This window comes from Adelges cooleyi, unplaced genomic scaffold (assembly GCF_023614345.1).
Source record: "Adelges cooleyi isolate 19-005CV unplaced genomic scaffold, UGA_ACOO_1.1 ACOO_flye_CR_arks_rails_tigmint_CR_PRNA_3, whole genome shotgun sequence".
NCBI classification, from domain to species: domain Eukaryota; kingdom Metazoa; phylum Arthropoda; class Insecta; order Hemiptera; family Adelgidae; genus Adelges; species Adelges cooleyi.
In genome coordinates, this window is record NW_026095970.1 from 509,326 (window position 1) to 797,683 (window position 288,358).

At 30.8% G+C, this 288,358-nt stretch overlaps 11 protein-coding genes, 6 long non-coding RNA genes and 8 other non-coding genes across 38 annotated transcripts; 17 read left to right on the forward strand and 8 right to left on the reverse strand.

Annotated features, from left to right (window-relative positions):
- The first annotated feature begins 45,950 nt into the window (after positions 1-45,950).
- LOC126837844 (U5 spliceosomal RNA) lies at positions 45,951-46,067 on the forward strand. The gene has a single exon (XR_007685645.1). It is a non-coding gene; the product is annotated as a U5 spliceosomal RNA (small nuclear RNA).
- Positions 46,068-72,148: 26,081 nt separating this feature from the next.
- Positions 72,149-77,383, reverse strand: LOC126837832 (uncharacterized). Of its 5 annotated transcripts, none has more exons than XR_007685635.1 (11): positions 77,271-77,383; positions 76,656-76,763; positions 75,694-75,925; positions 75,435-75,609; positions 75,260-75,368; positions 74,705-74,858; positions 74,479-74,573; positions 73,939-74,376; positions 73,684-73,826; positions 72,747-72,990; positions 72,149-72,429 (listed from the first exon to the last, which is right to left on the reverse strand). It is a non-coding gene; the product is annotated as an uncharacterized LOC126837832 (long non-coding RNA). The 5 variants fall into 5 exon arrangements; XR_007685631.1 differs by having other exon boundaries at positions 72,152-72,429; positions 73,684-73,830; XR_007685632.1 differs by having other exon boundaries at positions 72,155-72,429; positions 73,684-73,830; positions 73,939-74,191.
- Positions 77,384-82,956: 5,573 nt separating this feature from the next.
- On the forward strand, positions 82,957-83,075 carry LOC126837841 (5S ribosomal RNA). The gene has a single exon (XR_007685642.1). It is a non-coding gene; the product is annotated as a 5S ribosomal RNA (ribosomal RNA).
- Positions 83,076-86,354: 3,279 nt separating this feature from the next.
- LOC126837837 (uncharacterized) lies at positions 86,355-88,416 on the forward strand. The gene is made up of 3 exons (XM_050571793.1): positions 86,355-86,530; positions 87,387-87,546; positions 88,105-88,416. The coding sequence occupies exons 1-3, from the start codon at positions 86,450-86,452 to the stop codon at positions 88,203-88,205; spliced, it is 342 nt and encodes a 113-aa protein (XP_050427750.1). The 5' UTR covers positions 86,355-86,449; the 3' UTR covers positions 88,206-88,416.
- Positions 88,417-93,607: 5,191 nt separating this feature from the next.
- On the reverse strand, positions 93,608-95,395 carry LOC126837807 (uncharacterized). The gene has a single exon (XM_050571760.1). It carries the CDS (start codon positions 95,393-95,395, stop codon positions 93,608-93,610), a length of 1,788 nt encoding a protein of 595 aa, XP_050427717.1.
- Positions 95,396-101,132: 5,737 nt separating this feature from the next.
- On the forward strand, positions 101,133-104,431 carry LOC126837830 (kelch-like protein 28). Its single transcript, XM_050571789.1, has 8 exons — positions 101,133-101,245; positions 101,735-101,842; positions 102,330-102,561; positions 102,646-102,821; positions 102,883-102,985; positions 103,283-103,435; positions 103,548-103,697; positions 104,208-104,431. The coding sequence occupies exons 2-6, from the start codon at positions 101,754-101,756 to the stop codon at positions 103,418-103,420; spliced, it is 738 nt and encodes a 245-aa protein (XP_050427746.1). The 5' UTR covers positions 101,133-101,245; positions 101,735-101,753; the 3' UTR covers positions 103,421-103,435; positions 103,548-103,697; positions 104,208-104,431.
- Positions 104,432-113,083: 8,652 nt separating this feature from the next.
- On the reverse strand, positions 113,084-113,206 carry LOC126837843 (U5 spliceosomal RNA). The gene has a single exon (XR_007685644.1). It is a non-coding gene; the product is annotated as a U5 spliceosomal RNA (small nuclear RNA).
- A 902-nt stretch (positions 113,207-114,108) lies between these two features.
- LOC126837831 (uncharacterized) lies at positions 114,109-116,686 on the forward strand. 2 transcript variants are annotated; one of them, XR_007685630.1, is made up of 4 exons: positions 114,109-114,805; positions 115,257-115,372; positions 115,449-115,538; positions 116,375-116,686. It is a non-coding gene; the product is annotated as an uncharacterized LOC126837831 (long non-coding RNA). The 2 variants fall into 2 exon arrangements; XR_007685629.1 differs by having other exon boundaries at positions 114,109-114,801.
- Positions 116,687-118,293: 1,607 nt separating this feature from the next.
- Positions 118,294-118,483, forward strand: LOC126837848 (U2 spliceosomal RNA). Its single transcript, XR_007685649.1, has one exon. It is a non-coding gene; the product is annotated as a U2 spliceosomal RNA (small nuclear RNA).
- A 2,071-nt stretch (positions 118,484-120,554) lies between these two features.
- On the forward strand, positions 120,555-121,973 carry LOC126837809 (uncharacterized protein T26G10.4-like). The gene has a single exon (XM_050571761.1). The coding sequence runs from the start codon at positions 120,555-120,557 to the stop codon at positions 121,971-121,973; it is 1,419 nt and encodes a 472-aa protein (XP_050427718.1).
- A 147-nt stretch (positions 121,974-122,120) lies between these two features.
- Positions 122,121-122,310, forward strand: LOC126837847 (U2 spliceosomal RNA). The gene has a single exon (XR_007685648.1). It is a non-coding gene; the product is annotated as a U2 spliceosomal RNA (small nuclear RNA).
- A 971-nt stretch (positions 122,311-123,281) lies between these two features.
- Positions 123,282-123,400, forward strand: LOC126837845 (5S ribosomal RNA). Its single transcript, XR_007685646.1, has one exon. It is a non-coding gene; the product is annotated as a 5S ribosomal RNA (ribosomal RNA).
- Positions 123,401-128,353: 4,953 nt separating this feature from the next.
- Positions 128,354-145,184, forward strand: LOC126837829 (pH-sensitive chloride channel 2-like). 6 transcript variants are annotated; one of them, XM_050571783.1, is made up of 21 exons: positions 128,354-128,476; positions 128,969-129,075; positions 129,874-130,105; positions 130,179-130,343; positions 130,409-130,669; positions 130,730-130,926; positions 131,119-131,272; positions 131,421-131,515; positions 131,800-132,117; positions 132,229-132,375; positions 134,897-135,066; positions 136,616-136,831; positions 138,778-138,935; positions 139,613-139,790; positions 140,135-140,343; positions 140,448-140,533; positions 140,601-140,741; positions 141,461-141,616; positions 141,695-141,854; positions 142,890-143,022; positions 143,917-145,184. In XM_050571783.1, exons 13-21 carry the CDS (start codon positions 138,844-138,846, stop codon positions 144,037-144,039), a joined length of 1,278 nt encoding a protein of 425 aa, XP_050427740.1. In that variant the 5' UTR covers positions 128,354-128,476; positions 128,969-129,075; positions 129,874-130,105; positions 130,179-130,343; positions 130,409-130,669; positions 130,730-130,926; positions 131,119-131,272; positions 131,421-131,515; positions 131,800-132,117; positions 132,229-132,375; positions 134,897-135,066; positions 136,616-136,831; positions 138,778-138,843; the 3' UTR covers positions 144,040-145,184. The 6 variants fall into 6 exon arrangements, with proteins under 6 accessions (XP_050427740.1, XP_050427739.1, XP_050427744.1 ...); XM_050571782.1 differs by having other exon boundaries at positions 130,409-130,926; XM_050571787.1 differs by having other exon boundaries at positions 130,409-130,926; positions 132,233-132,375.
- Positions 145,185-155,357: 10,173 nt separating this feature from the next.
- LOC126837835 (uncharacterized) lies at positions 155,358-159,685 on the forward strand. Of its 2 annotated transcripts, none has more exons than XM_050571791.1 (7): positions 155,358-155,847; positions 156,221-156,398; positions 157,061-157,116; positions 158,242-158,404; positions 158,462-158,526; positions 159,232-159,385; positions 159,458-159,685. In XM_050571791.1, the coding sequence occupies exons 1-7, from the start codon at positions 155,761-155,763 to the stop codon at positions 159,568-159,570; spliced, it is 816 nt and encodes a 271-aa protein (XP_050427748.1). In that variant the 5' UTR covers positions 155,358-155,760; the 3' UTR covers positions 159,571-159,685. The 2 variants fall into 2 exon arrangements, with proteins under 2 accessions (XP_050427748.1, XP_050427749.1); XM_050571792.1 differs by having other exon boundaries at positions 158,242-158,401.
- Positions 159,686-161,139: 1,454 nt separating this feature from the next.
- LOC126837846 (5S ribosomal RNA) lies at positions 161,140-161,258 on the forward strand. Its single transcript, XR_007685647.1, has one exon. It is a non-coding gene; the product is annotated as a 5S ribosomal RNA (ribosomal RNA).
- A 488-nt stretch (positions 161,259-161,746) lies between these two features.
- LOC126837842 (small nucleolar RNA U3) lies at positions 161,747-161,951 on the reverse strand. The gene has a single exon (XR_007685643.1). It is a non-coding gene; the product is annotated as a small nucleolar RNA U3 (small nucleolar RNA).
- Positions 161,952-162,884: 933 nt separating this feature from the next.
- LOC126837834 (uncharacterized) lies at positions 162,885-165,004 on the forward strand. 2 transcript variants are annotated; one of them, XR_007685638.1, is made up of 4 exons: positions 162,885-163,340; positions 163,487-163,613; positions 163,689-163,756; positions 164,136-165,004. It is a non-coding gene; the product is annotated as an uncharacterized LOC126837834 (long non-coding RNA). The 2 variants fall into 2 exon arrangements; XR_007685637.1 differs by having other exon boundaries at positions 162,885-163,344; positions 164,136-165,001.
- Positions 165,005-166,748: 1,744 nt separating this feature from the next.
- LOC126837836 (uncharacterized) lies at positions 166,749-168,039 on the forward strand. Its single transcript, XR_007685639.1, has 3 exons — positions 166,749-166,967; positions 167,633-167,734; positions 167,797-168,039. It is a non-coding gene; the product is annotated as an uncharacterized LOC126837836 (long non-coding RNA).
- A 6,545-nt stretch (positions 168,040-174,584) lies between these two features.
- Positions 174,585-175,963, reverse strand: LOC126837838 (uncharacterized). The gene is made up of 3 exons (XR_007685640.1): positions 175,854-175,963; positions 175,012-175,258; positions 174,585-174,696 (listed from the first exon to the last, which is right to left on the reverse strand). It is a non-coding gene; the product is annotated as an uncharacterized LOC126837838 (long non-coding RNA).
- A 13,754-nt stretch (positions 175,964-189,717) lies between these two features.
- LOC126837815 (carotenoid isomerooxygenase-like) lies at positions 189,718-201,557 on the reverse strand. Of its 2 annotated transcripts, none has more exons than XM_050571768.1 (11): positions 201,336-201,557; positions 195,642-195,843; positions 195,284-195,395; positions 195,068-195,214; positions 194,574-194,718; positions 193,686-193,830; positions 193,372-193,604; positions 193,106-193,282; positions 191,851-192,090; positions 191,636-191,734; positions 189,718-190,943 (listed from the first exon to the last, which is right to left on the reverse strand). In XM_050571768.1, exons 2-11 carry the CDS (start codon positions 195,826-195,828, stop codon positions 190,764-190,766), a joined length of 1,665 nt encoding a protein of 554 aa, XP_050427725.1. In that variant the 5' UTR covers positions 195,829-195,843; positions 201,336-201,557; the 3' UTR covers positions 189,718-190,763. The 2 variants fall into 2 exon arrangements, with proteins under 2 accessions (XP_050427725.1, XP_050427724.1); XM_050571767.1 differs by lacking the exon at positions 201,336-201,557 and adding an exon at positions 201,136-201,331.
- A 2,078-nt stretch (positions 201,558-203,635) lies between these two features.
- Positions 203,636-204,065, forward strand: LOC126837810 (uncharacterized). Its single transcript, XM_050571762.1, has 2 exons — positions 203,636-203,764; positions 203,862-204,065. The coding sequence occupies exons 1-2, from the start codon at positions 203,636-203,638 to the stop codon at positions 204,063-204,065; spliced, it is 333 nt and encodes a 110-aa protein (XP_050427719.1).
- Positions 204,066-222,930: 18,865 nt separating this feature from the next.
- Positions 222,931-225,272, forward strand: LOC126837833 (uncharacterized). The gene is made up of 4 exons (XR_007685636.1): positions 222,931-223,711; positions 223,802-223,938; positions 224,254-224,444; positions 224,537-225,272. It is a non-coding gene; the product is annotated as an uncharacterized LOC126837833 (long non-coding RNA).
- A 34,729-nt stretch (positions 225,273-260,001) lies between these two features.
- LOC126837811 (uncharacterized) lies at positions 260,002-261,263 on the reverse strand. Its single transcript, XM_050571763.1, has 5 exons — positions 261,192-261,263; positions 260,650-260,832; positions 260,379-260,561; positions 260,162-260,239; positions 260,002-260,010 (listed from the first exon to the last, which is right to left on the reverse strand). The coding sequence occupies exons 2-5, from the start codon at positions 260,794-260,796 to the stop codon at positions 260,002-260,004; spliced, it is 417 nt and encodes a 138-aa protein (XP_050427720.1). The 5' UTR covers positions 260,797-260,832; positions 261,192-261,263.
- A 4,607-nt stretch (positions 261,264-265,870) lies between these two features.
- On the reverse strand, positions 265,871-270,464 carry LOC126837812 (uncharacterized). Its single transcript, XM_050571764.1, has 7 exons — positions 270,441-270,464; positions 269,986-270,056; positions 269,346-269,538; positions 268,342-268,388; positions 267,521-267,689; positions 266,317-266,381; positions 265,871-265,947 (listed from the first exon to the last, which is right to left on the reverse strand). The coding sequence occupies exons 1-6, from the start codon at positions 270,462-270,464 to the stop codon at positions 266,331-266,333; spliced, it is 555 nt and encodes a 184-aa protein (XP_050427721.1). The 3' UTR covers positions 265,871-265,947; positions 266,317-266,330.
- A 12,249-nt stretch (positions 270,465-282,713) lies between these two features.
- LOC126837813 (golgin subfamily A member 6-like protein 22) lies at positions 282,714-283,859 on the forward strand. Its single transcript, XM_050571765.1, has 2 exons — positions 282,714-282,921; positions 283,005-283,859. Exons 1-2 carry the CDS (start codon positions 282,853-282,855, stop codon positions 283,857-283,859), a joined length of 924 nt encoding a protein of 307 aa, XP_050427722.1. The 5' UTR covers positions 282,714-282,852.
- The last annotated feature ends 4,499 nt before the right edge of the window (positions 283,860-288,358 follow it).

Genomic DNA, 288,358 nt, shown 5'->3' on the forward strand with positions numbered 1-288,358 from the left:
TTCTTCTGTTTTAACTATGGTCCTTGTCTCACTTCCATACAGTGCTACGCTCCAAATATAAGCCTTTAGTAGGTTTTTCCTCACTTTTATGTCAATATTTCTAGATATAAACATATTTTTCTTGCTCTGAAATGCATATTTAGCTTGGTTTATTCTGCTTATGATCTCCCTGGTACTACGGCCGTCCTCAGTTATCGTACTTCCCAAGTATTTGTACTCATTCACTTACTCTAGTGTGTCGCCATCTTGTGCAATTTGAGTTTGGGTTCCTTCGTTACGGCTACAAACAAGGACTTTCGTTTTTGCTTTGCTTTATTTTCATATTGTATTCATTTTTCATTGTTAAGTTCATTATTCTAAGATATTCTGTAGATCATCTTCATTGTCTGTTATTACCGCTATGTCATCTGCAAATCTTGTACAATATAGAAGAGTTAAATTTGCCTATCATGCCTTGTTGAATGTCTAATTATAACAGGACTTATTTCTTGAATTTAATAGGTTTTTGCTGTATAAAAGTCCATTAAGAACTTCTGTGGATAAATGATTGCGGCTTATGGTTTTATTTAAATTAATAGCACTGAATACGCATTCCGTTGCAGCACTGCTGTGAGGTAATGTGAAAAGAAAAGTGACTAGTTTAATAAGGTTTGGAAACATCTCTTCATCGTTACCCTTCTTTAGAAACTTTACCGTCCTCCAAAAATCAGCAGCATCGTCACATTTATTTACATCAGTGTGTCTGAGTGTATGAAGGGGTCCGTGCAAAAACGAGACAACTCCATTTTTTTTAAACTTTTCAAGAAACAAAAAAAACTATTTTAAAAATATTGAGTTTAAGGTAAAACTAATGTTAATATCCATTAATATATATTAGACCATGATGAAAAAGATGACGTAGTACGTGATTTGATTAAGGTTTTTGATTTGAGATGTGAGCTAAAATTAACCCAAAATTGTTGGAGCTATCTTGTTTTTTGACCCGAACTTTGTATTTATTATTTCAATTTTTTTTTTTTATCAAAAAATTATTAATATTATTTATTCTTACTTTAAGACAACTGATTTTAGTGTAGACAACATTCGGCGCAAAAACCAGATAACTCCGGAGCTATCTGGTTTTTCAATGGAAAAAAAAAAACCAGACAGCTTCAGTTCCATTATATTTCCTATACCGGTGGTCGGATTTGTCTCGTTCTTACACAGATATACTCGTCAAATTTTTCTTAATTGGAAACGGCCAAAAACCCATTTTCGCCAAAATTGGAGTGGTCTCGTTTTTGCACGGACCCCTTCGTATTCTCCATTCAGAATCTAAATCGTTTAGATCAACACCTAATAAAGTATAAAAATCTAAAGCCGCAGGTGAAATAGATATTATACTATCCATGTTTTTGGGGTCAATAAAACTCTAATGTTTTAAACTTTGTACATATTTTGAATTGAATGGGAAGCGCTTATAAAACTGATGACTACGTTCAACCATTGGTTTTAGAATATACAGATAAGCGGTAGTATAGGAGTTTTTGGTGACTAATATTTTGTTTTTACAAATCGTCAATAGATATCGCTATCATACTAAATTGAATAGGTACATTTATACGCTGGGTACCTCAAAAAATATGTGATGGAACAATCTTCCAGCGTATTAAACTTGTTTGTTACTACCGAGTTGGATTTATCTGTTACTAATGTAAGCGAAGGGACAAAAAGAAGACACTGTGTCTGAAGACATTTCTGATGTTTCGATTACTGTTTTGTCAGTTGTAATCACATCTTGTACTAAGAATGGTTCATCTAATTCCTTACTACTTTCACAGTTAGTACCTGTTGATGTTTATCCAAAATATTATGAAGGACGTAGAACAGGACTTTAGATAAAACAGGACCCGAGATATGTATGTCGTATACGGACTAGGTCCAATACACGCACGGTACACACACTCAAATAAAGTTTGTCTTTTTGGGTCTAACCTGAGTATTATTCTAATATTAATTTCAACGTATAAAGAGCCAGTGTTTCTAATTCATAGGAAACTGTACCGTCGACACACCTGACCTAATTATGAAAAGTGAAAACTTAGTTGAGCCAGTGACTATTATCTGTACGTTCTTTATAGAGTTAGAGACCAATTTATTACAACGAAACCTATTATAAATTAACTCAGTGACTATTATTTTGTAACACACCTTTTATAAAACTTATGCCGGGTTGCACCAAATATTTACACAGAGATAAACTCGTTTAACTAGAGTTAAAATAAATTCTGTTGCATAAATCATGCATTTAATTTTATCTGTTGTTAAAAATATACTTTATCACGAGTTAAGTTAGTGGGTCATTTATCGCTGTGTAAAAATGTATGTATAGTTAAATTTTGTTATCAATGTTTTGCGTTAAAGTGGTGATAATGGAAATGTGCGTTATCTGCTGTTTATCATTGATTAGACCCTGTATGATGACCCTGTAGGAGTTAATATTATTATCATAATAATATTAACTCCTACTGCTGATACTATTTATTCGATAACCAGTATACTGATAATAACCTGAATATAAAATAACGTTTTAGCAACACTCGTAAATTTAACACATATTAATTTAACAAAAAATAAAGTTTAACAAAAGTTAGTTTATTACGGTGTAAAATAATTTACCAATAGATAATGATAAGTTTAGTGCAACCGGGCATTAAACTAAAAAGGAAAGAAGGTAATTATTTTTAAAACTTCAAAAGATTTACACACAAAAAAATATAATGTCTGTTAAAACTCTCTGTTATGCTTCTCGGCATAACAATTTGTGCGGCTTTAAATAATAGAAATAAACATAATTTTCGCTGCATAAACACTTTTCCGTTTGCCATTTGGTCTAGATATATTGCTTAGTTTTATAAATGTATTGTATTATTTCTCGCTCCTACTACATGTACAATAAAGTAAATGGCTTAAAAGGATATTTTAAAAAGAAAGAACGGTTTCTTAAGGATGATGATGGAATGTTAATAACCTCAAAGAAGAAAAATGGAGAAAATATTTTGACAAACTGCTAAACTGCGAAGAGCCAACCGAGAAATTTCACTTTAATATTGAGAACATAAATACACAAGAATGTGAATACCCTACATTGGAAGAAATAAAAGTACAAATACAGAGATTAATAATTACAAATCCCCAGGGGAGGATTGTGTGCAAGCGGAACTCTTATAAAAGGGAGGAGAAGAGGCTATGCGATAGATCTGGCAAGTGATTAGCAGTATATGGACAAGCCATTACATCTTCAACAAAACAAAATAATAAGAATCTGTTTGGATACAAAATCCATGGTAGGCTCAACGAATCAAAATTACAAAGAGTTTAAGGTTCTGCCTTTTAGGTCGGTTTACAAAAAAATTATGATACTTTGGTTAGATAAAAACAGAAATACGTGGTTCAATACAGAGTTATATAAAAATAAAAGACAACACAGGACATTAGATGCATTAGTTAAGTATGCAAAAACAACGTGCGGTCAAAAATTCGTGGATTATCTTGGGCCGGTTAAATTCAATTCGTTGGATTATAATACAAAACAAAAATTTATATACTATAAAAACAAAAAAAAATTATAATTAATGAATGGTTGTAATGCAATTACCTTGATATGTGTTTTTTGTTCGTGTGTGTTTGGATATAATGTTGTTTTGTTTTTGTTGTCTTCTTTTATCATGTATAATTAATATTTTAGTTTTATATGTACTTAGAATATTATTTTAAATCTTTAAAATTTTAATTTAATTCATTTATTTTGTTAATAATCATATTATATTTCAATAACTCTCTATCTCCAACACAAGCTTAGCTTAAAGGAGATAGATAATCGAAAATGTTAACTTTTATAATAATTTATGTATATATTTTTCTTTTCTATTAATAAAAAAAAAAAAAAACAGAGAAACTTCCAGATGGTTAGAAAGTGGCGGTGGTATGTCCAATTTACAAGAAAGGTGATAAGCAAGATTGCAATAACAACCGTGGAATATCCTTGCTAAATGTAGCGTACAAAATATTCTCGAATTGTGTTTTAGACAGAATAAAAGAAAAAGCAGATCAAATAATAGGATATTATCAAGGAGGCTTTAGAGCTGGTAAATCTACGACTGATCTGATGTTCATAATTAGACAATTGTATAACAAAACATTGTAGTTTGATAAAGAAATGCATACATATTTCGTGGACTTTAAAAAAGCGTATGACAGTATTTATAGAGAGAGTCTATTGAATATTATGAAAGAATTTCTTTTTCCAAAAAAACTGGTCAATCTAATACAAATCATTGTCATGGAGACCTTGGTGAGGGTTCACGTGGAAAATTCAATAACTGGCCCGGTTACAGTGAACTCGGGGCTAAGACAAGGCGATTCATTGCCGCCGATTCTGTTCAACGTGGTTTTGGAGAAGGTTATTAGAGAGATGAAAATTGAACCTCATGAAGGTATTAGACTACAAGACACGGATGTAGATCTATTGCTATATATCTATAGCTTATGCAGACGATATAGTATTGATGGAAGAATTTCAAGATAGGTTAAAGATATTATTCAGCAGACTGTATAAAGCGGCATCAAAAGTAGTCTACACGTAAACGAAGAAAAACCGGAAAATATGATTCTGAGTATACGAGGGCTACCGTTTTGTCAGTCCATAAAAATAGATCACTATGAGTTTAAAAGGGTAGAACAGTTCAAATACCTCGGTACTATTTTGACTGGAAAAAATTATGTAGCAAACGAGGTAGCAGCAAGAGTGCAAGCTGGGAATAAATATTACTATGGACTAACGAAGGTACTAAATTCACGAGCAATATCGCCAAGAATGGAAGAACAATTATATACGTCCATGATACGACCGGTTATATTGTATGGATCAGAAACATGGCCACTTAGAAAAATGGACGAAAATAGATTCATTGTCATTGAAAGAAAAGTGTTGCGGAAAATGTATGGCCCAGTCAAGGATGAAATAGCTAGGGAGTGGAAGCGAAGAAAGAATATATAGCTGGAAGCATTATATAGTGATTAGGACATATTGAAGGTTATCAGAAGAGGAAGACTACGGTGGGCTGGCCATGTTTGGAGCAACCAAAATCCGCTATTACGTGCAGTGGTTGAACAAAATCCTGCAGGTAAAAGACCTTGGGAAGACCAAGAATGTGCTGGGAAGATGTCATAAAAAAGGATGTTGAACAGATGGGAAGTGGTTCCAATTGGAGAAATCTAGCGTTGGACAGAGAAGGATGGATGCTTGGTTGTGAGACGGGATGGTCTTAAAGGCCCAATAAACACTAGAAGAAGAACATTAACTGAATAAATTATATATTTTATTTGTATAACAGTAAGTATGTACAATTATACAAATTATCTTATTAACTCGCCTCTTCTACTTCCATAATATGCTCATCTTCATTCACCGCTATTAGTTTGTATCTTGAATATAAAAGTATAATATTTATTAGTATGATATAGATAAAGTGTATCTAGACAAATTTAAAATTTTGAATACTTACAATTAGTATTATTAATTTGTAGATCATCATCACTATCGCTAGACACATTATCGTTTACTTCTAAGAGTTCTAAAGCTTCTGGTAATATAATCTTTTTATTTTGTTTTAATAATCTTGGTCTAATCGTTGATATATACGGATCCGGTAGTAGTAATAAGTTATCTATACATCTTCATTGGTAGCTTTTCGGGAACATTTACGAGAATTCCACTCTCTATATTTCTTGAAGTCTTTGTATCGAGCTTCTTCTGAAAGTTGACCGATCGGTACTATAGCATGTTGAATAATTTCTGCAACAACTTATGTACTGAAGATGGCATATAGTACCATTTATATAATGATATGTAACGTTCTGCAGTTTTTAAACAATAATCACCATTTTTTTTATGATCTACTGGCTGTGTAAAACTGATACCTTGTAAAATAACCCAAAAATTCTTTACTTAAGTTTACTTTCTGAGGATTTTCAAAACATCTTCTGGCAGTATTGCCATCATTCGTAGTACCTACTCCTTGTTTGACAATATCAATGTTTAGTTCCATTTCATTTTTAAGGTGTTGTTGAATTAATTTTTTTTCGATAATTTAAATTATTTTTGTTTAGTATTAGTTGCTGATCATTTTTTGAAATCTTAATTATACGAAATATGTAGCAAGCACTCATACCATCTAATCCATGCATGCAAAGAAGATAACCCATAATAATAATATTCTATTTTATTAATTGTTTTGTTTACAAGATATAAATCGTTCATCTCAGTTGGTTTAGCATTACAAATATAACACCGTGCAGCTGAACTGGTATTAGTAATGGTGTTGCATATTTTGCCACTATCATAGTCATAACTTACTTATGCTTTATTTCTACAGTTTGACAAAAACTAGGAACTAAAATGCTGATTTCGGATTCTATGTTATTTATTTCAGTGATTATATAGTACTAGTAGTCTCATTAACAAATTCAAATTTAATAGGACGGCAAAAACGTGTCACCGAAGGACGATCATTTTCCCAAATAACTTCGTCAAGATTTGGATCATACAATTTTATTGGAACTAAACTAGTAATAAAAATACTAGAATAGTTTTCAAAAGTATTATTAAGATCTGTTTGTTTGTAAATACTTAGTCCAGATGCTCCGTCACATCCCCATTTACTTATAAGAACTAATTTATTTGGAATATTTACATTTTTAGATTCCTGTATTGCTAATAAAATCCTCGATAGAGTATGATCTAAAAAAGCTTGTAGTTTAATATTTTCGCACCAGTACTAACCACATTTATAAACTCTTTTGGTGGATAACATTCATTTTTGGTCTGTTGTATTTTATAGTAAGATGGAAAATAATTAATGCCGCCTTTCAATAGACTGTTGTGTAACGTATTATATTGATATCTGGAGAGCTTTAAAGAAATTATCATACCAAGTGTTTTATCTTTTGAACACATGTTTGATTGAATATTATTATTTTCGCAAATTTCTTTAATTTTACTCGTTTTTTGGGGATTTTCGGTTAAATAATTTAGAATCCACGCCATATCATTTTTGCCTTCAGCCTTTAATTTCAATTTTGTAGCGTGCATTAATTCATCACTTGAAAAGTCAGCTCTTATTGATTTCGTTAACCGGTTTTTATGTCTTTCAGAATAATTGTAAAATTTTAATTTATTATAAATCCGACTCTCTATCCTTGGACACATTTTTTTGACAAATTTCAGCTAAATAAACTTCCGGAAATGTATTGTTATGAAAACGGAAATGTATGTAGCCACGCTTCGTGTTTATTCAAAAACTTTGTTTCATTATAAGAAGAACCAACCCATTTTTTATGTAAATTATTACAAATATGTCTTAATGACATTTCTAATGATTTACTAGCACTTTCCGAAAACTTTACTTTTGTAGAATTTAAAATTTCAGTTAATAGAAATGAAAAGTTATTTAAATTTAATTTAGATCACTTTAATAATAAATATAAATTATTGTTGGTTTTAAACGGCACCATGGCATAGAATCAAATTAACGATATTGATATTAGGTATATGAATCTTACCTAAACGACGAATATTAATGTTAGCCACAGGAACAGTAAAAAAGCTGTGTATGCGGGTGACGTGACAGAATAAAGTTGTATACAAGTACTTCGTATCGCGTCATTACAATTATCTCTTATTTTTGTTAATTGTTTGAAAGGTTGGATAAAGTCGAACACACCAATCACAGAAATATCATCAAGTTTACTAGTTTCATAACCAGTTCCAATTTATTTCAGTCAGATAATAGTTGATAATTTTTATTTGACTCAATTTGAACAATGTTGATTACAATTAATCTGTATAGTTTTATTTTTTTTTTTATATTTCGATAGGTAATTTAGGTTATTTTAAAACCAATACAATAATTTTTAGTAGTACATAACATGTAAAATAAAATTATTATATATCATTTAGAATTTTATTACAGAAATTTAAATTTTAAATAATATTTTTAAATACTCAAAAAAAAAATGTCCATTACATCAAATTAATGAATATCATTATTTACATTATTATTCGTTTATTTGGTAAATTTTCATGTGAAAATATTGGGGCAAGTAAAATCTGCTGTGTCCACTAATTGAGAACACATTTCAGTTATAATTTACATTTCAATAGAATGCCCGAGATTGTCTATTAGTCGCCCCATTGTGGCGGCAGTACCACAGCATCAGCGGTATACACGGCCGCCCGGTAAACACCTCTCCTCCTCCTTACACCTAGTCATACGGCCGGCCGGCGACTCATTACAAACAATAGCCAAGTAGCCACCGACGGCCGATCAAGCCACCCTACCGCACCTCACCTCACTACACAGGTGACCGGCCGAGCCGCCCCTCTACTCCACCTCACCTCACCACATAGGCGACCGCCGGCGACCAGCCGAGCCGCCCCTCCACTTCACCTCACCTCACTACACAGGCGACGGGCCGAGCCGCCCCTCTACTCCACCTCACCTCACCCCATAGGCGACCAGCCGAGCCGCCCCTCCACTTCACCTCACCTTACCACACAGGCGACCGGTGACCGCCGGGTCCGTGAAGCTTATCACGCGAGTTCGCCGGCAAACGTAAACAAACGCGTAACCAAACTACTAAAGGGTGTCTCAAAAAGAACGCCGAATTTAAATCTGCTATAATTAAATTTATTTCTCTTAAAAAAAACATAACAAATGTGTCATTCTCTTCAGGAGAAGTTTAGGTTTAACAGTGAAAAACAATATCGGGCATATGACCGGGGGGGGGGCCCTTACTAGCCCTACAGGCGATTATTCTATCTATACAATTTACCATCACTCGATCACACATTGCCCCATCAAGCTCGTTGAGGACACGACGAATTTCTTGCTTAAGTTCCAAGACATTTCGGACTTTGTTCTGGTAAAATCGTGACTTAGTGTATCCCCATAAGAAAAAATCACACGGCGTCAAGTTGCAAGATCGAGGTGGGTAGCTTCTCACGTAGCAGAGCGATTGTTTCTCTTGAAGTGTGACAAGTTGCGCCGTCTTGTTGAAACCATACATTTTCAATGTTCATTTGGTCCAAACGAGGCCAAAGAAAATTACTGAGCATAGCACGATAACGAACTAAGTCCGAAATGTCTTAGAACTTAAGCAAGAAATTCGTTGTGTCCTCAACGAACTTGATGGGGCAATGTGTGATCAAGTGATGGTAAATTTAAAAAAAAACACATTTATATTAAAGGTATGTTAATTAACTCTAGTTAACTATTTCTGAAGTGAAACTGTCTACGTCTAATTGGCCTTAAAGTCTCCCTTATTAACTTAATATATCGCCCGAGGAGCTAGAACGGGCGGTCACACTGTTAAATAATCTAACTCTCAGCTGCAGGCTACAAGATGTTTTATTCTAAATTAGGGTTGCTAAATAAAATACAAAAATATACAATATATATACACTCTGACCTGGGTTGGACGATGAAATGGTTGGTCAAAGCGGAGTTGAAACGGACGCACACAAAAGATAGTCGGATGGGCGGCTTGTAGTAAAACGGCAAAAATATAGAGCGCAAGGTCGAAGATATTGGCGGTCCGTGGTGGTAAAGTCAACTGGATAATTAGATGATACGCGACGTGCTTTGCCCTGTGTGTGCGACCGTTTCCCTACCTAAAGTCGGGGGTGCTGTGTCAGTAGGTTTGGGACGCGAAGTAACGATCAGGTGAAATATGATCGTTACACTATGCTTGTATTTTTTCTCGATATAATTCCTTTCAATTCTAATATCCTATACAGTATACATGTACATATATTAAAACGAAGCATGTATGTATACCAGGTACGTAATGTTTTAATACTTAAAATGTTTAAAAAGAATAATATCATGTAATATTTATTTTAGTAAAAGATTACAATTTAACTACAAAAAACTGCTGCTGAGTGAAATATATAATTTACTCACGATTTTTTCCATTAATTACTTTTGGATATATTAAGTAATAGCATTGATTATGTAATAGACTGTTACATAATCAATGGTAATAGGTATACTTTTTGTATTATTTTTAAAAAAATTTTTTTTATTATTAAAGAATATTTACAATCTATGCTGCAAGGCATAATAAGCAAATAGTTACATTGTTATATATACAGAGAGAGGAAAAAAAATAAACAAATAGAAACGGTGATTTGGTATGAAGGGGGAGGCTATCCAGTGATAGAACCCAACGTGATTTTGGTTCTAATTATTTTTAATTAGATTAATTTGAATTAATGTATTAACAGATCTCGACACCAATGTCTTCGGAGTCGGCGAGGTGGATTTCCGGGGATTGAATTAGAAGCAAGTTGAGATATTAGAGGGTTAGAATGAGTGTGTAATTTGGAATGACATTTTTTGTAGTGTTTTATGGCTAATTGGTTTATTGGTTCTATTTTAAAGTCATTTTGAAGTGTGCAGTTTGATACATACCATGGGGCGGAAGAGATAATACGTAGAGTGATAGATTGGAATGCTTATAAGGTACAAAGTTGGGATGGTTTTGCACATCCCCAAATTTGGATTGCATATGCCCAAATAGGCCTAATAAGGATTTGTATATAATGATTTTAGTATGGAAAGGTAATTTTGATTTGAGGATTAGACGTAGTAAATGGAGTCTGCTGTTGAGAATTTTCCTTTTAGATTTAATGTGGGAGCCCCAAGTTAATCGTTTGTCGAGTGTGACACCAAGATATTTGACTTCCGAGGATATTGGGATAAGTATTCCTTGGAATTGGGGAGGGGGTGGAACAGATTTTTTTAGTGTGAAGGGAACGTGCACAGATTTATCTGGATTAATTTTAATTCTCCAATTAGTTGACCAGAAATCAATTAGATTTAAGTGAGTTTGAAGGAAATTAGAAGTAACTTTTGGATCATTTTCTGGGGAGAGTATTGAAGTGTCATCTGCATAAGTAGCCATAATAGTGTTTGGTGTTTTTGGAATGTCAGCCGTAAAAACATTAAATAGATCAGGGGAGAGGTCACTGCCCTGGGGCACTCCTGCTTTAATTTGGTGGTATGATGAAAAGGAATTACCATATCTGATTCTATAACTTCTATTTTCTAAATAAGAACGAATTATTAAGTAATATGGGGCAAGTAGAAACAATTTGAGTTTGAAGAGTAGGCCTTCATGCCATACACGGTCAAAGGCCTGGGCTACATCCAAAAATACCCCTGGACAATATTGTTTTTTTTCAAAAGAAGAACAAATTTGATCTGTTAGTCTGTGAATTTGATGAACAGTCGAGTGATTGGATCTAAAGCCAAATTGGGAATTAGGAATTATGTTGTGGGCATGTAATATTGGTCTTATCCTTATGAATATAATTTTTTCAAACAATTTGGCGAGAGTTGGGAGTAAGCTGATAGGTCTATAGGAAGTAATCTCATTTTTTGATTTGTTGGGTTAGGGGATAACAATTATTGAGGATATTTTCCATACTAATGGAAAATAAGAAATTCGCAGCATGGAGTTAAAAATATAAGTTATTAGAACAATTGTTTTTTTTGGCAAATTTTTGAGCATTTTGTTAGTTATGAGGTCATGTCCTGGTGATTTCCCTTCTTTTAATTTATTTATTAAAAATTTGATTTCACTTGGTGAGGTATGTTTTGCAGGTAATGACATTGGAAGAGGACTATTGATAAAAATATTAACCTTTTCTAAGTGTTCGGGGTTGGGAAATACGTCAGTATGTGGTTTTTTTTTTTGTATTATTTAAAAAAATAATTATCATTTTTATATATTTTTCTAATAATAGGAGTTTTTAAAAATGATTTAGAAAGAAAAAAATATTGATCCACTTAGCTGTTTATTTAAAAAATAATGAATATAGTATAATTTGTATTCGTGTTGACCTGGGCAATATAAACTTTCACGGGGCGCGCTAGTATTTGCACGGCGGTGGGCAGAGAGAGTGGTTCAGCTGAACCTTACCCTGGCCGACGGCTTTGATGCTGGTGCAACCACCCTTGGCCGACCAGTAGTGTCGTTGTAGTAGTGCATTGCTGTTGTAGTTATCGAACATCAGATTCTTGCCACACTCAAATACGATCAACAGCAAAAAATAAGGTACGTCTATAATAACTTTTTCTTAATTATTTGAATATTTTATTTATTAAATAGTACGATACTCAGGGCCGTCTTAAACTATGCAAGGGCCCTTGGGCACACAGAGTTTTGGGGCCCTTTTAGAAGCCAAAAAATAACATGAATGAAAAAACCAATAATAATTTTTGTTTAATGACTTATGAGAAAATATCATCTTTTTAATCTGAAATAGATATTTGATACGACTTTCATAGACTTTTATGAACGATATAGCGGTTTTTTTTAGGTTTTAAGAAATAAATATGAATAAAAAAATTATAAAAACTCTTAGTTACAAGATTTAAAAACTCTTTTAATTATAATTACATAATTATAATGTTATTACCTAAAAATCACAATTAAATTGTTTCCGTAACAGATGATTCGTAAAAATATTTTTTTTTTCAATAAAAGGTGTATACCTTTACACCGATACTAAATTGGTCTTATTTACATTGATGTCAATGATTTTTTGAGATTTTTGGAACGCAAAATCTTCTATAATATCCTCAAAATCCAATTTTTGAAGGATATCATTTTCAATGCACATTAGTGATAAATATATCAGTCGTTCTTGTACCATGGTCGTTCTTAATTCATTTTTTATTCTTTTTAGTTGAGAAAATGATCGCTCCCCGCTACAATTTTTTACCATTAGGCACAGGTATATCCTTGAAGCAACTTCCACATTTGGGAAAGCTTCTTCTAACTTATCTTTTTTTATTAGAGTAAAATAAAATTTGTTTGGTTTTGGAACCGTATTTTTAGACCATTTGTTCAAACGATTTGTACGTTTCATGAAGACCAACCATATATTTTTATCGACAACAGTATAATAATAATAACTGTGCAGCCGCCAGCCGCTGCTGTAGTCTGTACTGCGGTCAACTTGTTTATTGCATGTAAACGTCGTTTTTGAAACATTTACATTTTGAGTAAACGGAATTTAACTATATTTTAAAATTATAACTTAACAATTAAGGCTGAAAATCAAATGTTTAGTTGAAAAAGGTCGCGTCAATACGTTATAACGTAAAGATGTAAGTTATATTTTTCGGGGCCCCCATCAGGCCGGGGCCCTGGGCTCGTGCCCCACGTGCCCTTAGTGTAAAAACGGCCCTGACGATACTTGTTAATATTTTGTTATAATACAATTTTTTTGATTTTTTGTGAAATAAACAGTATTTAATTTGTTTTTATTTGTCATTAAATTTTGTTCAACTCTGACAATAACTCTTATTGTTTTTTTGTTTTTTTTTATTAATTACTTTTATGATTACACATTACAGCACACTATATGATACAAAAAAAAAAAATACAATATATTTAATATTTACATATATGATATATTTAAATAAAGAAGCCAGCGCTTAAAATAACTCATATAATTACACAGTTTGTATTTTATTATTTTTAATAACTTTTTTTTTAATTTCAGACACAAGATTTCCAAAAATAAAACTTTTATTATTATCAATTTTCAGATATTACGGAATACGTGAGTATTTTTAGTTTAGTTTTTAGTTGATAAAAACGGTGTTTCTTACAACTTTGTGGGTGATTTAAAATATACCTTAAGAAGGTCATATATACCTTACGGTATGATGATATAATTCGATTGTTTTAATGATTATTAAAAATTGTTCGTGGTATATAATTATATTAAAATCAAACCCTAATAATCTTCTATCGAATTCGGAATTACAACTTTTCTATTATTATTAAGTTATACGTTTGTATATTAAGTAATATAGGTAATGTTGTAATAATATTAATAATATTAAATGCAATATATATGTATAATATTATAATATTAGTTATAAATTTTATTTTTCCAATTAAATATTATTTAAGTTTACTAATTATTAATAGTTATGCGAGTGTAAGTTCAGGTTAACACTAGATATAGTCCAAATTTTACAAACTAACTGCAAAATTATAAAATCCTATTTGTTAATATATTTTTAGAGTTATTTTCACTAGAAACTTGTTTCTAAATATACAGGAGTTATGTCCAAAAGTTTTGAGACACTCAGATTAAGTTGAATTACTAAATTACTAATTCAAATTTAAGTTCTTAACTTTTTTGCCTGAATATTAGAAAATGGTTTTTTGTTGTGAATTTAGGCTTAAGTACTTCGTCTTAAGATGCCATTGTCTTTTTGCTACAAAAAAAAACTACCCAGGTTATAAATACAATGTAAATTATTTATGCAGCTATACATAATAATATTAGTATTAAACATTACAATGTAGATTCGGACAGGAGGGAGTTATAGTTTAGACGGACGTTCAATAACGAGTTTTTGAATGTTGGGCTTTGGACCAGACGGTGAGGTTAAAATGATTACGGTATACAGGGAAGTGTATTGGTTTATTGGTGTTCGGTGTCGACGAATAACCGTCCGTATAATAACGCAGCGGCCTTCTGCCGGTTTCTAGGTCAATGGGGCAATCCGGCAATGGGTCAAACCAGCCCAGCCCTCTCGCCACTCCACCTGACTCGCGTCAGCTACACCCTCGCCTCGCAACGGCCCGGTATCAGTTAGTGATGCGGCGAATGCCTGTGTGTGTGTATGTGTGTGGGAGGGGGTGAAGGTACGGTTTACCGGCAGCCGCGCAGGCTACAGCGATTATTATCGTTGTGTTCCAGTGTCGACCGTTTGTTGAGGTGGGTGGCGTGGGCAGTGGCTGCTGCTGCGTTACGTCTGGTGGTGTAGTGCGGGCTGGTAGTTTATCCTATTGCGCGTTGGGCAGAGTTAAAATACATATTCCGTGATTGCCTCATTCGATACTCCCACTAACAGATGCGGTGTTAAATAGGACACGGGATAATTGCTATTGCTGCCTTTCACTAGCTAACGGGAGTGCTTATAATTTATTAAAGACTCTCGAGGCCTAACTTTTCCAGGTAATCCAGGTGTTGTTCCAGGTTGTTGTCAAACAGTTTAGATCTTTGTAGGTGAACTAATTTTTGACGTGGATCCGTCTGGCGAATCGCGTGTTCAAAAAAAAAAAGGAAGCGGTTGGGAAACGCGCGCAGTTAAAAGTAACTCCACTTCCCCTCTCATCCTAACTTTTAAACTCTTATAACTTCAAAAATAGTTATCCGAAACTGGTTATCGACCAGTCAAAATTTGTAATACATTATTCTTTATTAAAGATAACAAAATATATATACGTTACCTTTTAAGTTTCAAAAGTTGCTATCAAAAAATCTAAGTTGGGAGGGGGGTAAAAAAAAAAAAAAGTGTGATCTCATATTGTATAAAAACAATATGAAAAAAAAAATTCAATTATTAATTAAACCCAGTGAGATAATGACTGGTTAAAATAACATGATAAAATAATCACCCAGTAAAGTGGTATTATTATATTATTTTACTATACCACTATACTAGTGGCGCCCTTTCCAGGAGGTTTCGGTTTAACCCCCCTCCCCCCCCCAAAAAAAAAAATTGTGAATAAGTAATATATTATAGGTATTTATTGTATAATTGTTTCAATGTTACTCTCTGAAGTAATTTAGAACTTGAAGTAAGTAAATATAATAAATAATAATTTAATAATTATACTTTAATTATTAAGTGTTTAGTTTTTTGTACAGTTTTGACTTTTGTTAACTATTAAAATATGTTCAAACACATAGGTACCTATCATGATATTAAAAATACGAATTTACAGTAATTTTATATACCCAGCTATTTTACTGTAAACCTATTTAAGAAGATGTACCTACACATAACTGATAACACAATAATAACTATACTCTATTCAGAATAAGAACAGGCTTCGGCGGCCGACCAGTTTTCGTCGGCCGGCGGTCAGGCACCGCCCATTTTATATTTCGTCTGTAGCCCCACCGGCAGCAGTGTTCGAGGTCCGTTGCTCGTAGTGAAGCTACGCCCATGCGCACAAGTCAGCCGCCGAAGCCTGTTCTTATTCTGAATAGAGTATATTGTGATTATTAATTTTTATTAATTAATATATTAACAGAGGTAATACACTCCCATGTAGTTGGGAGTGTAAGGCAAAGATAAAGAAGAAGAATATATTATCAGAAATGGACAAAATAGTTACCAAAATGCATTTCAAATGTAAAATTGCATTTAAAATCAGGGATAAGAAACGTGTAAAGAAACGTTTTTCAAACCATTTTCAAAAACGTATATACTCCTTGCTATAATAGTCGAAATAAGTAAAATGATTTTTTGAAAGTATTCAATTTGGAATTTACAATTTTATTAATGATAAAAATATAAAATGCAATTTTGTATTTTTAAATTAGGGGAAGGTGGAGGATCGCGGCCACCTAAGCAAGAATTAAAATAGGTACCTTTGGAACTATAAATCCAGAAATTTCGATTTCAGTATTATTGTATTTATTAACTTTTATTTGAATGTATATTTTTCATCGGACCATTTTCGTCAAAATAAATAGCGGCCCACCGGGAAAATCCCGGTGTCCCGGTGGGTCTATCCGCCCCTGGTGGCGGCTCGTGTGTAAAATAGTTGAGGAATATTTGTAAAACGTAATAAAACTTTATGGCAGTCAATTACATAAACAAATTAAATAAAAAACAAATTAAAGATCATAATTGCTTTTTAATAATAATAATTATATGACAGAGTCACAGATTCGGCCGAGTGTTTGATATTAAAATTCTCATGTATTACTGTGCGTTATCTTTAGTAATACATTTGAGTTTTAATAGCAAACCCCGGCACGTTCAACGTTATAATGAATTCGTTAGATCACGACGGACAGTGACTGATCTATATCATTTTTTTTTTTGGGGGGGGGGGGTGTTCTGAAAAATTATATGTACGTTGTTGACTGTATTTTTATTAATGATGATTATATTGATGTTTTTTTAAATATATAACATTATATTTTAATTCCCCCCCCCCTGTAAATCACTAATGATGACATAAATCACAATTTTGTACAGACCGTAAAATAAATCAAATCTTTTTTTAGTGTTTCTTAAATAAGAAAATAATTGACTAAAGATTTTTTAGTATAAAAAAAAAATGTTGAATCACTGGAAAATTAACTTATTTATATTTTAAAATCTATGTAATTGTTGAGCCATCTTAATATACAAAATAATCCATCATAAAAAAAAAATACATTTTAAAACATGGTACTGTGTAGTTTTTGTTCACACACATACCATATTTACTCCATTTATGACAGAGTCAGAAATTCGGCCGAGTGTTGGATATTAGAATTCTCATGTATAACTGTGCATTATCTTTAGCTATACATTTAAGTTCTAATAGCAAACTCCGGCACGTTCAACGTTATAATGAATTCGTAAGACCACGACGGACAGTGGCATAGTTTTATTTTTTTTTTGGGGGGGAGGGGGTCATAAAGGATAATATGTACGAAAAAAGTGTAACCAAAAATAGCATTACGCTGTTATCTTATAAGAGATAAGAGATGTTGTACGTTCAACGTTCAAATTAGAACTAAATAATAAATTCAAAATAGTTTAATTCTCTATGCTAAGTTACTTTTGGCCAGATAATAAACACTACAATTTTAGCCAGAAACTTGACTGTACATAATTTTTTTATCTCCTTGGCTTATGCTGTAACTGGAAGCTCCATGTAATTTTTTTTTTTAAATTAAAATTCCACAACTAATCTAAATTTATTCAGTACTTCAACGAGACATAAAAATGCTCTTTTGTGGTTGCAGACTCGGCTAAAAACCTTATTAGTGCTTCTTAAATAAGGAAAAAATTAAATAAAGATTTTTAGTATAAAAAAAAAATAATAATACTGAATCACTCGAAAATTAACTTATTTATGTTTTAAAATCTATGTAATTGTTGAGCCATCTCAATATTCAAAATAATCTATTATAAAAAAAAATATATTTTGAAACCTATTACTATGTAGTTTTTTTTACACAAACACACACCATATTGGCTCTATTTAAGACAGAGTCACGGTTTAGGCAATGCGTTTGGTAATAGAATTTTCATGTATAGCTGTGCGTTATCTTCGGTTTTACGTTTGAATTCTATAACCAAACCCCGGCACATTCATCGTTATAATGAATTCGTTTGATCACGACGGACAGTGCCAGAGTATTATCTTTTTTTTGGGGGGAGGGGGGGGGGGTACTGAAAAATAACATGTACGTCTAGGGCATTATTTCTGTTAAAATAGTGTGACAGTATTTTTATAAATTATGATTATATTGATGTATTTTTTTTATTTTATATAATTATATTTTTACCCCCCCCCCCCTGTAAATCTGCCATTGATGACAGAAATCACAATTTTGTACAGACCGTAAAATAAATTGAATCTTTTTTTTTGTGCTTCTTAAATAAGAAAAAAAATTGACTAAAGATTTTTTAGTATAAAAAAAAAAAATATTTTTTAAAATCTATTTCTAAGTAGATTTTTTTTACCCACACACACACACCGTAAAGGCTCCATTTATGACAGAGTCACAGATTCGGCCGAGTGTTTGATATTAAAATTCTCATGTATTACTGTGCGTTATCTTTAGTAATACATTTGAGTTTTAATAGCAAACCCCGGCACGTTCAACGTTATAATGAATTCGTTGGATCACGACGGACAGTGACTGATCTATATCATTTTTTTTTTGGGGGGGGGGTATTCTGCAAAATTATATGTACGTTGTGGACTGTATTTTTATTAATGATGATTATATTGATGTTTTTTATTTAATATATAACATTATATTTTTACCCCCCACCTGTAAATCACCAATGATGACATAAATCACAATTTTGTACAGACCGTAAAATAAATCGAATCTTTTTTTAGTGCCTTTTTAAATAAGAAAATAATTGACTAAAGATTTTTTAGTATAAAAAAAAATAATGAATCACTGGAAAATTAACTTATTTATATTTTAAAATCGATGTAATTGTTGAGCCATCTTAATGTACAAAATAATCTATCATAAAAAAAAAATACATTTTAAAACATGGTAGTGTGTAGTTTTTGTTCATACACACACCATATTTACTCCATTTATGACAGAGTCAGAAATTCGGCCGAGTGTTTGATATTAGAATTCTCATGTATAACTGTGCGTTATCTTTAGCTATACATTTAAGTTCTAATAGCAAACTCCGGCACGTTCAACGTTATAATGAATTCATTTAACCACGACGGACAGTGGCATAGTTTTATTCTTTTTTTTGGGGGGAGGGGGTCCTGGAAAATAATATGTACGTCTAAGGCATTATTTTTATTAAAAATGTTTTGAATGTATTTTTATTAATGATGATTGTATCAATGTATCTTTATTATAACGTTTTTATGAACTCACATTGTTGTTTGTCGTTCAGGGTGGAATCTTGCAACTCAAATTTCGAGCACTTTCCGATTAGCTATCAGGCTGAACCTTTCAGGATAGCTCACAAATCGATGACAATGCATTATTAGTCCACAAGAGGTTTACAATTCCACCACTAAAGGTAACCCCCTTTAGTGGTAAAAATGGGGTTAAAATGGGGTCGATTCTTGTCCGTTGTTCCGTGTGGACTCTTGCAATCCAAAATGACTTATTTCTTTTCCGCCAGCAAAAACTACGCGTGGTGCGTTTGGGCGTGAACGGTGCCCAGATATGAGCGGTACCGGGTTCAAACCCGTTCCCATCAATACACTTTTTTGCATTTTCTTACATTTTTTTTCAATACTAAAATTCTCATGTATTACTGTGCGTTATCTTTAGTAATACATTTGAGTTTTAATAGCAAACCCACGTTCAACGTTATAATGAATTCGTTGGATCACGACAGACAGTGACAGACCAATATCGTTTTTTTTTGGGGGGGAGGGGGGTCCTGAAAAATTATATGTACGTCTAAGGCATTATTCTTATTAAAAAAGTTTTGACTGTATTTTTATTAAAAATGATTATATCGATGTAATTTTTTTATATTATAACATTAATTATTTTTACATCCCACCTGTAAATCCGCCATTGATAATACAAATCACAATTTTGTACAGACCATAAAAAATACAGATCTTGTTTTTAGTGCATCTTAAATAAGAAAATAATTGACTAATGATTTTTTAGTATAAAAAAAAATGTTGAATCACTGGAAAATTAACTTATTTATATTTTTAAATCAATTTAATTGTTGAGCCATCTTAATATCTAAAATAATCTATTATAAAAAAAAAGTACATTTTAAAATCATGATACTGTGTAGTTTTTGTTACACACACACACCATATTTACTCCATTCATGACAGAGTCACAGATTCGGCCGAGTGTTTGATATTAAAATTCTCATGTATTACTGTGCGTTATCTTTAGTAATATATTTGAGTTTTAATAGCAAACCCCGGCACGTTCAACGTTATAATGAATTCATTAGACCACGACGGACAGCAGTAGACTTTTATAATTTTTGTTTGGAAGGGGGGTTCTGAAAAATTATATGTACGTCTAAGGCATTATTTCTATTAAAAATGTTTTGAATGTATTTTTATTAATGATGGTTATATGGATGTATTTTTTTTTTATATTATATCATTATATTTTTACCCCCTACCCTGTAAATCCGCCATTGATGACAAAAATCACGATTTTGTACAGACCGTAAAAAAATCAAATCTTTTTTTTAGTGCTTCTTAAATAAGAAAATAATTGACTAGTATAAAAAAATGTTGAATTTTAGTATAATAAAATGTTGAATCACTGGAAAGTTTATTAATTTATATTTTAAAATCTATGTAATTGTTGAGCCATCTCAATATCCAAAATAATCTATTATAAAAAATAAATACATTTTAAAATCTATTAAATATGGTTTTTTTTTACACACACACACCATAATGACTCCAGTCAAGACAGTGTCACGGATTCGGCCGATTGTTTGATATTAAAATTCTCATGTATTACTGTGCGTTATCTTTAGTAATATATTTGAGTTTTAATAGCAAACCCCGGAACGTTCAACGTTATAATGAATTTATTTGATCACAACGGACTGTGGCAGAATTTTATCATTTTTGTTTGGAAGGGGGGTTCTGAAAAATAATATGTTCGTCTAGAGCATTATTTCTATTAAAAAAGTATTTTTATAAATGATGATTATATTGATGTATTTTTTTTATTTTATATCATTATATTTTTACCCCCCCCCCCCTGTAAATCTGCCATTGATGACAGAAATCACAATTTTGTACAGACCGTAAAACAAATTGAATCTTTTTTTTAGTGCTTCTTAAATAAGAAAATAATTGACTAAAAATTTTTTTTTATAAAAAAAAAATGTTGAATCACTGGAAAGTTTATTAATTTATATTTTAAAATCTATGTAATTGTTGAGCCATCTCAATATCCAAAATAATCTATTATAAAAAAAAAATACATTTTAAAATCTATTACTATGTTTTTTTTTAAACACACACACACACCATAATGACTCCAGTCAAGACAGTGTCACGGATTCGGCCGAGTGTTTGATATTAAAATTCTCATGTATTACTGTGCGTTATCTTTAGTAATATATTTGAGTTTTAATAGCAAACCCCGGCACGTTCAACGTTATAATGAATTCATTAGATCACGACGGACAGTGGTAGACTTTTATCATTTTTGTTTGGAAGGGGGGTTCTGAAAAATAATATGTTCGTCTAGAGCATTATTTCTATTAAAAAAGTGTTATGTATTTATATGAATGATGATTATATTGATGTATTTTTTATATTATATATCATTATATTTTTACCCCCCCCCCCCCCTGTAAGTCCGCCATTGATGACAGAAATCACAATTTTGTACAGACCATAAAAAATACGAATCTTGTTTTTAGTGCTTCTTAAATAAGAAAATAATTGACTAGTATAAAAAAATGTTGAATTTTAGTATAATAAAAATGTTGAATCACTGGAAAGTTTATTAATTTATATTTTAAAATCTATGTAATTGTTGAGCCATCTCAATATCCAAAATAATCTATTATAAAAAATAAATACATTTTAAAATCTATTAAATATGGTTTTTTTTTACACACACACACCATAATGACTCCAGTCAAGACAGTGTCACGGATTCGGCCGATTGTTTGATATTAAAATTCTCATGTATTACTGTGCGTTATCTTTAGTAATATATTTGAGTTTTAATAGCAAACCCCGGCACGTTCAACGTTATAATGAATTTATTAGATCACGACGGACTGTGGCAGACTTTTATCATTTTTGTTTGGAAGGGGGGTTCTGAAAAATAATATGTTCGTCTAGAGCATTATTTCTATTAAAAAAGTATTTTTATAAATGATGATTATATTGATGTATTTTTTTTATTTTATATCATTATATTTTTACCCCCCCCCCCCTGTAAATCTGCCATTGATGACAGAAATCACAATTTTGTACAGACCGTAAAACAAATTGAATCTTTTTTTTAGTGCTTTTTTAATGAGAAAATAATTAACTAAAAATTTTTTTTTATAAAAAAAAAATGTTGAATTACTGGAAAGTTTATTAATTTATATTTTAAAATCTATGTAATTGTTGAGCCATCTCAATATCCAAAATAATCTATTATAAAAAAAAAATACATTTTAAAACCTATTACTATGTTTTTTTTTAAACACACACACACACCATAATGACTCCAGTCAAGACAGTGTCACGGATTCGGCCGAGTGTTTGATATTAAAATTCTCATGTATTACTGTGCGTTATCTTTAGTAATATATTTGAGTTTTAATAGCAAACCCCGGCACGTTCAACGTTATAATGAATTCGTTAGATCACGACGGACAGTGGTAGACTTTTATCATTTTTGTTTGGAAGGGGGGTTCTGAAAAATAATATGTTCGTCTAGAGCATTATTTCTATTAAAAAAGTTTGATGTTTTTATGAATGATGATTATATTGATGTATTTTTTTTATATTATATCATTATATTTTTACCCCCCCCCCCCCTGTAAGTCCGCCATTGATGACAGAAATCACAATTTTGTACAGACCATAAAAAATACAATCTTTTTTTTAGTGCTTCTTAAATAAGAAAATAATTGACTAGTATAAAAAAATGTTGAATTTTAGTATAATAAAAATGTTGAATCACTGGAAAGTTTATTAATTTATATTTTAAAATCTATGTAATTGTTGAGCCATCTCAATATCCAAAATAATCTATTATAAAAAATAAATACATTTTAAAATCTATTAAATATGGTTTTTTTTTACACACACACACCATAATGACTCCAGTCAAGACAGTGTCACGGATTCGGCCGATTGTTTGATATTAAAATTCTCATGTATTACTGTGCGTTATCTTTAGTAATATATTTGAGTTTTAATAGCAAACCCCGGCACGTTCAACGTTATAATGAATTTATTTGATCACGACGGACAGTGGTAGACTTTTATCATTTTTGTTTGGAAGGGGGGTTCTGAAAAATAATATGTTCGTCTAGAGCATTATTTCTATTAAAAAAGTATTTTTATAAATGATGATTATATTGATGTATTTTTTTTATTTTATATCATTATATTTTTACCCCCCCCCCCCCCTGTAAATCTGCCATTGATGACAGAAATCACAATTTTGTACAGACCGTAAAACAAATTGAATCTTTTTTTTAGTGCTTTTTAAATGAGAAAATAATTGACTAAAAATTTTTTTTTATAAAAAAAAAATGTTGAATTACTGGAAAGTTTATTAATTTATATTTTAAAATCTATGTAATTGTTGAGCCATCTCAATATCCAAAATAATCTATTATAAAAAAAAAATACATTTTAAAATCTATTACTATGTTTTTTTTTAAACACACACACACACCATAATGACTCCAGTCAAGACAGTGTCACGGATTCGGCCGAGTGTTTGATATTAAAATTCTCATGTATTACTGTGCGTTATCTTTAGTAACAGATTTGAGTTTTAATAGCAAACCCCGGCACGTTCAACGTTATAGTGAATTCGTTAGATTACGACGGACAGTGGTAGACTTTTATCATTTTTGTTTGGAAGGGGGGTTCTGAAAAATAATATGTTCGTCTAGAGCATTATTTCTATTAAAAAAGTATTTTTATAAATGATGATTATATTGATGTATTTTTTTTATTTTATATCATTATATTTTTACCCCCCCCCCCCCTGTAAATCTGCCATTGATGACAGAAATCACAATTTTGTACAGACCGTAAAACAAATTGAATTTTTTTTTTAGTGCTTCTTAAATAAGAAAATAATTGACTAAAGATTTTTTAGTATAAAAAAAATAATGAATCACTGGAAAATTAACTTATTTATATTTTTTAAAAATCTATGTAATTGTTGAGCCATCTTAACATACAAAATAATCTATTATAAAAAAAAATTACATTTTAAAATCTATTACTATGTTTTTTTTTACAACACACACACACACACCATAATGACTCCAGTCAAGACAGTGTCACGGATTCGGCCGAGTGTTTGATATTAAAATTCTTATGTATTACTGTGCGTTATCTTTAGTAATATACTTGAGTTTTAATAGCAAACCCCGGCACGTTCAACCTTATAATGAATTCATTAGACCACGACGGACAGTAGTAGACTTTTGTCATTTTTCTTTAGAAGGGGGGTTCTGAAAAAAGATATGTACGTCTAAGGCATTAATTCTATTAAAAAAGTGTTGACTGTATTTGTATGAATGTTGATTATATTGATATAATTTATATAAATATAGGTCATTAGATTTTTTACCCCTTCCCCTACCCCCTGTAAGTCCGCCATTGATGACAGAAATCACAATTTTGTACAGACCATAAAAAATACAAATCTTGTTTTTAGTGCTTCTTAAATAAGAAAATAATTGACTAGTATAAAAAAAATGTTGAATTTTAGTATAATAAAATGTTGAATCACTGGAAAGTTTATTAATTTATATTTTAAAATCTATGTAATTGTTGAGCCATCTCAATATCCAAAATAATCTATTATAAAAAATAAATACATTTTAAAATCTATTAAATATGGTTTTTTTTTACACACACACACCATAATGACTCCAGTCAAGACAGTGTCACGGATTCGGCCGATTGTTTGATATTAAAATTCTCATGTATTACTGTGCGTTATCTTTAGTAATATATTTGAGTTTTAATAGCAAACCCCGGAACGTTCAACGTTATAATGAATTTATTTGATCACAACGGACTGTGGCAGAATTTTATCATTTTTGTTTGGAAGGGGGGTTCTGAAAAATAATATGTTCGTCTAGAGCATTATTTCTATTAAAAAAGTATTTTTATAAATGATGATTATATTGATGTATTTTTTTTATTTTATATCATTATATTTTTACCCCCCCCCCCCCTGTAAATCTGCCATTGATGACAGAAATCACAATTTTGTACAGACCGTAAAACAAATTGAATCTTTTTTTTAGTGCTTTTTTAATGAGAAAATAATTAACTAAAAATTTTTTTTATAAAAAAAAAAATGTTGAATTACTGGAAAGTTTATTAATTTATATTTTAAAATCTATGTAATTGTTGAGCCATCTCAATATCCAAAATAATCAATTATAAAAAAAAAATATATTTTGAAACCTATTACTATGTTTTTTTTTAAACACACACACACACCATAATGACTCCAGTCAAGACAGTGTCATGGATTCGGCCGAGTGTTTGATATTAAAATTCTCATGTATTACTGTGCGTTATCTTTAGTAACAGATTTGAGTTTTAATAGCAAACCCCGGCACGTTCAACGTTACAGTGAATTCGTTAGATTACGACGGACAGTGGTAGACTTTTATCATTTTTGTTTGGAAGGGGGGTTCTGAAAAATAATATGTTCGTCTAGAGCATTATTTCTATTAAAAAAGTATTTTTATAAATGATGATTATATTGATGTATTTTTTTTATTTTATATCATTATATTTTTACCCCCCCCCCCCTGTAAATCTGCCATTGATGACAGAAATCACAATTTTGTACAGACCGTAAAACAAATTGAATTTTTTTTTTAGTGCTTCTTAAATAAGAAAATAATTGACTAAAGATTTTTTAGTATAAAAAAAATAATGAATCACTGGAAAATTAACTTATTTATATTTTTTAAAAATCTATGTAATTGTTGAGCCATCTTAACATACAAAATAATCTATCATAAAAAAAAATTACATTTTAAAATCTATTACTATGTTTTTTTTTACACACACACACACACCATAATGACTCCAGTCAAGACAGTGTCACGGATTCGGCCGAGTGTTTGATATTAAAATTCTTATGTATTACTGTGCGTTATCTTTAGTAATATACTTGAGTTTTAATAGCAAACCCCGGCACGTTCAACCTTATAATGAATTCATTAGACCACGACGGACAGTAGTAGACTTTTGTCATTTTTCTTTAGAAGGGGGGTTCTGAAAAAAGATATGTACGTCTAAGGCATTAATTCTATTAAAAAAGTGTTGACTGTATTTGTATGAATGTTGATTATATTGATATAATTTATATAAATATAGGTCATTCGATTTTTTACCCCTTCCCCTACCCCCCTGTAAGTCCGCCATTGATGACAGAAATCACAATTTTGTACAGACCATAAAAAATACAAATCTTGTTTTTAGTGCTTCTTAAATAAGAAAATAATTGACTAGTATAAAAAAAATGTTGAATTTTAGTATAATAAAATGTTGAATCACTGGAAAGTTTATTAATTTATATTTTAAAATCTATGTAATTGTTGAGCCATCTCAATATCCAAAATAATCTATTATAAAAAATAAATACATTTTAAAATCTATTAAATATGGTTTTTTTTTTACACACACACACCATAATGACTCCAGTCAAGACAGTGTCACGGATTCGGCCGATTGTTTGATATTAAAATTCTCATGTATTACTGTGCGTTATCTTTAGTAATATATTTGAGTTTTAATAGCAAACCCCGGAACGTTCAACGTTATAATGAATTTATTTGATCACAACGGACTGTGGCAGAATTTTATCATTTTTTTTTTTTTGAGGAGGGGGTCATGAAAAATAATAAGTATTTTAAGGCATTATTTCTATTAAAAAAACTTGGCCTAAAGATTTACTTGGCTTGGCTTAAAGTTATTTTTCTAAGAAAGGTATTACATATTATTTTTAACAGCTTGCGTACGAGTCCGCAACACCAAAGGATACATTTTTATGTCTCGTTCTGCGGAGCACTGTCCGCTTTTTTTTTCCGCCTCGATTCTGAAGCCTTGATACCATTTGAAATATTTTTCGTTGCTAACCCAAAATAAAGACTTGTTTTGTGACAATGGTAACCACGGTACTCGATGGTAGGTTATGATTAATTTTATGTTGTGGTCAAAATTATTTTAGTAGTTTTTTAATAATTGGCCTTAATCAATTTATTGGCAAAACGTTTACTTGCCTAGTTATTTTGAATCAATTCATTAATCATTAATTTAAGTTTGTTTGTTGTGATAACAACACATTATATAAAAATTTAACATCCTCTCCCCATCCTCATCCTCGACCACGACCTCGACCTCATCTTTATCCTTATAACGTCGATTTTTCGTGTGTGTACCATAACAAAGACATAAAAATGTCAAAAATATTTGACTGTATTTATATTATTGATGATTATATTAATGTAATTGATAACATTATATTTTTACCCTCCCCCCCCCCATTATAAATCCACCATTGATGACAGAAATCACAATTTTGTACAGACCGAAAACAAATCAAATCTATTTTTAAGTGCTTCTTAAATAAGAATAAAATTGACTAAAAGTACATTTCTTTTTAATTGCCAGAAAACTGAGTTTTCGCAGATTGCGTATACTTTAACAAAAACACCTAAAATCGTAAAAAAAAAATGATCAAATCATTAAAACAATTCTATGTAGATGTATGCAGAGTGATACTATTAAGTTTTGTGCTCAAGTACCACTTTTGACTTTAAGTTTAAACAAATTCAATTTTTTTGAGAGAAGGTATTTTGAGAGAAGGATTGGTTTTACTCTGATGTGTGTTTTTTTTAACTATATACACTGTAACTTTTTTAATACTGAACCAATTCCTTCGAATAACAACTCTGTAAATCACAAATTTCATCTAGTTGTTACTTAGTGGGGGTAAAAGTTGAAAAAGTTTACTTCTTAACAGTCAAAATTTGAAAAAACAAGTAATTGCGTGCCGGCACACACTTATGGGAGAGACATTGACTTGTTAGCCCTCCGACAATGAACTTGAAATGGTTTTATTTTTTGTTGCGATTTTACAACGAAAAACATACTATTTTTCACTTTATCGCCGTCGAAGATGGAAAGTGATGTCTATCGGTTGTCAGATATTTTTCAAATGGTGTATAAAACGGGTGTGTAACGTCCTCTTAAAAATAGGGGTAAAGTAGATCCTTTAGAGAAAAGTATTATATAGCTTGCGTACGAGTCCGCAACACCACGGAATACATTTTTATGGCTAATTAGGTGGCTAGTAAACATATCAAGTGTCTGGCTAATATTTTAGTGTTTTCGTAATATCTGGCCCCTTAAACTATTGAATTTATTATTCATTTCTATTTTGAACGTTGTGAATACAACATATATGCCCCCCTATTCCCACATCAACCACAACCCTCATCTTTTACCCCTAGCTCTCACCGCCTATCTCTCACCCCTAACTCTCACCCACTATCTTTTACCTCCTAACTATCACTCCTAACTTTCAACTTAAAGGTCTTAAAATTACGGCTAAAAAACTAAAAAAAACCAAAAAACTTTAACCCACTCTAGGGGGGTGGGAAATGAGTTTATGTAATTTTGATACAAATGACTTCGCGGGCACACCAAATAAATAGTCCTTATAATATTTCAACTAGATCCGACTCTTTTTCTCGAAATTATAGCCAGTAAAAGTTCTAACTTAAAAACTCGTACGGTTTGTTTTGTTTTTTCAATTTTGGACTGTGAAGAAGTAAACTTTTTCAACTTTTACCTCCATTAAGTACCAACTAGATGAAATTTGTGATTTACAGAGTTGCTACTCGAAGGAATTGGTCCAGTACTAAAAAAAGTTACAGTGTATACAGATAAAAAAAACACACATCAGAGTAAAACCAATACCTTCTCCGCTTTGCATCGAAACTAAAATTAGCATATTGCTTATTGGTAATAACGGTGACGAACTACTAGAAAAATTAGAAGATTATCCCCTATCATATATCTACCCTAATACTTAAAATACATTTCTGTGGCTTTGGTCTATCAGGCAGACACAAATGAGCTTTTAAGTTTTTCTTTTATTTTAGGCTGTATGTTATTTTTATACTAAACTCTTCATAAATCATTCATTTTTTGGCCTCAAAGAGTATCATCTTTATCACAGTATATAAAGGATATTTTAGTTATTTTTAGACTCAAGCCACAAATGTATAGTTGCAAGTGCTACAGTGAAAATACAGGCATTGCAGCTATAACAGAATACATCAAATCCTCTTTAAAAAAATTAACGACTTGAATCAATAACATTATTTTAGCGCTTTCAAACACCATATTATAAATTAGTGTAGATTAAAAAAACAATTAAGTTGTTATAGAACTTAATTGCATTTCTACCTTAATGTCTTTTGGAAAAACATCAAATGTATATATACATTTGATTATATATTTATGCAATGGTTTTTATAGAACTATAATAGTTGAATCGCTGTACGCAAAAGAGCCTTAGTCCATAACATAAAACTTTTAGTAAAACGAAATTAACTTTTGTTATTTTTTAAAAAGGATTAAATTGTAAGACCTCAAACAAAGTCAATAGCGATTGGATAAATTTAATTCTATAAGATAATTTTTTTTTTCAAAAACGCAGGCTTGATAATTTGTATTATATAATCTAGTATTATGACTTTGACCCATATCAAAAAAATTAATAATTATTAATTTTTATTATTAATTATTATTTTTATTAAATTAAAATTAAAAATTAATTTTAATTAAAAATATATTATAAAATATAATATGTATAAAATATAAGAACAATTAACTTGTATTTTCGATAATATGATCAATAATTATTTTTGTAAATAGTTATCATAATACAGGAGGGGGCACGGTTACTTCCTTATTTTAAAAAATCATAACACAAAAGTATTGGCAGTATCGATTTAATTATTTTTTCTGTGTACAGAGCTGCATTTAAAGTTTTATTTCATTGGGTTTTAAAAACGACATCTCGAATGTGACCACCGTCCTTTGATAGATATAAGTAGTAATTACTCATTAGGATAAAGCGCTTAATTATAAACATTACTTATACTTGTATAAATAATGAATTAGTGTTAAAAAATGTTGATGTTTTATTTATTTCAATATAAATCACACAAATTAGCGGCACTTATTATTTTTTAAATGCATTATTCTGATTTTGGCTTCAGATATATTGTTAAAATATTATTAAAACTATTTGTTATTTAAGTATAAGTTTTTTAAACATAAATGTTAATATTCGCTAATTATACAAACAAATAGTCTATGCGTCCAGATGATAATATGTACAAATTATTTTAGATTTAATAACAATATGTGATCCCATTCAAATAAGAACAAAACTATTTATATTTGATTTTTTTTATAGTCGAGACGTTTATAATCGAGTTTAATAATTCACTCAGGCCTCAGTAAAAAATGTTAATTTTATATTACATAATGATTATGATAATTGTTCTAGAAAAAAGCCAAAGGGCAACTGCCTCTACTTGCCCCTTGCGGACGCCCTTACCTCAGAAGTGGTAATTAGTTATTGTAGAAATTATCCCCATCTAAATATTTTTAGTCAAATATGATTAAATTAAAACTGTTTTTGTAATAATATTTTATTGAATACGTGTACAATGTACAATATACGAATAATAATATGAATATAATAATAATAATAATAATAATAATAATATTATACAATATAATAGTAATAAAAGTATATTGTAATACGTTATATTTAATTAACGTGTTCAGAAAGCTGGATGTGTCTTAATCAAGCTATAATACTTTTTTGGAAAACTACAAACTGTCATATTGACGGAGATTAAGGGGAGAGGGGGACTGGGATACTAAAAAATAAAAAAATAATGCTTTTCAAAATACCTACACTTATTTTTAGTGAGAAATTTGTCGAAAAATAAATAAATGTAGCACTGATTTAAAGCTTAAAAGTTTTTAGAATCCCAAGGCCTGCCCCCCCCCCCTAATCTCCACTAATAAACTGTCAAGACGTTTTTCAAATGTATCTAAAAAGAAGTATAAATCTATATGTTGTAGTATAGTTCTTAAAGACCAATGTATTTTAGCAAATAAGCAATTAAATGTAGGCCAAACAATCAAAACAAAATTATCTACTCACTAAAAATGTCAATAATGTTTATTATTTAAGGCCGTCCAAATTACTTTTTCGGGGGCACTCTCCCGTAAGCGACCGTTTTGTTACGAGGAGGGTGCATTATTGTTTTTACGAATATAATAATTGTGTGTGTGTTTATTAACTTTTGAGTTCCTTTCTTTTACTTAATTTAAAAGTGTTACCTTTTCTCCCGTCGATTTTAAGGTAATTCGAACTAAGTGTTGTTTTGTATTAAGTGTATTGTGTTAAAGACCGCATCTCCTGAGGAAGCCACAGTACGGCTCTTGTTTTTTTGCTAGTGTCAGTACTTGCGTTCAAGCTACCAACCTGTTTATTAATAGTTATAAGGCTAGACAATATAGTTGTCCCGAGGCATTATACTATTTATAATCAGAGGCTTGATCGTTGGACGGAAAGTCACCCGAGGCGGAAACAACCCGGAAGGCGACTAGAGCTCTGCCACATTTATGCGCACTTACTAAAAAGTCACTTTAGTGTTTAGGTAAAAGGTATTAAGTAATTTTATTTACAGTGTGTGTGTGTTTAACGGTTCGTGTACCAAAGTGCGTATACGACAATGTACGCGCGCTCAATTATATTCATTGAATTTGCACGAGATAGTATTTACGAGTACCTTTATACATAATAAATAAATATATAGTACTTTAGTTTTATTCTAATAAACTATATTTTAAGCCTTCATAGAAAATTAACTTATACTTAATAATAACGGGTTTTAATTGATATTAGAAAATTTGTCTTAATTATGTTCAACATATAAATATTGATTTAATATTTAGATTATTTATACAAGGTTACATTAGATAGTATTATGCATTCAATATTATAGCGTAAAAAATTAACTGCGCAGAATGTGTTTAATCGCTCGATAGTTCGGTGATGTGGGAAAATATCGAATATGAAATCGAAAATAAATGATACTAAAGAGGCATATCACGTCTGATTTTTAGAAAAAAAATCCTTCCTGAATGTAATTATCTTTTGATTTAAAAAGCGTTTTTGGTCTAAAACTATCATGATCCCAGTAAAACGCAATCTGCGTGGATAATTTTGGTAAAAAATAATGTTAATACTAAATAGTTATTGACGGACGCTGTTGATGGTCTGATAAAATAACTGATTGTACAAATAAATTTAGGCTGGACAAAAAATTACCTACGTCAAACTTTTTAATAATTAGGTTGTAAAACGTCCATTTAACTCCGAATCTGAAATCCTATTATTTGTACCTCTTTTAATGCATTTTCAGATTCGTCGGTCGTTCAATTATTGCTCTGTTGACTGTTTGTCTGTAGACATTTTATAAAATGTTGCATTAATGCATAAGTTAATTCAGGTGTTAAAGGTCTACGAAGTTTATACATTTAAAGCTTAAAATCATAAAAGCCTTTAATGGGTATTACGAAGGGGGTATGCACATTACGGTCGACTGCAGTCGCTTCTTCCTTGTATAAGGGTGTATAAAATATTGAATTAGTACAATCATGCAGCTAAATGGAACTATTCAGTGTATGTATTTAAGCTCAGTTAGTCAAGTTCAATTATACGCATTTGCCTAATATTCAAAGAGCAGTAAAAAAATGCATTTTCCATGCAAACATTAGGGTGGAATCGGTAATGAGATTCAAGCTTGTTATGGGAAAAAAGTATTAAAGGGGATAAATAACGACAAATTGTCAGATCAATAAAATATTTATAAAAAATAAAATTCACTGTACAGTGCCAGTGACGAGACTTTGATACTTTTATAAAAATAATACCAATTTTGTATTTTCTATACAATTTTTTATTAGATTATAGACCATAAATATTTCATACCTAATTAAAAATAAATACAAATACATAGTAAAAAAAATACGAAAAATAACTTTTATTATTAAATTTAATTTTAAAAAACAAAAACAGCTTTTTTAAAAATTAGAATTTTTTCTATGAATTTGTACTACACACTGGTGATTCTACGCAGATAGCAAAAACATAATAATAAAACGTCATTTAAACATTACGACTGTAGTGACAAATATTAGGTACATTAATATTTTTTTTTTACATCTTAAAGGCAACATTAATATTTCAAAAACATTTGAGTGATATTATTTGGCCACCGCAATCAGATTTTAATAATATTTCTACCATAATATAATTTGACACGGCCTGCAAGTGCATGTTTCCGTTATTAGCGATTAAATGTGCGCCCGGTCGTGTTAGCAACTGTCCACCGTCTCACTGCAGGTGGGAACGATAAACTACTATATAGGCCCGAGCCGGCCGTCGGTGTATGAAGAGATCCGGGGGTTGTCATTTACAGCGAAATCACGGCGGCGATGACCACTGTAGCTAATCTGATAATCTGTCATTAAATTAACACTGATCCGCGATAGCCATCCGCCGCCGTTCCGCGCATTAACCTATTTTTATTAAATAAAAACTGTATATTTATTTTCAACAGTCTAAATAAAACCGTTCTTAGAACACTAATCGATTCGGTTTTATATTTTTCTTTTAACACCCTTTATTACCGTCTCAAATTATAATATTGCTCTTATAATATATCGTTCATAATGTTAAAATAATATAATTGCGTTAACATAATAATGTAAAGAAAATATTATAATAGCATTTTAGCATACTTCAAATTGTTTTTATAATGTTTTAATAACGCTATTTTTGTATACAGAGAATGACCATTCATCATGTTTTATTTAAAATAATAATTGTTGCAATTTATATTAATTAAATACACAACAATTGAATGTGTAGACTGCAGTCACTCTATTTAATTTTTTTCAAATTATGGATAGATGACTTAATATTAACTAGGTTATAGAAAGATTATTATATAAACAAATAATGATAATATAATACATAAAACAAAACAAATCTTCTTTTTATTTTAAATAACAATTTTGTTCAAATACATAATAGATGTAAATATAATAACATTTTATATTTTACATAATTATTTTTTTCTTTTTTTCCACAAGTCGAGATGGCGCACCAGACAAATACGTTTTTATAGAACCTGCAATTTTGTCATTAGTGGCTTCCTTGTGGTTTTTCATATTTTTGATAGATTCTGTAAAACAAAGTGCAATAATTATTTTTAAAAAATCAGTGTACTTAAAAAGTATTAAGTAACTTCTATAGGTTTTGACATATAAGTCTTAATGGTATCAGGCATTCAATATGGTACTAACGCAATAGCTGGTTAGATTCCACTGTCAATTTGTTAACCAACCCTTATATTTGTTTTGTTTTGCAGGACTTTTACCCTGTTTAAATTATTGGTAGTTACAAATAATTCAATATTAATATACCTTACCATTACTTTTCAAGCATATTAGTACACATTTGTATTAAAATGTAAGCAAATAATAAATGCTGGACATTTATTTATTATATTGGAGTTACTAATATTAAATATCATATGTATATATGTTCATACCCATAATCATAGTGCATGTTGCTAAACTACTAAACACTTTTTTTCCTTTATGGCTAACATAACTATAATAATTTTGCAGTATTTCGTCTTTAAAAACCTGCCTTCTCGAACTGTTGGAGTTAATTCTTTTTGCGAAAAGCGTTTGATTTCAGCAATCTAATTTAAAAATAATATTGTTAAAATAACAGTTATTTTAACAATCAGTGTGATTTTCAAGACAATTTTCTAATAGGGAATTACGCGATACGATCAAACAAACTATATCACGAAATTGCTTATGCCACGAAAATACCTTCCTTCATCCTACCTACATAATTTATAGAATATTATGATATTGGGGTTGGGTGAAATTATAAACTTGAGTATGTTAAGGAGTTCATTTCATTTAACAATATTGTCTCATGTTTTTATACCATTTTTTAACACTTGAGTTTTAAATTACATTTAATCATGTAGTCTTTATGAATGGAATAACCATTCTTTAACATATTTTAGTATGTAGTTCTAAGTGTGAATGAAATATCCAATAATAATTTTACTGATAAATAATTCAATTTTATGTAGTATGTTTAGTTACTATAATTTTTCTAAAAAACAATCATTTCTTAAAATAGTTTTAACCTAAAACATAAAATTATATTGTGTCTTGTACTTGCACAGAAAAGAAAAGAGAACATATTATTAAAATTAAAATAATAAAATGCCGTTTTCTTTTACAAATTAATAACAGCGTACCTTACCATACATTTTAAATTTGCAAATTTAAATTCTTTACTTCTTTAGTATATGTAGTAGTTTTTCTTTTGGTTTAATCTTAATGACACTGTTCAGGTATTATTTAGGCCTAAACAGTCTCCATTAAGAGCCAAGTCATTTTGCTTTCGATAAATAAATCTAATACATTGGTTTCCATTTAATTTTTTTATATCAACCCTTCATATTCACCTTTAAAATAATATCTTAACTTGAATGTTTAATAAAATAAAGATTTTTTTTAATTTAAGCTAAAACCAATTACTATAGCAATCTTAATAATATTTATGTTATTAAATGTTATATTTTTTAATTAAAATATTTTAAATTAATGTAAGCAAAGTTGGTGTGTATACATATTTGTTTTATGTAATTGAAATCTATGTACAAATGAAAAATTCAATAAAGTTTGCGAAACTCAACCAAATTTGGTCACTATTTTGATACATCAATATACCTGACAGTAGGTATCAAAATAGTGACCACTTCAAAAAAAACATAGCTCTTGAGTTGTGTGATCAGAAGAGACCGATGGAAAGAACTATTATTCAAGGATTAGTAAATGACAAAAAAAATGGGATCGCTTGCCTATCCGTTTCATTGACCAAGCCATGACATTTAGCGTCAAGACTACATCTATAAAATGATAAGTATGAATGATAAAACGACAGTGTTTACGGTCTCAATCCAATACACACTCAAATAAAGTTTGTGTTTTTAGGTCTAACCTGAGTATTATTCTAATATTAATTTCAATGTATAAAGGGCCAGTGCTTCTAAGTTCGTAGGAAACTGTACTGTCAGCACACCTGACCTAGAGGCTAGAGCTAAGTATGAAAACTTAGTTGAGCCAGTGACTATTATCTATACGTCCTTTATAGAGTTAGTGACCAATTTATTACGATGAAACTTATTATGAATTAACGCAGAAACTATTATTTGTGTTGTAACAACCTTTTATAATACTTATACTAAAAAGGAAAGAAGGTTACTCTTTTTAAAAGTAAAATAATTATAACTTCAAAAGATTTACACACAACAAAATATAATAATCGTTAAAACAAAGTTAAAGTACAAAACGATATAAAACGTGAACATACACCCTTCGTATACACGTCCATAATAAACGAGAGAGTTACCCTTCCCCGGAATAAACCCAAGAGAGTACCTTCCGACATAACAATTTGTGCGGCTTTAAATAAATATAATTTTCGCTGTATAAACAATTTGACCGTTTGCCATTTGGCCTAGATATATTGCTTAGTTTCATACTTGTGCTCCTACTACATTATTAAAGAATGATCTTTTTTTTCTTTGCTTGCTTTTTTCAGACTTCAAGAAATTTAATAATACATCATTAAACCTGAATGTTGTAAACATTCTCGAAGTAAAATAAAAAGATAGGTAAAAAAAAATGTACAAAAAATATTTTGACTTTTGAGCAAATTAGGGACATGACTCTTTGTGTTGTGGCATTTTCTAAAAATCTGTAGTTCACCGTTGTTACAATTCACACCGCGCACGTCAATAAAATATAAATAATAATCAGTTATACGTATTATCAAGTTTTACTTAAGCCTGGCCTATGTTCTACCACGAGTTCACTCTATATATTATAGTCTCTAATATCGAATATAAACAGAAGTATATTAAAATGATAACCGTATCGGCTGACAAACCATTTGATAGGCACAGGGGAAAACCGGTATTAGTCACATTATGAAAATTTTAGAGTATAGCAAAAATAAAGTTCGTGAATTCATCTCCTTCTTACATAAGAACAAAGCAATCACATTAAATGCTATTCTAATAAAAAATGTATTTATTTAAACAATCTATTGACATAAATAAAAAAAAAACCAGTACAGTGGGGTCGGGGCATAGTGTGGACGGAGCATAGTTGGGTCGGGGCATAGTGGGGACGGGGAGGTCACAGGCTTACAGGAATTTTTAAATCTAAAAGTGATAAAATCACTTTCGAAAAAACGCTTCGATGCAAATCGGTAGTTAGTATTTTCAAGCCAGTACAGTCAAAACCAAGTACAGTATAAACCAGCAAAATTAGAAAGTTTTAAATTAAGGTTCTGTACTTACAAATGAGCATCAAAGCGTTAATTTGAAAGTGATTTTATCTGAGAGGACTAGTACAGTAGATTATAGGCATAATGTAATCAAAGCAATAAGGAAACGGAGAGGTCAAAGCTCTACAGGAATTATTATAAATAAAAGTGATAAAATTGAATAAAATCACTTTCAAATAAACGCATTGATGCTCATTTGTAAATACAGAACCTTAATTTAAAACTTTCTAACTTTGCTGGTTTATACTGTGCTTGGTTTGGACTGTACTGGCTTGAAAATACTAACTACCGATTTGCATCAAAGCGTTTTTTCGAAAGTGATTTTATCACTTTCAGATTTAAAAATTTCTGTAAACCTGTGACCTCCCCGTCCCCACTATGCCCCGACCCCACTGTACTGGTTTTTTTTTGCAAAAACGTAGTGGACCAAATAACACATATACAATGTTTTGTTATATATTGTTGGAATGGTGGACGATTCATGTTTCAATCGTTTGTACTGTAATAAAAAATACTTTTTGGGGCGGTATAATGCATAAAAACCAACACATAATCTGAATCCAAAAAACAACAGTCCTCTTCATAATTTGCAGGTAGTTGGACCTTATATACTCATAGTTGACTTTCGGTAAGGTAATATAACGCAAGCGATAAAATAACGAGATAACGACAGTGGTTTTGTCGTATCAGAGTCATTAAGTAAACGGATAGGTTTTTTTCCCAATAAATCGTGTGTCTACCACAGATTATATGAAAACAGATTGTTCACTCTCGATGTAAACAAAAAATGAGCTGATAAGCACTCCGCCGAAACCAGTGTGGCCATGTCAGCCGGAACGAAATTATCGAACTTGTATTTACCACAAATTATATGATTATTTCATATAATCTCATATAATTTCATATAATCACAAATTATATGATTATTTCATATAATCTGTGTATTTATCATATTAAATGTTAAAAAAATAATAAATGTTATATCGGTAATAATATTGATCCCGTCGATAACACTCTATCATTATCTCAAAGACATTTCATTACTAACACTGATATATATATCAGTGTTGGAAAGAATGCATTTATTAGATTTCATTCCTTTTTAGAGGAATGCAATCATAAATGTATTACATTTAGTTTTAAGGAATGAGGAATGGGAATTAATTAATTTTATGTCGGAATGTGAATGAGTTCTAAAAAAAGAAACACTTCATGGCTATTTAGTAATTTTTAATTGACTGTAATTTACTAATTTATATTTAATTTATGATATATTTTATACATTTTTTCATAGCAAATGAACAGATTGATGAACAATAAATAATCAATTACTAACATTTTTTAAACAGTTTTAAAGGAATTAATTTTCTGAAAAAACGAATGTCTTACATCAGATGAATCACCTGTAGTTTATACAAGGTGATCTTTTGGTTGACATTATTATTCTGACCAAAAAAAATTAAAATTATTAAAAGATATTTTTATATTTTAATTTGTTTTCATTCATAATACTTAAAATAGCATCTAAGTCTTTTATACAGTTTGCATTTTCAGAATAATGGAAATGGTTCTGGCAAAACATTTTTTTTAAACGACCAAAAATGGACTGGTGTCGGATTTATATTACTCCCATTTCCCACCCCCTAGGATGGTTACAAGTTTTTTTTGTTTTTAAGCTATAATTTTGGGACCTTTAAGTTGAAAATTTGTCAGTTGTTAGAACTCATATGTATCCGTAACATGTTAAACGGAAAACAATTCGGCACTTCAGTTTTTTGTACTATTTTACTAACAATTATACTATTTTATTTATGTGAACTTTGTGATTTATTAATTTTTACTAATTATTTCATGTTCATTATTTTTTATTTATTTTAACCTATTAGCAGGCGCGTATGCGCATTTTGTACGCCAAATATACTTTTAAAGGCACGACTTTTATCTGAGTAGCCTATAGAATTAGAGTAAATAAAAAATTGGTTATATTAAAACACGTATAACTAGGTATATAAATATGCAATACTTTTATTTGTTTAATACTTATTTATAATAATTTGTATTATTTTATTTATAATTATTTTTTGTTTATTATTTTTGAATTGATATTATTTTTACAATAACAATGTAATTAAATACTGCGTATCAATTACTATTCATAGTTGATTAATGCTCTGTCAGTTGTCATGCCCTATGGTGGACAGCTTACTATTTCTCTATGTTAGAAATAATTAAAATTGTATATTAATAAGTATGGATATGTTATGTTTATTGTTTATAACGCATTATATTTTTACTTATTGGGAATTTTAAAATGTCTTATTATTAAATGTATTATTATTTATTAATTGTAATTTATTATTGAAATTAAAATTATTGCCCTTGGATAAGTCATACTATATAGTGCGTAAGATAATATAAAACAACTGTAATTGTAAGAATAATATTATTAAATTATTATTATTATCATTATGGTTATTAATATTTATAAAATGTTTGGTAAATACAAGAGAAACATTCTGTTTAACTCAATTATTTAACAAATGCCAAAGCCCGCGAACACGTTTAAAAACAAATTCCCTTCAGACGGTCATACTGATTTTGGCGGGCCAATCATAGAGCCTTATTTGCAATCCTGTTGTTAAAGGCCCGAGTGAACAATCTGTTTTCATATAATCTGTGGTAGAAATTTCAAATTTGAACGAACAAGACTTGTTACTGATTTTACAATACCTCGTACCTATCTAACATTTTAGTAATTGTTCAGTATCATTTTTAGCCTCACAAAGTTTTTATTCTCCTTGAAAATCTGAATTCAATGATAACAAAATGTCAATATCGAAAAAATTGGGTTGGTACAACTTTTACCAACATCCACTTTTTCCAGTAAATATTTTTCCTGTAGGAAAAATGGCGATTGGAAAAAGTGGATGTATGATAAACTATCAGAAAGAAATGTTTACACATTTGGAAAAAGTGTACTAGAAACAATTATTATTTTTACCCTATGACATTATTTTTATTTCCTACAATGATTATGCCTCTAGAAAAAAAATGACATTGGTAAGAACCTGTTTTTCCAACAAACAATTTATTCCAACTGGTAAAACTAAATCTTGTAAAAAACTGACTGTTAGTATTTTTAATTCATTCAATTCAGGTCCACATTTTCCAACAAACCTAGGTATCTGAAAGACTAGAACCAATAAAAATGGAATCGCATCATTTGTTTACAACTGTACCCTTAAGTTATGTAAGAAAGAAGTAAAATTGAATAAATTATTTTATTTGTTCAAATTAAAAAAAATTAGCTTTTCCTCGACAATGAGATTGAGAAAAATTCACACATCTTAGTTGTCTTTTAACAAAATATATATACATATATATTTAATACTTTTTTTCTCTTACATGTTTAGTAGTTTTTTTATATAATTTAACCTTTGATTTGCTGTAGTATTTTGACTGTAATAGCGATAACCTACACTGTCAACGTAAATGTTGGAATTTGCATGATTTCCAACGCGAATAAAAACATGTCTGGCGTCGGGCAATTGAGGATGTTCTCTACGAGCTATAGAAATAATTTTTGTACTTAAGAAAAAAATAATACTTAATTTCAATGTGTACTTTTATTCATACAATAGTATTCATCTTAATTTTTAATCTCAAATAAATTAACAACCGAAAATACAAAAATATGTATTATTAAGATTTACAATAGTTCGAAAAATACTGACAATTGCCCTACAATTTAAATTACTTAATTTAATTTAAATTACAATTACATCTACTGTTAAGGAGCTTTTTTATGTGTATTATTATGACTGGTATGTTTTTTCATACCGATACGAATTTAAGGTAAATAAAACGCAAAAAAAAATGTTACTAACCGTGTGTTGTTTACGCAATTATAACATACAACGAAAATTCAGAGCATAAAATAAAACCTTACATATTATAGTTTGGAAACCCAAATTTGGGCCTCAAAGAGCAATCCAGTGATCACAGATAAAAAAACAAATATCGATAAGAGCATTTTAACCTAATGACAATTATGTGCTTAAAAATGAATTTTTAGTTTAAGGGTGGATATGAATTGGGTTACATTTGTTACATTTTTGTTTTGAATGTATTCACTTTTTAATTATCTCTGGTGAAACCAGTTGACATTGACTATTTAATAAAAAACAATTTCAATTAAACAATTTTTAGTCGTTAGATAAAACCACTCTTCTATATTGGAATCTATAATGTAAGAGTGACTAAAGAATTAAATGGTTCATTTATGGTTATATATCAACGAAAAACAAGTGAATGCTCCCAGTTTGTTAGTTGTACATTCACTGATTACATATTTAACATACTACAATACATTTAAATGACAATTACACTAGAGGCTTTACACATTAAAGGACTTGCTTCCACAATGAGTTGAACAAAAGTAAAAAAGAAAGTAGAGTTTAAACATTATGTTATCTTTATAAATTGGTCACAAATATAAAACAGGTTCTCTCTATATAAATGCATTGTTATAATAACCCATATATCGTTGTTAACAATATAATGTAATATTTTTATTGTCTATTTACTCACTCACACGTAGCAACCTAGAAATTGACATGGGTAAAAGTGTAATTTTCCCCTTTTTTTTTTGGGGGGGGGGGGGGGTTCCTTAGTATAAAAGAAGTTTGATCATAGTTTTTTTTTTGAGAAAATTGTATATGTTATAGTTCCGTTCTAGATATATACCTTCGTCTAATTTTCCCGACCTAAATCCCTAAAACTTTGCTTCGAAAAGTGAAATAAAGAAAAAAATTCTATCTTTTCTATTGGAAACTGTTTAATTTCCACACAAATTTGGAATTAGTATGACTTGTTAGTTGTTAAATCTTAAAATTGCGCCAAACAAGTTTTTAAAACATTCAGCCTTCTTCCCAAGGGGAGGGAGGGTTGTTGAAATTTCGGGGTTTTCCGTGTGTAATTTTTTTGGTAAAACTTTTTATCAAATTTAAAAATGCTAAGGTTATAATAAATGGAAAATATTTTCGAAAAGCATACAATTTCGGCACTTGTGCACACATGAGAATGTTTTAGTCATTTTTTTTTTGCCATCTTTTAAGCAGAAAAATACATCGATCGAACGACAAAAACAATACATAAAATTGTCGATATTCGAATTACAAATTTTTTTTTGTGCACATCTTAGTGTTACTTTTTACGTCGAAAATTCGAAGGTCATAGGAAATAGTCAAAACTTGAAAATGTTATCTAATCGGATATACTATTTATGATATCGATTTGCGCACATAAATATTTTATTCATTTACAACTACTGCCTTTAATAGTCCGTAAAACAAATAGTGCCTAAACTTAAGTATGGCTATCGACGGATGTTGTCAAAGGGAAAATCCATTACAAAATGGTGAACAATTTAAATCACGTTGTATAAAAACAATGTACAATAGTTCACGATAATATGATCACCCTGTATTCAATTAATACAAATTATATTTATAAATCGCTTCGTCATTATCACGTATTATAGATTACATTTTGATAATTGACCGTTGACTTATATTATATTAAATTAACTTTTAAGCAAAGCATATTTGTTTTGAAAAATAGTGGGATTAATTAATCTTTTTTCTTTATTTGTAGTTTTAGGAATTCAAATTATACTTAAAGTACAGGTTACCAAGGTATACTGTATTGTGTAAATCTATTTGATCTATGAAAATTGCTTTTATTTGTATTCGAACAGAAAAATAATATGCAGGGTCAAAAAATACTGTGGAATATTGAAAACAACAATTCGCATAAAGTTATATAAACTAATAGTACTGACCTATATGGAACAAAAAAAATAAGTTGTTTTTCAGTGAAATTTTTTCGTATATAAAAAAAATGTGTACAAATAAGAACAGTTACAACGACAACAACGACAGAAAACACTATATCAATTTCATTTTAACAGCAAATGAATAGATTTTCAATTGATAAAATATCAGTTTATATTTTACAATGCCAATTGAGAACAATTTAAAAAACAACCGGCTAGGTTAGGTTAGGGGCTGATGCAATGGTTGAAATTATTGTTATACTTGCTAGAATTCGAAAAAGAACATACTATGCAAAGGCCTTTTTACGATATTCATATGTATATGTATATATGAGAGTTTTTATACTGAAGATTACAAAAATATTGACACATTTCCTAGCGTAGGTACAACACATTATATAGCTGTTTATATAGCGGTTAACGTCGTGTTGGTAAATTGTTCAATCGACTCATAATCGGTTTTAAAAACTATTACTGTGAAATTCAAATACAAATTAGGTTCAAAACCCGTGTTTGAAATCATAGGTTAGATACATCATCGAAGGCGATTTTCCCCATACAAATCCATAAGTGTAATTAAAGAAGGGAGAGCCCATCTCTAGAATACCCTGCCTAGTAGCTCAAAGGCTACATAAAAAAATGTAACGTATTTTCTATAAATTTCAAAGTAAATTTAAAAAAAAAACGTTTTACTTTTTAATGGTTTTCGTATGTCACAAAAAAGGGTTATGATACAAAAGATATTTTGAAGTGAAAATAATACACTGACAATCTTGATTGAACGTGTATTGGGAACAGCATGCTTACTTGTTAGACATTGTAGAAAATACACTTAAGTCAGAATTTATTGTAGCCAAATACTGTTGTAAAGTTTATAAGTTTAATTCTAGTGAATATTTTATGACCCATCTTAAGGGGGTTAAAGTGGCCTGTTTGTTGGACATTGTAGGCCAGCTCAGAATGGTTAGATATCAATTATGTAAACATATTTGACTAAATCGACCACTTTTCTAGGTTAATGTAGAAATCGACTAATGATATTTCATTTAAAATTGTGTTTAAGTCCTATTTTATTTGCTCAAATTTGTCTTTTCGAAGTAAATAAATCAGTTATTCAACAATCGACTTCCATAATAACATGCATTCCTGCATTCAATCCCTTTAATGTAATCGTTGAGCAATTTATTTTTTTATTTATTGTATTTTTAAACGGGTAAATACCCAATTACTCATAAGACAAGAATAGTAACATAAACATAGAACTTACACAAAAATAAAAGTATACAGATTAACATAATAGCTGACAAATACAATGGATTTCAACAACACAAAATAATAGATAAAGATAAACAATATTTACACAATTGGACTATTTAAATAATTAACAAAAGCTTCTAACGAGTTTTTAAGAAATAAATCAATATTATTTTAATTTACTAGTCGCATTATGCGATCGAAAGGGGCATCACGACAATACTTTTGAGAAAGGCCAACAGTCTTCCTTGTGTCATCTATTATTTGACTAACATTTTTTCTATTTTTCTATTATATAATATAATATTTGATTAGATTCCAAACTATTTTTAAATTATTTCGTGAATTAATAATTTTAGTACCATAACACATGTTTTTGCCATAATATACATTAGCTTATTCAATAAATCCCTATACTTTATTAAATAATACAATAAATGGGTTGCATTTGTGTTTTATTAAAAATTGTCCACTTAGTGATGATTGAATTAAGCCACGTCGTGTAATCCATGGATTTAGTTTACTTTTTTTCTTATTACTAAAATTTTTGCACATTTTACTTATTATATGATAATAAGAGTAAGTCCCACAATGATGAAACTAGATAGTCCGGCGATGTACGGTTTTCATTTAATGGACAACGTATAAAGGTAGATGGGGTTAAGACACAACTGAAAGTAGGATGTCAGTGCGGCGGCGGCAGTGACGACGCGGTATTTACTATCTTGCCGGTAGACGGCACCATTGGGAGTTTCCAATAAAATCACCAACGAGCACCCATAGAAATTCAGTTAAAGTTTACTAGAAATCTTATTAAAAGTAAAATGTTTGAAATTCTGCGGCATTTCATCGACTCAAGGGTTGGTCGAATGCTGGAAAAAAACGTTGATCGACGGTCAGCCCCGATCGAATGACACAAGGTCATGGGGGAGTTCACTCAACGGGTCGACCGCAGCTGTCAGAGCATAAGTACTGATAATTGCCCGGCAATCGACCAACTCCATTTCCCTTTCAATACGAATAAATCTTTCACCTGTTACTAATGATTTCCATGGAGGGGAGCACTCAAAGGAGTCTAGATGAATAATTTTTCTAACTTCCGACTTTCGAGTTGGGCTCACATTACTCAAAAACAATCAAATTATTAAAGTTCATCGATACTTGTGATCAATACGCCATAGCATTACTGCCCAGTGCAGTGACTGTCCGTCGATTAATGCTGACAACATGACAAATTCAAGCCTTTCTGGGGTACTTGGATGAATAAAGTGTTAATAGGAAGTTCGTGCATTTGCATGTTCTACCGAATGATCCAAGAAATAGCTAGATAAGCTGTGAATTACATTTCAAAGAATCCAAATTCAAAAATAATTGTTTCGCGTATTTCAGGTTTTTTTCATGAATTAATTGAAAAAGAAAAAAGTTCTTTGTAATATTAATTGTTTCATTTGGGTATTTAACAAAGAAGTTCATATTATCTTTTTCTTGGTTCTTGGTATCTGTAAACAAGTACTGATAGGTGAAATCAACGGTAGAAGACCCAGATGCCACCCTAGGCAAAGTTGGATGGACACATTGAAAGCTGATCTAGTAAAGGTTGCACCAGGAACGGAAATAGTTGAAGCAGCGAAGGGCTTGCATGGGCTGTAAAAAAAAAATTCAAACTAGAAAATAATATTTTTTGTTTTTTTATTTCAAGATCAAAACAACATCTGAATACATAATGTGTAGCGAACCCGGTTGACGAGTATCAAAAATAATTTTTAACCGATGTCTATCATCGTCGTTGTTCACCACGTACATTTTTTTCGACGTTAGTATACATACCGCAGTAAGAATTTGATATCTCTCAATTTTCCTATTATTAAATCGTCGGTGTACATTTTTCTGCAACGAATTTTAGTCAAGCCTTCAAGACCGTTGTGATCGTCGTATACAAGAAAAATGAAAGCCAGACGTCATATTTTTAAAAATATGTTTACGCTCTACATGCCCGCTTTAGTAGCAGCAGCAGATCCGGTAACGCCGTACCATGTGGACGCTTTGAATTATATATTCAATATACACGGTTGAGGAATTTGCCACAACACGATGGTTTCAAGATAGTCGTGCTGTGGATGGCAGGAGACACCCGCCGCATCATGTCCGCCAAAGATATACTAGAAACCGACAGAAATGGCCAACTAGTCAATGACAGAAACGCGGGTCTTAAAATCCGTCAAGCACATCAGCTTTTCAGCTGTAAGTATGCCAGCATTCTAAAAAATTGTTACAAATACACTTCCGACGCAGCAATCGAGTGCAAAGGTATTGGAGATTCCGTCACAGCCGCGGTATGTGTAACCAAGATAATTAGAAATGATCAGAAAAATCTACCAAATGGTGGTGCGCGTTCTGGCCACGCTTTCGTATATTGCAATGACGTGTCCGAAACGATGGAAGATTTCAAGAGGTTCTACGGCACCTCGTTTTTCGACAGTACATCAGGCGACAAAACTTAGCACAACTCAATAATCAATTCTACCCAAAATAATACGAACATAGCACGACTATCTCGAAACCATCGTGTTGCGACAAATTTCTCCAACCGGATATACTGAATATATAATTCAAAGCGTCCACATGGTACGGCGTTACCGGATCTGCTGCTGCTACTAAAGCGGGCATGTAAAGCGTTAAAATTTTTTTTAAAAATATCACGTTCGGCTTTCATTTTTTTGTATACGACGATCACAACGCTCTTGAAGTACAGACTTGACTAAAATCCGCTGCAGAAAAATGTACACCGCCTTACAAGAAATTGACGAAATTGAGCGAGGTTTCCGGAGAATGCATGGAGTATGGAAGTCCCTTGATGTAATACAACAAATTAAAAATCGGATAGACCTGGGCCTCGGTTGGCTTTCAGTACGATGCGGTAAATGATAAAACCCTTGTTACGTACGTACCGTAACGAATTCCAAGAAAATTTAAACAAATCCATACTATAACTCGAATTATCTGTCCAAGAATAATTGAAAATCCAGCCAACATAGAACTCGAAACACCTCATCCACAGCCGCAACAGTTATTCGCATAATAAAATATTTAAATTGTGAAATACACATTTTATAAAATTACAAAATCTGTACAGCTATAAAATTCTATTTTATAATCATTAACTGACTATTATAATTCAAATATACGTTTAAATAAAAATACAAAAATTTCTAGTTATTTATGATAGAATATTTTTTTTTATTAGTCAATTTTGTTTTGTTTAATAATACATTAAGGTCGTGGCATATTAGGGTGAGAGGAACTCACTGATTTATATAAATAATTACGACAAAAAGTGATTAAATCATTTTCCAATTAACACTTTGATACAAATCTGTGAATAGTAGGTTAAAACCAATCTAGTATAAAACAAGTACAGTAAGAATAAAGTAGTACACGTAAGTGAGTAGTTGTAATAAGTATGGTATAGTAAGTATAACGTATGGTTAAGTAAGTTTAGAAATAAAATAATAAACATCAATAATAACAATTATTGAGTAACTTGTACACGTCATAGTTTAATTCTAGATCTACCTTTTATCTAATTTTCAGAACAAAATCCCTAAAACTTGTAAAAGTGATATAAGAAAAAAATAGAATTGGTATAAACTTAAAGTCAAAAGTGGTACTTGGGCACAAAACTTAATAATATCATTCTGCATAGATCTAAGTACAATTGTTTTAATAATTTAATACATTTTTTTTTAAGATTTTATGTGTTTTTGTTAAAATAAACGCAATCTGCAAAAACACAGTTTTCCGGCAATTAAAAAAAAAAAAAACTGTAGTGCGGAAATTGCTTTCCGTTTAATATGTTATGAATACATATGAGTTCTAACTACTGACAAATTTTCAACTTAAAGGTCCTATAATTACGGCTAAAAAACTAAAAAAACAAAAAAACTTGTACCCCCCTCAGGTGGCGGGTAATGGGTATAATTTAAATTTGATACAACTGACGTGTGCGGCCGTATCAATTAAATATTCCTAATAAATTTTAACTCGATCCGATCCGACTCTTATTCTTGAAATTATAGCCAGTAGAATTCTAACTTAAAAACTCGTACGGTTTTTTTTTTGTTTTTTCAAATTTTGACTTTGGAGAAGTAAACGTTTCAACTTTTATACCCCTCCAAAGTACCAACTAGATGAAATTTGTGATTTATAGAGTTGCTACTCGAAGGAATTGGTTCAGTATTAAAAAAGTAACAGTTTATACAGATAAAAAAAAAGCCCACATTAGAGTAAAACCAATACCTTCGCCGATCTGCATCGAAGCTTAAACGTTTTACTTTTTAAGGGTTTTCGTACATCACAAAAAAGGGTTATGATACAAAAAAATTTTGAAGTGAAAATAATACATTGACAATCTTGATTGAACTTGTATTGGGAACAGCATGCTTACTTATTAGACATTGTAGAAAATACTCTTAAGTCAGAATTTATTGTAGCCAAATACTGTTGTAAAATTTATAAGTTTGATTCCAGTGAATATGTTTTGACCCATCTTAAGGTTGGGCTCACATTACTCAAAAACAATCAAATTATTAAAGTTCATCGATACTTGTGTTCTACTGAATGATAAAAAATAGCTAGATAAGCTGTGAATTACATTTCAAAGAATCCAAATTCAAAAATAATTGTTTCGCGTATTTCAGGTTTTTTTTCATGAATTAATTGAAAAAGAAAAAAGTTCTTTGTAATATTAATTGTTTCATTTGGGTATTTAAAAAAGAAGTTGTTATTATCTTTTTCTTGGTTCTTGGTATCTGTAAACAAGTACTGATAGGTGAAATCAACGGTAGATGACCCAGATGCCACCCTAGGCAAATATGGATGGACACGTTGAAAGCTGATCTGGTGAAGGTTGCACCAGGAACGGAGCTAAAAAAGAGTGAAAATAAGGAGTGGTGGCGGGAAATAGTTGAAGCAGCGAAGGGCTTGCATGGGCTGTAAAAAAAAAATACAAACTAGAAAACAATTTTTTTTGTTTTTTTATTTCAAGATCAAAACAACATCTGAATACATAATGTGTAGCGAACCAGGTCGGCGCGTATCAAAAATATGTCTATCATCGTTGTTGTTCACCGCGTACAGTATTTTCGATGTTTGTACATACCGCAATAAGAATTTAATATCTCTCAATTTTCCTTTGTTCGGCTTTTATTAAATCATTTTCTCATTTATTTTCGGCATTTTAGTCAAGCCTGTACTTCAAGAGCGTCGTGATCGTCGTATAAAAAAAAAATGAAAGCCGACCGTGATGTTTTTTTAATTTGTTTAACGCTTTACATGCCCGCTTTGGTAGCAGCAGATCCGGTAACGCCGTACCATGTGGACGCTTTGAATTTTATATTTAATTTACCCGGTTGGAGGACTTTGCCACTATTAAATGATTTCAAGATAGTCGTGCTATGGATGGAAGGAGACGCCCGCCGCATCATATCCGCCAAAGATATACTAGAAGCCGACAGAAATGGCCCACTAGTCACTGCCAGAAACGCGGGTCTTAAAATCCGTCAAGCACATCAGCTTTTCAGCTGTAAGTATGCCAGCATTCTAAAAATTTGTTACAAATACACTTCCGACGCAGCAATCGAGTGCAATGGTATTAGAGATTCGGTCACAGCCGCGGAATGTATAACCAAGTTAAAAGAAATGATCACAAAAATCGACGAACTTGTGGTGCGCGTTCTGGCCACGCTCTCGTGTATTAAGGAAAAATTCCCAATAACAGAGTACGACAATAACGTGTCCGAAACGATGGAAGAATTCAAGAGGTTCTACGGCAACTTGTTTTTCGATGATACATCAGGCGACAAAACTTACCAAAACTCAATAATCAAGTCTACCCGAAAAAATATGAAGGCCGCCGTACAACACTTGGGTACGTTCTATAATGATTTTTGCAGACCGAAAAAAGACAAAGAAATTGACGAAATTGAGCGAGGTTTCCGGAGAATGCATGGAACATGGAATCCCCTTGACGTATTGCGACAAATTAAAAAACGGATAGATTCTACAGTCAACTCGAGCTTAAGTGAACTGTGGGCCTCTGTTGGCTTCGAGTACGATGCGGTACGTAACAAACCCCGTGTTACGTACGTACCGTAACGAATTCCAAGAAAATTTAAACAAATCCATACTATAAAACGAATTATCTGTCCAAGAATAATTGAAAATCCAGCCAACATAGAACTCAAATCACCTCATCCACAGCCGCAACAGTTATTCGTATAAAAAAATATTCAAATTGTCAAATACATTTTGTAAAATAACAAAATCTGTACAGCTATAAAATTCCATTTTATAATCATTAATTGACTACTATAATTCAAATATACGTTTAAAAAAAGTACAAAAATTTCTAGTTATTTATGAATGAATATTATTTTTTATTGGTAAATTTCGATTTGTTTAATAATACATTAAATAAATACATTAAGGTCGTGGCATATTAGAGTGAGAGGAACTCACTGATCTTTTTAAATGATTACGTTTGACAGTGTACAATTTCAATATTACATATTTTATCATGTTACATTTTTTTTTTTAATTCACTATAAAATCGACAATTGTAGAAAATAACATATTATTCGTTTTGTAGCCGAGTTAAACTTAAAACTAAATTAAATATAAAAATGACTTGATAATAATATAAAATGTACTTCAAGACGGGAGATAGGGAATAGGGGGTAGGGGATAGGGGTAGGGGTAAGTGATAGGATGGGAGATAGGGGGTGAGTGATAGGGGGTAGGGGATAGGGTTTAGTGATAGGGGTAAGATATAGGAGCTAAGAGATATGTTGTACGTTCAACGTTAAAATTAGAACTAAATAATAAAATCAAAACAGTTTAAGGGCCCAATTTCTCTATGAATTGTTTTAAGTCAGATAATAAACATTACAATTTTAGCCAGAAACTTAACGTTTTAATATACTATATCATTATCTATAATTCCACCACTACTCTAAATTTATTCGGTACTTCAACGAGACATGAAAATGCTCGTTCGTGGTTGCAGACTCGGCTGAAAAATGGCTTTTTTATAATATTGATTGGGGCATAATGAACCAGTCACCCTGTATATATAGGTACACTATTTAATCAGTATAATTGAATAGATCCATAGATGACAACCTATATAATAAAATGATTAGTTGCACTGGCATATTGCACTGTATACTCTTTGGTAGTCGTGAAAACAAAAAAGTCGAAGTCAAAAAGTTGGGTTTGGCAATATTCAAAACGTGAAGGCGGTGTAGCGTTTTGTAGCATGTGCGATCAAGGCGATAACAATACATTTTCCTGTGCCGGTGGAAGTACTGGTGCAATAAATAAGCATTTAAGAACTATACATAAATTAAACCCGGAAAGTTGTCAATCGCAAAGGTGTGTAATATATCATTTATAATGTAGATATGGTTCAATAATATTTTATGTAAATTATTATATAATTTATGGTAATATATATTTGCACATGTAAGGTATAATGTATCTAACAATGAATAAAATTACACTATATTGGTTGATACGCCATGAAGAAAATAAAGAAAACCAATTGTTTTTTAACTTAAACATTTAAGACTTTATTTTATCTATTTTTTTATGGTGTTGAATATTGTGATACGGCACAGTAATATAATAATATTATACTAAATATTAACATATATTATGTGTTGTATTAATATCCATTATTAGGGCCCATTTTAGATTATTTTGTTCGCTGCTGCTTTACTTGCCCGATAACCGATATAATGCTAAGAAGTCCCCCACTAACAAGGCATAAGTATAAAGTTGACAACAACGACTATCCACAGCCAATATTAGCCCGCTATTTATTCTGTTCAATTCTATTTTTGTACTGACAAGTTTTGCCATATACAAAGATATGTACACCAATGCATCGAATGCATATATACAGGGTGATTCATTAAGGAATAGACACTCATTTGCTCTTAAAATAATTGCAATTTTGTAGGTGTACGGTACTCCAAAAGGACTGTATGAAGACTAAGAATTATATGAAAACTACTATAAACAAAATACAGCACGGTACGGTGTAAATGTTAAGTAATTTTATAATATTGTAAAATAACAAAAACTACAATGTTTTCAAAAAGAAAAACTATAAAATTGCAATTATTTTCGAAGAAAATGGGTGTCTTATTCTTAATGAGTGCACTTTGTTCAGGATGCCCCACGATTCTTATACATTGCAATGTTTCCTAGGTCAATCGTGATTTAAAGCCTAAAAATACATTATTTTATAGTAAAATTGAGAACACAAATTAAAACAAATCCAGACACAAAAATAGGAAAGTCTACACTACTGTAAAAATATTACATTTTCAGCTCTAGATTTGCAAAACATATCTAGTTTTGTCAAATATGTAGGTATTTTAAAATTATTGATCCTTTCAATTACTATTATAATTAAATTATGCATCATACATAGGACTCTTAGGATGTTAGCACCCTGGTTTTGTTTAGGATTTAATATCAATAATAAGCATTTGTGCTTAATGTGAACATTCATTTTTCTCCCTTCATGTTTAAACAAAAACGATAGTCTCTAAATACTGGACTATATCAGTTCGATAAAATACCAATATAGTTTTTACTACCACACTGCGCGTGTTCATTACATATAATTATTTAAAAAATTATATTTTGGCGAGGTGTACGTTTGATCAATTAATCTATTGGCAAATTATTGTACTTCATAAAATGATTTTATTAATAAACTGTCCGGATATACCGTACTTTTTATGTCAAACAAAACTTCCATAATTTACTCATAATAGTCATGTAAGTAGCAAAGATAGACGAAGTTGGGAATTTTCAAATACCGGGCAAATTTTTATGCAATTTGAATTTCGAATCTTGCAAAAATAAATCATTTTAGATTTTCTGATAACAAACTCATCATCTACCCCCCCCCCCCTTAATTGCCTAAGCTACTATTTAATTCGGGTGATTCTCCCATTTTTTAGGGATTTTCGAAAATTTGACCATAAAAAGCCTACCTAAATACACAAATGCACAATCTTCAAAATATTTTATGGTTTTAGTGGTACAACTGTACAAGTACTTCATCAAACTTTGGAAATGAGTGTCAGGGCGTTGAACTTGAAGGTAATGAAAATAACGCCGACTTAGAAAGTTCAAGTAATAATAATGGTCAATCGATGCCTTTGAATAGCCGAAAACGCAAAAGATGTTCAAGAGATCAAGACGATGGCAAATCAATATCAAATAAAATGTGCAGTCGCGAACGAACAGAACTAATTCACATAGCCCTATCAAAATTAATAGTAATGAACCAGCTACCCATATCATTTTGCTCCAGCACAGGATTTCAACAATTTATGGCGGTTCTTGAACCTAACTATAAAGTTTGTAAACAAGAAGCTATAAAAAGTAGAATAAATAACTTGAAAGTATCTGTTACCTTGAAAATAAAAGAGGACCTTAATGAAGCTAAAAGTATAAGTTGTACAACCGACGGATGGTCGTCATTATCTCTAGATTCCTACATCACTGTAACTGTCCATATTATTGATTCAAATTGGAATACAAGGTCTAACAACACATTCAATGGAAGAACGGCATACTGCTGATAATTTGGCTGTTCAACTAGAACATGCATTTTACCAAATGGGAAATAAACAATAAAGTAAAAAATATTGTTAATGCCGTTTCATTAGTAACTAGCGGTCAACCAATTAATAGTGTCACACGTGCAGCTCATTCCCTCATTTGCCCTAGAATACATATTTGGCGATGATCTAGTAGATATGAATGACGCTTCTGTACAACTACAGCATTACTTGGCCGAACCGCAACTAAAATACGATCTCGACCCTTTTGAGTGGTGGAAAACGAGACAAACAAAGTATAAAGGGATTTCTGAATTAGCAATGCAATTCCTTGCTATACCAGCTACATCAACGAGCTCTGAACGTTGCTTCTCAACAGAGCTGGTAACATGTTAATTCAAAAAGAAGCTGTCTTTTACCTGAAAACGTTAACACTTTAGTTTTCCTTTACCAAAATAGGCAGTTAACTAATTAAAAATTAACAAAACATTGTTCACATTTTTTTTAAAGTATTAATTTAATTTTTGTAAATATTAAAATATTTTGTCAGAGACAACATTTACAAGTAATTAAGATTTTTTTTTTTTTGTTATTACGTACTTATTTATATTATGACTATTCTTGTTATTTTTGTTATTTTACTAATTAATATGTTTTTTGTATCTTCAGCTTTATAAAATTATTCTTCCCCTTCAGTATTATTATAATTTATATAAACGTTAAAATATTTTGCCAGAGACAACACTTTAGGGCTAATTACGAATTATTTATTTTGTTAATGCGTATTTATTTATATTATGACTATTCTTGTTATTTTTTTATTTTACTAATTCATATGTTTTTTATCTTCAGCTTTATAAAATTGTTTTTCTTCTTGAGTTGTATAGTAATAAAAATAAAACACGATTTTTCGAATTTTTTGTATAATAATACATTTCAAAATTACACAGTATAAAGTATAAACTAGTATACTAAGAAACAAATTTTGTTAACTACCAAAGTCCAAATGCAATGAAATAAAATAAATTATTGTTTTTCTTGTAAAGCGAAAACAAGGCAGTTTTTAATTTTGAACGTCAATGTCTATATTACTAGGACCCGATCAATATATGTTGTCAATAGTTATTTTACATTCCTCAGAAATACAAACCTCGACAGCAAAATGTATAATTAGTATTAAAATTTTAAATGTTGTAATACTATACACTAATATAGTATCAGAGTAGAGATGATATTAAATATTAAACACGAATAAAGTTATTACAATAATAGATATATTATACATAGAATATATACAACACAGTGAAACAATAATACACTAGTAATATGTATAAACTGAATAAAAATACTGAGCCCCGAGCCCTTAGATCAAATGCTATTTATATTAACCCACAAGGTTGCACGCGTCCACAGATACACGTGTGCTTACAAAAACAACTTTGTTTTTCTATAACATTTCCTGGTTAACTAACTACGTATTTTTGTTATACAGATATTTATATATTGTGAAATACTTCCTGATGTATAGAATATTAATTATTAACCCAATAAAAAATACTAGATATTTATGTATTTATTTAAAATCGTAAATAAATATTATATTTAAAACTTATTGTTAAAATATAGTTTAAAAAAACTAAAAAACACGCTTAAATAGTAAAATAAACTAAAAAGTAGAAAATAATTTTCAATATAGAAATAAAAAATAAATAGTATTATTGTGAAAAAAGCGTGGGGTGCTACATATATCAGTTCTTGAAAAGCGCCCCACACTTTTTTCACAATAATACTATTTATTTTTTATTAATTGATTTCTATATTGAAAATTATTTTCTACTTTTTAGTGTTTTAAGCGTGTTTTTTAGTTTTTTTAAACTATATTTATTTTCCACTTTTTAGTTCGATGTGCTTTAAAATCGAGTTTTTTTAATTCTAGTACATACGTGTCTCTATTACTTGAAAACTTCAGGTAAACAACAATGAATACACGCATGTACGTTCGGTTGCCTATCTCTTTTAGTTGCATAGTTACATACAAACAAACATACATACAAGTGAAGCTAATATAAGCGTGTTAATTGCAATACCGTAAACACATTTTAGCCATTGGTCGTTGATTATTTAAATGAAAAAAATATATTTCTAAACATAAGTACAACTATTAGAACAAATTTTAGTTAATACCCGAGTACCTGAAAAAAAAAGCTCACATCATTGCCAAAACCAATAGCATCGCTGCTCCACATCGAAGTTATAAAATAGATCCATCAATTTTAAAAACGCTCATTGCTTTGTATTCTACTCAATATTAAAATATTTATTATTGTGGTGACACCAAAAGTTCGTGGTAAATTTTCAACAAATCAGTGGTTTCATTTTAGGCCAATGCGATTTATAAATTATTTCAATTTGATATATGTACAAATAATATTAAATGAGAAAAAAACGTTATAAACATTACTACTACGTACTAGATGGTATAATAACAAAAACGAGTAAACGTTTTAAAAATTGTACCCAAAAACGTATAGCTGTAATTACAATTGTATGACCAAAGTGTGAGTCTGAGTTTACTGTTTTTCTTGTATTTTTCGATAAATATTATTTTCACACCGTACGACTGACAATGTTCTTTATCATCAACACGATGACTATGATTGGACTCCTCTTACTTAAGACGGATATGTAAATTAATAAAATATATAACCAAAATGTGTATCATTCGTTGTCCTACTTTGATCTACAAAAAAAAAAAATCATTAAATCGAATTACAGAATTAAAAAACAAAAAAGTAAACGTCCTATTCAGAAAATACACTACACTGATGTTTTATGTTGTCTTTCAGACCTATCTTCAGACTAATTATCAGTTCTTAAATCTTAATAACGCGCCAAAAATATGTAAACTTTTCTCGCAGGGGGGTGAGGGGTTGTCAAAATTTCGGTTTTCCATGTGCGGTTTTGTTGATAGCACATTTTATATTGAAAATGCTCAGGTTTCGGCACTTGTGCACACATGAGAATGTCTGAGTACATTTTGTTTTCCATCGATAAATATTCGTACATTTTAGGCAGAAAAAAATGTCGAACTAACGACAAAAACAATGTATAAAATTGTCAATGTATGAATTTCCAATTTTTTTTGTTTTTCTGTTCTTTTGCACATCTTAGTGTTACTTTTTACACGTTGATAATCCAAAAGTCATAGCAAATCGTCGAGACTTGAAAATGTTATCGAGTCGGATACACTATTAACATACCATTTGCGCACATAGATATTGTATTATTGTACGACTACTGCCTGTAATAGCCCGTAAAACAAATAGTAACCTAACCTTAAGTATCGACGGATATCGACTAGGGAAAAAGCCATTAAAATTGTGGTCGGGAATTAAGTTGGATTGAACTGACTGAATGTGATAAAATCACTTTTAAAAAATGTCATTAAAACCTAAAACTCATGCTTGGGCACTCAAAACTTACCGGGACCACTCTAAATAGTATCCGTTAAAATATTGGCACGGTTTGATAATTTTTCTTTAAACATTTAACATCTGCGAAAAACAGTTTTTCGGTAATTAAAAAAAAAAATGTACTACCGAATTTTTTTATTCGTCTAATATGTTATGGGTACATAATATTATGAGTTCTGACTCCTGAAAAATGTTTTTAACTAATAGGTCTTATAATTACGGCTAAAAACACAAAAAACTTTGCACCCCTAAAAAAGTAGCAGTCTATACAGACAAAAAAAAAACCTACACCATAGTGCAAATATATTTCAGATACCAGCTGTGGACTGTTGATTCACTCTTGCTCATTGCAACCTACACATACCTACTACCGTAACATCGTAATTCCCCCCTTTAGTTTGGGTTTTCCCTAATAAAACAAAGCTCACTACAGATTTTTAAGTAAATGTTATGTGCCCCATTCTAGAAAAAACTTATGGTGTACTAAGTAAACACAACTATTTTTTTTTTTTAATAAGTAAAAACTTTACTATAGCTATGATCGATCTCGAAAGTCTTTTCATAGTATTCTAAACGCCAGTAGTTAGAACCGCGTGTCCTAAAAATGTACTGAGTTATACTAATTAAAAAAAAAAACAGTACATATTGGAAAAACAATTTATATAAACTATCACTGTGTCTTGAATCAGGATGTGTGATGAAGTTTTTTTTGCGGTTTGACAATCAAACGAAGCAAATACTGTTAATTTTGAAATGTCGATAGTGATTTAAAAAAGTATTTAATCGGCGAAAATTGTAATAAAAATAATTGGGATTAAAGGAAAGATAAACGGAAGAAGTTAAGACCGAAACAATTGCTGGTTGATAAAATAATTTACATAAAAAAGGCATAACATTGTTAATGTGACATTGCCGCCGATAGTATATTTTATTTAGTAGAAATATGAAGTAGGTATTGATAAAAGCACCGTGTAGGCAATAATGTACCTGTTTTAAATTAGCCTATAATTATTGCATACAATTAGTACGAATCATGTTTTTGAGGAAATTCAATTTAGAGATTAAACCTGCTCCCAAATGATTAATTTTATTACTTTGCAATTATTTTTGCTACCAGATGCTTGTTGTTTTAATTTTTAGCTACTTAGTTAAATCTCAGTCAGACACCAGCATTTTAAGTGATAGCTATTTATGCCCACTCCACCTTTACCCAAATGACGGTACTAGTTATCATAACATTTTAATTTTTTTTTTTGTATTTTTCCATAATTTTGAATTTTTTTACTTATTTCCTTTACCTTTTTTTATGTATTAAATTACAATAAAGAGAGCTTTTTAATGGTTTACTGTTACAACTTTTAGTAAGTTACATAAAAAAAAATTTAGGGACTACGTTTCACAATTTGCCTATAATATATATTTTGTCCCAAGACGTATAAATTTGTATTTGTGTATCGTCAGCCGTTGCAGCTGAATCGCAAAAAAAAAAAAAGAACACTCACATCATAAGTGCACTTCAACAACTGTCAACTAAGGCCACCGTTTGTTCGGCTGTTTATGACGAATTTCAATATTTTACATAATTATCGTTACTTTTAGTAGTTAGCATAAAAAAATAATCAAAATATCAATTGCTAAAGATTTCTCTGTATTTTTGGCAAAATATCCTTTATTTAAAAAGAAAATCAACCGTATAAGTTTGCATTTAAGTTTAAAAAGTCCACCTTTTTTTAGACCCCCAGAAAAAATACTAAACGTTTTCAGCCGTTATTTGACTACATTCGTTTACTTTGACTACTTTTTGCTCATCGATGATGAAAACAAAATAATATATCGTTGTAAAACATACACCTTACAATAATATACAAGTACCTTCAAGTTTGCTACTTAAACCTAACTGTAATTATTGTAGTTTTAGTATTTGGAGACACTTCAGTTTGTGTAAAAAAATGTTTAAAAAAAAAATAAGCGTATTATCATTAATGTATCACTCTGTATATATATATACAGGGTGTCATGTAAAGTTCTAACGAGCTTGAAATGAGACATTTAGGATGCTCTATGGGTACAATAAATGGTATTCATTTTTTTTTAATTTTAAAATTATTTTAAATAGAACTCGTATCTCATTGAAAAATGGTCAAACAAAAAAATTATTTGCAGATTTGAAATCGGGAGAAAAAATCTTGTTGAATTGATATGTAACATGATTTTTTGGTATCTGGCCACACATGCGTCCACTGAGTGGCCGGCACGTGATCAAAATCAACATATGGCATGCGACACATCATTTTGGGTTAGAATATTTTTCTCAATTCACTGATGGCCTTAGAATTATTTTGTATTCAAAATTTTAGAAATTAGTATAATTTTTATTTAATCAGTTTGTTTCTAATTATTCTCTAGTGTTCTCCGTGTACGACCATCGGTACCCCCTCCACAATCAGACATGTTTAGAACAAAGTATAATTAGACTTTGTTTGATTTCATTAATACGCTTTTTTATTTTAGAATAAATAAATACGTTAGAAGTAAATATTTTTATTGAATATTCTTGTAAAAGTTTTTGTACACCTTATTGGTTAGGCGTACTGTTCAAATTTAATACATTGAATAATAATTAATACATCAACGAGTATAATAGGTGTTGCATGATAAAACAAGTATTTGCGACTTAAAAAAGCGTTATTTCATAAATTAAAGTACCGAACAATATTCAACGGGCAAATATTATACATTTAACATATTATAGATATTCATGACAACAGTGATACGTTTTTCCATCGGAAATCAGAAATTTGGGTATACTTAAATTGACATGTACTCGGTCATAAGACATAATATCCATGGTCCTATATATCCGCTTATAGAGTGGATAATGCTTTTTTTTAATATTACTAATTTACACAGTAGAGACCAATAACACATATCCCCACAACATTATAACCCCCATAAAATTATACAAATATGAAATAACATTTATTATTTTTATTTTATAAAAGTAGGTAGATACATATTTTTTATTGCAATCTAGCGACTGAAAAGTGAATAGTCGGCATACGGACGACCATACGAAAATATAATTTTTGTTTTTAGTATTAAAAAAAACCATACATTTTCGGTTATCCCCGATTTGAGCAGAAGTATTACTATTTGTTTATAACAACTGTGGTGTACATATCAAACGATGTCCGGACATGAGACCTATTGGTCTATTGTAAACAAACATTCTATCCCTCTATATGTATATAGGTATTTTTATTGTTAGTTTTAAAATTCTAAAAGATTCCCTACTACCTCCTCTACCGTTTTAGACATAACCCATAGTTATAAGTCTGCGGGCAAAGAGTTAGCTGGTTTATTTTTGCTTGTGCCGTGTGTGTGCGTGTAAAATAAAAAGTATTGGTTATAAATGTGTGTACTCAAATGTCAAAATAAACTCAAATGTTTAGCATGTGATAGCAAATTTGATGATGATTATCGCCGTAAATACGAACAACAGGTGCATAATGGTCAGAGAATGAAACACCAAGGAGCTGCTCACAACCTTTTTGAATATGTCCGAAATACATTTTGAACAAAAGGTATGAGATGGATACGTATTTAGAATAAATCATAAAGCCAGATTTTTAAGGCCTATAGAGAGTTCCTTGGTACTACTTCACTACGACTTGTTTCTTCTTTATCACTATCGTCGCGGTGGGATATTACCTACTATACAGCATGAAGTGAGCAGTAATGAGCATTATTTTTAAATAGAGTACCTAACTAGAGTAAAAAAAAAATTTTGTTTTTATTTCAAAGATTTGAAGAATAATTTTTAATACACTATTTTCCATAAAATTATTTAAATTATTAGGCTATTTAGAACAATAAAATTAAAATAATACATTTTTTTAATTGAATACAAATTGCCCAGGTCTGATCGTGGGATCCCGGATTTAGAACAACTTTGAAAATAAACACACGCCGCATACGTACTATAAATACTACCAATAGCCCGAAATTTTGACCTATAGAATTTGTAATTTGTATACGGGGTGGTCCATCTGATATAAGACAATCATTTACTCGGAAAATATTGGTGTTTTGAAAACTCATTTTTTTTTTTATTATGTAGGTGGTATTTTACTATATTGTTCAATACCTTTTTAAAACTTAATATTGAAAATTTTATCTTCATCTCATATACGTCAGATAAACGCGAACTTCGTTTTTCCAACTGGAAACATATGTTTTTAGCTCCATAAAATATATGTAGAAGAAAAAAATTTAGCGTTTGAATTTTGAATTTTCATCAATCTGATCGACTTTGTAAAAATATTACATTCCATCTTATTTCTTAGGTTGTACAAAAAAACAGTGGCCGTCGTTATCTCGGTTAAATTGCAGTTTCAACTGCAATACCTTATAATTATGTTAAATACATTCAAACGTTTTTAAAATAATGCTTTTAAATCCCTTCTTCCAGTAGAGCTCAAATTGTTTTAGTTTTGGTGACTGAGATCTGAAAATTTAGTAATAGATAAATTTGTTAGCTGCCTAAAATATTTCTATGCTTTGAAAAACATTTAAAAAATAAAAACAATCTATTCACAATTTATAATAATACCACATCGTTATCATTTTTCTTCTTCTTCTTTTTCTTTTAAAAATAATAAAAAAATATCTCACGATTTTAAACTCTACTAGAGATATTCTCGATATAATTGATTTGGAAAAAATAATAAAGGAGTAGTCCGCATTAAAAAAAACTCCGTATTAAAGTTTAACTTTTGTTGGTTTTTTTACTTGTACTATCTAAATTTGTTTGTATTAATTAATAAAGTTAAAAAAATAATAACCAAACAATATTAGTTACTAATTTCCTCGTAATTTTTTTTTTTCAACAATTATTAATTCCCATTAATTTTAGTAAAAAAGTTGGGACTTGTGATGTAAAATATCATAATATATTTAAGAAAGTACCCAAATATTTTAGTCAGGAAGTAGTGTGTAAACAGTTCCCTCCCAGGTTAGCGATAACTTAAAAAAATATTTAGTCAGCAATTAAAATTTTAAAGCCGGCATCTTCATTTTGACACTCCCCTTGCATATTTCTTAGCGCCGGATCTGGTCTGGCCAATAATATGATATCGCTAGTTTAATGTATCAGTTGAATGACTCTGAAATAAGTTTCACTTCATCCGTGCGCATTGTTTTTTTTTTTATTAAATTATCGTTTACTGAATTCTTGCCTAAGCGTTTACTCGAAAACATAATTCTTTTACTTTAGAAAAAAACACTTGTGTGATTCGATGTGCGCTTAAATTTTGCACCGTTTGCATAAATGAAGTACAGGGCTCGTTTGTGTTAAAAATATTATACAAAGCCAAAAGACTGTGTCTATTTTTTAGATACCCATGTTAAACTTGCATTATATTAACGGCGTACGACAAATACTCATGGCCTTGAGACCTTACAATATGGCTTTACACCTTCAATGCTATATTCCCTGATGGTTTTTGTCCGTACCAAATAATATATTACATCTAGTGCCCATAATTTGGAGAATTAGATATGACAATCACAATACCAGAAACCATATCTAATCGACAAATAGGATTTATTCGAAACAAAAAAAAAAACAAAAAACATTAAGAGAGGAATATTTACATATTCAGTCAGTGACCAATTTATAACTAAAATATACGGACATAACAAACATTGGGGTTATGCCATGTAAATACAAAATATCTTTCACGCGTCAGAGAAAACAAGAATGCCGTTTCGAAGGTTTTTTTTTTTACACGTTTTATAATAGGATAAAAAAAATGTACATTTTAGACACCAATTTTTCTTGTGTTTTTTTATTGCAAGCTCAAAGCAACATCAGAACAAATATTCATATACAGCCAACCCGATTGACGCGTATAAAAAATAATTTTAACCGATGTCCACGATCGTCGTTGTTCACCACGTACGGTATTTTTGACGTTTGTAAATACCGCAGTAAGAATTTGATACCTCTCTATTTTCCTTTGGTCGGCTTTTATTGCATCGTCGGTGTACATTTTTCCACAACGGACTTTAGTCAAGCCTGCACTTCAAGAGCCTTGTGATCGTCGTATATTCCTAAAAAATGAACGCCGGACGTGGTATATTTTTCATTTTTTTAACGCTTTATTTCATCATGCCCGCTTTGGTAGCAGACAACGCGGTAACGGAGTACCAAGTGAACTTTTTGAGTTACATATTCAACAATTTGTGCCGTTGGAGGAATATACCGCATTTGAACGAAATCAAGATAGTGACATGGTCGGGAGAAAGAAACCGCCTCTTGACGGTCGAAGATATAATACAAACCGACAGAAGAGTCACTGCCAAGAACGCGGGTCGTAAAATCCATCAAGTACATCAGCTTTTCAGCTGTCAGCATGCCAGAACTCTAAGAACTTGTTACCATTACACTTTCGCCGCAGTACTCGAGTGTAGAGGCATTGCGGATCCCGCCGTAACCGCGGAATGCATAACCCGGTTTAGGGATATGATCACGAAAATCGACGAAATCGTGGTGCGCGTTCTGGCCACGATTTCGTGTATTAACGAAGTATTCCCAATAACAGAGTACGACAATGGCTTGTCCGAAGCGTTGGAAGAGTTCAAGAGGTTCTACAGCAACTCGTATTTCGAAGTTACATCGAGCGACAAAATGTACCACGACTCAACAATCAATGCTACCAAAACTAATTTGGAGACCGCCTTAAAAGGCTTAGGTAAGTTCTATGATAGGTTTTGCAGACCGAATAAAGACCATGCAAATGCCGAAATTGGGAATGAGATCCGTAGTAAACATGGAAATGTTAAGCCCATCGACATAATGAAAACAATTAAAGGGCAGATAGATTTTACCGTCAACTCGTGCTCAAGTGAACTTTGGGACTCTATCGGCTTCGCGTACGATGCGGTAAATGGTATAACCCGTGTTACGTACGTACCGTAACGAATTCCAAAAAAAAATTAATCAAATCCATACTTTAAAAAAGAATTATCAGTCAAGCATAATTGAAAATCCAGCCAACATAGAACTCGAAACACACAATCCACAGCCGCAACAGTTATTCGCATAATAAAATATTTTAATTGTGAAATACACATTTTATAAAATTACAAAATCTGTACAGCTATAAAATTCTATTTTATAATCATTAACTGACTATTATAATTCAAATATACGTTTAAAAAAAAAAAACAACAAATTTCTATTTATTTATGATAGAAAATTATTTTTTATTGGTCAATTTTGATTTGTTTAATATAATACATTGAACAAATATATTATGGTCGTGGCATATTAAGGCGAGAGGAGCTAACAGATCTATATAAATGATCACAACTAAAAGTGATTAAATCACTTTCCAATTAACGCTTTGATGCAAATCTGTGCATAGTAGGTTAAAACCAATCTAGTATAAAGCAAGCACAATAAGAAAGTATTATACGTAAATGAGTAGTTGTAATAAGTTAGGTATAGTAAGTATAAAGTATGGTTTCTTGTTAGAGTTTGGAAATAAAATAATAAACATCAATAATAACAATTATTGAGAAAATTGTACGCGTCATAGTTATTAATTCTAGATCTACTTTTTGTATAATTTTCAGACCAAGATCCCTAAAACTTCACTTGTAAAAGTGAAATAAAGAAAAAAAAATGTTATCCCTTTTACGGGGATGGTATTGTGATATTTGTGTGTTGTAAACGTTTATCGGTAGTACTATGTCTTAAGAATATTCTATGCTTCATTGAAACTAATTGGACTATTTTTAAAAAAAATTATGGAGTGCTGTAAATCTAAGTCGAAAAATAGGTAATATCAGATGTAATATTCTGATGGCCAGTGGACTTATTTGATCGTATTGGCCTAAAATGAGACCTCTAATTTTTTGAGAATCTCATACAAAATTTTAATGTTGCCGTAATTTTAAATATTTTGAAACTGAGTATAACACTAAGCGATAGTTTTTTTTTTAATTAATAAAGAATTGGACACTCAAACCAAATGTTTTCATAATAGTTCAAAGATGCGGGTCGAGTACAGTAAAGATTTTTTATTTATCAAACTTTCGTCTTAACTGTGAGAAAATTATCTTAAAACGTTTTCTAACTAGAAAAACTTAATATTTTTCTCCTTAAAATTAGTCGACATATTTAAAATAGCAACTAGTTCGATTTTTGTCAAAAATTCCCAATCCTTTACCCCTTAATAAATATCTTATTCCGTTTCTCTGATGTAATGAATACATAGATTATACATTTTTTGAATTATTTGTCAAAGTTGATAATAATTATTCGAGTTCGAATGTCGAACATTTTTGTCGGTTGGTAAAATATTTTCAAAACGACGTGGGTATGATTTATTAGTTTTTTAACACGCTTTTATATTAGCTTCACTTGCATGTTTGTATGTAAATATCAAAAAAAAAAAGAGATAGGCAACCGAACGTACATGCGTGTATTCATTGTTGTTTACCTGAAGTTTTCAAGTAATAGAGACAAGTATGTACTAGAATTAAAAAAACTCGATTTTAAAGCACATCGAACTAAAAAGTGGAAAATAAATATAGTTCAAAAAAACTAAAAAACACGCTTAAAACACTAAAAAGTAGAAAATAATTTTCAATATAGAAATCAATTAATAAAAAATAAATAGTATTATTGTGAAAAAAGTGTGGGGCGCTTTTTAAGAACTTATATATGTAGCACCCCACGCCTTTTTCACAATAATACTATTTATTTTTTATTAATTGATTTCTATATTGAAAATTATTTTCTACTTTTTAGTTTATTTTACTATTTAAGCGTGTTTTTTAGTTTTTTTAAACTATATGTTTTTTTTTTGTGTTTATCGGCGCAATGTCACTTTATAATCGAGTAGGTATATATTTTTGTACTAGAATAAGAAAAACTGTTTTTTCTTTTTAAGTATTCCGTTTGGTTGTTTTTGTCTTTTATGTTTGAACTATTTTCTTACACCGTAGTACTGTGTATTTACCTAAGTTACAGCGAATAACTATTTTGTACAGTCGTATTTTACCACGGTTTAGAATGATTTTATTTTTAAATTTCTTCCCTAAAGATATGCAGCTACATACAATGATACAATTAGGGTTTAAAGCATACCTAATTATTATAAGTATTTAAGTTGTATAATACAACTAGCATTTTTTAGCTTTAATTAAAATCCCCTTGTTGTACAGAAACCAACGGTGTACACATATTATTTTTTTACACACTATATATTATTGTGCAGTAATTTTCACAACGACTGGTTGAATATTTGAATGTCGCGGTGCAAACAAAATATGAAATGAAGTTATGACGTTATAAGAACAGTCATTCAAAACTGTGATGTTTCTTTTCAAAACATCACCAATATATATTTCCCACATCTTAATGTTTATCTCGGATCCGAAACGTTTATTGGCCCTTTATTAAACAACGCCATAAGTTGTCATATCATCCTAGATTGTAACCAACTTTAAATATAATTAAATACAATACAAAAATGTATGCACAGATATTTGAATAGAAAAGGATATGATGTGTAACCAAGGCTAGGGGCTGATGTTAGGGCTGCCAAGACGATGGCATATTAGAAAGGTCGGGAGGAAAGGAGGACCATTTCACATTTGCCTCACTTGTAAACAATTTTATTTTTTTGGTAGTGCCGAAGAATGTCCTAACTGTGGATGACAAGTCCATGTGGATCGGGAAGAGATCAAGTTGAGCTAGCAATGGAATCAACTCATTTTTAGTGATCTCAGGGTTACCTGGGACCTGGAAAGAAACTGCATTACTTTAACAGAACAGGAAATAGCGAGGAAATAATGAGCGAGATCTAATAAAATAAGAATAAATTTTAGGACTCAAAGCCAGAGGCGGATCTAGTATTTATACGATTATAAGCACTATAAATATACCATTCCTTATTATAATTGAACCAAGGGGGGAGGGGGATTGGGTAGGCTTGGTCGGAATACTGACAATTGTCCTATTTTTATAATTGCTCAAGTAAAAATAAATAGTCCCAAAAAAAATATAATAATAATCAAAATCGTGTAAACTTTGAAGACTTCAAATTTAACCTAACTACGCCGATTTTAAAGATGTTTTTTTGTTTTGATACATTTCTTATTTAGTGCATTGGTGTAGGGCTAATAAGTAACTGTTTAAACAAGCATGGAAAACCTCTCATTAAAATATGTTTTCCTCTTATTTCAAAAAAATAACACAACTTAACATGTTTTTGAGACGCTTCTGAGTAAGAAAATATATATTATACAATTATTATTTAGACAAGTAACGAAAATGATAAAACCATATCATTGAATTTTTCAAAAGGCTTTAAATTAAAAAAATAAAAATGACCGGTGAATATTTTTAGGTGGTGGAAAAGTTTTCTTTATTAGATTTTTTTAACCGTAGTTTTTTTACTGTATAGTGTACATGTAAAATTGGTTTTGTATTTATTCCAACGGAAAAATCATTTTCAAGGACACAAAATACTGTGGCAACTTGAAAACGACAATAAGCATAACGTTATAAAAATTATTGGTAGTAAATCGATAAAAAAAAAAAAAAAAATGTTTTACAGTGAAATATTTTCGTATTCGAAAAAATTGTACAAATAAGAACAATTACAACAACAACAACTGCGAAAAACACAAAAACTATTTCGTTTTAACAGCAAGTGAATAGATTTTCAATTTAATCTTATAAAATATATGTTTATATTTCATATTGTAAATTAATAAAAAATTAAGAAATCGAAATAATTATAGCAGTATGGTACATTGCAAAATCCCAAAATGTTACCAAAAAAAATATGTTATTTTAATAAAAATAAATATAATTAGTTTTTTTTCTAAAAATAATGTAACTGTTAAAAAATAATCGATACAACCAATTAAACAATATTGGCCATTGATAAGTCTGAAAACTTATATTTTATAATTATTAACACGTTTCTAAATCCAAAGAAATGATGGAAATGATTTTAAAACCCACATCATGTATTCTTTTATTAAACTAGCTTTTTGACCGATAATTAATTATTATAATTTACAATAAATTGCCAAAAAATAAATAATTATGTTAACTACTGCTATTAAAACGGTTACGTCATTTAGACTTTGTCAAAAATTGAAAACAACCGAGCGCTTCTTAAACGTCTAAAAATGTAGTAAATAAGTAGAAAAATAATGTGCACGAGTATTGTTCAAATATTCAAAAAAAAAGTTTTTATACTCAAGGGTATTGCATGCGGTATGTTTTTAAGGAGGTTTAAAAATAGAAAATCGACTTTTTAAGGATCACGTTGTTTCTCCGAACAGGTTTAGTTTACCTTAAAATGCTCATTGAAAAAAAAACAACCCATTTGAAATTATACACCAAACACAAAACGCCATTACTATTTAAATATTAAAAATAATATCATTGAAACGGAGTTACATAATTATGTTACACATTTTAACAATGTCGAGAAATCTTTAGTAAGATTATGAATAATATAGTTTTTACTATTTTGTTTATGACAAGGTTAATATTGTTTTTAACAGGGAATCGATTTACATTTCATAAGAAATAGTTAGGCGATTGAATTTAAAGACTAGACAGCATCACTTGTGCAGTTTTAATACTCTATTAAAAAATAATAGAACTTAAGTGTCACAAACTAGTAAATGTGATCGAAGAGCCGTTCGATTTAATAGTAAATAAACTAATATTTTATTACAAATATATTAATTGAACATTTGAGTTTCTTAATGACATGATAAATTTGATGGAATAGACAAGAGATTACTTTGGGCATGCTGAAAGTGATGGTTTAGTCGTTAAGGGAAATAAACTAATGGCCCACATATTAGTTATTACTTAGAATTATAAAGATATGATATAATAAAAATGGTGTTGTGGATGTCGGTTTTTATAAACAAATATTATAACCCGTCAACTATAACTTGAGCTGTACATTATGTAACACAATATTTTAGTTAGTGGACCGCAAAAGTGTTGTTCTACTTGTGGCATCAACAGAAATGTCAAGCTATGGTAGCCTTATAAATAATTGTTATGTAATCGTAGGCTGACCTCAGAGATTGTGTAAAATACGTTTCTGTTGTGCCAAAATATTAAAAACAAATTATGTGAATTTAGTAAATTAGCATCATAAGGAGCGGATAAATCGGCTGTGATGGACAGGTAGGTTAAAATATTGCGGCGACATGCTGTTTCGTTAAATTAGATAAAGATACTTCAGTGATAATTTCCAGGTCTAACGATAATACCGTTTGCCTTCGTGGACACCAGAAGTAGTAGCAACAGTCCTATTCAAGTGCTACACAATATATTTATGACATTTTTCAAATACTTAAATGTATTCATATTTGATTGCTTTCTGCTTGTTTAAGCGTTGTGTAATTAATTGTAGTTAAACATATTTTCAGATTTTAACAGAAGCCAAAAACAGTATTACTAGTAAGTTTTTGTAATTGGCTATCAAACATTCATGATGCAACCTTTTAAACAGTAAAAATATAAATTTAAAGTTTCAAAAATTAATGATTTATGATCTGTAAGTCTACTGTACAGTCTACTTCTATGGACCAAAGAAAAAAAATATTGTAATATTGGAAACTGTTTAGCCTAAATGTAAAACTGAGAATTTAATCCATCAAAATCAGTTATATCAATTTTACAATGATGGTTTTTTTTCTTTTTGAGTTTGGACCAAAAAATGTTTTATTTAACTATTGGACTGACTAATGTAGCTAGTTTAGTTTCAAACTTGTGTACTTTTTTTTAGATAGTACTACCAATATACATTGATAAACCAAAATAATATCATTAACTCTTTCCCACTATAAGGGAAAATTTTTTTTTTTTTATTTATTAAGATTCAGGGGTATTTTAAAGACTAAGGGTGGGTTTAAAATTTAAATAACCACTTAAATTTTAATCAACCAACAAAATACTACAAATTAAACATGTATAATGGATATTTATTATGTATTATGTATTGTTATATTCACTGCAAAGTATTAACCAATTTTGATTTTTTTTTTTTAAATAGGTTTTTTAATTTCATGGTAAATTATATTTACATTTTTATAATATGTCAATATTAAATGTTTTCAATCATGCATCATTAAGACAAATTATGAGATCATAGTCCCGTAATATATTTGATGACCCAAAACAATAACAATACAAAATAAAAAAGAAATAAATAGATTAAATAAATTGGAATAAAATGTAATTTAATTCGTTTAAAAAAGTTATAAATAAAAATATAATATTTGCCCCTTAATATAGGCAACGCAGTATACAGCTCAGCAGATTACCGGATTTCAGTACATGATATAGGCAACCGAACATACAGTTCAGCAGTTCAGTAAAATGGACCGACCCCAACTAAAATTAAAGACTAGTCGATGGTAAAATAAGAATGTAGTTAAGAAGTGTACCGAGTAATGAGACTTGTTCAAAGAGCTAAAATTGTCCTTACCGTGAAAAGAAATATATTATAGTTTTTACTATGTTGTTTACATAACAATTGACAAGGTTTAATTATTTTAACAAGGAATCGATTCACATTTCAAAAGTTAAATACAATGAAGATCTTAGATACTAATTTCCTGGCCTAACGATAATTTGCTTTTGTGGACACTTAAAGTCATAGCAACAGTGCTATTCAAGTACCAAGTACGACACGACATATTTATTACATTTAAAAAAATTTTACATTTCAAACACTGATGCAAACCTTAAAACAGTGAAAAAAAAATTTAAAATTTCATAAATTAACGATTTATGATCTATAAGACACAAAGTATTTATCTTTGGACCAAAGTAAAAAATATATTGTCCTATTCAACATTGTTTAGCCTTAATGCCAACTGAGAATTTAATCCATCAAAATCAGTTATATTAATTTTACAATGATGTTTCTATTTCTCTTTGTGTTTGGAGCAAAAAACAAATTAAACTTGTATAATGTATATTAAATATATATTTATATTCACTACTTAGTATTACTCAGTTTTGATTATCTTTTAAAAAAATATTTTTTCAATTTCATAGTATATAATATTAAAATTTTTATGATATGTCAATATTAAATGTTTTCAATCTCGCATCATTAAGACAAATTATGTGATCATAATCACTTAATATATTTGATGACTCAATCTCTTGCCATATGTTTTTTCCAGCAATATATCTTTCACAAAAGACTCCCTTGGGTTTTTCATCATTTTTTGTGTACCACCAAGCAGTATTCTTTCCCACAACAAAAAAATTGTTTTTAATAGTAACGGCATCTGCATTAAAAAATAAAGTGTTATGAATAAATCATATGCACGAGTTAAATCTTTCATAGTATTAGTTTCATCATTTTTGGAATTATTTACGTTGTCATTATTTATACTGACGATTTTAACCAATTGCTGTGTCAAAGCGATAGTCACCGTACTACAGTATTGTCACAAGAGTAAAACGTTTACAATTGCTCTAAGACTGCAATAGGATTGAAACGTCAGATAGCCAATGACAACATGGCTAGATCCGAATATGATAATAATAATATGTTATATATTCCGATAATATTTCTCAAACATAATTATTACTATTCACTCACTTGCAAAATATTTTGCGTTGATCATATCGGGTAGAGTATCCCATTTTGAATCATTTATGTTCATTTTGTAAGCACCTTTAGGTGTTCCATGACCGCCAAATATATATAAATCATTTCCTCTGCTTGTAATGCCCATTGTTGTAGCGGTAGCTGTAGGCATAAGATTACACATAGTCCAACATTTTTCTTGTAGATTATAGCAGTATACACTACTTAAAAGGTCTTCACCGTCATTTCCAACAAACTTCATAGAAAAAAAAATCAATTGCATTACATGTACAACGTAAAATCATTTACAATTTTTTTTTTTAAGTTTGGCAGCTTTTGTTATTGGTTTAATGGATAAAGTTTTATTTGTGTAGCAGAAAACACTGTCCATTAGTAGACAATAATAAATAATAATGTTCTATATTTGCATAATTTGAAATAAATATTAATTATTTTCTCTGCTTGTTATGTCTATTAAAGAAGTAGCTGCTCATATCACGTTTAACAGTCCACCGTTTTTCTTGCAAATTATCGCACTCTATACTACTTAATAGTACATTGATATCTAAAAGTCTACCAAACTTTATAGGATAAAAAATAAATTACATGAAATATATAACATTTAAACTACACTTTTTTTAGGTTTTGTTGTTATGGTTATTAGCTTGTAAGGTTGTTGGATAGTTTTGTTTGGGTAAAAAGGATACTGGTACTATAGGGGACGATTGAAAACCTCGTGTTTAATTTAATTAATAAATATAAGATCAATTTAGCCTAACCTCAGATTTCATATGTCACCTAAGTAAAACACTGCGCTACATGTTAATATAACATAAATAATGTATACAAAACCATAAGCCTATTCAAATTGTCACTTACTAAAACCTATAGATTAAACTATTACTGTCTATACCTGTATACAACACATTAAATATAATTTCATACTTACAACATATAAACGAGAGTTGTGAATTACTGAACAGCAGAAACTCCGAGCGGTTGGCAATGGCTCTTCTATTACAGTCCATTCCTTCGAATATGTGTCATAATATTCTATTGAATCTAATGTTTCTCTTAAAGTATCATCACCTCCTACCTATGCGGAATAGAGAGTAAAAAGACGCATATTAAATATATATTTTCAATATGTTACATAATTTTGGACTCAGGTATATTGTTTTCCATAATATAAATTGATACACACCACATATATATACTTTCCTTGAGTGCAAACAGAAAAATATAATTATGATCTATGCAAAGGCGTTGTAGGTATCCGCATTTTTGATGTAGAAGTAAGTTCAAGTTCATAAACACAATTACTCCATTTTTCTATTTCATCATAACCTCCAATTGCAAGTAGTATTCCAGTTTCCGAAACGACAAAAGTTGCATCACGACGAGGTGGACAAAAAAATGAATAATTACATGATTTCCAATTAAGATCATTTTCATACCTAAAATCCATATACATTACATAAGAATCATCATCATCGGATTGACCTTTAATTGCGAAAATAGTCTGAAGCAAATTATTAAATATTTTATTTTCTACAAATGTAAAAAGTTCTCTAGATATATCCCATACAGCAAAAATATATTTAAGAAATATTGAAACATATGTTTTATTTGTGTTTGATACCTGCTTAAAAAAATTAAAAATAGCAAATTAGTGCAATATTAAAAAATATTTTTTTACTATATGGCATGCTATTAATAAGGTAAGTAAAACAAATGTACATACATTTGGTATAAAATGAGGAGGTGTCCTCTTTGCTGCTTTTCTAATATTTTCGTCAACCTTGTCAAATCATTTTTTATACATTATATCATTCAAGCCTTGAAAGAATAAAACAAAATTTAACAGTGTTATGCAACAGGAAAATAATTTCAAAAGTAAACTATAGAAGACTCAATATCTATATATTATATTATATTAAAGTGGGATTGGAATCAGTGTAAGTACTTACATTTAATTTCAATTTTTAGTAAAGGTTCATCACATATTCGTTTGAAATTTTTTTCCAAAATTAAAGGTAACCTCAAATAATTTAGTAAATTTGATAAATGTCTACTTCGTTTCTCTATATCATGTTTTATCCATCCCATAATAAAATCAAAGATCTATAATAAATATTAACATCTTATGTGTAAAATCATACATAATTTATTAAATAAATCATTATTTAGTACTATAACCTAGTAAGAAAATAGGTGTGAGTAATTATAACAGACTAATACTGATTAAAGTAATAAGAACTAAAAAGAGTAATCAAATTATTAAAATACTGGTTTTACAAAAATGTCTAATAAACTTTGCTGCTATTTCTCTATATTTCCCAATTAAATTCCTCACAAAAATAATGATTCCATTTTTTGACATAAATGTCAAAAGGATTTTTTCTGACTTTTTCAACTTTTTAAAAAAACTTTAGATAAACATTATTTGTTAGGAGTGTAAGTATATCATAAATGCATTTAAAAGAAATCAAAATAAATTGTATTTTTTCATTTTGCTAGAATACCTTTTCTTCAGATTTAACCATCAAATGATCGTTTGATATGAGCTTAACAATATCTTCCAAATTGAATTCATATAATTGTACTATTTGCGATTCAGTTTCCAGAATTGTACTAGGAATAAAACATTTAGTATAGTTTAAAATGTTCTCAAAACTAATTCCAATCTAAAACACTTACTTAAAATTGTCTAAACAATACAAGAAACAATAATTGTATAGTCCTTTTTGTGATATAGATTCAGCAAATCTCATAAAATTGAAACAATTAGTGATATTTATGTTTTTTTAACATAATCTTAACATAAATCCTTAGTATAGTTAAATTGAAAGTAGTCAGAAGCTCTCACTAGTTTCTAAAATACAAATAAAATTTAAAATTATTACAATAAATGTGTTTATAGATAATAATTTGGTATCCGTTTTGTATATAATATTACCTCAAGATTATTTTCCTGGATATCCATCTGAAACGTATATGCACAAGTTACAATTGACTTCAAAATACCAGACTCGATGTCTTTAATAGGTATACTAATTTTTTTGGTCTCCTTGAAGCCACCATTGAACATTGCTAATAGCATAGGGCTTGCGGATGCTAAAATTGCTTTATGTGCTGAAATTTGAACGCCATCATCACATATCAACGTTACATCGCATAAGGTTTGCTCTCTGTAAAAAATGTATCTTTATTAATAATAAATGTATAATAAAAAAAACATATATAACGGTATAAAAATGGCTTAAAACATAAAAATTTATTAAAAACTACAAATAATAAAGTGAAATTTTGACAAGTTAATTTGTTTTAGCCAATGTATTTATTTTCGATAATTATTAGTTGATCATGTACATGAAGAATCCGAAACAACTAATAAAAACATATGTTAAAAGCTGGACAAAAATATTCTAAATAACAAAAGTATATAATAAAATATAGTTTGTAAAAATTCCACATAATAAGCAAACAAATATACTGCTATTTAAAGAATACAAACAAATAGGATAATTTTATGAAATCTTTTATTTTTTTAATAATTTATAGAACTAAAGCTATGCTAAAATTAACAAAAGTTTAAAATTATAGAAATACATAGGTTAGCATCTAAGAACTAAAAAATTATTCTAGTTGTATAACTAATGTTTTTTTAACAGTTGTTTATTTTAAAAATATTTTTTGTGTCACCTGAAAAATTAGGTTTCAACACATTTAGGGTAATTATTTAGTGCCAGCAATGTATACTAGAATTTTAAAAACAATCAGTACATAACACTATAACAATATTAGAAAATATTGTTATTACTCCTTAATTCTTTTAAAAAAAGGTTTTGAACACAATTCACAAAATAAAATAATCATTTTAGAATCAAGCTTATAATTATGTCATAAAACATAACTTACTGGAAGAACCCGTATAAGATTCGAAAATGTTCATACATAAGGCTCAAAGTTTTGATTGGTATGTTATGTGGAGAGTACTTTGGAAACATGTTGAACAATTGTGTTTGTCTACAAGTAAAATATAACATGCTTTGTAATAAATTTTCAAAATAAAGCCAATTGGAAAGTGACATATTTTGTTTCGGTCTATCTAACACAATATTTATAGCAATTTAGACGTATTTTAGTTCTAACGGTACACAGTTCGATGTAATATCTACTGATATGATAAGGAATCTGTAAATAAATTTGAATGCTTCATTATCTAAAAGACGACCTAACAACTTATTTCATTTGATTTTGTCTAAAATGTGATTCTTTGGTGATATTTTATTTTATAATTGAATACTGGACATTTTTAAGTTCAAAATTATATAAAATGATCATGTCGTCCCTGGAAAAGATTTCAAGGTATTCAAATATGTTTTAAGATTCCTCATCACATCAGCAGATCGATCAGTACGCAGGAACACAAATATACCTAAATTCCTAAACTGAGAGTTAGACGGACTAAGAAAGGAAAATATGTCCCATCACAATCAAAAATAAAAACTATTTAACAAAATAATAACATACCGTTTAGTAGAAACTAGACACGATAGAGGTTTAACAAAGCAAAAAAACAGAAAACCCAATAAACCGTAGGCGATTCAATTTTTTAAAGGTAAAATTTTCAAATTAGAATGAACAAGTGGATGACGTTATCAATAGATATCTTATACGTTAATGATAAGGCCAACTATTTTGTTATCTATATAATCCCGCTTGAATTACGCGCGTTTCAAATTGTTATTTCTATTTAACTAAAAATGTCTTTCGAGTCTATAATAAAACGAATGAATACATATGTTTTTTGTGAAATTGATATGTTAAAGTCGGATTTTTAGTAAAAATAAAATATTATAACAAGAACAAACATAATATGTATGGAAAATGCAATTGAATGGGTCAATTTGTTTTCTTCGATATCAAAATTCAAATACAAATTGAATTGTCAGTTTTGAATTCACTGGATCACTGGATTTTGTTGAGAGCATAAGTGTTCAAATTGATGTATAAATAAAAGTAATGATTTTGATTTATCCGTCGCTAAGCAAGTTATTAAACATTTATGACGACCAAAAATTGTAACTGTTTTTACATTATTATTATTATTCGGCTGAAAAAAATATACTATAAAAAAAAAAAAAAATTGTCATTGTGACGAATGATATGCCCAATAAGTTTGATTTTCCTTTCTATTATGTAAATCATTAGAATTATTTTCTCTCCTATTTCATCTAGAACTGTTTCATTTGATTTCCGTTCCATCCAATTGGTCTTAATCATCTTCCTCCACAACCACATCTCCATTGCTTGCAGATTGTTTTTTATCTTTTTGCGTCATTGTCCACGTCTCACATCCATAACATAATATACTCCATACAAAAGTTCTAATAAACTTTTTACGAGTTTCAAGCTTGAGGTGCTTATTACTAGAAGTATATTATACTTCTTAAGGAAAGCTTGTTTGGCGAGAGCTATTCTTCTCTTTATGTCCGCTGTTGATTGGCTTCTATTCGTAATTAAGCTTCCCAGATAGCAAAACTCATTAACTTGCTGTATCGGATTGTTCCTTAGATTGATATGTACCTCATCATTGTTATTTATCTTACTTATCAACATGTTTTTTGTTTTCTGTTCATTAATCTTCAGATGGTACTTATCAAATATATCTGCCAAGGTGTTGAGCATTTTATTCATATCATTTTGAGATTCAGCTAGCAATACAATGTCATCTGCAAATCGTATGCTGTGAACCCTTCGTCCATTGATCTTTATTCCTCCCGTCTTACTTTTCAGTTCATTTATTGATGCTTCAATGAAGATATTAAATAAATATGGTGATAGTGGGCATCCTTGCCTGACTCCTTTTCTAATTTTAGCTTGTTTTGTTTTTCTATTTATATCAATTGTAGTTGTCTGAGCTTTGTATAGTTTTAAAATAAGTCTTCTATCTCTCCAATCAATTCCATTATCTTTCAACGTTCTAAATAAACACTTCCAATTCACTTTATCGAACGCCTTCTCTAGATCTATGAAAATGGCATATGTATTACTGTTTACATCTATTCTTCTATCAAGAATTTGACGTAGTGCTAGTATCGCTTCTCTTGTCCCTCTTTCATTCCTAAAACCAAATTGATCTTCTCCTATTTGGTTTTCGATTATATTCTTTAACCTATGTTTTATGACATATAGGAGTATTTTTGATGCATGGGATAAAATAGATATTGTCCTGTAGTTAGAACAGTCATTTGCATTTCCTTTTTTAGGTCATGCATGTCAAATTATATTATCATGTAGTTTAGTGTATATTCATTTTGTCGCGAACTATGCTAATGTACACCTTTGACAATGTTCACTAAATAAAGAGGCGCATCGTTCTAGGGCTGTGTACATAGTTTTTTTAATATATATATATATATATATATATATATAAAAGCTATATAAAAAAATTTTTTATGAAAACTTGTTTTCGACCAAAAACCAAACTATAAATTTATTTTTGTAAAATATGACAATGTTCAATGTGTTAAACTTTTAAGAGTTTTCATATTTTTTTACATTGCTACAGTACTGTTACTCGAGTTATAGCATTCACCCTCTTTGGTGGTATACTTTAATTGTAATCCGAAAATTTATACTTCATTTAGCATTTTAAAAATACATATTTAAGATACTATTTAAGAATATGAATTTTAAAAGCGTATTTCTGATTATAACAACCGTATTATGCATGATCATATCTATGTCTAAAGGTAGGTATATAAAAACATTTAAAAAAAAATTTAACAATAATGAGGTTATATGTTAAAATAAAATGCTTTTCCATAAGAGTAAAATTTTTTTTAGTATGACATCTGATGATTTTTTTAGAAAAATAAATTCAAAACTATATATACTCATTAAGTTATTTATATATTATACACATCTATGTTTAAGTGTTAATGGAATATTTTAAAATAAAATTGTAACAAACAAATATATATACTTATATCTAAAAAAGTAAAACAGGCAAGTCCAATAAAAATCGCGGTGCTCATAACGCAAATGAGTATAAATCATTAAAAAAAAATATTAACTAGCACAAAAGTTATTTTATTTGTCAAATCATTGTTGGCCACCCTGTATAATCATTAGCAATATTATATAATTTTGATTATCCAGTAATAAAATTATTTTACATATTTAACTTATACGTCAAACATATATTATATAGCTATAATAAAACGAAACGCTTTTGGATTAAAATACAAATATATAATTTATACATAATAATTTTATACACAAGGATAAAAAAAAATATTTAAATATTTTTTTTATTAATATTTCAGGTGTACCGGGAGATGAACGTAAGTTAATGGATAATATCAGTTTATGTGCTTTACAAATATACTAGCAGTTTTAAACTTATTTTTAATAATGCTTAAAATGCGTATAAATTGCTACAATAGTGCCTTGAATTGTCAAAAATAAAAATACGGTTGCCATGTTCATGAAAATATTGTATAATTTTTCAAATCTAGTTATAATATTATTTTAAGAGTATTACATGTAGCTACAATGCAATTAAATGGATTTGGATAAAAATAAATATACATAATTTAGACACGATGCACTAGGATAAAAAAAATATTTAAGGAATGTTTTTTCGATTTTTCAGCTTTGAATCCCCGACCACAACCAAGACCACAACCACCACCAGGACCACGACCACGACCACGGTTATAAAAGTGTAATTTAATATGCAATTTTATCATTCTTTTTTCAAATGACTGTTAGTTGGTTGATAATATAAGTTTTTGTGTTTTACAAACATACTAGCAGTTTTTTTGTTATTTCTAAAAATGCTGAAAATGTTTAATAAATTATTATAATTAACATTTTTTATAACCGATTTGTTTTATGTACTATTAATTGTTAAAAAAAAAATGTTTCATAATATTCATTATTCTTCAAGTTTTATTGTTTAATGTAGTTTGGAGGGTAAAATGATCTTGCAACTGTAGAACATTATAATTGTAAAAATAAATATTAGAAAAGACCCAATCCTATGCCAATATGTAATAGCATATTTTTTGTTTTTTATGACAAAAATTTAAATCAGTAGTAACAGCTATACGGACTAACGACGACCCGTTAGGTCAGGACAGTCGAATGGGTATGACGAACGTCAACAGCCTAAGACAGCACAAACTCACGTTTGTTCGACATAGATATTTTCTCGGTGAATTTTTTACAACGCTTTTTCCACTTTATTTTCGCTACAATAGCTCGGCGCAATAGAATTTCAAAAGGTTTTTTTTGATTTTTCTTATGTTTGTTGTACATATGGTACAACAAACGTATACAAATAACAGGTACAAATGCAAAAAAATCGACAACGTACATAAAAATATTATTCTGTTTTCATAAGGCCGTACTTGTTGTTGAGTTGTTATTAACGTTTTTTTTTTTTGTCAAAACAACTACTATAGATTGTCTATCGTATCGAACAAAACAATAAAAATCAAATAAAATGTATTGACTCCACTCTTCTAACTTTTTTCCTATTTATGATTTACCCGGCATTACCCAGAATTTTACTTTCGGTATTCAATTTGGTATCTTGTTATCTTTATGGTGATTAATTATTCACATTTTTAAATGTACCTTCGGTAAAATTTTTAAATCTCAACTCTTAAAACTTTGCTTGCAAAAGTAATGTAAACATAAAATGTCTATCCCTTTTAAGACTTAAGGTAATATTATATTTCTTATATTTCTTTGGTTTGTCAATGTTTATCGGTAGTACTATGTTGAAAAAATATTCCATACAAAATTGGAATTAATTAAATTATTTTTAAAAAAAGTTATGAAGCACCGTATTTTCGTTGAAAAATATATAAATATTTTGGGTGTTTTTTCTCATTTTTAAAGGGGAAGGGGTGACTTTTTAACATTTTTGACCCAACGAAGTACTTAAAGGTGATTTTTTACAAAGAAATGTTTCCATATTTTTTTCGCCACAATAACACTTAACAATAGTAATTTTGAAAGGTTTTTTTTTTATCATAAGTTTGTCACACCACATTAAATACAACCAAATCGACAACGTCCATAAAAATATTATACTGACATAAGACCGTAGTTGTTGTTGAGTTGTTTTGAATGTTTTGTTTTTGTCAAAACAAATACGTTAGCTTTTTAATCGTAACGAGAAAGACTATAAAATACAAATAATGTACAAGCATTTGCAAAAATGCGAACACCTAAGTAATCAATACATACTACGAAACGTTAGGATTTTTTGTTGTTTACTATTAGATACTTTTTTTATGCATTCACCGTTTACATACACAGACACACTACACCACCGTTTCCTAAAAAGCATAATTTTTCACATGCAAATTTTTGTATAACTATATATATACTATCTCATCGATTATTGTTATCCCATATAGTATTGCCAAGTAAAATAAAACTCACTATAAGCCATACAGAAATATTTGAAAAACACTAATATTCAAAAGATTTTATAATAATCGGTGGGTGTGTTCCCACGTACGTCATATCCAATGTTAGAAAAATAATTAATTTCAACAGGGTGTACTTAAAACGAGTACATATATTAATACCTTTGTGTGAAAAAAATGCATTTCTATTGGAAAATTACATTCTCTTAGACTGTTCATTACTCACACTGTACACACAACACTCAACGGGTAATCACACTTTAATTTTCCCATCTTTTGGGGGTTTTTCCTTAATGAAAAAAAAAAAAAGTTTGACAACAGATATCTGAGAAAATTGTACAATACGTTATAGTCTCATTCTAGGTCTTCATTTCCGACCTAATACATTGGTTGAAAAAAAATACAAAAATTCTATTCCTTATAGAGGAAAAGCGTTATGGTATTCGTTTGGGTCGACAGCGTTTATCGTTATTACTATGTGATCAAATCACTATCAGATTAAACAACTGCTATGACTCCACGCACTGCTTACTTTTTCATGTACGCATATGATTTACCCAGCAAGTAGGTTGTTAATAACGGGTTGGTTTTTTTCATATCATTATTTCTCGGCCAGTCGGCTAATAATAATAAACCATCCGTTCTTATCAGCTAATCAGCATAAAATACCGTTTAAACAGTTGAACGACAATTGAAGACCAGTCATTTTGAAAAATTGTTATAGTATATTGTGATTAAATGAGTAAAATAAACTCACATCCTTCGCCAACGACCATACCACGTTGAATACACCAGTTCTCGTCCGATCACTGAAGTTAAGCAACGTCGGGCGTAGTTAGTACTTGGATGGGTGACCGCTTGGGAACACTACGTGCCGTTGGCACACCTTTTTTTGGTTTTTCCAATATTTCTTGTTTATACTACTTTAATAGTCAAAATCGTTGTAAAAATATATACTACTGCAACAACCTGTGTTTTTCTAAAATGGTAACATTTATGTTGAATTCTTTTTTTAAATTGTATTTATTTTTATCAATTCGGCTATAAATATTCTGTTCTTATTTTAATTTTGGAAACCAAAATCATAGATTTTACATACCGTGGAACACAACATTTTAGCTTTTCGTTACTAGGCAAACCAATGTTTTATAATAATTAGTAGTAAACAAGTATTGGAATATTTTTGGAAAAAGTATTGTTGCCAAAAATAACGGCCATAAACACATATAACAGTATTATTTTAGATAGACATTTTGGAAATTGTGAAATACAAAATCATACTTATGAACCATAGCAATCGAAATTCAAAATATGCACTGGCTTACCAAGTCGATATGTTGTTTGTACTTATTTTGAAAAATGTCAAATTTTAAAACTGCGCTGTAGGAATTTCACTTGCAATAACATATCATACATATAAGTATAGTTTTAAAGGTGTACGTTGTTTTTTTTTTTAAATAAATACCTATTTCTTCCTTAAAAAGAAAAGATTGATAGGGAAATTCAGTCGCTAAAATGGAAAATTACTCTAATTACCCATCTGCCGTTCATACTTTATTTATAAAATTCAAAGACAGGCTTTGGTAATGTTTCAAATGCCAATTTTAAATTATTGTATGATTGTTGATGTGAAATATTTAAAGATGCATTTACGATATTTTTTGTACTGCAATTCGAATATTACACTTTGGTTGAGTTAGGTCAATTACTTATGTTTTGTATAACAACAAAAAAAAAATTGCTATTCATTCCGTTGTACCTATTTTTCCATCTAACTTTTTTGCAACCTGTTAAAAATATTAATATATTTTAAAACAATAGAATTATATTTTACTTATTTTGCATTATTTAAATTTCATTTGTATTTTACTCTTGAGTTCGCAGGACACACAAACATGTCGTTTTTCATTTAACTCGAATTTTTATAGATACATAGATCCAAAACAGAATATAGTGTAAACGCACTACACGTAATAAGCTGGCTTTGAAAATATTTTCTTAAACCTAGGTATGAATTCTTATAGCTAGATATAGGTAGGTACTATGAGTTATAACGACATTACTTTAAGACACAGTGCGTTGGCCCGACACCCTATTATGTATTTTAACCCCAAAGAAGTAGTTCATTATTTTTTGGTTTTCTTTATTTTTCTGTTTTATGTGTAGCACGAACTATAGCCTAAAAGTCAACACTAAAAAAAAAACATCTGCCATTACGCTATTACAATAACAAGGCTTTCGGAAATCGTAAACAATTTTTGAACAGCTATTGTCTATGTATCATAAATAAAATCACAACGAACAAAAAAACAACTGTGTCTATTTTACTTTAAAACACATTATATTATATTACCTTCTAGATTAAGAGATGAGCTATTATGACAAAAAAAAACAAACGTTTTTTTACGATTCACACCTAAAATATAAAAAAAGCTAGTACTGTGTGGGGATGGAGCACGGTTAAATTCGTTTAAATGTTTTGGTCGAATGGACATTTTTATCAAACGTTTATTAGACATGCCTCGTAAATATTTTTCTAAATTGTATACAACTACGTGGAAATAAATTTTAAATTAAAAAAACATATTGTACCAGTACAGACTCTAGAGTATTTTTTTTTTTTTTTTGGTTTCATCTAGATGCAAAATAGAACTCCACTATGTTTTTTGTGTATTTTTTTTATTGAGCCAAAAGGTACTGCTGACACCAACAGTACAAATAAAATATAGTAGATAGTAAACTGTAGTACCTATTAGTTTTTTAGTTTAACTGGTGCGAAAGAATGCAGACAATGACTACGTGTATTCAAGTTTTAAATGTAGTAGTAAATGAATAAGTAAGGGAGGTCCGGTTTTCACAGAAAAATCTAAATATTGATAAAAAGATTGTACCTATAATGAAAATTATGTACTAAAAAATAATATTAGTATTAGAGTGGATGCATTTAGGGTCGATCGTACGAGTAGTTTCCCAGCGGTCTTTTCCCAGTAGGGTTTTCTTCTAGTACTATGCGTATGAGTGGGTTTTGGCTACGCCAAGCATGCCCAGCCCACAGCAATCTTTTGTACTTTATTGTTTCGAGTATACTGGGCTTATGGAAGAGCGTTTCTAATTCATCGTTTTTTCTTATTCTCCACTCACCACTTAGCATGTCCTTTACTGGTCCAAAAATCTTTCTCAGTATTTTTCTTTCCAGAACTAAGAGTTTTCTTTCATCACTTTTCTTTAATGGCCATGTCTCAGCTCCATGGGTAATTACAGATCGTATTAATGTGATGTATAATTGTACTTTTAAATCCCTTGAAAGTGACCTTGATCCCAGTAATTTCGCAAGACCATAGAAGCATTTATTTCCTGACTGAATTCTTGCCCCTATTTCTATTTCAATTTCATTTCTCTCTGAAAGTATAGACCCTAGGTACTTGAATTGCTTAGTTCTTTTGAAATTTCGGTTGTTAATGTTAAGAGTTGGATATAGTCTTATGGTGTCTCGTCTTCCTACTACCATATATTCCGTTTTGTCCTCGTTAATATGAAGTCCAACTTTCAGTGCTGCTTTCTCCAGCCGATTTAATAAAGATTTTAGTCCGTCTTGTGATTCCTCCATGATCACCAGATCATCTGCATAAGCCAGTAGTCCTATGGACGATTTCTGAAATTTGACTCCCTCTTGCGGTGTAATATTCATCTCCCTTATTACTTTCTCTACTACTATATTAAATAAGATTGGTGACATAGCGTCTCCCTGTCTTAAACCTGATGTAACTGGTATTGGGTCTGTAGTTATGTTTCCAACCTTAACTTTGACAAATGTTTCCAAAATGCTTATCTCAACCAGTTTTATAAGCTTGTCCTGAAAGTGGAATTCCCTCAAGATATTGATTAGGCTTTCTCTGTGTATACTATCATATGCCTTCTTAAAATCTATGAAAAGGACATGTATTTCTCTATCGAACTCCCAGGTTTTTTGATATATTTGTCTTAAAATAAATATCTGGTCTGTGGTCGACCTTCCTGGCCTGAAACCACATTGGTAATTGCTAATAACTTGTTCCGACTTTTCTTCGCTTCCACAATATACTACACCAACTGGTTATACAAGCAAAACTATTTGCAAAAATGTATTTATTATTTACACTTGTTGTTTTCTTCGCATGAAACATAGTTGTTTTGCACTTTACAGTACACTATAAAACTGCAAAGTACAGAAAGAACATATTATTATTCATTTTGTGCTTAAGCTTATATTTTAATAAAATGTACAAGTTCGCTTTATTTTTGATTATATCGTGTTTCTTAGTTTTTAACCCTGTACAGGGTGCATCGAACCAGGACAAGGTAATTGTTTTATATTTTCTCAGACAGCGAATACTATGTTATTGTCAGTATACTGGTTAGATCTAGGGGCACTAGTAAAACAAAATAATCAAATTTAAAACGTTAACTTTTCCCTTAAAATTATTGATAAATAAAAATTGTTCTTTTATTTTTTAATTACGTAAACGAATAATTTATTTTTTATTTTATATTGATTAATTGAACTAGTTGAACAAATTTTGATTATTTAATTATTCAACGCACAGATTTCGTTTAATTTAAAATACACATTATTACATTATCAAGAACTTGGGGAAAATAAGTAAAAAACTATACACCTATCTAAAAAAATGTCGTTTATAAGTAACAACAAAAGGGCGCCACCTAAATTATGTGTATTTTTTCTAACAAAATAAAATTATATAATAAACATGTGGCATTTCTGCTACAATGGACACTGAAGGGTTGACATGAATTAATATTTAGTTATACTATGTTTCATATTAATCATATTGCATATTGATATTTAATGTATTTTATTTCATAGACAAATTACTATAAAGTGAAATATTTATTACATTTTTATTGGATAATGCTTATTTTTTAAGTATTAAAATGTGAATAATATATCATAATATGTATATCTCTATATTATTATTTCATTCATTTCATATAAATTAAATTATATTTTTTACTTATTAATAATTATATAATTATGAATAATTTGAGTCATGGTTAAATTATTCATAATTATAAAATCATTATGAGTGAAACATTTAACTTAATTGAGATGAAATGAATGAAATAAAAACAATTATTGGAATAATGCCGATTCTTAAAATTTTTTTTTAATGATTAAAGTGAAAACAAATTTCAGGTTATACAAGAAGCTTTCGATTACTGCCTTGCTAAAACCGAATTGCCTACTATGAAAACTCTTACACTAAAAATATTTTTCTCGTTTGCGGGAGAAAATAAAACTAATAGAAAAACTGTATCAAATACTGACTTTGGGAAGCTTCCAATGAATCAACAAAGTAACTATAACATTTAAATATTTGTTTTTATGTAAAGTTGTGAAGACGTCTGTTATCACTCGCATTTATACAAATTATCATGTTATGTATGTTTTTGAATTTTTCCACATTTTAAACATAATAAATATTTATCATAAAGTAAACTCATTATGTAGACACGATCATGTAACATACTAAATATTTGATGCTTAAAATTGTATGTTACTGTTATATTTTGTTCCATAATAAATATATTTTGGCTAAGAAATGCTAATAAAAAGTCTTTATTAATAGGTACACTTCTTTTGGAAAACACTAATTTTTTCGCTAATTAATAAATAAACAGTGAAGATTCCTCCTTCTCTTATAATTTTATAACTTAAAAAAAAGTAATGTAAAATATACACATTTTTGCACTAGTCTAAAATAAAAGCAAGAGATTTTTTATAATTTTTAAATCTTTCTGGGCTACTGTGCAGAGTGCAAATGCTGTTTATACTCCAGAGACTTTTAAACATATACATATATATTGTAATAAATGTTTACTTATTAGTTAAAAAAAAATACATTTTGTTTTAGACGCTATGAATCAGGAACAGTTTAAAGACCTTGTAATAGCAGTTAGCAAATCACATAATGGTGGCAACGTTGTTGAGTTTTTAACGACGAAAATGGTATAATGCTAAATTGAACTGGATCGACAGAATAAATTCTAAAATACTACCTAATCGTATTCTAAAAATTAATCAGCTAATTGTCGTACCATAATGTTTACATTTAATATAATATTATTATAATTTTTTGTCTTAAGCTTTAAGAAATCAATAACAATTCTGTAATATCCGTAAAATGTTTTAACATATTGTAATAAAATGTATTAAAAAATGTAAAGTTATTGAAATTATTTCATTTGTTCGAATATTGGTCAATTGTTATAAACGTTATACAACAACAACGTACCATAATATGTAGTCTGCCTGGAATGCACATGAAAATCAATGATAAAAATACAATTTTAACGACTGACATTAATTAATTAAACCTAATTTGATACTAGTAAACACAATAATGAACAAATTTAAGTTACTAAGTTTACAGGGCGTCAATTTTGCCTACTTATTGCTATAACTAGTTACTTGGGATTTTTCGATAATTTTTATCAAAAGGACTGTAAATATGTAATTAATTTTGAGTTGTATAAGCGTTTTGCTTAAACATCAAAACTTTGTCTTAGAATTTTTCCATTTTTTCCCTCTTGTTTGATTTTTATTACAATAATAGGAATATTTACCATGTTGTTAAAAAAAAAAAAAAAAAAACCCTACTTAGTGGCAGAATCTACCGCTGTGACAACACCAATAACCAAAAATGGTCAATTAATTTAAAACCCACACTGAAATTATTAATATGTACTTTTTGGCTAAAATGGCTGACTAATGTGCAAAACACCAAAACTGGCAGTAGGGGCCTCTACACTGACATTGCTTAAGTAATGTATTTAGAATGAGTTGACTTTGACCAATTTAAAAGCCACATTTTGTGGGCATATATGTTATACAAGTGACGATTGTAGGTACGATACCTGTAATATATTACTAAATATAATGGCAAATAAAATAGTACTAAAAAAAAAAACAGCGCGTGTCGGTCGTTGGTTTGCCGTCAGCAATGTGTTCAGACCATATATTTTACACATGAAAATTTACCAATATTAATATACTAATAAATCAAAATATTGTGAAAACCTAATTTGTCAGCCGAAACGGCCTTAAGGGATTTATTTCATGCACTATAATATATTATACGGCAACACACATTGTATACTTTTTATTTAACTGATTATAGAAATTATCGAATTACAACGAATTTTATTATGTTTTTCAATTTCAATTAAAAATTGAAGAAAGGTCCCTATGCCGAGCAAATTTTGAATTCAGATTACCTATACAGGGTGATCCACTCTCTGATCTCATGAGGTTTTATGATAAATGTAATATTTTCCTGTTATATTGTTTTTATACAATGGGATCTCAATTGTTCACTTTTATTTTATTTTATTTTTACCCCCTCCCAACTTAGTATTTTTTAATAGTAACTTTTGAAACTTTAATGGAACGCATACATATGATTAAGTTTTTTAATTGAGCATAATTTACAAGAAATGTTGACTGGCCGATAACCAATTTTAGAAAACTATTTTTGCGGTTAAAAGTTTAGGGCAGTAGGAAAGGCGGAGAGTAGTATTATTTTTGTCTGCTCACATTTCCCCTTCCGTCCTAACTTTTCAACTCTTTTAAGTTACAACATAATAGCCGTCCAAAACTGGTTATCAGCCAGTCAACAATTTTAGTAAAATATTCTTAATTTTAAAAAGTCAATAAAATATATAAGTTTCAAAAGTTGATGTATAAAAAATGAGTTTGGGAGGGGGTAAAACAAAAATAGCTTCGGTCTAATTTTCAGATCTAAATCTCTAAAACTTTGCTTGAAAAAGTGAATGAAAGAAAAAAATTCTATCCCTTCTAGGGGAAAGGGTTTATGATATTTTTTTGGTCTGTTAATGTCTATCGATAGTACTATGGTTTAAGAACAATTCATATAAATTTTTTTTCAACTATTATTAAAAAAGTTATAGAGCATCGTAATTTCAAGTTGAAAAATTTGTACATATTTTTTGGGTGTTTTTCTCGATTTTGATGGGGAATGGGTGACTTTTTTAAATTTTTAGCCTGTAATTGTACCTTCCAGGTATGATTTCTGTTCTATAGAGTTGCTACACGAAGAAATCGGTTCAGCGGTTTACAAGATATCGTGGGTCCAGACACAAAAAAAAAAAAAAAAACACATCATTGTAAAAACAATACCTTCTCAGCTCCGCACCGAAGCTAAAAAAATAATTAAAAGAAGTCTTCTGGGTAATTATTGAATCTTTTTAGTTATTGACTGGTCCATAGTTAACCAATTTTTGCGTTGTATTTACCTTATATTCGTATCGTTATGAAAAACATTTTATAAGTAATAATAATACACATATACTTAATAATGGTCCATGAAACAGGATTTTTCACACTATTAAATGCGTTAGTATAAAAAAGACCTTGAAGTGTTGCTTGTAAAAACTAAAAACATACAATTTTTTTTACCTTTGATTTTTAGTGTCTTATTTTTTCAAGTATTTATCGGATCGATGTGAACAACATTTGATCAATAGCACTCCTCTAAACCAATACACTACCACAAAAACAACTTTACAAATTTGCCTGTAGGACATTATGATAATTTGTATTTTTTTTTATCCTAGGTAGTCATATTATACACGAATTATTAAAATTATGTATAATATGTGGGCTTGGGCCGCTAGGGTATTTAAGTAGGCAATTGTGCATTTCTTATAAAGCCTTAAGAGACTAAAACAATTTTATTTCAATGATTATATGCATCTGTTAAATTGAATTGTAATTCATAACTACTATACTATACTTTTTCATAAATTTTCATTGATCAACTTGAGGTGGAAATATGTCTCTAAAACTCCCCCTATTTTGTCTTGGGTCTCTTTAAAGTGTTCCCTTAAGAAGTTGTCTTATCACTCTAGTCTTTGTCTACAGCTTAACAGCACACCTTTCTCTGCTCTTCTTTATGTTCCAAAATGTTCTATCTAACCTAACTTCCTAGGTCACATGACTTAAGACCTGGCTGGCCTATCTAATTCATTTGTCAATTTTTTTTTTATGACTTCTGTTCTTCCCAATTCCTAATTCCTTATATGTACATTTATACCGCTGGCCCTGTTCCTTATAATTCAGCAGATTTTGTAATTTTTATCCCTAAACTTAATTTCTTTTATTCCGAAAAATACATTTCTTGTGGTTCATCTTTTACAGCTGAATGTTACGCTATTATTTCAATACCTTTTTTCTATTGACTTCGACCGTTGTCTTATTATTTCTGAAAACCATTCATGCCTCCTGCTTTGTCCTCCAACCCCTTTAATTCCACATTCTCTCTCCTTATTATCTTCATTAAATCCACAACCTCTAGCCTATTTCTGGATAGTAAAACAGTTTAACTCCTCTGTGCCCAGACATTTAGGTCTTTTTGGTAATGAAGTTGTAGAAAAGCTAGCATTCTTTACCAGCCTCTACACCTATCCTTCCTCCTTTCGAATTCCACACACTAGTGTCGGAAAAATAATTATCTTTATTAGTTTTTTCAACCGTAGTTTTTGGAATTTTAGTGTAAACCTATTACATGTGAAATTGTTTTTTTTTTAGTCTAACAGAAAAATCATTTTCAGTGACAAAAAATACTGTGAAACCGTGAAAACAATAATATGCAAAATTTCATGAAAGCAAATTGTAGTATATCGACATGAACCGAACAAAAAATGTTTTTTAAATATTTTCGTATTTACGACATTTGTACAAATAGGAACTATTCGAAGTTGCTACAACAACAACAGGAGGAAACAAAAAAAAACAATTTCGTTTTACCGGCAAATGAATAGATTTTCAATGCATACCTACGTATTTAGAAAATGTCTGCTTATATCTTTACTTTATAATGCAAATTGAGAAAAATTTACAATACTTTTATAGCAAAAAGTATTCATTTTGATTAGGATTGCATAAGCGTGGAGAAATTAGTGGAATTTGGAATTTTGGATTTAATGCGCTAATTATATGTGATTAGCTCTTCAAAAAAGTATTTTAAAAAAATGAATAAAAAAAAATTTTGGGTAGGGTAAAATATGTATAATTTTTTCTCTGGGGAAGTCGAGAAAAATTTTAAATACTCAAAAAGGGCAGCAACCCTGTTAAATGAAGCCCATTTAGTAGCACTTACAAAAAAAACATGTTCCTATACTGATTTAACAGTACCAAAAAAAAAAAACAAAAAATTAAATAAGAAAGTATGTGAATTAAAAATATAAGGGATTAAAAAGAGTTGTTTATTAATAAATATAATTGTAATAATATAAGTTTTAACAATCACCAATAATTAGTAGGTTATTTTAACAAATTCATTTTTATTTTTCAATAATATTTTTACATATTATTAATTAATAAATATAGTTATAATTAAAAAGTTTACTTCTTCACAGTCGAAAATTGAAAAAACAAAAAAAAACCGTACAAGTGTTTAAGTTAGAATTTTTACTGGCTATAATTTTGAGAAAAAAAGTCGGATCGAGTTGAAATTTATAAAAATTATTTATTTGGTATGCCCGCACACGTCAATTGTATCAAATTTAAATTAAACTCATTTCTCACCCCCTAGAAGGGGGTTCAAGTTTTTTTGTTTTTTTAGTTTTTTAGCCGTAATTTTAAGACCTTTAGGTTGAAAATTTGTCAGTAGTTAGAACTCATATGTATCCATAACATATTAAACGGAAAACAAATTCGGCACTACAGTTTTTTTTAATTGCCGGAAAACTGTGTTTTCGCAGATTGCCTATATTTTAACAAAAACACCTAAAATCTTTAAAAAAAATTTATCAAATCATTAAAACAATTTTATGTAGATCTATGCAGAATGATACTATTAAGTTTTGTGCTCGAGTACCACTTTTGACTTTAAGTTTACACAAATTCAATTTTTTTTTTTTACTTAAGTTCTTTCTGGATGATTAAAATTGAGAACTGATATTAAATTCGTAATCACCGACCCCGAAAACATATAATTTGACCACTAAAAACCCGGTGTACCAGATGGGAGAAACGAACAGACACTAAAAACTATCAGTTAGTAACGTCTATCCGTGTTAGATTAGGTTAGGGCCCAATGATCGGTATCATAATATTGTGTTTATTACTTGATATTATCACAGACGACTAGTTTTAGTTTTAGTTAGTTAACGGATGGGCCCAGAATGAGCCCATGCACTTAGACCTACAGGTCCATTGTGCACACCCTCTCACCGAAGTCCTGTTTCACATAGTTTGTCATGCCCATGTCTTGCTTAGTTAATAACCTTCTAAGTTGAATAGTCCTGATTCCTTTATAAATCTCAGTAACTCTTCAATCCCAGTATCCTTGATTTCATCCTGTCCAGGAAAATTTCTACCAAAGATACTTTGCCTTAGGGTAGCAAGGGAGTTACATTCACACATGATGTGGTATGACGTCTCCTCCTCTTCTCCACATTTCCTACACACTGGTGATTCTGTGATCCCATGGTGTGTAGATGTTTGAGTAGATGCCCGTGGCCTGTTAATAGTCCAACTAGCATGCTCATTTGGTTCCTGTTCATATGTTTAAGATCCTTTAGTAACGTACCAGGAAGCTTGATGAACATCTTTGATTGCCTAGGTACTACTAGGTATCTCCATATTTTCCTATGTTCTTCCCTACTCCAGTTTTTCGGTATTGCTCTCAGTGTTTGCTCTGATAATCCTACCGCTGGTTCGGGACCAATGTAGGGTGATTCGGCTCCTTTCCTAGCTAGGAAGTCAGCTTGTTCATTCCCCAGTACACCATAGTGCCCTGGTACCCGAGTTAATTTAACCCTGTTGTTCCTAGCCAATGATTCCAGAGCTGTACGGCATTCTAGGACCAATTTTGAAGTTACTTGAGTTTTGATCAGTGCCTTCAAAGCTGCTTGACTATCACTAAGAATAGTAATGTTTCTCCTCTTGTATACTGCCAGGTTTTGAGTACATATTAGGATCGCCATCACTTCTGCCTGGAAGACAGTAGGTGTTGTACCTAGTGGTATGCTGATACTAATGTGTGGTTTCTCGCCCCATACACCAGCACCTACTTTACCCGACATTTTGGATCCGTCTGTATACACTAAAAACCCTCCACTCTGTGTCAGGTGGTTTATATCCCAGTCTTTCCTCAGGGATATTTCAACCTTATATAGACTGCTGTCAAATGTGATTGGTTTGATACGGTCCGAAGGGTAGGCCATTAATTCTCGACTTTTACCTTCTAGTATTTTCCCATGCTCAACTAGCTCACTACTTTTCGTCCAGTCTCCTGAATTATGTAGTCTTAATGCAGTGCCTTTGGCGTGAGCCTTAATCTCCAAGTGAAGTGGAGGAAGGCCCAGTAACGCCTCTAGCGCAACTGTTGGTGCTGTTCTCATCGCTCCAGTGATAGCTAAGCAGGCCATCCTCTGTATGCTACTGAGTTCCTTCCTGGCTGTTACTAGTTTTGTTCTAGACCACCAGACCAAGGCTCCATACATCACCATAGGTTTTATTACTGACGTGTATATCCAGTACATTACTATTGGTTTTAATCCCCAAGTTCTTCCAAGGGCCCTACTGCATGTCCACAATGTGACCATTGCTCTTTTGACCCTATCTTGAACTTGAGCTCGCCAGCTTAGTTTTTTGTCCAGGATTACACCTAGGTATTTAACTTCTGGTTTGAAACTTATTTCTTGTCCACTAAGTAAAAGAGTTTTGGTATTATCAACTCCCAATCTTTTTCTTGTGAACATGACTATCTCAGCTTTACTTGGATTTATAGCTAAGCCATATTTGCTGCACCACTTGTGCACCGTGTTTAAAGCTTGTTGAGACAGGTCCATAATGGTGTCTGGAAATTTGCCCGCCACCACTATAGCCAAGTCATCCGCATAAGCTTGAGCATACCATTTCCCGTTCAGCTCACTTATGAGGGAATCTAAGACTAGGCACCATAGCAAAGGAGAAAGGACTCCCCCCTGTGGACATCCACGTCTCACTCTCCTCACTGCTTTTGAGCTGTTCAGTTGTCCTTCAATTAATCGGTCTGTTAGAATGGTCTTCATCCACTTGTTAATGAGTGGTTCAACCCCATGGTCTAGTGCCGATCTACACATTGCATCGAAGGGTGTATTATCAAATGCCCCTTCAATGTCTAGAAAAATGCCCATGGCATACATTTTACTTTCTACAGCTCTTCCAATCTTCGTTGTTAGATTGTGTAGAGCTGTATCAGTTGATTTGCCTGTTTGGTATGCATGTTGATTCCTGCGTAGGGGGTATATTTTCAGTGGCCCCTCTTTAATATGCCTATCAATAAGAATGATGTAAGACTTATTGGTCGGAACGCTTTCGCTTCATAATAATTAACGCGGTTTGGTTTCGGTATGAATACCACCCTAACCATCCTCCAGTTCTCCGGTAGATATCCGAATGCTAGGCATGCTCTATAAATTCTGCATAAGTGTGGAACTATTATGTCTAGTCCTTCCTGTAGGAGAGCTGGGAATATTCCGTCACTACCTGCAGATTTATACCTTCCAAAGGTCTTAATAGCCCATCTGATACCTCCCGGTGTAACTACTTTCCTGGATAATTGCCAGTCGGTCCGAGAAACAGAGTTCCTCGATGCCACCTGTTCAATTACTTCAGTGTCTTCAGTTGAACCCGTTTTCAGTGAGCCATTTTACTGTCTCGCTGTCCGCTGCACTGATGGTCAGGGCTTCATCAATTAGCCTTGTGCCTTCGAACCTTGGTATTGTTGTCCCCTCTAGGTCCATCAATATTAGGTCGGCGACACAGGTTTCTATCTGTTGCCCTTGTTCACTTGTCAGTCCATTTCCAGGATAGCCCTTTAGGACCAGAGCTACTTTTTTGTCATTGGCCACTGCGTCCTATATGTCGGTTCGTGGCGTTTGACTTTTTTCGGCGGTCCATGGTCTTCCACCTTAGGTTTGGCAGTTTTCGTACCCTTTGTCATTACCGTGCCTGAGGTTCCTGGGACTGTCTCACAGTTAGGTTAGGTTAGGTTTAGGTTTAGTCGTCTGTATCACAGACGACTAAATCGTGTAACTGATTATAGTAGACACTCACAATGTATACGTGTTTTTTGGTCCACAAACAACCCTAATCGTATCCAACCTATTTTTATAAGCATGTCACAAGACTGTTTTTTTAAAATAGTATATATGTATTTATTATATTCATAGCTTAGTTTTATCAAATTTAGAACAATTAAACCAATTATGATTTTTCATGTGCTTCTAGGATTTTGATTTCGCCTTCTATAAGTGATATATTTATGATCGCCAATGAACTTGAAAATTAACGCATTTTGTTTGCTATAAAATGAAATTCTCCATTTGAATGTTAATTCCCACCATTTTTCTGATAACGAAAAAAAAAGTTGAGATACAAACTCCATGTTGATTGTTACATTTCTAAAAAGGTATTCGCCCTATTAACAAAAAATACAACATTGATGAAATCATAAAGCATATTGTATGATACTTAAAACGAAACATAAGGACTTGTTTTAAAGATAAATAAAGGTACAGTATTGAAACACACAACCAATCTGTCAATTCAAATTTATAAAATATTTTTGAAAATATAGTAATCATCAGCATATTTGCCTTCGTAAGATGATTTGACATTTTATTAAGTTAAATATTTTTTGCAGTCTCTTAAATCTCAATTTTGTTAAACCACATTTGTTAAGCAGTAATAAAAGATTTAGGTTTGTGGCATTTTAAAAAAAAATGTTTTTGTTGATATTTTTAGTAATTGAATTAAATGTATGAGATCTATGTGGACTGGAAAATATAGTGTTTCTCTTTCTAAATAAGGAATGGACACGCACGGAAAGCTCTTAGTCATAGAAATACTTAAATTTATTACTTGGATATCACAGGTCATTTCTCGGCTAATGTAATCTGCTTTAATAAATTTCATAACAGTATTTTCGTTGTCACACAAAATAATATAATCAAATGTTCTAATATTAACGCAATCTATGAAATGCTCTTTACATTTATTCAGCTCCAAATTCATCTGAAAAGAAAAAATAGTTTTAATTATACAAATTTTTAAAAGAAACAATTTGCAGAAAAAAACCAACACAGAGGCAACGAGCAAAGAAAAGTTCTGTCAGTGTAATGACTCATTATATGTTAAAAATTGTAATATTAGGTATAATATCCCATATTTTATTAATAACTTGTCGGGGCGGTGTGGCGCAGTGGACACCTCAGGTGCCGCATGGCACTTGAGGTTAAGCTGTGGCCGTTGCTGCTTCAACCCGGATGGGTGACCACCCGGATAGCTATAGAGAAACCCTTCCGGTCAAATACGCCATACGAATATTGTTATTATTATTAAAAACTTGAAAAAACTTATGAGGGACTCCGATAAGAATAGGTGGTTGGTACGTACGCGGTGTGCCACTACTTTCTTATAGATTAAGTAGTCCAGATCCCATATCTGTGTATCATAATACTGCTTGATAGCAGCTTCTTTTACTTCTCCAATAGACTGGTTGACGATCATTTCAAAATTGGTAAAACGAATTTTATGTTGAATAGGTTGTAAGAAAGTAGGCATGATATTCTGTTAGAAAACAATAATTGTTTAAACGTCCGTTTCGTTATTAACCACTATAATATTACCTTTGACCACACAGAAGGTTTTAGTAGACATAATAAGCAACACATTTGGATTATGAAACGCATGTTTCTTTTTTATCAACGTCGAACAGCGTTATAACTCGTCGATATGCGGAATACGTTTGGAAGCATTTTTGACATCTTTTCTAAATAATCGGTATTCCTTGAAATGTTTATTTTCGTATGGATGAACAATATTATGTACTGGTTGCAATCATCATTATATTGTTGTCAGGACTTTTTTTTTGTCGCTTACAGTGCAAATCGTTATGCGTGTTTTATTGTGTGTAGAGGAAACACGGTCATTGGCGATGTACTTTTATTATAAGGTAGATAAAATCACTGAAATAAATGTGTTATTTTAATTTTTTTGGTGTTTTTCTCGATATACAAGTGTGATTGCAGATTTATTTTATTTTTTAGAAGTACGGTATCGAGAAGATTTATTAGTATCCGGTAATAATTTTTCTGTTTGACATAGTTTAACTCTATCATTCAGTGGCGTATTTAGGTTTTTGCTTTGGGGGGGAGGGGGATATGATAATTATTAGAAGGAACCCAAATGTTTTTCAACACCTAATAAAAAATGGAAGCAAATAAGCATATCATATATATACGTACAATTTGATTAAATTGTTAAGTTAACTAATTACTAATACAATAATCATAAATCAAAATTCTTACCAATACTTTTTCCTCGTATGTTAATGGACAGTTTAAATAAAAAGAAATATCTAAATTAGTGTTTTCATAAAATCAGGCCTGAAAAAATTCATAGAGAATTTGGCTCCATAAACTATTTTTAATTTATAATTTAGTTCTAGTTAGAACGTTGTGAATACAACATATATCTCTTATCAGATAACAGAGTAACGCTATTTTCGTGACAGTTTTTCGGTTATGTGCCAGAGCTAACCCCCAATGCCATCCTAATTATCCTAGTTATCCTAATTATACGGCTAGGCGTGCTCTACAATGCTAGATCCGTGCTTTGGAACTCTAATGCCGCCATTTAACTGTAAGTTTTGACAACTCCTGTTCATATTATATCAAACACTAAACTAAATTAGAAAAAAAAACAACTATAAATAATTATAGTTGCATTATAAATATATATATTGACTGTATATATATATATATGTATTGACCGGTCTAGTTAACAATACTTGCAAAATACAAGTTATCAACTTACTTATAGAACACATAAATACGTACACATAAATATAATATAATAATTATAAAAATACCGAATACCGGAATGATACTGTCAATTCATGTGCAAGGTAAAGTATAATATTATTATGGATTACGCTACACAATCGTATCCATTCTGGAGAATAGTAGTGCAGTTGAGTGTTTTCTTCTATATTATAAATATAAGATTTTTAGTCCGTTCATTATTCAATATTTGATTTGTGTTGTGAATAAAAAGAAAGCTTAAAGATATTCATTGATTTGTGTTGTAAATTGGTCTGTACTCAAATTGTATTAGGTAACTAATGTAATATTTTAAGTTTTGTATTCTTTAATGTTTATATCTATGTGGTTTTGCTATTTTTTTAAAATTATTGTATCATTATTTGAAACTTATATTATATAGGACTAGCGTCTAGCACTGACCCGTGCACTTTGTTGCCCATAATACCACAATTTTAGTTTTATTTGTATCATAACTTTAATGTATACCATTAATTGTATTACAGTACAGTGTTTTATTTTTACTCTTAGGGTTATTTTTATTGAGAAAAAATTATCGTAGGTCTAGACACACCAAAAAGAAACGCTATAATATCCTAATAATATAAACTTGTAAAAATACATGATACGTACACACGACTTCGTTTTGAAGTAATTTCAAAAATCTATAATTTATTTGTTTGAAACAATTCTGAATAAATATTGAACATTTTAGACTATTTTGAACTAAGAAAAATATACTGTGTTAATTTTACACGGAATAACAATGAAAATCAAAAGAAAATTAAGTTAAAAAAAATAAATAGTATATATTTTCTAGTATATTTAAAAATACATATTTTATAGCTCAAAACTTTAGGTTAGTTGTATATTTTGTAATTCTAATGTTTTGCCCATTTTTGGACTTGTGTTAATTCAAAAATGCTCATGTATGTCTAATATGTATAAATGGAAACATTGCTAAAAATATAAATAGTAAATAAAATGTGTTCCAAGGCAACCGCTCTTATTGATGTAACATAATACATTGTTGTGTGGAAAATAATAATACTAGTTCGTTTTAAACAATTGTATAATGTCTTTTTCGTCGACTGCGATAAAGTCACTTTCGAAAAAAACGCTTCGACGCAAATCGGTAGTTAGTATTTTCAAGCCAGTACAGTCCAAACCAAGCACAGTAAAAGCAGCAAAGTTAGAAAGTTTTGAATTGAGGTTCTGTATTTACAAATAAGCATCAAAGCGTTTATTTGAAAGCGATTTTCTCCGAGAGGACTAGTACAGTAGAGTATAGGCATAATGGAATCAAAGCAGCGAGTAGACGCAGAGGTCACAGATCTACAGGAATTATTATAAATAGAAGTGATAAAATTGAATAAAATCACTTTCAAATAAACGCTTTGATGCTTATTTGTAAATACAGAACCTCAATTTAAAACTTTCTAACTTTGCTGGTTCTACTGTGCTTGGTTTGGACTGTACTGGCTTGAAAATACTAACTACCGATTTGCGTCGAAGCGTTTTTTCGAAAGTGATTTTATCACTTTCAGATTTCCTGTAAACCTGTTACCTCCCCGTCCCCGCTATGCCCCGACCCCACTGTACTGGTTTTTTTGATTATCTATTACCTTGTGCTTACTTGGCATGTATACAAAAACCATGACGTCACATGATTGAAAGCGAAATCACCGTGACCAGAGGTTTAAGAATAAAATTGACCAATTCAGTTGCATTTTCCATATCAACTATATTTGTTCTTGTTATAATATTTTGTTTGTTTAAGTCCGACTTTAACAAATCAATTTCACATATAAAATATTCATTCATTCGTTTTATTACAGACTCGAAAGACATTTTTAATTAAATAGAAATAACAATTTGAAACTAATAAGAAATAGCAATTTAGCACTATTTCAGTTTGAATTTTGATAATAATAACATAAAACGCGCGCAATTCAAACGGGACTATATAGATAACAGAATTGTTGGCGCGAAAATCATTTTGGCCTTATCATTAACGGATGAGGTATTTATTGATAACATCGTTCATTCTAATTTGAATTTTCTAACTTGAAAAAAATAAATCTACTAAGTACTACTGTTTATTCGGTATTTTGTTTTTTTCTTTATTAAACCGTAATCGTGACTAGTTTATACTTTACGGTAGGTATATGTTATTATTTTGTTAAATAGTTTTTATTTTTGATTGTGATGAGGATTTCCTTTGTCAGTATAGACATTTAGGCGTATTTGTGTTCCTGCGTATTGATCGATCTGCTGATGTGATGAGAAATCTGAAAACACATTTAAATTTCTAAGGAATCTTTTCTAGGGGCGACATGATCATATTATATAATTTTAAACTTAAAAGTGTCCAGTTTTCAATTATAAAATAAAATATCCCCAAAGAATTTTATTTTAGAAATTATAAACAAATGAAAAAAGTGGGTAGGCCGTCTCTTAGATAATGTAGAATTCAAATTTGTTTAAAAATTCCTTTTCACATCAGTAGATTTATCATCGAAACGTGTACTGTTAGAACAAAAATACGTCTAAATTGGTATGAATATTATGGACAGAGACAGAATATATCACTGTCCAATTGCCTTTAGTTTAAAATTTATTACAAAGCAAAATATGTTTTACTTGTAGACAAACACAATTGTTCAACATGTTTCCAAAGTACTCGCCACATAACATACCAATCAAAACTTTGAGCATTATGTATAAACATTTTCGAAACTTATACGGGTTCTTCAAGTAAGTTATGATTTATAACATAAATATAAGCGAATTTCTAAAATTATTTTATTTTGTTAAGTGTGTTTAAAAACTTTTTTTAAAAGAATTAAGGAGTAATAACAATATTTTTGTAAAATTGTTATTGTGTATTAGGTAGGTACTGATTTTTTTTTAAAGTTCTAGTATACAACGTTGATACTAAAAAATCACCCTGAATGTGTTGAAACACTATTTTTTTTATCTATGTATACTTTTATTATTTAGAACAATTTAGAGCTGTTTCGATGTTCCTCATGTACATGATCAACCAATAATTATAGAAAATATATACATTGGTTAAAACAAATTAACTTGTCAATATCTCATAGTCATCAATGGAGTACACAAATTTTGCTTTATTATTTGTAGTTTTTAATACATTTTTAATATATTAATTTAGTACATTTTTATGTCTTAAGCCTGTTCTCATAATAATAAATATATAATAAAGATACATTTTTTACAGAGAGCAAACCTTATGTGATGTTCTGTTGATATGTGATGATGGCGTTCAAATTTCAGCACATAAAGTAATTTTAGCATCCGCAAGCCCTATGCTATTAAAAATGTTCGATGGTGGCTTTAAAGAGACCAAAGAAATTAGTATGCCTATTAAAGACATCGAGTCTGGTATTCTGAAGTCAATTGTAACGTGTGCGTATACATTTCAGATGGATATCAATAATAATAATATTGAAGTAATATAATATACAAAATAGATACCAAATTATTTTCTTTGAACACATTTATTGTCATAATTTTAATATTTTTTTGTATTTTAGAAACTAGTAAGAGCTTCTGACTACTTTCAATTTAACTATGCTAAGGATTTGTGTTACGATTATGTTAAAAATAACATAAATGTCAGTAATTGTCTTAATATTATGAGATTTGCTGAACCTACATCACTAAAAGGGCTGTACAATTATTGTTTCTTGTATTGTTTAGAAAATTTCAAGTATGTGTTTTAGATTGGTGTTAGTTTTGACATCATTTTATTCTAAATGTTTTATTCGTAGTACAATGCTGGAATCGCAAATAATACAATTATATGAATTAAATTTTGAAGATATTTTTAAAATCATATCAAATGATCATTTGATGGTCGAATCTGAAGAAAAGGTAAAAAATTACAATTTAATTAGATTATTTTTTTTTTGCAACAAAAATTTCAGAAAAATCTGAAAGTAGATGAAAATTGTTAAGGGTTTTAGAAACACAAAGCTTATAAAATCAACTATTTTAATTGTTAACTACAAATATAAATAAATGAGATCATTATTTTTAATTCTTATAACTCTATTAAATATACATTTGTCTCATCTTATTACCCACAGCTATTTTCTTACTATGATAGTACTTAACAATGATTATTAATTGTATATGATTTTACAATTATGGTGTTAAAATTTGTTATAGATCATTGATTTCATTTTTGAATGGATAAAATATGATTTAGAGGAACGAAGGAAATATTTATCAAATTTACTGAATTATTTAAGGTTACCTTTAGTTTCAAAAAAAGCATTACTACGTATATGTGATGAGCCATTGTGAAAGTATATTTACGTGGTGTGTATCAATTTCAGTTATTCGTAAAACAATATATCTGAGTTAAACAATACATGTGATACATTTGAAATATATATACTTAATATGTGTCATTACGTTCTATTCCGCATAGGTAGGAGGTCAAGGTACTTTAGGTGAATTAGTATTGAACTCAGTAGAATATTATGACATATATTCAAAGGAATGGGCCGAAATAAAACAGCCAATGCCAAACGCTCGGAATTCATGCAGTTCTATAATTCACAACTCTGGTTTATATGTTGTAAGTATGAAATTTTATTTAATTTGTTGTATACAGGTATAAATAGTAATAGTTTAATATATAAGTTTTTAGAAAGTGACAGTTTTAATAGGTTTACTGTTTTGTATACATGATTTATGTTATGTTAACATGTAACGCAGTGTTTTAATTAGGTGACATATGAAATCTGATGTTAGGCTAAATTAATCTTAATTAATAAATTAAACTAAACCTTAGGTTTTAAATCGTCCCCAATAGTACCAGTATCCTATTTACCCAAACAAAACTAGCCAACAACCCAATAAGGCTATGAAATAAAAACAACTTCAAAACCTAAATAAGACTTGGAGATATCAATGTACTATGTAGTAGTAAAGAGTGCTTGAAGTACAAGACAAACGGTGGACACAGTTTAACCCGATACAAACAGGCAACAGCTTCTGCTTTGATAGACATTACAAGCAGACCAAACCAAAAAAAAATATTTGTAAATGTTTATATATTTAATGCAATTTATTTGTTTCTATGAAGTTTGGCGGAAGTGATGGTAAAAACTTTTCAAGTATTGTTGACTGTTATAATCTACAAAAAGAACATTGGACGCAGTGTAATCCTATGCCAACAGCTACTGCTACAACAGGCATTACAAGTAGAGGAAACGATTTATATTTATTTGGCGGTATTCCTTATTCAACATCCAAAGGTGCTTACAAAATGAACTTAAATAATTCAAAATGGGATACGCTTCCTGATATGATCAAAGCAAAAATGTATGCGAGTAAGTGAATAATAATGTTTAAGAAGTATTGTCTTAGTATAAAATTTATTAGTTTTATCATATTCGAATCTATCTATTTTGTCATTAGCTATCTGACGTTTCAAACCTATTGCAGTTTTAGAGCGATTGTTTACGTTTCACAATTTTTGTGACTATACAGTAGTACGGTGGCTATCGCTTTACACAGCAGTTGGTTAAATCATCAGTGTAAATGGTGACAACATTAATAGATTTATAACACTTTATTTTAAAATGCAGATGCCGTTACTATTGAAAACGATTTATTTGTTGTGGGAAAAAATATCAACTGGCGGTCCACAAAAAATGAGAAAAGACCTGTGGTAGTCTTTTGTGAGAGATATATTGCTGAAAAAAAAACACATGGCAAGTGATTAACACATCAAATATATTAAGCGACTATGATCACATAATTTGTCTTAATGATGCGAGATTGAAAACATTTAATATTGACATTTTATAAAAATGTAAATATAATATACTATGAAATTATAAAAACAAATTTAGTAAAATAAAATCAAAACTGATTAAAACTGTTCAGTTCACAGTATAAATATGTAATAAATATCCTTTATACACGTTTAATCTGTAATGTTTTTTGCTGGTTAATTAAAAATATAGGTAGTGGTCATTAAAACCGACCTTAAGTCTTAAAAATACTCCTGAATCATAATAAATATAACAAGTTTTTACTCCTTATAGAAGAATGAGTTAATGTTAATTTTTTGGTTTTTAATGTATATTGATAGTACTATCTAAAAAAAATGTACACCTATTTGTAACTGAACTAGCTATATTAGTCAGTCCAATAGTTAAATAACTATTATTGCTCCAAACTCAAAGAGAAAAAGAAATATCGTTGTAAAATTAATTTAACTTATTTTGATGGATTAAAATGCCAGTTTCACATGTTGTTTGATAGCCAATTACCTACCAATTAACCTACCTGTCCAACACAACCGATTTATCTGCTCTGTATGATGCTAGTTTACCAAAATCACTTAATTTGTTGTTAATATTTTGGCACATCACAAACGCCTCTTACACAACCTCTGAGGTTGGCGTTTGCATAACAACTATTTATAAGGATACCTTAGCTTGACTTTTTTTATTGATGCCACAAGTAAAACAATACTTGCTGTCCACTAACTAAAATATTGTGTTACTTAATGTACGGCTCAAGTTATAGTTGACAAATCGAAAAAATTGACCAATACGAAATAATATTCTATCATAAATAACTAGAAATTTGTGGGTTTTTTTTTAAACGTATATTTGAATTATAATATTCAGTTGATAATTATAAAATGAGATTTAATAGCTGTACAGATTTTGTAATTTTATAATATTTTTTTCAGCCATAAATATACATTCTCATTTTGTGTTTTGATTTTTTTTTTTGGTCTGGAACCGAAATATTTTTTAAACCGCTGAACCGATTTCTTCGTGTAGCAACTCTAAAAACCAGAAATCGCAACTGAAAGGCTATACATTTTAAAAAGTCAACCCTTCCCCTTCAAATTCGAGAAAAACCCCCAAAAAAATTACATGTTTTTCAACTTAGATTTACAGCGCTTCATAACTTTTTAGACAAAAGTTAGATCTAGAATTGAACTGTGACGTGTACAATTTTCTCAATAATTGTTATTATTGATGTTTATTATTTTATTTCTAAACTTACCAAAACCATACTTTATACTTACTATACCATACTCATTACAACTACTCACTTACGTATAATACTTTCTTACTGTGCTTGCTTTATGCTGGAACAATCTTTATACTAAACAAATCAAAATTGACCAATACGAAATAATATTCTATCATAAATAACTAGAAATTTGTGGGTTTTTTTTTTAAACGTATATTTAAACTATAATATTCAGTTAATAATTATAAAACGAGATTTAATAGCTGTACAGATTTTGTAATTTTATAAAATGTGTATTTCACAATTTGAATATTTTATTACGCGAATAACTGTTGCGGCTGTGGATGAGGTGTTTCGAGTTGTATGTCGGCTGGTTTTTCAATTATTCTTAGACAGATAATTCGTTTTATATTATGGATTTGATTAATTTTTTTTGGAATTCGTTACGGTACGTACGTAACACGGGTTTTATCATTTACCGCATCGTACTCGAAGCCAACAGAGTCCCAGAGTTCACTTAAGCTCGAGTTGACATTAAAATCTATCAGATCTTTAATTTGTCGCATTACGTCGAGGGGCTCAAATATTCCATGCATACCCCGGATATATAGCCTAATTCCGTTAATTTTATGGTTTTCATTCGGTCTGCAAAAATCATCATAGAACCTACCCAAGCGTCGCAAGGCGGTGTTCATATTATTTTCGGTAGCACTGATTATCGAGTCGTGGTAAATTTTGTCGCCGGAATCGTTATCGAAAAACAAGGTGCTGTAGAACCTCTTGAAATCTTCCAACGTTTCTGTCACATACTCGTCGTACGGTGTTATTGGGAACACTTGGGTGATACACGAAAGCGTGGCCAGAACGCGCACCACGAGCCGGTCGATTTCGCTGATCATTTGCCTAAACCGCGTTACGCATACCGCGGTCGTGGCGGGATCTCCGATGTCCTTACACTCGAGCACTGCGGCCATGTTGTAACGGTAACACGTCTTCAGAGTGCTGGCGTACTGACAGCTGAAAAGCTGATGTGCTAGACGGATTTTATTACCCGCGTTTCTGACGGTGACTAGTGGGTGGCCGCCATTGCGGTCGGTTTCTAGTATATCTTTGACGGTCAAAATGCGGCGGGTTCTTCCTCTCATCCACGGCACGACTAGCTTGAAACGTCTATGTTGCGGTAAATTCCTCCAACCGGGTAAATTGAATACATAATTCAAAGCGTTTACTTGATACGGCGATACCGGCACTGCTGCTGCTGCTGCTATAGCGGCCGTGGAAATCGTTAAAAAAATTAAAAAAATATCACGTCCGGCTTTCATGTTTTACAAATACACGACGATTGCAACGGTCTCGAAGTACACAGGCTAGACCAAAACGGTACGTACAAACGTCGAAAATACTGTACCCACGCGATGAACAACAACGATGATAGACGTATTTTCGATACGCGTCCACCGGGTTCGCTACACATTATGTATTCAGATGTGGTTTTGAGCTTTTGAATTAAAAAAAAACACAAAAAATATTGCCTTCGCTGCTTCAACTATTTCCCGAATTATCATCGCTACACGAGTGAATTTTAAGTTCATTAATTGGAGAAATGGTTAACTTTGTTGTAGAAAAAGCGATAAAACCCGTACCTAATTACTGTACCCGAATATGGTTTTATTAAAAAGTCTCCGAACGTTTCTTTTTTAATATCACATTTGTTTATTACAGGTTTTGGATTAAATTGTTCATACATATTATACGGTAATATACTTATCTCCACACCTGTGTCCAAACTCACTTCTACGTTAAGATTATTAATTTGTATTACTTGTAGTTGCTCTAAAAATATGTTACCATTACCTTTTGGAGATCTATACATTGGTATTACACTGTAATTATGTTAATTTATTCTGATGTTTGTTATTATACAGTTCGCTTTAGTAAGTATAACTTCTTTGTAAGTGAATATACAGTCATTTATTATAAACATTATCACACCATCACTTTTGTTTACCTATATTATTATTTGTTTGGGTTATTTGATAATTATTTAGAGAAATAATATTCGTTGTATTGATAAAAAGTAGGTCGGGTTAACAATAATCGTATTGCTATTCAACTGAAAAGATTCATATTATTTATATTATTAATATTTAGCATGCATTGTATGTTTTATAGAAGTGGTTTAGAACTTACCAAAGTCTGGCCTCTTATTACTTAATTCATTGTGTGCAACTTAAAACATTTTTGTCTTATTAAAACATGTATTTAAATAAATCAAAACAAACTAAACTAAGTGTCGTATATTTGAACATCACAAATCACAATGGAAGGCAAAGACAAGAAAAATGTCTTAGGCTTGTCCTATAAGAAATGATGGCACTCAACCGAATAAATATAGAATATATTATACAAAATTGATCACGATGTTATTTGCCAATAATAATATAATATATATTTTATTAAATATCAGTTACACATATTAGAGGTTTTATATGAGTCTATAAGACGAAGATGTTATGGAGCCACATTCACTGGAGGCTGTCTTAGCTGTGGTTTCGCTAGATAGTAGATAAGGACAATGCAGTTCTCTGGATTAAAAAAAATTATTTGTGGTTAAATTTCAATTTTGGAACAAGTAAAAATTCGAAAAATTTAACGCAATATATCATGTCACATTTTTAATAAATTATAACCGCAAACTTGTGGAGGTGTATTGTTTTTTGATCACAGCATCTTGATCCAAGTTGTCTATAAGTGTATTATTTTCTGCTGGATTTCTATTATAAAGCGGTGTAAAATGCTAGTGACAGATAATGTATAAAATTTGGATTTTAATTTCAATCAGACTAGACACAACTTTGTCTAGACGAAAATAAACTAATAAATATTGACAAAAAAATTGCCCAATTTTGTTGAAATCTGCACGTGGGTAATAATATGAACAAGGTTAGGTTTTTTTAAACTAATTTAAACTTACTTAAGTTATCGAATGTATGTAGTTATGTAGTTATCGAATTGACTTCAATTCGATAACTACATGTATCTATTGTGATGGACAGTAAGTAATAATTAGGTAGTAAATTATTTAATAATTGAGCTTCAGAATTTATCCGGCTCAAGAGTCTCAAAAACTTAAGTCATTTTCAAGAAAACGTTTGTCTGACGTTAAATCGACCACCCTGTATGTTATTTTGATAGAATTATTGTATTTTCAATAATGTTTGGCACTTTTTAATGAGCGTTTCGTCGCTTTTTTTGTATATCAATAATTAAAGATATATATTATCAAACCCGCATTCAGACAGGAGCGATTAATAATTGAAATATATATTTTTTTTATGCTGAATTTCCAAAAGTATTGAAATTCAAAATTCGAACAGTCCAACGTGATTTTTTCAATAAAAATCAGATATTAATGTTTAAAAATCAAAATATTACATAAGCTTTCTTGAGATAGTAACTGGGCTGCATTAGAATCTTTATAAGAGACGTATATAATATATATAATTATTTATGATTAATTCATAAAATGGACTCTCGATACATAAATATTTTATTATAAAATTGATATTATTAAAAACCCAATATTAATTAATTTGGTTGAATATATCTTCAATAAATATATAGGACCCTTTTTTAAGGCTTTAATGTCATCAAGTTTTGTTTTCTGCTAAACATGTTTAAGTGTTTAACATGCTCTAAAATAGTTGTATCATCAAAACAATAATTTTAATTTTGAATACATGAGCTGCTGTAACAACATTGCATAAGACTTTTGGCAGTGTGATCTTCCTCATCGGACCATTAATCCGCAGCACACTCGGGTACAACTCTATACAGAAACCCTATTAATTTTTCGCTTTTAAGCGTTAAAATACCCCAAATTTGTAATTTTTTTGAGAAAAAACTCTCTTGCGGTGGAAGCCTAGACTAACCTCAAGGTCCAGCTAAGCTAACTTCGGTAGAATTTAGGAGGTGCAAAAAATTAATAAAATATTATTTAAATTTGCACTTACCTTAAGTCCTTAGGTCCTGAAAATACCAACTGCGCCAAATGTTGAAATCGTCATAGACAAAAAGGGTAATTGTTGTGAAAATAAAATATACGCAGGGTTTAAGTATCTTTATTATTTACACAAAAGGTTAAAAACAAGGTATATTCAAAAAATGTCCGTCTACAATGGAAGTGTCCGGTTGGGCGGCTGCGGCTATCCCGTCCGTGCGGCGAGCGCGGCCTGTCGGACGAGTAGGGGGGAAAGCGGCCGCGGGTGTGATTAGTACTCGGCCACCATAGGAGTCGCGATGCGACCGCGTCAACGTCATAGCGAATATCATGCACAAAGTGCATGGACAGGTGTTCCTTGGTCTTTAGTGGTCTCAAGATGAAGTGACATGTCAGAAGCAGTTGCGACCGAGGAAGTTTTCTATCTCGGCTCGTAGGCGATTCCAGGGGGCCAGCAGGAGCAGATCCGTCGCCGATGCTTGCCTTCATCTCGAGTCTGAAGCTGTCTGTCGCCAAGTGGTACCGCTGAAAATGCTGTAAAAGCTAAAAAAACTCCGCAATAGATGATTAAACACAATTGGTTAACGTCATAGCGAATGTCATGCACAAAGTGCATGAACAGGTGTTCGTTGGCTTCAGTGGTTCGCCCGGAAGGGTTCCCAAATTCGTTCGCAATTCGTCCGGTCCCACGCGGCGAAATATTGGCTGAAACATTTGCCTCGCCGCATGGGTCACATCGTAGTTCGGATATGCCAATAGCCCAGACAAAAGGTCGACGAACCTCAAGTACTGAACAGGGTCACCGTCCATTTTCTGGGCTACTAAGGTCTCGAAAATCTTCTTCTGTTCGTTCAACATTGCTAACTTAGCCGATTCGTTCCACACCTTGGCCTTGTTACGCCGCTCCTGTTCCTCCTTGATACGCCTCTTCGTTCCCACTGGCATGGTCATAGCAAATATATGAGTAATAGGCTACAACTGCCAAGCCCAGAGGGGCGATTATCCGCAGTGGGTTAAACATTCTGTAACAAATGATGAACGTATGAATGCGTTAAAACTGTATGGTCACGGCAGTTAAACAAAAAGGCGAAAGATTTATTCGTATTGAAAGGGAACCGGAGTTGAACAGTCGAGACCACTATCGCCCTGAAGATGGACTCTGCAGAGAGTCTGAAACATCGGCATATAACTAGTGACGTGGATACATAAATGTACCGTCTTCCATATTGAATTACTTTGAATATAACCAAATGGTAAGTAAAGGAAACGTAAGTTGTAAAATATGTTACGTGTAACAATTTGAAGTCGAAGACAATTGTATACATTTTTTTTTTATCAAAACAATACAATATTGCCGCAGTAAATATATTATGTCAAAAATACAATTAAAAACCATTTATGATTAAAGTGAATAATAAAGTTTTAACTTTTAAACTTTGTCTTCATTGTAGACCAATTCAATATATATAGTACCTATAAAATATGTAATAAAATATTAAATTATATTATTTGATTACATTTTATTTATTATCGGGTTGAAAATATTACTCTAATTGTCAATAAAAATAAACAAAGTTCAAAATAATATATCAGTTATAAAGAAAAGTATACATCCGATTTCCAAATTATTTCATTTATGGGAATATTTTTTTCAGCCATAAAATACACATTCTCATTTTGTGTTTTGATATTTTTTTTTGGTCTGGAACCTAAATATTTTTTAAACCGCTGAACTGATTTCTTCGTGTAGCAACTCTAAAAACCAGAAATCGCAACTGGAAGGCCAAACATTTTAAAAAGTCAACCCTTCCCCTTCAAATTCGAGAAAAACCCACAAAAAATTTACATCTTTTTCAACTTAGATTTACAGCGCTTCATAACTTTTTAGACAAAAGATAGATCTAGAATTGAACTATGACGTGTACAATTTTCTCAATAATTGTTATTATTGATGTTTATTATTTTATTTCTAAACTTACCAAAACCATACTTTATACTTACTATACCATACTTATTACAACTACTCACTTACGTATAATACTTTCTTACTGTGCTTGCTTAATGCTGGAACAATCTTTATACTAAACAAATCAAAATTGACCAATACGAAATAATATTCTATCATAAATAACTAGAAATTTGTGGGTTTTTTTTTTAAACGTATATTTAAACTATAATATTCAGTTAATAATTATAAAATGAGATTTAATAGCTGTACAGATTTTGTTATTTTATAAAATGTGTATTTGACAATTTGAATATTTTATTATGCGAATAACTGTTGCGGCTGTGGATGAGGTGTTTCGAGTTCTATGTTGGCTGGATTTTCAATTATTCTAGACTGATAATTCCTTTTATAGTATGAATTTGATTAAATTTTCATGAGATCTCTTAAGCACGAGTCGACGGTAGAATCTATCTCATCTTTAATTTTTGCCATTACGTCGAGAGGCAGATGTTCTACAAGCATTTCCTCGATGTATCGCACAATTCCGGCAATTTTACCATCTTCATTCGGTCTGCAAAAGTTATTATAGAACGTACCCAAGCTATGTAAAGCGGTGTCCATATTATTTTCGGGTTAATTGATTATTAAGTCGTGGTAAGTTTTGTCGCCTGATGTTTCTTCGAAAAACAAGGTGCTGTAGGACCTCTTGAAATCTTCCAACGTTTCGGGCACGTCATTGTCGTACTTTGTTATTGGGAATTCATTGTTAATTAACGAGAGGTTGGCCAGAACGAGCACCACCATTTCGTCGATTTTTTTGATCATTTTCCTAAACATGGTTATACATACCGCAGTTGTGGTGGGATTATCCAAATACCCCAGAAAGGCTGGAATGTGTCATGCTGTAAGCATTAATCGACGGACAATCACTGCACTGGCCAGTAATGCTATGACGTATTGAACACAAGTATCGATGTAATTCAGTAAATTGATTATTTTTTAAAGTATTGTGAGCCCAACTCGAAAGTCGGGCATTAGAAAAATTATTTATCTAGACTCCTTTGAGTGCTCCCCTCCACGGAAATCTTTAGTAAAAGGCGAAAGATTTATTCGTATTGAAAGGGAACCGGAGTTGGACGATTGCCGGGCAATTATCAGTACTTATGCTCTGATAGGTGCGGTCGACCCGTCGAGTGAACTCCCCCATGACCTTGTGTCATTCGACAGGGACTGACGGCCGACAAACGTTTTTTTCCAGCATTCGACCAGTCCGTGAGTAGATGAAATGCCGCAGAATTCAAACATTTTACTTTTAATGAGATTTCCAGTAAACTTTACCAGAATTTCCACGGGTGCATGTTGGTGATTTTAATGGAAACTCCTAATGGTGCCATCTACCGGCAAGATAGTAGATACCGAGTCTTCGGCGCCGCCGCCGCATTGACATCCTACTTTCAGTTCTAGAATTATTATTAATTATTGATTTACCAAAACAAAATGTTTATTTGGAAAAAGCAAAGAAGCCATAAGGCCACACAAGTCCCCGGGTACATATGTCTGTCTATATAATATGAACGACTGCAAGTTTTCTATTGTAATATATTTTCTTTCTTAGCCTTATCTCATCAAAAAGCCGCTATAGTAAGTGAGCAGTCGGTCGCAAAGCATAGCGTTGTGCACAATGTGAAAGATTTACATCTGTGGCATCAAGTAACATACATAAGATTTAGATTTTAAGTGTCTGTTTACCGAGTGTATGACCTAATCTAATAATGACACTTAATTTATACGAATAAAAATATTTACTTGTTTACCAATATTGTTCTCTAAATTATGTAGGTATTATTGAAAAAAGTTAAAATTACAAAGCTTAGAACAAAGATTTTTAACCTTATTTCATACTTTTTGAACTTTATGGAATAGCGGGGTTCACTGATAATATACTCTTATCACAAAATATATTCTTTCAAATTTTAGTATGTGATAATAATATGTTTGTTCTTGATAAATGATAATATAGTTAGTGTTGTCCCGATAATATAATACTGAAGATTATAAGACCTTAAGTCATTGTGTATCAATAATTATTAATATAGTAATTTTGTTTACTCTTTAGTGTTTTGTGCTATCTCCACCATAGTCTCCTACAGAAAATATTAATGAAAGATCACCGTCAAAACGTACACCAGTAAAGTCACTTGTTCAACAAAAACTCCAGTAAAGAAGCAAGAATTATTCTAGAAAGCAATCTTCATTCAAGCTGCCAACAGAGAAAATGTTTAATATCAAACAGTCCAACAAACCAACAGCAGTTCCAATTATTAATTTTGTCAATCACTTTAATGCTACAGAAAAACGGTTAGCATCTCCCGTAACTCTGCCTAAGAGCAGAGAAATGCTTTATGAATTAAGTTCTTATGCACAACTTGCTCAATGTGTTGAATTTTTAAGGCCACAATTAAGAACAAGTTGTTTGATAGTTTGATGAGAGCATAAAATGTGCTTTGAAAATAATAACGTTTTGTGGAACTATGAACTTGGATAATAACTTCTCAGGCTAAATTTCCCTCTGCTGTCTCTTCGAGTATTACGTAGAATACATAAAAATATTATACGACAAATATGATAACACATAAGAACTGTTATCCGCAATTACTACCTCATTCAAATTCAGCAAAATATTGTAGTAAACGAGCATAGCTGGATTAATTCTACGACTTTATGATAACCGTGAGTACGTGTGTACAATATATTTAAATCAATGGTTAAATTTAAAACTGTAACCCAATACATACAACACAAAAATAATATAAGTATTTATTAAATACCTATAGTAAAAATGTTGATAGATTATTTTACCTATTGTTGTACATATATGGTACTGACATTAACGACAAATAACATTTCAATCATCCGACTATTATGATTATTATTGGCTTGATAAAAACTGACATATATATCACAAACATGTTGGTTTTTATTTAGTTTTTTTGTACCTTTAATATTATTTTGGTTAACTGGATAGAACAATGTTAAATACATTTACTTTTATGCACTTGAAAACTAAAAAACGTCCCTTATGCCAACAGCCAAATAGACTTTTAACGGCCAAATTATGTATTTAAAGTTCATGGATATTTATTACTTATAAATGTATTTACTTTTGAATTTTTTTATTTTTTCAGATACTAACACCAATGGATTGATACAACAACAACAAGCTTACTACTCAAAATTGTTAAAATAGTTTTCATAAATATACTTGAGTTTTAGATTCGCAAGATACATTTGATAACATGAGGTGAATGTTTTATTTTTAAATAAAATATATTAAACACTACATATTTTTTATTGTTAATTACATTTTGTATTTACAGATCGATGTTTTTTTAACAAAAGACAAGCTCTGCTCAGAATAACTACTTGATACAGTTGAGAGATATGAGTACGACAAGCCTGACCGAGATGTTGGTTAATTTTTATTTTTTTGTTAGTTATTTAGATTGAAATGACTAAAATTTTGTAATATATACATAACATAATAATATCAATGGCATAGTGCACAAGTGTGATAAATGATTTTTTTTTAAAATTAATTTTATCCGGGAAAAAAATGCACTCATCACACCTGTGCACTACTATTGAAGTGTATTTTATACTTGGTATGATTTAAATTAATAATAACAATAACTTTAAATTAAAACTTATGAAAACTACAAATTATATACTTGCATTGATTTCACAATTAAAAAATTTAATAGGTAATTCAATATAATCACACGATAAATATTTTAACAGCTTAATGATACAATTCTAGCAAAAAAATAAAAAATTGAAATACCTAATAAAATAAAATAATTGTTTAAATCCAAAGCATAAAGCGCACGAATGTCTTAATTATATTGGATTAACTTAACGCAAGCTAAAGATAACCAATAGTTTTTTGTTTTTGCATAAACATTAAGTTTTTTACATCATAATAATTATATATTTTTTTTATGAATATTGAATAAATAATAAACTTAATTTATTTGGTAGGAATTTTACTATTAATTAGATAGTATTAATTTAATTAAAAAATAAATAAACTTGAAGGCTAAATTTACTATGTATTTAATTCAATATGAAACTTAATAATATACTTAATAAATGTAAAAATACATTTTCAACTATTTTTAAGGAACTTTTTTTTATTAATAAAAGAGTTTCACTTTAGTTATTATTCATTTACAAACTGTAGGTATAAATTGTATTATACTTTTATTTTGTTGCAATTTCATCTAATTTTTTTTTCTTTATCCAGATAATCAAAGACATGAATGTCAAAGGAAAGAACGACAATCAGATGTATTATCGAACTGTATGAACTCCTTAACTTAAATTGAACTCGAGTGCCAGCAAAGAGTTCGCATAGGACTATTGTCAATTCAATTTGACACATCGTCATACTGATTTTTTTTTATAACTACGTATAAAATTAATTTCTTTCTCTTAAATTGCTTGATATATTTTTATGAAAAATTATGTGTGTTCATGAATCTAATATCAGAGTAATATTATTATTATGTATACTGTACACAAGTTAAAAACTGCATAGTTACTTTATAATTGAAAAAAAAAACCAACCTAATAAATTATTAGTAAATAAAACGTTTATTCATCTACTAAAAACAAAACATTGAATTTTTTTTGTTTCTAATTTTTAAGTAGAAAATGTTACACTTATTATGATTATAATTTAAAACTAGTATATATTTTGTGTGGAAAATTTAATATTTAATTAAACGTATTGATTTAAATTGTTTTTTACCATTAAAATATTATTACATGTGAATTTCTCAATCCAAATTGTTGTTTTCTTTATCTTTACTAAATATAAAAAGTATCAGTTATAAAAAAATAGTTAAAACAAAACAAATGTTCAATTATAGTTCATATTAATTTAAAATTGGTAGATATTTTGTCCGACCGATGGGACAGTATGAAGGTTTTGTTTACTCGGACTCGTATTATATATGTTACTATCACTAACAATGCTATAAGCTTTTGGGAAAAATGATGTATCTGTATAATATTATTATGCCTATAAATGTTCATAATAATTTTTTAAAAAAATGTGTATAAGTTATAAAAATAAAAGTTTTAGCAACATATGACATATGCATGTATATTATGTATGTTATCTTTTCAGTTTTACACTAGAACACAATTATTTAACGACTAGTTTTAGTTTCTACCGTTATTGATAAAATCCTACTACTTTATATAATATGTAAAAATAATGTAAAATCTTTAAATTCCACTTCCTCTATAGAAAGACCAAAATTCTATTCACCAAGTCTATGCAATTTTTTTCTTTTTTGTTGCTATTTTATTTAGACGATCAACAACTTTATACAAATATATTTTAATTCTATGAAAAACCAATATTTTCAAAAAATTATTATTTTACTATTTTTGTGACCGTTACGATGGTGTTAAACAAAATATATTAAGTCATAATAGAAATTTACAAAGAACTTATATACATTTTAACTGCCAATGGTTATGTACAGAATAATAACCAAATACATAAATATCTATATTTTTTTTAACAGTTAAATAATAATTATTCATAATTTTATAGGCCATAATTCACGGTTTGTTGTTGATCGAAAACTTGTGTTCTGTCTCTTTAATATTAGGCTGCTGCTACTTGATGGCAAACGTTTTGAAAATAAACCATAGCCATTATTTTAAATTTGGTTACAAATAGCAAACAGAATTTAAATGATTATAGATTTTAACTTGTCCAAAATACTAGAGGTTTTTGTATTTTCCATAATAATTTTGATTTTGAATTTAAAAATTCTATTAGATAAAAACTTTGGAATTTGACTATCTTAAAATACAATAGTGGATTTTGACGATTGCAAAATAATTTTTGATTTTAAATTATCCAAAATACAAAAAAAATAGTAATATTGAATTTTTATGATAATTTTGGTTTTACCGGAAAATTTTTAATAATTCAAAATAGTTTGGGATTTTGAGTTTTTTTAAATACTAGAGGTTTGAGTTTTTTTCAATTTGCTTTATTAATTTTGATTTTGAGTTTTCCAAAACGCTGTAAGATGAATTTTAACGGTCAAAATAATTTTGAAATTTGAATTACTCAAAAAAACCTAATGTAGGATTTTGACTTTTGCAAAATAGTATATGTGGAAAATTAGATAAGTATGTATTCATGAACCAATGTATAAAATTTCAAATAAAAACTCTGTTCTTATCAGCTTAACATCTGATACACCTCACATCGTGGGGTTCATATGTTAAACTAATTTTTTCAAATTGGTGGAGAATTTGGGGTTTGCTCCTACTCCACCGCGGGTTGACCCGGTATTGCAGTACCACCGGGAACGGCCCAAATAAACGTCTTAAAAGCACTTAAAAGTAATACTAAATTACCCAGGCCTCCGATAAAGAACAGAGTACGAACACCCGCTCTCCAAGGACGGTCACGACCGTCAGGCGAGAGGGTGAGGTTCACCACTCCCACCCGGGAGGGCGAGAGTAGATCACCGAAATCGCCTCAAACACTCCCACCCGCCCTTAGGCTCGCGAGCTGCGGGAAGGGCGATATATGTGCATGAGCATTAGCATCTATATAATAGTTACCGAACAGAGTTTTTATACGCGTTACCGCAATAGTGCACCCTTTCGTGTTTTATGTATTATACGTCGGTGTGTTATCGTGTGCGTCCAGTGAATTATTTTTATTTTGAGTTCGTGAATAAATATTTATTTGAATTATTCCTATTTTTTTAAATTACTTTCGTGTTAATCGTTGAATTATTCTTCTTTTTGTACGTCGCGTGTCAATTTTAATGGTTTTGGTATTACCCCCGTCGGGATGAGCTACGCTGGAGACAGCCAAGGTGGCCGGTGCGTCTCGAGAGCCTGATCCGCCACAGCGAGTCACGCGAGCGACTGCGTCCCAAACGCGTCCGTCGGTGGACTACCGTGAGAGCGATGGCGAAGCGGTCGAGCACGAGGAGCAGGCGGCACCCGCCACTAGCCGAACGCGGCGAACCGCCCGGGCGGTGAACGCGGAGCGTCCCGGACCGAGCAGTGGAGCGGTCACGGTGCAGCGTCGGCAGCCGACCCTGGAAGGTGAGGCGCTGACCGTGTGGTATCCTACTCGCACGTGTATAACGTGCCCAATACCGGGGTGTGCAGGATCGTTCAGTGCCGCCGTTTGGACACAGTCCAAGCAGTCCTTAATTAGGCATTTGAGGGAGATGCACGACCTCGTGGGGCTGACCACGTCGGTTGTGTGCGTGGGATGCGAAATGACGATGGGCTTGAGGCCGGGTGCGCACAGATGCGACCGGTCGATAGCCGCGGACGACGAAGCCGCGACCGTTAACCGTTATATGTGCCGAGAGGAGGAGTGTGGTAGGTCATTTCCCAGTAAACAGGGCCTGGCCAATCACACGCGGGACCACCGCAGGCGCGTGATCGCCGAGGCCGCAGCCGTCGTCATGCCCGTGCCGGCCACGAGGCAGCGAGGCGGTGTTCCTCGCACCGGCAGAGGCGGGGACCCGAGGATACCGGAAGTAACGGTTATACCACCGGACGCATCGCCACCCCAACGGATCGCGACACCCGTTCCGCCGCCGATCGAACCACCTCCGCGGGTTTTGAGGCCCGCTCAGACCCGGGTTCCGACGCCGGTCCGACCGGTGGAGGCGAGGCTTATCACACCCCCCGAGCCGCGGCGGGATTCACCACGGAACGAAGGGTATGTGGTGACATACGCGAGCCCTGAGCTGTGGACGCCCAGTCCGCTAGCCAGTACCCAGGCCTCCGACCAGGGGAGCAACACGGAGGAAGTAGCGGATAGCGTAGTCGAAGACGAAGAGGGCTCCTCGGACATTGACCACCCTCTACGGCCTGATGACACTACCGCTATACACGCTCACCTCCCGTGTGTGCTCGAGATCTTGGCGGCGCCGACGACGGCCGACACGTGGGAGAGGTTTACCGGTCTGGTGGAGCGGATTACCGCCGACGCCAAGGCGATGGCGAAGATACCAGACAGGCCCCCTAGGAGCAACGTGAGAGCGCGGGTTAACGTGGAGGATGCCGAGGCCCTGCAAAAGCTATACCGGAGAAACAGGAGAAAAGCTGTTCGCGCTATTGTCGGGGGCGACGGCGTGCGGTGTGAGATACCGGTCGAGGAGGTCGAGGCCCACTTTCGGGCGGTATGGGCTGGCACGGAGGGCGACCCGACTATATAACACAGAGTCCTCGCGTTTGCCGATGATCTCTGTATAATTGGCGACAGCCCGCCGGAACTGCAGGCGGCTGTACGGACGGCCGAAGAACAGCTGGGCCGGATTGCACTGAAAGTGAATGCCGCGAAATGCGCCTCGTTACACCTATCTGGTCTCACTCCTGTTGGTGCCCGTGAGACGGTGTTTACGGTAGCCGGAGGCGACATGAGGACGCTCAGCGAGGGAGATGCTGCGGTCTTTCTGGGAGTCCAGGTCGGCTTCAATATCGTGCCACCGATGTCCACGTTGGCCGATATTACCGACCTGGGCCTTAGGATAGTGCGCAGCAAACTTGCACCATGGCAGCGGCTCGACGCGCTAAAAACATTCTTTTACCCGGCGGCCACCTTTTCCCAAAGGTTCAGCGAGTTTAAAAAGACAGATTGGGAGACGGTCGACCGAATTATGCGGCCGGAAATCAAATCCACGCTCGGGTTACCGCAGGAGGCGAGTAATGATTATCTGTACGGCTCGGCAGCTGGTGGAGCGTGTGCGATCCGTATGTTGGCCGAGGATGCTGACATAGCTGCGGTCGACAGCGCGTTTAAACTCCTCACCTCGCCGGATCATCGCGTGTTAGCGGACGCGTGGACCCACCTCAAGGAGGTGGTCAGCAGTAAGGCGGGTAGACCCGCGGACGTTCCGCTGGCGGGCGACTTCCTCTCGGGAAGTATGGATGGTGACTTGGCGTCGGCGCGGTCACGGACCGGAGTGAAATCGGTGTGGTCGAATGCTCGTAATGCTTCTCGGCGAATAAATGTTACATGGAACCCGGAAGGCGACGCCGTTACGATCCGGAGGAGAGGACCAACGATGCGGCCGAAGCAACGCCACGAGGTTATGAAAACGTTACGTGAAGAGTTGCGGATGGAACGGAGCGAGTCGCTCCGCGCTAAGCCTGACCAAGGTCGGGCGATGGAGTGTGTTGCGGCGCACCGAGCGTCATCACACTTCATACGCGCGGGCGACTACACCAGGTTCGCCGACTGGCGTTTCATTCACCGGGCACGGCTCAATCTCGTGGCGCTGAACGGGTCAGCGTCGTGGCGGTCTGGCGACCGCAGTTGTCGGCGATGTGGGTATATTACTGAAAGCCTAGCCCACGTCGTTGACCACTGCTGGCGCTATGCCGCCATGTACATGGCCCGCCACAATGCGGTTGTAGCGAGAATTAAGAAGGCGGCGGAACCCAAATTCGAAATTCTGAGCGAGAACCAGGTGATCGGGAGCGGAGGACTGCGGCCCGACCTGGTGCTCAGGCGTGACGGTCGGGTTTATATCGTCGACGTGACGATCCCGGCCGAAAACCGCGTTGCATCGTTCAAAACAGCCGCCGACGGGAAACGTGCGAAATATGAAGATTTACGGGCCGAGTTGGCCGAGGCTAATGCAGGAGCAGTGGTGTACCCAGTGGTAGTGGGTGCACTCGGGTCTTGGGACCCGAGCAACGATCTGCTCCTGCAGAAGCTGTGTGCGCGGTCATACGCTTCGCTGTTGCGAAAACTGTGCGTCAGTGAGGTGATTGGATACACTCGAGATATATACATCGAGCACCTCACTGACGTACGGCAGCGGCAGCTGTAGGCCGGCACACAATGTTACCTATTTTACCTTCTTTTTTATACTGTGATTTCTACTTATTATTATTATTATTTTTTTGTTTTCTATGTCATTTTTATGTAGAATGTTTAAAATGTATTATGTTATATGTGGAAAATTAGATAAGTATGTATTCATGAACCAATGTATAAAATTTCAAATAAAAACTCTGTTCTTATCAGCTTAACATCTGATACACCTCACATCGTGGGGTTCAAATGTTAAACTAATTTTTTCAAATTGGTGGAGAATTTGGGGCTTGCTCCTACTCCACCGCGGGTTGACCCGGTATTGCAGTACCACCGGGAACGGCCCAAATAAACGTCTTAAAAGCACTTAAAAGTAATACTAAATTGATTTGACTTAATTTTTGAAAAACCAAAATAATTTTGGGAAAATCAAAATTTAATTGTAAAACACTCCAATATTTTTTGGAATTTTCAAAATTATTTTGATTTGTTCAAAATCACGATGGACGACTCAAAACTATTTTGAATAAGTCAGATCCATAATATTTTTCGAAATTACATTTGTACAATACAATCATAGTTTTTGAAAAATAACAATTCATTAAATTTCGAAAATAGTTGTGGACTTGTTTAATTTTATGTTCAAACTACAATATATTAATTTGTCCTCGACTACTGTATAGTAACTAATTTAAAAAACAGCAGTCGTTTGGTTTCAAAATGATCGTCACCACCTGCTTAAGCCGCAGTAGCCCAAAAATTAAACAACAATCAAAGACCAGTTATTTTGAAAAATGTCAAATTCCAAATATTATATACCATGGTCAACAAAATATAAAATATACATATGAAGTATTTATTAAAAAACAAATCCTTAGCAACCGACATTTATTATTACTAAATTATTATCAGTTCTTATAAAATATTATCATTACTTCATATTGCTACACTTGGTCAAAAATGCCAAATACTCCTTAGGGAACCAAACATTTTAAATTTCAAAATTCAGTTTTTAAAATTTCCTTTATTCATTCATCGCGTGGTTGTGTGATGTATTTGCTAAATAATTGAATCTTACAAACATTGCCATGGCTCTTAATAACCAAAATTCCATTCATCATTACATTGTTCAACAATTAACATATTATCAGTCTGTCCATTTATCGTCAAGTACCTAATGTACAAACATATTTTAAACGTGCACAATATTTAAATAATGTAATTTAGTTTGAATTTAACTACATTTTATGCAGTGTGATATCATATTATATTATTAAAAAAAAGAATATTGTGTTTAAATAAGTAAAATAAACTCCCATTCTCCGCCAACGACCATACCACGTTGAATACACCAGTTCTCGTCCGATCACTGAAGTTAAGCAACGTCGGGCGTAGTTAGTACTTGGATGGGTGACCGCTTGGGAACACTACGTGCCGTTGGCATACTTTTTGCATTTATTACTGTACACCATTTTTTTGTTGTGTTGTATGAACTTAAATTGTACGTCCACAGGCGGATAAGCTAAATTTTTGTTACTGGAAAAATATATGAAAACAGCTCTAAGCTGTTATTACTATCATCCACTTTTAATACATATTTTTTTGTTAAAATTGTTTTGGTTGAATCTTTAAAAATGTATTTCATGTTAAAATACTTAATATAATTGAACACATTATTTATAAAATATAAACATACCTACATTTGTATAAATGTTATGTTAAATAATAATAATTCAAAGAATAACGCAGTTGGGTATTGTTGTATTTAATTTGTCTATATCCTTCTTAACTTTTTTTTTTATTGGAATATATTTAAACATATTATCTAGTAGTAGATGTTACAATTGCATGATAATTGCTCATTCCGCCATTCCATAAAGTTCAAAAAGTATGAAATAAGGTTTTAAAACTTTTTTCTAAGCTTTATAGTTTTAATTTTTTTTCAAATGATACCTACACAATGTAGAGTACAATATTGGTAAACAACAATATAGTTATTCTTGCCCTGTGATTATTACTGTAGATAAAAGTTTTTATAGATGTTTTTGTTGTCTGGAGAAAAACGACTGGGGCAAAAATATGTACATTTTTCTTCTGTGTGGATATGTATGGTTGAGTTATATTTATCCAATTCGGTTATTAGTCAGTTATATTATATTGTTTAATTCGAATAAACTAAAGTATTCGTTGTTCTCGGTTTTGTAGGAAAAAATATCTACAGTTTATTAATTAATACAAGCTGTTTGCGCAAATAAAATACTTATTATATTACCTGGCAACTATTTGAAGGAATGACAACAATAATTTAATTAAAACGCTCATTACAATAATTTTACCGTACACCTACAATTTGTTTTCACAGATTTGTGGGATACGAATGGTCTTAAATTTGTTTGCATGATTGATATTCGATTTTGTATTATTAGGCGTCCAAGTCTATGTAACACAATATGAATAATTAAAATAACCCATAATAGTATTTAAAATTCATATTTATAGTGTTTAAGTCACTTTTTACACAGCCTCTTCGGCTTAGATTAAAGCTAATACATTTCGTGGTTTCGTTGTAGTGAAAACCAAGTTAGTTCAATTAATCTTTGATGTCTTAAGTCTTTTATGTATGATTATTCAATTAATTTGTATAACTGCCGAAGGTTTAATAAATATACTACATGTAATAACATTTTTTTAAATTTAATTTTTCCATTATACTTTGATTGTAATGCAATATACATATATTAAATTAATATATGACTTTATAAGTTATCTGAAAAAACTACTATTTTTAAACTTGAATAATTTCGAAAGCAATTTTATAAGATAAAGTCTGTATGGAAAGTTGCGGGAATCGGTTAATAGTATTGTCGCTTAATACTAATTAGCGGTTTTACTATTTCTTTTTCCTTCCTTCTTTAGATAGACTATTTTTGGCGTTATAGAGGTTTCTGCCTTATAAAAAGTTGCTTTGTACAGGCCATGTGTACAGTGTACTCTCAATAACGCAATTCACACTTATTGTTTTCCTCTAAACGGCACATTTTTTCTGAAGTGGTGTATATCACTCTTTGACTTTAAAAAATTACCCTTTAAGAAAATATGTTTTTGTGTTTTACTAGACTACTTAAGAGGATATTACACCACCAGGATTTTGGTATTCAAACTCGCTGTGCGAGGGACGAGGTCTATTTTAAATATTTAAGATTATCCAATTTGTTGGTTTGTTTATTAAAAATTATCGATTTCAGAAAAAGAAAAAATATAATTACAAATACATATACAATTTCAGCTGCTACGAGTAGTCCAACCCAAGAAATTAAACAAAGTTTAGTAAACAATATTTATCTGACTCTGTTCTACTATAGTAAAACGTATCGTAACGCCAGCATTGATTATTACTTATATGATGTGATGTGATGTGCGTACAATGAGGAAATGTGTGCTTATTATCTATTAAAAATATATAACATACATCTAAGTTAGAAATGGCTAGGCTTGAATAGTCGTTATAATGGTTTATTAAATTTTAAAAAGATCAAATCGTTGTGAATGTGTGATTAGAAGAAAAACATTTGAAATATTTTTAAAATTGACTTAGTAGACAAAAAATAATTAACGAAATATGTTTCATTTCACGTAATACTTTTATATGTATATTATAATAAAAAATATTATTGCCTTTGAGAAAACCTGATTAACTAATTAAGATCGTCATTATTCTATCTAAAAATGTCATCTATCTAAAAACTATAACCATAGTTCAAACACTAAGTTTAACACAAAACATAAAACTTTTTAGAAACTAAAAAATAGTTTATGTATAAGCAGTAAATGTGTTGCATTTGTGTAACTGTGTTTTGATATTCACTTTTTTTTTTGTGTCTGGAACCTAAATATGTTTTAAACCACTGAACCGATTTCTTCGTGTAGCAACACTATATAAATCAGAAATTGCATCTAAAAGGCCAAATATTTTAAAAAGTCAACCCTTCCCCTTCAAAATCGAGGAAACCCCCAAAAAGATTTACATATTTTTCAATTTAGACTTACAGCGCTCCATAACTTAATTAAAAATAGTCCAATTACTTACAATGAAGTATAGAATATTCTTAAGACATAGTACAATATCACATTCCCTTTCCCGTAAAATAGATGGTATTTTTTCTTTATTTCACTTTTACAAGTTTTAGGGATTTTGGTCTGAAAGTTAGCAAAAGGTAGATCTTGAATTAAACTATGACGTATACAATTTTCCGAATAATAATTGTTATTATTGATATTTATTATTTTATTTCCAAACTTACCAAACCATACTTTATACTTACTATACCATATTTATTACAACTACTCACTTACGTATAATACTTTCTTATTGTGCTTGTTTTATACTAGATTGGTTTTAAGCTACTATCCACCGATTTGCATCAAAGTGTTAATTGAAAAGTAATTTAATCACTTTTTGTTGTAACCGTTTATATAGATCTGTGAGTTCCTCTCACCTTTATATGCTACGACCTTAATGTATTTGTTCAATGTATTATTAAACAAATCAAAATTGACCAATACAAAATATTATTCTATCATAAATAACTAAAAATTTGAAGTTTTTTTTTAAACATATATTTGGAATTGTAATAGTCAGTTAATAATTATAAAATGGAATTTTATAGCTGTACAGATTTTGTAATTTTATAAAATGTGTATTTCACAATTTGAATATTTTATTACGCGAATAACTGTTGCGGCTGTGGACGAGGTGTTTCGAGTTCTATGTCGGCTGGTTTTTCAATTATTCTTAGACAGATAATTCGTTTTATGGTATGGATTTGTTTGAATTTTCTTGGAATTCGTTACGGTACGTACGTAACACGTGTTTTATCATTTACCGCATCGTACTCGAAGCCAACAGATGCCCAGAGTTCGCTTAAGCTCGAGTTGACGTTAAAATCTATCCGATTTTCAATTTGTTGCATTACTTGATGGGGATTTAATATTCCATGCATTCTTCGAATTTCTCGCCCAATTCCGGCAATTACAATGTCTTTATTAGGTCTGCAAAAATCATTATAGAACTTACCCAAGCGTTGTAAGGCGGTGTTCATATTATTTTCGGTAGCATTGATTATTGAGTCGTGGTAAGTTTGGTCGCCGGAATCATTATCGAAAAACAAGGTGCTGTAGAACCTCCTGAATTCTTCTAACAATTCGGACACGTCATTGTCGTACGTCGTTATTGGGAATTCATCGGTAATACACGAAAGCGTGGCCAGAACGCGCACCACAAGTCGGTCGATATTTTGGATCATTTGCCTAAACTTGGTTATACATACCGCGGTTGTGGCGGTATCTCCGATGTCCTTACACTTGAGTACTGCGTCTATAGTGTAATGGTAACACACGTTTAGAGTGCTGGCGTACTGACAGCTGAAAAGCTGATGTGCTAGACGGATTTTAATATCCGCGTTTCTGACCGTGACTAGTGGTTGGCGGCCGTGATTTCCGTCGGTTTCTAGTATATCTTTGGCGGACAAGAGGCGGCGGGTGTTCATCCATGGCACGGCTATCTTGATATCATCGCGTTGCGACATATTCCTCCAACCGGATAAAGTGAATATATAGTTCAAAGCATCAACATGGTACTGCGATACCGGATCTGCTGCTACTAAAGCGGACATGAAAAGCGTTAAAAAAATTAAAAATATATCACGTCCGGCTTTCATTTTTTATAATATACGACGATCACAACGCTCTTGAAGTACAGGCTTGACTAAAATCCGTTGCAGAAAAATGTACACCGACGATTTAATAAAAGCCGAACAAAGGAAAATTGAGAGATATTAAATTCTTATTGCGGTATGTACAAACTAGACATAGGTTGAAATTATTTTTGATACTCGCCAATCGGGTTCGCTGCATGTGAATATTTGTTCAGATGTTGCTATGAGCTTGAAATGAAAAAACACAAAAGAAATTGGTGTCTAAAATGAATTTTTTTTTTTTACAAAAAGAAATTTATAGTTTGGTTTTTGGTCGAAAACAAGTTTTCATTAAAATTATTTTTATATACCTAGCTATAATATTATCATATATAACATACTAAATACTAATACATTGTATGCTACTGTACACCGTTAGTCACATAACTATAGTAAATGTTAAAACTATTTATTTTCTTGCATTTTAGAACCCTGGTTACAGATTAATTATAGACATTTTTAATTAAATAGAAATAACAATTTGAAACTAAAAAGAAATAGTAATTTAGCACTATTTCAGTTTGAATTTTGATAATAACAACATAAAACGCGCGCAATTCAAACGGGACTATATTGATAACAGAATAGTTGGCGCGAAAATATTTTGGCCTTATCATTAACGGATATGATATCTATTGATAACGTCTCCACGTGTTCATTCTAATTTGAAAATTTTACCTTTAAAAAATTGAATCGCCTACGGTTTATTGGGTTTTCTGTATTTGTGCTTTGTTAATCCTTAATCGTGTCTAGTTTCTACTATACGGTATGTTATTATTTTGTTAGTTTTTATTTTTGATTGTGATTAGATATTTCCTTCCTTAGTCCGTCAATCTCTCAGTTAAGGAATTTAGATGTATTTCCTGTGTACTGATCGATCTGCTGATGTGATGAGGAATCTTAAAACATATTTGTATACCTTGAAATCTTTTCCAGGGACGATTAGATCATTTTATAATTTTGAACTTAAAAGTGTCCAGCATTCAATTATAAAATAAAATATCACCAAAGAATCACACTTTAGATAAAAACTAATGAAATAAGTTGTTAGGTCATCTTTTAGAAAATGAAGAATTCAAATTTGTTTACAGATTCCTTATCATAACAGTAGATATATCATCGAACCGTGTACTGTTTGAACAAAAATACGTCTAAATTGCTATAAATATTTTGATAGATGGACCTAGACAGAATAAATCACTTTCTAATTGGCTTTATTTTGAAATTTATTACAAAGCATAATATATTATATTTGTAGACAAACACAACTATTCAACATGTTTCCAAAGTACTCTCCACATAATATACGAATCAAAACTTTGAGCCTTAGTATGAACATTTTCGAATCTTGTACGGGTTCTTCCAGTAAGTTATATTTTAAGGCATAAATATAAGCGAATTTCTAAAATCATTTTATTTGTAAAGTGTGTTTAAGACCTTTTTTTAAAAAAAATTAAAGAGTTATACAATATTTTGTAAAATTGTTATAGTGTATTAGGTACTGGTTTTTTTTCAAAGTTCTAGTATACAACGTTGACACTAAAAAATCACCCTAAATGTGTTGAAACTCTATTTTTTTGTAAACATTATTATTTATTTATTGTATTTTTAAACGGGTAATACCCAATTACAAATATGAGAAGAATAGACAAAGTGTTCATAAACACAGAATTAACACAAAAATAAAAGTATACAGCTGACAAATAAAATGGATTTCAACAACACAAAATAATTGATAAAGATAAACAATATTTACACAATAAGATTATTTAAATAAATAACAAAAGCTTCTATCGAATTTTTAACATATAAATCAATATTATTTTTATTTACTAGGTGCATTATGCGATTAAATGGGGCATCACGATAATTTTGTTAGTACATTTGTAGTACATTTTTGCCCTGTTTTTAATGTACGTTTTTATTAGCCGTTTCGGGTTCCTAATTTTGATGAACAACCAATAATTATCGAAAACAAATACATTGGTGAAAAAAATTAACTTGTCAATATCTAATAGTCATCAACGAAGTACACAAATTTCATTTTATTATGTGTAATTTTTAATATATTCATTTAATTAATGTTTATGTCTTAAGCGATTACAATAACATTATATGTTTTTTATTATATATTAATTAATAATGAAGATACATTTTTTACAGAGAGCAAGCCTTATGCGATGTTGCGCTGATATGTGATGATGGCGTTCAAATTTTAGCTCATAAAGCAATTGTAGCATCTGCAAGCCCTATGCTGTTAGCAATGTTCAATGGTGGCTTTAAGGAGACCAAAGGAATTAGTATGCCTATTAAAGATATTGAATCTGGTATATTGACGTCAATTGTAACTTGTGCATATACATTTCAGATGGATATCCAGGAAAATAATATAGAAGTAATATAATATACCAAATTATTTTCATTGAACACATTTATTGTTATAATTTTAAATTTAATTTGTATTTCAGAAACTATTGAGAGCTTCTGAATACTTTCAATTTAACTATGCTAAGGATTTATGTTAAAAAAAACATAAACGTCAATAATTGTATTAATTTTATGAGCTTTTCTGAACCTACATCACAAAAAGGGCTATACACTTATTGTTTCTTGTATTGTTTAGAACATTTTAAGTAAGTAGTAAAGATTGGAATTCGTTTGAGAACATTTTAATATATACTAAATGTTTTATTCCTAGTACAATTCTGGAAAATGAATCGCAAGTAATAGAATTATATGAATTAAATTTTGAAGATATTTTTAAGCTCATATCAAATGATCATTTGGTGGTTGAATCTGAAGAAAAGATACTTTGGCAAAATAAAAAATACAATTTAATTTGATTATTTTTAATTGCATTTATGAGATATTAATACTGGCAGTGTAGTATCATACTACACTGAAAATGTAGTATCATAAGTTTTCTAAAATGTTGAAAAAGTTAGAAAAAATCAAAAAAGTAGGAAAAAGTATTCTTTTATGTTGATGGTTTAGATTTATATAGTTTTTTTGGTTGTAGTTTTTAAGAATAAATGCAGATAGTGTCCAAGAATGTAATAATTTTTAGAAGAGCAAAAGGTTAAGAAGCCCATCCGGATATATATTTAAATATATGTCAGGATAGTCAACAATAAAACCATTTTACTTTTTGTGAGAAAATGAATTTGGAAATATAGAGAAAAAGCATAAAGTTGATTAGACATTTTTTAAGACCAAGTATTTCAATAATGTGTTAATTAAAATTATAAAGAAATAAGATCATTATTTTTAGTTCTTATTACTTTATTCAGCATACATTTGTCTGATTTCCTTACCCACGCCAATTTTCTTATTAGGATTGTTTTTAATAATGATTTATTTAATAAATTGCGTATGTTTTTACACATAAGGTGTTATTATTTATTATAGATCTTTGATTTCATTATTAAATGGATAAAGTGTGATCTAGAGGAACGAAGTAAATATTTATCAAATTTACTAAATTACTTAAGGTTACCTTTAATTTCGAGAAAAGCATTTAAATGTATACGTGATGAACCATTATTGAGAAGCCAACGTGACTGTAAGTATTTAAACCGATGCCGACCCTACTGATTACTATATTATATAACATATAAATATTGGATCTTTTTACAATTCACATTTACAATTGTTTTCATATAGTATATTAGTCTCATAATGGATTTTTAATATAAGCCTATCATTTCTAGGTTTGATGGATATCATGGAAAATTATTTATCTGTCGACGTTGATGAAAATATCACAAAAGCAACAAAGAGGACACCTTATTTGTATAAACCAAATGTATATAAATATTTTCTTGAAACTTATTTGTGGCATCCTACTTAGTAAAAATACTTTATAATAATCAATGTTACTTTTTTTTAAGTACATTTATTATGAAATCAAACAATTATTTCTATAATTTTTTCCACATATTTTGATTATTTTATAATCTAAGGAAATATATTTACGATATTATAAAATGTTATTATTTTTGTTAAACATATTTTTGCTGTGTGGGACATCTACATATAGAATACTTTTTACATTTGTAGAAAATGAAATATTTAATTATTTGTTTTCAGTTTATTTTTGCTATTAAAGGTCAATCCAATTGTGATGATTCTTATGTAATGTTTATGGATCTAAGGCGGGAAAATGATCTTAATTGGAAATCATGTGATTATTCATTTTTTTGTCCACCCCATCGAGATGCAACTTTGGTCGTTTCGGAAACTGGAATACTACTTGCAATTGGAGGTTATGATGAATTAGAAAAAGGGAGTAATTGTGTTTATGAACTTGAACTTACTTCTACATCAAAAATGTGGATACCTACAACGCCTTTGCATAGATCACGATTATATTTTTCTGTTTGCACTCAAGGAAAGTATATATATGTGGTGTGTATCAATTTATATTATTTGGAAAACAATATACCTGAGTCCAAAATTTATGTAACATATTGAAAATATATATTTAATATGCGTCTTTTTACTCTCTATTCCGCATAGGTAGGAGGTGAAGATACTTTAGGAGAAACATTAGATTCAATAGAATATTATGACACATATTCAAAGGAATGGACTGTAATAGATAAGCCAATGCCAACCCCTCGGCAATTATGTAGTTTAATAATTCACAACTCTCGTCTATATGTTGTAAGTATGAAATTGTATTTAATGTGTTGTATACAGGTATAGACAGTAATAGTTTAATCTATAGGTTTTAGTAAGTGACAATTTGAATAGGCTTATGGTTTTGTATACATAATTTATGTTATGTTGACATGTAGTAGTGCAGTGTTTTACTTAGGTGACATATGAAATCTGATGTAACACTAAATTGATCTTATGTTTATAAAATAAACTAAACACGAGGTTTTAAATCGTCCCCAATAGTACTAGTATTCTATTTACCGAAATAAAACTATCCAACAACCTAACAAGCTAATAACCATGATAAAAAAACCTAGTGTAGTTTAAATGTTGTACATTTCATGTAGTTGACTTTTTATTCTATGAAGTTTTGTAGACTTGTGGATGTAGATGTACTATTAAGTAGTATAGAGTGCCATAATATGCAAGAAAAACGGTGGTGTTAAATGCGATATGAGCAGCTACTGCTTTATTAGACATAACAAGCGGAGGAAATGATTTATATTTATTTCAATTTGTGCAAATATAGAACATTATTGATGTCTATTAATGGACGTGTTTTCTGCTACACAAATAAAACTTTATCCATCAAACCAATAACAAAAGCTGCCAAACCTAAAGAAATAATTGTAATTGATTTTACGTTTTATATTTAATGTAATTCATTTTTTTTTCTATGAAGTTTGGTGGATATGATGATAGTGATGATGACAACTTTTTAAGTAGCGTAGACTGCTATGATCTACTAGAACAATGTTGGATACAGTGTCATCATCCTATGCCTAGAGCTACTGCTGTTGTAGGATGGGTAACAATGGGCATTTCAGATAGAGAAAATGATATTTATTTATTTGTCGGTAATGAAAAACTGAAAGGCGCTTACAAAATGAACATAAATGATTCAAAATGGGATACCCTACCTGATATGATCAATGCAAAAAGGTTTGCTAGTAAGTGAATAATAATAATTGTGTTTGAGAAATATTATCCGAATATGATTTGTATCATGTTCGGGTATATCCATGTTGTCGTTTCATTGTCTATCTGACCTTTCAAACCTATTTCGGATTTAGAGCGATTGTCAACATTTCACTCTTGTGACTATACTGTAGTACTGTGGCTATCGCTTTGACACAGCAATTGGTTAAAAAAGTCAGTAAAATAATGACAACATGAATAGTTCCGAAAATGATGAAACTAATAGTTTATACTACGAAAGATTTACCTCGTGCATATGATATATATTTATAACACTTTATTTTAAAATGCAGATGCCGTTACTATTGAAAACGATTTATTTGTTGTCGAGAAAAATACCACTTTGTGGTTCACAAAAAATGATGAAGAACCCGAGGGAGTCTTTTGTGAAAGATATATTGCTGAAAAAAACATATGACAAGAGATTGAGTCATCAAATATATTAAGTGATTATGATCACATAATTTGTTTTAATGATGCGAGATTGAAAACATTTAATATTGACATATCATAAACATTTTAATATTATATACTATGAAATTGTAATAATCAAAACTGAGTAATACTAAGTAGTGAATATAAATATATAACTAATATACATTATACAAGTTTAATTTGTTTTTTGCTCCAAACACAAAGAGAAAAAGAAACATCATTGTAAAATTAATATAACTGATTTTGATGGATTAAATTCTCAGTTGGCATTAAGGCTAAACTTAATAGAAGGCTATCACAACTCTTCAAGAGTTTTTGCCGCCACCGACACCTCTTTCCACTCTTTTCGATTTTGTACTTTTTCTTCCCAATTTGGTATCCCTAGTTTCTCTAAGTCCTGCCTTATCCCATCTATCCATCGCTTCTTTGGACGTCCTCTTGGTCTCTTCCCTGTGGGTTTCCATTCGCCCGCCGCTTTAAGGTACTCTGAGCGAAATTTGCATAAGTTAAATTTAAAAAAAGTTTGTCGGGTACACGTTTTATCAGTGTTTTCCATCTAGTCTTGCCTCCAATTTAAATCCTCATAATTATGTATTGTATGTTGTTTTGCTGTTATAAATATTTTAAACATACCAAATCTGTGGCTTGGGTCTAAAAGAGCCATTGTCAATTTTGGGCATAAACGAGTTGGTCCGCTAAATTCATAAATTAAAACATTATTTATATACACTCTGAAGGCAGGTTAGGTTAGGTTTCAATAGTTCAGTACATATGTCCCGAGGGTATAAGCAACCGAATATGCAGTTCGGTAAAATAGACCGACCCAGAATATTACTATTTTTCATTCAGCCGTACTTAACAGTATAAAATAAAAACTAAAATTGTGTCATTACGGACAATGAAGTCTTTAAAAAAAAATTTCTAAATAATTTATAGGATCTACAATTTGTTAATATTACATGGTAGGTTGTATTATGTTAGCGAATCTGACAACTGCGGTGTTTGTTTGTTCGGGAATTTTTTCCTGCCAGTGCCTACGCCTACCTACCAAATTAATTCGACTATCATTATATTAAAAAAAACTATCCTTATCGGTTATCCTTCTGCACAGTTTAAACGTTGGAGAGTTCCGGATGCACCCTGTGATAGAGAGCGGTAGAAGGGGTTGGCGCTGGCGCTGTTATACTGCCAAGTCGTGTCGACGGTCAACGTGCAGTAGCTTGCGGCGGTACGCGTGCAAGACACGGTGCTGTTTTTGGGGTTCAACAGTCAGTCACACGGGTAAGTACTAAACATTTTTTAATTATTTCAAAAAAAAAATAGTTAATCGAGAGGGAGTAGAAGACGTGACGTCGAATTCACTGTGCTTACTTTTTTAACTTTGCCGTGGAGCCGAGACGGTATCGTTTTCGAAATGATGATCGCCTTTTATTTTTTTGTACCAAAACCCAATTTACCGATATGGCGCTTAAATTTTTTTCTACTTCATCCTAGTTTCTATAGATTTTTAGATTGCCGGTTAAAAATGTTAATAATCATTGGTTTAGTGTTTCGACTTTCCGTACTAAAAATAAATAAATAAACGCAAATTTTAACTAACTTACAAATACGTCTCATAACAACAAAATAATAACCTAATGAAAAAATAGTAGAATTTATCTCATTGATAAATGTATTAACGGTAAACGTGCAGATTGTTATTCTTATTGTAAATGATTGTTTTTTTCCATAATCAAAAAATAATAGTACTAAATACACGAACATTTTACTCTAGCTGTATTTCAGTACCACAAAAATGAAAAAAAAATGTCTCAATTTTTTTTTTTGTTAAAAAAATATCTTTAATATTATTGTACCTATTATATTTGATTAATTATTATGGAGCTATATAAGCTTATAGGGAAGCTATGTATAGGAAAGTGCCAAATTGTATTGAATTAAAGACTAAAACGCGAATTTACTTTCTCAAGTGTCTAACCAAACCAATTTCATTTTTTTTTCTGTTATTAAAATTTACCATTTTTTCTAGGTGGGCTAAATGACCGATTTTTTTTTGTTTTTAAAATTTTACTATAAACATTTGTATTTTTCTATTTTATTTTCTAATAGCTTAATAAAAAATCGGCCTTTTAGCCGCCCCCCCCCCTCCATAGAAACTTTTTTTTTTGACGTTTTAGATCTAAAATCCTGACATAATTACGCCAACTTAGGATGGTCCGATTTAAATTCTGTAAAAATATTTGAGCTTCACGGCCTCTTTTCTAGGTTATTGAGGGAATCGATTATTAATATTTTAACTAAAAATATGTTTAAATCCTATTTTAATTTCTCAAATTTAAACATTTTTTATTATTCACTTCCTTGTCTTTTTGAGTAAATAAAATAGTTATTAAAAAATGTACAGAATATTTTTACAGAATTGAAATTCGATCATCCGTAGTAGGCGTAACTATTTCAGGTCTTTAGATCTAAATATTGGTTTCATGTACTACTAAAATGACCAAGTCGTAGAAAAAATTTGTATTTACTAAATGCAATACTATGCAGCGTATACAAGTTACAAATGAACCTGAAAACAAATTGATATGGTCGAAATTTATTAAAACCCCTTTTTTAAATTAAATATTGCCTATATAAAACTGATGCTTAAAACCCGCCCGCTTTCAATCCCCATAATATTGTTTATGCCCGAATAAAGGCATAAGAATACAGATATCATAGTTTAATTAATTACACAAAAATATAAAACAAAATATAACCATCACAATAATCTTAGAGCATGTCATTTTTCCTTAAATTTTTGTGCAACCAATCGTCTATGGCCGCATAGGTACTGGCCGCTGTACTTTGTCATTTTAATCGGCGCATCGTGCATCTGCCCGGTTGCCAAGGGTGTACACGGATCGATCAATACAGGTGTTGAACGGTATACTGCACTTGTGCAAATGCATTCTAGGCTCTAATTCCACAACCTACCACCGTCCCGAAGGCGTCACGTTGGTACGAAACACAAAATCTTTGGCAACAGCACACAATTAACGTTACGGTAATTATAGTACAAACATTTATAATTATTAAGAAAACAGTTAGGTCAATAAAACGTTCAAATAACATAAAAAAATTATTCGATATTTTCGAATAAAAAATTATTTAATATTATGTAAAGATAACATATTTTGTTTATTTATTCGAAAACGACAAATAATCGCGGACAAAGCTACACTTTAATGGACACCCTATTTTTTTCGTTTTTTTTTAAATTATTATTCGATAGTATTTTGCATGCTGATTACGAATATGTAAACATTTTGCCCAGCTCGCACTTAGTTTGGAAGTTACGGATTAGTTTTAAAGTTCGCCGACGTCGACAGACGCGCGCGCCCGGCACCGCACGTCTACCCGCGCCCGCTGGGTACTTTGTCCGTCGATCGCCGCTCTCGACACGACGGCCGCCCGTTATACTGAATACCTCTTGAGGGGAACGGAAAGCGCTATTTATTAAGGAGCAAAGGATAGGCAATATTTGACAAAAAATGTATCTCGTAGCCATTGTTCATAAGCCTATTAATTTCAAGGTGAACGTATATTACAATTTTCTAATTACTATACTTTTAAAGTTATTTTTCTCCGTGTTATGACGAAAGTTTGATAAAAAAATTATGTGGGTCTCGGCGGGACCCGCGGCAGAAGTGAAACTTCAAAACGGTGTGTTGCTGAACTTAAAAAAATTGTGTAATAAAAGATACGCTATTGTAAAGATTTGTACATTAATTAAAATAGTATAAAGTTGGAAAAAACAAAAATGTATTTCTTAGTGGGGGCCGATCATTGACGTCTTCGCAACTTGAATGCATTTTGTACTGTTATACGGCAGATGCAGTGGACTTATATGTTTTAACGCCAACATACACTAACATAATATATCCACATACACTCATAAAATAAACGCATTCTAGACAGCGCTCTTGAATTGAAGAATTTTCACAAAATTACATACTTTGTCTATTTGTACTTCTTAATGTTTTACATTGAACGTGGTGAATTTGTTTGAATACAAAATACGAGATAATCAAACTAACTCGGTGGTTACAATCTGTTACTTAATTATATTATGTTGACGCAACCAGTTAGTTAGTTTGTTAATTATTATAACAATAAGTGTTTGTTAACGAAAAGGCAAATCATTAGCTTGTACTTATATATACATTAAGCCAACAAAAATTAGTACATCAGAATAATCAAAATATGAAAAATAATAATATATTAGTCAGTCAGTGATATTAAAAAAAAAAGATTACAACTTAACTTGTACTTGTCATTATTATAAATTCGGACTTTTTTTTACGTTTTGTCGTGTCCAAACTACATTTTAATATGTTTTCTTAGCTAAAAATAACGGTTTTAATCGAAGTTAATGCGTCGTAATTATAATCTTGTATATTAACACATTTCGTTAAAGTAGTCTTGAGTTTAATTTTTAGTCTACAACACGACTAGGTCGGCTTGGACAACTTTTGAGACAAGATATTTTGCCATCCTGGGGAATTGGGTATGGTGCGGTGGTTTCCCGTTGTCTTCCGCACCGGTAAGGATAGGTTAAAAAAAAATGTTTAAATTTATTTTTTACTCGGTTTACTATGTTAAAAGCTTTTTAGTTGAAACTGTGTAGTTATTCAAAGTAAAAGCAACACAAAGTGCATCTGTAAATGAAGGCTACAGTAAAGGCCAAATCGCATTATGGCATTATTGATCTTTAGTTTTTTCCTACCGTTGGTTAGATTGTATGCGCGTACCCAAAAACAAAAGCATCTAATAGCAGATAATGTCGTGTGTAATTGTTAATAATAATTTATAACAGACGTGCTCCAGTTCAATATATCACTTTAATCATTTTTACAAACTTGATCACTTTACACTGGAAAATTAAAAAAATATATTTGAGATTATTTCAGGGTTTAATAATTAACTGCAATCGTTTTTTTTTTCTGTTAGCTTTGGCCTTAGCGACAACGACCGCCACCACACACCGAGAACACAATAACGTCCAACTGGTCCAACATGTTATCCGTCCGCGGATTGGACCTGGTCATCACGGCCACGGTGGTTCTTATCTTGGCGTCATATTTTTCATCGTCCATATCCGTCCATGCGTGAGTACAGTGTTTTTCTAAATAAAGTGGTACAAATCATTTTTACACCATTTCACAGAAAAGACAAATGCAAATCGAAAATGTATATTCAACACATTACGGGAGTGTCATTGATTGTAAATTATGTATAATAATATAGCATACAGGGCGGCCCACATTGATTTGACAAATGAAATAACTTTTGTTCTAGTGAACATTTTTTTTTTTTTTTTGATAAATAAGTAAAGGTATTTTATCTGCGCGCATTTCTCTACCGCACTCCGCCTCTTTAGTTAAAGAATTGTAAACGAAATATTATTTTCTGAAATCAAAATAACCGCCAAACTACAATAACTGAACTTTAAATAGCAATAAAAAAACGTTCAGGTACACATATGACCTTTAAATTTTATGTTATGTCTATGAAAAGCATAATAAAATTAGTAATTTATAATTTTTTCGATATTGGTTGGATATTTTAAAAAGGGACTTTTGAGCAACTAGAATTAATTTTCGGACCACTGCGACAGCAGCTTTGATTTGAAGAGTGTAATATTGGCAAAGTAAGCGCGGATCTCTCACGTAATGCCCAACTATGATATAATATTAGCACAAGACAGTGTAAAAACTGAACGTCAGAGTACTCAAAAAAAAAAAAGGTACCCGAGTTTGATTGATTTAATTATTTTTGCTTATAGAAAGTGCACCAATTATGATACAGCGGATCATAACAGTCTGATAAAAAGGCTAATGTGGCAAACGGAACCTTGTCGATATAATAGTTTTACAAGGCCAATACCGGAAAGCGGACCGACGAGGGTCTGGGCCAGAGTGGACAAGTATATTATCCGAAAATCTTCTACTGCTCGACAGTTGGTTAGTTGGCGCACAGTTGCCCGTTTCCATATTTTTTACTATCATTATTCACTTACTGGAATTTCATCATAACACTCCAGACACTCCAGATAAGTATAAAACCCCGAGCGAAAAGCGCTAATCCAATATAATAATATCTCGGGCTTGTAAGACGAGTGATTTTAATCTGGTTTAAAAGTAATATAACAATGTTGCGACTTGTAGTAGGCCGAAAAAGGCGCTGGCGCGTTTTAGGATCGAACATATCTCATTTTTCAACTGTCATCCATTTTACACTAGATAGTTTTTAATCGAGAATTGTACTTATCGACCGTGTGTACTATTTGACCGTTTATTTGACGTAGAATTTAACTCCAGACGTGCTGATAAAATTTCGGTGGCGCGACAGCCGTCTGGCGCATTCTTTATCCAATTTGAACGTACGAGGAAAGGACAAACTTAAGCAGCGAATTTGGACTCCACTCGTTGACATAGTCAACTACGACACGGACTCAGATCCCCAAGACATCCTGGAGACGGTGCAACCGGACGGCACGGTTATCTATTCGGCCAGGTGATATAGTGTATTATATTGTTTTATTATAATTGTTAACTGTGGTGTTTAACTCTGGGAGTTTTGTCAAGACGTACGATAATAACGGCGGACGTTGGTTGCAGGTTGGAAGTGCCGTCTGAGCTGTGCACGATGAACTTGGAAAAGTTCCCGTTCGACAAGCAGAAATGTTCCCTGTTACTGCAGAGTCGTGAGTAGTGTTGTCCGGTGGATGGATTTCTGATTGAGTTATATCGCGTGTCTTGTGTTTTCTGCAGTGTTGTACAACAATACTGATTTGGAACTGTTGTGGGAACACGTTTCGCCGGAGGAGCTCAGGAGCAGCTTAGAATTTACCCAATACAGCTTGGCGTCGATTCGGACGACCGTGACGGTCAGCGACCACTACGAAGAATTGGGTACAGACTAAAAAAAAAAATTCCAGTTAGAGTGGGTTCAGGGCATAGTGGGGACGAGGAGATCACAGGTCTACAGAAATTATTATAACTGAAAGCGATAAAATCACTTTTCAATAAACGTTTCGATGCAAATCTGTAGAGAGTAGGTTCAAACCGGTACAGTCCAAACTAAGTACACTATATAAAATTAAGCACAGCAAAAAAGTATTATACGTTAGTAAGTATAGCAGTAATTGTTATTAGTATTGAGTAAGTAAGGGAGTTCCAGTGTTCGCAGTTAAAAGTTACAAATGTCGTTAAAAACATTCAACCTAATGGCAATTACGTGCTTGAATATTAATTTTTAGTATTACAGTGGATCGATTAGGGTTGATCGTCTGTATGCTAAAATAAATTTCCATAGTTACACATTAATCATAATTAACTCACGCATAGCAACATGGAAATTTGGCGTTTTTCTCAATTTTTGAAGGGGAAAGGTGGACTTTTTAAAATGTTTGGCCCAATAAAGTACCTTTCAGGTATAATTTCTGATCTATAGAGTTGCTATATGAAGACATCGGTTCGGCGGCTTAAAAGATGTCCAGACACAAAAATTAAAAAACAATACCTTCTCAGTTCCGCATCGAAGCTAATATAACATATTTTATATAAATAACTCACATTCGATTACAATGATTTATTGTCGTTGTTTTTTTTGTACCATTTTTTTCATCAAGCTGACAACTACAGCCAGTTGAAATTATACTATGAGCTGGGTCGCAAACTCGGCGTTCACACCGTGGCCTACTACTTCCTGGGTTTTTTTATGGTAGTCATGTCTTGGGGGTCGTTTTGGTTGGAGCCGAATGAAGCCTCCGGCCGCGTTAATATAGGTGAGACACCCTTTTAAAGTATACCTAAGAATAGATTGTATTTTTTTTTTATCTTTGTGTCTCCTACCTACTATAAAGGAATCTATCCGATGATGGCGTTAATCGTTCAGTACTTGTATTCGGAAAGACTGCAGCCAATATTGTTGAACATCAAAGAAATATGGCTCCTCGTATGCATTTCATTTATAGTCAGCTCTTTAATGGTGTCTGCGGTTGCGCACTTCATATCGCGGCAAAAGTAAGTAAAATAAAAAAAGCAATTTACTGTGCTGCAATATGTTGCTTCCTATTTGTTATTCCATGTTTCGATAAAAAAACATGTGGCAATCCACAAACGAATGTGGACACGGCTGAAAAGTTAAATTTTTTTTTATACTACGCAATATATATACAGGGTGATTTATTAAGGATAAGACACTCGTTTTCTCGGGTTATATTAATATTTTAAACAATAATTTTTTGGTACACGTTGTAATTTTTATGACATTTTTTTATAAGCTTCTATTGGCCTAATAGTCTAATATAAGACCTTCATTTTTTTGAAATTTTTATTAATCATATTTACCCAAAAAATAGAGATTTTTTATGTTTTAATTTTATTTGTAAGGCACATTTTTCACTTTTTACTCCTAAAAAATAAAAAATATCAAATTTGACCAAGACATGTTTTATATATATTTTTTTTAATAAAAAAACTGAAATTATACATTTATTTTTTCAGATTTTGAAAATTTTATAATTAAAAAAAAAAATAGAAATAAATCTCGGCTCATTTCCGTTAGTAGACCAAACGATTTGATTTGAGTCTTTGGTTTTATGATAAAAATTTCAGAATTTTAAAACGGGTCGAAATCGATTTTTTGAGAAAAATAACATTAAAAACCTCTATTTTTGGGGTAATAATGAGTGATAAAAATTTCAAAAAATGAAAGTCTTATAATAGACCAATAGAAGCTTTGACTCGGAATGCCCATGTAATAAGCCAGGGTTACTTATATTACATTAATTTACATATTAGTATAATATAATAGCTAAGCTTTTTTTTTGTATAATGGTCAGTCAGTTTATTATTGTCTAATATTCAGTCAGTTACTATGGTCAACCAGTGACTCTTAAAAGTGTTTATAATTAAACAGTTAAACTTATCTTTTAAAAAGTGTTTATTACTTCAGTGTCTATTTCATCTTCATTCTTTTTTTTATTGGCTCACGACACCCCATATATATATTATAATATATTGTAAATGTGTTAACGTACAGTATTTTTATTTCAGCAAACAATTCAAACTGACTTTAATTCCTCAAGTTCTACGAAAGTTGTTATCCATCGTTGGTAGCAAATTGGACAAATTCGAATGGAACAGGGGTGTGGACGAAAACGAAAGAAGTACTATTGGAACAGCAAACGTAGGTTCTAGTTTTATCAGTACTCTAAAAAAATGCATTAAGAGGATCGCATGCGGTCTTTGTTTAAGGAGTTTTAGTACAAGCAATATTTATAAAAATAAGGTTTTAATAACTTTTTGACCGTGTCGATTAATTTACCGGTTAATTCGTATAAGATTCGAGGTATTATTTTTATTTTAAACAATCTTTTCTATGAGTATAAGCCATTTTGGTTTATTTTAGACCAAAAAGCCAGACAAAATGTCCTCTACATAGGATGGTCTGTAAAGAGATTTCATTATGTATTCCAGTTCTTTGGCAACTTAACTATATATTATCATGTAGGAAGCCGATTTTAATTTAAAAATTTCAGTTTCCTGTAATTAAATATAAATTAAAATGGCAATTTTTTCAATATTAAAACCCAATTTTTTATAGAACAAAAGCAATACATCAAAAATCGATTTCCTACATAATTTAGTAACCAATTGCCAAAGAACTCCCATCCTAAGTAGTCGACATTTTGTTTGGCTTTTTCGTATAAATATAAAAAAAAACAGACCGCATGTAATCCCCTTAAACAAACAACACCTGCTTACCCGTGCATCTTCTAGGACCTAGGTTGTTATCGTCCTCTTCCCCTTTTCCACACACACACACACAAATGGTGGTTTTGGCCAGGCAAAACTCCTTTTTCTCTCTCTCCACATTACTCTGTTGACTGACCACATTAACTGAACGAATTCGATAGTTGTTGCGTTACAACACAACAAAATCGCTTAAACATAAACGATTCAAATAATTTTAAATCATTAAAAACAGAGGACGATATATCAGGTTTTTTTTTTATTATTTCGCAGAGAATAGAAATATTATTTCTCGATTATTAAGTCGATTGTTTCTCCTGATTTACAGACTGTGGAGCACGTGATGACCTCACAAGAATTTGCATTATGGATGGATCGACTAAGTCGCGTCCTTTTCCCGGTGGCCTTTCTTCTATTTAATTGTATCTATTGGTTTTACGTTTACGTGTAAATCCACCTAAAAAATTGGGATTTTTAACGACAAAAAGATAAACAGCCATGTTCATATTTCTTAAAATCGTATAAAAGGTAGACAGACAATTACACATAAAGAACAACAGTATGTTTTTAACGAAAATTAGAAAATTAGTAATATAACTTTTATAACAATTTATCTATCGTCGTTTTTCCCATTTAAATAATTTACTGCTTTTTTAGACTACTTATCTCATGTTTGATTACATTTTGAAATCGTTTTTTGCGAATTCATAGTCATAAACATGGACGGATGTACGCTCCTTGCCGTGGGCTTTATGGCTTCGGCACTCACTAAATCCTAAATTCAACTGCTAATTATAATACAGCCATAGCCGTCCGAAATCCACACTTATTCATTCATTAGTTCATTTTAATCATATTTTATATTGCATTTAACAGAAAACAGTTAGACTTAAATTTTTTAATATTAAATACTCGGTAATTATTAGCGTCTTGAATGGTTTATTCATATATTATCAGAGTATTTTTCTTAACCACATATATCTTTATGCGTTGTCCATTAAATGAAAACCGTACATCGCCGGACTGTCTAGGTTCATCATTATGGAACTTACTGGTATTATCATATAATAAGTAAAATGTGCAAACATTTTAGTAATAAGAAAAAAAGTAAACTAAATCCATGGACAATTTTTAATAAAACGAAAATGCAACAATCCATTATAATATGTAATAAAGTAGTTTATAAAGTATAGGGATTTATTGAATAAGCTAATGTATATGGCAAAAAACATATGTTATGGTACTAAAATTATTAATTCACGAAATAATTTTAAAATAGTTTGGAATCTAATCAAATATTATATTATATTATAGAAAAGTAGAAAAAAATGTTAGTGAAATAATAGATGACACAAGGAAGACTGTTGACCTTTCTCAAACTATTGTCATGATGCCCCTTTAAATCGCATAATGCGACTAGTAAATAAAAATAATATTAATTTATTTGTTAAAAACTCGTTAGAAGATTTTGTTAATTATTTAAATAATCCAACTGTGTAAATATTGTTTATCTTTATCTATTATTTTGTGTTGTTGAAATCCATTGTATTTGTCAGCTATTATGTTAATCTGTATACTTTTATTTTTATGTAAATTCTATGTTTATGTTCCTATTCTTCTCTTATGTGTAATTGGGTTTAAAAATACAATAAATAAATAAATAAATGTCTTTTCTTCAATGTCTAATAAGTAAGCATGCAGTTCCCAATACACGATCAATCAAGAATATCAATGTATTATTTTAACTTAAAAATATCTATTTGTATCATGACCCTTTTTTTTGACATACGAAAACCCTTAAAAAGTAAAAAGTTTGTTTTTAATTAACTTTGAAATTTATAGAAAATACGTTACATTTTTTATGTAGCCTTTGCTACTAGGGAGGGTATTCTAGAGATGGGCTCTCCCTCCTTTAATTACACCTATGGATTTGTATGGAAAAAATCGCCTTCGATGATGTATCTAACCTATGTTTTCAAACAGGGTTTTGAACCCAATTTGTATTTGAACTTCACAGTGATAGTTTTCAAAACCGATTATGAGTCATTGAACAATTTACCAACACAACGTTAACCGCTATATAAACAGCTGTACAATGTATTGTACCTACGCTAGGAAATGTGTCAATATTTTTGTAATCTTCAGTATAAAAACTCTCATACATACATACATATGAATATCGTAAAAAGGCCTTTGAATAGTATGTTCTTTTTCGAATTCCAGCAAGCAAAATAATAATTTCAACCATTGCATCAGCCCCTAACCTAACCCAGCCGGTTGTTTTTTTTAATTGTTCTCAATTGGCAATGTAAAATATAAACAGATATTTTATCGAGCGTTTCAATTGAAATTCTATTAATTTGCTGATAAAACTAAATTGTTATTGTGTTTTCTGCTGTTGTTGTCGTTGTAACTGTTCTTATTTGTACACATTTTTTTATATGCGAAAATATTTCACTGAAAAACAACTTATTTTTTTTGTTCCACATAGGTCGGTACTATTAGTTTTTATAACTTTATGCGAATTGTTGTTTTCAATATTCCACAGTATTTTTTGACCCTGCATATTATTTTTCTGTTCGAATACATGTAAAAGCAATTTTCATAGATCAAATTGATTAACACAATACAGTATACCTTGGTAACCTGTACTTTAAGTATAATTTTAATTCCTAAAACTACAAATAAAGAATAAAGATTAATTAACCCCACTATTTTTCAAAACGAATATGCTTTGCTTAAAAGTTAATTTAATATAATATAAGTTGGCGCTTAATTATCAAAATGTAATCTATAATACGTGATAATTACGAAACGATTTAAAAGTATATATATATATATATATATATTTTATTAATTGAATACAGGGTGATCATATTATCGTGAACTATTGTATATTGTATTTATACAATGCAATTTAAATTTTTGTAATGGATTTTTCCTTTGAGCATATCCGTCGATAGCCATACTTAAGTTTAGGCTACTATTTGTTTTACCGACTATTAAAAGCAGTAGTTGTGAATGAATAAAATATTTATGTGCGCAAATCGATATCGATATCGTAAATAGTATATCTGATTAGATAACATTTTCAAGTTTTGACTATTTGCTATGACCTTCGAATTTTCAACGTAAAAAGTAACACTAAGATGTGCACAAAAAAAAAAATTTGTAATTCGAATATCGACAATTTTATATATTGTTTTTGTCGTTCGATCGATGTAATCTTCTGCTTAAAGGATGGCAAAAAAAATGACTAACACATTCTCATGTGTGCACAAGTGCCGAAATTGTATACTTTTCGAAAATATTTTCCATTTATTATAACCTTAGCATTTTTAAATTTGGTAAAAAGTTTTTACCAAATTTAGTTTTTAAAAAAACGTATGTTTTTTTTGTGCTAAACATAGTGTTTAAACTAAGGAAGAGAGGGGAAAAGAGAGGAGATATAACCTAAAGTACCACACGAATATTCGTTGTTGACGCCATCAGTCTTAATACATCATTATAATAAAAAAAAATACATTTTTTTAGAAATTAAAGAATACTCTCTGCTCGCTTCACATCGCATAAAACAAACAACAAGTCGTTTTTCGATTTATATAAGAAGTTCCCGTTTGACAGTTTAAAATTTGAGTGTTATACATTTTATCATATTAATTTTTTTTTTTTAATTCACTGTAAAATCGACAATCGTAGAAAGGAACATATTATTCGTTTTGTAGCCTAGTTAAACTTAAAACTAAATTAAATATAAAAGTGACTTGGTAATTTTCTCAATAATTGTTAGATGTTATTCATGTTTATTATTTTATTTCTAAACTATAACAAGACACCATACTTTATACTTATTACAACTACTCATTTACGTATAACACTTTCTTATTGTGCTTGCTTTATACTAAATTGGTTTTAACCTACTACCCACAGATTCAAAGTCGTAGGGATTTTAGTCTATATTTTTGAACTTAGATTTACAGCGCTCCATAACTTTATTAAAAATAGTCGAATTAGTTTCAATGATATATAGATTATTCTTAAGACATAGTACTACCGTTAAACGTTTACAACCCAAACGAATATCACAGTCCCCCTCCCGTAAAATAGATAGTATTTTTTTTCTTTCTTTCACTTTTACAAGTTTTAGGGATTTTAGTCTGAAAATTTGACAAAAGGTAGATCTAGAATTAAACTATGACTTCTCAATAAATGTTATTATTGATGTTTATTTTTTTATTTCAAAAACTATAACAAGAAACCATATTTTATACTTGCTATACCATACTTATTACAACTACTCACTTACGTATAATACTCTCTTACTGTGCTTGATTGGTTTTAATGAGAAGTGTTAATTCGAAAGTAATTTTATCACTGCTTGTCGTAATCATTTATATAGATCTGCGCGTTCCTCTCACCTCAATATGCCATGACCTTAATGTATTTGTTCAATTTATTATTAAACAAATCAAAATTGACCAATACAAAATATTATTCTATCATAAATAACTAGAAATTTATGGGATTTTTTTTAAACGTATATTTGAATTATAATAGTCAGTTAATAATTATAAAATAGAATTTTATAACTGTACAGATTTTGTAATTTTATAAAATGTATTTGACAATAGCCATTATAATAAATTGCGAATAAATGTTGCGGCTGTGGATCAGGTGTTTCGAGTTCTATGTTAGCTGGATCTTCAATTATTCTAGACTGATAATTCCTTTTACAGTATGAATTTGATTAAAATTTTTTTGGAATTCGTTACGGTACGTACGTAACACGGTCTATGGTACATACCGCATCGTCCTCGAAGCCAACAGAGGCCCAGAGTTCAATTAAGCTCGAGTTGACGTTAAAATCTATCCGATTTTTAATTCGTCGCATTACTACATTGGGCTGAAATATTCCACGCATTCTCCGGATATCCTGCCCGATTCCGGCAATTACAATGTCTTTATTAGGTCTGCAAAAATCATTATAGAACTTACCCAAGCTTCGTAAGGCGGTGTTCATATTATTTTCGGTAGCATTGATTATTGAGTCGTGGTACATTTTGTCGCGTGATGCATTATTGAAAAACAAGGTGCTGTAGAACCTCCTGAACTCTTCCATCGTTTCGGACACCGCATTGTCGTACGTTGTTATTGGGAACTCATTGTTAGTTAACGAGAGGTTGGCCAGAACGAGCACCGCCATTTCGTCGATTTTTTGGATCATTTTCCTAAACTTGGTTATACACACCGCGGTTGTGGTGGGATTTTCAATTGTTTTACACACGAGTACTGCGGCCAAAGTGTAATGGTAACAAATGTTTAGAGTGCTGGCATACTGACAGCTGAAAAACTGATGTGCTTGACGGATTTGCTTACGTAAGTGAGTAGTTGTAATGAGTATGGTATAGTAAGTATAAAGTATGGTTTTGGTAAGTTTAGAAATAAAATAATAAACATGAATAATAACAATTATTGAGAAAATTGTACACGTCATAGTTCAATTCTAGATCTAACTTTTGTCCAAAAAGTTATGAAGCGCTGTAAATCTAAGTTGAAAAATATGTGGTGAACAACGACGATCATATAGACATCGGTTAAAATTGTTTTTGATACGCTTCAATCGGGTTGGCTGTATATGAATATTTATTCTGATATTGCTTCGAGCTTGAAATAAAAAAACACGAGAAAAATTGGTGTCTAAAATGTACATTTTTTATTCTATTATAAAACGTGTAAAAAAAAAAAACCATTGAAACGGCATTATTGTTTTCTTTGACGCGTGAAAGATATTTTATATTTACATGGCGTAACCCCAATGTTTGTTATGTCCGTATATTTTAGTTATAAATTGGTCACTGACTGAGTATGTAAATATTCCTCTCTTAATGTTTTTTTTTCTTCTAATAAATCCTATTTGTCGAATAGATATGGTTTCTGGTATTGTGATTGTCATACCTAATTCTCTAAATTATGAACACTAGATATAATATATTGTTTGGTATGGACAAAAACCATCAGTGAAGGTGGAATGGCCATAAATAGTTATCACCTAAAATTCTGGTGTCTGGCTGAGATTTAATTGAGTAGCTTAAAATTAAAACAACAAGCATAATTGCAAAGTATTAAAAATAATCATTTGGGAGCAGGTTTAATCTTTAAATTGAATTTCCTCAAAAACATGATTCGTACTAATTGTATGCAATAATTATTGGCTAATTTTAAGTACATTATTGCCTTCACATTGCTCTTACCAATACCTACTTCATATTTCTACTAAATAAAATATACTATCGACGACAATGTCACATTAACAACTTTATGCCTTTTTTATGAAAATCATTTTATCAACTAGCAATTGTTTTCGTCTTAACTTCTTCCGTTTATCTTTCCTTTAATCCTAATTATTTTTATTACAATTTTCGCCGATTAAATACTTTTTTAAAACACTATCGACATTTTAAAATTAACAGTATTTGCTTCGTTTGATTGTCAAACCGCAAAAAACTCCATCACACATCCTGATTCAACACACAGTGATAGTTTTTATAAATTGTTTTTCCAATATGTACTGTTTTTTTTTTAATTAGTATAACTCAGTACATTTTTAGGACACGCGGTTCTAACTACTGGCGTTTAGAATACCATGAAAAGACTTTCGAGATCGATTATAGCTATAGTAAAGTTTTTACTTATAAAACAAAAAATAGTTGTGTTTACTTAGTATACCATAAGTTTTTTCTAGAATGGGGCACATAAAATTCACTTAAAAATCTGTAGTATAGTTTTGTTTTATTAGGGAAAAACCAAGTTAAAGGGGGGAATTACGACGTTACGGTATGTAGGTATGTAGGTCGCAATGAGTAAGGGTGAATCAAAAGTCAACAGCTGGTATCTGAAATATATTTGCATTATGGTGTAGGTTTTTTCTTTGTCTGTATAGACTGCTACTTTTTTAGGGGTTTTCAAAATTGATAGGTCTATTTTATAACTTCGATATGGAGCAGCGAAGCTATTGGATTTTGCAATGATGTGAGCTTTTTTTTGTATCTGTAAACATTGTAACTTTTTCAATACTGGACCAATTCTTTTGAGTTGCAACTCTATAATTCACAAAATGTATCTACTTGGTATTGAGTCAGATAGACTTTAAATTAGAGTTTCAACATTTACTGGCTCTAATGTTTATTTTTATTTAACAAATAAAAGATCAGAGTATGGCATAATATTCTTGAAAACTAATTGGGTTTTTTTTTTTTTGTTACATCGAGATGCAAAAGTCAAATTACGGTAGCATATCACATGTGTTTTGTGTATATTTAAACAAGCCAAGGTTAGACGACGAAATGTGTTAACACCAACAGTGAAAATAAAATATAGTAGATAGTAAACCTATGTAAAAAAATATTTTACAGAAAAATACTTCAAATATTATGTTATTTGCAAAACATCCATGATGTTCACCATATTTCATCTTACTTCCATTTAAAGTATTAACCGCACGTTTTCTTGGGAAATAATGCACATTAACCATTATAACAATTTATTAAAACTAATTTTCTTCATAGCAACAGTATAAGTGATTTATTAATTAAATAAGCCGCTGTCAGATTATACTGATTTAATAGTGTACCTATGTATACAGGGTGACTGATTAATTATGACCCAATCAATATTATAAAAAATGAAACACTTTTTAATTAAATTAAATATGACTGTGGAACGCTTCCAGTATGGATTCTTTATTTTATACAATATGTTATTGATATAAAATTGACCTCTATCTTCTGTCTAATTTTCAGCTTTTAAATATTGAAGGAATTCACTTTTTTGGCTTTTAATACCTTTCTCAGGTCCTCGTGAAGCTTATGTGTATTATTTGCTATTATTAAGCTAAGCCAAGTCCGCTAAGGTTAATTTATATTTTTCATCGTCAGAAAACGAGTTATTTACCATTTTTATAAAGTTTTAATGATTTGAATATAATATTTATAAATTACACAAGTAATAAAGCAACCGATTAAAACAAAAATAACCCACACACCCATTAAAATGTTAAGAATAAATACATAAAAACTAAAAAATAAGATATCAACATAGTAAAGTGATTTTTCTTTTTTTTAAGAGACAAATTAAATACTTTAGTTTTTCTTTTTGAATTCACTGAACAACGGTAGATGTTGTAGTAAATTTGTAGCCCTGAAATATTGATATAATAATTAATTTGCAATGCGATAATAATACATTATATGAAATTATATATACAACCCTGTGGGAAACATTGACAAACCAATAAATAATCAAAAGCCGTTTACTACCAGAAAGGGTGAAAACAGTATCTATATTTCTGTTTCTGGGGGTAGAAATAAAAAGTGATTTTTTTATTTACGGTTATATTAATTCCTTAAGACCCGTGACCTCCCATATCTTAACAATATGCTCCGTCTCCATTATGTCCGATCCCGCTGTACTGGCTTTTTATTTTTATATTTACTATTTGTTGAACTAATAATTAACTCAAACAAGCCTAAAATATGTGGAAATCTTTATTTCTATTTATCGTATTAAAAAAAACAAATACAGCTAAAATATGTTATAAAGAAACTCAAAATGTATTATTAAAAGGGTGAAAAATATTACTTGCTCAGAGGCGGCGAATTTATAAATCCACTCTATTCATAGTAGCTTCAAACTCGTCGAATGTCATATCTTCACCAACTAGAAATCATAACAAAATTATTTATATTAAAATTTACCAAACTATATTATTGTTGACGGGTTGCAATTGCTATTATTATTATTTCATTTTTATGTACAATAATTGGCCTTAACGGGTATAATTAAAAGTCATCAAGAAACATAATTTTGTTTGTTAACTTCTTTAGTTTTTAGGTAATCTAAAATCGTGTCTAAAAAAAATGTCACGTGGAATTACATAAAATTAATAATCCAATATTAATTACAATGAGTCAAATTGTTATAAAATTGTTTTATAACATATCTGGTAGAACAGGAAGATACGATTGGGTTTACATTGTTATATCTAACTTGTTTCTCCCAACTATTTTTACAGACGACTTCTGAATAATATTATAAGTCTCCCTCAGATAACACACTACCTAGTACCTATCGATAATAATTTTTGTACAACGTCAAAGTAATTATTAGTTATTAACATTTCACATATATATTTTACAATATCTATTACTCAATCATTATTTAACGTACTCGGCGGCAATTCTTCTGTTATCGTCTCCATGCTTTCAGGTGTTAGTTGATAATTTTTATATTTTTCGTCTTGACATAAGTAAAATCTAACTTCAAACCTGTTAACTTTTCCCGTAAAATGGTCAGGAGAATCAAGATAATATAGCAGATGGAACTGTCTTAAACTAAGCGCTTTGGCGCCATAATAAATGTCATGCAATTGCTAAAATTCATTAAATTTTTGTTGTTAATATACATTTTGAACACTATTATTACAGAAATAATAATTTTTTCTAGTATATAATTCACTAGGTTTATAGAGTATTTAGTTATTGTTATTATTATTATTTTAATTAATCATACATTAAGGTATGAGATTATTTAATTACCTGATTAGTAAATCTTGCTGCGTTTGTTACTTGAAAAAAACAAAACAAGAATAATAAGATATTGACAATTTGTATTTTTTTTTAATCATATTAAAAAAAAAACAACTAAAACTAAAATATGTTACAAAGAAACGCAAAATTTATTGGTAAAAGGGTGAAAATATTACTGAATACTACTACTCACATACTCTATTCATAACATCTTTAAATTCCTCGAATAAGATATCTTCATCAACTAAAAATCATAACAAAATTATTCATATAGAAATTTACCAAACTATATTATTATGTTGTAACGAGTTGACTGGTTGCAATAAGGAAACAATAATTTTTTTGTTCAATCTTTCAATTTTCAAATAATCTAAAACGGTGTCGAAAAAAAATCTTGTAGAATGTCATAAAATTAATATTCTAATATCAATTACAATGAGTCAAATTGTTATAAAATTGTTTTATAATATATTTGGTAGAACAGAAAGATACGATTGGGTTTACATTGTTATATCTAACTTGTTTCACCCAACTATTTTTACAGACGAATTCTGTTTAATATTAAAGCATCCCTCAGATAACACACTACCTATCGATAATTATTTAGGTACAACATCAAAGTAATAATTATTAGTTATTAACATTTTACATACATATTTTACAATATCTATTACTGAATCATTATTTAACGTACTCCCCGGCAATTCTTCTGTTATCGTCAGCATGCTTTTAACTGTTAGTTGATATTTTTCATATTTTTCGTCTTCATATAAGTAGGTTCTTACTTCAAACTTGTTAACTCTTCCCTTTTTAAAATGTTCAAGAACATCGAATTCTAGTGCTTGGAACCGTCTTAAACTAAGCTCATTGGTGCCATCATAAATTTCTCGCAGTTGCTAAAATCATTACATTTTTGTTGTTTATATACAATTTGAACACTATTATTACAGAAATACTACTTTTTTCTACTATATTATTCACTAGGTTTTTAGAGGATTTAGTGATTATTATAATTATTTAAATTAATCATACATTTTTAGGCGTGAGATTATTTAATTACCTCATCAGTAAATCTTGCTGCGTTTGCTACTTGTAAAAAACAAAACAAGAATAAAAAGATATTACTATATTTGAAATACATGATGATTTTTTTTTTTAAAGAGAGACTTGTTGTTTAGTAGGAATTTAGAACTTTAATGGTTCTTATTATTTTGTAAAGGCTCACGTTATAGCGATTTTAGTGTAAAACTTTCTATCATATATATATATATATGCTATTTGTTCAATATACATTAATGTGTACTTATAATAGTCATGACTGTCAATCGTAAAAAATAATTATTTTACCGGTTTGACAAATACAAAAAAATTACCTACTACTTCTTTACACGACCGTCGTATGTATATACTATGTACTGTATGTAATGTACTTTGATGTTATCGCTTTTGAAAACCAAACATTTTATAGAATAAATTGATTTCCATAATACTATTGCTTTGTACAGTTTATTGTTTTTATTAGGTTTCTTCGAAATAAATACACCGGTAAACTTACCAGTTATGCTAAAAATGCTTGATTTCATTCACTCTGTAGTTTTATAACCCGAATAAAGCGAGGCTTAAACGTAATACTAACAATTGGATGCGATAATAATTCAGTATATAAAATTATATCTACAACGTTGTAATATCCTTCGTTCGGGGAAGTGACTGGTCTAGATTAATAATTGTTACAACTAAAAATAACGAATTTACTCTATATAAAAAAAAACGCCTTAGAAGACAGTAATGTGCAAAAAATTGTATTTACTTTTGATGATCTACTCTAACTAAACAACCTAAAAATTTACCCCTGTCAAAGGGTAATTTGTGTCCTTTTCTCTTTGGATTTTATAACCCCACCTGAAGATCTATCTTCAGTCATATTTCAGTCAGACCTCAGTCACAAAACTATAAAAGTTGAATAAAAAAAAAAAACATGATAACTCTTTTTGGGCGATGTCAAAGCACTTATATTTCTGGAGGTAAAAATAAAGTGATTTTATTGTTATAGGGGTTATAAAAAAAATCCAATTTTCTTAACATTCTTCACTGTTGGTGGGTTAAAAAAATTCGGTTATTGATACAATTATTATTTGTTAAAAACTCCATTATTTCTGTGTAGTTTCATTATAAGTCTACTATAAATTGAATTTGTATTTTTCTCATGGCCAGGAGAGGAGGGATAGGGGAGGGGGAATCCCACCCATCCTCCCGCCCTCTGGATATCTATATCTCTCTATTTTAATCTCTTGAAGATGCGGTGAGTCATATCAATATGAACAATACTAACCCCGTTAGGAAATTACCCATGAAATACATCTGTATATTGATATTAACAATCGCCCGAACATCTGAAAACTATAGTAGGTATTGAAATATGGCTTATGTTTGTTTTTCGCAGTTGTTGTTTTTACTAAAAAAACATGTTAGAAATACTGCAAGTACTCAACGCGAAAAACATAACGCAAAATTGTTAGAAACAGTTTTACTTCCAAGCACACCACGTACATAATAATTTATTCCACGTACATATTTTTAATTGCAGTATGTTTTTAAGTAGTTTTACAGTACTTTTGTGTTTTGCATGTTTTATTGGGGAAAATGATGCGTCAATCGAGACCAATTCAACGGAGGTACGTAAATAATATATATTATCTAAAGCTTTTAAATATGAAACAACTTGTAGTAAACGGGGTCAAAAAAATATTTTTTCTTACAACAAAACATTGATAGTAGAAGATAATAGTATACGGGTACAATGTAATTGAATTTTTACTAATAATACCAAACAATTAGCAGCACAGAAATAAACCATCGTGGAAATATTTATTTTTTCCTTCTTTTTTTTTTAAGAGTTTTTTACTAGTTATAAATGGTATATTTAGACAAAATGATAGTCTCGCAATGATATCGACGAAATGTATACAAAATGTCTTTGCACTGTTTGTTCTACACAAATTGGTCGTGTTGTTTACCACAAAATGTATTCTCATGTAATACACTTAGGTTGTGATTCCGAGCGAGGATGTGAACGATGGATGGCATGAGAAATTTCATATGTACGACCAAAACAATGATGGTTTGATCTCCGCAATGGAACTACAGCAAATGTTATTCAAAGAGTCAATAGGACTCGTTACTATTCGCCAAGCAAAAAGATATATATCTTTATTGAATAGAGACGGTAATATATTTCAGAAAAAAAAAAATATATATATATATATTATAAACATATACACAGGATGACCAACTTATCGTGAACCACTCAATATCTCACTGGTTTTAATAAGTAATTACATTTTTTCTCTACATAATATTTTTATACAATGTGATCTTAATTGTTCACAATTTTTTTTTGGTTTCACCCTCCTCCCAACTTAGTTTTTTCGATTACAACTTTTGAAACTTAAATGGTAACGCATACATTTCATTATTTTTTTTACTTGATAATAATGTACTAGAATTTTTGTCTGGTCGATTAACAGTTTTGTGTTACTATTTTTGAAGTTATTGAAGTTTCAAGTTCAGTACAGGAGGAAATGTGGAGTGCAGTATTGTTTTTATCTGCGCGAATTTCCCATTCGCACTTCCCCCCACCCATCCTAACATTTAAACTCTATGCGTTACCATTTAAGTTTCAAAAGTTGCTATCTAAAAAACTAAGTTGGGAGGAGGGTAAAAACAAAAATAAATTGTGAATAATTGAGTTCACGTTGTATACAAATTGTATGGAAAAAAAAATTGAATTATTAACTAAACCCAGTATGATATTCAGTGGTTCACGATAAGTTGATCACCCTGTATTTTGTATTAATTTCACTCTACAATTGTAATAAATATTTTCAGGTAACGTGCAAATTAAATTAGAAAAAATCAAACCGATAGTGGATATTATGACAGAGGTTAATTCCGTTGTATTATTGTTACGCTATATTATTATTATTTTTTTTTTTCGTAATTGTGATTTCCACATTGTGGTCTATGATATATCTGTGAGATACTTAGGACGTAACAGACATTATAAACTCTAAATGAGTACAGTGGGGTCGAGGCATAGTAGGAACGGTGATTTTTTTATCGTGTGCCACTCACTGGGTTGAATTAAAATTATTTTTTTTCATAGTGTTTTTATGTAAAATTATCTCAATTTCTCACAAATTTTCATGTTTTTATTCTCCTCCAAAATTAGTTTTTTTGATAGCAACTATTGAAACTGAAATAGTAACGTATATACCTTATTTACTTTTTAAATGGAGGATAATGTACTGAAAATTTGTCTGGTCTATAACCAGTTTTGAACAACTATTTTTTAACTTTTAAGAGTTTAAAAGTTAAAACGGGGGGAAAGTGCGCGCAGATAAAAATAATAATACCTCAAGAACATCAAAATTAGTTATCCAAAACTTGTTATGGACCACTCAACATTTGTAGTATATTCTTCTCTATTTAAAAGTTAATGAAATGTACTCACATACAGAGCAATCTAAAATTGTATAAGACGTCGTAGTCCCCTTTTAGAATTACCTTCGGTATATTTTTCAGACCTTAAGGCCTAAAATTTCATTTAAACAATAGAAATAAACAAAATGTTTCTGGCCCTTCAATTTTTATATATTCCATACAAATTTAGAAGTAATTACATTTTTATTAAAACTATAGAGCGCTACTATTTTAATTTGAAACTACGAGTATGTACATATTTTAAAAGATTTTTTAACGCATACTTTGGATCGAATATAAATATGAAATTGATTTTAAAAACTTATACGCGTCTGAAGTTTTTGTGTTTTCAGTTTTGTTGCAACTTATTAATAAGGAAGGAAAGGAAGAATGAATGAAAACTTAAAAGAGATTTTACCCTGATACTGTTTCGCTTTAATTCATAAAAATGATATAATTAAATATAATCATTGTTTTTAAACATTATTCAGATACACACAAAAACTATATATATATATATATTTTTAAACCTTTCCAAATAAGTCGTTATAAAGTTTACATGACATGCATTTCTGATATTATTTTAGAAAAATACATCGAGTGTAGTGGATGATGACTGTCCATTCAACGATGAAGACAATTTTCCGGTAGCAGCTCTTCAGGCAATACTGTTTAAAGAATGTAAACAGAACTTTTTCAACGCGCTAGACGAAACTAAAGAAATAACTAACCTTATCGATCAAGACGGTAGTAGGAAACTTATATGTTGAAATTCATTTTTAAAATATTTACTACAACTGTTTTCAGGAAATGGTCAAATTGATTGTGACGAGTTCCAGGGAGTAGAATTAATGATGGAAGCTTCGTTAAAGGTTAATAGTTTATGTATTAACTTTGTTTTTCGTATAGTATTTTTTCCTAAAATTTATATAAATAATTAGTCAGTAATTAAATGTTGACGTGTGAATTTTTATTTTTAAATACTCTAAAATACTTTATTCAAACACTTTTTCCGATTTAGGTGTAATATAATCAAATTTATAGAAATATACTTGGTGAAAAGATGACATTCCAAGTTTGTCAACTCGCATATGCCTTCAATCATCTTTAAACGTATTCTTTATATGTATACATATGATTTCATCATGAAACCCTTCAATTTCTCATTGGGTTTAACTAATATTAAAAAAAACATTTTATAGTGTTTTTTAATAATGTGATCGCAATTTTCCATACATTTTTATGCATCTCCCAAACTTAATATTCTATACCAGTTTTGGATAACTAGTTTTGATGGTTATTGAAGTTACAAGTTTATCGCAGGAGGAAAGGTGGGGTGTAGTATTATTTTTATATGCGTGCACTTCCCTTCCTTTCTAACTTTTAACCTCTTATAAGTTTAAAAGTAGTTGTTGAAAATTGGTCGTCAACCAGTTAACATTTTTAGTAAAATATTCTTAATTTAAAAAGGTAATAAAGTATGTACGTTACCATTTAAGTTCGTTATTGTAAAAGTGAATACAGTAGTGTTATAGTGTTTTCAAAATGTATAAGATTTTTCTTAATTATTCTTTTAGTTGCACATTTTATGTGAGATGTTTACTGTAATGGACATAAACAAAAAAGGCGTTATTACCGCTGATGTGATTGCTGACTTTTCAGACTTTGTACACTCGAAATTGGCCAAATCCCAAGAAGCCAAAAAAGCCATAGAAAACTTTGATAAAAACGGTAAATACTTAATAGAAGACAACAAAAATGTAGTAAAAATTGTTATTGATTAATACCTGAATGTTTTTCCAGGCGACGGTGTGGTGGATTTTTCCGAGTTTTTAAATAAAATCGTTAGTCTTAGTAAAGTTGAATTTACTTTACTTGACGAATTCGCCAAGAAGTTTGTGCTGGACGACATTTAGATTAATTACTTTAGAATAATGTTTTAATTTATCACTAGTATAATTTTTTATTAAAACATTTCTTTGTTGTATTGCAATCCTTTTTTCAAATTCCATTAATTAAATACAAAATTATTTCGCCTAATTTTTAATCAAAATTGTTGACTATAGTTTTATAACTTATTGTGCTATCTCTACAAAAAATTTTGTCAATATTTAATTTAACCAATATATAATTAATCATTGCGAATATAATAATGATACTATTGATAAGACAGACAACTACGATTAAAGAATAATACAAATGTAAATTCAAAATAGAAAAATCGTTAAACCGAGTGCATAATAACAATAAAAAATAATCGTTTACAAATTAGTACTTCGCAAAACAGAAAATAACGGGAAACGACATTTTTTTAAAAGTTTAATCGACTTAAATTATGCAATTTGATTTAACTAAATGCTCATTCGAAAATTCTAATTATTCGTTAGTTGAATGACATATCATATAAAAGTATTAAAAAGTGAAAAAGATGCGATGAAGCACGCTGTTCATTCGTGTAGCTAAATTGCCTTCACTTGACGCCTTTTTCTAAACAAGTGCGTTTATTGTCGATTGCAAATAATACAACTTTGGAATCGCGCACTTTAAGGTAGATTCAATGTCGAGATTAAAATAGAGACCACGGGTATATCTGAGTACTAAGAACTAAAAAACAAACCTGAATCGGGTATTTGAAACATCACATGTTTGGCAAAACAAAAACAGAAAAACTCATTTGACAAAAAAAAATTATTCATTTTGAATTTAATTGATAACGAAAAACATTCAACAAAAAATTAAACATATACTTAAAATGGTACATTTTTTTACGAAAAATCTTTAATAAACTAGTTTTACTACTATTGTTTCGAAAATAATTGTGGACTTATTGAATATTATGATCAAATAACTATATATTAGTTTTGTACTAGATTACGCAGTAGGCAGCAGCCCACAAAATTAAAAACAACAATTAAAGACCAGTCACCAATTATTTTGAAAAATGACAAATTCCAAAAATGTTACGCCGTGACAACCAAAATATAAAATATAGGCATTTATTAAAAAACAAATCTTGAGCAACCGACGTTTACTTTTGCAAAATTGAATCAATTTTTAAAAAATGTAATCATTTAATATGCTTACACTTGTAGTGTACTTGGTCAAAAATGCTATATAGTCCCTAGGAAACTAAACATTTTAGATTTCAAAATTCAGTTTTTAAAATTTCCTTTATTCATTTATCGCATGGTCGTATGATGTAACTTATAGTATTTGGTAAAATAATTGTATCTTATAAACTTTGCCATGACTCTTAATAACCAAAATTCAAAATCGACTCATTAATACATTGTTTAACAATCAACATATTTTATCGTGCACAATATTAAAATAATGTGATTTAGTTAGTATTGTACAATTTTATTTTATTTTTTGTGCTGTGAAAACTAAATTGTATGCAGTGTGTTACATCATATTATATTATTAAAAAAAGAAAAATAGTTACAATCTTGTGTTTAAATAAGTAACATAAACACAATTTCTTCGCCAACGACCATACCACGTTGAATACACCAGTTCTCGTCCGATCACTGAAGTTAAGCAACGTCGGGCGTAGTTAGTACTTGGATGGGTGACCGCTTGGGAACACTACGTGCCGTTGGCATATTTTTTTTGCTTTTTACAACTGTACACTATTTTTTTGTAGTGTTGTATGAACTTAAATTGTACGTCCACAGGCGGATAGGCTTAATTTATTTTTATCGGGAAAATATATGAAAACAGCCGAACTCGCGGGAGCCAACGCTCTGCAAACCCTCAACGGGCACAAAATGTGTTATTAGGTATACCCGTGAGTGAAAATCCCTCACAGATCTGCATCTAAGTTAAACAAATTGACTAGGTATTGTAAAAATCAATACCTTTTTTGTTTCTTAATTAATACAAATAATAATAATACGTTTTTTTCGGTTTTTAGGCTGACTTTACCACCCTTTATGCGTAATAGCGGCCCCGGTTCGGGTATATTAAACAAATATAACAAAAATTGATAAATTTAATGTTTTATACATATTTTACCAGCATTTCAAGTATTCAACTCATTCAGCAATGGGCATCAGGTTGATACATATTTCATCACTATTATTAATAGGAACCACTCAGACCGTTCAAACACCTTCCAGCGAACTGGTTGCGATCATCGTCGCTAGACAGTCATGACCAAGCAAATGGTAGACCACTAGCAGCCTCACGCTCTGGCAAATGAACTAGTCTCATCATCGTGGCTGACGACGACTCCAGATTTGCACCTGGAGGGGACGATGCATACTACAGAAATGATCCTGTGAAGTATGATCTTAACTGGAACGATTGCCAACGATCCATACTTATGGTCGTCATCAGTGAGTTAACCGGAGTTACCCAAAGTGATCGAGTAAAACTGTCAAAAGTAATTTTCACCCCACGCGTAATATTTAATATACTTATTTTTTGCACACGACTTGCGTTAGACGACGCCTAGTTGTTTTCAATCAATAGTAAACATTCACAGTCAATTGTAAGTATTTCGTATCGTCCATCGAAGTCACCGGCTTAATAGTAGTTCACAAACAGAGCCATCTAGTGTCAACAATTTACACCTAATAGACAGCAAAAAACCTAGAAATGAACTATTTACATTTTACTCCAGTATCGTCACAGCTATTACATTGTACTATTGATTATATCCTGTTTATTTCATTATCGTAATCGTTAGAGCAAAAAGGTTAACTTTATTTTGTTGATTGTTCAGGTACAAAGTGTTGAACACTAAAAAAAATAATAGGAAAAAGTAAAAATAGCCATAATAGACTCAAGTCCTCGGGTACCTATTTGATTCTATATATGAATGACTGTAAGTTTCCTTATGTAATATAACAAAGCATAGCACAAACACAATGTGAAAGATTTACTACCGTGTGTATCAAAATATGACCTAATCTCATATTGAAACTTGTGTTATACGAATAAAAAGACTGTTTATTGTTCACTAAATTGTGTAGGTATCTTTTTCAAAAAATTAAAACTACAAAGCTTAGGAAAAAACGTTTAAAAAGATACAATTTAAATTTGATGCGATGGCGGGGTTCACTGACGATATACTCTTATCACAAAATATATTCTTTCAAATTTTAATGTGTGATAATAATATTATTGTTCTTGATAAATAATAATATACTTTATAGTACTGAAGATTCTAAGACCACAAGTCATTATGTATCAATAATTGTTATATTAGTGTGTATAGTAGTAGTTGTGTTTACTGTTTAGTGTTTTGTGCCGTTTCCACCATAGGCCCCTACAGAAAATATTAATAATAAAACTCCGTCCAAACGTACACGAAGTAAAGTCACTTGTTTAACGAAAACTCCAGTAAAGAATATCCGATAAAGCAATCTTCATTCAAGATGCCAACAATGAAAATGTTTATTATCAAACCGACCAACAAACCAACAGTAGTTTCAATGAGTAATTTTGTCGGTCACTTTTACGCTACAGAAAAACGGTTAGAATCTCCCGTAACTCTAACTAAGAGCAGGGAAATGCTTTATGAATCAAGTTCTTATGCACAAATTTCTCAATGTATTAAATGTTTAAAGCAACAATTAAGAACTGTTATCCGCAAATACTATCTCATTGAAATTTAGCAAAATATTGTAGCGGATGAGCATGGCTGGACGTTAATTAATTCTACGACTTCAAGATGACCGTGAGTACGTATGTAAAAGGGCTGTACAGTACCTTAATAACTTGCTAACAGCCAAATAGACTTTAAACCGCCGAATTATGTATTCAAAGTTCATGGATAGTTATTACTTATAAATGTATTTACTTTTGAATTTTTTTATTTTTCAGTTACTTACACCAAGGGATTGATACAACAACAACAAGCTTACTACTGAACATAAATAAATTCATTTTGCTGAATTTAATCAAGTTAGACTCGAGAGATGTCATAGTTAATTTATAGAAAATGATGCAAGTATGAAACTTCAATTGTCCTACATTTGATAACATTATTGTATTTTTTGTTCTTGATTCATTTTCGTATTTACAGATCGATGTATACTTAACAAAAGCCAAGTTCTGCTCTGAATGCTTAAAACTTCTTGATACAATTAAAAAGTAAATAGTTAATTCAATATAATAGCACAATAAATATTTTAATTTTTTAAAAATACAATTATAGTAAAAAAATAAAAATTGAAATACTTAATAAAATAAAATAAATATTTAAATCCAAAGCATAAAGTGCATGAATATCTTAATTATATTGGATTAATTTAAACTTAATAATATACTTTATAAATAAAAAAATACGCTATAAAATAATATATACCATTTTACGCTTAATAAATTCACGTTTTCAACCATTGTTTTCGGTACTTTTTTTTATAAAAGAGTTTCGCCGTTATTTATTATTCGTTGACATACTGTATATATTAATTTTATTATATATATATATTTTTTTTAAATTTCATATCATTTTTTTTTCTTTATCCAGATCATCAACGACATGGACGTCAAAGGAAACAACGAGAATCGGATGTTAATTCAAGTTGACGCATCGCCGTACTGATTTTTTTTTTTAACTGCACTTATAAAATTAATTTTTTTCCCTAGATTTCTTGATATATTTTTATGAAAAATTATGTTTGTTCAATGAATCTAAATAGCAGAGTAATATTATTATTATGTATACTTTACACAAGTTAAAAACCTAATAATTACGTTATAATTGAAAAAAAACCAACCAAATAAATTATTTGTAAAAAAAAAAAAGTTTATTTATCTACTAAAAACAAAACATTGTTTTTTTTTGTTTTTAGTTTGTAAGTAGAAAAAATTTTATTTTTTATGAATAAAATATAAGTTATTATTGTTAGTAAAAACAGGTAACTTGATCAGTCATTACTTTCCAAAGCAAATTGTAGTAATTTTTAAACATAACTGTATGGACGTTACACATAAAAACAAATTGTGCATTATAATTTTAAATTAGTATATTTTTTATTCGAATATTTTATTAAACGTATTGATTTAAATAGTTTTTTTACTATTACAATATTATCACATGTGAATTTCTTTATTAAAATTAATTTCTTTTTATTCTTATTAAATATAAGTATCATTAATAAGAAATAGTTTAAACAAAACAAATGTTCAATTATAGCTCATATTTATTGTAAATTAGTAGATAATTTGTCCGACCGATGAGACAGTATGCAGGTATCGTTTCCTCTGTGCCGTATCGTGTATGTTGCCGTCAGTAATAGTGCTACAGGCTTTTGAGAAAAATTATGTATCTATATAATACTATTATGCCTATAATGGCATAATAATGTTATACAGGTACATAATTTTTTTTTATAAATGTTTATAATTATTTTTAAAAAATGTGTTTAAGTTATAGAAATAGAAATTGTAGCAACATATGACATAAGCGTGTATATTATATAAGTTTTTATTTTAGTTTTACACTAGCACACAATTATTTTAACGACCAGTTTTGGTTGCGGCGGTTAATAATAAAATCCTACTACTTTATACAATATTTAAAAATGAATGTAAAATACTAAAATTTGCCTACAGAAAGACCAATTTCTATTCACCAACCTATGCAATTTTTTCTTCTTTATTACTATTTTATTTAGACGATCAACAACTTGACAAAAATATATTTTAATTCTACAGAAAAGTATATTTTCAAAAAATTATTATTATACTATTTTTGTGACTGTTAGGATATCGTTTAACAAAATATCATACGAGTAAATTGAGATTTACAAAAAACTTATACATTTTAATTGTCAATGGATATGTACAGAATATTAAACACACAAATATATATATATTTTTTTTTTAACAGGTATAGTGTACATAGTAATTTATAATATTTTAAGCGACCCTAGTTCACGGTTTGTTGTTGTTAGAAAACTTGTATTTTATAAGTTTACTATTAGGCTGCTGCAACTTGATGGCAAACATTTTGAAAATAAACGATAGCCATTATTTTAAATTGGTAACTATAGCAAACAGATTTAAACAAAAAGGTATGTTGTAAGATTCGCTGGAGAATTTCAATTGAAGTGGAAAATATGATAAACGAAGAACTGCATTATTAAAAGTCAATAAAATTAATGTTTTTTTAGGGAGTTGTCGAGCATCCTCAGAAGTAATTAAATCGTAGCCTGGGGCTTTCTTAGGTGGAAAGGAACAAATACAATTCTTAACTTCACCAGGAGGAAAGGATTTAGGTGGGAGATCCATAGGTAAGATGAGGTTGAACAACTTGGCTGAAATGAGATCCAAATAAAACGGCTGTGCCTATATAATATTGTACACAATATCCATTTCAGGAAATAACAGTCCGCAATGATTATAATAGTAATTCGTATTGTCCAACTTGCTTTTTTAATTAATAGAGTAACTAAAGTTGTTAATACTTAGGTTTGATGTTGAAATGTAATATGATATAGAATTGTCATGTACCATATAATATATTATGTCAATATGCGCATAAGGATTATCGTTTATAGATTATTCTATAGTTTGAACGAAATTATTTCCTCAGATTTTTTACAAATTGTGTGTACATCAATCTCTACTACAATAAGGTATTATCCATATGGAATTGTGCTACTAAAGAAAATGATCAAGAATTGGATATTACTTCCTCTGAATTTGTTATATAATATGAAAAAAATACCATGTTTGATATTAAAAAAATCACTAATTTAGATACCTTTTTTAAAAAAAATGTATATACATACATATATATATGTACATCTTATACCATTGTACTCTTACCAATTTTACTCATAACCGTCACACATAATAGTCTTTTAATCAATACATAGGTTCTCGCCAAAAGTTATGTATGACGACGAGGACTATAGTAATTATTTCCATGGCATCTTATATTATGTTATTATTCGTTAAAAGTAGACGCGCTACCTCGTAAGACATTATAGTTTCGTTTTTGGGCTTAGGTGCCGAGGCTAACAACGCATGTTACATGCTAAAATTCACTAACATCATATTATTCTGTGCCGGCCAAAATTGTGTTTGTATTTAACTAAGGCCATCTGTAAAAACGCGTAGCTTTTTCGTTACCCATAGAACAAATTGAAGAGTCATACTGCAACGAAAGCATTGAAATTCAGCACAGTGTTGTATCTGACTTCCACTTTTCTAGTTGTTCTTTATTGTCAAGATATTTCACAGTGAATAAACAAAAAAAATGATGTGGAAAATTATAGTTCTGTTGCCGTGTTTTGACGTTTTAGTGAACGCTGGTATAGATTCACCATATTTTACGGGTTCTTCAAGCCAGGTAAATATAATCGAGTAATGTCTTTTAATTTATTTTTTAGTAGGTAAAAAATACATTTTACGTTTTTCAAAACTCCACAAAATGTGTTGAGTTCTTAGGATAAACAATTTTATCATACTATACATTTTTTTTAAATTCAAAGAGTGAAGAAGTGACCTTTTTTAACTTAGACCCAGTGGCGGCTCGTGCCATGGAGCACTTGAGCAATGCACCACCTATTATTTAAAGAATATTAATTATTTTACAGAAATATAATACATAATAACATAATATTCTATAGTTGTACTATTCTAAAAAATAGTAAAAAAGTAAAAAAAAAATTTACTACAATAACAATTTAAATTTTTTTACAATTTTAAATAATATTTTATTGTAACATCGTTAATTTTTGACTAAAAAGAAAAGCGTGGGCCCTATTCAATAAATTCCCAAATTTATTATCAGATAAATTTCATGCAATGTTTTATGTTAAGTTTTTTTGTTGTCAAGAAAACTAAGTTGGAAATGGTGTAAAAACAAAAAAATTGTAATAACATCGTATAAAAACAATATGAAAAAATAACATTTTATATTCTTATTAAACCCAATGAGAAATGTATTATTGTTGTTATGTTGTTATGTAAACGTGTATTATTGTTATAATAAATAAATTCTCTTATAAATAGAACCTGGACCCATACCGCACTTTTAATGGATGGGTAAATTCACTAGACACAAGAAATGCAAACTTGTCATCTGTGGTTCGTTTTCCTAGCCCTGAATTAAAAGTAATTTTTGTATAAAATACTACATTATTCAAAAACATGTTTAACCATTTTTATTTTTTAAGAATACCGCAAGGGACAAATTGAAGTTAAGTAAGTGTCCACCTGGTGATGTGGAAAGTCTTATTACGAGGAGTAGTTGGGATTACTGGCCTAATTATTTAAGATTAGATCAGGAACCTTTTGTAAACTTAAGTTATATTAATGGATTGAAATTTAGAAGCATTCCAGGACTATCAGCAGTAGTCGCGTCGGTTCATGAAAACTCTATAGGAGGGCTGCATTTTCCAGGAATTTTATTATTTTTCTAGCATACTACGCTTATCTAAAACTTTTATTTGTTTGTTGAATTAAATAAAATGAGTGTGTTATTGATCTAGACATTGATTTAATAACGCCATAATATTCCTTCCTCTAATTGATTTATACTCCTCAGCGTTTAGAATGTTCTAAATTACTTGTTTTTTTTAATGTGGCGATTTATTTGCTCTTACCGTACAGATCTCAAAAAATATACGTCACAAATAATATTAACCTTTACAAATTGGTAAAAGTGGTTATTTCTTATTGACGTACAAAATGTAATCTATAATACGTGATAATTACGAAACGATTTAAAATTATATATATATATATATATATATATATATATATTTTATTAATTGAATTTAGGGTGATCATATTATCGTGAACTATTGTATATTGTTTTTATACAATGCGATTTAAATTTTTCACCATTTTGTAATGGATTTTTTCTTTGAGCATACCCGTCTTATAAATTTTAGATTAAACAACAGTTTGGGGTCAAAGGTAACTCCACGATCCTCGACTTGGGCGGAACGACACAAATTGTGGTCAGATAAATTAGATAGATAGATTTGTTTGTTTATTATCTAGTCTATTCCAATAACTCGTTTCTACGTCTGATTCGTCCATTTATTATTCTTACTTTATTTTAAAATGTCTACTGAAATGCAGTCGACGGGTTCATTGTTTATATTTATATCAAAATGTATAAATTTTAAGTTATCTTTATTCTTGACTATACGTTTATTAATATTATCAAAATTAAATACGAACAAAGTGAAATACAACAAATTAAAATGAAAATAGTCAGTAAATCAGTATTACTAAAAATGTTTTTCTTTAGATACAACATTATAAAGATTATTAATTTTACAACTATGCTCTACTTACTAACTATTTTAACAAAATAATATCTTTAATTATGTATACAAACATTTAATGGACACGTTTAATACCTACAAAAACAAAATTATTAAACAAATACATTTTCAAGGTTCCATTTCTCTGGTTCTTTACTACCCTACCACTTCGTGTAGTATTAACAACTTCTTTGTTAACCTCCTTCCTTGGCCAGCTATTTTTATCTTCCTAATTCTCGCTTTAATATTCTAAATCATTGTAGTCCATACCCTTTTTAAATTCGTTAGGGGATTAAATACCATGTATTCCTTCTAATTTTATCCAATAGTACCTTGGAGTATTTGCCTTTAGTCGTTGAAATTCAATACAGTTAATGTAGAAATCTAATTTTTTAAAAGAAATTTTAAAAGGCTTCGTCTCTTTTGATTGAGGTTATAAACTTTAAAGTTCGATATATCTAACTATACAGGTTTACTGTAAGATATTGCAAAAATTATAAGGGAGAAAAAATTACAATAACCTTAAAATATCATTGTATGATAAAAACCATAAATGGTAATTTTATGTATATAATGGTAATTTTTCATAATTTTAGAAAATCGCCAATAAGTCAGGTGGGGCATTTTTAAAATCCTGTATTCGTCGATGTTGGGTGCACATTATTCTAACGCAGGCCCAATGTGGGTATCTAAATAGTGTTTACAGCGTTTTGAACGTGTATAATTTTTTTTACTTTTTATAAACGGTTCGGTTCGTTTATGTAAACAGTGGAAATGGAAGGTCACATCAAACCACACAAGTGTTTTTCTAAAGTAAAAAAAAAATGTGTTTTCGAGTTAACGCAAGAAAAAAAATGTTGTTTCGTCAAGGCGAGAAGTCGATAAGTAATACTTAATAAAAAAAAAATGATATTTTTACATTTGAGCTCGGTGTAACTTTTCCAACACATGATAAAAAAAATGTATTGACGGACACCCGTTTAAGGGATCGCACGTCAAATTAAAAAAAAAAAGAAACAAGGGGAAAAAATCAGCTCCAACAAATTTAGTTTTTTAGCTATTATATGATAATATAATTATGATAAAGGAGAATGTTTGCAAGGCTCTCTATTAAAGGTTTTCACATAGGTATTACACGCAAGAGCAGTGTATATAGTAAAGTTGAACAAAAATGTCACTAAAAATTAAAAATAAAACAAAAACCCTACCATCGATATTAGTTTATTTCTACTAAAATCTATAATTAACATACAATATGAATTGTTTTTTATTTCTTTCGTTATATAGGTGGCTTCAGGCTTGTATAAATTGAAAATTAATTGGATTGTATTTTATCTACATTCTCGTTTGTACCAGCACCAATTTCCGACAACTCTTTATAGCTGAAATTTTGTTTGCAGTTAATTAGCCGTTGTAATAAAACAATTATTGGAAAATAAACAATAACAATGTTATTTCAATACAAATCTCGAGACCCTGTGCGGCATCTGTTATTCTTAAGTAAAAAATCTGAAATAATTAGGGCATTTTTTTTTTTGACATTTCAAACTTATTTCTATACTTCGCTCCTCAAAATCGAAATTAACGACCACGCTAATTTATATATACGTATATAAATATACAACCCGTTCTGGGTTATTATTAGTAATTAGTAATTAGCAATTTATCAGATTCTTATGACCAGTGGACTTCATATTGGTTCGTATTGGCCCAAAATAAGACCTCTGATTTTGATGTTGCCGTAATTTTAAATATTTTGAAACTGAGTAAAACACTAAGTAATAGGTTTTTTTTTAATAAATAAAACTTTTTTATTATTATCATAGAATTAGACACTCGAACCAAATGTTCTAATTATAGTTCAAAGATGGGTTGAGTACAGTTAGGATTTTTTTTTGAAACTTTCGCCTTAACTTAAAACGTTTTGTAACTAGAAAAACTTAATATTTTTCTCCTTAAAATAAGTCGACAAATTAAAAATAGCAACTAGTTCGATTTTTGTCAAAAATTCCCAATCTTTTGCCCCTTAATAAATAGCTTATTCCGTTTCTCTTATGTATTTGTATACAAAGATTATAAACGTTTTGAATTATTTGTCAAAATTGATAATAATTATTCGAGTTCGAATATCGAACATTTTTGTCGGTTGGTAAAATATTTTCAAAACGATGTGGGTATCATGTAAACAAAATATGAAAAACACCTGTTGGTTACACGCCACCTTTTAAGTATTATGACGTTATAAGAACAGTCATTACAAACTGTGTTGTTTCTTTTTAAAAGAACGCCAATGTATATTTCCCACATCTTAATGTTCATCCCGGATCCGAAACGTTAATTGGCCTTTATTAAACAACGTCATAAGTTGTAATACCATCCTATGTTTTTAGGTTGTAACCAAATATAAATATAATTAAATACAATACAAAAAGTTATGCACATATGTTTCAATGGAAAAGCCATTAGGATATGATGTGTAACCAAGGCCAGGGACTGATGCATAGGCGCAAATGCTAGGGGGGGGGGCTAGGGTGGGATTATCCCCCCCCAAAAAATTGAGTTATGCGTACAATTTTAAAATACAAAAATATATTTACTTATATATATATATATATATACTTAAAAAAATGTCCAGCTCCCCCCGAGTTAAAAATTGAAATTGCGCCTATGGGCTGATGTTAGGGCTGCCAAGATGGCATATTAGAAAGGTCGGGAGGAAAGGAGGACCATTTCACATTTGCCTCACTTGTAAACAATTTTTTTTTTTTTTGGTACTGCTGAAAAATGTTCTAACTGTGGATGACAAGTCCATGTAGATCGGGAAGAGATAAAGTTGAGCTATCAATGGAATCAACTCGTCTTTAGTGATCTCAGGGTTACCTGGCACCTGGAAAGAAACTGCATTACTTTAACAGAACAGGAAATAGCGAGGAAATAATGGGCGGGATCTAATAAAATAATAAAATACTTTAGGGCTCGGAGCCAGAGGCGGATCTAGTTTTTTTACGGTTATAAGCACTATAAATATACCACCCTTATTATAATTGAACCAAGGGGGGGGGGGATTGGGTAGGCTTGGTCGGAATACTGACAATTGTCCTACTTTTATAATTGCTCAAGTAAAAAATAAATAGTCCCAAAATAAATATAATAATAATCAAAATCGTGTAAACTTTGAAGACTTCAAAATATAACATCACTACGCCGATTTCATAGATGTTGTTTTTGTTTTTCGATACATTTCTTATTTAGTGCATTGGTGTATGGCTAACTGTAAGTAACTGTTTAAAAAAGCATGGAAAACCTCTCATTAAAATATGTTTTCCTCTTATTTCAAAAAAAATAACACAACTTAAAACATGTTTTTAAGACGCTTCTGAGTAAGAAAATATATATTATACAATTATTATTTAGACAAGTACCGAAAATGATAAAACCATATCATAGAATTTTTGAAAAGGTTTTAAAATGACCGGTAAACATTTTTAGGTGGTGGAAAAGTTTTCTTTATTAGATTTTTTTAACCGTAGTTTTTTTACTGTATAATGTACATGTAAAATTGGTTTTGTATTTATTCCAACGGATATATCATTTTCAAGGACAGAAAATACTGTGGCAACTTGAAAACGACAATAAGCATAAAGTTATAAAAATTATTGGTAGTAAATCGATAAAAAAAAAATAAAAAAAATGTTTTACAGTGAAATATTTTCGTATTCGAAAAAATTGTACAAATAAGAACAATTACAGCAACAACAACTGCGAAAAACACAAAAACTATTTCGTTTTAACAGCAAATGAATAGATTTTCAATTTAATCTTATAAAATATATGTTTATATTTCATATTGTAAATTAATAAAAAATTAAGAAACCGAAATAATTATAAGCAGTATGGTACATTGCAAAAACCCAAAATGTTACAAAAAAAAAAATGTTATTTTAATAAAAATAAATATAATTCGTTTTTATCTAAAAAATAATGTTACTGTTAAAAAATACTCGATACAGCCTATTAAACAATATTGGCCATTGACAAGTCTGAAAACTTATGTTTTATAATTATTAACACGTTTCCAAATCCAAAGAAATGATGGAAACGATTTTAAAACCCACATTATGTATTCTTTAATTAAACTACCTTTTTTTACGGATAATTAATTATTATAATTTACAATAAATTTCCAAAAAATAAATAATTATGTTCACTACTGCTATTAAAACGGTTACGTTATTTAGACTTTGTTAAAAATTGAAAACAACCGAGGGCCTCTTCAACGTCTAAAAATGTAGTAAATAAGTAGAAAAATAATGTGCACGTGTATTGCTCAAATATACAAAAAAAGGTTTTATACTCAAGGGGATTTCATGCGGTATGTTTTTTAGGAGGTTAAAATTCGAAAATCGACTCTTTAAGGACCACGTTGTTCTCCGAACAGGTTTAGTTTACCTTAAAATGCTCATTGAAAAAAAAACGACCCATTTGAAATTATACACCAAACACAAAACGCCATTACTATTCAAATATTAAAAATAATATCATTGAAACGGAGTTACATAATTATGTTACACATTTTAACAATGTCGAGAAATCTTTAGTAAGATTATGAATAATATAGTTTTTACTATTTTGTTTATGACAAGGTTAAAATTGTTTTTAATAAGGAATCGATTTACATTTCATAAGAAATGATTGTTAGGCGATTGAATTTAAAGACTAGACAGCTTCACTTCTACAGTTTTGACACTCTTTTAAAAAATAATAGAACTTAAGTGTCACAAACTAGGAAACGTGATCGAAGAGCCGTTCGATTTAATAGTATATATAATAATAACTTATTACAAATATATTAATTAAATATTTGAGTTTCTTAATGGCAGGATAAATTTGATAGAATAGACAAGAGATTATTTTGGGCATACTGAAAGTGATGGTTTAGTCGTTTAGGGAAAAACATTTTCAGATTTATCAGGAGCCAAAAACAGTATTACTAAAGTTTTTGTAATTGGCTATCGTACACCTTCATGCAAAATTTAAACAGTGAAAAAATACAATTTAGGTTTCGTAAACCAATGGTTTATGATCTATAAGACACATAGTATTCTTCTGTGGACCAAAGAAAAAGGAATATTGTACTATTGAAAATGTAAAACTGAGAATTTAATCCATCAAAATCAGTTATTTCAATTTTACAATGATGGTTCTTTAAATGTTTGGACCAACAATTATTTTATTTAACTATTGGACTGACTAATGTAGCTAGTTTAGTTACAAACTTGTATACATTTTTTTAGATAATCTACCAATATACATTGACAAACCAAGATAATATCATTAACTCTATTTCCCTATAAGGGGTAAAAAATTGTTATATTTATTAAGATTAAGGAGTATTTTTAAGATTAGAGGTGGGTTTCGGCAACAACTTTTTTTTTTAATTAACCGACAAAATATTACAAATTCAACTTGTATAATAGATATGTATTTTTAATTTATACTCACCGTCAGTATTATTCAATTTTGATTTTTTTTTACAAACTTTGTTTTTATAATTTCATAGTATATTATATTTACAATTTTATGATAAGTCAATATTAAATGTATTCAAACTTGCAGCATTAAGAAAAATTATGTGATCATAGTCACATAGTATATTTGATGACTCAATCACTTGCCATATGTTTTTTTCAGCAATATATCTTTCACATAAGACTCCGGCAGGAGCTTCATCTTTTTTTGGTAAAAACCAGGCGGTATTTTTTCCCACAACAAATAAATCGTTTTCAATAGTAACGGCATCTGCATTTTAAAATACATTTTTCTGAATAAATCATATGAACGAGGTAATTCTTTCGTAGTATAAACTATTAGTTTCATCATTTTCGGAACTATTCATGTTGTCATTATTTATACTGACGGTTTTAACCAATTGCCGTGTCAAAGCGATAGTCACAGTACTACACTATAGTCACAAGAGTAAAACGTTGACAATCGCTCTAAAACTGCAATAGGTTTGAATCGTTAAAGAGCTAAAGATGGATCCGAAAATAATAAAAGTAATAAATTATATATTTGGATAAAATTTCTCAAACATTATTATTATTATTCACTTACTTGCATACATTTTTGTGTTGATCATATCAGGTAGCGTATCCCATTTTGAACTATTTAAGTTCATTTTGTAAGCACGTTAGGATTTTAAATAAGGGGTACCGCCAAATAAATATAAATCATTTCCTCTACTTGTAATGCCCATTAGATCAGTAGCTGTTGGCATTGGATTACAATGTGTCCAACATTCTTCTTGTAGATTATAGTAGACTGCACTACTTAAATAGTATTTACCATCATTACCACCGAACTTCATAGAAAACAAATCAATTGCATTAAACATAAAACGTAATATTAACATTTTTTTTTTTTAGGTTTGGCAGCTTTGGTTATTGGTATGATGAAATAAATATAAATCATATCTTCTGCTTGTTATGTCTATTAAAGCAGTAGCTGCTGGTATCGCGTTTAACAGTCCACCGTTTTTCTCGAACATTATGGCACTCTATACTACTTAATAGTACATTAAAATCTCCAAGTCTACCAAACTTCATAGAATAAAAAGTCAATTACATGAAATAAAAAACATTTAAACTACACATTTTTTTTTTTTTAGATTTGGTAGTCATGGTTATTAGATTGTTGAGTTGTTGGATAGTTTTGTTTGGGGTAAATACGATACTGGTACTATTGGGGACAATTAAAACTTTGGGTTTAGTTTAATTTGTTATTATAAGATCAATTTAGCCTAACATCAGATTTAATACGTAATATACTGCGCCACTACGTGTCAATATAGTATAAATTGTGTAAACCTATTAAATTTGTAACTTTCTAAAACCTATAGATTAATCTATTAATTTCCATACATGTATATAATAAGTTAAATACAATTTCATACTTACAACATATAGACGAGAGTTGTGAATTATTAAACTGCATAATTGCCGTGGGGTTGGCATTGGCTCTTCTATTTCGGCCCATACTTTCGAATATGTGTCATAATATTCTATTCAATTTAGTGTTATTCCTAAAGTATCTTCACCTCCTACCTATCGATAATAAACATATTAAATATATATTTCAATATTACATGTATTTGTTGACTCAGATATATTGTGTTATGAATAACCTAAATTGATACACACCACATATACATAATTTCCTTGGGTGCAAACAGAAAAATATAATCGTGATCTATGCAAAGGCGTTGTAGGAATCTACATTTTCGATGTAGTAGCCAGATCAAGTTCATAAACACAATTACTCCATTTCTTTAATTTATTATAACCTCCAATTGCAAGTAGTAATCCAGTTTCCGAAACGGCCAAAGTGCACGCTGACGGGGTGGACAAAAAAATGAATAATCACATGATTTCCAATTAAGATCATTTTCGCACCTCAGATCCATATACATTACATAAGAATCATCACCATTTGATTGACCTTTAATTGCGAAAATAATCTGAAAACAAATTATTCAATATTTTATTTTCTACAAATGTAAAAAGTATTCTACAGATATCCCACACAGCAAAAATATGTTTAACAAAAATAATAACATTTTATAATATCGTAACTATATTTCCTTATATTATAAAACAATCAAAATATATGGAATAAATTATTGAAACATGTGTGTTTGATTTTATTATAACTGTATTTCCAAAATACTAAAAAACGCAACATTGATTAATATAAAGTATTTTTACTAAGTAGGATGCCACAAATAAGTTGTAAGAAAAATATTTATATACATTTGGTTTATACAAATGAGGTGTCCTCTTTGTTGCTTTTGTAATGTTTTCATCAACATCGACAGATATGTAATTTTTCATGATATCTATCAAACCTAGAAATATTAAGCTAATATTAAAAAAACTCATTACAGGATACTAATATACTTTATGAAAATAATTTTAAATGTGAATTGTAAAAAAAACAATATTTTATGTTAAATATTATAGTGGAATCGGCATCGGTTTAAATACTCACAGTCATGTTGGCTTCTCATCAATGGTTCATCACATATTCGTAGTATCGTATTTTTCGAAATTAAAGGTAACTTCAAATAATTCAGTAAATTTGATAAATATTTACTTCGTTCTTCTAAATCATATTTTATCCATTCAAAAATGAAATCAATTATCTAAAACAAATATTAACACCATATGTGTAAAATCATACACAATTTTTTAAATAAATCATCACTATCTTTGTAAAAAAACAAGTGTGGGTAATAAGATGAGACAAACGTATATTAAATAGAGTAATGTGAACTAAAAATAATTAACTCATTTCTTTACATTTGTAGTTTACAAATTATTAAAAAAGTTGATCTAATAAACTGTTGGAATAATAATTAATATTCTATATATCAAGTAGTATTTCACAATATATAAATATGTTGTTTATCTGTATAATAAAAATACGTAGTTGTTAATCAGGAAATGTTATAGAAAAACAAAGTTGTTTTTGTAAGCACACGTGTATGTGTAGACGCGTGCAACCTTGTGGGTTAATATAAATAGCATTTGATCTAAGGGCTCGGGGCTCAGTATTTCTATTCAGTTTATACATATTACTAGTGTATTATTGTTTCACTGTGTTGTATATATTCTATGTATAATATATCTATTATTGTAATAACATTATTTGTGTTGAATACTTGATTATCATCTACTACTACTACTCGCACTCTGATACTATATTTATGTATAGTATTACAACAGGTTATGCGCCCAGACACTCAGACATATAGTCAAAGGCACACCGGACATCGAGAGTCAAGTATTTGAAGAACACAATTTTTTTTAAGATCACCAAGTAAGTGAATTATAGTAATTAAGCAGCACCTGACGAAGTGTATATTGGATATACATTTATCAAAGTCGTTCAAGAGTACTATACAAGTACGTCATCTATTGATATGGAAGAATCAATAAAGATTGCCAAGCTATGCAATATTGAAGGTTGGACACTTTGGAAATTTCAGATGAAGGTAATACTAACTTCATATGAGTTGGGTAGTTTAATTACAGGAGAGTATACAAAACCAGTGCTAACAAGCAAAGAAGCTGACGCCCAGAAAAGATATAAAGAGGATCTATTAAATTGGCAACGTGCTGACTCCAAATGCCAAAAACTGATAGTAACATCGGTTGACAACGGTCCAATGCAATACCTGATTAACTGTAAAACATCGTATGAAATGTGGACAAAATTACTCGCTGTCTATGAGCAGAAAAACGAGGCGAGTATACATTTAATACAACATAAATTTTTCAGTTACGTAAAGGACTCGGCTGACGATATGTCGACGCATATTACCAAATTGCAAAACCTACAGAATCAACTTAGTTTGATGGGACAACCAGTCACAGAATCTATGCTTATGACGAAAATTCTAATGACTTTGCCATCGGAGTATAAACATTTTTACAGTGCATGGGACTCAATGCAGCTAGAAAGTAAGAATTTAAATGAACTAACATCTCGGTTACTTATTGAGGAGTCGAGAATGTATCAAGGTAGTTCGGTAGTTGAATCTGTAGAAGAAAATAATGCTTTAACTGTTAGAAAGTTCCAGAAGAAATTTTCTAAAAAGACAGGCAGTGAAAAATTTGGTGAACGGAAAGTTGGGAATCCAAATGTGGGTACAAAAAAGATAGGACCCTGTTTTTATTGCAAAAAGGGCGGTCATTTCAAAAAGGACTGCAGGAAGTATAAAAAAGACCAAGACGATGCCAAGGGAAATTCGTCACAATCAAGTGAAACAGGACAAGCTTTTTACAGTGAACTGTTATTCACAGAACAAGAATCGGATAACTGGTATCTAGACTCTGGTGCTACTAATCATATGACGGGACATAAAAATTGGTATGTTCATTATAATCAATTTAAATCGCCAATTAAAGTGAAAATAGGCGATGGCACTATTTTATATGCGCAAGGTTCGGGTCAAATCAATATTATATGTTATGTTAGGAATAATCAGTATAATAATTTTATGACTAATGTTTATTATGTACCTGAACTAAAATATAATTTATTCAGTGTTGGTTCTACGTTGGACAAGGGCATAAAAATGAAGTCAGATAATAAAAAATGTATATTTTTACTAAACAACAAGATCATTTGTGAAGCGGTACGCAAAAATGGCTTGTATAATGTTAATATTAGAATACAGAACCAGCCAATTAACAAAACGGGTTTCGTCAACGATGTGCAGCCAGTAGCATCGGCCGTAGTAGCGGGTTCATTAACACTGTGGCACGAACGTATGGCACATCAAAACATTGGTTACGTAAGAAGTTGTTTACTTAAACATAATATTAAGGTGGAGAGTGACAATAACTTCACATGCGAGGCATGTATTATGGGTAAACATAGTAGAAAATCATTTCAAAGTCGTACGGACAAATCACAAAAAGTGGGAGAATTAATATTTACTGATCTTTGTGGACCTTTCCAGACAGATTCTCTAGGCGGGTCAAAATATTATCTTGTTTTTAAAGATGATTTTTCACACTTTAGAACTGTATATTTCTTAAAACATAAAAATGAAGTTAAAGACAAACTTGAATTGTTTATTAAATGTTTTAAAAATGAGACAGGTAATAAAATAATAGCAATACGTTCGGACAACGGCGGAGAGTTTGTTAATAAACAGGTTTTAGGAATATTAAACAAGTATGGAATCCGTCATCAGAAAACAATAGCCTACACACCACAACAGAATTCTTCAGAACGCGAAAATCGTACGTTAGTGGAGGCTGGTCGATCAATTTTATATTCCAGAAATATGGATTTATCATTATGGGCAGAAAGTATATCATACGCTAATTATACTTTGAATCTCACAGGTAAAAGCTCAATTAATAATAAAAATCCATATGAGTTGTATTATAATAAATTGCCTGACATAAATCACTTAAGAGTTTTTGGAACTAAAGTGTATGTACATGTACCCAAGGAAAAACGTCAAAAGTTAGATGCCAAGTCTAGAAGCGGTATTTTCGTTGGATATTCTATTGACAAGCGCGGGTACAGGGTTTATTTTAATGATACGAAAACGGTAAATGATTGCCGGGACGTTATATTCACTAAGGAAATAATAAATACAAATGAAGTTAGCATAAGCGAAAGTGTTACACAGGTTGACGACGAGAAGGAACAAGTCGTGAATGAAAAACCAGTTCAAAACGAGGAAACGGTAACCATACCTATAGTCACGGACACTCATGGGTACAGTTTACGAGACCGCAGCCAATTACAAAAACCGGTAAGGTATCGGTGCATGCTAAGTATATCAGAACCAGTTAACTATTATGAAGCGATAAACAGTGAGTATGCAAATAAGTGGGAAGAAGCAATGAATGACGAGCTTAAGTCGTTAATTGAAAATAAAACGTGGGAACTTGTCGACAGACCGATAAATAAAAGTGTTTTAAACAATATGTGGGTATTTAAAATTAAGTACAATGTAAATGGTCAAGTCGAGAGATTTAAGGCGCGTTTGGTGGTTAACGGGTCAAGACAAAAACCAGGCGTGGATTTTGGAGAAGTTTTTAGTCCAGTATGCCGATATGAAAGCATACGTACAATATTAGCGGTTTCTGCGGCTAAGAAACTTGAACTCAAACAATTCGACGTGAAAACGGCATTTCTTCATGGAGAATTAGATGAAGAAATTTACATGGATCAACCATTGGGTTTTAATGACAACTCGGGTAGAGTATGTAGACTACGTAAGTCTTTGTACGGATTAAAACAATCACCAAGAAATTGGAATTTTAGATTTAGACATTTTCTAGAAAAATATAATCTTAATCCAACTGATTCAGATCCATGTGTGTATATAAATCATGATAATAATGAAATAGTTATTTTAGCTATATTCGTCGATGATGGTTTAATTGCTTCAAACAGTATTGCAAAATCACAAGAACTCATTTCAAGTTTACAACAAGAGTTTCAAATCACACAAGGAGATTTAAATAATTTCCTAGGTATGTCAATAGAGAAACAAAATGATGGCTCATTATTCATTCATCAGGCCAAGTATGCAAATAATATTATTGAAAGATTTAATATGAATAATGCTAAAGAAGTTTCTGTCCCTATATCTCGAACAGACACGTCATTCGATAACACAGATACGCAGGTATTACAGCCAGGTAATAACTTTTATAGACAAGCAGTAGGGTCACTGTTATTTCTGTCACAAGTAACAAGACCGGATTTAGCGTTTGCAGTTAATTATGCAAGTCGTTTTCTTGCAAAACCTACAAATGCACACTGGCAAATGGTCAAGCGTATAATGCGTTATGTTAAACATACTTTAGATTATGGTTTATGTTATAAATCAGATGATAATTTATTGTTGAGTGTCTACAGCGATTCGGATTATGCCGGCGACATTCAAACACGAAGATCTACTTCGGGACATTTATTTGTTGCGGGACCTTGTACAATAGGGTGGAATTCACAACGTCAAGCATCAGTTACTCTGAGTTCAACTGAAGCTGAGTTCGTCGCTAGCTGCGAATCGATAAGAAGTTTAATTTGGTTTAAAAGATTGTTAACTGAATTAACTAATGAAAAGGGATTGTATAAACCTATTTTGTATATAGATAATCAAAGTACTATTCGTTTGATTAGGAATGCAGTTTTTCACAAGAGGTCAAAACATATTGATGTTCGTTATCATTTCATTCGGGAGAAGTTTGAAGAAGGTGTATTTGAACTGCAGTACAAAGAAACAGAAAACCAACTAGCTGATATCTTCACGAAGCCATTAGCCAAGGACAGACTTGAAAAGTTACGGTCAATCATAGGCGTGAAGAGGATCACAGAAGATTAATATAGTGTTAAGAAAATATTAATTAAGGGGGTGTGTTGGAATAATAATTAATATTCTATATATCAAGTAGTATTTCACAATATATAAATATGTTGTTTATCTGTATAATAAAAATACGTAGTTGTTAATCAGGAAATGTTATAGAAAAACAAAGTTGTTTTTGTAAGCACACGTGTATGTGTAGACGCGTGCAACCTTGTGGGTTAATATAAATAGCATTTGATCTAAGGGCTCGGGGCTCAGTATTTCTATTCAGTTTATACATATTACTAGTGTATTATTGTTTCACTGTGTTGTATATATTCTATGTATAATATATCTATTATTGTAATAACATTATTTGTGTTAAATACTTGATTATCTACTACTACTACTCGCACTCTGATACTATATATATGTATAGTATTACAACACATTATACTATGTAGTATATACATATTATATTTTTATGTATGCACATTGCATATATTATTTGCGAAAATTGAGTGTTGTCAATGTGAAATGTCTTATAATTACACTATAGCGTTTGGTTGCATTTGGCAAATATGTATGAAAACTATATTTTCGTATCTTAAAAAAAATTTAAAGGATATTATGATCTTCTAAATTTTTTTTTGAGTTTTGGTTTCATGGAAAACGCTAATTAAAGAATTGTACCAAATATGGAACATTGTGCATCAAAAATGTAAAGCATGAGCAGATATAAACAATAAATACAATTGTTCCATGTATGGAACATTGTGCAGTGAAGGGTTAAAGTCTCCCTTATTAATTTAATATATCGCCCGAGGAGCTAGAACGGGCGGTCACGCTGTTAAATAATCTAACCCTCAGCTGCAGGCTACAAGATGTTTTATTCTAAATTAAGGTCACTAAATAAAATACAAAATTATATTATAAATATATACACTCTGACCTGGGTTGGACGATGAAATGGTTGTTCAAAGCGGAGTTGAAACGGACGCACACAAAAGATAATCGGGTTGGCGGCTTGTAGTAAAACCGCGAAAATATAGGGCGAAAGGTCGAGGGTATTGGCGGTCCGTGATGGTAAAGTCAACTGGTTAATTAGATGCTACGCGACGTGCATTGTCCTGTGTGTGCGACCGTTCCCCTACCTATAGTCGGGGGTGCTGTGTCAGTAGGTTTGGGACACGAAGTAACGGTCAGGTGAAATATGATCGTTACAGCTGCCCCTCCCCCGTAGAGGTCCGACCTCAGACCTAGTCATATAAAGTTAAGGGTTGTCAAAAAAAAAAGTTAAAAGGCAAAAGAAATGGTATTACAAAAATTCCTGAAAATAAAGGTTAACCCTTAAAACTAATTGGGGAAAAGAACACTTGTATTTTTGGCGGACTTCTGGTGACTTCGAAGAGCGGAAGGACATCCCTCTCAGCTAGGGCCACCACATTGTCGCATTCCTTCTACATAGGGAAATGGCCCGCACTGTCGTCGCTTTCTTGGCATAAGCTCGGGGCAAAACCGAAATACCAGGTCTTCGCAAAGTCCTCCCCAAAAATAGTGTTCTTAAAATTTAACAATACACCACATTTAAAAATTCCGTCATTATTAAGTTAAAATCTATTGGGTCACAAACAATGTGGACGTGCATCTGGTGAATAATATTTATAAAATAAAATTATGTGTAATCACAAGTTTATAGAATTTAAGTTAACTTAATGGTTTGGAGAAAAAGCTGCGTAAAAAACCAGACCTAGACATAGAAAACGCTAATTAAAGAATTGTACCAAATATGGAACATTGTGCATCAAAGATGTATAGCATGAGCAGATATAAACAATAAAAATAATTTTTCCATATATGGAACATTATGCAGTGAAGGGTTAAGGTAAGTGTCAAGTTTTTTTTTGTTTTTATTTTTGAGGGAGAAGTTTTACCTTTTTTCTCAAATTTTTGTGTGTGTTATATTCAAAGGGAATAGGATTTCTCGTTTGATTTTTTTTTTGTGTGTAGAACATTTTTCTACAGTTTTTTTTGGAATTTTCCAAGGATTTTTCTTGGGATATTTCAACTTTTGAGATATTGTGTCTCACCAACTTTTTTTTTGTGTTTAGTAACAACTAAAAAGTAGTAGGAAATTTTTTTTTTTTTACAAGATAATTTTTCTCGAATTATTTTTTTTATTTATCATTTTCCTTAATTATAAACTAATTCAACGATTTTTTTTTTTAATTTTATATAATACAAATCAAAATTACAACGAAATTTTTCAAAATTAAGTCAAGCTAAATTTAATGATTAGGAAAGTTATCTATTATTACAAATCTTTGGCAACAACATAAATAGAAAAAAAAATACTACGATAGAACACACAAAACAGTTACACACCCGGTCAAAAGTTCTTAGTAAAATTTGACATACAAATTCCGAGACAATCGAAAAAATTAAAATATAAATATAGGGGACCTTTTGAAATTAATTATAAGGTAGCCCTTACTCTCAACGGGAAAAACTCCGTAGATACGATTCATGTACAAAGGTTAAAACTTTATTAACTTTATATATATATACATATATATATATAATAATATATTAATAATTATATGCCAATGATTTGTTTTTGTTCTAGGTTTATTTAGCAAAATATATATATATATATTCATTATACATATAAATAAATATTTAACTATACTATCAAATTATACATACTATATTTTGTACGATCATTTGATCAAATTATACAAAGAAAATCAGCCATTTTACAACATATCTCTTATCTCTTACCTTCTATATCTTACCCCTATCCTCTACCCCCTATATCCCATCCTATCACTCACCCCTATCTTCTATCCCCTATCTCCCACCCCTATCTCCCGTCCCCAACCCCATCTCCATGTGGTAACGCTTTTTTTGGTAACACTTTTTTTCGGTTATGAACCGGCTAATTCTCACCCCTATCTCACGTCCCCAACCCCATCTCCGTGTGGTAACGCTTGTTTGGTAACGCTTTTTTTGGTAACACTTTTTTTCGGTTATATACCGGCTAATTCCCACCCCCAACCCCATTCCCATTCCCACCCCAACCTCAACTTCAACCCCATTTCTTTTTTGGTAACGCTTTTTTGGTAACGCCTTTTTCGGTTATGTGCCAGAGCTAAGACATGAAAATGTCTCGCAAAAACCACATCAAACCAACGGAGGGATTAACGTCTGGTGGTTAGCTAATTGAAATACGGAGATCCAAAGTGAACAGCGCACAACAGAAGAACACGAACAAATCAAAGAAAAAAATATTGACCGTACCAATCATTAGGACCACAACAATAACAACAACAATAGCAACCACAACAACAACAGACAACATCAACAACAGCAACTACAACAACAACAAACAACAACTACAACAGCAACCACCACAACAACAGCACCAACAACACCAACAGCCACAACAATAGCAACAAGAACACCAACAATCACATCAACAGCCACGACGACAGCAGCAACAACAACATCAACAGCCACGACGACAGCAGTAACCAGAGTTGTGCATCATTCGAATAAAACGTTATCTAAATAATTATCTAGATAAACACATTATTCGAGTAAATTTATTCGAATAAACTTTTATTCGAATAAACTTTTATTCGAATAATTTCAAAAATAATTATTCGAATAAACTTTTATTCGAATAATTTCAAAAATAGTTATTTGAATACACTTTTATTCGAATAAAAAATTATTTAAATAAAATATGTTTGAAATTATTCGAATAAAAAATTATTCGAATAATTTTGAAAAAAAATTTTCGAATAACTTTTTATTCGAATAAATTTTACTCGAATAATGTCTTTATCTAGATAACAAATTTTTATTCGAAAAAAAAAATTATTCGAATTATCATATTTAAAATTATTCGAATAACGTTTTATTCGACTAACATTATTCGAGTAATCATATATGAAATTATTCGAATAACTGTTCACCATTATTCGAAGAATTTGTAAGTGATGTTTTTTAATAATAATTTTTTAATATATATTATATATTACATGTTATGCACTATTTATAAACACTAGGATAGATCTTAAATTTAATTTAAAATTTTCTTATCACCGTCTAAATTCAATAAAACAAATTAACTACAAAAAATAAAATTAACCTATGTCTATTTCAAAGGTTGGAAAACTTAGTGTGAAGTGTTTTATACGTATTTTAATTTTATTTACAGATTTCACAAATTGAGTTTTGTGTTAGGCACATTGGAATTACTTATCAAATACGAAAAAAAAAATAGAATACTCAGTAGACATTTTTTTATATAAACGATGATATTATTACATTAATGTGGTATAATTAACCAAGGACAATTTTAGAAATAGTTTATATAAAATATAGATAGGTATTGTATAATAAGTTAGAGCTTTAGTCAATATTACTTTAAATACAGACATAGAACAAAAGAACATTGAAAAAATAGTAATTAAGTAAGTTTTGCGAAAACTAGTGAAAACTAATAAATAAACAAAATTACAACTGTCTAATAATAAAAATAACACCAATCTTATTACACAATTTGGTTGTAGAAATAATAACAAAAAGAAAAAATTATAAAAAATGTCTTAATATAATAATAATAGTAGTTAAATTATATAATAACAAGGCATTGACTTTTTACTAACTTGTAATAAAAAAATGAAAAAATTACAACTTATAGATATAATTTACAGAATGAAATAAATTATTGAAATTTATCATTTACAGATAACACATTTAAAATGATCAAATTCTGCTTTAAGTCAATAATGTTTTCTTACATATAGGCTCGGATATTTTGTTTTATTTTTGGTACTATATATGCTTTATATTAAGTATATAGCTGAATAATATGTAAATCTTATAGTAAGAATAGAGGAAAATAAATACTTTTTTTTTTTAAAACTTTACATATGATGTTTATACCTACATTTTTTATTACGCATTATATACATTGAATGAATATATCAATTATACCATTTTTACATTTAAAGTACGTAAGAAAAGTATTATTATTTATTATTATTTATTCGAATAATTTTTTATTCGAATAAATTGTAAAAATATTATTCGAATAAAAAGTTATTCAAAAATGTTGTTTTCAAAATTATTCGAATACAAAATTATTCGAATAAATTGTGAAAAAATTGTCGAATAAAAATTTATTCGAATAATTTGTAGAAAAATTATTCGAATAACGTTTTATTCGAATAATTATTCGAATAAGAATTTGCACAACTCTGACTACAGCAACCAAAACCAGAAAATCCAATATAGAATTGGAAAACGAAATTATGGAGAGATTTGGAGCTCTGGTGGATTTCATCTCCAAGGAATGGACAAAAAAAAAATGTAAATATTAATTTAACTTTAAGAAAACGGGAATTCGATTTTAAGGGGAAAATGTTTTTAAAAAAAAGAGGGATTAAATTTTAAGTATTTGTATATATAAAATAAAAAGATACAGGCTAATGAATCCACACACTTTCCTCTCAACAACTACAGATTTTCTCCTTTATTCACTTAACAAAAATAGAACTCGTCTTCTCTTTTTAACTACATTGTAAAAAAAAAAAGAGTAATAATAATAAAAAAAAAAACAAATTACAAATGAATACAAAAATATATTCATATGTTTTCAAAAAAAAAAAAAAAGAGAAGTAACTAACAAATGGGTAGAACAAGACGAGATAATAATATTAATAAAAAAAAATCCTTCAACCTATCCATAAACATCATCCTATACAGCTTTGATAATTAACTTAAAATTTTGAATTGTTTTTTAATGAAAATTTTTATTATTGTATACATTTAAAATATGAGGACATATTTTCTTTAAAACAACGGGGGCTGTAGTATAGTTCTTAAAGACAAATGTATATTAGCAAATAAGCAATTAAATGTAGGCCAAACAATCAAAACAAAACTATACAATATTGTCTACACAGTAGAGATTTCAATCATGTTTATTATTTAAGGCCGCCCAAATTAGTAGGTCGGTTACACTCTCACGTAAGCGACCGTTCTGTTACGAGGAGGGTATTGTTGCGTGCATTATTATTTTTATGAAAATTATAATTGTGTGTGTGTGTTTATTAGCTTTTGAGTTACTTTTCTTTTACTTAATTTAAAATTGTTACAATGTGTGTGTGTTTAACGGTTCGTGTACCAAGGTGCGTATACGACATTATGTGGTCAGGCATTTTGGGTTTGATAATACAAGCAACTCGGACGTCAGTTTACGTAAGTACCTTTTAAAATTGTAAGTGTTTTCATAAGAAAAATGAAATTAAAAGAAAAAAATAAGTAAATAAAAATTCACGAAAATATTTCAAAATAATGTCATATACTCCCGTAAATCAGTATCCGCAAAATTATGCATATAAAAATAAAATCACCGTAAAAAGAAAATACTGGCTGTATCTGCACACCTCGTGTCAATAAAATAAGTTCGTTAAAATTCGATTTAATGTATACATAGTCATAAACAATCAATCGTAAACGAAACACCATGTAGAATATTAGTCATTATTTCATTATCTAAGCCGAAATTATTTTATAAAGCCAAAAAAATAAATATGCCGCAAAATGTGTGTCAACATGTGACGTGACATAATATTCGTCCATTGATGTTGATAAAAAATAATAAAACGCCATTCAATAATTAAAATATGTCAATCTGAGATCGTCAGAGACAGTGCCGTGTAAAAAATATGTCGACAGTAGACTGGACATAAAAGTAGTCACCGGGGGTTAGCCGGGAAAATATTTGCCAAAATAATAATATAACAGTCGATGTGAATAAACAGATTTTAAAATATAAAAAAATCATCGGTAACCAACCGGAAATAAGTATAAACCACTAATAAAATCGCTGATGACATTCGCGCAATAACACAAATAACAATTAAAATTAAAAACAAACTGATCCGGACGAATAAAATAAAGGTTAGCTACTCCTCTCTCTTAAACTACCCATATGATCAATATTCGAAATTCAAAAATGCGTGTTATGTTGTGTGGTAACAATTTTGGTCTCTTGACTCCTGGCAAATAACTCAATAAAATATTGAATTTGCGGTAAAAATGCGGCACTAAGCAGCAATATCGGCAACAATGGATCTGCGACAATTAAGATTGCGTCGATCAATGGCCATGGCAAATGGCAATCGGCAAATAAAAGTACATAAAATCAAATACAAATTGATTACAGTAAAAGCGGCATCGTGCGGCCAAATAAAAGTGCCTCCAACGGCTTCGGGCGGCATCGTTCGGCTAGAGATGAAACAAACGGCAAATAAACGGTTAAAACGATGATGTAAATAAAAATCGGTAAATAATTCGGTAGTATTGATGACTTAGAAACAGGCGTACGGCAGAAGTAGTAAATGAATGTTAAATTCTAATATAGTTGGACAAAAAATTGACCCAGTTCATATTATCCTAGGCAGACAAATAAGGGTCACGGCTAAAATGGTCCATAAAATGACCTAATTCTGGAAATTACAGTAATACATAAATGACGTTTCGATCTTAATTGCTTTATTATATTAAGTATTATACATATATTTATATGTATGGGGAAAAATATAAAAATAATTATTTTTACACGTTTGCATAATTGCATGGCACAGACCGATAATATTTACTCTTTATTTTGTCTTGGGGAAAAAAAATTGCTTATTTATTTACTATTATGAAAAATAAAATTAAAACCTTCTAACGTAATAATATTATAATAAAAATTGTCCCAGAAATTACAGCGTCAGCAAATTATTGCGATCACCGGCACATACGGGTGTGTGCGTGTCATAATTACTAGCATCGTCTTGGGTACCGTCTGAGATTGTACATATTACATTATTATGGTCTATTAAAATCATAATCATCATTTTTAATACGTTGTTTTATCATTTCTGTTCTAACGGTCAACGAATCCTATTATAATATTTTATAATCGTGTTAAATTCAAGTAATAATTTGAAGTGCGAATCGGGAATTGCTGTCCAAGGATTGTCAGAAAATAAGACTCGGACATGTCCACTATTCATTTCTGACAACGCAATAACAGAAAAAGGCATTGCCTTACAAACGAACGTTTATAATTCCGGTATAACGGTTAGGTTGAAATTTTAAAAACCTGCAACGGCAGTTTTCTGCCTCCAAAGAAATATGTGTTTTTTTTGCTAGATCTATTCCTGGTAATCTTTTACACCGTGAGAAATGAGAATTATAATACTTATATTTATATTTTTAAAGACGCTACATAACAGAAGTTAATAATTGATTTATTCACGCATAATACAATTATATGTATGATTCCCCCCAAAAAAATTATACTTTTACAAAAGAAAAATAGAAATTTATTTTTCCTTTTTCTTATACTGTCTCTTGGAATTACCATCAAGAGACAGAGGAAAACAGAGGAATTGGAGTTTCGACATAATTTTGGGTTCGTAGGTTATAGTCTAAGTTCCCTATGTTATATTGTTGGTTAGTGGTAAATGGTCTGCTAGTATAATTGGGTCTCTGTCTATTGCTAATACCCTTTCTAGATTGATCGTTAAAAGCACTAAAAGTAGACCTATTACAATTATATTCAAACTTCCTATTTCTAGTTCCATTATAATGATTTTGAGTTGTCCTATTTTTCTCATTAAATACAGCCCTAGAATGATTATTATTTAACCCACGGGGGTGTCTATAATATTTATAATACTTAAAGTTACCCAAATTAATATTCTTATTGGTCCTATGAATACTATGTACGAAATTCCTTTTACCATTATTAATCCTAGTATGCTGACTTATCCTACTATTTTTATTGTTCACATTCTTGTTAGCCCTATAATAACTATTGTTGTTATTATCTTCAACCCTATTTATATGAATTCTATTATGATTATTTTTGGTAGATATTAATGATTTATTTTTAAAATGGAATTAAGTATTTTGCTCAGACCATTTTCAATGCGTACCATCCGTGTAAGCATTTTGGCACTGGGGATTCTGTGTCAAACGTCACCCGGCCCAATTCCTTCAAAGTTGTTGCATCCAAAACTAAAACTCCTGTTCGACGTTGATGTTCAGTTCCTCCCCAGACAATCGAAGACATCACCACTCCGTCGTCCTCGTCCTGCACATAAAAAAATTATTAATAACTTACAGGGTTTAGTCCGGTTTCATCGGTCATTATGTACAGACGTCTATTATCGGTATATTCAAAGGTTGGTTCGGATCATGTCGCAATGTGTACTGAACATGGGGCACGAATATGGGCACGCCAATACCGGCAAGTAAGCATCGGCTTCTCTCTTAACCTACTTCTCCCAAAATGTACCAGAATAAACCAAAAGTATTTACTTCACCAAATAAGTTCAACGTGCTTTTGGAACAAGGTACAGAATATGACACGATTATGTTCGAACGACAATACTAAACAAACTATTAACACACATTGTCCGCCTGCATTATTCATAAATAACGCTATACATTTTTCAACATTGCACAAAGACTTGGCCTCGATTAGACTGAGTAAGTTTTCATTCAAGTCTACGAAATCTCACCTGATTGTCAGAGAGGGACATTTAGAAAATCATATTATATCCTCTTAACATTTTTTAAGAAATGAATATATAATTTACATGTATAAGTATTTATAAAAATCAGCCAAACTTTTAGCGTAATTATAAGACATTTACATCACTCAACTCTCGTAAATGACACATCTACTGCTTTAAAGTAACACGGCACATTTTATTTATATGAGAAACTTTATTCACATACAAATGAAGTTCGAAAACGTACATAGATTACGGAGGTACTTACTTCAGCGTTGGGCGATGCGATGAAAATCGGTTCACTAGGGTAAACGTTTCGTTCACACCAAGTTATACACTTTTTGTTGACAGTGTCCACTTTGATGATCTATTTAAAACATACAATGTAGCGTCTTTAAACGTTGAATCCATTAATGTGTTAGTCTTATAAAACTCTACAGTATTTGGCACATTAAACATAATATATATATATAATACAAATACCGTGCCCGGATTTTTTGCGTCCACGTCCGACGAAATGGCGTAGAAAAACCTATACTTGATCCCCGCCCTACAGTCGTTTATCCTGGGAGTTTCACATCCTAAATCGCACAGTGCCTCTGGCCATACAAACGGGTGTTGTGCCGCCAATCTTCCACCGTTTTTTTGGCCGGTCAATGGCAACATAAATCTAAGCGGCCGACTCCGGAACATGGCTGCATAATCTGGATTTTTGTTCAGGTTCTTATAACATTTGTAAAAAAAAAAATTAACATTTTTTTTTTATTTTGGGGACATTTTCTTCGTTCAATCAACTTAAAATCTAACTTGATCTATTAAAGAGATTAGAAACTGACTGTTTTTCATGTTAAAAATACCTATATTATTCACACCAACGTACTCAACGATCTAATTATGCTTTAAGGACTTTTAAAGTGGCGTTGTATTTCTCATATTTTCTTCTCTAGACCATACGAACAAATATTAACAATTTTGAAATTACACTTATTACAATTTATAATTACGCTTATTTAGATAAATAAATGAAAAAAGCTGTTCGTAGGATCCAAAAAAAAAAAAAAAAAACATGCACAATGTAATTTAAATTGTTTTATTAAACTATCTTCACGACTTAAAGAAAAAAAACGTTATAAGTTTTATAACTGAAAAAAATTAATATTTGTTTAACTTAAAATTAGGCGGCGTATTATTTAAAATGATCTATTTTTGTTAAATATTGCCTATCCTCTGTCCCTTAATAAGTAACTCTTTCGAATCTCCCTAACAATTGGATTCTGCAATATTCATACTACATCACTTCTAAGCTAATAATTGTACAAAAATCATCGCCATCGTAGTGTTTTTTTTTTAAAGTAAGTATTTTTGTATTATTAGTATGGATAGTTTTTGGTGGGGGGGGGGGGGGTGACGCTCAATTTGTGTTATGCATTTGAATATCTCCTATAATTTAATTGTGTTTTTACTACCTACCATGATTTTACATTAGGACCTTAGTTGGACTTAAGAAAAAGCCAATAACAGGAAAAACGAGAGACAATCGATTAAAAAATGTTTGGTCATGTTGAGAACACATAGGGGTATAGAAGGATTAAATCAGAAGAGGTAGACCGAATTATAGAAGTGACTAAATGTTATAAATAATAGGATGGAGATGTATGAATTTATTTATGGCTATGAATTAAGATGTGGAAAAACGACGGGAATACTAAATTTGTTCGTGTTGATTTTGTAACATTACTTGTAACTCTTTTATGTACAAACAATCGAGCATGGCTGGATCTCGGTAACAGCAAATATCGATCACTACGCTATCGTTGTTTTCGTACTGGTTGATGATGTGAAGGTAGAAAAAAGACTCGGCCTCATAAGTCGTTACTGTTTGTCCGTCGACTCGAGAAATCAAATGAATTAAAGTCTAAAAACACGTTACGACATTGTTACCAAGTAGAAATATTATATACACTACGTTTGGCACTTAGATCACTTGGAGGGCAAGCTGTTTACCGGATGGTCTGGGAACCATTTAAGAGCAGAAGACAGTGGTTCTCCGTTGAATCGGTTCACCAGCGCCGTCGGTATGGACACGCTCAACGGTTGTTCGACTATGACAAAGTAATGTTCGGTCATACCGAACGTGTGCATGTAGCCCGGGTGCAAAGGCCATCGACACTTGACCAAAGCCACCACGTGCATTTTATCGAACATCCCATCGGCACCGGAATGCTGTTGTCCGGTTTCTTTTTTGAAACAAAATCGCGAAAAAAAAACCATCAACACCCTATATAATAATATTCAATTAGGTTTTAATTGTTTTATACCTGGATCGCACCGAGGAAAACGGACCACGCCATAGTAAGGACCGTCTATTTTAGGGATAGTCGCCAAATTGTACACGTCCCCGTTGGACGCTAAAAGCGGATGCGCAGTGTGGTGCACTATGCCCATTTTCTTAGCAATATTAACCTGAAAACGTGACGACAATCAAAGTATTTAACAAGTATCTTTACATGCATAAGCGGAACTACAGCCGGTAGGCCTAAACACTCCCTAATATCAAGCGAAAATATATATTTTTTTAAAAACTCTAAAAATTTATAGCAGAACATAATATGTGAAATTGAACGACAATAATTGTTTATCGGTTTGTTTTTACAAAATAAAACCCAGTAGCGCCAATAGGAAATAATCTCAGGGGAAGGAAGATGGTGATTCGAATTTTTTTCTACATTTTTACCAGTAGGCAGTATGTTGGGTTGTCTAGATGATTTGATTGAAATTTTGTGGTGATTGGGTTTCATCTTAACGGGCATTTTTTTCTCGCGGTACATTGAACGTTAATAACTGAAATTTACACTGTTTATGTTGTTGACTGAACTCGACAAAATGTTGGCTCTCTAGCTTAATAATTGTAAAAGTTATGACTATTTTTGCTGTTATCAGTCGAACTTTCCTTAAGCTTTATAACTTTTATAAGAGATTTTTTTTTTGTTTGTTACCCTAGCAGCAGCCTATTTTATTTTGGTTTTATCGTGATTTTTGAGGAAGTAATTTTTTAATTATTTGGCATTGGGTTTTTAATATATGTACAAAAATGAAAGGAAGAAAATGGACGATTGTAAAACTAAAAAGGTTTCGAAAAAACTCCCCAAAATTTCAATGATAAATGTGACCAAACTGTAAATTCAACATTAAAATACAACACTTACATTATCGAGCGTTTCCAGGGTCTTGGGATCTATTCTGATCATCACAGGAAACTCCGTTAGTGCATAATATTCATCTCCAATGGGATATATTGATATCATTGCGTTATCTGTTTCGTCGAAGTTCCAATTGAACACATTGGCAAACCTGAAAAAAAAATAGGAATCAATGGTTACTACGTATTTTATCTCGTAAGAATTTTGCCCTTGACAAAACAGTTTATCCGTACGTTTCTGTTGTAAATATGAATAATGTTAAAAATGTGTTGTTACTTGTTTATCGGAGGATTATCGTTTAAAGTTTGTAGAAGTGCAGTTACGTTAAAAAATGTATGATTGTAGCAAAACATTAGGTAGTGGTAATTTTAAAACTAGGAATAAAAGCTCTGAATAATTAACTAATAATAGAACAGGTAATTATTGATGGTAAACCTAAATGGTTAATACTTAACGTCTCAAACTAGTGGTCTGTGATAAACAACAATATATAACAGTACCTGTGGAAAATCGTTTGACATGGGTCTGGGCAAGCTCTAGTTCCGAACTCTGTGACGACAATCCTCTGAGCTGCGTGGTTTTGTTTGTAAGTATTAGATTTCAAAAATCTGCATTGGTACGTTACTGTGCCGTTATCAAATGCAAATCTGTTTGAGAAGACTGAAATTCTGTACACCATGGAAACAAGTGTCATCATAATACAATGATATGCATACCTATGTAACAACGCTGAGTTATCGAATAAGTGTTTGAATTCAAATTCCCCGACACTCATGCAACCTGGTCCATTTCTTAGCAGTGATCCGTTTAACCATTTTGGTATTTTACCTGTCACAACGTTTATGATTATTACACTTGTATGTATGACATATATATTATGTATTCTTTTAAAATCAATAGTATGACATTAATAACTGGGATAAGAGGCGTAAGAGGCTGAACAAACTATCACTTATACTTATTTGCCAGATGAAAAGAAGATACCATTAGTATGAAAAACAAACAGTTCCTTTCGAGTTTTAATATTAAAGAAAAATTGCCGGTTTTAAATTTTCCGTCGAATTCAACGCTTACCTTTGGGTTTTCCATGAATTGGACTAGTAGTCTCTTTTGTACAACTTCGAAGCCATATAGAATTGTCACAGTTCGGGTACAGGTCTTCGCCGGTGTTTAATTTTCTTACCAACGCTTCCCTGTCTTCGTCAAGTCTTGAGAATAAATCTTTGATCATCGTTCGGTTCACGGAACCCGACAGAGCCATCAGATGCTTCAAGTTCTGCAGAATCCAAACCCGATACTTTTTACAACGCTTTAAAGCCTACTTTATTTTGGTTATAATTATTTGTTTTACTTTGGTCGCAGTGCGCATTATGATTTAATACATATATATATTTATAGATTTTTACACATGTATAAATGTGACCGTTTGGTGGTCACACTAGTAGTACTAATGGGCGACATGCGGTTGTGCTTTAAACAGTCAACTGAATTATGAGAAAGTATAAAAATTATTGGATTACGATTTATATTCATAGTATATATATATTTATTTATTTATTTTTTTGTAAGGTTTCCAAAGAAATAAATGCCACGATTTATCTTGGTCGACTTACCAAACGACAAAACGTTTACAGCGGTGATTTGTATACAAATACATAGTGTTATGGATTTTATTACTCAATCGATAAAAATTAATAAAATTAAAAATTGAAATCCAAGTAAGTACCATACAAATTATAACACGAGTCCTTTAGTCGTTTGCGGTTAAATAAGGTTAGGTGAACATCTCATAAATTAAACGATATTTAGTTATTATATAAAAAACAATAACTAAAACATATACATGTTGAGCAATTTATGTAACGGTTTTGTCTTTTTATTCCACTAATGTGATTAATATATAGCGCATCCAAGGTCACAAAAAGAAAAAAAATGTTTCCATAAAAATATATTTTTTGGTTATCACAATAATGTGTTGCATGCGGTCTGTTTTTAAGGGGTTTTGTATAGGCAATATTTAAGAAGAAAAAGGTTGTAATAAATTACAGTCATGTCACTAAATTGATCTGTTAATTGTATAAGCTTCAAGCAGTTCAAGGTATTATTTTTAATTTAAATATTTTTTCCTATGAGTAAAAGTCATTTTGAATAATAATTTTAGACCAAAAAGCCAGACGAAATTTCGACTACCTAGGACGGTCCAATTTCAATTCTGTAAAGAGATTATAGTGTTTTGGCTACTTTACTATTGTTGTGTAGGAAGCTGATTTTCATAAAAATCTTAAGTTTATTGTATTTAAATAAATACAATTTTCAATTTTTTTTTATAAAAAAAGCAAAATATCAAAAATCTGTTTCCTACATAACCTAGTAAAATTGCCAAAGAACTTTTATATCGAAATTTTTTCTGGCATTTTGTTCTAAAACGTCAAAATAACAGACTGCATTAAGTTGAATTGTATTACAACCACGGGCGTTCTTTTGTGGATGGGTCTTAGGAGAGGTAGGTTTAATAGTTGGGTCAACTAAACATTTAGTTATACCAACTAGAAATGTATTGTGTCATTATATTAACCTTAATTTTAATTGGACCTACTCAGTATTTTTGTCCATGTATTTAATATTTATACAAACTTTTTTAGCTACGATGTTTTTTTTTGTGTCTGAAGTTATGATAACTGTTTATGTACACCGATTTACTCGAGTAGCACCTCTGTAGATCCGAAATCGTATGCGGTTGATACTTTGGTGGATCAAAAGCCAACTCCTTCATCTTCAAAACCGCAATAAACCGAAAAATACTCGTATTTGACTGGGTTTTCTACCATCAACTTTAATTTGTTAGACTTTCGAAATTCGCGGGTTGATCCGAGTCAAAATGATTATAGAACATTGATTATGGCCTCCATCCACACATTGCCTCAAACCCAAATTTCGACAACCCCCTACCACCCTCCCCTCCCACAGCCCCCAACCACAATCCGTTAAGTAAGGGGTGGAAAACTAATGTCAAATTTGTATTTTATTACTATACCTATGTATATTGCACGGTTATCATAAATACGTGACTTCAGGATGGCAAAGGGGCCAGTAGTTGTTTAGCGATGTTGTTATAGTGGTATGATTATCGTTTTAGACTTTTGTTACGGTGCAGTGGATCACACCCACGTCTGACCGCCTTCTAGGGCTAAATTAAAAGATCTTAACCGGGACAGGAAGCTACCCTGAATCTATTGTAAAATATCCCTAGAGACTCTTTATAAATTTATATAACCGACTGAATAGCAAAAGGGCTGTCGTACAAAACTAAACTCTGAAACTGTAACGCACAATGTTTTTTATTAAAAAGGCTTAACTCCGAGTAAAGATTAAGTTATTGATAAAAGTGTATTAAAATGAATGGAAAGCAATATAAATATAATATATATATATATATTATAATATAAAGGTTATAAACCTGATACCTGGTCCTTTGGTAATCCGGTGATAGAGCAGGTAAGATGAAACACACACAAAATATAAAAAGAGCTGAATAATTTAGGTAATTATTAAATAAGATATTAGAGCTTAGATAGTAAGATGTCAATTAATTAGTATATAGGTGGATACGAGTACTGTCCATTGGTATGAGACGTACCACTCCTTCTCCTCTAAATATTATATTTGAGTAGGCTAGAATTAATACTCGTATAATTCAAAAACCACATTTTTCAAAAAACTCAAAATATCAATTTGCATTCATATCCGTTTTCATTTTAGCTTCGATGCGGAGCTGAGAAGGTATTGTTTTTACAATGATGTGTTTTTATTTTTTATTTTTGTGTCTGGACCCACGATATCTCGTAAGCCGCTAAACCGATTTCTTTGTGTAGCAACTCTAAAGATCAGAAATCATACCCGAAAGGTACAATAAATGGTCAAACATTTAAAAAAGCCACCCCTTCCCCATTAAAATCGAGAAAAACACCCAAAAAATGTACAAATTTTTCAATTTAAAATTACGATGCTCTATAACTTTTTTAAAAATAGTTGAAAATGTTCCAAATTTATATGAATTGTTTTTCAAACATAGTACTATCGATAAACATTAACAAACCAAAAATATATTATAAACCCTTTTCCTTAGAAGGGATAGAATTTTTTTCTTCATTTCACTTTTCAAGCAAAGTTTTAGAGATTTAGAACTGAAAATTAAACCAAAGGTAGATCTAAAATGGAACTATAACATATACAATTTTCTCAAAAATCTGTAGTCAAATTTTTTTTTTATTAAGTAAAAACCCCAAAAATAGGGTAAATTTGCACTTTGGCCGTAGTCAGTTTCTAGGTTGCTATGTGTGTGTGAATTAACAGTCAACAGGTAATGAAAATATTTTCATTATATTGTTAATTACGATACATGGGTAACTATGACAGTACATTTTTATAGACAGGCGATCAACCCTTATCGTATCCACCCTGCACAAGACTAAATATTACATTTTAATTACATTATTGCTGGTCCCATGATATCTTTTAAATCACTATAACTAGTTTGAACACACTATTCACAGATTCGCATTGAAACGTTTTTTTTAAAAGTGATTTTATCACTTTCAGTTATGATAAAATCTGTAGACCTGTGACCTCTCCGTCCCCAATATGCCTCGACCCCACTGTACTGGCTTTTTATTTTTAATGAATAAATTTGAGATTAAATTTAAAACAGTTTATATGGTTTTACGACCCGTGCAAATTGTTTAAAGTCGTTATAGACAAATAGTATAATTTAATTTAACAATTTCGCGAATAATATGTACTTGAATTAGTATATAAATTATGCATGTAAAAAAGTGTACATGCAAAAGGTAACGGCCTTGCCTAACACAGCTTTGAACATGTAATTCGTCCCAGATCCGGTTACCTCTTATGGTTTAAATAGCAAGCAAAAATGATCCATCAGTGAAATGATTCCATGCACTGAAGCTAGAAGAATCTTTTGCGAGACGCAGAACGGCATACCAACATCTTTTGCGTCATTGTATTGTACAAATATCTGTACAGTATTATTTTAACAGTGTTTGTATTTGTTTATATGTTCAGTTTTAGTGAATATTAATAATAAATATTATTAACTATTATAAATGTTATTATAACACGGCTTTATTTTTTCAAAACTTCAACTACAACCTACAACCGTTATTTCTGTTACGCTCTTAATTTCAAAAGGGCTCGCAACAAATAACAATGGTAATTTGTTATTATTGTGGCAATTAAAAAGTTATATTAATAATTTTATTTTGTATGGTCAGAATTTGTTTTAGGAATATTCCCCCCCCCCTTCACCCAAAGAAATGCATCATGCTATATCTATGCACCCTTCCATCCAAAATCACAAAATATTGGCTATCCAACGACAAAGATATTATTTATTGTAATTTATAAATATTAAATTTCGTTTTCATAAGAACATATTCATGGTTTATTTATAAACGATACTGTAAAAACCACATTTAACAGATCCAGCGTCATAGCGGACGTGTAGATTAAACTAAAACGGATTCTGTTTTCTGTTGGCGCTAAACGTGTTAAAGAATTAGGTAACAATTTACAATGGCCGCCACAAAAAAAACCATTACATCAAGACAAGGATTCAACTATTGCCCAAGATTAACTTTTTCATTTGCAATTTATATTTTTAAATATTATTATTCGTAATTAGTAATTTGTTTTGTATGTAATATTCGTTTATTAGGATAATTCAATTAATTTGTATAAATAAAGTAGTTTTAAGGGAAACAGAAAAAAACACTTAAGATAAAAATGTCTTAATTTTTAATTTGATATATCTAATAATTTTTTAAATCAAATTGTTAGGCTACAGACATATAGGGTGAAGAAAGGTATTTTCGTGGCATAAGCAATTTCGTGATATAGTTTGTTTGATCGTATCGCGTAATTCCCTATTAGAAAATTGTCTTGAAAAATAACTGTTGCGGTCATTGTAAATTGTTACCTAATTCTTTAACACGTTTAGCGCCAACAGAAAACAGAATCCGTTTTAGTTTAATCTACACGTCCGCTAGTTAAAAATAACTGTTATTTTAACAATCAGTGTGGCTTTCAAGACAATATTCTAATAGGGAATTACGCGATACGATCAAACAAACTATATCACGAAATTGCTTATGCCACGAAAATACCTTCCTTTACCCTATTCCACATAGTTTTTAAAATTGTTTTTTTTTCTTTAAAAAATAGTTTCTTTAAAAATTGTTACTTTTTGCATATTATTCAAGTTTAAATAGTGCACTAATGAGTGCTTAATTAAACAAAAAACATTTTTATCTTCAATCACTTATAACTTAATTCGTGTGTACCTACAAAAAAGTTGACTTTTTGGTCATGGCTAATTTAACTACCTATTGGTCATGGTGAATTTTTTTAATCATGATTAATTTATCTATTACCCAAGATTAAATATGTTTTAATCATGACTAATTTATTCATAATTAAATGTTAAAATTTGTATTCATGATTCATTTTATTTGTTATTCTATGATTAAATTTATCATGATAAAAAAGTTACCTTTATGGGATGACTAAAATGTTTAGCCATCGATTTAATTGGCGACTAAAATAATCAATAGTGACTAAGATGTGGGTCTTGACCTTGCTGGTTCTAGGGTGACGGCCCGTAAAACCTGTGTTCAACACCTCCCACGTCAACCATAAGAATTGTCGGAGGTCTTTTACTTTACTTGGAATGCCCCGGAAGAAGATTTTTACCTTCCCGACGGTGATTTTCTTTTATGATCGGTTGGAGTGTCGTTCGGGCAGACAATTCTTGGTGGAACTGCACATGCACGTAGATTAGCAAGAAAACGAATGCACTGTAATATTATGTGGGCTCGACGATTGTACGTGTATTGGTTCACATAATAAACGATAAAATAGTTAGAAAATAATATAACGGTTCAAAACTGAATTGAAAAGACAATACCAAGTAAAATGGACGCGCACCTAAATGCATCGTACACAAACACTTGTTGGGAATGTGATCGATGTGCATGTAAGCCAGACAGCCAGACGACCAGGCGTCCCACCCAAGGGTCACGGCGCATGATTAATCGCCCTACAGAATCCATCATCATACTATGTATTGTGCAGGTAAGTGTTTGTGCAGCGACGTTCGAAAACCTTTGGCCATACAGAGTAGCCTTTTTTTTTTATAATGTTTTTATTGATCCCGTTTAACCCGTATATTAAACTCAAAGCCAGTACAGCAGAACCGGGGCGTGTGGGGACGGGGTGGTCGCAGGTCTACAGAAATTATTATAACTGAGAGTGATAAAAGGTTGACTACAGATTTATGAGAAAATTGTACATGTTCTAGTTCCATTCTTGAATCTTGATCTACATTTGGTCTACGTTTCAGTCCTAAATCCCTAGAACTGCTTTAAAAAGTGAAATAAAGAAAAAATAGTTAAGGAATTTTTAATAAGCGTTTTAATTGTAACGCGCGCAAATATAAATTTAATAACTCAATAAACTAAATTATCCAAAATTGGCTATCGACCAGTCAACATTTTCAGAAAATTAAGAAAATCGAATAAAGTAAATAAATGATTTATCTTACTATTAAAGTTCTAAATGTGGTCAGAGCTCTGGAAAATACCATTTTAAATTCGTTATTCTTGGTTTTGTGTATATATATTGTTATACTATGATATAACAGAACACAACAAATAAAGTTAATAACAAAATAGTGTTTATTATAAAACGTCACAATTGTTAATGCTCAGTGTGCCGGTGACCGCACGTCGCGTTTAGTGGACAGCCTCCACTATATATGTATGTTTATAATATTTAATAACGTTAATACATAACACCCTTTCCCTATAAAACCTAGAAATACAATTTGTGTTAATAATAATAAGTACTTTATGAATATAATATACAGGGTGATTTTTTTATCATGAGCCAGTCAATATTTCGCTGGGTTTATTAAATAATTGATTTTTTTTTTTTTATACAGTTTTTATATAATGTGATCTCAATTTTCCACAATATTTTGTGTTCCTACCCCCCTCCCAAATTAGTTATTTTGATAGGAACTTTTGATTTTTAAATAGCAACATATATTTTTTTTGTTAAAATTGCTATAGTATATTTATATATGTGCACTTAAATTTTTAATTTTGGATGTGTAGTTACATAGCTACATACATTTCAATATATAGGCAGGGGGGAATGGAGAGCACACGTCAGTGCTGCTCGTACACACTTTGATGTAGGTGCTATTGTGAGATATCATAATCACTGTTGGACAATTTATAGAATCAATTTTTCATCCACTGGACATTCCGTCAAAAGTTCCCCTAGTCATTGTTCCCACATAATAAAGTTATTATAGATAATGACGTGGCGGATGCATGTCGCCCCAATAATAATGAAATTATATTGGGTTTAGTATCTAAGTAGTCGAAATCTGGTGGTCAATCTGTGTACCAGGCAAAATGGCCGCAGAAGTAGGATGTATGTTATTGGCGATATAGACCATCATACGACTAAAAAAGAAAAACTTTTTTTTATTGCTCTAAACTAGATTTAAACTATAATTTATAAATGAGACTATATTAACGCAGTACCTACACAATACATATAAAATAAAAGCATGTTCCACCAAAGAGTAGACTAATCTATTCTGTGTGTACCGGCTATAATATAATATAATAAAATGGATATGTATAATATATATGGTGTAAACCAACATAAACAGGACCAACATAAAAAAGTTCTAATTATAATTACGTAGGATTCATACATAAATTAACTATATACATAAAATTTACCAATAAAATATTAAGACATTTATGCTTCAAATTATATACCTCGGTGCCTAATGTTTATTATTTTAACACAAATTTATATAAATAAACATCCGAATCCCTCTTAAAATTGATATTATCATTAAATTTTTGAAATATCAAAAAAACAATTGTTGATGTATTGATTAATATTTAATTCATACAATTTCCAACAGTTACAAATATATAATTGTTAATTTTACTTGGTAAACTTTTAATATGTCTTTAAGTTTAATTGATATATTTACTTTTTGTAAGTGTACAATTTCTTCAAGAAATTTAATTGAAGGGGAATGTGTTTTGAATGGTAAAAAAGTTATTTTATGTGGTAAAGTTGAAAATGAAAATGTAAGTATAACTTCTAACAATCATAATAGTAGTTGAAATAATTTACAATTCTCATCGGTAATCACATCATCTAAACTATGTTACTGTTTACTTTTAGAGTTCAACGATTGCTACTAAAAGCTTAGTATTACGTACATCATGTTTATCAAGTATGCCACACGAAGTGAATTGCTCCTTCAAAACAAAACGTGAGCACGGAACTAAAAAAATAAGCATAGAAAGCACTTTGTGTACTTATCCTGCAGGAGCGTCTGAGTGTTGTAAGCACATTGTTGCAGTTCTCCTATTCTTAAATAAGTAAGATTGCTATTAGTCTTTAATTAAAAAAAAATAATATTATAACTATAAGTACCATCCTACATTTTTTTTTGTTAGGACTGATATTGAAGATGTCCAAAATCTTTCATTAACAGACATTAAATGTCAATGGTCTCGTCTAAAAGAACCTACTTCACAACAATATAAGCCAGTGCCAGTTGAAGATTTTTGTTGCTTTAAAACTAGAGCCACAATACCTACAGTAAAAATGTCAGGACATTTAATTAGGTACTACTTGAGTTTTAATTATAATTTAAGATATGATTATATATACACTGGTAAAATCATGGATTTATGTTAAAAATTAAAACTTATAAATGCATTGTATTGTTATTATTATTTTAGATCTTGTTTTGAAGCGGTCGATCCAAATTCTGCATTAGCAATTCATAGAAAAGGACGACTCATAATGAAAGATATGATAATTCATCTAATAATGATTATTTATACAATACCTCTGAGGAAGAATTAATTTTTCAAAAGCCTCATGAAATTTTACTTCTAATTTCTAAGTATCCTGTTTTAGATTTAGGAGACTGCTGTAGAGAAATTTGGATGCAGCTCATAAAATATGATGCTCAATATATAAGAAAAAGATCTGCAACAGATAAATCAGAATAACTGGAAGCAGGTGTTATAATTTATATACCTTTGGTCTAACTCAAAAAACTGATGCACAATGGGCTTTAAAAGCTAGCAAGTACTTTTGGCCTACAAAAATTAACAATAAGTATATCCAACACAGTGTAAAATATAAAAACTCTGCCAGAGAAAAGTATACAAACTTAACAGGAAAGCGTGTTATTCAATGTGGTTGTATAATGTGGACCGAAGTAACATGGCTAAGTTATTCACCAGATGGTATTGTTTTAGATGATGAACTAACACCAAATGTTTTGATTGAAATAAAATGCCCATTCATGGGGAAAACGTAAAAATTAAACGAATTACTTGATAATCTATCTTATATAAAACTTAATTCAAATGGAGAATATGACTTGAAAAAAAAACATAAGTACTATGCACAAATTCAATTAGGAATGGTAATGACAAATGTTACAAGCTGTGACTTATAAATACACAGTAGTTTAGAAAATAATATACATGTATTTAAAGTAAATATTGACAATAATTTTTGTGAAACATTTTTAAAAAAACTTATAAATAATTTATTATGAAAAATTAGTTCATGAAATATGTATTATGCAAAAATATAATATATAGTGTTATTTTTAATCAGATTATGTTGAATTTGCCATTAGCAAATAAAAGTTTATTTAAATTACAAATGTCACATATAATGTACATAATATCATTTGCCAAGTTAACGTGAGCTCAAGGAAACTTGTTCTAAACAATTTTAAAAGTTTTAATTCTTTGGTTTATTCGTTCAATACGAACACGAGCACTTGCAGTATCCCTTGATAGTAGAGGTTCAGACTTAAATGAGTTAAAAATTAAAATTAGTTAACATTATATTATTACTTTAACATTATATTTTGTATTAGACCTGTGTTATCTATCCTACTTCAGCGGCCATTTTTTATAACACACAGCGCTCATGGTATTATTTCCTGATCCCAATATTGTGTATTTTGAACCTTACTATTTTTATTTTTGAGCCTGTCGGCTGCGTTCATCACTACAATTACACCGCTTCAGTCTATGATTTTTAACGATAATAGCAAGCCGCTCTTTGTAGTCTAATCAAATAGTGATGCTATCGGCTGTCAAATCTGTGAGATAAACCGTATGGCTAACCTGAGCAGCTCACGAACCACCTGCAGTAAAGTGTACAATTTCATTTTTTCATAGAAATACTGTAGAGTAAGTTAGCAGTTCTCTACGAAATAGATTTGACCGAACACTCTGTAAAATATTGGGGCATACAAATACCCGTTCAAAATCTAAAAAAAACATAAATTACATTTAAACAACCGTGTTTCCCAATAATTGTTAAAGGTTTTTCGTTCTTTACTTTGAGCACCAAAAGGTCAGAGGACAAATGTGCGGCAGTCCACGATTCCAGCGAAAACTTTGTAATGGTTTTTCGACTAGTATCTATTGTTGAATTTAAGAAATCAATAAACGGCACAGACCATCAGTTTTTGGACACACTCTCAGCCCATTACTAATGGATGACCACAATTCAGCCTTGAGTACCAAATGCGATTGATTAATGAAACTCGATATATTTATATGGTCGGCGACATCCCGTCGAAATTGCTCAATATGGTCGTAATCTTTACTTTTTGAAATTTGGGTGTCTTTTTCTATAGATATAATATACTATTACCAATATACAGAGAAAATAGTATTAAGCCTTTCATTCAATGAGGGTTTTATTCTAACTCTTTTGGTTTGGTTTTGACATTTTCATGTCTTAGTTCTGGCACATTACCGAACAAAGCGTAACGAAAAAGTTTTTCCGCCGAGTCTGCGACCACGAAAGAGCATTTCCATGTCTCGTTGAAGTACCGAATAAATATAGATTAATTGTGGAATTATAATTTTAAAAAAAATATTACATGGAGCTTCCAGTTACAGCATAAGCCAAGGAGATTAAAAAATTATGTACAATCATGTTTCTGGCTAAAATTGTAGTGTTTATTATCTGGCCAAAAGTAACTTAACATAGTTTAATATATAGAGAATTAAACTATTTTGAATTTATTATTTAGTTATAATTTGAACGTTGAACGTACAACATATCTCTTATCTCATATCAGATAACAGCGTAACAGATTAACATTCGAAATGGATCCAAAATGGTCTTTCCGATAATTGTCTTTCGTCGTCGCTTCGTAGTTTTTGTTACCTTGCGGCGCGTGACAGCGTAACGCTTTTTTGGTAACAATTTTTTGACATTTTCATGTCTTAGCTCTGGCACATAACTGAAAAAAGCGTTACCATAAAAGCGTTACAAAAAAAGAAATGGGGTTGAAGATGAGGTGGCAATGGGAAAGGGGTGGAATTAGCTGTGGCAAATAACCGAAAAAAAGCATAACGAAAACAGCGTTACCAAAAGAGCGTTACCACACGGAGATGGGTTGGAGATGGAAATAGGGGTAGGAGATAAGGTGTGGGAGATAGAGTTGGGGTTGGGGACAGGAGATAGGGGTGAGTGATAGGGACGGGAGATAGTGCGTAGGGGAGAGGGGTAAGATATAGTAAATAAGAGATATGTTGTACGTTCAACGTTCAAATAAGAACTAAATAATAAATTCAAAATAGTTTAATTCTCTATGTTAAGTTACTTTTGGCCAGATAATAAACACTACAATTTTAGCCAGAAACATGATTGTACATAATTTTTTAATCCCCTTGGCTTATGCTGTAATTGGAAGCTTCATGTAATTTTTTTTTTTTTAATTATAATTCCACAACTAATCTATATTTATTCGGTACTTCAACGAGACATGAAAATGCTCTTTCGTGGTTGCAGACTCGGCTGAAAAACTTTTTCGGTTATTTACCGGCTAATTCTCACCCCCAACCCCATTCCCATTCCCACCCACAACCTCATCTTCAACCCCATTTCTTTCAAAGGTATACATTAAAATATTCTATCAATAAATACCGTATGTTAAACATAGATCTTAAACATTTTGTAGTTTAAATTTAATATATTATGATTAATACCTTGTTAAGTATTTTGAAGCTATAGTTTTAAAGACATAGAAAGGTATAGAAAAAGAAGCAAACTTTTTAAAGATATAATTCAAAGATTTTTCACTGAGCCAAATTCTTTCTTCGCAGCTGACATTATTAAAAGTTGTTTGGGTTTTGTTATAAAAACATAACGTAACGAGATAGAATTACTTTTATGATAATGTAATAGTGCCTTCTTGGTTAATATCAATCACGTTCTTTACAATATAATTTAATATACTATATGTAATAATTACATGAAAGTGTCCAAAATTAAAAAAAGATGTTTTGAAGATCATGGTAGAATAGTAGAAATTAATTGAGCAGTGAGCATAAAGATGAAGATGCTAGTACATTTTTATTTTCATGGCCAAAAAAAAGTATAAGTATATCGTTATTGAAAATAAATTAGGAGTGTAAAAAAAAAGAAGCTTTACTCAAAGTATAAGCATCTTGAATTCTATACCCACTCTAAAATTAAAAAAAATCATACATTATAAAAGTCGGTTTCAATTACATTTTGTAATTAGACCTTCTCTCCGTCGTTGCCGTCTTTGTCGTTGTCATTGCCGTTGCACAGCGGAAAGAATTTTTAGTGTTGGTAGTGCGGTATAATCTAAAAAGAGACGGAATATTAGTGACAATGACTAAAATTTAGATTATTTAAATATGATAAATAAATTTATATTGTATTTCAAACAGCATTAATTTTTCATGCAAATAATACAATTTTAATTATTGAATTAATAAGGTAAAAGTAGATGAAAATTATTTGGTAATGAGGAACTTTTATTGACTATTAGGGAAAAATAGCCAACACCTATTTATTAATAGGCCAAGGGTTAGAGGTGGCTAAAATTTGTTTTATTTTAAATAAGCGACACAAAGCATATGACTAAAATTTAGTTCAAAATAAAAAAAAAATACCCAAACAATTTACATATTTTATAATATGAAATTATGATGCGCTATAACATTTTAGTTTAAAAATAGTCAGATGATTACAAATTTGTATGGAAAGTTTTTTAGACATAGTTTACGTAAATGTATACTTTGATAAACCAAAAAAAGTATACAAATCCATTCTCCCCAATGGGTAGACATTTTTTACTTTATCTCACTCTATTAGGTGTAGTTTATTGCCTTCAGACCTGAAAATTAGTCTAAATGTAATTTAGTGAAGGAGGGGGGGTATAATATATTAAATTTTTTCAAAAACGTGTGGTCTATTTTATTTTTTATTAAGGAAATACAAAAAAATAAGAGTTAAAATAACTCTTGAATCCCTATGATCTCCAATTATCCAATATGTACTGTTTCCATTATGCAGTGGTTCTAAATCAATGTTTTTTTTAAATGGTTAGGTATACCCAATTTTAACACAATTTTCTCCAGCAAAAAAATTAATATTTTTTGGGGTTTTGGCCAACTATTTCAGATTTTAAACCACTGTGACGACCCTTCTAAGCCCTTTCTTCATATAAAACATTTTGATTATAATAAAATTATAATTACATTAAGACAATTATAAATGTTATAGTCCTACTCTAAACCATATTTTACAACGAATGAAAAGTTGTTAATTAATTTAACAATTAAATTATAGTATTACAACGATGTGTTATACGTTTTCTGGTTTTTTTTTTGTGTAGAGGTACATTGGGTATTAGAGTGAATACACGATTGGTAGATCGTCTGTCAACAACATTATGTTACCGTTGTTTCCCATAAGTCGTTATTAACAACATAATGAAAATGTTTTTCAAATACTCATTGACTACCTGTTGTGTTCACTCTTATAGAGCAACCTATTGGTATACTATGGTCAAAGTGTAATTGTCTTCTTTTTTGGACTTTCCTTATATCCCCAAAGGATTTATTCGGTCTAATTTTCAGTCCTCAAATCTTAAAAATGTAAAAAAAGCTATGGTTTCCACATCTTCTAGGAGTAAGGGTTTATGATTTTTGTTTGCCTATTCATAATATGTTAAAAAAAAAATTAACATTCCACAATAATATGGATTAAAAACTTCAAAAAGAAAAACTACAAAATTATAAGCTCCACTAAATCCACATCTTGTTAGGTTGATATATTATAACCTTAATCATAAAGAACTTTGAATTCTTTGAAATACTTGTAATTTCTAAATAATTCCGGACTATGAATTGACAACAAATATTTCATTTGACAATTACTATAGTTGTAATGAGCAGCTATAGATTGGTTGCTATAAATAAATACTTCCTAAGGGAAGAAAAAAAAGTTAAAATTTTACAATAACCAATTATTATGTATATACTCACCAAACACGACTATTCTAATTAAAAAAAAGATGACTTGTAGCCACTCAGCTAATATCACAAGAATTGGTCGCTGTAAATTATGTTCGTTAAAAAAATACAAAAATTAATAATTATTTTAATCATCATTATTTATGGCTATGCTTACCACGAAAGATTATTAAATTAAAAACAGAATATATGTTGTCAGTCAGCGAAACTTGCAAGAATCGGTTGCCATTATTCAAGTTTCCTAAAGTAAGGTAAAACAATTATTATTTTAAAATTATCAGTAATTTCGTTTATATTAACTATAACTACAACTGTCTGATTCCAGGAATAAGAAATGTTGTATTTCAGCAGGACCCCCAGGAATTGACGGTAGTAAATGAAGTTCCTGCAAAAACAAAAAAATAATAACGTATTATTTACAGTCATGAGGTTTTTGTCATTATACTTGTCAAAATATGATAAATTTGAACTTATACATTATAATTTATAAATCTCATCTTTGGACTTTTAATAGCTGCGTGTATTAACAAAATAACTATAGCTGTTTTAACTAAACGTTTTAATTATAACTTAAAATAAAAATCTGTTAAAAAAATTAGTACAGTGTAAATCTGCATATTCTAAACCAATCACAGTCCAAACTAAGCATTGTTTCAACCAAAACTGACTGTCGTCATATTGTCTTTAAATTTTATTCATTCTTTTGAACCGAATGGTATATAAATATTACGGTGGCTTCACCACACTTCACTAACCTCTTATAACATGATGGATAAGAATTAAAATAATCAAATATTTAAAAAAGTTTAGGCCAAATCTGTTGTAATCCCTGACAATGATAACATTGCTACCAAAATATGCGTATACAATAAAATGCATTATGTTTTGTAGTTTAGGGTTTTTTAAATATTTGTGTTTTTTTCTTAACTATAATAACCATAATTGCTTAACTGTTTTCTAGATAATAACATAATATTTATTATTTTCTAAGTCACATTAATGATGTGAATACAAATAAAATGTCTCGATTTTATGATTTTTTGGGAACTACTAACCACACAAATATATTGAACAAAATTATTTTTACTAATTATTCAATAATAAATGTAAATATTGAATTAGACATATTCTGCAGATTTGCCCGAATGACATTTATTAATATTGGTCAGGTTAGGTTTACTGTCAATCAAAATTAAAAATTCTTCGAATTAAAAAAACGAAAAACTTATTCTAAAAAATATGAATGAAACTACCATAATGTAATCATAATTGTCGAAATAATAATACATTTTATTTTGAATTTTTAACATAATTCGCTTAATTCAACGCTTAAAAATAAACAAATATTTTTAATTAAAAATCAGTTTTAAAATACAAATTAACATATATTATAAACAATTTATCTTAAAAACCAACAGTAACTAAAAAAGACTAATAACATTTAATAATAAAAAATAAGAATAGTAACAATATTGTTTACCATATTGCATGTGTAGTTTATGAAAATTATAAAATACATTATAAAAACTAAATAATTCATGTGACCGTCGAAAAATTAAATGGAAAACGAATACTTATGTTATTGATCTGTTAAACGATAGTAATAAATAAAAAATTATAAGAAAACTAATAAAAATATATTAAATCTGAATTAAATCATTACTAAAAAAAAATGATAAAATAATAACAAATAGATTTTAAAAACTTATTTTTAAAACTGCCAAACAGTCACGTGAAACTATGAGCCGTGTGCTTTTGCTTGGAGACCTTTCAGAGTATCTTAGCGACCATATGATTCATCACAGGCTGAGCATTTGTATCGTACCCCAACAATACGGAACGGGTGTTTAATGAATTAATGGTAAAGGGAGGCTGAATGTTAAGAGAAGAGAGAAAGTTAAATAAGAAGAGCCTTTTGTTGGTAAAAGCCGGACCATATAATAGATTGTTTTAAAACTACATCTACACCTTATCTATATCATATTAATACATTCTTACATTTTTTTAAAATTATTTTATAAAATAGACTAAAAATGCGAACAAGTGTGGTTTTTTATTATAAAAACTATAATTTAACAGTTATTAAAAAAAAATATGTATATTACATACTGTTGGGATTGTTTGACAAGCTATAATTATGGATATATAATTTTGAAGGGTATTATTTTATAACAATTTATTTTATATTTATTTCAACTTCAAATTCTTGTATTATTATTTTGACAATATTGTGAATATAATTATATGATTTTTAATAAAATATAATTATGTTTTTTCGCTTTAATTATATCCGTTATTTTCCAATGAATCAACTGTTGGTAATTGGTCCTGGAATTTCTTAATGATCTTTGGAACCTATAACATAAATGGTCGGCTAATCTAGTCCTTCTAATTTTATTAATAAGGGTTTTTTTAACATGATTTTTCGTCATATATGTATTGTGTTAATTAAAAAAAATCGTGGTTGAGATTTAAAATTTGTTAAGTAGGTACTTTTTATGGGGCAGCTGAAATGGTAGAAATTTAATATAATTGTATTATTTGCTGACCGTTGAAAAAAACTCAATATTACCTACTACTTATTTACACCCATTTAAGATACGCCCAAATAAAACGCATTCTATTAAATGGTACCTAAAAAACATAAAAATTAAAAAAACAAATGTTTTTCTTCAATGTTTGCATGAATTACGAAGATATAAAAAAAACAAAGTACAAATCTTCTGTATTTTGGAATGATTTTTGTACAAATGTTTATTAATACAATTTATTATATCTCATAAATGAATGGTCGCGTCATGGATGCATACAACGAGTGTTAATAAGATTATAATATTAAACATTGATCAATCAAACTGATCCGTATTACCTACACCTTATATTTAGGGAAGGTAAACGTTCATCGAGTAAGTACGAAAGCCCTAGTTGTACAAAACAACTTGTTCTTACATTTTAAATAACGCATTATTACAAACAGTAAAATAATTTTGCAAAGAACAGCCTAAAATAATAGTAGAAGATAATTATTTTTTTCAAAAAAAGTTTTATGACATACCTAAATCTATTATATAGATAATCTATTATCTATTATATTGTGTTAAATAATATTAATATTATGCTATTAAATATATTACAGTAAGTAGGTAATATTAATTTCCACACACTTCGATTTAAGTACATGTCTGTTCATTTTAGTCAAGAATAAAATGTCAATTTATATGAGTACATATGTTTCTACCAACTAACAAAAATATTAAATACATACATATGTATTCTGTTGGTGATTCTTGTACAACCTGGAGTTACTTAATTTAACAGTACAATTTAACTACCAAATTATATAACATGTTGAACACTGTTTTATAATTTATAAAACACATTGGTTTCACTAAATGCGGTTGTGCAAGAGTATTTGTATATCATATTTTTATAAGTTAACCTTTTTAAAGACTATGTTGATTTTCTACTCATATACGATTAAATAGAAATATTATATGTTGTAAAAATTTTGGAATTTTTATTTTTATTTGAAAACATAAAAATCTAACAAAAAATAGTATTTTTAAATTTCACAGTTATTAAAGTGAATTATGAACATAGGTATTTTAATAAAGAATATAAACTATATTACCTACTTATTATTTTTAATTTATAATTAACTCAACAAAAAAATAAACACAATTTACAAGTAACACAATAAATTAAAGAATAATTTCCATAAATATGATTGGTTGCATAAGAATAAATTAATATTTTTAATTAAAATTCAATTTTAAAATACAAATTTACATATATTATAAACAACATTCTCCTCAAAGCCAACAGAATGACAGAATGTTTTTACACAGACGTTACATCGCCGGTATGTGTTCTTTCGTGAGTTTTGAGGTAAGATTGTATATTAAAACTTTGTTTACAGACATCGCATTTATCATAGTATCATTCTGCATAGATATACATAAAATTGATTTAATGATTTAATACATTTTTTTTAAGATTTCAGGGGTTTTTGTTAATATGTACGCAATCTGCGAAAACATAGTTTTCCGGAAATTAAAGAAAAACTGTTGTGCCGAATTTGTTTTTCGTTTAATATGTTATGGATACATATAAGTTTGAACAACTGGCAAATTTTCAACTTAAAGGTAATAAAATTACGGCTAAAAACCCCAAAAAACTTGTACCCCCTCCCCCTAGGGAGATGGATGGGAAATGGGTATAATTTAAATTTGATACAACTGACGAGTGCGGGCATACCAAATAAATATTCCTAACAAATTTCAACTCGATCCGACTCTTTTTCTCGAAATTATAGCCAGTAAATTTCTAACTTAAAAACTCGTACGGTTTTTTTAAATTTCGACTGTGTAGAAGTAAACTTTTTCGACTTTTACCGCCCCAAAGTACCAACTAGATGAAATTTGTGATTTATAGAGTTACTACTCGAAGGAATTGGTCCAGTATTAAAAAAGTTACAGTGTATACAGATAAAAAAAAACACATCATACCTTCGCAGCTTCACATCGAAGCTAAAAGCTGCATAAAAAGCAAATTCCAATAGTTTTATTATTGTTATACATTATAATAAAATATTATTCATGGTTCTTTAGCGTTACGTTTTATACATGTAAGGTTATTCTATTGACCAGAGTCCTTATAATATACGTTTTATACTGTACCTTATATTACGCTGCAACCTTATGTTCAGTTTTATAAAATTTTGTAGTGCTGTATGACGAATGAGTACGGTGTAAAGAAAATAATATGTCATTTGATAAATTTTATCGTAAATTGTTAAAACATTAATTGCTACTCGAAGGAATTGGTCCAGTATTAAAAAAGTTACAGTGTATACAGATAAAAAAAAACACACACATCAGAGTAAAACCAATACCTTCTCGCTTTGCATCAAAGCTAAAAAAATTGTTCAACGTTTAATGCGCGTATGACGTCGTCTCGTACCGTACTGCAAGGCCATCCGCCATGGTGAAGTCAAAACGGTAGCGTGCGTTTCGCCGTAATAAATCAATAATAACGCTCGGTAACAGCTGAGGGAGTCCAATATGCATTGTTGCTATTGCAACACCCTCGCCGCCACCACAACCCCCAAAACGTCACGTAGCATTTTATACCATCGCCGCACATAAAAATAAACATTACACTCATAAAACGTTATGGATTTGTATTAAACAAAAACGTTTGTAATTTAATAATAAATTAAGTTAGATTTTGTGTGATACATTATATTATTAAACATTAAGTATATTAAATTTGTTTTTATTATAATACTCATTCTATCAAATACTAGTTAACTCAATGTTAAATTTATATGTATTTAATAATTTTATATTACGTATTAGGTAATATTGGCTGAGGGTGAACCGTGAAGTGGTGTGACGCCACTGTTCGGACTGTCTCTTGGTTTTAGGCGTATAGTGTGCAACCCAAGTTTCATCTCCAGTAGAAATACACTTGAGACAATCATCACCCTTCAGTTCATAGCGTTCCAAAAACTCTTTGGAGGTCTGCACTCGATTTCACGGATTTGGCGCGGATTCTCCACTTGGCGGAAGACTCGATCGACATGTTTCACGAGAAAAATTCCTGTGACCACAGTTTTTGACGTACTGAACTCGTTCTGGTCTTGTTTTGAAGGGGAAAAGATAAGCTAAACGGCATTGTGGCCAACATAGCAAAAAAAATTTTCTACGGCCTTGGGGGAGGGGGGCTTGTATTGGGTTGTATCTTTACTCTCCGGACGTCCTTGGTGCGATATCTTATCTATAGACGTTATTCAATGATAACCAATTATAAAGATGAAAGCATTATTTTTTTCTACCCTTTCAGTATGATTTTTTTCTTACTTGTCTGTCTATCTGTTTATCGTATCTGGGTAATAATATTTATTGACACAAAACTAATTTAGTTTGTGTCGTGCTTCAGTCGGCTTATGTATTATTATGTAGTATGTATTTACGTGCGTCAGGCGTGTAATATTTTATACCTAACCTAACCAGTTTAAGAGCAAAAAAAGTCTCAGAGTCATGATTTAATTTATTTATACTAAAAAGCCTCAAGCTCAAATAGAGCAGCTCGGATAAATGTATTTAAATATACAATAATATAGATGATTCTCTGAAACCAAGGAATTTTGACATAATTGTTTCACTTAAAGAAAAGTCAATTTTTTTACAATATTTTTTTTGTTTCTGATTAAGCCATGAGATTCACATAAAGACCTTTAATGTTCCTTCATAGAAATTCTTAGTTTAGCAGAAAATTTGAATTAAACAAATTGTCATTGTGAGGGACTGAACGGCAGTGTGAAGGACTGAGGAAATTATTCAAACAAACGAACAAATTTGTTTAATTAACAAACATAATACATAACAACATAATACTGTTATTGACAAATGGTAAGTTATTAGTTATCACAATTTTAATTTGTATTCTACCAAAACTCTGAACAAGACCGAGTACCGCGCGATGACGAGTGAAAAAAAACGCAGCCTTGAACTTTCACTTAATAATATAACACGATTTAGGAAAATATAAAATTAAATAATTCCAGTAACCATGTCTATCAGTGTGCTCATTTTACAAATATTCAATGATGTACGGTAATTTAGAGTTCATCCTCATTATGGTTCCTAGCAAACTGGTTTAGGTTAGGTCGGAGGAAATGGCATGTATACCACTATCGATCCGGTATTCGTCAATTCCGCCCATTTTGGGCAACTACCTATATTGTATAAATCTATTGCGCCGGTGGAATTAAGGTGGTATACTAAAAAAATATAAATCAACAGCGCCGGGGTTATATTATAGATTAAATGTAATATAGATAATCAACGCGTATGGAACAGCTGGAAGCTCTTTTTTAGTTAGTTTTTCTGTCAATAAGGCTCAGAATGGATTTCAAACATATGCTTTTTTGTGGATCACATATAATTTATTCTGGTTTGAGCTATGCCACACGTTTCCACCACCCTTCCCAACATAGATCGCTCCCAGTGTCCTAAATGTACACTAAAATATTTGTGTTATATGCGTTTCCCATCATAACATGGACATTATTTATCTATAGTACATTTAATGTATAGTTGTATACATCAACTGCGCCAGAGTTTGTTTTTTCACTTGTGATTTTTAATTTAAGTTTTCAACGCTATTCATTCTTATGTATGATTTAAGTTAAATTTTACTTAAGGCGTTAAGCCTATAGTCGCCTTCTAGACTTTAGCCAGTAAACCTAGGATTCTTTTAGTTTAGCGTAGCGAGCGAAGCCATCGAGTTACAAAACACTCGGTGGCCGGCCGTACGATAGTAGATATCAAAATATGGGCGCATACTAGTTGCATCTGGGAAACTACGAATTGCATCCGATCCTTATCGTAACTAAAAAGGTCAATCTACAGTAGTTGCCTCTCAGGCTTAGTATATATAAATATGAGTTGCATCCGAAAAAAATTATTATTAGTTGCATCCCGCTAAAGAAACAGGGGTTCTAAAACAACGCTAAAATTTTATTGAACTTTTCTAATAAAACTGACATTATCGTTAAAAAGTACTACTATCTACGTTATTTTCCATTAATTCCGCGTGTAATACTTTTGCCGGTCTTTCGCACGATGTAATTTTTACTGGTTTTCCTTTTTCATTTCATCATTTCATCATTTCATCAATTTCATGTTCCATTTTAGCAAATAATAAAAAATTATAAAAGCACTCGACGCGTTCACTCTCAGTTTTCTACTCGACGATTGCAACGATAACACAATTTTTATCATTAACTTAAGCTTAAACCTAAGCTAACATGCATTTTTAAGGTAAAAAAACTAAGTTGGCATTCTTAATACAGCTCTTTTAAAAATTGTCTTGCAGGAACGTTACAAGCTAAAATATGTTTAAACGCTTATTTTTTTTTAAAGTTTTAATATAAAAGACATCGTTTCGGCGCAGTTGAAATATACTCTATCGATCGATACCCCGTTGTACCACAACTCACACAGTGACATTTCTAAATAGGGGAGGTGTTTTTGCAGGACCCTGTATAATAATGTTCCTTTGTGATGACGTCGCCTGTGTGTATGCACAAAGTAAACACACCAACATAAAACCACGTGAACTGTGCATGCAGCATGCACAATGGTCATCCAGAAGCGACGTTTTTCAATGTACTTTATATTAAAAATAGAAACAACTGAAGGTCTGAATATTAAACTGAAGATAAATCTAGAGTCGGACTAAAACATATACGTTTTTTTTTTAAATCTGTAGTCAAAGTTTTTTTTATATTAAGGAAAAAATAGACCAAAAATAGAGAAGATAATAAACTTTGACTGTTGTAAATTTCTAGGTCACTAATGTCTATGAATCAACTATGTCTGAATGAATCAACAGTTGACAAATATTTGAAAATATTTTCATTATATTATTACGATATAAGTAACAATGGAAACAAATTATTATAGACAGGCGTTGTCTCATCACCTTAATCGGTCCAGAAAAAACTATAAAACACTAGCACATAAAAAATATAAAATTATGTGAGATTTACTTACCATTTACTTTTAACAGAACCGCTGATAACTGATGATTCAAAGTTTGCTCGTTGTCGACCAAATTATAAAGCACCCTAGTAGACATAATTTCGAAATTTAAGCGGCTAACAGACTGCCTAACCGGGGTATGCGTGCCGCTCGGTTAACATTTAATAACAGACTGTCGGACACTGCCCTGGGAGACAGCAGCCAAGACCCAAGGGAAGGGTCAAGGTGGTGTTAAATTTCATCAAAGGGCTCACCCCTTCCGGTTTGTGTTATCGCGTGGCAACTTTTCGTCCTCATCCTATTCCGTAAGACTACCGAATCGGTGTACGCGTGGTATTTAAACAAAACATTTAAAAAAACTCTCAAAGGGCTAATATAAGAATTAACGCAACCTCAGATGATAGGACTGGATCAAAAGACTAACAACATTTTAAAATAATATCAACTCAACATAAATAATAACACATTCTATTAAAACTTATTACATATATTTGAATTTTTTTCAATTTTTTATCTACTACCTGGTGAATTATAAATTAAAAACAGCTTCCTTAGCGCAGAGTAAACGTTCTTAACTGGCTTTAAATGTTTGTATTTTTTTATCTAAGATATTTTTTGAGCTATACTACTGGATATTCATAGACATTTTTTTTTATTAAATTGTAAAACACATTCGGCATAAAAAAAAATCGAACAATATTTTGGAGTACAGCTCGGTCATAGTTCCCTTATATGTGGTTTCCTTATATAAAAGTAATAAAATTGTAGCTGTTTAGATAATATACTTAATCTGACAACTTTCCAAGAACTTACAGCAGTTTAAAGTTAAATTTGGAACAGTTAAAATTGTTTTTATAATTTTCAAAAGGAAGTAGTAACCTTGTAGTTGTTTATTTGTTATGAATATATACACAATTAGATAATATTTTAAACACGTAGCAGCCTTAACTTATAGCCCCTACTAATAGTACAAAAAAGGAAGTTCCCACGAAAACGGTGTATTAGTATTCTAACGTCCGAGTTCGGTCTCTCCTGAAATAGCCATTCCGGGTTCACGTTGAAAGAAATCTCTTATTCGCGTAGATGGCTGTCAAACGCCGAACATAGAAACCGCCTGGAGTGCACAAGCGGAAACCACTTCTCAAAGTGTATTTATATACATTGATAGTATAGCTGTGGTCGATGATAGGGATAAAACCAAGTTGTATACAATAATACGAAAATGAAATACTTTTTTATGAAGAAAATGTGTAATTTTCACTGATATAATTCAGTAATAGCTTTTCCATTGTTGACAATTGAAATTGAAATAAACTGTCATCATAGTAAAAGTTTAAAACTCTTTCAGTTCACGCGCGTCGTTCATCGAAACCGGTTGTCCGTTTGTACGTAAGCAAAGTTTATTTTCGTCGCGCGTTCCAACGCTTCCCTGGGTATGGCACCCAGTAAAGCAATGCCAACTACTTCAAAAAATAGTTCTGTCAAAAGAACATCCAGTACTGCTCTTTCGCCACCAATAATTAACAGAAACAGATATTCACCTTTACAGACTCAAAATAACACAAACATAGATTCGGATAATGATATCGATTTAGACCCTCCAGAGGTAAGACAAAAAATACCACCACTCTATGTTTATGACATCACAAACTTTATCGAATTCCGAAATACAATTACTCCAATGTTAGTTCACGATTTTAACATTGTTAACAAAAATCAGTTTTCGAAGCTACATCTCACCTCCGCTGATGATTATCGCACAATAACTAAATATTTTCTCGAAATAAATAAAAACGATGCAGTCGGTACGGTATATTGTACATTCAGTACCGATGGACAATGCGGTAGTGTGGGGTGGCGGCTGCCGAGATAAAGTTCAAACAAGGGTCATATGTGTAATTGTTTTATTTAACTAGACGATTAGTAAAAAAAGAAACATTTTTTTATTGAAAAAAACATTATTTTTTTAAACTAATTACGATCATTTTTAATGAAAAATGTCAGATGTTTTAAACGTTTTTTTGATTGAAGAGTGTACTGTGTAGTACTAAAATTTACCCATTTTAAAAAGCAAGGCGCGAATCATTCAATCAATAACGTAGCACAATAAAAACAGCAAATCTTGCGGTAAACTATGGTCAACTAAATAAATGCATTTTGGGCTCAAACCGCAGAACTGTTGGCATCGATCGGCTCAGCTGTAAGTTAACTACGGTTAGGTTATGTCGCCGGCGTCACGGTCTCGGCTAGCCTCGGCCAGCCTCGGCACTCGTCGGACGGCAGTGGCATGGTCTGCGGCTAGTCGGCACGCCGTCGGCGGCGCCGGAGCGTCTGCGGCGTCTAGTTCCTTTGCCGTCATCGGCGACGGCGGGGTTGTGTGCGTTTAGTCCCTCCGCCTTCGGCGTCGGTGTTTTTGGTGGCGGAGGCGGGACGTCTAAGCTTCGGGTAGACAATCTATGGCTAATTGTAAATCGAACCGGGCGGACTTAACATGTCATCGGCGCGGCGGCTGTAATAGTGAATTTGTTTTGTATCATCAGCACAAAAGTGTACATTTTTTATTAGGAATTATTTCATTAATTATTTTAATACGAGTGATATTACACTGATGACGGGTTGCACCGGATATTTACATAGAGATAAACTCGATTAACTGGAGTTAAAATAAATTATGTTGCAGAAACCATGTTTTAAATGTTATCTGCTGTTAAAAATGTACTTTATCACGAGTTAAATTAATTTATCGCTGTGTAAAAATGTACGTAAAGTTAAATTTTGTTTGCAATGTTTTGCGTTAAAATGGTGATAATGGAAATGTGCGTTCAGCGGAAATCAGTGTATCGTTGATTAGTCCCAGTATGATTATACCATTAACTCCTACTGCTGATGCCATTTATTCGTTAACCAGTATACTGGTAATAAACTGAATATAAAACAACAAGTTTAACAAAAGTTAGTTTATTACGGTGGTAAATAATTTACCAATAGATAACAACAAGTTTGGTGCAACCCGGTATGAGTCCTGCAAAAAAAAAACAGCATGACATCACACTATTAAGTAATTCAAGCCAAAGGTTAGTTTAATATTTATTATGTGAAATAGTATTTTATTAATAAAATAATAATAATATTGTTAGTTTTATAATTTAATTTTTGGACACAAAATCCCTGTTACACCATAACAGGGATTTTCTGCCCAAAAATATAATATTTAAATTATAATATTTAATAGTAAATTTTATGTTTTTTGTAAAAAAGAAATGCAAAAATATTCCGTGTGACGTACAGATTTAAAGTACTGTTCGCGGCCGGACGCGCCATACGCAATATTAGAGTATTTTTGTGTAAGATAGATGTTCATAAGATACAGAATAAATATCAAAGTCCTTTATCTAAAAAACGAATAATAATAATAGTTGTTTGTTATTATTGTTATATTATTAATTATTAATGCATATAGAGAAAAATACTAAATTATTATTGTTTGGTTATCATGTAAATAACACATTTTTATTTAATTATTTCCACTTGGCTTATTTTTTTAATTTTGAACATAGTTGGAAAAAAAACATAAAATATAGAACAATTAAAAGTAATTGTATGTTATACTTCTAGTTGTTTTAGAAATGTTTAAACGATTTTCGCTTATTTTGCCAAAAGTGTTTATTATTAATTTTGAAAATGTGCTACTCATATTCTTTATTCATCGACTAATTTGAATTCGATTATATTTTTGGCGGAAAAGAATCTCTACCGCAACAAATGTTTCTAATGTATGGTTATTGATGACAGTGATATCGACGGGGGTCAATATTACCAATTATTTTGTATTATTGTATTTTTTATTGGAATCTCGTCGAAGTAGTGTCTATAAAAACAGAACGAATGACGATCTTAAATTAAAATATTTACAAAGTCATAAGTTGCAAACCAATTATTAAAAGTTAAAAATTCAAACGACAATATTTAAACATTTAATTTTTAACTACAACCGGGTAGTCTTAAGTAAATACTTAAAACTATGTATCGTTAAAAAAAAACAAAGTTGATAGTCTTGTTACGTATAGTAAGGGATGATCAAACATCTTCAAAGTATTAAAAAATATAGTAAAGTATGTACCTACAAATACAAGAATAAAATAATTATAAAAATATTAATATTTTCCGAGAAAATTAGTGTGTTAACACCATGGGGATCACTATGTATACATTAGGGTGTAGTAAAAAAAGGCAATTTTTTAAATCGTTTTCGTAATACCTTACAAAATTAGCGTCTTGGTGTACCGGATGATTGGTTAACTATGGACCACTCAATATCTTAGAAGATATTAGACTTTTTTCATTTTTTTTTTTTTTTGTACTATTATAGTTATTAGGTGGGACAAATTTAATGTATTTTTCAAAATTTTAACACCATCCCTTATGCGTTAAAACCATATCAACTTTGGATTTTTAAATGGTAACCCCCAATTTTTTTTTGATGATCGTGTTTATTTTTTTAAAATTTAATTTTAGGCGTAAAAACTAGGTAAATCGATTGAGTAGTTAACGAGCTACACAGTTTTAAAATTAAAGGGAGTGTAAAAAATAAATTAAATATCTTGGAGACGCTAACATATTAAGGTGACACTTGACTGCTCTGTTATTATTTATTGACAATTAACTTTGACAATAGCTATAGTAGCGTTTAAAAATCATAACCGTACCAAACACTATTTACTTTAGGTAAATAATTCACCGATAGTAAATAATAATGATAACCGCTATATCGACTGACAAATATACCACCACTACACACTTTTACATTTATTTTATAAAATAGTAGGTATGTTTAATTTGTTATCAATACCTTGTGTATATTTTTCCAGCATTTAGCAATTATATGTTTTGGTTAATTTGACACATTTTGTTCATTCATGCGATTTGTACGTCTTAATTTCATAGTATATTATAATAATATAGTATCATAACTTACTAGATCTATGAACTTGTCAACATTTATTGTGTTTTAAATAATAACATTGATATTAAATATCCATAATCAATGTGAATACCGAGATGGAGTTTTGCTCAAGTGACAAGTCTAGAAAACCTTACTTATAAAATGTATGCACATCAAATATCAAAATTAAAGGTACTTATAATAATAATATGTTATTTCAAATAAATAGAGTAATTTGAATTATGCTTGATGATATTTTAAATAAAACTTTTATTTTTACAGTATTATGTCTGTTCTGAGAAACTTATAAATGTGTAGTTTTGTGTTTTAACATATTGGTATCTGAATTCAAAGAAAAAATATAAAATTTTTTATGAAAAAATTGAATCTTCAATCATCATTTACTGAATCAATAATAGGTAAGATAATGTATTTATTAATATAGGTGTATTGTATAAGTACATTTTTTTATTAGAAAAATATAATTAATCGTTTTTTATTATTCATGAACATATAAAATGTTTTTAAATAATAAGTTTTTTTGGATTACTTATGTTTATCATACTTAATATGTTTAATTAAAATGCGTTACTTAAAAATTAACGTTTAACTTAAAAATTATCATACTTGTATAATTATAAAAAATATATGTGTATACTGATATTTGTTGCTTAACCATATAATTATTTAAGTATCTAAGGAACTTATTTAATTTTTTTAATTATATGTTTCAGTATGTTCAATATTAATATGGACTATCTCAACTTAAATTGATATTTGTTATTGTCTACAACTACACTACTACCAACGTCAAATTTGGTGTATTATATTATTGTAGTCAATCAGTCTAATCTAATTCCATCAATACATTGTCGAATGTTGTGGTATTCAATTTTCAGTAAATTTATAGGTGTTTTATTTTAAGGTAAAATATATAAGATCATCAGTTTGCAATAATTTAGTTAATTTCTATGAATTCATCTCTAACAATTTATTTTTATTATTATTTTTTTTTAGTTACTGTGGCACACTATTGCAGATAACGGTTTTCCATTAAGTCAGTAAGAAGAATAAGATGGATTCACAAGTTCAAATCAAATATTAGACAACTATATATATTTAGTTATTCAGCTAAAAATGTAATTCAATAAAATAATTTAAAAGTACTTTATCATTTTAAAAGTGACATAAAGTTTTTAAACACACATATACTTAACATATCTATAATTATTATACATTATTTATTAATTATTAATGATGAATTCTTTATTTAATATTAATTTAATCTAAAATGCTGCTGAGAATGTTAATATTTCTAAAATATGTTATTGTCTTAATCCAAATCTTGAAATTATTTTCATGATGGCATAGTTTTGGCATTAGCTATTACAGAATTTATTGACAACTTTCTAGTGGTTTACGATTAAGTTTTTATAAGTAATAAAGTAAATAAAATTATAAAACACAAAATAGAAAAAAAAAAATGTTAACTATTGGATTAAGTGTAAAAAAGTAAATTGAATGAATATACTTATAAATATTTTTTAACTTAAATATGTAAATGGAGATGGATTTCTTCTAGTGGGAAATTATCAAACAAACTTTACCGTCCAAGGTAACTTCCTATAAATACATCACTATATACAGCAATATGTTGTACCTCTATTATTTACAAGTTAATTATAGATATGTTAATTTTATTTAGTCTTAGTTTTTCAATATGATTTAGCAAATAAAAATGTTTATTCGTATCTTATAAGCATATTATTTATCTTGTTACTTGTTTTTTTATTTTACTATTATCATAATAAACATAACATAATATAGTATTTAAATGTTTGTTAGTAATATTATTATTGAATTTTAAGCTTATGACTGTTAAAAAAGCCATACAAAAACAAAAAAAATTGTACTTTTTCATTGTCACTCTAAATTTTTGTTTATACCTCGTACAACGAAAAAAACAATCATTTATTAAATAAAAAACATACTTTTACTGTTCATATTATGAACACATTAAAATAAGTAAGAATAGTCAATACTATGAAATATATACAGTATAAGTATAGTAGTGGTAATATAATAAAGAGTTAATAAATAAATACAGCTTTTAATAATTAAAAATACTGAACTAGAAATAGTTAAAATTGACGCGTTACAACTTTAAATTATAAAAATGAAAATTTATTTTAGTGCACAAGTATTGGATGAACGTATTTCTTATGGAATCCTTTGTTATCTAAACATTTTAAGAAACACACTAGATGCCTTATAAAGATGTTGTTTGACATCTTAAGTACCTATCATAACCAGTTCAGACAAATGCTAAAATAGTTTCTGTACATATTAAGTTTAGTTTTTGTTTATTTCTGTATATATTCTGTACATATTATCTATTAACTGTATGTAATACAACATTATACTAAAAAAACAAAAAATTGAATGTTATTTATTAAAGTTTTTTTAAAAATATTTTCACTAACAGAATTAATAATTTGACTAGTTAAGACACCAGTACAAGTAACACTTATTAAGACCAAGACGCTAAATATTTAAAGTAAAAACCAAGACGCTAAATAACCATAATAATTGAAAAATTAGAATAATGAACTTTTTTATTAGTTTTCAAGTAGTCGTATTTTTATAATAATTTGTTCTGTGTTGATATTAATCTACACTAGTAACGAATCGTTTTGGTAGAACCACGGTATATACTCTATATAAGACCGTGATTAGACCACGGTAACCTATGGTTGAAATTGAAAAAAAAAACTATTTACTAGGGCTCATAATATTGTTTGTTAACAGCAGCTAATGCCTAATATTCAATACGTACAGGTACACCGCACCGCTAGGAACACTACAAAAAAAACAGATAAGAAGACATTACCCATATAATATTGTTATAGATTTATTATTAGTTCGTTTTCATTGTGACCGACGACCGTCAACTATTAACTTTAATCTACAACCGTATCGTTAATCAATCTTATTTTGTGAAACGTGAGATCCGGCGATAAACGATTTTTTTCTTTAGTTGTAAAACTTATAAAAGCATCTCATATAAGCTAATATTATAATATTGTAGTACTAAGCTACAACTTTAAAAGTACTTGTCTGATTTAGCTAGTTTTTACGCCTAAAATTAAATTTTAAAAAAATAAACACGATCATCAAAAAAAAATTGGGGGTTACCATTTAAAAATCTAAAGTTGATATGGTTTTAACGCATAAGGGATGGTGTTAAAATTTTGAAAAATACATTAAATTTGTCCCACCTAATAACTATAATAGTACAAAAAAAAAAAATTAAAAAAGTCTAATATCTTCTAAGATATTGAGTGGTCCATAGTTAACCAATCACCCGGTATGTAGGTAAAATGAATTGTTTTCTCCATCACAGTACCAGTATACGATTTATTTCAATTTAAATGTAAGAAAATCAATTTTTCTTTAGAAAATAACATGAAATTAATATACAAGATGGGGTAGTAAAACGGCGAATTTCTAATGTCGTCGATTAATCAGTAGTCGATTACCAATAGTAGTGTTGCACTACGTAGTTATTATTATATTAACTTCAAATTTATTAAACATTATTATATTGCTAACGTATTGGATTACTTATTGTAATATTAACCAATTACTCTATAATATTTTTCTTATAATTATTATATATATATATATTACAATTAGAGGAGGAGTGGCCGAGTGGGTAAGGTGGCAGTGTGTTAGCGCTCACTGTCGCCGGTTCGACACCCGGTCACAGGCACTCCGTTTGCTGGGCGAGCAATCGTCCGGTAAAAAGGAACCGCCATCCCCCTCCTCCGGCGACGGATTGACGACCCGTCCCGGAAGCGAATTCGTCAAGAAACCATCTTGATGGCAGCATTGAGCCTTAAAAGGCCCGCTAAGCTTGATGGTTTTATATATTACAATTAACTAAAAAGTGTTCTACTTATTGAAACCTACTCCTAGTTTTCCGTTACAAATGTTGGTCGTTTACGGTGTTTTGTACGCGGTCATCCGACCGGTGCACTACAGTGATAATTATTATGATTATTGCGTTTGATTTTGGAAATTGGGCGCCAAAACCAAAATAGGACTCCGACCGGTTACACTACTTATTATGTAGACGATTTGAGGGGAAAAAATGAAAAAAAATTCGCCTGTCGCCAACTAATTTTGGAATAATTGAGTTAAATTAAAAAAAATAAACACCAGTACCTCAATAAACTACAGCACCGACTAAAACGACCAAAGGGCACCGGTCTCACTACTTTTCGGTTTACCCAAGGCGGTTGTGAATCACAACACGTGTTGGCAATAAAGTAACGTTTACCGAAACCGGAGACCTCCGGCAAGACGTTTGACGGATTGACTTGTAAGTATAGCGTCTTGAAAAATAATTGACTTGAGCGACGATTGACGGCGGATGAGCACACCGCGGCACACGTGATCCAATAATACATAATTTATTTTGTCAGCCAGACACCGCGCAGACTTGTATGTAGACCTGTGTATATATTTCCAAGTATATAAGTACTTGCACAAGACCGGTGACGAGTTAACGTATACAACGATTTGTTTTTAAAAAATCGATCAGCACATAAAAAAACAACACGACGTCGTCGTGTCGGCGATGATAGCGTAAAATCCTCTAAACAATATTTCCTTATAATAATATTACTATGACGTATCTTAAGACAATCTTAAGATCATGGGCCGTCGCGTACTACCGCACAGCTGAAAGAATATTGTGACCCACACTGCAAAAGCAATTACTTTGGGTAAACAACGATTTAAAAAGTTGTTGTTACAAATCGAGTTTCGTTTGCATAGAGTTGTTTTCTACTCAAATCTTTAATATAAACAGGGCAAGATGTTTTTTATTGTACGGTATTAATACTAACCTAACCGCCACCACGTGGTACAGGTAGGGTTAAGCGGGACGAATGTAAAAGCGTTTTTTTCAAATGTCAGTAAAAGTATTGAGTTAAAGCTAAAAGTAATTGTCGACGGTATCTAAAAATAGCTTCACTACATATGTTCTGTTGTATAACGGTATTAATAAAAACGATCCGATAACATGCGATATTTCTACAAAATATATTTGCATAAAAAAACAAACCAGTAAACTTGTGAAATACAAATCATATTATTTTACAATATTATGTAGTTTGTGTTCCAAGTTGGTATAAGACGGGTTACGCACCATGGCTGTGGCGTACAGCTGCTTGGAGTATATACAATTAGCTTATACAATAATAATATAAGTTATGTGAAAATTGTTAATGTATGATAACATTATATGATATGTGAACGTTTCAAATGAATAACAATATAAATTACAATGACACTGACGATTATCCATACTAGAAACATCGGCAGAAATACCATGATAGTCAGAAGTTTCAGCAACAGTGCATAAGAAGTCAATACAAGTAGCAAAGGTGCAATAGCCGTGAGTAAGAGTACCAGTATGACAATACTAGCAAAAATCAGCACAATAGCTACTGCACTGACCACAACTCCGTAACACACCTTTGCGAATAGGCCTTTGCCCATTTCTCGGATGCCAGTCAGAAAGGTCGTTCCAACAACCTGTTAAATACATTTGAAGAATACAGCGATAGAGTTAAATTCAACAATTAATTTTAAACTTACAAGTTCTGGTCGGTGGGGTAGGTATATAACTGTTAAAAACAAAATAATATGTAAATTTCTATGAGAAGTTTATTACCTGTGTGTCGACCTGCAGGATCGGCAAATTTGGTTTTCCAAATTCAATAAGTGAAGTTCTGTCAAGGTTTTTGACTTCGGGCAACACCATGCCAAAACCCGGGTAGGAAATCATATTTACACTGCAGTGTAAATGGCGGCTGTCCATCGTCAAATTCCAACTGACTTGTTCTTCCTTATATAACTTTTTGAGAGAGGTATTTTATATTTTAATAGATTTCGGAGAAACTTTTAAGCGCAAAATATTTAAATTGCTATGAGAAGTTTATTACCTGTGTGTCGACCTGCAGGATCGGAAAATTTGGTTTTCCAAATTCAATAAGTGAAGTTCTGTCAAGGTTTTTGACTTCGGGCAACACCATGCCAAAACCCGGGTAGGAAATCATATCTACACTGCAGTGCAAATGGCGGCTGTCCATCGTCAAATTCCAATTGACTTGTTCTTCCTTATATAACTTTTTGAGAGAGGTATTTTATATTTTAATAGATTTCGGAGAAACTTTTAAGCACAAAATATTTAAATTTCTATGAGAAGTTTATTACCTGTGTGTCGACCTGCAGGATCGGCAAATTTGGTTTTCCAAATTCAATAAGTGAAGTTCTGTCAAGGTTTTTGACTTCAGGCAACACCATGTCAAAACCCGGGTAGGAAATCATATCTACACTGCAGTGCAAATGGCGGCTGTCCATCGTCAAATTCCAAATGACTTTATGTAGTCCTGACTGGCTCATTGTTCCAATCAACACAACGACCATCAACACAAAAACCGTAGAATACAGTTTATACATATTGTATTAGTTGTTAGAAATCCTTCGAAACAGGAAAAATTAGAAAAAACGGTTCGGAGAAATATGTTGTTTTACACTGAAATGGTGCGGAGATACAAATGTAATATTAACATCAATAATAACAGTTACGATATAAACAAGCCGTTTTTAATACATATGTACCTATATTTAGAGTATTTGCCAGCATATAAATAAGTATATAATATGTTTTTAAATAACATATGTGTTACTTTTTCTTTTTTGAGTGCCGTATTCGTATATGTTAGACTTATCTTCTAAGATTAATTTCCAACCCATAAATTTTATGAAAAAAATTGTGTTTTATTTTATAAAATATTATTTTACACCAATTCCTTATAACTATAGAGTATATTGTAGGAAAATGTATTTATTATTTTATCGGGTGAGCCCTGCATTAGTTCACTCTCAAAATAATTGTAATTTTTTAGTTTTTATTTTTGAAAACATTTTTTACTACAATATTGAACAATGTTTAAATTTTTATCTTTTTTTTTTTTGAAATTTTCTAGAGCTTTATCGACCTTTAAAACTATATATTTATTTAGTTAACTATATAAGTGTTTAATTCAAATTTTAAATTAAGAATAATTTACTAAAAACATTGTTCGATAATCAATTTTGAATAATCATTTTAAAGTTCTTAAGTTTTTAAGATTAATCAACTCTTATCCTAAAATTTGTAGTACATTATTCTCAATTTAAAAAGTTAATGAAATGTTTGTGTTGCCATTTAAGTTTCAAATTTCGATAAAGCTCTAAAAAAATACTGCAAATATAAAAATTTGAATATTAAAAAATTGTTTTAAAAAAAAAAACTTCACTAAATTTCAACAATTTTAAGAGAAAACTGGTGTAAAGAATCGGCCGGTATATTCTAGAAGTTCTCAATTCTTTTATTATCATAAAAAAACCGAGTGAGCCGTGGTTATTACTCACAATAGTTATGTGTAAACATTTTTAGTTTTTAAGTGTGGCATAATAAGTACTACATACAAGAGATGATTCGATGTTAATACCAGGAAATTCACATAAAAGAATATATTTTGAACAATGTGGAGCAGTGGAGGTTTTTTTAAATCGTTATCATACCACAATCTATCACATACACTACATACAGCACCAAAGTTATTGTTTAAGAACCTCGATTTAAATTGAGCGTGAGCTTTGAAATGTATATAATGTTCATCATATGAGGCGACAGTGATATATTCTGAAGTTTCAATAGTAGTTCTATCTTCTAATGATTGTTCAAGTTCTGGTGAAGTTGATAACATTTATCAAGGCGAATGGGATATATCTGGAGGATACATTATTGACAATGTAGTTGAAGTACTAGTAGATGCTACTTGAGAAGTTCTGAAAATAGATTTTTGGTGCTCTTTGAATTCTTTTTGTCTCTCCGCGTTTGTCTTAGGCATAGCTAAAATGTTACAAAAGTTGTTTTTTTGTGTGAAACGGGATCGAAATCCAAGTTATTTATTATTTATTCATGTAACGATCTAGTTTTCCAATGTTTGGTTTTCTAATCAACTTATTTACTTATTGCATAAAATATGAAATTTATACTAGATAATTAAAAAATGTTTTTTCTTACTACTCTCTTGAGAATCATGTTGTATGAACACTGCACTCGTAGATGGTACTTGGTACAAGATGGTATAAGCTGATTCCAGTCTTATTTTTCTGGCCTTATGGCGCTCTTCGTATTTGTTTTGTTGTTCCGCGTATGTGTTAGGCATAGCTTAAATGTTACAAAAATATGTTTAAGGTGAATCGGAATCGAACACAGTTTATTTATTTTACGTTACGGCCTAAACATATAAATATACCTATTTTTTTTTTTTTTGTAATAGCAATGATATGTAGTTGTTAATTATTTAAATTTAACCACACAAAGAAATAACATGAAAGTAAAGAGAGAAAAAACTAAAAAAAAGTTTTCGGATTAAACGGATTGGAACTCCAGTTCGTAAGCGCCTCTTACTGTACTGCGTTACTCACTTGTCGATGCATCTAATTTAGTTAAATGGATACAATTTTATTTCTTAAGCACAATATAACAATTAAAATCAACGAAAACAATTTTTTTTGGTTTTGTTCTAATTTTTTTATCTTTTTATATCATCACTGTTTATTCAAATTTCATTTATAATTTTTTATTAAATAATTACCTAATCATTTTTTGTTACGGTCTACAAAATGTACAATATACATGTTATAAAATATTATATTAAGTATATTACCTAATTCTAATTTTCTATTCTATTTTACTTATTTACTTTATTTAATTAATAAAATACTTACTTGTACATTATAATTTTACTTATATAATATAATTATTATTTTTGCATTTTAATAGTAATACAATTATTAGATAAAACAACTTTAAACTTAACCCTTGTCTTGTTAGGTGATGACAATATAAATAACAAAATTGTATTGACATAGACTGAAGCCCATCTTATGAAAAATACAGAGGTACCGTCAAAATTGGTTCAGCGTAATTTTTTAGTATATTTTACATAGTCATTTCTTCACAACCTGTCACATCAATATCTGTGTTGTTTCCGTCAGGGTAATATACAGATTGTAACTTGTTGGTACTAGGGTAAAATGCGCGGATAGAATATTTATGATACACAGCGATCAACCACGGGCGGTGCAGCGTGGCTCGTAGTTGTCAAAAAGGCTAGCTTAGCCTAGCTATCAAATGTTGTCGGTAAAGAGTTCGTTGTACAGCTACGCGTATGGTGCGGCATTGTCCAATGTAGACATTAAACATACACCCCTGGTACCATTGGACATATATCCGAAATGTTTACTTCCGTTTACCGGTCAAATTTACATCCGCTAGCTCTACTTCCGGTATTTGCACAAATTTACTCCTACCCAAAACATCGTACCGCATGATAATTGTATGGTTACTTAAGTCGTCTCTTGTCTTATGATTTTCTGCGAGAAAAGTATCCACATAATTTTGATATTTGTCGCCCAGAATATCCAATAATTGAGCCGTAGTAAGAGCAGTTGTAGCATTTTGATTACTACGTACTACAAAATTTTCTATAGACTGAAAAACCTCGTGCGTCCATTGAATCATTATAGGACCATACGTCTAAAAGGTAAGTAAATTAAAACACTATAATTGTTACAATTACAATATACATTTTTCGAATAACTTTTAATATATTTATATTTATATGTTAGCTAGGTGATTATTTAGATAACAATTTATTTGAATGATGCACAGCTTTGCTTACAATAACAAAACGTGCTACCCAATTTTAGGTAAAATTAAAAAAAATTACACGCAAGGGGAACTTAATAAAATAAATTTATTAGCCATATTTTTAATTAAAAAACAAAAAGAAAATACAGTTTTCACGATGATAAGTAACCGTTTATTCAGTTTGCACGACTCTTACCTCAACCCCATCATCGAGTGGGATTTTGAACGCAGCTATTTGAACAAAGACATCTATAGTAAAACACAAAACCAAAATGTATTTTGTATTCATATTCTGTTTTTTTGTAATCTTTAATACTTTAAAATACGTGTTTAAATTTCAGTTAAAAAGTATATAAGTGATTTTTTTATAGATTAGTAAGTTATATTTATAGGGCATTCTCAGGGGCGGATAGGCATGATCTGACCAGCCCGGGAAAAATAGAATCTAAAGGCCCGCAAGATCATATCCAAGATCCAACAAAACCTCTTTTTTTTTTTTGTTAAGAAAAAAAATAAATTATGATTTTACTATATCACAATATAGTGGTATTATTATATTATTTTACTATACCACTATACCAGTGGCGCACTTTGAAATCGAATTATCAAATTTTTTTTCGAAAAAATATTCCAACAGATCACTTAATTGACTATTATTTATAATTGTAGATTTAAATATAGATTTTAGTATTATTGTATTTATTAACTATTTTATTTGTATGTATGTACATTGTACAATATCGTCAATAACAATATTTTTCATCGGCCCATCTTCGTCAATATAAGTAGCGGCCCACCGGGAAAATCCCGGTGTCCCGGTGGGCCTATCCGCCCCTGGGCATTCTCGAAGAGCAACATACTAATAGTTTATCATACAACAGTATGTTTTTAAGAGTTTTAGTTTGCTTTAGAATGCTTTTGCTATTTTGTAAACAATACTTTGGCGTAAAGTAAAGTAATACATATTTTTATGCCGAAGAATTGTTTTGATAAAAAACATGTTTTACTATAATAACATATTTTTTGGCTGTAAATAGTAGAACATTTTTCTTCAAAATAATAATATCAAAATACATTGGTATGTCAATTGTTTATGAAGATAATTATCAAGCAATAGCTATTATGCTAATTTGTTCATAGCTGTTAGCTCATATTAAGCGCTTTATTGTCAATTAGATTATTTTTTTTTTAATTAAAAGAACTTTGATTGGTATGCTGTGCCTGTTGGCAATTAAATGCAATCCAAATAAAAATTACTGTTATAGAAACGAATTTATTATACTCATAAATTTCGGCTCGATCCAACCATTATCAATTTATTTGGAGTTTCCCAATTTTAAGGGTGAAGAAGTGATTTTTGTTTATACCATAAGAACAAATCGTTTAGCAAGTATAAATTTCAATAGTAATATTATAATCTAGATATTATCTACAAAATCATGCTTTACTTGTAACGCTATTGTGGTTTATAATAATATAAAGTTGACAATATTTACAATAACTTACGTATGTTAATGTGTTTTTGTATGTTTTGTTAAAGTATTAACATCTACTCAGTGGCCCGAAACAAATAACAAAACAAAAAAACATGGTAAAACCCATATGTACTACCTACACAAGCTATGCGTGTACGCTAGGAGAAAAAATATATTTTAGTAATGTTAATTACAATTGAATTGATTTTTTAAAAAATACCCCATCGTGTTGGATTTGGCTGCGAAATTCCTTTTTATATATTTTATCTTATTTCACATTGATATAATATATGCTGCTTCGAAATTATAAATAAGTAGTTTATTGTGGGTACAGATATGAAGCAAATAAAGTACATCTTCGTAAATCTAATACCTAATTTTTTGCTCCTCATCCAAGCTAAAAAACAGAATATGTTTGTATGGTTGACAAAACCATAATATTGACAAAACACCCCAGATAACTAATTTTTTTAGATTGGTTGTTAACTAACCACTTATTTTCTATAATTTATATTTTATATTGAAAAAATAGTACATCTTTTACTTTTACAAAACCCTAATAACATATTTTCTGAGCTAAAACTATCATGATAATTTTACTCTGAAAAACATTCTTTTTTTGTATCACGACATAGGTCATCGAAATGATTAAGCTTGTTTAATGGCATTGAAAATGTTTTAAACAAATAATCAAAATACAAATTACATTTTTTATTTGAATGGCAAAAAAATAGTACAAAAATATATAATTAAAGCATCTAAACATCACACTAATGTACTAAATTTGTATGACCAGTTTTTAACAACTATTTTTAGTGTTATAAGATTTCAAAAGGTAGGATAAGAAGGGAAGTGCGCGCAGATAAAAATGTAAATACTAAACTGCACCTTTCCTAATTATTAGATGATTTTATAATTATACATTATAATGTAATTATCCGCTAATTCTTAAAGCACATCATTTTCAATAATTTTATATACAGAGTTATTCACAAAAAACCCATGTTGGGGGGGGGGGGTGTAAAAAAAAATGATGAAATATTAAGATTCTATTGCATAAAAACCTTATGTAAAATAAAAATAAAATTTCTTAATTAACTCAGTAGATTATTGAGCAATTGAGGATAAGGTATAACCACATAACATAATAATATAAATGATGTTATTTTACCCTTTTAGTCATAAAAATACATGCAGAACCCTTATAAGTTTAATCATTAATATAATATGCGTTCAACATGAGTTATGAAGTTTATTTTATCCGTATGTTCACACAAATTTTTAACGATTTATTTTCTTACATTATACAATACATTTTCAATTATTTCTATAATTTTATTTTCTAACTTTTCGAAAACTAGTTGTTTTTCACAAAAACTGTTGTAGTATAAATAATGACAACCAACTGTAGGTATCATACTCGTACATTATTAAGTTTTAACATTTCAAAAACTACTATTACAGAAATGATATAGTTTTTTTTTCGTAAACAAGCTGGTTTTAAAAGTATTTTGTTTTGTTATTTGTGTACTTAAATGTTTAAACTATAATTTTTCTTCCATTGCACCATGTAATATAGTAAAACATTCGAAATACCAAAAAAAAAATTGAAAATACAAAGCTAAAATATCACAGCACCCAGTTATATTATAAAAATAGTTATAATTTAGGTTTTGTACATTATTGAATATCAATAAAAGTAGGAATTACAATTTTATTCGAAATGTATATTATTATACAATTATTCGAATATTCGAATGTTTAAAAATTATGTAATCTAATCCAAATTACATCACTATGGACATCTTGTTTTTCTAATTAACACATTTTATAATTATTGTGTTGGTACATTCAGAGATTCCTTTATTATCTAAAATGGAAATATAATATACGTTCAAACAAAAAACTTATTTTTCCCAAACAACAGAATAAAATCTATAAAATGTTTTACTGTATAGTATACACATAACTGTTCTTATTATGTAAAAACTTAAAAATGTAGGCCAACAGTTATCAGTCATTTGTTTACATTTCAACAGTCTGTTGTGTACTTTGTATGATTATTGAAACATCAAGATGCTACCGTGCAAGAAATAAAATGGGTCATACATTTCAATACAAAAACAACTGCAAAACAAAATATTTTAAGAAAAACAACTGATTTTCGGTAAAAAATAAGTAATAAAACTATACAAATTGTATTTATAGAATACGAAGATTCTTATAATATTCAAAGTTTGTGATACCTATAAGAACTTACCATTTGTTTACATTACAACAATCGCTGTAAAAAGCAGCTTAGTTTTGATAAAAAAAATAATAATACAATATTGGATTACAATTTAGACGATAAATGATTTTACAAAAACTTCTTGTAATAAGTTATAATTATAAGACATTTTCGAAAACGCAATACATTAACTGTATGTGAATTAAAAAAAAAAATAGGTACTCGCCACAAATATTATATTAATGACATTCTAAAATGCATTCAAACACAAGCATCAAAATAAAATTTGTTTCAAAAAAATTAAGTATATTATTTTATTAAAGTAATAACTAAAGAAGATTAAAAAATTAATCTAAAAATAACGTTTTTATGCGCCTTTAAAAGTATAAAATAACCCTCCGGGGGTCTTGATAACCAAATAGGACAGGTGAACTAGAAAAACGTGGGGCGCATCTTTCTACTTAGATATTAAAACCTAAGCTTTCATGCTAATGCATTAAGTTGTCTCTCTAACCGAACGGATCAGAAAGTGATAGTATGACTTTTTTTGGGAATGAAATTTAATGGATTTCCGTGCCACTTGCCTTAAATTTCATTGCAAATTGAAAAGACTTAATTGCTATTCTCTCCAAAGTTTGTTTTATGTAGGTTTCTTCAATTTTTAGTTAACTACCTACTTGCTTAACATTTAAAGTAATGTGGTGCTCAATTTTACATGACATGTCATTAAGTATTATTTTATTTAGAAGAGAAAAGATGATTGTGCATGAATTATGAGTTAAGATAGTTATTAATGAGAAGAGAATGTTGTTATATACTCAGACGTGTAAAGTAGTAAAGATGCGCCCCACGTTTTTCTAGTTCATCTGTCCTATTTGGTTATCAAGACCCCCGGAGGGTTATTTTATACTTTTAAAGGCGCATAAAAACGTTATTTTTAGATTAATTTTTTAATCTACTTCAATTATTTTGTTCTTTTTCGTTTTCGTACGTACGTATCTAAACATTTAAATGTACAATGTTATTGCTGCATGGTCAGAAGGATTATCATAAGAATTAGTAATCAATTTAAAAGCTTATAATTTTAAATTTATTACTGTATAAATTATCATAAAAGTTGAAATTAAGTAGTAATTACTATATAAATTATCATAAAAGTTGTAAGAAAATGCAAAAAAGTTTAATGATGGGAACGGGTTTGAACCTGGTACCGCTCATATCCGAGCACCGTTCACGCCCAAACGCACCACGCATAATTTTTGCTGACAGGTGAGAAATAAGTCTTTTTGAATTGCAAGATTCCCCCGGAACGACGGATAAGAAATCGACCCCATTTTAACCCCCTTAGGAGTGGAATTTTCTTGTGGATTAATAATGCATTGTCATCGAATTGTGAGCTACCCTGGAAGTTTCAGCCGGATAGCTAATCGGGAAGTGCTCGAAATTTGAGTTGCAAGATTCCACCCGGAACGACAAACAAGATTGTGAGTTCATAAAACGTTATAAAAAAAAATATTTTGTTTTATCATTTTTGTACCTAAATGTTTATACCATTTATTCTCTCGCGTTTTAGAACACTGATATTACAATAATTAAAAATATATTTTTTAATTTGCTATTATACTTATTATAAATTGCGAACATAATACTTTTTCTTAAACATCTTGAAATAATAAGCAAATGATTTTTACAGCGACTGGTGTAATGAAAACAAATGATTAATTCCTGTGGATATCACATACTTTAAAATCATAAAAATCTGCATAATTTTCAAAAACAGTTCTTATTTTTATTTTTTTTTTATTCAAATAACTTATTGTTTTTTTTTCAAAAACAAGTTATTAATCTTAACGTATTTTGTTTTGTGGTTTCTTTTTGGAATTGTTAACTTTTTATTAAAAACTTGTTGTTTCTTACAATGACTATTGCAATGTAAATAAATGACTATCACCTTTATGCATCCTATACTTTTAGCGCAGTTTAAATCTTAAAACTGAATAATTTAGGTGAAATAAAAATTTTAAGTAATTTTAATAGTATGACACTTTTTTGGGTTTGTTTTTAATAAAAAAAATATATTCATACATCTGTTTTTTTTTATATTGCTTAACCCTTGAACAGTTACTGTATGAGCCATAAAACACACTTAGCCACAGTGTATAGATATATTCACTTTGATAGGATGATTTTTTTGAGAGGCGGGCTGGAACTTCTTTCTTTTCTGTCCAGTTGAAAATAAATAAAAAACATTCTAATATTTTAGTTTCTATTTTTTAAATTGTCGTTCATGGTTAAATGGTTTCTGCTTAAAATCATCATGACACAGTGTAAGTAGTTGATTACTTACTAGCATACCATTTTAGTCTTTTCTAAATGAGAAACTTTAGATCTAAACTTGTGTTTCTACTGGTCGTATTCAAATAGGCATTTATGTTTCCTAATATTTCTTTAGGCTTGGTAAAAATTTGACAACAGCCCTTTAATAATTTGTATTTTGTTTAAAATATTTTTGAGAGATTCCTTAGTGCTAAGGTTATATAGGCCGCACATTTCTTATTATCTCAAAATATTTCATCGTATCTAGTTGTAGATGTAATCACCTATACAGCAATGCAAACATAAATATACATTTTATGGACTACCGGAATTAAAAAACCTGGAACACATATGGCATTTATAAAAGGAAAAGTAACCATTTCTGTTATATTTCAAATAAATCAAAATAACGATTTTATATTTTCAAACCATATTTATTATATTTTATTAATACATTACATTTTTTAATTTCACAAACGATTTAAAAATAAGTTTTTTAAAATACTATTAGAAACAAGAATAATATCCCATTACATAACGTACTGAATCATTGTCTCGTACATAAAAAGTCTTTTACTGGCATGGCTTTATGGTAGCAAATGAATCTCACCATATTCGAGAATAGCTCATCATTTATTTGATCTAAAACCATCATTGATAAATATTATAGATGTTAGATGTCATAATCTATTATGCTAGGTTTATAACCTAAGTATGTTTTTTGTGAAAATTTAATCTCTATGCCAAGAAGAATAATTAAAAATATTGTAAATATAATACTTCATTCAAGTTTTAATAATTTTTTTAAAAATGTATACGTTTAATTTTTTTTTTTTTGCGAATGAAAATACTTCCTTAATCTCCTGCTTGGCAGCTTTGCATTAATTCTAGAGAAGTCTTTTATTATATGATAAATGTAGTAAATCAAATGGTTACTTAAGTCGTCTCTTGTCTTATGGTTTGCTCCGAGATAAATATGCACATAATTTTTATATTTCTCGCCCACAATATTCAATAATTCAGCCGTAGTAAGAGCATTTATCAGGCCTGAATGTTGGTTACTTTGTGCTACAAAATTGTTTATAGCCTGAAATCCATTGAAACGCATCATTAAAAATTATAGCCGGATATAACCTAACGTCTTAAGAGGTAGGTAAATTTAAGCGCTATAATATGAATTGTTCAAGTAACTTTTAATAAGTTTATATTTATATGTTATCTAGATGATTATATAGATAACATTCCATTTGAATGATGCACAACTCTGCTTTCAAAAACAAAACATACTACTCAATTCTAGGTAAAATTTCAAAAATTTACATACAACTTAATAAAAAAAAAATACATATTAACCATATTTTTAATTTAAAAAAAAAAAAGAAAATACAATTTACACGATGATAAGTAACCGTTTGATCAATTTACATGATTCTTACCAATTCATCGGCTGAAGGAGTTCCGAACGCAACAGTTTGAACCTAGAAATTTATAAAACACAAAACCAAAATGTATTTTAAACTCATATTCTTTTTTTTTTAATCTTCTTTAGCGATTTAAAATACGTGTTCAAATTTCAATTAAACAAGATAAAAGTTATTTTTTTATGGATTGGTAGTTATATTTATAGTGCATTCTCGAAGAATAACATGCTAATAATGAAAATAAATGTTTATCATACAACAGTATGTTTTTAAGCATTTTAGCTTGCTGTAGAACGTATATGTTATCTAGATGATTATTTAGATCTCTAAACTTCTGTTTTGATCTCATTGATTACCTCTCGTTACACCATATATTTAGTTTTTTCTTATCATTAATAATTAGTTCCCCTCCTTTTTTTAATAGTTCGGCTCCTATCATGTCTTCGCCCGGAGCTTTGTTATATTTTAGCACACCTCTGCTTACAATAACAAAACATACTACCCAATGCTAGGTAAAATTTAAAAAAATTACATACAAGAGGAACTTTATAGATAAAAATCTATTAGCCATATTTTTAATTAAAAACAAAAAGAAAATACAATTTACAAGTTGATAACCGTTTTTTCTGTTTGTATGATTCTTACCACTTTATCAGCTGTACCACTATTGAAAGCAACAGTTAGAACCAAGAAATATATAGTAAAACACAAAACCAAAATGTATTTTACATTCATACTCTGTTTTTTTAATCTTCTTGAGTAGTTTAAAATACGTGTTTAAAATTTAGTTTAAAAAGATAAAAGTGATTTTCTTATCTATTAGTAAGTTATATTTATAGTGCATTCTCAATAGATGTTAGCTCATATTAACCGCCTTATTGTAAAAGCTAGATTATTTTTTTAAAAATTAAAGAATTTCGATTGGTATCCTGTTAGCAATCCATTGCAATCCAAATAAAAATTGCTGTTATAAAAACGAATTTCCTATGCTCATTAATTTCGACTCTATCCAACTATTATCGAATTTTTTGGGGTTTTCCGATTTTAAGATTGAAGAAGTGGTTTTTGTTTATACCACAAGGACAAATCATTTAGCAAGTAAACATTTCAATAGTAATATTATCCAGACATATCCAGATTGTAGATATTAACTACAATATCATGTTTTACTTGTAACGCTATTGCGTGGTTTATAATAATATAAAGTTGACAATATTTACAATTGTCTACGTATGTTAAAGTGTTTTTTTATGTGTATGTTTTGTTAAAGTATTAACATCTACTCAGTGGTCCGAAACAAACAACAAACAAAAAAACCTGTTAAATCGCATGTACTAACTACACAAGGTTTGCATATATGCTACGAGAAAAAATATGTTTTGAAAATGTTTATTACAATTGAATTTATTTAAAAAAAATACCATATCGTGTTGTTGAATGGTTTTTGCCTAATAGTTTATACTTACTAGCATACCATTTTAGCCTTTTGTAAATGAGAAACTTTAGATCCAAGCTTGAGTTTCTACTGGTTGTATTCAAATAGTCACTTATTTTTCCGATTATTTCTGTAGGCTCGGTAAAAATTTGGCGACAGCCCTTTATAACAAAACAGACTAGTATTTTGTTCTATATATTTTTGAGGGATTCATTAGTGTTTAGGTTATAAAAGCCGGTCTTTTCTTATTATCTCAAAACATGTCATTGTGCCTAGTTGTCGGTGTACTCACCTATCGAGCAATGCGAACATAAATATTAATTTTATGGGCTACCGGATTTAAAAAAACCCGAAGATATTTATAAGAGGAAAAGTAACCATCCCGGTTGTATTTCAAATAATTACAAAAAACAATTTTATATTTTCAACCCATATTTATTATATTTTATTAGTACATTACATTTTATAATTTCTTAAACGATTTAAAAATTAATATTTTATAATAACAGTAGCAACAAAAATAATAGCCCAACACAACGTATTGAATCATTGTCTCGGTCCTAAAAAATCTTCTACTGACACGCCCTTACTTTATTTAATTGATCTAAAACCACGAATGAATAATATTATAGATGTTAGGTGTTATAATCTATGCTAGGTTCATGGCCTAAGTATGTTTTTTGCGAATAAGTTAATCGAAAATAGAAAATTAACCAAAGTAACTTATTCAAAATTAATTTAATAATCATTATTTAATTTATTTAAAAAAATAAAATACTTAAGACACAAAGATGAATTTACTATACTATTTGATATACAGAGATATATCCTATACTATACTATTTATTATTAACAATGCATTACTTATTATTATTATTTAATAGCAAATTGCCTATTTCATGGTTTGCCTACATTTAGAATTGTGTAAAACCTTATTCGAATAATATTTCTAAAATTATACTTACAAAATTATGCGTTAATAAAAAAGTTTAAAATATTCTCTTATTGTCGTTCTCTTTTTGCCGCAAATGTAAAACAGGATATTCCCGAATATTTTATTATTTACAGTATCTAAAACAAACAATGAATAGGTAACACTATTGTTGTTGAGTCATTACAATGTATCCAGTATCCAGGAAAATGATTAAAGAACCATAGTTACACTACCCACCATACATTGGCCTTAAACATTAGAGTGAGAGTTACTTTATTAACTATCTACATAACACATTTTTTCTCTTTTACACTTGGCCAGAGTAACTTTTAACACCCAAATTGTAATTAAAAATAAAACCAACTTATTTGAGAAATAGTTAATAAAAATATTTTTTGACAGATAAAAGCTGTGGAATGTTGTTTGAGTAACGATTATTTAATTAGCAATATTTGGATTTTCTGATATGACTATGTTAACGTTCTCCATAGATACAACGTTTATTTTTAAAAACAATGTTTTATGTCGGAAAAAGGCATAAACTAAATTAAAATGATTGCTGTTGGCCTTTTTTATAACAAGTTAAAATCCAGTTAAGATAACCATAGTTATTACAACAAATAATGTAAAATTTAGCTGCGTAACTTTTGAATGTCTGTTCATAATGTATTAATAAGCAAACTCGTAAGTAGTTTCCCAAGAAAAATGTTGACAAAAGTCAGTTTTCAAATATGAATCGTTCTACTACTTTTTACATTTTCCGGCCTACAGTGATAAAATTTTGTCTTAGAATAATATTTATCAAGTTTTATATAAAAAAAAAGTAAAATGTATGTTTCATTTTTTTTTTTTCGAATGAAAATACTTCCTAAAATCTCCTGCCCCACAGCTTTGCATAAATTCTAGAGAAAGCTTTTATTATATGCTAAATGTAGTAAATTAAATGGTTACCTAACGCGGTCCTTGGCGTTTCATTTTCTCTGAGATATTCATCCACATGATTTGTCTCTCCCAGAATTTCCAATAATTGAGCCACAGTAAGAGGAGTTCTCTGGCTTGAATTATCGTTACTACTTATTACAAAACGGTCTCTTGCTGAATCGTCTCTAAGCTGAAAAACATTGAAACACATCATTAAAAATTATAGCTGGGTATAACCCAAAGTCTTAAAAGGTAAGTAAATTTAAACGCTACAATTGTTATAAATATAATAAAAATGTTTCGAATAACTTTTAATATGTTTATATTTATTTGTTATCTAGATGATTATTTAGAGAACATTTTATTTGAATGATGCACAACTTTGCTTACAATAATAAAACATACAACGCAATTCTAGGTAAAATTTAAAATACCTTCTCGCTTTGCATCGAAGCTAATAATCTACATACAAAGGAAACTTAACGAAAAAAATCTAACCTAACCATATTTTTAATTAAAAAAAAAAATACAATTTATAAGAAGATAATAACCTAACCGTTTATTCAGTTTGCATGATTCTTACCGCTTCTTGAACTGTGCGCATGTACGCAACAGTTTGACCCAAGAAATGTATAGTAAAACACAAAACCAAAATGTATTTTATATTCATATTCTGTTTTTTTTAATCTTCGTAAGTATTTTAAAGTACGTGTTTAAATTTCAGTTAAAAAAGCTAAAAGTAATTTTATTATCGATTGGTAAGTTATATTTATAGTGCATTCTCGAAGAATAACATGCTAATAATGTAAATAATATTTTATCAAACAACAGTATGTTATTAAAAGTTTTAGTTTGCTTTAGAACGCTTTTGCTATTTTGAAACAATACTTTGGCGTAAAGTAAAGTAATACATATTTTTATGGCGAATAAGTGTTTTGATAAAAAACATGTTTTATTATAATAACATATTTTTTAAGGTAAATAGTAGAACATTTTTCATAGAATAGGACAATCATCAAAACTATAATAACAAAATATATTGTTGTGTCAATTGTTTATTTAGATATTTATCAAGCATTAGCTATTATGCTAATGTGTTCACAGCTGTTATCAAATTTTTTGGGGTTTTCCGATTTTGAGGGTGAAGTAGTTTTTGTTTATACCATATTAAGAACAAATCATTTAGCAAGTATACATTTCAATAGTAATATAATCTAGATATTATCTACAAAATCATGCTTTACTTGTAAAGCTATTGTGGCTTATAATAGTATAAAGGTGGACAATATTTACAATAACCTACATATGTACATAACAACCTTTGGTGTTTTTTGTACCTACACGAGCTATGCACGTAGGCTACGAGAAAAAATATGTTTTGAAAATTCGTATTAAAATTGAATTTATTTTTAAAAAATAACATATCGTGTTGGATTTGGCTGCGAAATTCCTTTTTATGTATTTTATCTTAATTTACATTGATTTAATATGCTGCTTCGAAATTATAAATGAGTAGTTTATCGTGGGTACAGATACGAAGCAAATAAAGTACATCATCGTAAATCTAATACCTAACTTTTTGCTCCTCATCAAAGCTGAAAACAGAATATGTTTTTATGATTCATACCATAACATTGACATAACATACTAGATGAAAAACTTTTTTAAATTTGGTTTTAATCAAACCTCATATTTTCTATAATTGATATAATATTGAAAAAATAGTATTTCTCTTACTTTTATAAAACCCTAATAACATATTTTCTAAGCAAAAATAACATAATAATTGGATTTAACTCCAAAAATCATAATTTTTTTAATATCATAACATAGATTGTGGAAATGATTAAGCTTGATTAATAGTATAGAATCATTTTTAAACAAGTAATAAAAATAAAAATTAAATATTTTATTTAAATGGCACAAAAATAGTACGAAACTTAATAATTAAAGCCTTTAAATATGACACTAATGTGTTAAACGTCACCTAATGGCCTTTGATGTTCCGAGTATATACATATACAGGATATTAATTTTATCGTGTAAAACTCAATATCTCATAGGGTTTAATAAGAAATTAACTTTTATTTTTTCTTAATCTTTTTGTACACATTGAGATTTCAATCAGAATGACACTATTAAGTTTTCATACTCAAGTAGGTGTCATTTTTGGTTTTTAATTTAATTTTTTTTGTCTGCTTTGGCATACATCCAAAAAAATCGAAAGCGTTACTAAAAAACCTAATGGAAATGTACCTTATAACGTGTTAAAAATAATTAATGTTCAGTAATTAATATTTAAAATACTGGAAAAAAATTTGATACAATTTTTAATAACTCAGCCCAACTAGAAATGTATTGTACCCGTACATAAACCATGGTTTTCGTTGTACCTACTTTGTATGTTTGGGAAAGTCACTTATCATCTTAATTTATAGGTAGCACACAGTCCATCTTGTGTCCAACTTATTTTACTATTTGAACGGGTTGCTTTTAATAAAAAACATATTCATCAATGATTTTCTGACTTAAAGCTCGGTATAATAATAAATTTAACATTTTGATTTATTGTGCTAAAAAAATATCAGGAATATTTGACAATTATTTCTTGAAACGCTAAACAAAATTGTTTATTGCTAACGAATGTTTTATCCGGCACACGTGTTTTTTTAAAACATGCACGTTCTGTTATTTTTAAATAACATTGCCATTTGCGTCATGCTTTAGTAACACTATTTCTACAGGGTATTATTTCTTGGTGCTCACATGCATAGCTTTTGTAGGTAGTCTAGGCGGTACCGTGTTTTTTTGTTTCTTTATTTGTTCTTGACAATTGAGTACATAATAATACTTTGGTATAATATACATATTTAAAAACACCTTTACATACGTAGACTAGTGTAAAATATGGTGTCAACTTGTATGTTACGATAAACCACAATAGATTTACAAGACAAACATGACTAAACTTTTTGTAGACAATATCAATATTATATTACTATCGAAAATTATAGGCTTAACATGTATAGACTTTGTAGAGATTATGTAAAGATTTATGTAATATTACAATTAGTATAAATGATTTATATATAATATTATTTTGTGCGTAACATTTTGTATAGCACATATTATATGATGAATATAGTTTTATCCGAGATGACTAGTACAGTAGAGTATAGGCATAATGTAATCATAGCAATGAGGAAACGGAGAGGTCACAGGTCTACAGGAATTATTATAAATAAAAGTGATAAAATTGAATAAAATCACTTTCAAATAAATGGTTTGATGCTCATTTGTAAAAATACAGAACCTTAATTTAAAACTTTCTAACTTTGCTGGTTTATACTGTGCTTGGTTTGGACTGTACTGGCTTGAAAATACTAACTACCGATTTGCATCGAAGCTTTTTTTCGAAAGTGATTTTATCACTTTCAGATATAAAAATTCCTGTAAACCTGTGACCTCCCCGTCCCCACTATGCCCCGACTCAACTATGCTCCGTCCCCACTATACCCCGACCCCACTGTACTGGTTTTTTTACTCGTGATTTTTCGTGTAGCCGAATGATTAAATCCTACATTCGTAACCGTAGATCGGTTACCACTAACCAGCAATCCCTATTTTCTTTCTGGTTATTGAAAATACAGTACATTTTTAAATGAAGTCTTTGGCTGCTATGAGAGCTATACTAAGGACTGGGGGTCTAAGGCATGGAACATGGGCCCCCTAGTTACTTTTAGAGATTTGTATAGAAAATATTTGATGATGCATCTAACCTATATTTTAGGCTTTTGAGTATTTAAACCCAGTTTATAACGCAATTTAGAGTTGAGTTTCAGTAATATTTAAAACTGATTTTGAGTAGTTTATGTACTGAATAATTTACATACACACGTTAACCGATTGTAAATTGTGTTTCATAAACCAACGGTATATTATTCCACGCTAAGAAATGTGTCAAACAGATATTTTATCGATGGGTAGGTTTGAATTGAAAATCTAATCGTTTGCTGGTAAAACGAAATTGTTTTTGTGTTTTCTGCTGCTGTTGTCGATGGGATTTTTCTTATTTATACAAATGTTTTGAATGCGAAAATATTTCACTGAACACAAGTATTTTTTGGTCTAAATAAGTCGGTACCTACTATATGCATATTGTTGTTTTCATGTATTCGCAGTATTTTTTGTCATTGAAAATTATTTTTTTATTAGAATAAATATAAAACCAATCTAACATGTAGTATATTTTAACTATTCATTATACTTTATACACTTCTACTAAGAGTCTAATTTTAATTCCAATCACTACGGTTAAAAACATATAAAGACAAATTTTACGCAACTTTTAGGAAACAAGATTTATTATTTTTCCAAAAAACATGCTTAATTTTAAAGTTTATTTAGTTCAATATACACCAGCACTTTACAAAAAAAAATATTAAAAAAAAATGTCAACAACGTTGGCATTTTATTCGTTACAAATAGTTATTTCTTATCATTGGGATTCCGTTCATAAAAATATGGACCAATAATTAGTGATTCAGTTACATTACACCTTAAATTGATAACAAAACTCACTTGCGTTTTGTTTTGGGGAATAAAATTAGAGTTTGTGTCATGCAAACATTAAACGATCAGACTATGATTGTTTTTTTAATTAATAACTATTAAATAAAATAATTTGTATACTACTAAACTTGTAATTAGTACTTACTCACTATTGTTAGAACTTATAAGGTATATTATGTTATAATAAGAGTGTTTATAAAAACTTTAAAATAAAATATGTTGAATTCAAAAATTTTAAATCAGAAAGTTGATTAAGAACAGCTGAATCCATTTATTTTCATTTCAAAATCAGTATTATCTTACATTTAATATCTGGAAAATCAATAACGTAAGAGATGCTAAAATAATAAGACTAATCTTATATAAGAAAAACATTGTTTAACGATACAAACTGAAGTATTGACCATACGTTTAGTAGACTATTTTAACGGGTACGTTTTACTAAGATTATTTAAAAGTAGCAATATTAAATTTAAAAAAATAGATATTACATAACAGTGCTTAAGTTATACGGCGTTCATCCGTAGTGTAATAAGTAAAAATGCATATCAAATTTGTTTACCATTTTATGTAAAATTGTTTGGAATAATTTGTATATAAGTAATCAATTAATAATAATACAACTATGGAGCGTCAACAACGTGAATATGAGATTTTTCTTAAAATACACTAAATATAAAGATGCATTACACATTAAAATAAAGATGAGACTTTATCTTTTAAATATATTTCTTGTTTATTGCCTGTTTATAGACTCTTTTGTATTTAATGTCAATTCTTAGTAACTGATTTAATTTTCTAATATAAAAGCTTCTAAGTTTCTAATAAATTATTTAGGAAACTAACTTCGGTTTTTTTTAATTTTTAAAGAAATATGGGTCATGTTATACTAGATTTTTGGCCAGTTGGATTGGAACACCTGCTGCGGTTTCCGCAGCCGATCAACGTGCCGAACGCGTAGAAAAACACTGACTGCCGGTCGCAGAACACGGACGGCTGATCGTAGAACAGGAACGCCTATGGACAGGACTAGTACGACGTCGGCGGCAACGGCCACGCTGCTAAGTGACCGACGAGTATTCCACATCGTAGTCGAGCCAAGCGGACGGGTCGCGGTCGATGGCGCTGGGCAGACCCTATGTGAAACAGTCCATTTGGGCTTTCTTGTTGAAGTCCACTTCGGAATCGCCGTCGAACATCTGGATGAATCGCCCGAATGCCAAGTCGGCCTTGCGGGACTTTCACCTGTTTGGCGATCATGGACATCATCGTCAAACAGCAGTGTTTCGGTGGCCATGCTCACCGCTCAGTTCACGCGGCCATTCACAACAGACACCGGAAACTGGTGCAGTTCATCTACTGCTGGAGGAACAGACTACGCGCAACCCGGATCTGGTCAATGCCCATTCGGTCGGCGTCTGCATCACCATAGACACCGGCAGCCTATGGACGCCCAAACACTTTAACGGAAACCTGTAAATTTCATTTTATGTACAAAATAATTACACTGTGCACATTAAGGCTGGTCCATATTTTTTTAACTTGATTCTATTTTTATAATAATTACTATTACGAGTATTTTAATTTGAGCGAAAACATTTCCAACTGAGAAGTCTTCTTAATAAGTTTAAAGTATTGTACAGTGTTTTTCCAAATAATGTTCCTTTTGCTGGGACTTGACAACATTATTGTATATAGGTTTTTGACATTAATTAAATTTACAAACACAAAAATTGAATTTAATTTACAAATAAACAATTATTTTTTTTGTTAGATATTATTTTTTAACGACCTTAATACAGTATAATATGGACATGACCAATGAATTGTCCAATAAGAAGTTTGCTTTGTATCTAAGAATTTTACTCTATATATTTTATAAATTTTAAAGTTATGTATTGTATTTATAAAAATTAATGCTTTAAAAATAATTGTTTAAAAAATATCACTTACAAACTATTTAAATAATATATTTAAAAACTATTCGAATAGATATTACACAAAAAATAATAATATTTATACGATTTATTCGAATGATACACAACTCCGTTTTGAATAGCTCAAAATTATAGTATTTTGGCCCGTTTGAGAACTATCAGTTTTCCCTTAAGTATAGTTTTCGTATTAAAGTATTGAAGATTTAATTAGAATTTCTAAATGGTTTATAAATTGATAGGTGGTAGCGTAATAGCAAAAATTAATGTAATAAAAAAAACTACTTCTATACTAAAGTTGACGTTAAAATCTCCACTGATTAACCAAGGCAGAATGTGATAGTTATTTTTCAAATTACCTGACGACTCTTCTGTGTATGGCAGAAGTGAAGAAAATCTATTACTGATTGTATATTATGTTGGTTTGGGGAAATGTATACAACAGCCATGAGTATTGATTGACAATTTAGTATAGTTAACACATACTGATAGGCCTTATGGCGCTCTTCATATTCCTATTGTTGTCACGTGTTTTTGTTAAGCATAGCTTAAGTGTTATAAATGTTTTTTTTTGTGTGAATCGGAAATCGGAATCAAATTACAATTTGTTTATTTTACGTTACGACCTAAATGTATCTATTTTTGTCTATACTAATTTATTATTTTTTTAAATTTAAATATCAATTATAATATGTAGTTGTAAATTATTTTAATTTAATCACACAACGAAATAACATGTAAGAAAAGAGAGAATTGTCCGATGTGGTCACTTAACATACACCCCTAGTACCATTGGACGTATATCCGAAATAAATGTATACTTCCGTTTACCGATCAAATTTACATCCGTTACCCCTACTTCCGGCATTTGCACAAATGCCGGAATTTGACATGGCTGCATTAACAATCTTTCGAGATTGTCTTGGCCCTTACTTTTAGGGAAACTCACCTATGCAAGTTTATGTGTTTGTTGTTGAGCCCGAACACCGGGGTTTTATTAATGAACACGTTGAACCCGGCGTGCCACAATTTGGTCATGATCAATGGATCAACTTGGTACACCTGTACGCTACCTGTCTGCGATGGCACCACGACGGCCACGTCGATGAGCAGATACTACTAGAAACTCTCGAATATCATTTGGATATGGTGCAGGTTCGTCCGGTCGTTGCACAGGATCGAGGAGTGGTCGCTGAGCGGTAGCTTGCTCAACACCGGCGCGTTGTCCCTTGGCCCCCGCCGTCCTACAAATACACTAGTTAGTTGGCCAGTGACAAGTTTTCGGGCGATATTAACAGCCTGGGGGCACCAACCCTGTCAACAGTTGCTGGCCCAATATGCTGCGTACCGTCTTGTCGACGAACAGCACCGCTGACCGCGATCCCACCACGTACATGTTGACGAGCTTGTTGGTGGACCGAGCGAATAACAACGAACGGTTACTTAAGGCAGAAGTGACATTGACCTAGATGTTCTGCGATATCTTTTGGGACGAACAGTGTCAGAGCTACAATTATGATTGTTGGTCAGTGTTAGGTTTGAATTGAAAACGGAAGGTATATATATATATACATTTATATTCGAATAATTGAATTACAATTTATTCGAGTAAATAATGAAAAATAATCATACTATTCTAACTTAAGTTATTAGTTAAAGAATACATACATTTATATTATTATTTTACAAGTAGGGCGATTCAACACGAAATTAACCAATTTTGTCTTATTGTTGTTATATTTTTTTTATCTAAACTTTGTTAAAAATTCTAAATACTTAATTTTATTATGGAAAAAATTGTTTTTAGTTACTTATTGATATTTATAATTTATTAGTATTATTTATTTTGTTTTGAAAATAAAAGAAGAATAGATGTAGAAAATGATTGAAATTAAGTATATTATGTGTGTTTGTGTGTTCTATATTGTTGTTTCATTCCATCAGTATATAAGTTTACATACAAGTATGTTTTTGTGTAGTGTTATACTTCTATTGTTGCAATTTTATACACTATATACGTAGTATAAGATCTTATACGAGTGGATGTTTGGTATTTAAATAAAACTCAACACAAATAAATGATCTAACTAACACACTTCTATTGATGAATACATAAAGTAGTTTTAGTTTTAGTTTGTTAGTGGATGGGCCCAGGAAGTGCCAACTTTATAGGGTTCATTTATTTATGACTAAATGATTGTAAATTTGCCAATCTGGCGTCAAGTACATCATCTATAAATATTGGTTACTTTTTTTAAATTACTGATTTTAAATAATATTCAACTAAAAAAAGAAAATGTATTGAACTTCTCATAAATCCCGTGTAAAATAAACAAAAAACTACTATGTGTAACCATGAAAGTTTGAAACACCTAACTCGACACAGTAAAATGTGGGATTATAAATTTATAAGAAAATACGATCACAAAAACACAGTTGAAGTGTTATAAAAGTTATATTAGGTATTTAAAAAATTAAAACAATTACATTTAGGTACTGAATTGTTCAATTATCATTGTAATACTTATTCTTACATATTCTGGGACAAAAAAAAATATCATATAATTTTATTTTTATAGTATAGGTATAAAACATTAAAGCGCAATATTTCAAATATTATAATTGATAAATACATTTTAACAGTTAAATATTTCGAATAATATGTTTATGATTATTTAACAATTTTTTTATTTGTTATGTAGACAAATAAAAATTCCGCAATGTTTATTTTTTTTTTAAACACCAAGAAATGATAGGAATTGGGAGAAAATTCCGCCAAAATGAATCGTACTTGAAGCTAGCGAATGGTTAGGGAGTAATTCTTCTAGGAACTCTTTTGCTTCGCCATCGTAGAGCAGACCGTCGTCGTCCATGTCATGTCTTTTGAAACCACAAATCAACATTTTGACCTCTTGTGTACTTAACACAATATCCTGAAGAATCGACAAAGTAAAACTAAGTACAGCATGTAACAAACAATTAAATAATAGGCATAGAAAAAAAAACCAGTACAGTGGAGTCGGGGCATAGTGGGGACGGAGCATAGTTGGGTTGGGGCAAAGTGGATAAAATCACTTTCGAAAAAAAGCTTCGATGCAAATCGGTAGTTAGTATTTTCAAGCCAATACAGTCTAAACCAAGCACAGTATAAACCAGCAAAGTTAGAAAGTATTAAATTGAGGTGCTATATTTACACATAACCATCAAAGCGTTAATTTGAAAGTGATTTTATCCGAGAGGACTAGTACAGTAGAGTATAGGCATAATGGAATCAAAGCAACGAGGAGACGGAGAGGTCACAGGTCTACAGGAATTATTATAAATTAAAGGGATAAAATTGAATAATACCAAAAGTTCGTGGTAAATTTTCAACAAATCAGTGGTTTAATTTTAGGCCAATGCGATTTATAAATTATTTCAATTTTTTGTTAGAAAAGTTTTTGTATATTTTCAAAAGTAAACGATTATTTAAAAATATGATTTGGGTAGTTATGAGTTAAATTCCCAGAAACAAACCAACATTTTAGAACCGTGGTAGTTTGCAGAACCGTAAAGCTAAAATCAATTTGTTCAAAATTATTAAACCATTATTAAAAACGTGCGACGGCGGCGGAGCATGAAACTTTATCTATGTTAAGTTTGCTATACATTGTTCAGTAGCTGTAGTGGATGATAATTTTATATGAGCCGCATACTGTAAGAATAGCTATTACTTAACCTAACAAAAACTAAATCTTTTTAGAATAATATAATATAAAACGGGCAAACACACCGCACTAGAATAGTATATTATTAAGAAAATGTACTAGGGTCCTATGCATAAAATGTGTAAATATATTATTTATTAAGAAAAGGATCACTAAAGACGACCGCTGCTGGTGTTTCTATCCAACTGTCTTACGAGGGCAGCCTGATCAGTATTCCGCAGGCCGAGGCCCAAAATCGAGGACTAGCAATCACAACTAAAAACCGACCTTAGCCTGACAGGCCGCCAACAGACGTACTACCTGATCAACTCGTCGGCGAACTCAGGCAACGATTTTTAGGCACTAGTCCGGCGGTACCGAATTGTGCCGGCCGAACTCTTCGGCCACTTCGTCCAGGCGCAAGCTCTTGTTCCGCGCAAACGGTACAAGCACGAGTCCAACAACACCGGCCGGTTGCACGTGCAGTCGTCTACGGACGTCATCGAGTCATAATCGCCCACGTTTTTATTGCGCAAGGGCTCGCCGTTTTGGCACCGGATCGGCGTCATCATTTCGCGCCTGTCCTAGACGGGCATCTTGCTGGACTGGGACCGGGACAACGACGCGACGTCCCGAGGAGTGATCGCACCCGGCCAAGTGTTCGCCGAAACGACCGTGTTGACTACGTCGCAAGTGTACAGGCCGATTAAATAAGTGGATGACCCTGTGTAAACATCTTCACGCGCGGTACGATGTTTTGGGTAGGGGTAAATTTGTGCAAATACCGGAAGTAGTTAACGGAAGTAGAGCTGGTGGGTGTGAATTCGACCGGTAAACGGAAGTAAACATTTCGGATATATGTCCAAAAGTACCAGGGGTGTATTTTAAATGTCCACATCGGACAATGCCGCACCATACGCGTGGCTGTACAACGAACTCTTTACCGACAATATTTGATAGCTAGGCTGGGCAAGACTAGGCTAATCTAGCTTTTTTGACAACTACGAGCCACGTTGCGCCGCCCGTGGTTGATCGCTGTATATTATAAATATTCTAACCGCCCATCTTACCCTATTACCAACAATTTTGTTAATACTTTGGAAAGACTTCATTGTAAAATATGTTACACAAAAAATACATGGCATCTGGTTATCAGAGCAGAAGAGACTTCAAACGTTTTTGTTATAATATTGTTTTAGTATAATGGTATTCACTTATAATATTACTTTTTAATAATTAAATCCTATTTGTTATTATATCTTAAATATATTCATTAGAACTATATACTCGTATATAAAAGTAATGTTTTTTTCATGTGTTTATTGTCTATTTGGAAAATATAAAATAAAGCCAAGAATAAGCTTAAAATAATCAAATTAGTGTAAATCTGTGATGGGAGAAATAATTCTAGAATAAGATTATTAGACAAAATTATAAATAAATGTATAATTTTTATTCGAGGACTTGACGTGATAGATCTATATGGAAAGCTGAAAATGTATCTGTTTTACAATTATATTAGTGGCTTTTTTTGGAGGGTCGGTTCACTCGAGTAGGAGTTTTATCATTAAGATTTGTTTTTATGCTGGTTTAATAGAATGAAATAACCAGTTGCTTATAATATCATATTGATAGTTTTCATATTTTACTCTTTTAATAGATTAAAATAGCAAAAAATGTTTCGTTGTAGCATTACCTAAGGCTTAAGTACTGAAAAGGCAGTACTGTGGAACAAGTATATAGAGGCGTCGAAGGTCTCAGGTCTATATTGAAATTATTCCTTTTTTTTTAGGTTTTTCTTAATAACTAAAAGGTTTGACTACATATTTTAAGAAAACTGTTTATATAATAGGGCCATTCTAGACCTAGTTATAATTTTTTGGTTAGGTCGGTAGTTGAAGTGCGTTTGAGTAATGCGTGCAAATAATAAATATACACTACATTTCTTTTGGTCTTAAATTTTAAACGCCTGTAACATAAAAAATAATTATTTAATACTACTTGTCGACCAGCCAACATGTTTAGTAAATTGTTCTCAATTTAAAATGTTAATAAATTAATGTATACGTTACCATTTAATTTTCAAAAGTTGAAAGTACTCTACCAAAACGATACGAATTTCAATATTGCTTAATTTTGTATAATAATATTAACTTAAATGTCTCAAAAAAAATCTCATTTAATTTCATTTCAAAACCAATGTTAATTATATTTAATTTAAAACGATGACCAGATCTTTAAATTATTATACAACCCCGAATTAAATGATTTGACGGCTTATCGGATTGGTTAGGATTAAGTAAATGTGTAAAATTAAAATCTTAATCAATCTCAGCAAGTAGCTACCGTGCCTATTTAACCCATTACCAAATTATAATATATTACTTTACAAATTATGAATAATAACAATATTATTATTAGAGCTGGAGATAAAACAAACGTTCAAACCTCGTTGGCTTACCATTTTTTTTTTAAGACATTACTAGCTTGTATTACATCGTTAATAGCTGTTTAATTGCAATTAGTCACTAAAATAAAAAGATTGAATAAACAGTGGAGAAATAACCTAACCTAACCGTAATTTTGTTATAACGTATTTGCTCACTCGGTATATAAGATTAGAATAAGGCCCAGTTAGGCCACCGATTTCTTTCCGATTTGTTTTCGTCGATATTTGTATTAATACCATTTATTCCCCTTGTTTACATTAACGACGCAATATTCGATAGAAGATAAAACACATGTTGTGTATCGTGTCAACTTTTATTTATTTCGCAACGCCTTTTTTCATCGTGAAATAAAGTAAGTATATCTGAACACTGTTTTAGTCGCCACTTTTCTATAGTAAAAACATCTATTAAAGCGTACTTTTTATGGAAAAAAACTAAGCTACATAAGACAAGCTTCGGACAAACGAGCAAATTTATTGAAGCAGTTCTCCGGTTGTTGCCGTAGGACCTTACTCCTTTTGTTCTATGATTAACTCTACTCGGTTTTTCAGAACAATATATGTACTTTATTCTTTGATAACATAAAATATAACTTACAAAGTTTTTTACATTCGGTATAAGTGTTCGGAAATCGTATTGGGACTTACACATGTGGGGTTGGTGGGTCGCCTAATTCGCCCGCGGTCTGCACAACTACGCAACCCTCACTATTAGCGCGACTCAACTAAGCCCTCTAGCCCAGCCTAACGCCCGGGGATCCGCTTATGGTATTGGTAGCGGCGGGAGGTGGGCACGCACGATTCGCGGTCTTCGGACGGTCGATGGCCGGTGGCGTGGTTTCGCGTGGTGTCGGCGCCGTTCGTCTGTTCTCGGTGTCGTCCGGCTGGTCGCGTTCGCTTCTTCGGTAAACGTCGGTGGCTTGCCATATGGCGGATGAACTCGTTGTCTGCTTGGCTGATGGCGAGATCGTCTTTAGTTGAAGAGGTCCAGTAGTCCGACTTGTCCAAATTCGATTGAAGTATTGAATTGAACGTTTCGGTGGCTGGAGATGGAATGTGTCGGTTGTTAAAATCGTCGCCGTATTTATGTGTTTTTTAATTACTGACTCCGCGCTCTGGTTGGTCGGCCAATCAGAGGCCTTTATTTTGTCTACTGTACGGTACGGCGCCACGATATACTTAATTTGTATGTGTTGGTTCTGAAAAGGACCGTTTATACAACTATCGGGCCGTTTCAGTACTTAGGCAACATATACTGACATGTAAATAAAAATGATTGGTTCCCAAAATATGTATATAATTGAAGTGGCTGCTAATAACAAGTGGCTCTCAAAATATACATTATAGCATTATGAAAGTTAAAAATGCATGTGACATTAATGCGACATACAAGCACACAGTGCTGGATTAAATTTGAAACAATTATAAATAATCTTTGCCTAGATGTACTATATTGTGGTCAGACTTATACTATTATCACTCTAAGAAGTTCGAATATAAAGAAAGTCACCACAGCAAAATATTCGAGACAAAAATAATTTGACTATCACAATAGTTATTCATAAACAATAATGGATTAAAATGAAACAGTCACACATTTTGTATAAATGGCGATTTTAAACTGTTGAACGCTCATACTTTTATGTGCAATTTTCAATCAAAATTTATTTTGTAGATGTAATTTTCCAAATGTGGTCTTCCTCAATGTGTGCTGTATCACTTTGTCTAATCTATTGCAACACAATTAAGCTTATCTACTAGCACGCATACTCGCTTATCGACATTATTGTAGTATTTGCCAATAAAATTATTTAAATACATTTTAACACAGAGGTCTTTATCATAATGCACTAACAACTCTAATGTATATATTATCATTATGTTTGTTTAATATTTAATTGTTTACTACATTTGGTTTAGCTTTGCTACTAAGGCAGGAGGATATTTTTTTATTTTAAGGTAAATCTTCCGTAACTGTTTTTTTTTTATAATAAGCGTACTTTAAGTCTAAATTTGGAATAAACGGAGAAGTTGTCTTTAAGAAGACATGACGAGGAGTTAAAACGTGTTTTTTATCCCTATCCCGTTTTCGGACCAATAGACATGTGTGAAGAGAAATAAGTCATCAACTTAAAAAAAAAAAAAAAAATACTGTAATTGGTTCAACTACTTTTGGAATAATTGAGTTAAATTTAAAAAAAATAAACACCAGTACCTCAATAAACTACAGCACCGACTCTAAAACGACCAAAGGACACCGGTCTCACTACTTTTCGGTTTACCCAAGGCGGTTGTGAATCACAACACGTGTTGGCAATATAGTAACGTTTACCGAAACCGGAGGCCTCCGGCAAGACGTTTGACGGATTGACTTCTTGAAAAATAATTGACTTGAGCGACGATTGACGACGGATGAGCACACCGCGGCACACGTGATCCAATAATACATAATATATTTGGTCAGGCAGACACCGCGCAGACTTGTACGTAGACCTGTGTATATATTTCCAAGTATATAAGTACTTGCACAAGACCGGTGACGAGTTAACGTATACAACGATTTGTTTTTGAAAAATCGATCAGCACATAAAAAAAACACCATGACGTCGTCGTGTCGGCGATGATAGCGTAAAATCCTCTAAACAATATTTCCTTATAATAATATTACTATGACGTATCTTAAGACAATCTTAAGATCATGGGCCGTCGCGTACTACCGCACAGCTGAAAGAATATTGTGACACACACTGCAAAAGCAATTACTTTGGGTAAACAACGATTTGAAAAGTTGTAGTAACAAATCGAGTTTCGTTTGCTTAGAGTTGTTTTCTACTCAAATCTTTAATATAAACATGGCAAGATGTTTTTTAATGTACGGTTTTAATACTAACCTAACCGCCACCACGTGGTACAGGTAGGGTTAAGCGGGCGAATGTAAAAGCGTTTTTTTCAAATGTCAGTAAAAGTATTGAGTTAAAAGTAATTGTCGACGGTATCTAAAAATAGCTTCACTACATATGTTCTGTTGTATAACGGTATTAATAAAAACGATCCGATAACATGCGATATTTCTACAAAATATATTTGCATAAAAAAACAAACCAGTAAACTTGTGAAATACAAAATCATTTTATGATTGTATAAGTGTTGTATATGTGTATAAGACGGGTTACGCACCATGGCTGTGGTGTACAGCTGCTTGGAGTATATACAATTATTTTATACAAAAATAATATAAGTTATGTGAAAATTGTTAATGTATGATAACATTATATGATATGTGAACGTTTCAAATGAATAACGATATAAATTACAATGACACTGACGATTATCCATACTAGAAACAGCGGCAGAAATACCATGATAGTCAGTAGTTTCAGCAACAGTGCATAAGAAGTCAATACAAGTAGCAAAGGTGCAATAGCCGTGAGTAAGAGTACCAGTATGACAATACTAGCAAAAATCAGCACAATAGCTACTGCACTGACCACAACTCCGTAACACACCTTTGCGAATAGGCCTTTGCCCATTTCTCGGATGCCAGTCAGAAAGGTCGTTCCAACAACCTGTTAAATACATTTAAAGAATACAGCGATAGAGTTAAATTCAACAATTAATTTTAAACTTACAAGTTCTGGTCGGTGGGGTAGGTATATAACTGTTAAAAACAAAATAATATGTAAATTTCTATGAGAAGTTTATTACCTGTGTGTCGACCTGCAGGATCGGCAAATTTGGTTTTCCAAATTCAATAAGTGAAGTTCTGTCAAGGTTTTTGACTTTGGGCAACACCATGCCAAAACCCGGGTAGGAAATCATATGTACACTGCAGTGCAAATGGCGGCTGTCCATCGTCAAATTCCAACTGACTTGTTCTTCCTTATATAACTTTTTGAGAGAGGTATTTTATATTTTAATAGATTTCGGAGAAACTTTTAAGCACAAAATATTTAAATTTCTATGAGAAGTTTATTACCTGTGTGTCGACCTGCAGGATCGGCAAATTTGGTTTTCCAAATTCAATAAGTGAAGTTCTGTCAAGGTTTTTGACTTCGGGCAACACCATGCCAAAACCCGGGTAGGAAATCATATGTACACTGCAGTGCAAATGGCGGCTGTCCATCGTCAAATTCCAACTGACTTGTTCTTCCTTATATAACTTTTTGAGAGAGGTATTTCATATTTTAATAGATTTCGGAGAAACTTTTAAGCACAAAATATTTAAATTTCTATGAGAAGTTTATTACCTGTGTGTCGACCTGCAGGATCGGCAATATTGGTTTTCCAAATTCAATAAGTGAAGTTCTGTCAAGGTTTTTGACTTCGGGCAACACCATGCCAAAACCCGGGTAGGAAGTCATATGTACACTGCAGTGTAAATGGCGGCTGTCCATCGTCAAATTCCAAATGACTTGTTCTTCCTTATATAACTTTTTGAGAGAGGTATTTCATATTTTAATAGATTTCGGAGAAACTTTTAAGCACAAAATATTTGAATTTCTATGAGAAGTTTATTACCTGTGTGTCGACCTGCAGGATCGGCAAATTTGGTTTTCCAAATTCAATAAGTGAAGTTCTGTCAAGGTTTTTGACTTCGGGCAACACCATGCCAAAACCCGGGTAGGAAATCATATCTACACTGCAGTGCAAAAGGCGGCTGTCCATCGTCAAATTCCAAATGACTTTATCTAGTCCTGACTGGCACGTTGTTCCAATCAACACAACGACCATCAACACAAAAACAGTAAAATACAGTTTAAACATATTGTATTAGCTGTAAGAAATTCTTTGAAACAGGAAAAATTAGCAAAAACAGTTTGGAGAAATATGTTGTTTTACACTGAAAGGGTGCGGTGAAACAAATGTAATATTAACATCAATAATAACAGTTACTATATAAACAAGCCGTTTTAATACATATGTACCTATATTAAGAGTATTTGCCAGCATATAAATAAGTATATAATGTTCTTTAAATAACACATGTGCTACTTTTCCTCTTTTGAGTGCCGTATTCGTATATGTTAGACTTATCTTTTAAGACTAATTTCCAACTCATAAATTCTAAAATTGCGCATTGTTTTATTTTATAAAATATTATTTTACACCAATTCCTTATAACTATAGGTATATTGTAGGACAATGTATTTATTATTTTATCGGGTGAGCCCAGCATTGGTTCACTCTCAAAATAATTGTAATTATTTAGTTTTTATTTTTGTAAACATTTTTTACTACAATATTGAACAATATTTAAATTTTTATCTTTTTTTTTTTGGCATTTTCTGGAGCTTTATCGACCTTTAAAACTATACATTTATTTAGTTAACTATACAGGGCGATCCAACTAACGTAAAACGCTGATTTTCTCGGAAAATATGAATATTTTGAAAAAACATGTTTTCCTATTCTCTTACGTATAAGTTATACTACATTTTTCAATGCTTTGAACATTTGTATTTTCATACCTTATACGATTAAAATCATATTTGTCAAATGTATTAATATAAGCAGCGCATTCAATTTCACTCTTCACACGATCCAGTATGGTAAAATATGTTTCTATTCTTAATTTATCACTTCCAGTCATATGGACTTCATTTTCTCTTGTCTCGCCTGCTTGAAGTTTGCGTTTTTTAGTCCTTACTTTATCAAACTCGTACTCTTCAATCTTTATTTTTTTTTGTCAAAATTACATATTCATTAAAACATTCATAATTTCGAATAGATGTTATGAAGGTAATTAAAGATTTATAGAGTTCGACCACTTTTCCCAAATCTGTGTTTACTTTTTGAAGCTCTTTACCTGTGCTATTAAAACGCTCCAAAATTGCATTCCAAAATTCAGTCATAAAAACTGTTTCAAAACGGTCAAGATGACGTCTTAAGCCAGCTGCTTCACAACGCGTCGTCGCCTTTTCAAAATCATATTCTTCTAATAAACTTAAACTTCTCATAACACCGTCATAGTTTTGATATAAGCTGTCACAAGCTTCATGCCGAGCAGACCACCGAGTTCCGTCTGCTCTTTTGACAACTTTCTTACCGAGCGTTAGGCTAGAATTTAAAATATCCCATCGTTTAGTAGATGCAGAAAAAAAAGAATAAATATGTTGAATAGTGTTAAAAAACGATAACCCTTCTGTCACGCATTCAGCTACACAAGTCCCAACCAAGTTTAGCGAGTGAGCAGCACATGGTACGTAATACGCGTAAGGGTTTTTTTTTACTATCCTTGCCTGTAAACCCGAATAAATTCCAGATATATTGGCGGCGTTGTCGTATGACTGGCATCTACAGTTGTTTATATCAATATCGTTTTTAGTTAAAAAAGACATTACAGCCATTTCAAGTGCTTTAGACTTATGCCCAACATTTGGTAAAAAACACATGAAGCGTTCGACAGGAAAACCGTCATCTCTAACGTAACGAATAACGTATGCTAACTGGTCTGTGTGGCTGATATCAGGAGTTGAGTCTATCACAATCGAAAAATATTTTGCACTTTTAATTTGTTTTATAATTACATTAGTAACTTGTGTTGTCATTAATGTAATTATTTCATCACATGTCGTAGAAGAAAGGTAAGATGTATGGCCACTACCCGGGTTGAACTATATGATTGCTTAGAAAAGGGTCAAATTCAGATATTAATTCTAAACACATCATAAAATTACCATTATTTTGGCTTCCAAATTTTTCCACGGAACCTCTAAATGGAAGACCGCGACTTCCCAGTTTTTTTATAACAGCAATAACCCGTTTCAACACATTTTTCCAATAATCTATTTCATTGTTTACTTGAACACAGAGATCACTATCTATTCTCCCAATATTATTACTCCTACGTAAAAATACTATTTCACAGTTAGTATGTTCGTTAGAGACTTCATGTTGTTTTACAACCTTAATAACATTTCTCCAGTCCGTTAAACCTTCTGTAGCAAGTTTGGTAGAACCTCCAAACATTCGACAGGGAATACAAAACAATGCATTTTTACTACGAGAATAAATTAAAAATTTTCGAAGCTGTTGTTCTCCATTTAAAAGTTCCCGATAAAATACACTTTTTTTTAAGTATCGCGTTTTATTCCCAAACTTTACTTTTGTTGACGATAAATCATAGTCAATATTTTGTTTTATTTCTTTTAGTAATAAGTGTAGCAACCCTGTAGCCCTGTACGTATGTATTGCAGGCTGTTTGAGTGTTGTTACAATCGTGGTGATAGGTTTTTAGATATTTAATAGAATAACTTCAGAGTAAATCACAAACATTTAATTTAATATACTTATAAAACATGTACAACGACAAACAGTTAATAGCATAAGTTCAGTATGCTTCAAAAATATGATGATTAAGACAATTATAAGCCGCTTAAGACTTCAAAAGAAGATGATAGGTAGAAACTTCAAGTGTAGTGTATGGTGGTCCCAGTACATCTGCTCTGCTATGACTGAAGTTCTCCCTTATATGTTGGTCCGCTCGCTGAATGGCCGTGGGAATCCTCGCAATTATCGAAAGTCCTCGCGTAGATGACCTCGCTCGTCCATGACATCCGCTTATGTCAACGGTGGAGGAAGGGTAGAGGCATGAGAGTGCAGCCTTCGCATGGTCGAAATTGGCTAGCTTCGATGTGAGATTCGCACGGTAGTTGCCAAAACGTTAAGTTTCTCTTAGTGGTTGGCCTCGTGTTTGAGGTCAACTGTGAACAAAATTGCAAGTTGTCTGCTTTCGCAAGATGCTGTAATGACCTTTTGGGTCTGATGTGAAATCGGCACGTGTGGTACATTCATATTTAGCAATATTTAACAATGAGAAATTATATAATATAATATATAGATATATGTATATGTTAGTCCTGATAAGTTGTACAATGTAATAAATATATATATATGTATCTATTAGCCCTGATAAGGGTGGGTCCGTTACATAAGCGATCAATTGCCAAATCATTAATTACCCATTCTGCAGGATCCTCGCTGATTAAATCGACTATTGGTACATCATCTTTCTCAATATTATTATTTGAAAAACTTTCTGAGGATGTGACGTTTTGAATATAAGTGATGTCCGTAGTACTGGTACCCGAGTTTGAACAACTAGCGAGCGTTTTTTGTGTAGTGTCAACTTCATTTAAAATAATGTTTGGTTTAAAAAAAGAATCTATTTTTGGGGTTTTTTGCACTAAGTTATTTAGTTTAATTTTTTTTTCTTCCGCGATTTTTTTATACTTATAGCCACTCAAACGTGATCGACCGTGCGGACCGTCAGTTTTATTAAAAAAGTCACAAATCAAAATAAAAAATAAATCAAATATTCATACAAATTAGGAGTGTGAACTTCATCTGCACTAAAAAAATTAACACCGAACACGTACGTTACTATAATACTATAGAACATGCCACATGAGCTCGTTCGCGATTGCATCGACTAATGATTGGGTTTTTATTAAATATTATATTTTGTGATATAGACACAGTGTCATTTCCCAGTATACACACTTATAGAAATAGGCATATTGTATAGACTTAAAAATAAAAACTGATTTCATGATTAGATACAGATAAACACACAATCGTCAACGGTCAACCCATGTTATATTTTTCTAATTTATTACCATTAACTTATTTTACGATCGTCGTATCCACTTGTCTGTTGTCAAGTCGTATAAAAACAACATGACAACGGAAAATTTATAAATAGTGCAGCAATGCTATAATTGGGCGATAGACTCTACGATTTTGAAATTGAAAATCACCTTAACAATAAATATTATCACAATCCCGTTAGTCTAAAAACATTTTATAAATAGTAGCATTTCTTTCAGTTCTAGTTATATATAGTAAAATATTGTAATATTAAAAATTATTTGCCACCCTTGAGAAATTGCCGCCCTAAGCACTAGCTTATAGTGTTTACTGGGAAATACGGCACTGCATGTACAATGCAGTTATTTAGGAAAAATAATTCCTATTGAACTAATATATTCTGACAACAGTATTTTATACGAGAAAGTTTCTGATAGTATCAACTCCTTAGGACATCTTGAAAGTTTAATATCAAAGTTTCAAGAAAAATATATATGTAAAGGAGTTGATATAAAAGAATGAAATATTATACTTAAAACACAAGTTACAAATATTGATACTTTAATAATAATTGACATAATAATTGTGGTTGGACCCTGGTGTTATTCACCAGGATCACTACTGTTGCGGGCCTAGTCTGGTCATGTGTCGTTCATGATGATGGTTGATGTTGATGTCCAATATGCTGTAAATAGATTTAGTTCGACATAAAATTAGAGAAAATAATAGAGACATTAAAGATTGACGAAGAATTATTTACAGTATACAAATATGTAAAGACGAGTTAGCCGAAAGAGTTAGAAATTAATATTAAATATTCTGTTAAACTAAGAAATATTAAGAATCCTCTTAAGTGGGCTGATTTCAAGGAGTTTTATTTAGGCAATAACTAAGAATAAATTGTTTTTTAAAAAATGTACACCATGTCAATTTATTGACAGATTTATTTGTAAAAGTATTATTATTGTTGGAATGAAATCCTTATTCAAAAACGTATCAAAATAAAATTGGTTTTAATATTTTTAAAATATGAAAAAAAAAATGATATACTTACTTATGTAAATGGGCCTAACACTCGAATAGTCCTGGCCGTGGCTCTCTGATATTAACACTTCGTTTCTGAAAATCAATTTTTTTTAAATCAGGCTCATATTTATTATAGTTTCCAGGAACTCTAGGGTGTAAGAACTAAGATCTGAGACACAAATGTTAAGAGGGGGATAGACAACTGTAAATAATAATATACAAATATAAATCATAATAATTGTGTTGGTTTTATGCAGACTTCCAAGCTTCTGTCAGACGAAAATATTTATAGTTTAATTGGTGGTAATTTTTTAAAAAAATGTACATGAGTTATCAGGTTTGATCTAGAGCTGAAACAGTTAAATGGCTGCGGGGAAAAAAGATCAATGTCAATTATTGTTTATTCTGAGAAAATCATGTTTTTAACTTCAAAACGTAATACATTTTGCCTGTATGTCTAAATTTCCGGCGGTCGTTACTCTCGATTAATCTGTTTTTTTCCTTGATTCGAGTGCATGAAAAATACAATACGTCAATACAAATAATTTGATACCAAAATCTTATTTTCAAAAAAAAAAATTGACATTGATCTGTTTTCCCCGCAGCCCCTTCAGTTTTAATTAACAAATAATACAAAGGCATTTCTATAGTGAACAATTGTGAACTCGAATATTGCATTAGGAAAACTATATGAAATGCAGTTTAATGACGTTGTCGAGTTCATAGGGAAGTGTGACGATTTAGTAGTTGACTCTGAAGAAAAGGTACATTATTCTATTTACTAGTAAAAATACTTAATTATTTTAATGAAGGTTGTATACTTAAATACAAAATGTATATTTTAGATATTTGATTTTATCATTGGTTGGGTAAGCGTTAACACGAATGAACGAAATCACTTGTTACTAGAATTAATGAAACACAAACGGTTGCATTTAATTTCAAAAGTGGAACTTCGTCAAATTTGTAATGAAACTTTAGTGGGAAAAAAACAATATTAATTTATTTTAATGATGTCACTCTAAAACTGTACGGTATTCACATGTAGGTAATACATTTTTTTATTTATATTTTGAATATGCCCAGCAGCGTACACCTCTAATTTGTTATACATAATACTAAATGTAATAGTTGAATTATTGTTGGACCGTTTGAACGAGTTGTTGTTTGGCTCTGCTCTACTAGTAAACCATATCTTATCAAATATAGCCGGCATACAGGGCCGTACTCACCTGGATACGATCTTTAAGATGAACTAAAAATGATCTGATAACGAGGTTTCTTGAAATACTCCTATTTATCCTTTTTTTGTTCACGCCATGGTTGCCATATAATTGTTGTCTGTCCGCTTCAATTGTCCTTTGTAAATTTCTCTTTTTATCTTTAATTTCTTTATGTAACCTTGAAATTTACAAATTTTATAACATTAAAATGATGCTATACTATATTCAGAATAAGAACAGGCTTCGGCGGCCGACCAGTTTTCGTCGGGCGGCGGTCAGGCACCGCCCATTTTACATTTCGTCTGTAGCCCCCACCGGCGGCAGTGTTCGTGCCGCCGAAGCCTGTTCTTATTCTGATTAGAGTATATGTTCTAACACATTTTATTTTTTTATATTGAAAAGTATATTTGCCAAATGTATTCAAATTGAGGGGAAGTAGTCATGTGACTAACAGTTCCCCCTCATTGGTTCTGTATATTTAATAGAATGTATTTAAATGTACATTTTTTGTAAATATAAAAATAAATTTGATAATTTTTAAAAAACGAAAATTTTTGAAGCTTTTGTGGATTTTGAACATTGTTTATCATTAATTAATTTTTAAGTCAAATTGCACCCCTGTCACCCCATCGAATATTATAGATTAATTACGACGTGACGGTACTTTTGTAGATGATTATATCAAATTTAGTTGTCCAACTATATTTATGTTCAGTAACCCACCAAATGAAATCCAATGAAAAATCTTTCATAGGTTTTGAAAATTGTTTGTCAATAATGAATTTATTATGAATTATGAAACCGCTGACAAAATGTCTAAAAAAACTTACCGCTCTAATTCCATTTCTGCCGTAGACGGCAAAGCGTCCTCTGCAGTCTGAAATATATAAAAAATTAAATAATTAGTGTAAACTTAATGTGTAATAATATACTATTTTAATTACTCTATTATAATTGTACAAATCAAATTGTTTTTTTTAAATATTTTACTGCAAGTGTATAGGATCATGGTACATAAAATGTGCAACCCGGACCGCTCTTATTCTGAATAGAGTATTGAAATAGTAGAAAATATCGCAGACAAGTTGGGTATAAAATTGTCAGTAACTAAAGCTTTTCGTACGCTTTCAAACATTTTAAATAAACCAAAAAAAATCACAAGATGTCACGAGGGTGATCAATACCAAATTAACAATCCTGCGGGGTCACAACCAGCAGAGTCTACAAATGCGATCGATAAAAATCAAAATTATCTACTGGATGGCAAATATTACAAAATACTGTCGGTTGACGGATCAAAAATTACTGTTAACTGTCAAATTATTTTTATTATTTGTGTTAGATAGATATACTATTATATAAACTTTGGAAAAATATGTTAAGTGTAATATTTGTTTGCGGTTTTAAAAGTAATTCATTTGTAGCAGTTATCAAATTTTAATATTTAATTCTCTGCTAAGTATATATCACAAAAGTATATAAGTATTTATATAAAATGTTCACTCATACATTTTCGTATAACATATTTTATGAAGGTTAAAATATAATTTATCTATTTTTCATCTAGATAAAATTGTATTTATCTTTTATCTTTTAGCTAGATAAATGTTAAATGAATAATTCAATATCTTATCTAGATGATATATTACTCAATTGTCCGTTATCTTATCTAGATAACTTTATAGTTTTTATAGAAAAAAAAATGACCGCAAGTCAATTATGTGTCGGCTGGACCCCTCTCTCGCAAAAAAACAGGTGCGTCGAATAGCCGACAAAACGGCCCGTGCCAAGCGAACCGAGCGTAAATGTAGTCGGCATACAGGGCCGTACTTACCTCAGGACCACTTTCCAGATCTTCTATAAAAATTTTTAAATCTTGACATTTGGACAAACACAATCTTAATTTTTTATTTCTGGCCCTTGTTAGAGGGCTATTTTCGGTTACTGCTAAAAGCCTTATTTCTTCGTAATATTGTTGACATTTGGCTATCACATGTTGCTTTTCTTCTATTAGTATGTTTTTAATCCTTTAAATTTACAAATTTCAAAACATTAAAAAGATGTACAAACACAGGTTATTAGGAAATAGATAAGCATGCAAAACCAAATAGTTAATACTAATTTCATTTAGAACTGTATTCAAGCTGTATAAGGTTAGTAAGTACTTATGTTCTAACATATTTTATTTTCTTATTTTGAAAAGTATATTTTCCAAATAAATTCAAATTGAGGGAAAGTAGTCGTGTGGCTAACAGTTCCCCCTCATTGGTTTTTTATACTTAATATATTGTATTTAAATGTACATTTTTTATAAAAATAAATTTGATAATTTTTTAAAAACGAAAATTTTTGAAGCTTTTGTGGATTTTGATTATTGTTTATCATTAAAGAATTTTTTTTAATTTTATATAAATAGTTATTTTTAAAGAACCTGAAATTATGAAACCGCTGACAAAATGTCTAAAAAGACTTACTGCTCTAATTCCTCGGACGCTTCAGTGGCCGTGGCCAACCGGTCATTTAACGGCAAAGCGTCCCTTGCAGTCTGAAATATATAAAAAATTAAATAATTAGTGTAAACTTAATGTGTAATAGTATACTATTTTAATTACTCTATTATAATTGTACAAACCAAATTGTTTTTTTTTAAAATATTTTACTGGAAGTTTATAGGATCATGGTACGTAATATGTAAAAACAGATTGACAGGTAAGCCAACCTATAATGACCTCCACTCCCTTAATCTATTGAAGAAGTTCAATTAGTTCTTGACGAACGCGGTGTTCAAACAAATAGATAAGAGTTATTTGTATTAATAAACAACAAGGAGTTCAAATGTGTAGTTTTCAGTTGCGTTTCTAATTTAAATACTCTTGCAATAACAAAATGGTTTTACATGGGCGGTACATTTTCATACTACCCTAATTACTTCACACAAATGTTTACAATACATGGTTTTATCAACGGCTATTATATAACACTCGTTATATGTTTACTATCCAATAAAAGTACAATATCTTGCACTTTTTGCCTAAAATCAATTTGTGAATATGGTTTTCAAAACAATATTACGATATCACCGCCCGATGTTGTAATAGATTTCGAGAAAACTATTCAATTTTCATGTAAAACTGTTTCGCCTTTAGATAAAGTTACACGGATGTCGCTTTTATCTAACACTATCGTGGAATAAAAATATCCAGCAAAACGGCTTGAGAATTGACTACAAAGATAAGAACAGTGATATTAGAAGGTGAATAGTTCAATGCTATGGTATACCATTTCTAAGCCCAGAAAGTGTATCTGAGTATTCTGTAATTCAAGTTTTTATACTATACACCCAGAAATTGTTATGTTTATAGAAAAAATAAAATAAATACAGTTAGAAACTTACATTAAATTAAATAGTTTAATTTAAAAATTTTAATATCAGTGCTCTAAGACCAAACAAAAACGAAAAAATTGCAAAATATTCAATCATTTAAATTCAATAAAACAAATTCAAGATTTAAACAAATATCAAAAAAAATTATCAGATTTTTATGCTATCAGCGTTTTGCTTATAGAGCCTCTCATTCTGATTATAATGTAACAATAAAATTGTTTATTATACAAGTGCTAAAACAGCAATACACGGAAATTAAATTGAAATTATTAGCAACCTCTTAGCTACGGAGCGCCAGCTGGTGTTTAATCAAAAAAATCTACTGGATCAGAGCGTAGTCAAATCAAGAGCTCGTGAGGCCCTTTTTTCCTCCTGGCAGACAAGATGGAACGCGTCCCCCAATGAACGGTGGACCCACCGATTGATCACCGGTATTAAATCATGGCACGACAGAAAGCACGGTGAAATAAACTTCCACCTAACGATGAGGGCTGGGGGGGTGAAATGACTAACATTTGTGTCACCCCCCAGTCTTTGATATAATGTAAGAAAAAAAAAAAATTAGGTTAGGTTAGGAAATTAGCTTATAAGCATTTATTGATTGTAAAAAAAGGTGAAAAAAAATTTGGCCATAGTCAATTTTTTAGTATTTTAGACTTACCAAATCCGGCTTTGGTCCACGTGGGACCTCTTCGACCTCCTCGTCTAATTGTCTCTCTTCTCCCTAAACGCAAAAAAGCTAATTAATACAATATTTAAATATATGTAAATAACAACTCGAGGTTTAATATTTCTCTACTCCAGTTTTGGCATATTTTTTTTTTTATTACAACTGTAATAGACTACCACAGCTTTTGGGGCGTACAATCGTTAGGTTAGGTTAGGTTAGGTTAGCTTATAAGCATTTATGGATTGTAAAAAAAGGGGGAAATGTAAATAGGCACTGTATCATTGCATTTGTTTATTAAAAGATGATAACATTATTTTCAGCTAATTCATAAAATAACAATGTTACTAACAAGAAGAAGAAGAGACTTACCTTATATTCAGAAGACTGTTCCAAACTTTCTACAGAAGCTTCAGCGTAATGTGTGTTTGGTAATGTTGCCTTAGCGTTTTGGTTATCATCCTAGGTTAACATAAATAATAACACATGTATAATTAGTTGAAAAAATGTAATAAAATTGTAAGCTCAATAAGTCGCGAAGCGACCGAACAAACCTTTTAGAAAACACGACAAGGTATGTACTATATACAATATTATAACACTGTGTAATAGTAAGTCTAGAGGCAGGAAGTGAGTTCTTGTAGTAAATATACACACATACACACCCCGATTAAGAGACTAATTTATAAATATTAAAAATAGCCATTCATCGCCACTTCCCCCTTGCTTTTCTTCTATTACAAATCTATTCCAAGAATTTTCTAAAATCATTGTGGACAGAGGCAGTTAACTTAGCAATGTTTGTGTTAAAACGCACAGGTAATTCGGGTCAAGTAAGCAAATCTCCTTATGAATTATGGTTCGAAAAATCATGTAAAATAGACAAGTACATAGAAGGTAAAATATACAAATCCTATACCTATACCTAGTTTGCTAACTATCAAATAACAAAACAAAGTAGCTCCTATTGTACCGTTATTCCACTTCTAGTCCTATATTACTTCACGGTAATTATATTGATCAGTGTACCAGAAAAGTTTAGGATGTAAAAAAAATATATATAGAAATAATTTAAGTAAAATTGTATGTTGTAATTATTATGATTACTTTCTGGACGTGGTTTACGGCCGTTTACCTTGGCTGACTAAGTATAAAGAAGAAAATTAACTATCAATATTAATGTTCTTATATTCTAAGAACATCCCTGTTCGCATACATAAGTTTATGAGGAAAATATACAAGTAATCGACTCCTATCAGTATAATGTGTTATTTAATTAGAAATATTGAAGTCGTAAGTATAGGTAGTACCTATAATAAAATACGTTTAGAGTTTTTTGTTACTTCTGCTAATAAAATAAAATGTAATAAACTCTTCATATTTACTTTTTGGAATTCCTATTTAAAATTAAACATAATATTTGTACTATTGTTTTATTATACCAAATAGTAGATACATTTTTAGCTTCGATGCAAAGCGAGAAGGTATTGGTTTTACTCTGATGTATGTTTTTTTTTTATCTGTATACACTGTAACTTCTTTAATACTGGACCAATTCCTTCGAATAGCAACTCTATAAATCGCAATTTTCATCTAGTTGGTACTTTGGGGGGTAAAAGTTGAAAAAGTTTAACTCTTCACAGGCGAAAGTTGAAAAAACAAAAAAAAAACCGTACGAGTTTTTAAGTTAGAACTTTTACTGGCTATAGCTTCGAGAAAAACAGTCGGATCGAGTTGAAATTTATAAGAAATATTTATTTAGTATGCCCGCGCACGTCAGTTATATCAAATTTGAATTTAACCCAATGCCCACCCCCCTAGGGGGGGTACAGGTTTTTTTGTTTTTCGCGGTTTTTAGCCGTAATTTTAAGACCTTTGGGTTGAAAATTTGCCAGTAGTTGGAACTCATATGTATCCATAACATATTAAACGGAAAAATAATTCGGCACTACAGTTTTTTTTTAATAGCCGGAAAACTGTGTTTTCGCAGATTGCGTATATTTTAACAAAAAACACTTAAAATCTTAAAAAAATTGATATCAAATCATTAAAACAATTTTATGTAGATCTATGCAGAATGATACTATTGAGTTTTGTGCTCAAGTAACACTTTTGACTTTAAGTTGACACAAAGTTCAATTTTTTTTTTTTTTTACTTAAGTTCTTTCTGGCTGATTAAAATTGAGAACTGATAACAAATTCGTAATCACCGACCCCAAAAACATATAATTTGACCCCTTTTAATGCCTTTTTCACAAAAATCCAGAAAAATGTTTTAGCTTCGATGCAAAGCGAGAAGGTATTGGTTTTACTCTGATGTATGTTTTTTTTTTATCTGTATACACTGTAACTGTGGCATATTGATGCGCGCTCTTATCTGCTCCGTAATGAATTATGAAATCAGTTATGATAGAAAATATTGTATGTCGTTTCAAATAGTATTTTTAAATCTCTACAAAAACGCTAGTTTTTATTCTGGTTGTAACTTGTATTGCGCTGTATAAAACTTTTATGACGTAGTTGATGTTTATTTTATCAATTTTCATTATTTAATAAAAAACAATTTGTCAACAGAATATAACTAACTGGGTGTGGATTTTATTAAGTCACAGTTGATATAAAATCGATTTGGACTTGAACTTTTTGCGGAATGACTGAATTTAATTTAAGAAACTAATTTAATTTTAATTGGCAGCCATTACGTGAGAAATGATAACATGAGTTGTTTATACTATATTGTATAGTTGTTGTAATTATCAATTTTCGAGACAAAATAATATTTGATCGTGACCATATAAACGCCCGATCGCGTTATCAACTGTCCACCGTCTTATGTACACGGTACAGGTGGGAACGAAAAATCCCTTATCGGCCCGAGCCGGTCATGGAGTGTGAGAGAGAGGTCGGGGGGTGATGACATTTGTAGGTAGTTGCCAGTCAGTATTCGATAATTCGATTATCAGTTATTGATTTAAAATTGATCCGGAGTGTCAATCCGCTGTCGTTCCGAGTATTATTATTTTTATTTACATATTGTAAAAAATATTTTATTATAAAAAAATATTTTCTTTACATAATTTTCGGTGTTAAATTTCCACCTTCGTATAAAACCACCTGCACACCGTTTGCTTGTGGCTATACACGTTAGTAATATTTAACTAATAAGTAATAAATGTAGGTAAAATTTATTGTTTTCTCCATCACAGTACCAGTATACGATTTATTTTAATTTAAATGTAAGAAAATCGATTTTTCTTTAGAAAATAACAAGAAATTATTATACAGGATGAGGCAGTAAAACGGCGATTTTCTAATGTATTTAAATGGTAAAATCCGTTTCACTATCCCACCCTTTACATTTTAAGGATCTATGAAAAGGTTTTTTTAGTTGCATTTTATTTTGTACATTGTCAATCTAGTAAAATAGAAGTATAATATAGCTTTGAAATAATATAATCTGTGAAGTATAAATAGTTTGTGTGTGATTGCTTTAATAGAAGTATATAATACATAAATATTAATTTTATTGAGAATAAGCGATTATAATTTAAACTATGGAGTACAAACGATTGAAACATGAATCGTCGACCATTCCAATAAAATATAACAAGACATTGTATATGTGTTATTTGGTCCACTAAGTTTTTGCAAAAAAAAAAAAAAAACAGTACAGTGGGGTCGGGGCATAGTGGGGACGGAGCATAGTTGGGTCGGGGCATATTGGGGACGGGGAGGTCACAGGTTTACAGGAATTTTTAAATCTGAAAGTGATAAAATCACTTTCGAAAAAACGCTTCGATGCAAATCGGTAGTTAGTATTTTCAAGCCAGTACAGTCCAAACCAAGCACAGTATAAACCAGCAAAGTTAGAAAGTTTTAAATGAAGGTTCTGTATTTACAAATGAGCATCAAAGCGTTTATTTGAAAGCGATTTTATTCAATTTTATCACTTTTATTTATAATAATTCTTGTAGACCTGTGACCTCTCCGTTTCCTCATTGCTTTGATTACATTATGCCAATACTCTACTGTACTAGTCCTCTCGGATAAAATCACTTTCAAATTAACGCTTTGATGCTCATTTGTAAATACAGAACCTTCATTTAAAACTTTCTAACTTTGCTGGTTTATACTGTGCTTGGTTTGGACTGTACTGGCTTGAAAATACTAACTACCGATTTGCATCGAAGCGTTTTTTCGAAAGTGATTTTATCACTTTCAGATTTAAAAATTCCTGTAAACCTGTGACCTCCCCGTCCCCAATATGCCCCGACCCAACTATGCTCCGTCCCCACTATGCCCCGACCCCACTGTACTGTTTTTTTTGTAATTAGATCCGAAAAATAAATCTTTAATAATATGGTCTTATCTATAATTATCTCACTTATCTCTTATCGGCGATTGTAAACTGCGCCCAAGGCACAGGTAAACACAAAATCATACAATATGTAAACTGCGACCGAGTTTTTATCAAGTGTAAAAAGGTTACATGTTAACTGCGCCCGAGTTCTTATCGAGTGAAGTTAAGGTTCATTTATACTATTTAATTTAATGTAGGTATGTTTCTATTAAAATTGCTTTTAACTTTTCTAAAAACATAAAAATATTTGGATGAGTTGTTTAAAAACTAGAACTAAAATGGGTATGGAATGACTCGCATGCATTGATGGTTAAAAATGGCTCTTCTGATGCTTGAGCCATATTTCAGGTGGATACTGATTTCTTCACACTATAATAATCTACTAAATAATTCGCAAACGTGTCACTCTTTCGTCGTCGGGCTTAGATATCATTAAATAATTTATAAAATACTCAGATACACTGTTATGAACCCCTGAAATATTTAGTATTAATTAGAGTAGTGTATAAGTTATATTAATATTTCGCAATTGGAGCAACAGAGTATCATGCGTAGACGCGGTCGGCCTAAAAGAATGTGTCTATTATTTTAAAACCGGGGAAAATCTATAGTATCTAATTACAGACCAAAAGCAAAACTCGCTCCAATTCCTAAGCTTTTAGAAAAACTCATAATGTCCACTCTCGCACAGACATTTAAAAATACCTTAGACTCCAATCGACATGGTTTTTTATCTGGCAGGTCGACCGACACTAATTAGATTTGTTTTCTATCTAACTTAATAAAATCTACGGAAATTGGCCTTCAAGTAGACGTTATATATATATATATAACTGATTTTAGTAAGGCGTTCGACTCTGTTAACCATTCAATCCTTATTTCTAAACTTAAATCCATAGGCATCTCTGATCCTCTTCGATCCTGGTTTAGCTCTTACCTGTCAAACAGATGTCAACAAGTTAAAGTAAACGACCATCTATCCTCACGTTTTCCTACTACCTCTGGAGTTCCCCAAGGCGGTCACATTTCTCCTCTCCTATTCCTTATTTTTATTATGGACATTGTTATACACAATTAGATTAATATAAATAATAATATTCGCTGATGTTTGTTATGAAACCCAAATTACACGAATGACAAGTTGTGCCGGTGTAGCACTCGCGTATGGTAGACAATTGCACCATATGTTGCATGGAGTTTGTTTGGTCAACACTAGGCGTGTCTGAATAATTAGAAGCAGGAGATAACTCATTTTCTTTTTGGCCGTGTGGCCATATCTGATCATTGTGCCTTAGTCAGAACCATCATTTAAAACTACTTTATGAGTATTATGACTAATATTATCAGTAATTGTACCCTTCTGCCAATTTTCACCTGTTTTTCTGTAATCTTTAACTAACACACCATCCCCCTTATCTAAATTTAAGTCTCTTTTACCCCCGTTTTTTATTTGTGTTACTTGATTATTAATAACTACTTCGTTGGTGTTTGGTATTAATAAATCAAATAGTGTTCGTGTCGAATGACCCAACATGAGTTGAGCGGGAGATTCGTGTGTTGTCGGGTGAGAAGGGACTCCTGTTAAATGCCTAATACCTAGTTTTTTACAGGCGTGAAAAGGCGTGCATTCGGGCTTTATTTCAACGTCGGACTTGTTTCATGCTATAAAGAAGATGGCCGTCATATGTCTGATGTAATTTTTAAAAAATGAAATGGCACTCATTTACATATCATAAAATATTAATAAAATGTTTGTACATCTAAAATATACTGAGTTACGTCTATCTATTTTTGACCCTATTCGTTGGCAGCGGGGGCACGCTGCACCTTAACTATCGATTCATTGTTTTTCACAAACGCGTCGTACGCAAACACACGGTGAACGACACTCCACTGCGCTATAGTGATAACTAAATGGCATTATCTGACGGATCGAATGAGCTTATCTAGACCTGCCTACTCCCATTCAATGTTGAGAAAAACCCATCTATTTTTGTCCCTATTTCCGTGGCCCACCCTGTATTATATTGTATTAAACTTATATATATATACATTATAATAATAATGTACGATTGTGTTAAATGAAAGCGACATCCATGTATGTTTATCCGAGGCCAAATAGCGAGCGAGTGCTAAAACACTCGGATATCTGCCGTCCTCATTATCAATGCTAATTCCACATGCTGACAAGAAACCTCGTCATGGCAATTTATGCAATTTGGTAAAAGTGGTAGAAACCCTAAAATGTTAATATTCCCGTGATTTTATTGATTCGGACGCTGTTTGCATTTCATACCGATGACGAGAAGCTGGGCGCAGCTTACATGTAGGTACTAATCTTTTTCCACTTGATAAAAACTCGGGCGCAGTTTACACATACGTTTTTTAAACCAAATTATAAACGGGGCGCGGTTTACGTATGCCCAAAAACTCAATAGATAATCGTTTTCTTGCACCCGGCCTTAAAGGTGCGCGTCCACAAGTCCGCATCGGACGGATTTTAGTGTGCTATAGCCAATACTGGAAAAATTGTACATCCGGTTGAAACGACCCGTCCGATGCGGACATATGGACGCTTACCTTAACACGTAAAGATTGTCAGCTGGCCCTGGACAAGCGGAGTTGTGTGTGCGACCGTTTCCCTAAGTATGACAATGAAATATTTTTGAAATTCATACGTACGGATTGTAACCACCGAGAGCAGCAATAGTCAACCAGGTAGGCACAACCGAACCCCGCCACAAATCCGCCGGCCGCATACAATTTAAGTGACATCATGTTTCACAAAATCGAGTATGTTGCTGAGACGTGATGACGAATAACGAAAAACTGAATACTGTTATAAGAATAACGAAAAACTGAATACTGTTATAAGAATAACGTAAAACTGAATTCTGTTATATAATAATAAATAACAACCAATAATACCTAACAATGATTTAAAAAGCCATTATTATTATTTATTCTATTCGGATAGCTTTTAATCAGCTGTTAAAATTCCGAGCTTTTTAAAAACCCAAAAATGTTTTTTTTAATACATTTCATAACCAATACTCTTTAATGTCTATACAAATGACCAGGCCATTATGGGAACTACTCGTCGTTTCCTGTATGCCGACGATTTAGCGATAACTGCGCAGGGGAAAACTTTCAGTGAAGTGGAACACACACTCGCACATGCGCTGGAGAAATTGGACAGATTGTATACACAGAACTCACTAAAACCCAACCGAGCAAAAACGCAAATAAGTGTATTCCAGCACAACCAAAATAGGTTATTTTTTGTTCGCGGCTTTTGGCGATTTAAATAAAAATTGTAACATTTGAATTTAAAAAACTAGTAAACGAGTAAAACAACATTTTTTTTTACTATGTAATAGTCATAATATGTCATAAGTGTAATTAATCATTAACGTGTATTAATAGTCCTACAACTTTACAGGTTGAATTCTAAAATAGTGCAATTATACAAAACAAATGTGTAATTCAATCATCTGTACGAGAAGTATAATAAATGATGTAAAACATAAAAATAAATAACATTTATATTCGCAATTTGAAGAAAATCCGTCACGCCTTTACTGTGACCTGCCCTTGTTAGAAAATGGCTGCTGTTTTTCGTTTACACAATAGCGTTCAATCAGCCAATCAGAAGGTCCCATTTGAGCGCACGCACGTGATAGGCGGGTGTGCGCCATTTTGTACGACAAAATTTAATGTTAGGTATAAATTCAGGGTTGGACTAGCTCACCGGACATCTCAGTTTAAAAACGTTGGGCCTCCTTGTTCAAAAGTTGTATTCAATGATTCAGTAAGTGAATAATTCGATTTTTTTTAGTAATTACATTAATTTGACGGTATTTAATATTATGATGTAATATAAGGATGAACCGACAGTACATACAGGCTGACATTACTGGACTGGACAATTTTCATCCTGTTAATTCAATAGAAATATTAAACATTCCAGTAAGTAAATGAATTAACAGTTTTATAATTTATTTGAATTTAATTGTTTAAAAAATAAAATGTTTACCTATACGATCAGTCAAAATTCAAGGGCTCACCAGAAAAAACAGACATGTCTATTTTTATGACATGTAGCGAAGATTTTTAGCGAAGATTAAAGAACGAGTAACAGTAGATCAGAAGAGCCAAAGGAGAATTTTTTTTGCATTTTTTGTTAATTTTTTTTTAAGACTTTTTAACGGGCACTCGAGTGGGCACCGTATGAAATGCGATATCTGTAATAATAATCCAAATTTGCCTCTTTCCAAAGACAAAAATCCTATTTATTCGAGTCGTGTTCGGAATAGTAAATGCAGCTAAATTGTCTACATCCAGCCGTGTACCGGATAATAAATCCTTTTGGGGTTCTCTAATGGGATTTGTCGGGCAGCACGGGGTAGGAATTGTTTACAACAGTAATTAAGGTCGACGACGTGCCTGCTAAATCAATATTCGAAAATGTTTTCATATTATATAGTCATAATTCATATATCTATTTGAATAGGTATCGTTTGGTATGAACGACCAAAGCAAATTAGACAACGAATCAATACTGGACAATACTGCATTCCAACCCATATAACGGACATTTTTCAGTTCAGTTTTTTTTAAAAATATTATACCTAAAATATTGTCATTTTGTACGTGGAAGCAAATGAGCTGGAGAGAGAGAGAGAGAGAGAGAAGGAGGGATAAACAGGGTATATTGATAGCATCGTAAAAAAAAGGAAACGATCCGGAAAATATTAAACCGGAATGGGGCGAGACCATAAAATAAAGGTCTTCAAAAGTTAGATAAGGGCAGATCATGACCGAGTCGTGCATTCGGAATACATTATATTGTTTGTTTAATCTCTCGAATATAGAGTGCACTCTTATCTTGTCAGTGTTTTAAATATATTATATTTTGTTAGTTTGTCCTATCTCATAATATTCTAGTTTAAAGCCACCTTGACCGAATTCTCTGACCTAAAGACGGCGTACCCGCGACATTTATGCATTTACTTGAAAATAAATAAGAAAAAGTTCAATTTTGTCAAATTATTTTTGTTATATTACTTGTCCACCCTCTGATTGGGGTTCGTTTTATTAGTTACCACGTTCAATCGTTCTGACTGCATTTTTTTTTTTTTTGACATGGACATGTCTTATGGCAGGGGTCGTTCACAGTGCTGACGTCATTAAGTATATATATATATATATATATTTCTTCTGTCCGTGTGTAAGTATGCAAACTCCTCTCGATTAATGACTTCAATATTTTTTTTAAATTTTTTTATGTCAACTTTTTTTGAGTGAAGTTAAACGGTTCCACGTTAAATACCCAAACAATTACCCATTAATGTGAATATGTCTTAGTGGCGTAACGGTTAACACTTTGAACTAATAATCAAGAGGTTTCGGGTTCGAATCGAGTCAGGCAAAACTACCTATTTTGTATTTTTTTATTTTTTAATTTATATTTCAACGGTTAGAAACATTTGAAGCCTCAAAAAAAATCAATTTAACTTGACCTATCGGCTTCTAGACAAAAAAAAAATCTATTATCGTCAGCGGATTTATATTACACAATTTTTTCTTTCTCTTTAGAAGAATAACTACAGTGATCCGATCAGCCTAATACGCCGGCAAAGATAACAGATATGGACATAGGTTTTAAGTACTCATGAGCTCGACAAAACAAAAAAAACTCCCCGTCGACCGGCACCCCGTACCGGTAAAACGGCGTTTAACGACACCAAAGCACTGTGTACTATTATATAAAGCCGTGACAAGACGTGACAGCGTTTCTCGGTGATGTCAAAAAAAAAAAATGAGTTGGCCGTCGAAACGACTTTGCCCTAAAAAAAAAACGTCACAAAAAACCCGTACCTATCGTCGCTCAAAATCCAAAAAACCTTCAAGTACTTAAGGGCAAAGACTACGACGGTTTTATGTTGTAAGACTTAGTGGTGATAGGGTTTTTCATTTTTTTTTTTTGAGAAAACATGTACGGTAATGGTCGATTGTACCCCATATGTTACGGCCCCACTAACAATAAACGCGATTTTTCGCCATTACCCTTTGTCTTAGGGTCACCAGCCCTTTACATTAAGGTTCTGGCGCGATTCAGACAGGTCGCCGACGTCAAAATGGCATAAAAATCCACTCCTTGACCGAAAACCCGCCAAAACCAAAAAACTTACCCGGCCGCCGGCGGCCGTTGCTATGCAAAATAACAAAGCCTGAAAATTACTAATTTTCAAATGAAAATGGGAGTTTTCCCGGATTTCTCAGCCGCTAGGGCGTATAGAAGGCCGCTCGATCCCTCGTTAGATCCACGAGATCACGGTCTGTCCGACGATGCCAGGCGCGCGAAGAAACAGCGGTTGTTAGCGCCGCGATTTGCCACTAAAACTACTGCGCTTAACCACGACGTACCCTGCTAGTTTCGCGTCTTCCGCCGGTCTCAGGGCCTCGGCCTGATGTTGCTTAATGTTGCCTACAAAATGTTGTCTTACTGGCCCCACTCGACGGTGTCGAGCCACGGACAAAGGAAAGATCTCAGGGGACGACAAATGCATGTATATGCTAGTCGAAGGGTTTGATATAATATGTGCTACAGCTTGTGTCTACGGTATGTGTCTATTTTTCCAATCGTAAATCCATCGGTTCAGCACTAATTACTCGGTCGACAGCAATATGCACCTGTGTAGGTAATAACAGCTGTTGTTAGGCTTTTAGTTATTAGGCTTTTGTGCTGGCCGATTTCAGTATTAATATTACTTGTTAGCGACCTCGAGTAAACAACCAATGTTTCACCAGACGTCGAACAGACACGCAACGCGAAAGTATTTTTTGTTGTTACGAGTCAATCCAAGTCATTTCAAGTCATTCCAAGTCATTCCAAGTCATTCCAAGTTTACCGAAGTCTTTAAAGGATGTATGAATACATTGCGGCGGCATTAGCGGGCGGCGTCGTGACCGGCGCTGGTTTTCTCTATTACAATGTAAGTATCGACAGTCCAGTAAACCTACCCTAATGCCTCGGTGCTTCTTAAATAATAATAATAATAATTATAACTATAAACAGAGGAAATGCGCCGCAAAGTACGCCGCGGAGTATGAGAGATTGCGTCGTGAGCACGCAAGAGAAATCGACAACTTAAACAACGAATGGGCGCGAGTGCTTTCAAATAGCAATGACGCAATGAGAAAGCTGCATGAAGAAAAAGATAAGCTACAGTCAAGTTACAATGATGTAGTAAACAAAATGCGAATGCTGCAGCATGAAAACGAAAAGCTCGAATCGATACGTCAAAACCTGCAGGAAAAAAAAGAAAATCTAGAATCAAGTTATGACGACGTAGTAAACCAAATTCAAATGCTACTGGCGGAAAAAGAAAAGCTAGAATCGATGTGTCAAAAGCTACAAGCGGAAAAAGAAAAGCTAGAATCGATGTGTCAAAAGCTGCAGGGAGAAAACGATAAGCTAGAATCAAATAACGCAGACATACTAAACCAAATTCAAAAGCTGCGGGGCGAAAAAGAATTGCTAGAATCGATATTTCAAAAGCTGCAGGGAGAAAAAGAAATGTTAGAATCGATATGGCAAAAGCTGCAGGGAGCAAATGAAAAGCTACAATCCAACTACGACGAAATATTAAACAAATTGGAAAAGCTGCAGGAAGAAAAAGAGAATCTTGAGTCAAAGTACAACGACATAGTAAACAAATACCAAGTACTGCAGAAAGAAATGAAAAAAAGAGAATCGGCACACTTGGGCGAGATGGAGATAAAGACAGACGAGCTAAACGATTTAAAGTTCAAATTAGGGAAAAAAACGCATCGCTTAAATTGCACCCAAACGGCATTGTACCAGCTCGAAAATGGTCCCCGCCGCCGCCGCCCTAGGAACGTGCAGATGGCCAATAAGGGCGGTAAGTGAAAATACAAATAATAGCAGTTTTTTTTTTTTTTTTAGGGACTATAACACACGCCTCACTATTAATCTAACTACTACCCCTTGATGATTTCAGTGAGCGTTCAGTTATGTAATCATGAACCAAGCAGCAATTGACAACCGGTTGTTCGCACTCGGTTGCTCGCACTCGGACGAGCACACTGCTTTTGGGCGTCGACGATGTCAACCTTTAAGTTATCCATAGTATTAATATGTTTGTGACGATTTTAACGAAATTCTTGATCTGTTTGAAAGGCCGGTTGCTTATGAAATATGACACGGTTGAAACGTCGGCCGCGGCTTCGCACGGTGGCACACAGGTGCGACAGGTGGATTTTCAACGACTCTGCCCCCGCACGGATCCGGCTGAGCTTGAGCACGACGGCTTGGGTCGTGTCGACTTTGAGGGCATCCGGCGATTGCGGCGACATAGACCTGCGCATCTCCGGAAAACGTCTGGCTGGGCCGATTAACGTGACCTCTGCGAGAGATAAACACGTGCCCTCGAGCCGTTCGTGCGGAACGTCCGTCGTGGCGCCGTCATGCTGGAACCAAACGTCGTCCGCGTCCGCGTGGTTGATGAGAAAAAACTGGTTATCAATGGTCTCGACAATAGAGTGCGTAACTGATGATAAACGATTTTTTTTTCAGCCGTACGGTCGTAGACTACGTGTGGTTTCGGCGGACGCCACGGCGGAAGTTCCCGGAGTTGCGGGTGTATGCTGCCAGACATCACCGATGACCTCGCAGTCAACCCGGCCCGTGCCACCGCTCGTACAGCCGGATCTATGCGGCAGACTCGTGGAAATCCGCCCCAGCGGCGGCGGACGTTTCAACGATGACATATTTGAAGAAAAAAAACGGCCACAAGAATTTCGTTAAGATTGTGTTTTTTATTTATTCAATGTACAGCTTATAAAAATGTAAAAATATTCTACAAATACCAATGTAAAAATGTGTTAAATAAACCATGTATAACTGTATATACTTGTTATTATTGAGAAGTTCTTGCACGGGGCCTACCGTACATTATAATTTATGAGTATTATTGTACAAAAAAAAAAATATGCCTAATTATTACTGCATAGCAATTAATAGGAGGTAAAATGTTAGCTCGACGGTCGAATATGACTATTTATTATTGAAGATTTCAGTTTACATAACATGATAGATAATAAGATTAATTAATATCATAGTTAATGTGTAGGTAGATATTATATATTGTATTAATGTATTAATTATTAGATATAAACATAGGTGCAATTAAGGAGGGGAAGCTTAAAGGGTCGTACTGTTTATGTACTAACACATCTGCTTATAAAAATATTTAACACAAAAAAACCATAAGGTTTTTGCAGAGTCGATTATTTTATTATTCAATGTTATTTATCAATTTCCATTTTTGTAACTTGTAAACGTTCGTTTTCTGCTTTGAGAAGAATAAATGTTTGGCTTTGGGTTTTAATGAGACAGGACAGACTTGCAGATTTGCTAATACTACATATAGAAAAAGACATGACAAATTTAATCAACACAAACAAAGTTATTGACACATTTGCAGAACAAGCAAAGGATAATAATATAACTCTTGTAGAGGTGTATTGTTTTTTTATCACAGCATCTTGATCCAAGTTCTCTATATTAAGTGTATTATTTTACCCTTTGAACAATAGACCTCTGGTTCCTCTAACGGATTTATTTATCGACCGTTTACCTTTTTACGGTTAACTCGGAGGGGGGCAAAGAAGAAGACATATTTTGTTCAATATATTATCCAATAGGTATCTTTTACGGTTAGAGAAAACTTCTGCTGGATTTTTATTCTACCTGCAAATATATTATAATGACAAATAAACGGCAAAGCGGTTTAAACGGTAGTGACAAACAGATAATATATGAAATTTAGATTTTTATTTCAATCAGACTAGACACAACTTTGCCTATAAGGTACTATGGTTTAGTCTGTGTTAAGACAAAAAAAAACTAATAAGTATTGACAAAAAAATTGCCCAATTTTGTTGAAATCTGCACGTGGGTATAAGTTACGTTTTTTTTAAACTAATTTAAACCTAATTCAATTCGATAAATGAACTGAGATTATTATTTTTTTTTTACCACGTTTATTCCAAAAATCAACATTTACAAAAAAAAACTATACAAAAACTACTGTTTTTAAATCCTAAAAAAAAACATTGCTAACAAACAAATGGCTAACGCGAAATGTCGACTTGAAAAGTCAAATTTGTTTAGTTTTGCCTTTTTGTTAATAGCTAACTGCTAATTGATAATAATTATTAGCACCTACCTAATACCACGATGGGACATTTTTTTTTTTTTTTTTGAAATTCAATTATTTAAAAGAAAAAAAATTACATATCCATATAAATACAGGATGTATCGTTGAAAAAAATATATACACCAAAAATATTATATTGTACTCGTCCATTATAGAATATAACATGCCCATTTACCTATAAATATATATATATATATAGATTATATACCCATTAGGACCCGTTAAGTCGTAATCCGGCTAATGTCGACGGCCGTGGAGTGGCAATTTTCAATATTTTATCCCTTGTTGGAACTTTGCCCAGTGTCTCTTGAACCCTCATTAAACCGATGTAGCAGTTCCCGAGGGAATATCCAGGCTAGTCATCGTTTGTCTACCGACCAATGCAATTAGAAAGTCTGCGAGTCTACGGTTCAAAAATCCTACCTGAAAGGTATTACATTGAGTGAACATTTAAAAAATTTTACCCCTTCCCATTAAAAAAACCAAGAAAAAACACCAAAATAAAAATGTAAAACTGTGCACATTATTCAAATTAAAATCAACAGGTATCCTAAAAATATATTAATTTTGAATAAAATAATTACTCAATGATTAAGCAATACTTAATGATTTTTCCAACGTTTTTGTTTCGTTGAAAATTACTGTTTGCGCCGGGGGCAGATAAAAATAAGCCGCTTTACCCGATAGCTTGGCTGACCGACCCAAATGGTCAGCTGCGTGCGTGTAGTGTTGTGAATAGCTCTACTGGGACTGGGAGGTATCGCCTACGCAGAAACCAGAGAGCTATGAGGTGAGCTTTGTGTGAGTGTGTATATATGAGGGTGTGTAGGAAAACTTAAAACTAAGACAAAAAAGAAAAATGCCGGTTCAAATAATAATTAATAATAATATTTTCAATAACTCACTAAATGTATAGTTGCTTCCTTGGCACAAATAATATATCAACAATGAAAATAATTAATTGATAAAAAATATAAAAATTGGTAATAAAAAAACTAATTATTAACTGCCCCTATGGCACAAGATAATATAAAAAATAATTCAACCACAATGATAAAAATAATCAACAAAAAAAGATAATAAATAATTCAATAATAAACAAAATGACTAAAAAAAAATATTGTAAAATAGGAACTTTTAATGTGAGCAAACTATAATTAACGCCTTTGGTGGTATAAATAAGACGTGACCCATTTAGTGTCGCTTTATTTGAACTTATACAAACAGCCGCGTCTCTATTGTAAGTATTTTGGCTCAATATATAAATATATGTATTTATATGTTTTGTCTTTGTTCAAATAGCATACTACAATTATTATTATATTTTATTGCAGTGTATTTATTTCCTATACAGTAAACGAGTTATTAAACGACGTCTCGTTATTACTTGTAAATCAAATATTATGTGTATACGATATTGTTTTCCGTTGGTCGCAAAAAATATAACCTTCGACAGCGGTAAAAATAAAATTTGTTAAAAAAAACTTTCCGGCCAAAACAATATTATTAACTCTCCCCCTTCACCCCTGCCCCACTGGAACTCAAGTCGTGTAAACTTTACTCGCTCACAGTGTGTATACACGCTTTTCAATAGCAATATTCTATTTTTATTTTTTCTAGTGCTTCCGCGTTCAAGTATAATACCGCCGCCGGACGAGGGAAAAAAAGTTTCTTTTTACGTTGTATTATATTTATCAATTCTCAACGTCCATTTCTTCGAGACCAGAAAACCGTCTATGTCTACTGAACATATCGTTAACAGCTGTGGGGTTTGTACGTTTCATTTTTTTTTCACATTATAATAATATTTTCCGGTGGCGGAAGTTGTTATGATAATATTACAATTACAACATGACTTCTGTTGATTTTATATATTTATCTATAGAACTTATAGTAATGCCATTAGGTTAGGTTACGAATGGAATGGTGAGAGAGGATTTTGATAATTCCTGAATAACTGATAAGAAATTATTGATAACAATTAAACTATATCGCTCACCAGTGATAAGATATTATGCAAAACGCCGGCAATTCAAGACGGTATTCTTTTATTAAATTCCATACGGTAGATTCTGGCGCGAAACTGAACGAGTCTTACCGGTTACCGGGTATTAAATTATGTACCTATACGGTTACCACTCTGGGTACTGTATAAAACCGCTACAGTACCGTGTAGAAGTCTGGTTTC

What these genes read in the sequence shown, in the direction of transcription:
- LOC126837830 (XM_050571789.1), top strand. Translation starts at nt 101,754, where the DNA reads ATGTTTCCAAAGTACTCGCCACATAACATACCAATCAAAACTTTGAGC. An exon ending in TATTGTTTAGAAAATTTCAA is followed by an intron (nt 102,822 to 102,882) that starts GTATGTGTTTTA and finishes TTTTATTCGTAG; the next exon opens with TACAATGCTGGAATCGCAAA. An exon ending in TGGTCGAATCTGAAGAAAAG is followed by an intron (nt 102,986 to 103,282) that starts GTAAAAAATTAC and finishes AATTTGTTATAG; the next exon opens with ATCATTGATTTCATTTTTGA.
- LOC126837813 (XM_050571765.1), top strand. Translation starts at nt 282,853, where the DNA reads ATGTATGAATACATTGCGGCGGCATTAGCGGGCGGCGTCGTGACCGGC. An exon ending in CTGGTTTTCTCTATTACAAT is followed by an intron (nt 282,922 to 283,004) that starts GTAAGTATCGAC and finishes AACTATAAACAG; the next exon opens with AGGAAATGCGCCGCAAAGTA.
- LOC126837837 (XM_050571793.1), top strand. Translation starts at nt 86,450, where the DNA reads ATGTACAAGTTCGCTTTATTTTTGATTATATCGTGTTTCTTAGTTTTT. An exon ending in GTGCATCGAACCAGGACAAG is followed by an intron (nt 86,531 to 87,386) that starts GTAATTGTTTTA and finishes AACAAATTTCAG; the next exon opens with GTTATACAAGAAGCTTTCGA. An exon ending in GCTTCCAATGAATCAACAAA is followed by an intron (nt 87,547 to 88,104) that starts GTAACTATAACA and finishes ATTTTGTTTTAG; the next exon opens with ACGCTATGAATCAGGAACAG.
- LOC126837829 (XM_050571782.1), top strand. Translation starts at nt 138,844, where the DNA reads ATGTTATCCGTCCGCGGATTGGACCTGGTCATCACGGCCACGGTGGTT. An exon ending in TTCCCTGTTACTGCAGAGTC is followed by an intron (nt 140,534 to 140,600) that starts GTGAGTAGTGTT and finishes TGTTTTCTGCAG; the next exon opens with TGTTGTACAACAATACTGAT. An exon ending in CTCCGGCCGCGTTAATATAG is followed by an intron (nt 141,617 to 141,694) that starts GTGAGACACCCT and finishes CCTACTATAAAG; the next exon opens with GAATCTATCCGATGATGGCG.
- LOC126837812 (XM_050571764.1), bottom strand. Translation starts at nt 270,464, where the DNA reads ATGTATTGTAAACATTTGTGTGAA. An exon ending in ATTGTAAACATTTGTGTGAA is followed by an intron (nt 270,057 to 270,440) that starts GTAATTAGGGTA and finishes TATATATTTCAG; the next exon opens with ACTGCAAGGGACGCTTTGCC. An exon ending in GCGTCCGAGGAATTAGAGCA is followed by an intron (nt 269,539 to 269,985) that starts GTAAGTCTTTTT and finishes GTAAATTTAAAG; the next exon opens with GATTAAAAACATACTAATAG.
- LOC126837835 (XM_050571791.1), top strand. Translation starts at nt 155,761, where the DNA reads ATGTTTTTAAGTAGTTTTACAGTACTTTTGTGTTTTGCATGTTTTATT. An exon ending in TAGTGGATATTATGACAGAG is followed by an intron (nt 157,117 to 158,241) that starts GTTAATTCCGTT and finishes ATATTATTTTAG; the next exon opens with AAAAATACATCGAGTGTAGT. An exon ending in AGAAAACTTTGATAAAAACG is followed by an intron (nt 159,386 to 159,457) that starts GTAAATACTTAA and finishes ATGTTTTTCCAG; the next exon opens with GCGACGGTGTGGTGGATTTT.
- LOC126837809 (XM_050571761.1), top strand. Translation starts at nt 120,555, where the DNA reads ATGAGGACGCTCAGCGAGGGAGATGCTGCGGTCTTTCTGGGAGTCCAG.
- LOC126837815 (XM_050571767.1), bottom strand. Translation starts at nt 201,165, where the DNA reads ATGGCTAAACATTTTAGTCATCCCATAAAG. An exon ending in AATTCATGGAAAACCCAAAG is followed by an intron (nt 195,396 to 195,641) that starts GTAAGCGTTGAA and finishes ACGTTGTGACAG; the next exon opens with GTAAAATACCAAAATGGTTA. An exon ending in AATGGTTCCCAGACCATCCG is followed by an intron (nt 193,283 to 193,371) that starts GTAAACAGCTTG and finishes ACGTGTTTTTAG; the next exon opens with ACTTTAATTCATTTGATTTC.
- LOC126837811 (XM_050571763.1), bottom strand. Translation starts at nt 260,796, where the DNA reads ATGGACAGCCGCCATTTGCACTGCAGTGTACATATGATTTCCTACCCG. An exon ending in TCCTGCAGGTCGACACACAG is followed by an intron (nt 260,562 to 260,649) that starts GTAATAAACTTC and finishes TCTCTCAAAAAG; the next exon opens with TTATATAAGGAAGAACAAGT. An exon ending in TCCTGCAGGTCGACACACAG is followed by an intron (nt 260,240 to 260,378) that starts GTAATAAACTTC and finishes TGTATTTAACAG; the next exon opens with GTTGTTGGAACGACCTTTCT.
- LOC126837810 (XM_050571762.1), top strand. Translation starts at nt 203,636, where the DNA reads ATGTCTTTAAGTTTAATTGATATATTTACTTTTTGTAAGTGTACAATT. An exon ending in GTAAAGTTGAAAATGAAAAT is followed by an intron (nt 203,765 to 203,861) that starts GTAAGTATAACT and finishes GTTTACTTTTAG; the next exon opens with AGTTCAACGATTGCTACTAA.
- LOC126837807 (XM_050571760.1), bottom strand. Translation starts at nt 95,395, where the DNA reads ATGGGCATTTTTCTAGACATTGAAGGGGCATTTGATAATACACCCTTC.